The 240,262-nt window shown below is 38.5% G+C and overlaps 6 protein-coding genes across 7 annotated transcripts; 5 read left to right on the forward strand and 1 right to left on the reverse strand.

The window, feature by feature from the left end:
• Nucleotides 1-13,148: 13,148 nt before the first annotated feature.
• On the reverse strand, nt 13,149-76,625 carry LOC134003320 (corticotropin-releasing factor receptor 1-like). Its single transcript, XM_062442481.1, has 14 exons — nt 76,596-76,625; nt 71,240-71,327; nt 68,721-68,780; nt 68,224-68,349; nt 40,777-40,862; nt 33,461-33,567; nt 30,257-30,377; nt 26,044-26,197; nt 24,394-24,454; nt 21,777-21,849; nt 16,876-16,961; nt 16,511-16,646; nt 16,171-16,212; nt 13,149-13,289 (listed from the first exon to the last, which is right to left on the reverse strand). The coding sequence occupies exons 1-14, from the start codon at nt 76,623-76,625 to the stop codon at nt 13,149-13,151; spliced, it is 1,311 nt and encodes a 436-aa protein (XP_062298465.1).
• A 31,828-nt stretch (nt 76,626-108,453) lies between these two features.
• Nucleotides 108,454-119,555, forward strand: LOC134003297 (protein FAM171A2). The gene is made up of 8 exons (XM_062442445.1): nt 108,454-108,550; nt 113,516-113,743; nt 113,859-113,951; nt 114,502-114,660; nt 116,083-116,262; nt 116,465-116,578; nt 117,632-117,758; nt 117,987-119,555. Exons 1-8 carry the CDS (start codon nt 108,454-108,456, stop codon nt 119,479-119,481), a joined length of 2,493 nt encoding a protein of 830 aa, XP_062298429.1. The 3' UTR covers nt 119,482-119,555.
• Nucleotides 119,556-123,218: 3,663 nt separating this feature from the next.
• Nucleotides 123,219-140,579, forward strand: grnb (granulin b). 2 transcript variants are annotated; one of them, XM_062442444.1, is made up of 18 exons: nt 123,219-123,331; nt 123,635-123,703; nt 125,408-125,548; nt 127,320-127,442; nt 128,021-128,134; nt 128,599-128,740; nt 128,926-129,035; nt 130,743-130,878; nt 131,032-131,123; nt 131,458-131,608; nt 132,727-132,824; nt 133,252-133,485; nt 134,602-134,838; nt 135,213-135,479; nt 135,603-135,836; nt 137,298-137,555; nt 137,896-138,053; nt 139,908-140,579. In XM_062442444.1, the coding sequence occupies exons 2-17, from the start codon at nt 123,701-123,703 to the stop codon at nt 138,040-138,042; spliced, it is 2,487 nt and encodes an 828-aa protein (XP_062298428.1). In that variant the 5' UTR covers nt 123,219-123,331; nt 123,635-123,700; the 3' UTR covers nt 138,043-138,053; nt 139,908-140,579. The 2 variants fall into 2 exon arrangements, with proteins under 2 accessions (XP_062298428.1, XP_062298426.1); XM_062442442.1 differs by having other exon boundaries at nt 137,896-140,579.
• Nucleotides 140,580-146,200: 5,621 nt separating this feature from the next.
• LOC134003133 (uncharacterized) lies at nt 146,201-159,563 on the forward strand. Its single transcript, XM_062442265.1, has 14 exons — nt 146,201-146,447; nt 147,107-147,182; nt 148,402-149,266; nt 150,383-150,517; nt 150,676-150,805; nt 150,898-151,026; nt 151,972-152,076; nt 155,412-155,572; nt 155,661-155,811; nt 156,581-157,171; nt 157,549-157,655; nt 157,745-157,865; nt 157,955-158,055; nt 159,296-159,563. Exons 1-14 carry the CDS (start codon nt 146,201-146,203, stop codon nt 159,458-159,460), a joined length of 3,084 nt encoding a protein of 1,027 aa, XP_062298249.1. The 3' UTR covers nt 159,461-159,563.
• A 2,536-nt stretch (nt 159,564-162,099) lies between these two features.
• arf2b (ADP-ribosylation factor 2b) lies at nt 162,100-171,238 on the forward strand. Its single transcript, XM_062442491.1, has 5 exons — nt 162,100-162,252; nt 164,432-164,589; nt 165,207-165,317; nt 168,447-168,571; nt 169,163-171,238. The coding sequence occupies exons 2-5, from the start codon at nt 164,442-164,444 to the stop codon at nt 169,322-169,324; spliced, it is 546 nt and encodes a 181-aa protein (XP_062298475.1). The 5' UTR covers nt 162,100-162,252; nt 164,432-164,441; the 3' UTR covers nt 169,325-171,238.
• A 3,371-nt stretch (nt 171,239-174,609) lies between these two features.
• grb7 (growth factor receptor bound protein 7) lies at nt 174,610-194,549 on the forward strand. The gene is made up of 15 exons (XM_062442459.1): nt 174,610-174,747; nt 179,583-179,757; nt 181,471-181,597; nt 185,176-185,332; nt 185,422-185,543; nt 186,908-186,982; nt 188,277-188,414; nt 188,559-188,669; nt 189,922-190,020; nt 190,478-190,561; nt 190,660-190,776; nt 191,478-191,535; nt 191,624-191,711; nt 192,266-192,359; nt 192,458-194,549. Exons 2-15 carry the CDS (start codon nt 179,588-179,590, stop codon nt 192,602-192,604), a joined length of 1,587 nt encoding a protein of 528 aa, XP_062298443.1. The 5' UTR covers nt 174,610-174,747; nt 179,583-179,587; the 3' UTR covers nt 192,605-194,549.
• The last annotated feature ends 45,713 nt before the right edge of the window (nt 194,550-240,262 follow it).

The following is a 240,262-nucleotide window of genomic DNA, read 5'->3' on the forward strand; positions in this document are numbered from 1 at the left end:
AAAAGGGACTGATTTGCTCCTCTAAATAGCTACAATTACAACAGGTGCTTCTTTTTGCAATTAGGTCTTACATAATTTATTATTGTTGTTTTTAAGAGAAAGCAAAAAACTTATCTATTCTCTTTTAATTAGCTTTTCTATCAGTCACTGCTGCACTTCTTTTAATTTGTATTTGACTTGATTTTATATATTTTTAGTCTCTTTTTTAGCTACTTTTACCATTTACTATTGTTATTTTTATTCTTATATTACATTGTTTTTATTTCTTTCCTCTTTCTTTTCTGTTCTTTGTTTAAACAATTGCTCTATGCTCCTTTTATATTCTTTTTTAATGTGAAGCACTTGGTGTCTGTAAATTATTTTTGTTGTAAAGCACTTTGAGCTGCATTTATTGCATGAAAGGTGCTATACAAATAAAGTTATCATCATCATTATTATTATTATTACATTACAAATAATTGCATTAAAGTAAGGCACATTGATTTACTGGCACATTACATGAACATAATTATTTGTAATTTAACATTTGTGCATTACATGTTCTGTTTACAGTTTTTTATAATATGAACTTTTACACATTCTTGGTTAATATCTAGTAAAAATCATTTATTTAAACTTATATATTTTTACATTTTCATTTTTCATTTTTCTCAATATAGTTAGATCACCTATCTTTTGTTTTAGTGGCATTTTTCTCTTACTTTTTACAGATAATCATTTTTTCTCTTACCTTCTATTTTATTATTTTTTGCCACTATACATCACACCACCGGGAGCAAATTCCTCATCGTGCTAACCTACTTGGCATTAAACCTGTTTTTCTGACTCTGACTGCAGGCAACGGGATTAACCCTTTAAAAGACACCTGAGCTGAGTCTAGAGTGTCTGTTTCTTTTTTCCACGTCACTTTTCAAAAGGAGCTTTGGATCAACCCACCACTACAGCAGCCTTTGTTGAAGGTTCATCTAGTGGCCACTTGAAGGAGCTCTAATACTCAAAATTGTTAAATTCAGCCACAGAGCAAATATAAAACATCACCTGCTGTGTGCCAATAGGGGGGGGGGGGGGTACCAAACAGCAGCAGCTTATAGTTTATCGACCTACACTGATAACCATTTATTAAACTACAGAAACTACAGGGGGTGGACAGAAAAGCCAGGACGCCAATATTATGTAATCGGAATTCATCTGATCTAATACAAAAGCCTTGAGATTTTTTCATTTAGGAGGTTGGTAATTGGTAATTTGAGGCTGTAACTATTTAGTTGGTTAATTGAGTGGATTAAGATGAACCCAATATTTTATAATTTAGTACAACAACACCTTACATTGCAGTCTCATGATTATATAAAACAATTACGATTATAGTCTCAGCAAAATTGTACAAACAAGCTCTAAATAGGGCTGAGTATTGTCTGAAACAGACATTTTTGACACTAATAAAAGGCTTGAGGTTCAGGTACCAATATCAAACTCAATACTTGTTTTGAGAGATATTAAAATAAGGCCAAGTTCTCAAATGTTAAATTCTGTCTTGAAAAACTTGAAGGCCTAAAGAGATGTCCGAAATTGGCAGAATTGTGACTCCAATTTGGAAATGCCTGATCAAATATCAAGTTAACAAGGCAACAAATTTAACCTGACGTCTGAATGCTGGCCTTCAGTATTTGGCAGTTGTTGATACTTGGTTTTGTACCCAGGCCGGAACTTTAGAAATGTAATTACTTGTTGCAGGATATATTAGGTTTGACTGCATTATACTGTAGGTATTGCTTACTTGTACCCATCTCTGTACTATTGGTAATTACAAATAGGACTGTGCATCTAATCTATTTATTTATACAGCCTTGTATTTCCTTTTAACTATTTTGACTGACAAGATAAGCATCATGTAGCTCAAAAATTAAGATGAAGAGTTTCATAATTAATTTACGTATATGATGAAAGTGTGCCGTAGCATTACAGCGACTAGTATTACAATGTAACGCCCACATTACTAGAAATAATATCTAAAGGATTTGAACTTCCACAGTTCAACAATGTCTCATTTGTTCAGTCGCTCAGTGTTTTTTGGCACTTATTACAAAATAAATCCTCATGTTACAGTGTAATGGTGTAATGGTAAGGCCTCTAACAACATTATACTTACTAATATATATGTACTTCACATTTTTAAGTGCATTCAAGCACTTATGTGTACTGAACTGTGTTCAGTTCTACGACATATAATCTTGAATTTCATCTGAGAAAGTATAATTTATTACTCGCCTGTGTCTGTTTAGTGACTATCATTACTCATACTAATCCAGTTTATTTTATGTAAGACTGAAATAAACTGTTTATCGCTTCCTGTGCACTACAAGATTTTCCCAGGAAAGACATATAAATGTTAATATGACAATGTTGTGCGCCATTACTTTAAGCGCCCTAATCATGTGTTTACGTAAGTGTTGTGAATTTAGATGGGTTCGTTACCTCTGATCAGCCAATGCTCGAGACTTTCACTGACGTACACCCGTTACTGTTAAGTTATGCAAATGAATGCATACCACTTACTTCCGACAGGTCTGGCATGGCCTCTGTGCATTATCAGACTACCAGTGTATACATGCATAATTATGTGTGAGAAAGAGAGAGAGTCAGTCTCTCTGCCTGTGTTCGAAATTATATGGATTTATATCTGCATAAAAGCCTTCAAATGTCAGGATCAAACTGCTGATGGCTTTGATAGTTATCCAATGAGCTGCATTTATCCTCTTCTGCTAAACAGGGAATTTCCAAAAAAAAAACGATCTAATCATCCATCTTCTTGTCAGGGTCCAACTCATGGTGGCAACAGGCTGTGAAAAGTTGCCGAAACTTTAAGCTCCAGAGCTATATCCTCCAGCTCACTGTGAATTCCAGGGCGTTCCTGCACTTGCCGGAATACGTAATCCACCCGGCATGTTCCCGGTCTCCTCCCAATCGGACATGCCCAGTCTCCCCATTGGGATGAGTCCTGTAAGTATCCCAATGAGATGCTGCACCTTGTGGCTCCTCGAGATGAAGGGTGCAACCCAGGCACCCTAAAAAGTAAACCCAATTTCGGTCTGAGAGTATCCACAATCTCATTCTCAGAGCCCATAAGCACGGGTGAGTACTGGTTTAGAGTGCCACCCTCCGGCTCTGTCAGAAACACTCAAAAACTAAAAATAAATAATAATCATACTTATTTAGGAATACCTTTAACTCCATTGTTGAAACACTCCACCTAATAATCCAAGGGGCCATAATCCCAGGGTCCACATGTGGAGATAACATGACACCTACGAACAAGAAGAAAGAACAGACAAACATTAGTCGAATATTTCAGCACAGAGCCAGGCTCAGTAAATAAAGTTGTTAAAGGGTAGGTTCACATTTTTTTTAAAGTCTGTCTTAAAACGGCAGTCAGGTGTTTATATGAACAGTGAAAGACATTTTCCTGACTGTAATGATTCCTCCTGTTCATTCAGGTTATTAAAAGATTGGCTTAAAATGTGCTTTCAACATAAGTGATGGGGGAAAGAAGTCTATCTGAAGCAGTCTGAGTTAGTTATATTAAGTGGATATCTGTCACATTTACTGACTTTTCTTTACCAAATTCCCTCTTTGTGTTTTCCTGTTGAGCTGCAGTGGAAGTATAGTAACAAATATAGCCTGACCGATATATCATTCAGCCAATATCGACCTATCACAGATATATTGGTATCTGTGAATATGTTGTCCTATATGTACCTGCCGATATATATTTTAAGTTATAAAGGCAGCATTTTATGTATATTTGACCCATTTTCTTAATTCAAGTTAAATACATGCATGTTTTTGTTTTTATTCCGCTTTTTTTTTTTATTTCATACCTAATTTTAATTATTAATTTCCTAGAGAAGTTGGCTGTTTCATTTTAAACAATAAAGTAATACACTGAACTGTTGCTGGTTGTAGAAAAACTGAGGGATCATTACAAAAAAAAAAGTTTGTTTATCTACATATCATTATCGGCCAATATATCCAATTTAGAATTTTTTTACTCCCTAATATCGGTATCGGCCTCAAAAATCCAGTATCAGTCGGTTCCTAGTAACAAAAATAGCGACTCTGGCACTAAAAAGACTGTAATGTTGAAAGATATCTACTTGATTTGACTCATTTGGACGACTGAAGCTTCATATTAGCTTCAACTTTTAAATACATTTTTTTGCACAGGAGGACGACTGTGGATTTTGTCCTCCATCACTAATAGTCTGTATTAACAGGAGAAATGATTATGGAAAGAAACAGGTTTCAATGTTCAATGATGTAAGAATGAATCCCTAATTTATATTCTAATTTGCATCATGTAGCTCAAAATTAAAATTAAGAGTTTAATAATTTAGTTACATACCGGTATATGTTAAAAGTCTGCCTTAGCATTACAGTGACTACGCAGACATTAGAAATGGAAATATTATCTAAGGAACGAAAAAATAGGGGAAAAAAGAGGGACTTTGGCACTAAAAAGACTGTAATATCTACTAGTTTTGACTCATTTGAACGGCTGAAGCTTCATATTAGCTTCAGATAAACTTTTAAATACATTTTTGCACAGGAGTATTTTGTGCTCCATCACTACTGGTCAGTAACAGGAGGAATGATTATAGGAGGAATGAAAAAAGAGGGTTAGGGTTAGGGACTTTGGCACTAAAAAGACTTTAACATTGGAAGACATTTATTTGATTTGACTAATTTGGGCGACTGAATCTTTAGATAAACTTTTAAATACATTTTTGCACAGAAGGAGGACTGTGCATGTTGTCCTCCATCACTTACATTGTAAATGCATTATGAAGGGATTTTCTAATGGTCAGTATGAACAGGAAGAACAATTATGGAAAGAAAAACATGTTTCAGTGTTCATTTAGCCATCTGACAGTTTTTTTTAAGACAGACTTTGGGGGGGGGGGGGGGGGGGGTCAAAAATGATGAACTTATCTTTTAACTGTCTTGTTGACTGTCTGTGTTTGTTTGTTTTTTTTACCTTACCTACACTCGCATTGCAAAATTTATAATGAAAAAGTTTTTACCCGTTCAATGACGTCAATGCCTAGCAACGAAATTTAAACGCTGTAGTTAGGGAAAAGGAGCTTCTTTACTGACTGCAGTGTTAAAGGAGTGTACTGGTAGTTAATATTTTTGAGATATATTTTACTTTCTCTAAGCTAGTGTTTTGAGGAGGGGGGGTAGTAACACTGAGCGGCTCGGCCAATAACAGTGAGCCGAGCTAAGCGATGCTAAGCTAAATGCTCGTTAGCTTGTTTGCTTCCCATCCTGACTTCTTCAATGACTGCCCTTTATTTTGCACGTTATTGCAGAAAAAGTGCGCTTGTAAAAAAAATTTACACAACACGCTCAAATGAAACACAAAAAGGTTTAACCGAATGTGTGTTTTTTTAACCTGACAAGCGGTGCATTTGTTAATTTTTTTTAAAAAGGGAAAAATAACAAGAGAAAATCTTACTTACCTGCTTGTGCTGTTACTACCCGTTTACGACTTGATAACAACCCTCCCCTGCAGCGCTGCTATTGGTCAGTTTGTCAATTCGAGGCTTGCTATTGGCTGACGCGCCCTGTCAGTCTGTGCAAATGCCCGTACAGCGGAAATGTGGACGAAAGTTCATAGCACGAAACTTCATTATCCCAAAATATTGTTGTGGTTTCATAATGTCTTCTTGATTGTCTCACCATTAATAAATGACTGGTTTTACTGCGCAATAGCACAAGTGTTACTTACACCACTTGCATGCTAGCTACTCATAGTGCAGCCTGGTGTATTTTCACTCTAAGTAACAACAGTAATATTCTTTAATGCTTTGTCGGACTTTACTTGCATGCAAACCACTAATTTCTCAATGCACAAGGCAAATTATAAGCAGACACAGCTAATAACTGCAAATGAGGTTTGTTCATAATCTTTAATTTGATTTTAATTCGTGCATCCCAAAAGAAAGATGTTGCTGATTTGAATGATCAAGGTTTCCTTTAATCCATCCTGCCCAAAGTAGGAGAAAGGACAGAATAGGAATCATATGCTTTACAAGTGTGGATAGGAGATGACACTGGAGATAAGTGTTGTGACAAAGGGTGTATGGAAATATTAAGTAGAGAGGCAGCACTAGGCTAGGGGGACAATAATCCAAGCTGTGACAAAACAACACTGAGAGGTTTTTATGAAGTGATAGAGCATCTCTTCATGTAGTTTAATGCTTAAAGCTTATAAGGGTCACATCTGCTGTTAAATATTGAATAACTTGCATCCTGTGCTTATGGCAGCATAGCAACAAGGCCTGAATGAGAGTGATGGCTCTCTAGATTTAGAGACACAAACACATCATGGAAATGTGGTAGTAACACCTGAGCAATATTTACCATGCTTTTTTTACACAGATGTTTTCAATGTGTTGGTTTTTGGCTTCAGCTGATCCGTCACTTCATAAACTGTAAACACCTTCCTCGTCTTTAGGAAGTCCAGTCAAAAGTTGGACGAGACTGATGTCGTCATTAATGCCATCAGTGTTGTGGTGGACCCATTCAGATCCTTTACTGAGTTAAAAGAAGCAAACCCACAATGTAAAAATATAAGCGGATAAAAACAGCTCTGAATTCAAATTTAACTCAAGAAAAGCAAAGAAATATTATGGACACGATGTAGCTGATAACAGTAAAAGTGCTGATTATGCAGACCTCTGTCAGGGTTATATTCTTATAGATAATAATATTGGAGTAATATTACTGATTAATTAATGTATAAGTAGCATTTTAATGTTGTAGCTGGTCATGATTAAACTAATTTAAACTTTATATACTTTTGGATTGCTTAATCCTTGACGTTGCATCATATTTACTAAAATGATCATATGTAGTATGTAAAATCTACAGGTGTCACAGAAATGTAGTGTACTAAAAAGAAAAATACTTCCCCTTTGACCTGTAGTGGAGTAGTATGAAGAAACAAAAATTGATCTTAGGTGCAATACTTGAGTAAATGTACTTAGTTACATTCCACCATGGAGGCTAAGTAGTTTTGTTAATTTTTTTAATCGTCTCACTTTCCAGAATCAATGAAAGGTACTTCAACATCCACACATGTTTTCATAAGGATGTTTTTTTTTTAACATTTAAAACAGAATATAGATGATCATATATTCCTACTGTTGCTGGAGTTGGTGTCACTTTCACTTTTTTTAACATGTAAATCATTACATTTTATAGTGAGTGGCCATAGATCAGCATCTTTACCTGTGATAACTTGTAAATTCAGTTCAGATAAAGTGGATTAGTGCACTCAGCAACAAAACCAACATCTGTTCAATGTTTTAGTGAAATGTGACTTCTGCATTTTAAAAATATTCTCATTAAAGTTTACAGAATGTCAACTTGAGATATGGCCTGAGATCAGAAACTTAACTTGTCCTCATTGCATTATTGATGTACGCTGAGACACACAGAGAGATAGTTCAGTTAGAATTGTTCCACTCACCACTGCCAGATGCAAAGTGTATGTTGACTAAGCTTTGCTAACAATAGCTCAATCTGTCTTTTTTATTTTAACCATGTGCAATGCTTTCCCCCATTGATTTCTCTCCATCTGGCCTCTTTGTTGTTTCTCTTTTTTATCCCTTATCAACCCCTTCATATTTCTTTCAGGTCACCCCGAAATCCAGCTTCACGCATGAGCTTTCACCAGTCATATGGTTAGTTACAGTACAGTGTGTAATGGTACAAGAGTGGTGTCAAGGCCTTTATCCTTATAATGTGACCTTAGCATGAATAGATTTTCTTCTAGTTGAGCTTTAATTGTGATTGAAAGTTCCTCCTAACCTCTTTCTAAATGTTACCTTTTCCTCATTATGAAGATTTGAACACAGAGGAAACATCTAAATGTAGTTGCAGTGAAACAACACTAGATGGTGCTGAGACACCACGTTCAATAACATAAAATAATGCTCTTCTTTCACTATGGAGTAATTCAGTTATTGGCCATACCAATAACTGAACCACTTGAACCCTGATGTTTCCAATATTCCTCTTAAATTTCCTTGGAGGCAGTGTCAATGTTTGATAATCATTTTTCCAGACTGTTGAACAGCAACACTTTCTGTGATATATTGTGTGAAATATTCTAGTCAAGGACACATTCTTCAGTGTCTACAGTGCAGTGGCATTTTGAAATAATATTATTAAATACTGCTTTAATGGAAAAAAGTTGAACATTATTAATAGAAATAAAAAATGTTTTACCAAAAGATGTTTTATTCCCATTCATGATGTACAGTATGCCATTTTCAGCCTATTAGTCTTCTGCAATGAGCAAAATTGTGTTTTATTTTTCCTCCTCATATAAGATGATCCAATTACTGTAAGTGATCTCATCATAATAACGTCTGTTGTTCCATGAAAGCACACTCTGCTCTTTTGTACGTCATATTAGATTTTGTGATAATTCAGACCGATGCATTCGGTATATTTAGAGAATACTGTTGTGTTTGGTAGAACTATAATGCATTAGTTTGTGGTAATGGACCTACCGTAGAGTCCGTGAGGTCGAAGAGGTTATGTTGTTATCCAGATTGAGCTGTCAACTTCCCATTGTGCTTTATTAGTGGCCAACAGTAAATGAAGTAAGATGTTTATACTTAATCAGTAAGATATTCACTAGATTTATGAAACAGGAAAAACATGAACTTAATTGGGTTTTTCTAATAGAGTTATATTGTTCTCATGTGGAAACCTGAAACTGGTTAGTTGATAACCATGTTAGGAGCTAAACTCTCATGCATATAAATGCACCATTGAGACCGACAGTTTTAGCCAGTAGGCATAACAACTCCCTCGTGGGACAGACTTCCGGATCATCTGGATCTCCTGCTCACATGGCCGTTTGTTTTTCCTGTAGCTTTATCGGTCTTAAACTCATCTTATTTTACAGACTCAAATATTATTTATATTCTGTGTCTCCTTCTTCCAGCTCAAACACAAGTTTGTCATTTTTATGATGATTGAATCAAATGGAAATATTCGAGATGTCTTGTGCATCATTTTACACAAATTTTCCAGAGATATTTGGTATGTTTACAGCCATTGGAGACTGAACCAGAATAGAAAATAATAGGTTTGAACAACATTAAGCTGCGCAGCATGAGTTTGTTTAATGACTGACTCACCATCAGGTCAGGGAGGTTTAAGAGATTAAATTAGAAAGGGGTTGACATGTAGATTTATTGATTTTCCTTCAACTGCTTCGTAGAATTGCATCGTTGTGAAGGTGCACAGCTTGTCATTTGTGCTCTGAAAGAGACGCAACCTCCTCACTACAGAACACACAACACTAACACAACAGTAGTAGCACATATACTGGTCTAAACACTCATTATGCAATCACCAGAGAAACCCTGGCAGTGAATCTAATGAAAATACGAATGAAATCATCCTGACTTAAGTTTATTAGTAACTGTGAAGATGAGCAACTCTCCCAAAGCTAGAAATTCCTGATTTTAAAGATGTATCCTTAAGATGGCAGTGACAGTTAGCCTGAAGCTGCTCTGTAGGCGACCACTAACCTTCTTAGTATCTTTAAGTGTTTGCATGAAAGTTCACATCATTACGGTAGTGCCAAGAGCCTTAAATCACAACGGATATTGTGATTCTCTGAAAATCATCATGAATACTGTCACAGTCAATATTTTCAACTTGCACCCCCACTCCTCCATTTATTTATTTCATGATTAAAAGCAGGGGGGAAAAAACCTCCTGTCTCTGGTTCCCAGTCATGGGAGGAAATAGCGAATGTTCACTTGGGCAGAAGGATCTTATTTAAAAGCTGATGTTCATCTGCACTCCCCTTTGAGACACACACACAAAGCTTAAAAGGATCACACGATGCTCAAAATGTATTTCTTGTTTGCTTTTGTCTCAGGGGACTGTGGAGACAAATGGCAGTGTGATACAGAGTCAGGCTTTAAAGCGGGTACCCTATAATAGTAGCTGAATGTGTATATGTGCACTTTTTATAGAGAGCGCGTTGTATCGTCATCGCCATAAATAAATTTCACTTGACATCTTATCCATTAATTTTTCATTCGAGATTCAAATGCACACTCAGTTTATTATCTCTTGACATCTCTTCAAGTATGAAAATAACAATATTGAAAATAAATAACAATAAATAATATTGTGAATAACATTGCGATTTTGATTGATCACCACATGTACCACATAACTATAAGGACGTCAGTGTCAATAATTGTTTCTCTTTGTTTGACCAAATGCTTTTTACCGGGCTGCAATGACAACATCACCAGCGTCCTATTCTGCTTATTCCAGCTGACATGAAACTTAAAGTTGCTGCATTAAAAAAAAAAGACATAAACAATAACTTTACATATCGGGTAACTTTCTTTACATTGCAAAAGTGCATGATAAATAGACTTTTCTTTAATTTGAGCACATCTGGTGTTCTTGTACCTCAAAACCCTTCAGGAAACACAGGCTGCTTATGGTCACAACAGACAATTAACATTAGATTAATACACATCACAGTGGCATGTGAAATTCAGTTGGCTTCAACATTTGACATTTTGTCACAACCAGAGCTCACACATCACTTGAAAGAGATGAAAGCAAAGACAAAAAAAATTAGGGCGGCAAAAAGATGAGGTTCATATACAATTAGACATAAACAGCAGTTCATAGAAATGCACATGTGCTAGGCATACTGGTACATTAGGAATGTGGACTGTGAAATGCTAATCACATGGATAATGTGCCCACATGATTTACAGTGTGTGGTTTGTGTTTTTGGTTTATATTTGTGACGACTTCACTGGACCCCGCTCCCATTTTAGTATTTATATATTTACAATAAATCAGTTAACAAAGTTACTGCGCAGCCCACTTGAATGTCATGCTTCAAGTCAACCAAATACTACAGAAAGTCACTTTGTAGATAGGAGAATGAACAGCATCTTGATTGGATTTAGTGCATCCTTCTCAGCTGATGATGAGAGGCTTGCTGGTAGAGAGGCAACGAAAGTAAGTCTCTTTATTGAGTTGAAGAGTTTTGCTCCAAAACATTATAAATCCAAGAGTATGAAAGTTCATTCTCGGTCTTGTTAATAGAAGTGTGACACCATAATCCTGACTCAAGACCTACATACTAGCTTTTTTTTTGTTCTTTCAAGTTCAAGTTCGGCCATCATTTGATTATGTATTACACAACCAAGTGGAACTTGATTTAAAGCCACACTAATCAATATATTTTTATGAACAATGGGTCAAATTACAATGTGTACTGTGAAAGGGGTCAGGAGTGACCAACCAACAGATAATTGTCCCCTGATTATGTTGCTCCCCTGAGATTTATGGAGCATTTTAGCATCGTTCAACTCATTATTTTGGTTTTACTGACTACAACTATATTTTGGGTCTAATCGGCATCATTTAAGATGCAGCAACCATCTATTTTCAGTAAACAAAAGCTGAAAAATCCTCTGTCCTTTACCTGCCCCACACCAAACAGCAGCCAGGCAAAGTTAGCGATAGCTCGTAAACATAGTGGAGCATTTAGCTGCTTAAAAGCCAGATATCTCCCTCAGGAATACGTGGAAACCAAAACAGCGCTAAAAGGAGAGTAAATATCTGGCTTACATTCATCAGGTGGACACAAAAACAACTTGAAATTAATGTTAATGTTGCTTTGTGTCTATTGCATGTGTAAATAGGCAACTGTTTGCTAACACGTTCACCGTAACAACTTTATGAGATGATAATATATCATGTGTTTTTCCCCCCAAAGCACGGTTTAAAGGTGCAGTGTTCAGGATTTAGTGGCATCTAGTGGTGATGCTGCAGATTGCAACCAACTGAACTGCTTCCTATGTAGATATAAATAGCTTATTTTAACGTAATAAAAACATAATTCTTATTTTCAGGTGATTGTAAATGGGAAATATGCTAATTTGTTTTCTTTTTATGTTAGAGTGTACTAAGCAAAAGGCTGGAGTCAGATGAAAATGAGCCTTTACATGTGAGAAAACCTCTATCTTAGCCTACTCACTAATTAAAACGTATCTTATTTTTTTATTCTGGACATAAACTAGAAAATAAACAATCTACAGTACAGGTTTAAGGAGAGTTATATGCTGTAACTATTTTATACATGTATTTTTTAACATTGTAAATAACCAGATTGACTGTTTCCCCTGCTTCAAGTCTTCATGCTGAACTAGGCTAATTGTCCCCTGGCTATAATTAACAGACATGAGAGTGGTATTGATCCTTTAGTCTAATTCTTTAAATGAAAATGAATGACTTGAAACTTTACTACTAACCCATTACGTGCTCGACTTTATTGACAGCGTTTTCCATACATTTAGTCATGGTTGGGATGTTACTTGGAGCAAAACTCTTCAGGTAGAAAGTATGGAATGTGTTAAACCTTTCTGGAAAGTAGCACGACTTCACCAAGCTGATAGAAAATAGAGAAAGGTATCACAACACCAAAATAACAAACACAATGACCAGACAATAATCTTTGTGACAGCAAAATAAAATAATATAATAATAATAATAATAATAATAATAATAATAAAAAAATGAAAATAAAATCTGAAAACTTCATCTTTATCACTTAATCTCTGCCTCTGTAGCATTTGAGTCCAGTGTCCGCTGGGTTGGAATCTGGCTCAGTGCAGTCCAGCGGCACAAACTCCAAGTTCCCACTCTTGTTAGAAAGCAAAAGCAAAAGTGTGCAAGCAGGAATACAACAGAGAAAGAAAATGGAGTGCTGTACATTCACACCCAAATTCCAGATCCAAACTTAGCTTGGTCACATGCATCTTTTGATCCACTAACCTCTCGTCTCAAAGTCTGCAGTGTCCTCTATCCCTGTCCCCATCTATTTTCTCCTAAAGGTCTGTATAATGTCCCTCCTGAGGTTTAGGAGACTGATGCAGTCTCTTTCTCTCTGGCTCTCTAGCCTTGCCCCAGCTAAGAAAGTGTTTTAGTGTACTCCAGTGATGTGGCAGAAAATGATGACAACGACAGCTGGAGGTTTCTCCCAAAGCACATATCTAGGACAAAGCTGGTTTCCTCTCTCATAGTGATGTGGACTGCTTGATGCTGTGAAAGCTGACCCGTGAGGGTGAAGTGGGGATGGACATAGCCTGGGTCATCCTGGCTCGGATGGAGTGCTGCTCCTGCCATCGATGGAACCGCTTCCTTACAGCTGATCGCACCTACCAAACATGAAAAAGAAGAATTAACAAACTGGATATGCACTAAACTGATTTGTTAACATGGTAATGATTTAATTAGTTAACAAATACAATGAATAATATTATGTATATTCAAGTATTCCATTTACATGGATACATGGTCACTGTGGGGTATGTATGTGTGTGGTTTACAGCCTAAAATTGTTTCAGTATGACTTGGTTTAGAATTAATTTAATTTAAATCTAATTAACATTGGAATCTTGAAGCCTGTTTCTGCTGGAAAAACAAAAAAATTAGATGAAATGTTCGAATGACAAATTTAAAGTAATATAAATTAATCTATAGGTCAAATGAGTTAAAATACTGATTACATAAGTCAAAATGATTATATGTACTAAGAAAAGGTACGAGGCATTAAATCAAAATTATAAGATAGTAATAAGTTCACAACTTTGAGATTTATCTTGTAAGGCACATTTTTAAGATATGGAGTCAAAATTACGAGATACTAAGACATCAATCTAAGATGTGTCTATGTATCCCATAATTTTGGCTTAAAAAGTAAATCATTTGAGTTATGTCATCATTTTGACTTACGATCTTATAATTGTAACTATACCATTATTTGACTTGGCCTGCTCATCTTTATTTTTATCATTCCTTTTTTCTTATCCTGGCACAAATGTGCTCCCATATAAAGTCAGTCTCTGTGATGTAAAACTGCTTTTACAGGTCCAGTTTAAACACAGAATCCTTGGTAACAACACGCCATACATCATTTTAATGATGATTAAAAAGGTTTCCTCTACTCCACTCTCACCCCCATCCCAAAATCAATTGTCCCATGTGTCCCACTTCATCCCTTGCCCTCACTAATCACAATGTAGTCTGAAAGCAAAAAGCCGATCCTAAGAAAATAAAAAAACCTCATCTTAACACATTGAAACATTTTACAGGTCAAATCATTGGAGCACCAACCAGCATTGTGTCCGGCTGTTGTCCTTTGGCTCAATGTTGGATAATTTAATCCTCTACACATGTTTCAATGCTAAATGTTTTCTTTTTCTCCTGAATGTGACCGCAGGTATCCTCTGTTCATCTGCCTCATTTCTTCCCCTTGCCTTTCTGCTACTCTCAGCTAGTAACAAAACACTAAATCAATATCCTCTGTAAGCTACACATGCTGGTTAAGCCCCTTGTTGGAGCTACAACACTGCCCATGATGAGATATTCATTTATCATCCAGCCGGCTAGAGCAGTGAGGGATGATAACCAAAGGGCAGCAGTCAGCTGATATTACATCCACATACTACTCCAGGAATAACCTGTAAGGTAACAGTAATGATTTCTCTATGATATGATGTTGAGCCTTGTAGCTAGATGAAGCTGTATAGTGGACCAGAATCAGATTATGATTCAACTGATGAACCTGCAGCTTTCCTTAATTAAACCAAAAGATCTTACAAAATCCTCATTATCACAGCGAAAAGGTTAAGTCTTAATATAATTGTCTTTCTACATAGCTTCTGGCTCAGGAGGCACGTTTAGGATCTATTCAGTGACATCAGGCAGTATATCACAGGATGTAGCCGAAGCTAAAGTGGTATTTATTGAAACTTTGAAGAGTATGATGGGATAATTAACTTTTAAAAAATGCTTTTAAGTACTGAGCTGTCCTTTCCAAGATGAAACCTTTATAGACACTAAAAATCAATTTTTTTTCAACCTTTCAGCTTTTCCCACTTTTCTGCCAAAGTTTTTTTTCCCACATGAGTGACTTTTTATATTTTTGGTTCTCAATCGTTTGAAACGAGGCAAAGATCATTTGGAAAATCGATGATGTAACTTAGTTCTGTGCACCAGTCACAATTAGCAATATTTAAACGCAGTTATTTGGATCAAAATGTGACGACAGCTGTTTGAAAGCTTTCGGTGTCAAACTCTCAAGATTAAGATTAACTTTATTTTTTATCCCAGATGGTAATTGGTTTGCAGTGTGTGCACTACAATTTAACACACACAATAAAAAAATACACACTAATAAAGAAAGAGAAGATCTGCAGCAATCCAGCAACATCCTGTAGTTCTTATAATGTAATATAATGCATTAAGAAAAATGAACTAACTGTGACTATTGCACAGTTAATAATATTATTTAACATGAAGAGAAATGCTTTTTTTAACCACATTCCCATAAGCTTTACAAATATTTTCAAATATGAAGCCAGATAGGAAAAAAACAAAAAGTTGCAATGTTACATTTGTTTTATGCTCTTTGTGTAGTGACAAAAAAACTTGTTTGCGTTGGGCGGGGATAGAACCGGATAAAGGTGGACGAGAGGACAGGAGGGTTATGAGTTCTGGTTGGGATTAAAAGGGACATGGGAGGATTTACTTCTATAATTTGTGTTGTCAGGAAAGGAGCAACACTTCATGCATTAGTTATTGGATGTGGTCACAAATCAAGAACAAAACACAAAGCACAAACACTGCTGCTGCACACAATGATAACACTAGTACCAATAAAGATTATAAAAATACTACAACTGCTACGACAACTAATATTACCACACATAAAACACTACCATTTCTGCATGCAGGCATGTTATTATTTCTGTGCTATTTTGAGATGTTTCACCCTTGATTTCTCCATGGATTCAAATTAAGGCTGACACTGTCATAAAGCGTAAAAAGTGATGTCACTTATGTTGGTACATGACAAGTCTTAATTGTGCCCTAAATATAAGTGCTTGAAGCTATATCGCTCAATTCCCCACAAATAACACACAGCAAAAGCCACCAAAAGGGAGAGTGGGAGCGCCTAAAGCAGTGGAAATATAAGTGTCTGAAGCAGGGTGAGCATAAAATGTTAGATCAATAAGCGGATGTGAATCTGCTTACCTCACTGTTTAGGAAGCAGTAAAATACTGACACAAAGAAGCCCTGTGTGAGAGGTGGAGGAAGATAAAGACAGGAACAAAACATCATCAAAAAAGGAGGGCATTCAAAACATCAACGCCCTGATCCTGTTTTAATCGCACACACAGAAGCTTATCACACATTACATTCATTCAATCATCTCCTGAGAGGAACAATCATTTTGCTTTCCTTTCATTGCAATTACTGTCTTCTTCTACATATATAAATATATATATATAAAATACACCCACACCATATAAAATACAAAATGATGAAATAATACTCTAATCCTTTGTCCCTTTGTTTGAGAGGTAAATCATACCTGGAAGGATTCTAAAAATGAGTTGAAATATATGAAGACAATTTGAGAGATCTCATCTTCCCCCGGGTTTACAAAGAACAGCATATAGGTGATTCCTAGGAGAGGAAGAAGTACCAGCGTAGCCTTCACCGCTTTCCTGCAGACAAGGAGAACAGTGAGTATAAAACCATGACAAAAAAGGGACAACATGCTACTGTCTTTTAGATGGAGGTAAGTAACAGCTCTATGACTTTATGTTTCCCTTCACCACACTCCACTGATCAAGTAACATGAATAATTTAAGGAGTGTACATACAGGAGTATCTCAAAAGGTTTGTCTTTGCAAGTACAGCAGGATACAGCAGGGTTACATTACACTTAGGTACCTGTACTGGATTGTCTCCGATGTGGTAGAAGCTCGCAGTTTGGTCATGAGGATTCTCACAATGTTGAAGAGGAAAATGAAATTGATCTGTGGGGAAATCAAACAAAGCACAGTAAGACTTTTTATTAAAGTCAAACAGTGTCTTCATCACTGTCTTCTTCAGTGTGGTGCAGCCTGAACCATCTGCAGCTACTCGCAACAAGATGAAGGAGCTGGTTGTGGACTTCTGCAAGTATGAGCCTACTCTGACCTCTGTCTCCATCCATAGTGAAGATGTCGAGGTAGTCTACTCCGACAAATACCTTTGAGCGCACATAGATGAAAAGTTGGAATGGACTAATAAGACAGAGGCCCCTGTGGAGGCTACGATCCTTCAACATCTGCAACAAGGTGCTGCAGATGTTCTATCAGTCATTTGTATCTAGTGTCATTTTCTACCCGGTGGCATGCTGGGGGTGGGGGATGCTAACAGGCTGAGCAAGCTTGTTATTAAAGCCAGCACCATCATAGGAGATATAATTGATCTGGACATGCTGGGGGTGATGGCGGAAAGGAGGATGCTAACCAAGCAAGTGCAGATTCTTAACAACACCTCCCATCCCCTCCACCATGGGCTTGTCAAACTGAAGAGCACCTTCAGCTCCAGGCTGATCTCTCCCAGATGTTCCACCGAGCAACACAGGAGGTCATTTCTGCCGGCAGACATCAAACTTTACAACTCCTCCCCTCTCTGCTGCAACGTGGGATTAGGCTGACACTTTCAACCCTATGCTTTCCCCCTTTCTCACAGAAACTGATAACTGGATAAGCATATGTATATTCTGCTCAATCTATAATACATACAATGTTTCTATTGCACTTTGCACACTGTATGCTACTACTGCTGCTGCTACTACTACTACTAATACTACTACTACTACTACTACTACTACTACTACTACTACTACTATCTACTATTACTGCTACTACTACTATTACTGCTAATACTACTACTACTATTACTACTATTACTGCTAATACTACCATTACTATTATTACTATTACTATTACTACTGCTACTACTATTACTGCTAATACTACTACTGCTATTACTACCATTACTATTACTACTACTACTACTACTACAACTACTACTACTACTACTAATGCTACTACTACTAATGCTACTACTACTAATAATGAAAACAATAATGATAACTTATAATAATAATAATAATAATCATAATAATTCTATTCTTGGTTTTATTAATCATATTTCATGATATATATAAATGTAAATAATCATTGCACAATGGATAATAACAATGTTGTGTTCTCTCACTGCTCTCATTTGATTAATGTCTACATACTTACTGCCCAATGTATAATAACAACCTTTTCTATTTCATTATTATTTAATATTATTCAAATGTTGTGTGTTATGTGTGTAAATTTCTTTCGGGATTCATAAGTATTTCTTATTCTTATCAATGTCAGAGATACAGAAGTTCATCATTGTTCTCGGCCATTGATGGGTTTCAAACAAACAATGGAGGATGCGTGTGCTGAAGGTGGGTCGGAAAGTCATTGCCATGCTGTTGTCATATTAGATGTTTCCAGTATTTAGAAAAAGACAACTTGCCGGAAACATTAGTGCATAATGTCTGCCTGCAATTGTACTTCCCAAGGTTTAAAAAGAAACCTCCCCAGACACAACATACCACAAAAACTGAGGAGGGAACACATCAGAAGCATTAAGAGGAAGCGAAAAAAATCAGGAAAGCCGTCACACAGTAAATATATCAGTCAAACATATGGCTTTCCCATTTATAAAGAACGGATGCAGGCATAGCAAATAGCGGGAGGGGGGTTGAGTCGAACCCTCAATGTCACAATGTCATCAGGACTTATATAACATATTATAAGTGTTTATAAATAAATAAATATAAATAAAAAGTAAAATTACTGTTAAAGGCATAAGGTAAAATTTAGTGGCATTAAGCGGACTTGGCAGAAATGGACTATTGTATTTATATACTAATGTTTAATTAGTTTATAATCACCTGAAATTAAGAACCATGTTTTTCATTATAATCTTACAATGAGCAGGTGATCTTCCACAGTATTTCGGCCACTATAGGTTCTCCTACATGATGGGGTGGAGGTTGTACATGGCTCCTATTCTAAATTTCTATATTTCTAATTCTATTTTACCACATGTCGTTACAGTTACAACGTTGTTTATTTGTTCATCTGTCCAATACATTTGTCTGTTTCACTTGCACTTACTCGACCCAGCAGGTAAGCATTAGCCTTTAAAGAAGTAATCATGTCCTGTGTTTCAGTATTTTATTTAACTTTGTAGTGCTACGTTACTTGATATCTTTTATTATTACATCCCTGTAATGTATAATATACATATTTAAACTCAATCAAGCGTGATGATGCATAAAACAAATCCTACTTTGATGAATATATTTGGTGCTATCATTGCACAATACAAATTAAAGTTCTTGGAGTCTTCGTGGTTGTTGTTTTTAGCTCAGTTTCTATTCTCAGACTTCATTCCAGTTGATTGTGCATTTATTATTCATGGATTTTGTTATGGATTTGTTTCTCACCTGCCTCTTTGGATGTGATTTGACAGCTCTACCACTGCAATTTCCCAATGGGAATAATAAAGCACTCTATCTCTCATTACTTTCTGACATCCCTACCCTATCAGTGACTTGCAGCCACAAGTCTATTTGTTCCTACACAAAGACATTAATCTTTAAAAATGTCTCATTCCATTTTTGAAAAAGGCTCTTCCTGAAACAGCTGGGCATTGTAGTTTGCGGTAAATGTTACTCAAAGAGCAGTAAAAAGTGCATTTGTTAAGGACTATTTTTAGCTGTGGGCTTATACACATACACACCATGCTGCTGATGGTTACCAATTACATAAACATTTTAAAGTACTGTACTGTCAACTAGTTCAGTTTTCAGCTGTGGTTGTTTTAAAGAGCTATATAAATAAAGTTGAGTTGAGTTGAGTAGTTTAATTATTTAATGCTTCTTCATATTTCCACTACATTTCAGAAGAAAATATTGTACTTTTAACTCTTACCACATTTACTAGTACTATTACTTCATTTATCAGACAGCTGTAGTTACTTTGCACAGTAAGATCTTACGTAAAAATATATGATGAATTTATAAAATAGGATTCAATTGCTACACATTACACTACCCAATAAAAATGGATAAACAAAAAAGTCTCGACTTTTATTACAAAGATGCTCATATTTTAATGCATCTGTAATTTAATATGGCGGGCATTCAGCAAGAAAAAGTATAATTTTTAAGTGCAGGACATGTAATGGAGTATTTCTAAATGCTACTATTGCTTTTTTCCTTTTACAGACAACATTAAAAAAAATATCAATGGCCTTATTCTTTAGTAATGCAGAAACTGTCTTGATTATCTGAGGTGCTACTTAAGAAGAGCAGAGAAGCACAATGTGATGAATGACAAAATCAATAGCTCATGCAATATGTGTGAATGATGTAACATGGGAGTAAAAATAGCTGTTGGAATACTTTCCAGGACCAGATGACCTGACCTTGGCCTGAACAGATGTACTGTATGGCAATCATTCAAGAACTATCCATTCTACTAGTGTTCACCAACCTCATGCATTAGTGCTTATGTTCTATGTTTTAATAACATCTTGTATTTATTCTTCATAGCAGTACATCATTTAATTGCTGACATTAAAAGCCACCAATGGCAAGGCATGGAAAGTTCACAACCACAGCACCCTAAGATGCGATACCACAACTATTCTGGTGACCCAAAAGTGATCCTGCAGGATCAAGTGCGAAGCAAAGAAATAAAAAGCCTGAGGGGAACATGCTATTGTAAGAAGACTAGAATTTAACAGAATGTAGGAGAAAGGAGAAAGATACTGAAGGAGGCAGATATGTGCTTAAGGGGAAAGCGAGGCAGGAGAGACAGAAACATAAAGTGCCTCTTTTTCAACTAAGAAGAGAGGATAAGGGTATGTGCTGTTTCTGACGAGGATGGGAAGGTCATCCTACCACTGGAGACCCAGCAGGGAGGAAATAGTCGTAACTGAGCAGAGAAATGGCCAAATTGCCTCAGCGAAGGGACTTCTAGCAGAGGTAGTGGCTGGAGTGTGAGGGCACGCATGTGCATAAGAGCTAAGGACAATATTTTGGAAGCCCAGCCAGGAGGGAGTTACTATAGTTCAGACGAAAGATGACTAAACCTTGTACAAGGAGCCAGGCTAAGTCCCCAGCCAATCTGCAAATCTGCAGGATCATTCACACATGAGCCTTGCCCGAGGTCTGGTTGTCTAGCATCACATAGATTGTTAGCAGGAAGAGTCACAGTAACACAGCTATGTTCTGAATGCCGACGGAGAGGTTTTGTAAGCGGTAAATGTCCAGTTTAAGGTGATTTATTATCTTTTCTGTGATTTAAAGCTTAGCAGCTGAATTTAGAGCTGGATCCGGATGAAAGAGCTGTTCAGCTGTAGTGACAATACGGGATTCACAGTAGTTGGAATGAAGAAATGAAAGCATGAATACCTTGTCCTGGGGGTATGGAACTGACCCAGCGTTGGAGATAATTCCTAATAGGTACAAATAAGACTGAACAAGTCCTTGGATTACGTTCTTGTTTTTCAGTGCTGAGTCCAAAATGATTCCCATATTTCTTGCAACGTGTCAAGTTGCAGAGATTTAAAAGTTATACTTGGTAGGTAAAGTGTTAGAACTTTTTAGAACCACATTTATCTTCGCTAACATTAGGAATGTGTGGAGGTTTCACACATTTCATGCTTTCTAGGCATCCTAAAGACAGAATAAAGACTAATAGACTCAGTGGGTTATGTAATACAGGCTCTGAAGATCTTACCACTAACACAAGAATCATGGGACCTTGGTAGATGTAGTCGGTGTATACGCCAGCTCGCTTCCCAAACCAGCACCTGAAACGTCAATGAAAGCAATCAGTCACGCTTAGTTCTAACATGCAGCCGTATTTATGTTGTCAGTCATCGTTCTAAATAAAGAAATCCCCCCCAGGATGAGTGTGTGTAGGCGTAAATTTCCTAATTTGTGCTCAGTGGTTCAAACACATTTTTTCCAGTCAGTAATTTAGTCAAAATATGAATTAGAGAGAGTTTGGTGAGTAAGTATTTTAAAGCAATGCTTCAACTTGAACTCTTTTAGATAGTCCAAAAATATATCAGTAATATTATGAAGATGTTTCCATGTATAAAATCTGCCAGTATAAGGACACTATTTCAAATAGAGACAGGAGAGCAATGGAAATCCAGAAAAATAAAATTTGAATGCTTGTTGAAAAATTTAATAAAATAATATAGTTGACCAATTATTACTGTAATTGTAGATTTCTTCACACTAAATACATGTTTAAAGGATAATTGGTGTAGTCTCACATCACTTGACTGCCAAACCCTGGTTCTCAAACCCAAACCCATTGAGACCCTCTGGCTGCATCAATCTTCAGGTCTCAACAGGTCTCAAATACATATCTTAATTAAAAAAAGACTCAGTAATTGCTTTAAATAGCTGGGCACTTTATTTTTAGTAAAGAGACTTCAAGCAAAAGTAAATAATTAAATATTTTCAGCTGCATAACAATACTTTGCTCCACTGCCAACACTTTGCACTACCTGCGCCAAAACCCCCATTCATAGTCAAGTCAGATCAAGTCAAATGTATTTATAGAGCACAGTTAAGAACAACAGGAGCTGATAATCAGTTCTATCTTCCACTGGTAACCAGTGGACAGAGGCCAGTATAGGGATGATATGGTTTTTTTTTGGACTGATGGACTCCCACATAAAGGGAGTTCCAGTAGTCAAAATGTGAGGTGATAAAAGCATATAAAACTGTCTCCAGATTGCCAAATGTGGGAAAACATACAGTAACAATCTGGCCCTTCTATAGATTGATGTTCAACTCCTGTTATATGAATTTAATCAGAGCTGCAACTACTGTATAAGTCGATTAATTGATAAGTCGATCAAGAGAAAATGAATCATTTTAGTAATGTTTTAAGCATACCAAACATTATCTTTATTCAGCGCCTCAAATGTAATGATTTAATGCTTTGCTATCCATGATAACCATGTTGATTTTGGGCTTTGGCTATTTTAAAGTCTCCTTTGACTCTGGGAAATTATACTACGCATTTTTCACTTTTTTTTGTTTTGTTTGACATTTTATTGATAAAATAATGAACATAATTGTAATAATAATGTAATATCTATATGATTAAAAATGAACTCATCAATATTTTTATATTAACAATAGATCCCATCACTATGTGTAACATGACAAAAGTCGTTCATTGTAATTAAGCCACAGAAAATGATGACGCAACTCTTCAGTTTGGCAGCTCTACGCAGCATTTTAGCTTCTTTCAGCTCATTGTTTTGGTTTTATGGCAAATTAACTGTTTTGGTTCAGCAGCAGGCAGTTATTTTCAGCAACAAACAACAACAACAACAACAACAACAAAACTCTTATAAACACACTTTACACTACCTGCCCAGCACCAAATGCCTCAAAGTCAAAGTTAATGACTAGGAGCTGATGGAGACCAAACCAGAGATAAAAGGAGAGGGAATATTGTACTTAAACTCAAACACAACTCCAGATAAACTGTAATGTTGCTCTGTGTCTGCTTGGTTTGGGTTTTAATCTTTTTTCACCATAACAACCGTATGAGATAATAATAAGTCAATGTTATGTTTACAGCTTTTTTTTTGGTGTGCATACAATCTATTCATACTGCTCTAAGTGAGCACATATTGCTCTCTGCACTGTGTGTAAGTACATTGAAAACTACCGGAAACTGGAGTCAAAGTTCTTGTAAGCAGCAGCTGAAAGTGTGCGTGGTAAGATAAACTACAGCAGCTCAATTTATTATTCTTAGTAGTTTTTTAACAATTGAGCTTTACGGCACAGAGGAATAAGATTTATCAGGCTTTGGATACACAAACAGCACTTGTTAGTAGGTCTAGCACATTGTTGATCTTGGTATTATCGTGGGATTTTTTGACAATTAGAAAAATATTGAGATACTTATCCTTTCATTAATCAATACACAATAAATGTGCCAAAAGTTGAATGAACACTGAGAGCCCACCATTCATTTAAATTACAGACATTCCTTTAAAAGAAAAGGACAAAAGGATATTTTTATTCTTTGTTCACTATTTAAATTGTTGAACCAATTCTTAACAATCTACTTTACTTCACTAATAACAATCAGGCACTTAGCACTCTCCAATCAAAGAGAAAATGGTCATAGGGCTAAAGCGCAATTGAGAGTATTGCACAATGCAAATGTGATTACATCAGGTTATTAATGGACATTCATCTCCTTAATGCAACACAGTTAGTCTTTGCCCTTGTCCTGCTTTTGTTACCAGAGGAAGAAAAACACTTGATTCTCCTTGAATATGCAACAATCTCAAGAGTCACAAGAAAGGACTTACTTCTCATTGTCATAGTACAGCTTCCCAATGGCCCATGCCACAATTATAGGGAATGGTATACCTGTGAGGCAAAAAAAAAAAAGACAAAGTGACAGATTCTTCTTTCATCTCTTTATGCTATTTAAATCACAAAATACCAGTCCAGGGATTTCCCATTGGAATATGAAAACCGTGTCTTTTTTCAGCAGTAGCACCAGCGCCTGCCAAGCTCTGTCACAAGCAATTGTTGCTCGTGTGCTGTGATCTACAGATGCAAGCCAAGACTTGTCACCGTCAGAGTTTTTCTTTGTGAATGAATGAAAAGCTGGACTCTGGTTGATGATAATGCAGAGTGATCTGTGGTTTACTGACTTAGAAGGAGTATAATAACGCAGACAAACAGCTATTACTCACATTTAAAGGACACTAACAGGAGCATGAAGACTTTGCCAGCTGCCACGTCACACATGTAAGTCTCACGTCTCTGGAAACTTTCCACTTCATTAGCAATGTACTGTCATCAGTGTAATGTTACGCCTTGGGAAAATCGACTCTCTCTTAGCCCTGGATTACTTGAAAAATGTGATTTTTTTTTTGTCTTGTTGTTTTCCTCTCTCGTCCACACCTCGCTGTCTTAAGTCTTAGCATTTCTGCTCCCGAAGCCTGAGAGTCAAAGCTAAGCGAAGCAAATAAAATTTGATCGTATTTATTTATATTTTCACAGCAGCTCTGAAATATGCTGCCATTCTCCATTCACACAGAGGCTTCACACTGCCCTGGGGGAAGTGTAATCCAGCTGGCACAATACACCTAATCTCAACAGCACATAGTTCAGTCTGACAGTGTGAAACGGGGTGTTAGTGAACTCCACACCAATACATTTCCCAGCTGCCAAAAGAAATCCTGCTATCTCCATCAAGTCAACTGCTCCCATTGTTGGGTAAATGTGTGTCCGAGCTTCACTTTTTTCTTTTGTGAGAAATGTTTACATTGAATTTGCATCAAGTTGAGATGAAATCAAATGGGCCAGAGTTATTAAATGACTAATTTGACATTTTGGAAAATACAATTATTCACTTTCTTGCCAAGTAAGCGGGGGATTCAGACCGAAACAGCCCTCTGTAGGGGGCTGTGTAGGTGGAGGCATGATGTTTAAGGTACCGGTGAGCCAATAATATGCAGGAAGTCCAGTTTGAGTAACAGATTTATGCTTTTTAAAGGCTTTTTGGACCCTAAAACACTGCCCAACTATTTTGTAATACTCACAAACAGGATTTTACAATTCTGGAAAGCATCACAGCAGCAACTTTTTTATCTTCTACTTCAACTGGCATCCCTGCTGCATTTTTTCACACAGAGCCAATGTCAGTCTGGAAGCTATCTGAGATTAGCATAAACACTGGAAGCAGGGGGGACGGGAGACAACTAGCCTGGCTAAAGTTCAAAAATACCTCTAAAGCTAATGTGTTTTTGGCTGTTTAATCCGTACACAAACACCAAAAGTACAAACAAATGAAGGTTTTACAGGGAGGCCAACTGTTTCCTCTTTGCTTCCAGTGATCATATTTCCCAAAATGGCAAACTATTCCTTTTTAAAGGTTTCATACAACTCTGGAGGTGGTTAATCGTGCAGGTTAATTGAAAAGGAAACAGCAGGTTAAGTGTACGTACACCAGCCGATGCAGATGAACATCCACTTGCGCAGCTTGTCGGTGGAGTAGGTGAGGACGATGGCAGTGTGGAGGTAGCAGCCTTCGCCAAACATCCAAAAGAAGTTGGTGGAGTGGAAATAGTTGAAGGAGGCGGTGACGAGACGACACCAAACCTACAAAATGAATCAATCTGTTATTCCTATTTCTCAACGGCTGATCTGTTTAAAGGATCATACAAAATCTAACTTTACAGCCAAACATTTTTCAAAGACTAATCCTCATTTGAGCAAGAAGTTACTCCATTTGATATTCAAGTGTTGGCTGCCAAACAACAGCCTTTTTAATAACACATTAATTTTCATAACTTATGTATTCCACTCACTTGTTTTCCAAGTTTTATTTCCTAGAAACATAGACATGTGATAAATTGAAGGATAAGCATGAATTAATAAATGCAGAGGAAAAGGAAAGTAAGAAGAAGAAGAAGAAAAATGCATCTATATACAACGCCTTCAAAGTCACTGGATTTCAACACTACTGAGCATTTAAAGGAGACTACCATCATCAACACAACACATGAGGGAATATTTTTTAAGAAGAATGGTGTTCATCTTTTCAATAGAGCGCCACACACTTGAAAAATCTGTGACAAAAAGCATTGAAGCTGTGCTGGCGATGACCCAACACCTTACTTAAACACATTTTGGCCCTTTTTTGCTTTAATTCAACATCCATCTCAGGTGCATGAATGCAACAACAGACTCCCAAAACTGAAAAGGGAAGAATAATGAAGAACTTTCTAAAGAGTTAGAATAAAGTTAAAATATGCATGCTTCTTTCCAAACTTGGCAGTTTTGCCCCACAAGTTAAATCAGAAGTCACAAGCCTGAGCGTTATCGTAGACTCAGGCTGAAAGTTTAAATCCTGCACAAAGAGGGTGACCAAAGAAGCTTTCTGTGGCCGTTCCTAACCCGACAAGATGCTGAAAAACCTGATGATGCGTTTAATTTATGTAGATTACATTACTTTAATGCTCTTTTCACTGGTTTTCCAAAACAATCCACTGATAAATTTAATGCAGAGGTCTGCTGCCAGGCTTTAACTATCACCCCAACTTTAGCTAACCTGCACGGGCTTGCAGTGTCTTTTAGGATTGAAGTGCTTTACTTGTTTACAAGGCTCTTACATGACTAATTATTTGTCATTTTATAATCCTCCACAGACTCTTAGATCATCTGCTGCTGGGTTTCTTTTAAAAATACAAACTTCCACACAGATAAGGAAATTGGCAGCTCAGCCCTTTTTAACTAGATGCACCAAAACTATAGAAATCCCTGCTGAAGTATATAAGAGCCGTATATACGACAATTAAAAACCTATTAACATTGCTTTTACTCTCCCTTCGTTTGTTTTCTTCTTGTCATTCTTCTTCTTGTTATTTAAACAAATATTTAGGTTCTTATGCATTCCTTTGTTTTATTTCTATTCGGTTATTCTTGCTACTTGCTGCCTCTTTTATTTGTTATCCATATCATTACTTAGTTTTATTGTGTATTGCAGTATTTACACTTTCTTTCTAATTTGCTTATTTTCATGCATTCCCTTGTTTGCACTCTAGCAAGGTGCTAGATAAATACACTTGTATTATTATTTATTAATTACCACCTCCAAATAATAAAAAGGTTTTTGCTTCATTTTTTTTTTCTGCAATACACAGAAGAAAAAAAAAACATAAAATCAATTTTCAAATAGATTTGGTGCAAAGAGGAACAGTCGATTCAGTTTTGTGGAGGTTGTATGAGACTGATAATTTCTCCCATTAAGGGAGGATCATGTTTATCCCACTAACACAGGTTTGATTACATATCCAAGCGGCATAGTTGCAGAATGGAGAAAACTATTGAAAGGAGAAGGCTGCAAATCCAATGAAAAGATCAAAACCAACAATATGTCTGTCTTTCAATACTTAATGATTTTTGTACTCTGTGTGTTGCATTCAGCCTCAAGTTATTGGTTCCTACTGAAGAGATAAATCTTTGAATGGCTCACAAATACAATACCAGTCAAAAGTTTGGACACACTTTCCCATTCCCCTGAACGAGCGAGTGTGTCCAAACTTTTGACTGGTACTGAATGTAGTTTTTTTTATAAAAAGCACATGTTTCTTTTTATGCTCAAGGGGTTTAAACACATGTGAGTAATTTTACCCAAAATACGAGTTCAACTTTAGATACCACAATGTACAAAAATTACCATATTATCAAGTTTCCATCTATTGTCCTATAAACATTGTTTTCTTAAAACAAATGAAAACATCTGCCAGTGTAATGGGAATATTTCAAATAGTAACCTGAGAAAACTGGAAATCTAGAAAAATTAAACTTGGAATACATGTTGAAATGTGAAATAATTAATGTATATAACTAAAAACACTTTAAATTATGAGGTTTAGGTACTAGGTTTATTTTTTTATAGTGTCAACAAATTCCATGAAAACATACAAAGTTGTCTTTCAATTCTTTCTGACTTTTGTTCACTGATATTTATTTATTAAGGTTTAAAAATGGGTCCCAAATACATAACTTAATTTTTAAACAAGATGGCTGCACTATGTGAGGTCAATGTATGAAACTGTGGTCAATGCATTACAGGGATAGTCACTGTTAGTGTCAATAATGTGACTTCCTCTATATCAAATGTTCATCTGTAGTTTTCTGTAGTAGACCCAGTAATATTTGCAGGTAAGGTGTACTAAAGTATCACATGACATGGTAGAGCTACATTGAAGTCAAGAGTGCAGAAGTGCATAAATACAAATTGCAAGAACACTTGACTCATTTTAATTCTAATTATATCTAATGATAAGTTAACTCTCCTTGCTCTTTCATCTGTTTCCCTCTCTTGTTCTTCACTCTGTATTGAGTGTTTTATCAGACTGATGGTTATTTGGGGCTCACCCTCATGCCTCTATGCACCTTTGTTCTGCCTCTTTCCTGGTCGATGATCACTGAGGCCGTGGTGGAAATCACAAGTGAAGCTTAGCGAAAGTTCAGTCAGGAAGACTCTATTTCATAAAAGGCATACTGGGGTTATCTCTTCCAGCTTTCTCTCTCTCTCTCTCTCTCTCTCTCTCACACATGCATGCTCATCTATTTCTTGCATGTCAATGTCCCAAGGGGCTTAGTCTTAAATTGAGTTGTCGCCTGTCACTCATGGCAACCAATAGCAAAACGCCACACTTCATCGTAGCCTATCATCTAGTCACGGTCTTTTTAAATATGCGTGTCTCTCTCTCTGCTTCAGTATGACATACAGCTGTTATGTGCGCCCCACCACCTCCCCATCTCAGACTCCACAGGATCTGCTGTCCATCTTTCATTCAGCTAGCATCTCATCCGCCTCATCAGCATCTCCACCACCAGTGTCTGGACTGTTTTTCTCATTGTATTACGTAATAAAGATCTTTCTTTTTATTCACTTGTCTCTCCTGATTGAAATGAGAGTTTTTACTGCATTTTGGGTGCAAATTCAGGAGGCTTATCTTCGCCCAGTTACTGTACTTACAGTCAAATCAAGTGGATGTGCAGAGCAGCCGCCCCACAATGAACAGCTACATTAGTGTCATTGTCATTGTACTTGTGTTGTTGTTGATTGTTTGTGATGTGGAAAACATCAGAGAGAGAAAAAGCTTGCTTCCATCACGAAAGCGACTGTCCTGCAGTCTGCTGACAGCGCTGTCAGCCGGAGACTCGATCACACTGGACGGTAGAGGAGGAGACGGCGGAGACACTGGCACGCGTCTGTTTAAAGTTTAGCCGACTCTGCAATAATTTAACACCCAGGCTCAGAGTGTCAGAACTCAGAGCAGGAAACACAGTCTCTCTGTCCTCTGCTTCTATCATTGTGAAGGACCGACGGCCAATTGGGAAACTCTAACACTTAGTCGGCCAACCAGTGATGTAACTTCATCACTCACTCAGTCACTAACTCACAGACAACTGCGGTTACTGGGCCGCTCTGTGGTCGGTCCAGCAAAAAAAAGCCTCAGTAACTTCCTAAAACAAATGCCACTCAAATTAGAGTAAACAACAATGTCTTTAATACACATTAATACACATTTGCATCATTATAAGTGTATAATATCACCAGACTTATCCTTTAACCTAAAAGAAAAGTATGCTTGAGTGTTTCTCGTTGCTCATGTCAAAGATCAACAGATAAGCGACACCTACCACATTACTTTCGTGAACCTCGGGGCTCATGGTCATCTGGACGATGAACCAGGTGGCGTTCCTCAGGATGAAGGCGGTGATGAGGTTCCAGTGGATGATGTTTCTCAGGCATCGGATGCTCCTGCAAGAAAAACAGAGGAGGATGAACTCATGTGCTGAGATATTTATGCCATTTTTCCAACACTTCTCCTGTCGGGAAAATAATATGATTACATGCTGAGAAGATAAAAGATGGGGAGGAAATGGGGGGGGGGGGGGGGGGGGGGGGGAGTCTAATGTAAAAGCAAACATGTGACCAGACTGGTGGGAAATATGTGAATTAAATATCTCATCCTGCTGTGTTTGAGTGTTCTTGTGTATTTTAAAAAACAGACATTACACTCACAGTCTTTAGCTATTCCTCAACAATGAAATCAGCCATGAAGTAATCAAAAACAAAAGAAAAGAAAAAAGAAGGAGATGATGAATATGAATAATGAAGAGATTTAGCCTCAAAGTAGCATTTCCCATCACTTCCCAGTATCCTATCACTAATATAATATGAAGTAACGTTTTACTCCCACTGTTTGCTCTCTTGTTTGTGTCATGTCCTGAAAGTCTGATGCTTTTTTTTACGCTGTAAATAAATCGACCTCAGGATACAATTAAAATCTGCCCCACTGCCTCAGAGCTGAGGTCGAAAATAGAAGCTCACAACTGAATGGACAGAGCAACCCAACCTCGGTCACTACGGTGACAGCTTCGTTTGCTGTCACCAGCTGATGGCATTATCACCCAGCAAAGGCTGCTCCCTCCTCTGCCAACCATGAATGACATTATTTATTTTTTAGTATTCATTAATTCTTATTAGGTGTCACTTGGGCCGGCTTTGTGCTGACTGAGCAGACATGCATGAGTAAGAATTTTCCAAACACGTCGTATTATGGTTCGTTTTTTTTACATTTTTATTGACTGTGGAGCTCGTAAAGGAAAATAACCTTCTTATTAACAGCTGCATAGAGATGCTGCAAAAATATTTTATTTTCAAATAATTATAATGTTATGTAGGACTTTTTATAAATTAAAAAAAAGCAGCCTTAAGGATATAAAAACATTGTGTTGTCCTATAAACAAGCAGCTAATTTGTCCCCCACTATGTCACACTGTTACTGGAGCTGCCATTAGTATAACAAAGGCAGCGAGTACCACGCCAGAAGCACAGAGAGGGAGGTTTTCTCAGACAGTCGTATTCATTACGCCGTGTGACTTCACTTCCATTGGCATCGTGCCAGTGGGGCCAGCGCGGCCTGATGTGTATTAATTAAGAGGAGAGCTGAACACTCCTGCAGACAGGTCTTTGTTAAAGACACAGAGAGATGAACTAAATACTTTCTTCATGTTCTTAGCTCGGTTCTTGTTGTGCTCAGATAAAACACAACTGAATCTACTCCTGTGTCTCCGCATTAAGGCAACATAACAGATTTAATTAAAAGAAAACCGTAGTGAGAATTTAGTGTTTGTCTTATCATGTTTGTGTTTGACTCGAGGACTGTAACGTCTCTAATATGTTAAAGAAATGGTGAAAATGTCCATTAAAGCCTAAGATGCAACCTAAAATGTCTTATTTTGTCCGAAAATCAGTCCACAATCCAAAGATTTTCAGTCTAGTATCATAAAAGACATAAAATATTCACCTTTAAGAAGCTGAAAACAGAGGATTCTTGTATTTATTCTTATAAAATGACTCAAAATTATCAATTGATTACCAAAATAGTCGGTGATTAATTCATCTTATTGTTTAATTGACAAATCAGCTGTATTATCTAAAAGCTACAGATGCTCTGACTCTCATTTCACCGTCTTTGGGATGAATTTCGGGGGAAAAAAATGCTTCCCACTTTAGAGATTCATCAGATTTGACTCTCAGGCTGAAACTAAGGACTGTTTTTATTGTTGATTAATCTGTTGATGATTTTTCTCAATCAACTGATTAGTCGTTTTGCCAATAAAATATCAGAAAATGGTGAACGATGTCGATCATTGTTTCCCAAAGCTGCAATGGTTCAACCTAAAATGTCGTGTTTTGTCCATATTCCAAAGATATTCAGTTTATTGTCAAAGAAAATATTCACATTTAGGACACTGAAACCATAATATTAATGTGTTTTTTCATTAAACAATGACAATAAATGATTAATTGATAAACAAATTAGTTGCAGAATAATTTTCTTTCCCCCAAATATTCAGTTTATTGTCACAAAAGACTAAAGAAATCAGACGATATTCCCTTTAAGAATCTGGAGCTGGAGAACTTAAAACAATCAGTTATCTAAATAGTTGATCGCTGCAGCTGTATTTGACTCAGAAAACACGTCACAGGAGCTAAAGATGCTCCGACTGTAATTTCACTGTCTTTCGGATGACTTTCGACGCCCTTGAACGCCCTGCCTCTCCTCCTTCTCTGCTGTGATTCTCTCGTTCTTGTTCTCTCTCCTCTTTCACAACACTAAGCAGCAGCAGCGTCAACCTTTCTCTGCATCTCACTGGCAGCAGCACCTTTCTCTTAAATGGTTCCCAAACTCAATCTCATTACAAATGGAGAAGGTGAGTAATAAACGCCGAACTCCTTCACTCTAATGCAATTCTTAGCAGTCCGGCCGATGCTTGTCCTCTCTCTCTCCCTCTCTTCCTCCCTCCATCTCTCCCTGCTGTCCTCCCTGTCCAAGCCGCTGTGGCCCACAAAACACGGGTTGTGCATAAACGCCGTTCTGTAGAGCTTCTATTTATTATGCCTCTCTGTGGCCTTTCACGCTTTTCGCACTCCCCCGGGGGTGTCTCTGGGATCGATAACAGCCACGGCTGTCGAGGGTGCTAAGACCTTTCTCTCGTTAACGCACGGTTTATTTCGGTTTGTCAGAGAAACCCATTCCACCTCCACCAGTCGTCCCAGCAGGCCTCCGAAAAAACTGTTTTGGTTTTCGCAGCTTTCTGAGATGGGTCTATTATTCCCATTTGTGGGGAATGTGCCCTAGTTTTTGCGGGCGTCTAAACCCCTTTACATCTGCGGGATTGAGATAGGGAAGGTTTCATCCCATGACCAAATGGTTTTTGAATAAGAACGAGAGGCGCTTTCAACGAGGGATCTCGAGAATTTTGATGTTTCTGTCACATCAAGGATGCCTTTAGGATTATCAGTGGACGGGCGGTAATGGGAGAAACACTTACCTCAAACACAAGAAGAGGAAGAAGGCTATGAGCAGAGCCACCATTGAGATGCAGTGACCCAGGAAGTTTATGATCACCGCTATTTGGTAGTGCATCTTGCCTTTTTTCTGCAGGGGAAGAAAAAAACAATTACAGTGAGTCTTTTGGGGCATTTGTGACTTACAGAAATATTTTTTTCAGGATAACAATGAGACTTAAAAAGGCCTTTGTCTATTTTTCAAGTGTTCTGAGACGATTCCCGCTGTGACTTTCAAACGAATATGTGAATACACAAACACCCGCACCCACACACACATGAGGTCTTCTGGTTTCAGTGCTGCAGCTCAAGGTTTTACATAGTACAGAGTAACATCTTGTGCTAAATCTGTGCCTAAGACCACTGTCTGTGACTCAGATATCCATTGTGATCGGATTTCCCTCACACTACCAACAGTAATCTGTGCTGTAAGTGGATTTATGTAACCTACTGGTGTCTACGCCGAGATTAAAAGTGGGCATGTTTAATCCCTGCCGTACCCATCCTTAATATACGTCATCTGCCCCATTCACTATTTTGGTACAGCAGCGACTCTTTTAGTGGACAGATGCTTTCTTGATGTCAACGATGTGAACTCTCTCTCCTCAGATTCGTTAACGTAAATCAGTGTTTGCATGATACTTTTTTAATACATAAATATACAAAGACATTAGTGGGATTGTTATTTCTGCACATATCTCAACATTGACTGTCACTGACACTCCTGAACCTCCTACAGTACCAAACAGCTTTTGCAGCAGTAAAACAATGTCACGCTGCTTTATCTACTTCCCTTCTGAGTGGGTGTCCATCCGAATGAAGCTTAAATTTCCTGAATATTTGCAGAAGGGTGGGAAAAAACTACTAGTGTATGTTTTCATCCACTGCCATGATGTGAGTTGGAATGTCAAGAAAAACAGCTACTGTAGCGCCACTAATTTTCGAGTCTTAGGCCAATAAACCATTGCAGAAGAAGACGGAGCAACGACAAAATACTACGTGTGTAATAACAACAATGAAAATGAAATTATGGTATTTCATTTGCTGCTGTTTTTCATCCCTTCAGTGGACATTTAAGTCTTCAAGTACATCATGATTTATGCACTAAATTCACTTGTTTCCATTACACTTTTTGCAGCTTTTCCACCTTCCAAACTTTTGGTGCAATATTTAGAGATTTGTTTCAAATTTTCTGCATTTCCACTCTTTTTCATGTGTAAAATATGATGAAAAACAGGTGGATGAACACAATCCTAATAATTACTTTCATGACCAGTAGAGGTTGCTTGACAGGAAAACGAAAATATAAGTTGTTTTAGGTGTTGGAACGAACTGATGATGAATGGTTTTCGTGGTGAGGACAGTCTAATCCTGTAATTTGTCTCCCAGCATGTAGATCTGGATTTTTACAAGTCTATTGTTACATAATACTCACATATGTTCTATTCAAGTTAATGTTGAATATAGGTCACTATCCATTACTGGATTAGTTGTTTGGTCTATGAAATGTCGTAAAACGGTGAAAGATGTTGACTATCAGTGTCCTCATAAGTCTTGTTTCGTCTACAACTCAAAAATATTCAGTGTTCTGTCACAGAAGGCTAAAGAAACCACAAACTATTGACATTTGAGAAGCTGGAGCTGAAGAATCTGGACCTTTTTTTGCTTGATTAATTTTAAAGTTGGCAACTAATTGATTAATTGACTAACTATTGCAGCTCCAGATTCTAAAATACCCCAAACATTGGAAGCCAGAAAAGAGACGAAAAGATAAATTGTGCAGCAATGATTTAAATTCATAAAGAGAAACCACATTTTGCAGTTATAACTCAAGTTACAGAAGGTTTTAGGCAGAGGGATCAGCATACATGAAAGCTCTTTAACCTAATACTGTGTTGACATAAGAACCATTAAACACGAGTCCAGGGTATGAAGCTGTCCACACACCTTTGAGGATAGACTGCAACCTTTTCTCTCCACCTACGAACAACTTTGTTATTAGACCCGATCAGACGTCGTGTTATATGAATTAGTGTATTTCGAGCATGGTGAACCCATTTGAGATGGAGGCCAAAACCTACAGTTGACTTTGAGGCTTCAACAGATTGAGTAAGACAAACCACGTGGGTATTTTTGTCCCAGGAGTTTATTGCTGGTGCTTTGTCCCAATAGGAAAATAAAAACCCAAATGCAACTAGCAGGACATATCCTTATCCCTTTGGCACAGCTGAAAGCATTTTTTCACTGAACTTGAAGTGCAGATTTTGCCCTCAATCCTTTTCAGTGCAGTGAAGCTATAATAAGATCATTTCAAGGGTAGTATGGACAGGAAGAACGATTACAGTGACCATAAACTCTTTTTCACATATATATGAGTCCTACATTAAAGTGGACTTGAAAAAAATAAGAATTTCCTGTAAAAGACACTCTTGTGTGCAGGACTGGCTAACACATCAGGGTACAAATCATGCAAACAGCAGGTTTTAAAATGGATAGCAGAACTCTGAGAGGCGGGGGTGGGAGTGGGGGTGGGGGGGCGAGAGGATAATATAAGACCCACCCACCACTAGCCTCAGGCCTCACAAGTGTGTAGGCCACCAGAGTCAAAACCGAACCTGTCTCACTTTCCTTCTATAAGAAACAACAAAGAAATTTATAGTATAACCTCGGGTGCATCCCAAAAGGAAAAGAGGATTTTTTTTTTCTCTCCCTCAAACAAACTTTTCAATAAGCGTTTGATCCACTCAGTTTCTCTTCCCAGTGGGACCGCTGAATATCCGGTTCAATACTGACTGAACTTTAAAGAGAAGCTACTTCTACTCTCCCTCCTTTTCCCCTGATGTCAATCACGCTGCCGCTGCCACCCGATGATTTATTTCATGGCTACAAAAGGAAAAAATCAAACACACATTTTAAAAGGTCAGACACTCTATATCCATCTTCTCCTGGGATCGATTGGACATCAGACTCACAGAGTCTCGGAGAAAACACTAAATGAAGGCTCTCATTCCACAACAATGTTCACTCATGCTCACAGATCTATAAAGTACAAATGACTACAACTGTACTGCATCTGGTAACATAATCAGTAGGGAGGCATACCTTCATGATTTAGATCAAATCCAGGTGAAGATTAAAGTGATATTCTATACTCTTCTGTTTTTTGAAGGGAACATATTGAGCACACTTCCAGGTCTGTATTTTCATTCTGGGGCTGTTCTGGATTATCTTTGCATGATTTACAGTTTAAAAAAACACTCCTTATTTATCTTATACTGGCTCTTTACGCAGCTCCTCAGTTCAGCCTCTGTCTGAAACAGACTGTTTTAGCTCCTGTCTCTTTAAGGCCCCCTTCCTGATGAACCCACTCTGTTCTGATTGGTTAGCATACTGCGTCACAGTTGACTTTCGGCTGCTTCGGAGGCTACAAAACAAACAACTAAGAGGCAAAGTCCTTTATTTTGGAAAAAAAATATGCTTGGTAGTCAACATAGTAACAAATAATCCTGTTTCAATTGTGCACATAAAGTTCCCTGTTTTAAAAAATGAAGTGTAAAAATGGTAAAGAAACTGAAACTGACAGTGAACTCTCATTTTACACAATATATGTAACCAAAACCAACATCACAGGTCATCCCTTTTGATAATGATTTTAATTATGCAGCCCATACAGCAATGGAGAGAGTAGACAGGAGTCAAGGATGTCTTGCATTGAAAAGGTTTATTTACTTGGCCAAGGAGAAATAACCAAAGGATCAGTACACGTTATGTTCTGATGCTCCCTTCAATTCTGAAGTTTCTCTCCTCCGGGGATAGACTTTAAACCACACAGATAATGCCCAAGGTTGAGCCATGCCCAAATATGGGCAGACCAACACATCTACAATATACAGAATGTAGCCTACTGGTCTATAGCCAAAACATTGCTTAGACCTCACTCAGGACCTTTGTCCTACATCTAACACTATATCAAACCTCTGACTCCAGTTACCTTTACCCCATTCAGGGAAAACAGTCAAAGACATATCTGACCTCGGCTGCTATAGCAACACTATCAGAATGCCTCCTGTTTTCCCCAAAAGGAGCAGACTCACTGCTTACCACTATCTCAAGGGGAGACAGTGTCTAAACCCAATATTTGGTGTGGCCTTGCTATGACCGCAAGGCCGAGTTTGACCCAGTGCATATTAGTTATGGAAAATTCCCTAACACCTTTGTTCCCACAGCCCTACTTTTCCGCAGGCCTACATTCCCACAGCACAGGTATGTCTATTCCCTTATGCACATAATGTGTAGTCCCCCCCCCCCCTTAACCTGTTTTCTCATCTAGGAAAATGCTTGTGACCTGTGAAATTCTTTACTTTATTATTAAACCGAGGGAACATAGAGCCGTGGGAACATAGACACGCTCACGGCATCACCTTGGTGCTTTTCACCTCGTATCTTACGTGATGTGTTTTATCCATCCACTCATTGGTTAGCGAAAAGAAAGGCATCATGTTAACAATAGCTTCAGCGGCTAAGGGTAGCCTATAGAGAGAGGAAGTTATGACACCACTTTACGTGACTTTTAGGTGTGTAGCCTTTCTAATTACGTATTTTCAAGGTCTTTTATTCAAGAGTTTTACGACAAACTGCGACTTTCTTGACTTGCAAAATGTACAAACATCATATGAGTAATTTATTGCAAAATTCAAACAGGATCGTTGTTGACTACCATACACATTTTCCATTTGGCTCTACAAGGTTCGACAGTGGTCCAGTGGAGGGGGAAGAACTTCACCTCTCTATACTTCTCTATACTATGTGAAAAGTTCTCTCTAGAGCCAGTCTTTGGTTTGTCCATTCTGGGCTACTGTAGAAACATGTGGAAGAGGACCCGCTCCCTATGTAGATAAAAAAGGACTCTTATTTTCAGGTGATTATATGCTAATTAATACTTATAAAGTCTGTTCTGCTGGATGCCTTTAAATTCTACACACTGGACCTTTAAGGCTGAATGAATGCAGTGAAACAAAACTGTAAGTCACTTTAATTTTGACATAAACCGTCTTAATGAGGGAAAAAAGCACCAGCTAAAAAATTGTCCCCAGCTAATGCATTATTAACACTTATATGATTAATGTTTTCTAATAACTACAGTGTCCAGCAGCTTTAGGAAACTACTGAGCCTTTTTCAAAAATAAAACTATACATTTGTGACCCATTTTTATAGATTTCCATCTTCAATAAGAAGAAATGAAGCTTAGTGTAAGCTCAAGCGGGAAGACTATTTTATGTCATTCATTCATCTTACCCCGCCCCCGCCCTTCCTCTTCTCTCTCCATCTTCTCATGCTTTCTCGTATCAGCTGATTACGGACGTCTACTATTTTAGTTAAACCAATAAGATTTCGCCACGATCTCTATCAGCCAATTGTGTCTTTGCTGTCAAACTTTAAGTCTGTTCTCGTCTCCGTCGCTGTCAGCTGTCATGTCAGTGTGAATCATTGCGACCCCTTCAGCATCCTCTTCATCCATCATCACTACCACCAGTGTCTAAACCCCCATGAGGGCAGAGGGAGGGGTATCCTACTTTAATCACAGCTTCACTACTTTCACTTCACCCTTTAAAAAAATATGATGACATCACGATGGGGTGTAATCGCCACAGATTCACATTTCACAACATTATTGTGCAATTATTGTTTGCTCAACCGTTTGGTAGAGGTCACTTTGTGTCATGATATCTGGTCAAAAACAAAATCTATTGAACCCATTTAAGTTTTTGGGCAATCTTTACCACTTGTATGAGATATTTAATGCACTAAAAGACCATCAGATTGTGTTATGGTTGCTATAGATACAGGTTGTGCTAGTGTCTAAATGAAGAATAACATAATTCACTACTGACATCAGAGATCCTGCTTGAGACATTTTTGAAGTCGAGTTTCATTTTTTCATCTTGTACATGAACAGAATGAGTCTCTAACATGTTTTTAAAAAAAGTTTTGAACAAATGAAGTCTGAAAAACATCAAATTTAGGGTCATTGAGAAAAAAAATCCATGTTGTATGTTGTCATGGCCACAAAGAGGTAGCAAAAGCAAAATAAGGATCTTTAAATAGCACTTTCTTGGTGTGACCTACAAAGGGTTAATGACGTCATAAAATCTGTCCGTCTGAAATAGACCAACTCATATTGGTTTTTGGTCATTTCATGAATTACTGAGAATAATATAGAAGAACACAGATTTATCCTCTTAAACCAGGATGAGGTTTTGATTTTTCTTGTCTTAAAAAATTGAAAAGCAGAAGACATGCAGACAGCTCACTGAACCTGCACAGGGTCGCAATGTTTACGGAAACTCCTCTATTTAATATTCAGTTTCAGCAGATGGTGAATTCAAGCAAAACAAAAACAATGTCACATCTTTCCTCTACATTATATATATTATTGTTTAAACATATAATTATATATTTAGCATATACTACTACTACTAATACAACACTTTCAATACTGATTTGGGTCTGTGTGTCCGGCCTGAATACTTTGTCCACGCTTCGGTCGTAGGTTAAAATGATTGCTCGTCACATCACATCTGCACATCACAATACACCACCCAGGTGGAGGCTTAGAGCACGCACAGAGAAACGCAGCAACATGTGAATGGATAAAAATCTGGAGCACAGCAGGTCCTTAACAGCAGAGCGCTGTTGTTTTCAACCAAAGCCGGCCGACCTTGTTCTCTTCCCTTTCACAACTTGCTCACATCGCCAGAAAAATCAGTGTTTTTTTTTTTTGTTTTTTTTTTTGTGTATGTGTGTCACTTCTTCTTTTGAGGAAGTTAGAAAATGAAACACTTTTTTATGTGTTCAAAAGAGAGATAGCTTGCAGGTTGATTAACAGATTTCAAGCTCCCACCTACTCATAAGACAAGCTAAGCCTCCTCCACTGTGGGCAATATGACATGACAATGAACACTGCAGTGCCTGTGTAGTGCAAATTTATAACATTCATTGTGCTTTTGAACCCTTTTCCTTCAAGTCATGCTCTCGGGCAAATTTGTCGTATTTTTAGTGTTTATGACTGTAGCGTCCTTTTAAGGCTGCAGGCTCTGAAGAAACAAACCCTGAATCCATATTTACTATAAATAAGCCTCAAGTAAAAACTGCTGCATTCATCTTCCATTGTAACCTTGCCTTTGTTGTTGGTTTTTTTGATTAACGTATGGAGCTGTGCCATGCTTTGAGGGTCTACATGAAAAGCCTCATTAATCAAGACACATGCACAGAAAAAAACACGACACACCAGACTCTTACCTCCTCGTGAAGTATGGCCTTACACATGGAGTAGTTCCCCTTCAACGCCCATGTCCCATTTGCGAGACATTTTCTATAAACATTATCTGCACAGAGAGCGAGAAAGAAAAGGACAGAAGGCTCTGATTAAAAGTTGAGGCGACTCATTTGGATTTTTTCCTCATATTTCTTTCATTTTTCTAAGTGTGATGTCGGTAAAAATGTCTTTAACTTTTTACGTCTCGTGTCCCTGGAAATACAGGACGTGAATTCCTGCTCGATTCAAAGTGGCAATGTGACCTTTTCTGCTTTTGAGACTAATAGGGAGAGATATCATTAGAGGTAGTCTTACAAGCTGTGATTTTTCACACGTTTGCTGTCAGCACAGTCTACCACCCTCCGCCTGAGCATTATTATGATTATTCTTTACATTTAGACGGCCACTTTCGCCATTGAATGACCTGCGTTCAACCAGTGTTTCTCCAACAATTTGCACAAAAAACCCAAGTTACCCTCGTGTCAAGGTGTTCACAAAAACATTGGAAAAGGTGATTATTGTCACTTTTACTCCAAGCTATGACAATATAAACCCTTATATACTGTTCAGAGTCTAATTTGACCTGTTGTTTACATTGGAGAGAAGAAAAAAAACGTTAAAAACTTTTATTTTAGCCAGAAATTGGACAACTTATCTTCATGTGACCCACAATATACAAAACATTGAAATATTTTACAGCTTTCTAAAAATGTTTTAGTGCTGCTGATACACAAAATTACACACACAATTATGTATCGAGACTAATTATGAGGGAAAGCCTGAGTATGTAAGGGGTAAGGCATGTTTTTCTATCTATCTACTCCTTTATTGAAAACACACACATGAAGTGAACCAGTTTACCCAAGGTGTTTATTTTCCATTAAAAAAATAATAATTTCTGCACATTGCTGGTTAATGAAACCCAAGTAGTGCATGACGTCTCTGACAAATGATGAGTAAAATTACATCTTTTTCTCCATGCAGGACTGCTGTACCATAGCACACATTTCGTGCCACATTCACACGACAGTAATGAAATAATCTGAAGCAAATTTCACATTTGTCATTTCACATTAAACTGAAGGAAATGGCATTCATTAAATAGGCCACTGTGGAACTGGAAAACTGTAAATGATGCAATTTAAGGTTGAAGGGAGACGTGTCAGAACATTTTTAAAGATGATATTTTGTTCTGTCAGCAGCTGTCTGCAGGGGCACAGGTGAATTTTGAGGCTGCTGAATCTTCCCTGTGAGTAAATGTCCAAGACTAAAGCTCGTGGATCAGGTAATTTAATCATAAGCATGCTTTAAATTAAGTTAGGTCTGGTGCCTGCTGCATAATATTATTAACAGCTGGAAATGATTATGTGGCAGGCATCAGCTACAAAATAAAAACACATTTTAAAAAAAAGTTTTGGAAAATCATTTTGTCTTCGGCTCAAGCTTTCTGTCAGCACTGGAGGATTTTGACAATCCACAGCGAAAGCACGAACGTGTCATCCACTTAATCGCTCATCCCGCACCGACACATTTTTCACTGAGCGAGTATGGACAGGTCTGACCCTGATATCGAGGCGGGTAGTCTCCATGGGTCGTTAGACACCTTTTCTGGTGACAATCAAACCCATTTCGACAGCTCGGCGAGAGAAGAAAGTGAAGTTTGCTGAACAGTCACCGGCAGAGTTAAAGCTGCGTATGGATTTCCTTTGCACAAGGTTTTTTGAAGCTGTCAACATCTAGAAATAATGAAAGACGGCATGGAGTGCTTGTTTGTGTCTGCTTTAGGAGACAGTTTGTACTCTGCTCTTGGGTTACATTATTCAAACACATAGCCAAAAAAGCTGAAAACTACACTGTCAACACTGACTTGCTCCAAACCTCTGAATTGCTGCCCGCATCTCTAATTTTTCAGTGATATGAAATAGGTCTGGGTTGTGCTCAGCTGTCTCCTCCAGTTAAGATTAAGAACAGAGATGTCGTCCTCTTGTGCCAAAGAGAAAAAAATGGTTGCACAAATGGTGTTGAGGGTCGATAAGGTTGATGCAGTTGACTTACAGGATATAATAACTCTTGCATGAGGCATATTTCTCCAATTAGAGAGAAAAACGTTTAGTTTACAACTCACACTGCTGCAGCTTCTGCACCGAAGAGTCTCAACACAAATACAGCTGACGGGAACATGATGTCAGGCTGAATAATGAAATGAAAATGAAATAACGATTTAATCTGAACATCAGATTCATTTATGTTTACACAGCTTATTTGACTTTACTTTAAATAATCTAAATTTAATTGCAAAATTTAAATTTAAAGCTTTTTAAATTGTTTTTCTATTTGCCTGACTTCATTTGTCTCAACGAGTCTAATCTTCATTTCATGGTCAAATTAATTTAGCAACAGTTGTCTTTCGTTTATAGATGTATAAGCAAGCAGGGTGGCACCTAAAAATGAAATGAACACAACCCACAACCCAAACGTTAAACATTTCAACCCTCTGAGCTCTGATTGGCCGGACTCCTGCCAACTGGCCAATCAGAGCTCAATCGTTTTGATCTACACTAGTGTTTTTATATGATATTCTATTCACACAGTAATGCCAAAAACAACCAAGAAATATCTGAAATATCTGGAAGTCGGATAGCTTTAAACCATTTCTGTCAACATGTGATGTGGTCGAAGTATAAAAACTGTGTGTAGGCACTTGGCTTTAAATCCCACTATTTAGATCTATAAGCAGTAGAGCTGCAACGATTAGTAGATTATTTTGATAACTGATCTTTTTTAATCATTTTTTTAAAGAAACAAACTAAAATTCTCTGGTTCCAGCGTCTTGAAATGTAAATATACTCTGATTTCTTTAGTTTCTATGACAGTAAACTGAGTATCTTTGGGTTGTGGACTTTGCTCGGGACAGAAAAAGATATTTTAGGTTGCATCTTGTACTTTGGGAAAAAATCATTATTTGCAGTGTGTTTATTAATGTATTTGTTAACAGCTATAACTCCTCCTGTTGGTACCTGTGTGTGAAAGCAGCTGTATAAACACATAATCAATGACAATATTATGAAGTGTTTTCATTATAGGAGTTGCTGACAAATGCTCTAAATTAATAAACACATACCGGTAAATGTCCTTATATCTGCTTATAACTACATTACATCAAATGTCTATATACTGCTTTTAAAGGCTAATTAGGGTTCATTATAATCATTATTACCAAAATTGCCTTGAAAGACAAGTCATCACAACATTAGGTCCATTTCTAATTTTTCTGGTTTCACCATCAACATGGTAGGATGAAGCTAACATTTTCAAACTCATCCACCCTGAAGACAAACTTTGGAGTCTAAAACCCAAAAAATGGAAGAAAAACCAAAGCAGAGAAAAAGATAAATCTGTATGGATGCTGGTGTGTACATGGTCTGAGGCTGATAAACTAAATGCATGTTTAAATAATGATTAGATTTTTGGGGAGGGTGAGAGATGAAATGGGATTGGGTTGCCTGAGGGCAATAATGTGCAATGAGCTGGGTAAAAATAGCATGTTGACAGTGTAAGGGGACTGTCATCCCCAATCAAGATTACCTAGCTCCTAATATTCCCCAAACCCCAAATGCAATATCCTGGAGAGCTTTAAGGCTGGTCTGTGTTGAGAATTATCAAAGTCAAAAGTTAAGATTGACAAAGTTCTGCAACTGACCCTATAACGTATGCATGACTCATATTTGGTAATGGTTGTCATTTCTTATGGAGTTTTAATAATTTAGCTTTAATATCAATCCATATCTGACAGGTTCTCATGAGTATTTCGTCTCTATTTGTTGATTGTCTTCCTCTAAAGTCTTTTTGCACGATGACTTTGCACTTTTACATTTATTTTGCAAATATTGTTAACATTTGTGGGTATACAGTGTTTATAAGTATTTGTATGTTCTTTAACAGCATATTCCTTGTGTACACAATATAGTCTTTCCTTTTTAATGTCTTCTTTAGTGCTATTTTAATACACTTTGTTCTATTTAATTCTTATTCAAGATATGTTAATTTTTAAATGCATTGTCTATGTGCGTGCATTCCTGCATTGTATGACGACAATTAAAATGAACTTTGAACTCTAAACATATGTATTGCCCTGCAGAAAATGTGCTTCTATCATTGCATTGAACTATATGTGAGCACAGCGTCTGCTTAGGCAGATACACATTCTTCAGAGAGAGCTCCCTTAATTCTCTCCTTTTATTCACGTCAAATTTACATGACACTGCATGATTGGACACATTTCCTCCGGGTTCACAGAAGCAGATCATTTGCATGGATTATAGTCAAAAGAAGGGACTTTAACTTTATTTAGAAAACTGCATTTAAAAACCAAAAATGATGTGCTAAATTTTTTAAAAATGGTTTACAAACCAAATGTGTAAAACCAGTCAAACAGATGCAAACACACAGAGACATCCCAGTACCAGCGCTCACTCAGAGCCGCAGCTGAAGGGAATAAATTCTAATTAAACTGTGTGCCCTTGAAATAAATTCTTCCTGGCACCGGACCACACAATGATTTATTGCTGTTAAACCTCTTTATAAAAAATAGACAGTATATCCTCCAGTTTTATAACAAAGAGTGAATGTCTTTGAAGAGATTTCTTTATGTAAAAAAAGAAAATTAAGAGACCTGGTGACAAAAAAAATCCTCTTTGTGTTGTGTTGTTTTCATTTTTGCGTGTGAAGAGACGAATGGAGTTTTACAGCTGACGCAAATTAAGGTTAATATGTGACCGAGGCACCATTGAATTATTTGTTAGCTATAGTAGAAGTACTGTTGTTGTGATTGGATAAGTTTTGTTTCCATTTGCGCTGCAGTAAACAAACCCTGTTTCATTACAGCAGTGAACAAACACAGTGAGGTTGTCAGGTTTTGGTACCATCGTTAGCATGATCGTGCATCAGTACCTTTGTTCGCTGACCTATCTGGCAACACGCGCTATAGCTGGAGACACTGGAAGTAATTCGCAAATGGATAAACTGTTGTTAGCCAAAAATAGTCTCAGCAAGATAATCCGTCTAAAACCTTAAAGGGTTGTAGCTCGCTGGTTAAGATGCATGGATAGGATGATCAGATCCTAATAAAGCAAATGTGGGATGTTCTACCAAAGCTTAGAGGTAGTTTAAAATGTTGATATGTTTATTTAACTTTTAAAATTTAAATTTCTCTTCTGCCCCTCAGCTTGCACATGCACTGTCACTTCATGTTGTTTTCCCCTCTGTGTGAAGTTGAAACCTCGCCTTGCTTCACCCAGCTATGAGTAGTGTCATTTTTGGAGCTGCATTTCCTTTTCTCTCTTTTTTTTTGGTAGTTTCTATTATTTTTCTGCCTAAATCCGACTGCATAGCAATTTCCCCTGTTGGGCGTAGCGTCGGCAGGAAATAAGGTGACAGATTAACCTGCACTTGACCCACATGCGCACAGCGTGATTGACAACAAACACAAACACAGCGCCCGTGATGGTAGCCCTCTCTTGCTTTCTTCACATCTAATGGATGAGAGCCAAATCTTTGCAAAGAAGCGTCTATCCAGCAGCGGTTTGACTTTTAAAACTGGAGCCAAAATGTGGGACATTGACTCAGTATGTGGGTCTCGGGACAAAAGATGAAAAAAACTGAGTGCAGTGGTTTGAATCAGGTTGTGGACCCTTATTGCAAGTCAGCCCCCGTCACTCTCTGCCTTCAGTTCCTGTCATCTCCCTATAATAAAGATAGAAAATGTCACCACCCTTTAAAGAAACATAAAAGAGGAGGGATATAATATACTTCTTTGTGGTTTTCTGTCATTTATATACTGTTATAATGTCAAATGTTACACAGGGTCAAAGTACCAAAACCTGCTCTGAATGCTTCATTTGTAAAGCTGACATCAGATTGTTTATGCTTTATTTTAGTCTAGCTTTTTATTTTCTTTCTCTCTTTCTATTTTTCTGTACTTTGCTTTATTTTTGTTAAAATTGGGTTCTTTCTTCATTATATGTTTTAATGTTTCTAATTTTTACTATAATTGGGTTTTATTTGTATGTTTTTATGCTTCCAATTCTTCTGTTAAATGTTTTGTTTTTATGTAAAGCACATTGAGTTGCTCCTGGGTATGAAATGCGCTATACTGTATAAATAAAGCTGCTTTGTCTTCACATATCTCCACAAATGGATGTCACTTATGTAGCCTTTGTTGCTGAAGTGTTTCCATAGGTTCAGTTTGTCATTTGAACATGTAGTTTCTATTTCGAGTAAATAAAAAGTAAAAAAAGACGTTCAGTAGTAGAAATCCTTCTGTGACTGTTTGTGTACGTTGCCTCCAGAACATCAGATGTAGTGCTAGTATAAGATAAATAAGAAGTTTTTAAATGAAATTCATGCAAAATTAATCTAGTAGAGCCTGTCGGGGAATAAAAACAAAACAACCTTCAGCCTAGCCAGTAGAAACTTCAGGACTTCCATAACGTTTGTTATCAAATAATAAAGAAAAATAACTTCAAAAGTCAAAAAGCTGCTGAGTCAGGCAGAGTTCAATGCAATCAAAGATTTACTGTATACTAAACATTACATAAGTAAAACCAGGCTGGTCCATGAAACACTGAATCACATAATAAAATAAATACAGTCTTATATACCCAACCTGGCTGCACCTGTGATGGAGCTCACTTTCCTTTCATCTCTTTTTTTTGAGGAGGGATTTTCCACAATTATTTTCAGATCTCTCTCTCAGACATGACGTCATGATTGACCTTAAATGTACTGACTGTGCTCCAAATATTAGTCATTGGAGTTACCACTATTTCTGGCTCGGATTTATTGTAAAATAAATAAATAAATGGCACATGACATTTAATGAACTTTTAACATTTCTGATTCACACAGTCATACATTTAGACTTTAATCATACGATAACTGACCTTATACTTTACGCTGATTCTTGTTTAATTTGAGTCATTATGGTTATTGGCATTTCTGACTAATGCTGACTCATTGATTTATTGTCTTAAAGTAATTAGTAGTAGTATCGTAACGAAACTAAACTCATAGAAAATATCCAGCAAGCCTCAGAATGAAACCATAGAAAATGTGCATGATCTGTCCTCTTTAAAACGTCCTCTACCCATTTCTGTCGATGTACGCATTAAACGAACATGGTAGTGAATAACAGACAGATTTGAAATTAATTGCACGTTTATTTTTTCACTTCTATTCAAATTAAATTGGGGTGAAATGTACATTAAGTGCTGTCCTTACAATTCTGCAGTACTTTCACTTACAGCTATAATTACTTTTCAGATCAAAACTGTATGTGTAAAATGATATATTTGGAATTTTTATTGTCATCGATTAGACTACCCAATAGTAGCTCTACCTTTACAACATTAAAAGGATGCTTACACATATAACATGCAGTATATGATAAATATAACACTCTTAATGTCCATTTTTGCATAATTAGTCATTTTACTTTTGCTACTATAAGCACATTTTAGATGTGTAATGCAGAGTTTTTAATTGTAATGGAGTTTGTTTTTTTCATTGCAGAATTTCTACTTTTACTTAAACCTGCATTAACTGATTTTCTGATATGATGAACTTGTTTGCAAACAGTTGCTTATTTATACATCCAGCAGTTACGGAACAACATTATCATTCATTTGGAGTCGTTTTTTTCTTTCCACCTGCTGAATGTAAGTCCAATATTCACCGTCTTTAAGTTTGTTTTTGCTCTCTATCGACTCCTGAGGGAAATATCTGGCTTTATAGCTGCTAAATGCTCCACTTTAAATAAAAGATCTCAGTACTTCTATACTATCACCACTGCCTCTGAAAGAAAGAGTATTTCCCAAAATGTTTAAAAAAAACCCTTTATAAATAATAAACTAGGGTAATAAAAAAATGTGACTGAATTCTACAGAAAATGAAGACTGCGAAAAATGTGCCAGCATTCGTGTGGTTAAGTTGGGAAGCAGGCCAGTTCCTGATGCTACATGGAAAAATCTCTCACTCACTTCACTATCAAAATATACAGGGCGCACTTTCAGTAGCACATGTACTGTCTGGGACATTCATACATAACATGCACAGCTAATGTGAGATCTTTGTCATTACAGTACACCTTACTTAGACTGCAGTAGCACTCCTGTATTAACATTCTCCTGCAGTCTTCTAAGGTTGCAGGGAATGAGACACTGACAGCATCGTAAAATGCCATTTGCATGGGTCACGAGCTCAAGGTCCCTAAAATAACTGCTGATTTCATTTAGTGGCTACTGCCAAATGGGTGATTTGCCAGGAGTTAACAGCAGACAGGTTTGTCTCTGGAGCATCTTGGAAGGCTAACAGTGGATTTCACAGTTTGGATGTTTGGATCTGCAGTACTACATGGTACATATTGGTTTTAATCTTTGCTTAGTGACCAGCCATTGTTGTTTCTGAATGGATGTTAAAAATGGCGACTGGTCTCTGCCAGGTGCTAAATCCTCCCTGTGGAAACAGGAGCTCTAGGTACATGTGGATGGAACACAGGCACTCCTCCAAGCCTGGGGCTAAATGATCCTCTTTTCATTTTATTTCCAAACAGTACTGGGTGTGCAAGCACACTCACACTGCTTAGTAACAAATATCATTCTGAAGAAGGTCTTCTCTGTAGCTAAAACCACAGAATACAGCATAAATACCTCTCGCACTGAACTGTAATTGTATATCCTCTGTGAGAAAATATGCTGACCCAAATACAGTCACACTTGCTTAGTACTTCATCACACTGGCTCGATGGCTGCAGCTTAGAAGCATCTTCCTCCTCTGTGTATTTTGAACAGTGGGCTAATTAAAAGCAGTGTCAGCAGGGAAGAAAATACATAATTTTGCACTAAATTAGTGCAAAATAAAACTCTCATGTTTCTTGTATTGCAGCATAACAAAAAGTAAAATCTGAGCTGTAACACGATGCGTTCTCTTGTTTATGCAGGTCAGCTATGTTCATGGCAAGTGAAGTCACTGTAAGAGGGGCAGTTAATCCCCAAGTAACTCATTTTCCTCTGCAAAGAAATCTATTCACTAGCAACTCATGAAAACTGATGTAAGACTGAAATCAACCACATGTACCATATATTACTGTAACTTTGCCCGCACTACAACGCTGGAATAATCGCGAGTGCTCAGGTGAGCAGTTGTACCAGTGTTCTGAAAACATGCTGCTCATGTTTGCTATCACCTTATTTTCATTAAAAGAAAATAGCTAATTTATCCAAACTGGAAACTGGAGCAGTTCTTGAGAAAATGCAGGCAGTGCACACTAATGGGAATTGATGCCAGTTTTCACACTGGGTGTGTATTCTGGCTCACTTCTGTTGGTTCTGCACAAGAGACACCTCAAGGGTTTGCAGAGGGCTGGAAAAGGAGTTTTAAAGAGAAGAGATAACAATCTGCTTTCCACTATTTGCTTATTATAGGATCATGCGAAGAGAAAAGTGAGGCAGGCACATCTGTGCTCGGAACACAAACCTGCACATCACACCTCTTTTGAATCTTCCCCTCTGTCTCTCCTGTCTCTGATGTTACCCGTCTACACACCCACGTGCATTCATGAATTAATATTCAACGAATGCACCGCCGCGCTCCAGCTCATTCAACAAAAAGACGCATTGCATTCCTTGTGAGTGAGCAGGAGAGCGAGCCAGGGTGACGGTTTTGTCACCCCACTGACCGTGAGCACTACTCTAAATAAATCTACCCCCCCCCTTCCCCTTCATTGCCTATCTGCTTTGACCGGTCACAAGACCCAATGCATTCATGCTCTCACACTTTCAGGCACACATACACTTGCACATACAGACATACATATACAAATCCCCTAGTCACCCTCTGGGGACCATCAGGGGAAAGTCAAGCTTGGCAGCAACTGGTGATAGGGGTTTCCGGGTGGGGCAAGACGTGTAACAACAAAGATAGTAATGCCAGACTGAGTCACGAACCCGGAGGAGGGCGTGCAGTACCACGGGCACCTGTCACGAATCAGTAGCTGAGCGGTCTGGACAACACCCCCTGGACGTCTGTCAACCCCTCCGTGCAAACGCTTGACAACATGCTGTAATTGTCTGAGAGAGCTTCAAAGATATTGAGGAGCTTGCAATGATTAGCATGTTTAGCATCCGCTGATAGCTACAATTAGACTTCTTTCAAGGCTCCACATCAAGGCAGGAAGGTTAACTCATATGCATTTGCCCTTTTTCTGATCTTCACACCATGAATATTTCCCATGCATTACATTTTAATTCATGTGTTTTCTTCCTCTTCTTCCATAAAAGTAATAAGGCCAAAGTGTTATGCCATGTCGTGTCTTTATTATATTGTTTCGTGTCCACTTCAATGGACGCCAGGAATGAATATCGTGAAATGTTATGATAGTTTTTTTTTGCTACTTGTGTTATTGTAAGTCATTTTAGTACTTTAAAATAACACATTTGATGCAGAATTCCTTTTAAGGACAATTTAAAGCCACTGAGTGTTCTGATAATGAAGTGCAATCATGCCACTCATGTTATCAGTTCAAACATCTTATCTGAAACATAACATTATACTCATATGGCCTCCGAGGTTGACGGATTTCAGCTGTAGTTATTTCAGATTTAAATAATAATGGCTGTAAATGGCAATGTAATGCTAGTTCATCTCCTGCTTATTCTTCTTCATGTGTCTGCTTGCATGTCATCGTCTGTTAATGCAAACTCAGCTGGCACTAAAAACTCTTCTAGCATCAAAGGACCTTCATCTTTCCCTGAAGTGAGTTAAAAATACACAGTATACTGCATATGTATTATATCTGACCTTACTTATATTAAACATGGAGTAGTTTAGATTATAGTTGATTCCCTTTTGTTGAAGATATTAGGAGGCAGTGATTGTATGAACAAGGGAGTGATCTGTGAAGCTAGTTTGTTGCTAATAAATCAAATATATAAGTACCTGTTAAATAACCGTTGGACTAACAGTTGGTCTTTGTACTTGTATGCTTGTGAACTTTTACTCTTACTGGGTTTTGTTTCCTTTTAAGACTTAATGTTGCTCTTAACTGGTAACACTTATTCGTCCAGCTTCTTCCAGTCCTGAGAGAAACTGTTTGTCACTATTTTGACAGCTAGTGAATACTTTTCTGTTTTAGTTTGCTTGTTAGTGTACTAAGTCATTTTTACAATACCTTCTGTCTTTCTCTTGTTATCTGGTACCTCATTTTTTTTCAGCAGAGTTTCCACGCAATGGGTTTAGTTCCCAAAAAATGCATTTGTCTGAAAAAGGCAATGTTTGGATGATAATAATCCAGAGTTTACTGCAGACAAGCTTTCAATGAATCTTTTGTCCTGCACCTGGCTTAAATAGAGGAACGGGATGTGCACACAGCCACTTCTTTGTCTCATCTCATAAGTTTCTCAAAACACATCAGGAATTGTGAATTTGTTGCAAAACATTTGTCACACTTTAACAATTGCCTCCAATAAAAGCTTCTGAAAACAATTTAGACTTAAATTTTTATGCTGCCAGTATTCATTTGCTTTGTCTGCTGTGTTGTTCATCATGCAGCCGCCTATCAGTAACTATCTAGAACTAGTGAATAACAATTATTATTCGCTTATTTATTCATTTATTAATTGATTTACTTGCTGTTCAATATTATATTATAATATTGTATTATATTCTAAAAGGTGTACTGAAAAAGAAAATGTTAGTAAAAATGCTTTAAACTCAGGCAGGGCTGCAAATAATGATTATTTTCATTAATCTTGTCAATCAAGCTCTAAACTCAGGAGTAGCATTAGCATAAGCAGGTTAGTCAGCACTGATAGATACAGTAGCTACAGAGTCTCACATGAATACATAGTTATATGAATACAGTACTACACAGAAGACATACACAGAGGATAGAACCACATTTATTCACACATTCATCATGACACATACACACACCCGTTACAGTAACTGGGGTATTTCGTTTAGTTATGCTATGGCAGAGGGGACGCTACTCCTGCCATTACGTGTCTGTTTCCAGGCCAGGCATCTGTATCTGCGACCAGATGGAAGCAGTGTGAGGGGGGGGCGCCTGGGGTCATGTACAATGTTGCGTGCTCTGCATGTAATGGCTCTGCTGTTGAGGTCTAAGAGGTTGGGGGTGGGGAGGCCATAGTTTTGGAAGCATTTAGTGTGTGTGTGATGTGCATGAGTTTGTTCTTATTTGAGGTCGTTTACATGGTGAAGAAACAAGGGGAACAGCAGAGGGGAACGGGTTGAATTGTACTACTGCAGTAGCAGCAGCAGCAGAAGGTAGAGAGCCAAGAGAAAGTGCTTTGAGTTTGCAGATGGCTGAGAATCTTTGCTGGCAGCGATTGTGGATTGTCCAGGGTTGAGTCTGAGATATTTGAAGCACTCCACCATCCCGACAGTTTCATTATTGATGCAGGTGGAGTTTGTGGGTGGAGATGTGGGCTGTGCTGTGTATGCTGGAAATGTTAATGAAGGGTTCTTTTGTCTTTATTAAATTCAAGCTGCAGGTAACTATTCTTGCACCATTGTGTGAAGCAAGAAATGGAGCGTTGATAGCCTAAAACAGAGTTATATATATATATATATATATATATATATATATATATATATATATATATATAGTATAGCAGTGTCATCAGAGCACTGAAAGTATGTGGCGATTTTTTGAGGAGATGATACAATCATTGGTGTAGAGGCTATACAGGAAGGTGTTGGTGATGCCAGTTGAGGATGTTACAGTCTGTCACTTAGAGAGCTGTGTACCCAGTGGATAGGAAGTGGGATGGTGGAGTTTCCTGATCATCTGGTGGTGTTGGATGGTGTTAAAGGGAGAAATGAAGACGATAAAGAGGTGTCTGACAGAGGTGATCCAGGGCGTAGGGAGTGAAGGAGGTATGCACCAGCATCCACAGCCCCCCCCCCTTTGACCTTATAGGCAACAATTGGAAGGGTGGAGTTAAGCACCGGTGATAATTTAACGTCAAGTTAATAAAATTTACATTCTCGACATGTGGCTCCTGTTTTTACTGGCACTATATAACTGTTGACTCTTCATAAAAATCTGTTTAGGTTTATCGCCTGTTTTATAGGATCTCACAGCTGTAAATTTGTATTGACAAAACCAATAATAGGTTAGGAAGCTTACTAATAATAGCAAAAGACAACAAGCTAACACTAATGTTAATGATTTGTGGGTTACAGTGAAAACCACTCATGGTAAGGTCACTTAAAAAGGAATATGTGAAGCTCTAAGTCATTTGCAAAATCATTCAAGTCGAACTGTTTATGCTGAGATTGGTTTTTCATATTTCACACTGCAGTTTACAACGATTCCTAAATAGCCTAAACAAGGTGGAGGGGGGCTTTGTGTAGCAGGCAGAGTTAAATAGGAATACAAATAGATAGAAAAGTGACTTTTGCATCTAAATTATATTATTAAGAATGATAAGGAAGGGAGAATGCAATTGATTATTTGTCATCAGTGTTGAATGTGCAGGTTCTTTATTTCCCAGAGTCATATTGACTTGGGAAATAACTTCAGTGTGTACAACAAAGGCAAACACAGCTCCTTGTCACATCTGTATTTCTGGCAGTAAAACAAACAATCTTAATGAACTGGAAAATTCAGAAAAGGGCCTTTTATAGATTAGATAACTGGCTCATAGGATAAATGGACTTATTAGGAATGGCGCAAGCAGGAAACACCGTTAAATTAAAGTGGACAAAGTAAATAGCGGACACATGTGAAGACATATATTATCAGTAAGAAGAAAGAGCTGCAAGTGCAAAGCCTGAATTGATTCAGTAAAATAAAAAAAGGGGCATAATACACACAGGGCCTTCATTTAGCTCTGTTAATAATCTTTAAAGACTTATAGTAGCTTTGATGTCTGCTGTGTGGGCGATGATAGCTGTGATTGACAGTTGGCTCACCTGCTGCTCTCTTCAGCACCGAGCCTCACATATAGTCAGACTATTGTCTCAATATTTCAGCAAGCTTAATGTGACTTAATTATAATCATTTATTTAATATGAATACATATTTATAGCGGATGCTGGCTCTGAAGGAGTTAACACTTTGCATGACGATTCATTCATCATTCCTAATGTGCAGTTTGATATGCAGCTGGACCTGTTCTGATAAAAACAGTGGAAGCGTACAATCACAGTCCTATTGCTCCAACGACGTAAGTCGAGGATTTGTCACAATCTAATTTTGGAAATCCAGCCTGGTACCTCTGTCCTGATTCATGGAACTGCTCTTTCATAGTACTGCTACTGTATATAGAGCAGGAACATCAAACGTCAGCACTCACAGTAGCTGTCAGATTTGTTCTTTTTTTTTTTCTTGAACAAAATGTTCATTTATATTTGATCCATACATAGTTGCTTTATCAGGAAATGTAAAGACACTAGAAAGGGAGAACGATTCAAACATACATAACAATTATAAATCATGGCATCATGTGCATTCACATAGAGAGGACTCCAAGAATTAAAATAAATAAGTATAACAAAAATAACTAAAATGAAATAGATGTTAGTTTTGGCCAAATTCACAGTTTAGTCAGTGCAGCACCTTATCACACTGGTCATCTAAAATAAGCTTTTAAGGTTTAAAAACATGTCTGTCTTTACATGCAGTTTTTTTCTACTGAGTACACAACTTCAGGTTTTTTCAACCCTGACCCTATGTTGCCATCTTTTGGTGTCTAAGTGACTAATGGGGACATTGGTCCAGTACAGAGCGAGAGTGCTGCAGTCAGCAGCTGCATAATGGGCTGTGATGTAATCTAATGGGGCAACCATACAGAGAAAGCAAATGTTTTTCTTTATCTTTCGCTTACCTTTACCTTCACTTGATCCCACCTGTTTGTGTCTAACCAAGTCTCATTCAAGCAGAACTCTCATTCTGAAATCTCAAAAGAGACACAAAAAGGATTGGGGAAAAAAGGGACCAGGTAGAAAAATACTGACATGTCCCTTTGACCTGTCTTGATGTTGGGCAGGTGGCAGTTAGCCAAGATATGTTATTATTATTTTTTGCCACCAATAAAAGGATTTGCAGAAAGTAAGCCTTTATCTTTTCCATAGCTCCATCAGGGATTTCTCCTATAATATATAATACAACGAGTCTTTGTGGCACAATTTTTGTACCACTCTTTTCTTACATAATCCTTATTAAAAAGGTTCTATGGGAGTGGGTGGTTGCTTGAGGGTCTTCCATTCCCAGTGTGACATTAAATAATTTCTCAGTTATACATATCTATAAAAGTCTTTGGAGCATAACGCAAATTTATCTTGTAATCATTTAAACGTTTTTTAAAATTTCCTCCTCAAACATTTGGTCTATTGTAATAAATCCTTTCTCCGCCTGCTGCATAAATCCAGCATCTAATTTACCTGCCAGAAAATCGACATTCTTTGCAATCTTCAGTGCTTACCAGTAACCAGTCCTTCTGGGTGCAGTTCATCTATTCATTTTGTAATATCTTCTCCAATTTTTTTGCTCCAAAAATGGCAACGTCTCAAGAGGCACTAGTGGACATGATTCTTTTTCTAATCACAGCCAATTCATCTTCTCATCTTACATTAACCACTCAGCCAGTCCATGAAGTTGTGCTACCCTGTAATATAATTTCAAATTGACCTCCTTGGTTTTTTTTGGGTAAGATAACAGCTTCATTTTAATCTAACGTTTCCTTGTCTGCCATATAAATGCAAAAATTCATTAATCTAAAATTTTAAAGACCAGTTTGGTAATGGCTAAAAAAAGATATAATAACCTGGGAAGTATATTCATCTTAACTGTTTCAATTCAACCAAATAATGTGAGTGGGAGAATCTCTTGTTGAGCCAAATCTGACCAATTAAATTGAACCTTCTTATCAAATTGATTACCCGCCATCGCCTCCAATTTGGATTCATTAAATTTATAACCTGACACTATCCCAAAATCCTCTGAACATTTCGAAAACTCTGGGATAGAGGTTAAAAGGTAACTAATATACAGAGTGACATCATCTGCGTACATTGACATTTTATAAGATCCTCCTCTATCTGATATTTCACTTAGTGTATCTATGATTGTCCCTTGTCTTGCTCCCCATTTTCAATTGATATTATTCAGATATATACCAATTGACCCTTCAAAGTGTTCAGTACTTTAACCCAATTAATAGAAATTTCAATAAAACCCCACTTTCTTAAGTGTAACTTCCAAATATAGAAAAATCTATTCTATCAAATGCTTCTAAACTGCATCTAAACTGAGAAGCACTGAAGATTGTTTAATTCCTTGTGCCACTGATGTTATATTCACGGTTAATCTAATATTATTTGTTCCCTGTCTTCTGGGTATGAAACCTGTCTGACCTGGTTTAAATATTTTATTAATACAGATTATTTTAGCCATTATCGTACTCAGTATCTTTAAATCACTGCAGAGAAAACTTAGAGGTCTTTGTGACTCATTTGTTTTCTTTCTTGGGAATCATGGAGATTATTGCCTCTGATTATGATTAAAGAGGGTCTTTCTCATTATTCTAATAGTTAAACACTCTTTGCAGAAGAAGTGTGACCTCCTCCTTGATTCCTCGTGGTACCTGTCATTCCCTTGTGATTTATTATTATTCAACGTCTTTATAACTTCTACAATTTCCTCCTTTGTGGCTCTATCATTGCCTTTTTACTCTTTATCTTTTAATATAGATAGATTAATTCTTCCAAATAAAGTTCTGTTTGTTTCTGCTTTATCATTTATCACTGGAGATTCATAAATAATAAACAGCGACGGCTTCTGCAATGATCATTAAAAGTTACTGAAGTTAAGAAGTTGAAGTTAATAGTGAACTTCCAGTTGTATGGTAGATTGCCTCAAAAATAAACAAAACCCAACCATTTCCTTACAAATACAATTTCCAAAAGCATTCCACCCCCGATGTAAATTGGGCAGGGAGCTGTGACTCTGTGGGAGAAACACACAAAGTGCAATTGCAACGGTCCACCAAGTTGCCCGAGGCTGGAAACCACGTCGCCTTGTCTGCAACACTCTCACCAGAGCATGCAGCATTCATATAAATCTCCATCTCAACTAAGACCCAAAAATATCAACTAACATGCTGTCAACACTTTGCAATCCTTTTGTTTTAGAGTTATAACTTTGCTCACGTCCCTTAAATTATTCTGCTCCATTGTCTCCGTGAATGACGGCTATAACATCCGCTGGATTCATCTTCCTCCGACTCTCCTGGGTTGTCCACTTGTCTTGCATCAATGCTCTTTCCATTCAGGAGGACCAGGAATTCACGGCTCCAAGGTCTCATTCCCGTAACCAGGAAAAGTTTAAGATGGGCAGGGTATGATGAGTAAACTATGATATTCTTCCTATTCAGTTTTTTATCACTTCTCATACACGTTTCCTTGTTTTTTTCAAGTCGGGCCAGTATTCCTGGTTGAAGTACACCCTCTGGAATCGGATGTCTCATTGTTTCCATGCCTGCTGCAGAAATCGTATAATTATGGATCTCGGTGGTGCTATCGGCTCATTCAGTTTTAACACAAAAGCCCTGTGTTCTCTCTCCAATTTGATATCCAATTGTCCTTGCAGGTGTTGTACATTAAAGTGTGGAAGATGTCACTTATGATTTATAACATGTCATTCTTCTCTGCAACCTCTTGTATCTCAAACAGTCTAATTAGCCGTTAGACTAGCCTCGCTCTTTCTGAACATATACTTCTGTCTTCTTTCTATCTCTGCTATGGTTATTCTTTCATTTCTTTATTTCAACAGTGGAAATTTCCATTTTGCTGAGAAACAATTTAGTGTCCTTGAAAGAGACATTGTTCCCGTCAGAGTTTCCTCACCTCAGATAGTATGTCGTTAGTCATAGCATGGCATCATTGCTGCTAGTGTTTTCTGATTCAAACTCATTGTTGTAAAAACTTTTCCATGTAATCCAGTGTTCATTTGTTGACTATGTGTCTCTGTTTTAGGCTATTTTCGGGTCTGGTGGAGCCTGGTATTCAAAGCGTTTGCCACGGTCACGGCAAAGCCAGAAGTCTACTTGTCAGATATTTTTAAGAAAGAAATCTATTTAGCATTTTTTTTACCAGCAGCATTTGTTTTTATTTCATTTTATCAGGCCTGTAGCTTTTAATGGGTTGCCCCTACAGTAACCTGCCCGCTGTGGGTAATCTGATGTGGACAGTGTTTGGTCTTTCCACTTTTAATGTCTCACGCGAGTGGGTCAACGTGAGGACAAGTTTGTTTCTTTTTAATTTGATATTTGTTTCACTTAATGTTTGTATCTTTCTTGCTAGTTACTTTTTAACATGTAATATTGTTGGTTTTTAAGGCTGGGCTCTTGGCCTGGAGTGGAGACAAGAATTTGCATCGCTCTTCCTCTGTGCACTGGCTCACAGTGAGTTTTAGAATCCAGTTTCTTTCATTGTTCACAAATTGTCTCATGGATTTGTCTTTGGCTCTGGCGTTTGCTGATCTGCTGCTGAAATATGGCCTAGATCTTGTGCTTTTTTTTCTGAACCAATAAGTCATAGAAACAGTGAAGCATGGTCCTGAACTCTGGAATGATCTCCCTCTGGATCTGAGGACAGCAACTACATCCACTGAGGCTTTTAAGTGCCTACTCAAGACTCACCGTTTTGCCCTTGCCTTCACCTAAAGCCTCTCAATACTGGTCTAATACCACTTTACAAAACCACTGCTTCTCCCTTTGTCCTGTTATACTTGGCTGTGATTAGCACTAAAACCTTGTTTGAGTATTTAACTTTGTTATCTTTACTAATTCTTAAAAATATATCACTTTTCTTTGCTTCGTGTATTGAAAGTGTTTTTCTTTTTTATTATTATATAAAACAAATCAGTCATTTCACATGTGAAATGTCCAAAAGCCACATCCACGTACTGACTGTAATTTTTTTTTACACAACACCATATCACATGTTATAAACATATAAAAAACTCACATGTTCAAGTGTTATTATAATCATTATAGTAGCAGTTGTAATATTGCTAGTGATGATATCAATATACTGCCCTTCACTCCCATATTTTATGTAATTTTGGATTTTTTCTTATTTAGATTCCCATTCATTATTTTGAAAACAATTAAAATAGGCACTAAAATAACACAAAATATAGTATCAGTAGTTTTTATTATTAGCATTATTTTATTCTGACTATAGTTTCTTAATGTTTTATGATATTCTTATAGAAAGTTTTACATATTGTTTTTGTTTATGTTCATTTTTGCTTTTTGGCCTAACATTATTTTTAATCCTTTTCTAAAACACCTTTGCATGAAAAGTACTATACAAAAATACAAAATGACTATAGTAATATACAGGAATCAGCAGTACATATTAAAATCAATTGACTTACAGTCCAGCCTAAATAAACTTCCACACTTCCTTAACCCTAAACCTAAGCCTAACCCTAACCCTTATTTTTGGAATAATAAACTATAGAAAAGCTCTGATCAGACAGGATAGTCTGAATTATAACTCATTAGAAATCCCTTCAACTGCTTTTAATCCCTGAATATGACTAAAATGATGACTGTTCTTGAACTTCATGCTTCGGGTCTTTTCTGAAAGTGCACGTCACACTGAACCACAATGCCTTTTTTTATTTATTATTTATCATTTCATTCATCATCTATTTATATTGCTGTTCTGTTTTATATGCACTCCTGCTACAAAATAACTGCTATCACAGTGATATCACATACATTAAATAATTAAAAGATTGTTTCATGGTGATTCCGGGGTAATTCAGAGGTTTGTATGATAAAGACGGAAAAATTAAAAATACATACAATAAAAATACATATATGAATGTTTTATTTAAGACATTTGTTCTGGTTATATTATCCACTCTTGCTCGTCACAGCTTCTCAAGAGTAAACTTTAACTTTAACTGTTAATCCAAGCTGATATTTTGTGTTTTTCATGCCGTTCAATGCCTGTATTTGTGCATACTGTATGCATACTGTACAGCATAGTTTTCTTTAATTCTTACTTTCCCGTTCTTTTGTCTTTGTGCAACACGAATCCCCACAATTCCCTCCCTTCACTTTCACAGACGGACGAGCATGCATTCTCTTGAATCGGAAGCTTATGCAGATATTTTTGGCTGCCTTGGACCGTATCGGGGGGGGGGGGTTGGTTTGTACAACCAACCATTGTACAAAATGCTTTAATGGGCTTGGAGAAAGAAAGATTCATTTTAGTTATAATTACGTCTTTTTGACTAATCCAAGTTTCTCATCATACTGAGATGTTTTAACAAAGCAGAGTTAGAAGCTTAAATGGATAAAGACAGTGGATCCACTCTTTAGACTGTGTTGGACAGCTGCACTTAGAAGCATAAGAATTGATATAACCTTGTCTCTTGGTGGCAGCAAATCAGTTAGTAATGAAATAAAGTGGAAACTAATTAGTTACAGCCTGTTCAACTTGTATCTCAGCATTCTTTCGTGACTATTCTGGCTTTTGTTGTCAAGCACTCTTAAATTTAATGGCAGTACTTTTCAACACCTCCACAAAACATCCAGTCCCTCTGCAAAGTATAAAAGTGGTTCCTGCAAAAAGAATTCCAAATCCAATTCATAATACTAAACACAAAGTGCAATAACTTTAAATGGGTCGCTTCATTTTGTCACAGGAATGTGTTAAAATTAGGGAAGAAGCTGACATTAGACTCTGCATGGCTCCCGTGGGGGAAATAATAGAAATGAAGAATGTAGAACACCTGAAATATCACACGGTATTAATCATAAAGGAGCTGAGCACACAAAGGGGACCTTAAAGAGGACGTATCACGCAACATTTCACGCTCTATATTTATACTAGTGGAATATCTTTGCATGATTTACAGTTTTTTTTAAAACCCTCCTTTTTAATTTCTTACACTGGCTCTTTATTCAGCCTCTTAATTCAGCTTTAAGGCCCAAATCTGTTGACTGAAACTTCCTCTGTCTCTGGAAGCTATGTTAACAAACTATTGTAGCAGGATTTCACTTACCAAAATACAACTTCTCAAATACATCTGCACATATTTAAGATGAAATTTGATCAGAAATACGTGAGTGGACAACATGAAAACCACTTAAGCAACAACTTTAGCGACAACGGCTACCAGTGGACGACCCTTTGTGGCAATCTGATGTCATCATGGGGAGGAAGTAGATGTAACTTTGCAATTGGAGCGTTAAGATTAGGTTGAAGAAGCTGGATTTTGACTTGAAGACGACATTTTTAAATCTATTCTACAAGTTTTGAAACTTTGACTATGCTTATTAAATGACATCTGACATCAAAAAGTATGTTGGGTTCCCTTTAAGATGCCACCAGACTTTAAGATTATTATTCCCACCTCACACATAACAGCTACAGTTCGCTTTGATACATTACACTTCAATTTGTGCAAAAAAAGAGATAACTTTTATTTTAATACGTACTGTATCTGTTTTTATATTCTTTGTAGTTTATTGCTGCTATTCCATCTCTATTAAACTGTCCTTGTGATCCTTTTTTATTATTATCTTCATATTTTATCTAATTCATTACATGTTTAATAACTTCTGTGTTTAACATGCTGCTGCTCTCTTTGTGGGGACACTCCCTGTTCATTTGGATGAGACAGTGGACGGAGGAGACAAGGCCAAAAAAAAAAGATTGTAAATTGTGCAGAGAGTGCTGGAGGAGAGCGTGGCTGAAATCTGAGATGTGGCTCTGACCTCAAACCTCATCTACTGGATTATAAAATAATTATCACTGCACCATTTTAACTTTTTGGCCGTTTTAAATCGCTGTTTCAGCTACTATGTGACATAAATATCAAATACACTCAAAAAATTATCTCAAAAGGGAACTGTACAAGATTTGACACATCAGCGTGTGTTTAAAGCCTTTTTTTGTCTCCTTTTGTGTGTGAAATCTGATTAATTGACTCAAGTGAGTCAACCACTGTTGGGACTGAAAACAAATCAGAACGATGAGCAACAGAATCAAAAGGCAAATTATATGACTTGCACACTCATCAAGGATTTTATCTCTCAATTATTAACCGCACATGACCCAAACTGAAACGTCAAATGAATCATGAAACCTACATCAAACTTCTAATCTGCCTCTTCACTGTGTTTGACTTTCAGAAAATCATTTGAGTTTCCTTTTGTGCCATCAAGTGTTTACTTAATGATGCACTTGTGAAAGAAAAAGCATAAACTCTGAAAACCTTGAGAGCGGTTTGCGTCCTTAATGTGACAACAACCTGCAACCTTCAAGCTCAAAGTGAATAAAAGTGCTTTGATGAAAATGGGAGTATTAGCACTTCTTAAATCAATGATTAAAAAAGAGTCTGTTAGGTCAAATAGTTTGTCTGAAATAAAGAATATAAAAAACACTTCAGCTAATGAAAGGACAAACATCTTCATCTGTCTCCTTTAACCTCATCAGTGACAAACATCAAATATTTAATAATAATTCATAATAGATGAATGTTGAAAAATTAATCTTAAAGTTTGAGTAGACATGCTCAATTTCTTATCCATAGCTCCTCGGAGGAATTTAGCATTCAGTAAGTCTAAATATCAAGTGAATCAGACCCAACATCTTCCTGCATACTCAACCTTTTCAACATCAGTTTTTTTTGCCTGTTGACCTTTTGCTGGCACTGTCATCTGACGGACAGAGTTTTCTAGTATTTTAGGCTATGCTTGAATAGAGATTATGTTAATCCTGAAGGTGAAAGGAACCTCGCAGTGTTAAATTACTGGCTAGCTCAGACTGAATTATAGCCTCTCTCTCTCTCCTCCCTTCTCTCTCTCTCTCTCTCTCTTTCTCTCTCTCACTCTCTCTCTCAAGTGGCTGCTGACTGTCCTGTGGGGGTTTTAGACTTTCAATTACCAAGAAACACACTTGCTTTTATCACCTAAATTTGCTTTAATTGTGTTTACTGTATGTCCCTTGGTAGTGTTTGCGTTACCTTCAGAGTGCTGCAGTGTCCTCAATAGATACACATCATCATCGACTGCAGACCCACGTTTGATAAAAATCACCGATACAAAGATCGTCGTTGGTGATCTTGTGATGAATTTATTTGCAGCAGTGAAAGTGAAATAAACCTCGATAACTCTTTTACATTATCTGAATGAAAACGTGAATTAAACATGCATCTGATTAATTATACAAGACAAATCTTTCATCGTCGTGCTGAGGATCATCTGAAACCACCTGACAGGGACAATACTCTAAAGGACCCTTATGTTACATTTGAGGCGCTGCACTTAGAGCAGGTGTCACACTCATTTTAGTTCAAGGGCCACATGCAGCCTGATGTTAACTCATGGGCCGGATCAGTAAAACCATTACCTAATAAGCTATAAATAATATATAATATGTATAACGTATATTATAACTTTACTATAATGAACCATCTATTCACAACACAGATGGGCAGCCTGAGATGTCTTAAGAAAATGACGCAATTTCAACAAAATGATTTATTATGTTTTACTGATCATCATAGAAAAAGCTTCTTCATAAAGATAAGTCGTCTCAAAGATGCACAAACCTTTTTCTTTTGGTTTTAGAGATGTTTAAGTCAATCATTCATTTCATTTTTCAAGTAAAAATATAAAATAATTTGATTCTAGCTTTAAAAAAATGTCATATTGCTGCTTGTACTTAGACATTTATGTAATAGTAAAGTGAACATTTTTATGTTTGAGACTTTTTATCGAATTAAACAAGCAATTTATACAATCACAGTCTGCATTTTTCACTATTTTGTGGCAGTTTACAGACTAAACAATGAATCAGTTTATTCTCAATGAGGATTTCTTGGTTAAAAGTTTAGAGTTGAGTAGAGTTTTTTTTTTATTAATTATTTTTTTCACTCTCTTTGTTGGCCCACAGCTACATGTTCCACACACACACACACACACACACACACACACACACACACACACACACACACACACACACACACACACACACACACACGTACACAAGATAACGTTACTACCCGTCAACCTGCACTCACCACTATCGCACCGTGACACCATATCTTCACTTCTCACACACTCAAGCTCGACTCTTTGTGTCCATCAGTGTTTGTCTGCAGTGTCTCTGCTATTTTTTAAAAATTATTTCAATCTTTATAGTAATGTTTATGTTTACTGTATTCACCTGTTGCATTTATATTTTATTACCAAAAGAAACAAACAAGGTTCTTGGAAGAAAAGCATTTTTATGATCAATTAATCTCCAGATCATTTTCTCAATTTAATATTTAGATTATAAAATGTGGAAAAATTGTGAAAAAATGGTATTCCTGACTTTTTAGAGCTCACAGTGATGTCTTTTCTTTGTCAGAACAACAGGTTATGGATTGTTAGTCGGAAGAAAAGCCGCAAATCCTCACATTTTAGAAGAATATTGGGCTTTTGTTCTTGCTTGAAAACTAACAGGAATGATTTGTTTTTATCATAATAGTTGCCAATTAATTTTCTGTCAATCAACTGATCAATTATCCAGCTTATTGTCTGCTTGGCTCTGAGAGGACAGATGTTTGAATGATAGCTGAGTCACCAGAGACAATGTAAACACATATTTAGCTCTAAAAGCAAAGGACAGACAGCATTTTGTGAGCAGTGATATTAAATAAATATGCACCACACTAACATTTAGCATCTCAACTGGCTGATGTTCAGGTTTTCAGCTGTTTCAAAATGCCACAGCTTCCATTTCGCTATCTTAACCTGCAAAACCTGTTCAGTTGCTCGATTGTCAATCTGAGATACCTACAAACACACCACATGTCCATGTTTGTAGATAAGAAGATATGAGCCAGACAGCTTACGTGTCTCTATCTGTGTTGTGTCTGATATGAAACAGACTTATGGAAATGCAGCCCTAACCTGATTTTCTTAAATTAGTTTTCCAAAAAAATAAATAAACAAATGAGGCCTGACCTGAAAGGGACCTGAGAACAGTCTAGGGCAGTCAGAGATACAGCTGAGGATAATTAGACTGGATCCAAAATGTGGTCAACCCCAAACAGACCCAAACAAAGAGAGAACACCAACATTGGCAGCAGAACTGATGATCCTCCAATTAACAAGCTGCTACAGCCGACCGGAGCAGCAATAAATACCTGAGACAACCTTTAGGGAACAGAAAAACAACACTATTCTCATGGAGCTTCTCATAAATATAAAATATAAAATTCTTTCTTTTTAGGAACAGTTTTTTAAAAGAGTTGGACCCTAAAAAGAAACTGAGGTAGAAGATTATTTTAAGTGAACCCAATTTAGCATTTATAAGCAGTATATAAACAGAGGAACATGCTATCGACTGAAATAAAAATAACTTAAGATATCGGTTTTTAATATAAGTTTTAAAGGCTGGATGAAGCAAAAACAGAAGTGTATGCATTTTTAAAAAGGCATTAAATGTTTTTAAATGTATGTTTTAAATTGTATGTAAGCTGCATACTTTTTCTTTTTTTCCTGTTACTAAAATCCTACCTAGTCACTGGAGTTGGAAACTAATTATATAAAGTATATAAGTATAATCTCTGTATGCAGAATATCAGGAGTTACATTTGTTTGTAGTGAGTAGAAGTGGCACTATGTTAACTTGCATCGTCCCTATTAAATTAATTGAATAAAATATTTTTTAATGAATTAGTCAATGTTTTATAACACTATAATATATTTACAAGTGGATATTTTACATGTGTTTTAATGTGCAGTGTTTGTCTACAATTACAACTTCTCCAATAATTTATATTAATGGCTTAATTAAAGGTTTAATTAATTAAACCATACTGCCATTCATTATATGTTTATTCAGCAGCCTCCAGTTATAGAGACAGAGTGCAACATGTCTGTAAACCACGCCCACAATAGATGCCATAATATGCAACCAAGGGGTGAAATGCTAACAAAATTACCATAGCTAATTAAAAACATTACATTTCAGCATGTCAAAGGATCATTTTAGCACCATCTGTCTACCAGAGAGGAAAAAAGTATGTTGACAAACTCGATATTGTCGTCTAGCTCCGCGTCTGCTTGCTTGCAAACATAATACAGCAGAGATTTCTAGTTTATCTCTTTCCACTGTAACACAAGTTGCATACTGTCAAAATGCTTTAGCTTAACTCACAGACATATAGTTTGCCTAAAACATGTTTTACCTCATCCTTCCTGCTGATATTTCATATCTTACTGCCTGTATCGACTTTCATCTTCTTAAAGGCTCTGTTTTCGTTGGTCCAGCAGCTTATAAAAACTGAGTTCAGGGATTTTTTTTTACCCTGTTGGTAGTGTAGTGTATCCCACCCCACAGCAGCTTTTAGGCTTTTTTTCCGAGATAAGGAGGCACCTTCACGCAATGCAAAGTCAATGTAGAGCGATGAATTGTTTTTCCCCCTCTGGGGTGGGCAGGACTTAATTGCACTCTGTCTCTGAGGAGTTCTAGTTGCTGACACACATGTTAATAAACACTTATATCTATATTAAAGCATTAGTCAGGTGCCCAAGTGAGCACTGAATACAACATTCAGCCCCACTAGATGTAACATAATAGCACCAGCATCTCAGACCAAAACTAATGTGTGTGTGTATGTGTGTGTGTGTGTGTGTGTGTGTGTGTGTGTGTGTGTGTGTGTGTGTGTGTGTGTGTGTGCGTGTGTGTGGTTTACTCAATAAAGTTGGAGAATAAATGATAGTGATTATAAACACAACAGATACAATATAAAATGTTGTGTTATGTTAAAAGTTGGAATGTTTCCATCATTTTAAAGACTTGAGGTCTCTTTAGTCTGTTTAAGACGAGAGTTGACAGAAAATCTTTGGTCGTCGATCCACAACGGTGCTCCTAGATCACCGATTTGAGGAGTACATGATTGTTGTTGTTGCACAGTGTAAAGGAGACTTTCAGGCAGTCCAGACAGCAGCGTTTAAAGGTTATATTTGTGGTAGTTCCCCTGTTTTCTTCTACCTTTTACATCCTGACACAAACACCATTTTTCACTGCTGGTGCACTACTTGTGCTGTTTTCAGAGCATCACGCTTTGAGCTCCTTTATTCTGGCACTTCATGGTGATTTATCTGCAGCAGTCCTACTTCGTGTACACTTTTTTTTTTTTTTTTTACACTTTTGTGTGTGTCTCATTAATTTGTATGCTCATGCTAATTTTTGTATACACAATTATGTAAACAGGATGTGCCCGGGGGGAAGATGAGTGGGGGGGGGGATCAAATTAATTCTTAAAAAAAACAACTATTGTTTCTGGTTTTGCTGGGAGGCGCTCGGTGTCTGTGCAGACTTACTGGTGGTGTTGTATCTGACACCGTAGAACATCTCAGGACAGGGTCGTGACACCATCTGTCCAGCGCCGCTCCTGGGCCAGCAGGTGCCAATGCCATCGATGGAGGTGTCACAGTAAAGTCCCGAGCCTGCAGTGCGGGGGACAGAAATGTCAGACACAGACACACATTCCAGGCATGGCTCGGGACTACATATAGCCACGCGGACATTCTGACAATGCTCCATTGGTCTTTGCAATAAACTGTGGAGCTGAATAAGCTGTTTGTGTACACGGATTTTAATGATTACTCCTGTGCTGTGCTGCGATTTGTCTCCAGTGGTACAGCGCCAAGTCTATTTCCAGCATTGTTCTCGTCTTTGATGTTAGTCCTTATAATCTGAGTTCAAATCAAACTTGTTTCCTTGTGGGGTATTTCACAACAACGCTGCTTTGTAGTAGCTGCGCATGGAATCAGTTTCACACATCCGAGAACTGAGAAGGGTAACGTGTCCAACTCACCGCTCCATTGACCTGTGCCGTTGCTCAGGGTTTGGTTCCAGGAGGAGGCCAGGGACTGTACTGAAATCCAGAGGGAGAGTCTCATCAATAACTGCACCTTAATCTTTGTTTGCACAGTTTAAAAGAGGCTGTGAAAATCTCATTAGATTCAGCTTAACAGCTACAAAGGGTGAGCATTAAAGGGCAACGGTAAACACTGGTGACAGACCTTTCCCCGAGCAATAACAGGACGATAGCAGCAAATATGAATCTAGACATGCCCCGAGGGTCACGCTATTATTTCTGTAATAACTCAAGACGATTTAGATAAGAAGATGCGGAAATAGAGGGCAAAGTTGGCGCTTAATTCTAATGCGTTCAGATGTTTTTCAAAGCAATGCTTTCACACCGATTTGTGGTGATAGAATATGAAATGTTTCAAATATTTACATACTGTCGTCTTCAGGGAATGATATGTTTGGTTGTTTGTCGGATTCTTGTCTGTCAGGAGTTGAATGATGTTGGTATAATGCCACAAACCCACAGTAGCGGTGGATGGGTCAACAATGTATGACTTTGACTTGTCAAAGAACTGTTTGTATCCTGTCTGCTGATGAAAGCCTGTCAACACTGGTTTCTTTTAACACAAACAATAATCTTTCTGTAACATTAACCGAACAGCTTTTCCTTTAAACCAACAATAACTGATTTGTTTGTGTGTTTTTTTTGGCTTCTTTACAGCTGAAACAAGTGACAAGCTGATATGTTGAATCTGTTCGCAAACAGTTGCTTATTTCCACAGAACATCATTATCATTCATTTGGAGTCCTGATTCTGTCCACCTAGTGAATCTAAGTCCAATAATCACTCTCTTTTAGCTCTGTACCAACTCCTGAGGGAAATATCTGGTTCTTTAGCTGCTAAATGCCCCACTATGTTCGATAACTGTGTCTGTTTGGGGGTGAGCAAGTAGTGTACAGTGGCTTTTTAGAGCTTTTTTTCCCGAAAACAGCTGCCTGCTGTGGTCGAAAACAACATTATGGGAGTGCTGAGAGTGAACCAAGAGCTAAACAATGAAACTTGTTATAAAGCTCCGTAACCCTGAGGATAAAGCATTTTGGTAGCTTGGACCCAATCTGAAGCCTAAAAGTAAAACTCTTGTCTCTGCTGCTTTAATTCTTTTAAAAATCTTCTTCTTGCAAGTTTTCTGTTTAACCAACTACCCATTGTGCAGTTTTATACATACTATGATGCTTTTGAAGGCAACAATGAGCAAGTATTTCATCATTTCCATAACTCAGTCATCACTAAGACTGGATTTTATTTCAACATTTTTCTATACCTGAGTTTTGGTACCCGTATAAAAACAGCACTCTTTGATATTGGTTTGAGTCTTGAAGAAAAAATATCCAAATTCTCAATTTCCAGCCTTTCAACATGAATGTTCTAGTTTCTTTTTTGGTTAGGACAAAACAAGACATTTAGAGACGTCACCTTAATTTTTGGGAAACAAAGCAAAGTTTTTCACAATTTAAAAAAAACAAAATGTTAAATTGATTAACTGAGAGAATAGCTGACAGACTAATTGATAATGAAAATAATCATTAGTTGCAGCTCTACTCAGTTTAACAGTGTTTAATAGAAAACTTTGCCCAAATAAACAATAGTCTAAAGTTACAGAAGTCTTTTCTTATTTATTTACTCTTCATATTTTCAGGAAATATCTGATCAAAGAATAAGTCAACAAGTCTGACCAATCTGACCAAGCGTTAAATGACAATTTTCAATACTTATGATAAAATGATTAATCAGTCAATTATCATTCAATAATTCAAGATGTCAAATCAAACTAACAGATTTACTGCTTCTCTTTTTTATTGAATCAGAATAAACTGAATATATTTGAGTTTTAGACAAAAGAAGGCATTTTAAGACGTCAATCTGGGCTCTGAAAAACTATGATGGACCTTTTTCACAAACAACTACTTGAGGATCAAAAACTTATCTATTGATAATGTCAATATTTTAAACTTTAAACTCAATCCTACAGATACATATTCATGTTCAACATCCAGCTCTGGCTATGAGTGAGCAGTGTGACAGCATAATAACATAGTAACACCGCCCTGAGAGCATTGTTATTGCTCTGCCTGGGACTACTTTTGGACACAACCAGCGGCAAATCACATGAGGATCATTCCTGTGCCTGTGTGCACAGTTGTGTGTGATCCCTGAGGGTGCGCCGCAGTTTAAAGGGTTTGATAGCCAACTATTTCCCCTACTTGCGAGGTCTACACTGAAATTGAATAATAAGAAAAGGCATTTTGCCAATATCCACAAGGGGAAAGTTGTGATTCAGGGTGAGTGTTTGGCATTTAGCGGTTACGGTCATGAGATGGAAAAGACTGAAAATCAATTCAATCTCACACATACAGTAATGCTAGAACTCTACTTGAATTGTGCAGGAGAATACTGTTTTTTAAATGCTTGTTACTACTAAGAGGTAGTAAATATGCGGCTGATGTTTGTCTTCAACTTACGTGTGACATTCCCCGACAGCATTAGCAGAGCTTCACATGTCAAATCTGCTAAAGAGCCAGACGGCAGAAGGCTTATGATGGCACACACCTGCAAACGGAGAGGAGACACACATGTCAGGACCAATCAATGAGTTAAGTTCTGTAATGCATGATGTTAAAGTGTTGTGTGTGTGTATCCAAAGCCTTGACTGAAGAGTGTAGATCTCTGTTGATGTTGAAAAACATGTCAATCAGCCAGTGATTATGGTAACCAAAGTCTATATGGACATAGCGAGGTGTGACATCACCCATTAGTTTCATTGGAGTCAGCTTGAACGCCAGAGTTTTGGCTGGCAATATATTTTCCATTTGGAGCCAGGACCTTTTAAATAAAGAGTGCCATTTGTTTCTTTTCACACTTTGGAAACACACCCTACTTTCTCAGAAACACTGAGTGGTGCACATTTGGCTAATATTAGCTACTTTACAAGCTAACAGAGCAGGTGTCGTAAACAAGTGACATTAAAAGTACTGAATCCGAGTCAGTATGAGCCCCAGAGCCAAGGAGCGAACTGTCAATCAAAGCTGTCAATCAACACCCACACGGCAGACATCAAAGCTACTATAAGTCTTCAAATCTTATTAACAGAAAAAAATGACCAGCAGCACACTAATTAAAGGGCCTGAATGACTCATTAAAACACTTAAATTAGTATTTCTAGAGAAGAGTTGAGCCTTTTTGAATGGGTGTCTTTTGGAGCATCTAGTGGCTGTCGGTGGCACTTTAAGATCCTTCAGCATTGGCTTTAGTCTTAAATCATGGTTGTGAAAACATCTCCAAAGATTAATAACAGCGATCACGTTTTCAGTCTTCAGAGAGTAGTTCTGTGTAAGCAGGAAGGCTGTCCTGTTTACAGCTTCGCTAGCTTGTTGTGCTACATATCACAACCTTTTGACTTTGTACTACACATATACATTTCTCAAAGAATTGCAGTCTTTACTAACACAGAACTACTCTCTGGAGACTGAAAATATTCTTGTTGATGTTAATCTTCGGGCCCTTTTCTAAACAAACATGGCCATTATCTTCCTAAATGCGGGAACATTTCACCCAGTGCTGCTGTGTGACTCACTGATGTGTTTTTAATAGTTTTTAGAGAACAACGGATGTCTACGGCACAGAGGAATAAGATATATCAAGCTTTGTATACACACACACATAATTCTTGTCTGTAGATCAGTGCATTGTTGGTTTGGCTCTGCACATGAGATTTGTTGACAATAAGAAAAATATAGAAAATCACATCAGGCTTGATCCTCTAAGTAACACTATCTCACCGTCCTGCTGTTTCTTACATTATGCCCATTTAATCCCCTTATGTACAGTAGAGGAAGTTCTGCTGAATCAAACTGAAAGACTCTTGATGCCCTTGAGCAGATGATGCATGTATTAACAAGTCCTCTCGCCTGGTGCAGCACTCCTAATTTGGAGCACTTTGTAGTTTGTAATCATTTCACCCCCCTTCAACACACTTTGATGTTTACAGATACAAGGGTCCAATAAAATATAAAAGCTAAGAAATTACTGACTGCCTTCTTAGAGAGGGCTGTAATGTAAATTCAAAAATATTTCCACTTGTGCAATGGGTGTTGTCGATAGCCTACTTTGCATTTGTGTGGAGGGGAAAGAAACATTGAATAATGCACATAATTATAAAAATACAGTAGGCAGTTCAGAAGGGGTTTTGCGCCTTTATCTGCTCGGTTTTCATCTGACAGACGTACCAGTTTTTGTTTTTTTTGCTTATTTCTGCCACAATAACAATACAGGAGAGCATCTGCTCTAGTTATACACTATGATGAAAAAGGTGAAAGCCTGTTATTACAGTATATTGGGTTTTTGAATATAACAGTGGAGCGGAATTCATTGTGCAAATTATTATTTCATGCACACACTTTGATCTCAACTGGATTTCATTTGGACCTGGACGAGTGACTGCTGGACACTCTCCAAACCAGGAAGGCTGGCAACACTAAAAAAGGACCCAGTGAATTTGTGTATTGTGCTGCATGTTGTACCGCTGACATCTGGAACCGACCGATCCACTGCTGGCACACATGCAGCAACTGTCAGTACCATTTTATGAGGCAGAGAAGACCACAAATTGTTAAATGTCATCAGTTTAGTTTTTGTTTGGGCTAGACCGGCCTTTCTAATTGACCCTAAACTGGGTTACATCTCTGTGCAGCTGTCCTTGACCAGACCGTTCCCTTTGGACATGAGATGCCGACTACTATTACCTATACAGCCAATGTTTCATTTCCTCTTTAAATAATATATTCCTATTAATATTACATCTGAAATGGTAAACATTTCACATTTCTCAAACAGAAAACATTCAATTCACATTCTTTAAATATCTCACTCAGGGTTTTTGAAAAGCTGTAATTAGATGTGTCATTCTTGTGCGAAAGGCGCATTCGTAGCTGATGATTACAGTGGCGTGAAACACCAGCAGTCGATGTAGTCACATCATATAAAATGCTAGAGTGCCCCAGATTTTAAAGAAGGGTTCTTGATGCTTTGCCGCATCTGTTTCATGCTCAGTGAAGCTTGGGCAGGTATAAACGCACAACGTAACCTTCTGACTGTCCACTTCTTTCCACTTAATTAAATCTCAACAACTGACAGCCACAATGTGAAACATGGGTGGGCGAATAGCAGACAAATCCAGCCCTCCCTCAAGTATAAATGGGTCTCCTGATGAAAGCTGAAATTCTGGCTTCCATGTTTAATATCAAAGCTAAGCTCTCAAGACATAGAAAGGCATTAAAATCTGTTTTTTGATCACTGCATGCTGCTGAAATTAAGTCTAGTTAACCAATCGGAAATGATAGTTTAATATGTGAATCCTGACTCTGTTTTAATTCTGCAGCTTTATCCTGTTGGCCCGACACAGATTTGTGTTTACTTATCTTCGTTCAGCCTTGTTGTCCCTGTTTTGGCCGTATGTTCATGCGTGTCTCCTGCACACTGAGCGCCACAGGAAATCGGAGACAAATTCCTTGTATGCGTGAACATACTTGGCCAACAAATGTGATTCTGATTCAAATAGGTGGCAGTCGAAAAGAAACGACGTGTTGATGCCAGTTTGTATCTAATACAACAACAACAGAACATTCAATCAACCATAAATGAAGCCGGCTGCTGTTAATCATGTGTGGATAACCAATACAGTATGTCTCTAGTCTCCAAGTGAGTCTTTTGTTTTTTTGGCCAAACAAGTATTAATTGAAGGTGATTGCCCTCATTTACTAATCTGATGAAAGATGAAGTTCTGATTGTCACAGTTTACATCCAAACTTTCACAGAATATTTCACAAATTGACCGTAAATAACAAAAATAGATGAGTATATCCCTATCTACATCTAATGCTGCTCCCACTGCATGAGAGGCATTAAACTTTAAGAGTGCACGCTGCTGAAAATAAGTCTAAAAACCAAAAGAAATAACATTTGAACATGTGAATTCCTCAACTTTAGCCTGTTGGGACCAGAGCAGATTTGTTCTTCACAAACACAAATAGGTGGCAGTCTAACATAAACGATGCGTTGATGCTATTTAGTTTCAACCACAGAGCTTTCAATCAACCATAAATGAAGCAGGGCTGCTGTTTATTTTGTGTGCGCTAACTAGATAAAGTATGTCTCTAGTCTCTGATGTATTTTAGCCAAATATGTATTAAAATGAGTGAAAGCCTCACTTACTAATCTGATTAAAGATGAGGTTTTGACTTCCATACTTTACATCTGAACTTTTGCAGAATTTTCCCCAAATCTACTGCAAACAACAAGACAAATCCCACTGAATGTAACATTTTCACATCTAATACTGTCTTAAAATAAAGAGCAGCATTAAAACTGGGATATTTGAACATTGCATGCTGCAGAAATAACGTCTAGACCAGATTTTTGACAACTTTGTTCAGCTTTGTTGTCCTCTTTGAAAGAAGTATGATAAAGGCTGCTGATTATAATGTGTGAATAGTCTCCAAATGAGTCATTTTTTAGCCTGATTACTATCAAAATAAGCCGTTAGCCCTCATTTACAAATGTGGATCATGCCATCCGACCTCAGATAGCCTGCTGTCCTAAACACTGTTATATTGACATTTTCTTCTTTAATGAGGCTTGTGTTTTCATGGCGCTGCCCCATGAAAAATCCTGTCAAACTGGTCCGAGCTTGAACCTAACAGCTGAACCCTGATGCAAAGATCGGATAAAACAAGCTTGCACTGCTGTTAATGTGATTTGAAGCCGCAATACTTCGATAAGTATTTCATCAGGGGGACCTCATTTTTTTGACCTTAGCAAGCATGTGATATGTGAGTTGCTGAGTGGGAGGGGGGGAGAGGGAGGGATGGGGAGGAGGGAGGGAGGGGGTTGCATGGTCTTAAATCACAATAATGGGGACACGAATAGAAGGCAAGGGGATTTTAAAAAAGGGTTCAGAGGATTCTTGACTATTCTTAGTGCAGCAGCTTTCCTCACACAATGGGTAGGAGGCAGATGAAGTAATTCACCTCAGGCATCTGTAACAACATCAGCAGGTCTCTGTTGAGTGCACATGTCTTTATATTGTTGCATCTGCAGACTCAGAATGAGCCACAGCAGAGATAATAGATAGCTCTCTGACTGATCTCAGAAGAGCATTTTGACAGTAGAGAAAAAATGTGATTTTTTCTTTTTTTTTCTTTTCACTTTTCTGATTTGATCCAAAGAGAATAAGTGAGAGGAGGAGTGCACTTGCTGCATTAACACCCTTTTTTAATCTCCAGTGTCCCAAATCCTGGTGTTTTAGCATTAGCCCCAGTCTAATAGTAGAGGAGGAATCGTGTTACGGGGGATTGTTTTTTGTCATGCCACCTTCACAAAAAGTCCTAGTTCACGTTTTAATGTTTACGACTAAACACGCCGATTGCAGCTTCAGCGTTTATTTGAACTAATATGCTGCAGATTGTTTTTAATACTCACAGCTCCGGAGGTGGAAGGTGGAAATAATCTAATCCTGCAAGTCTCTGTCAGATTACTGTCCGGTTAAGACCCTTTAGTTTAGAGTAAGAAGGTTTTCTTTCTAGCTTTTAATTCTTATGATTTTTTTTTAATAGCTGTGAGATGGAGGCAATGGTCAAAACTGACATCTGGATGAGATGATAGTGTTAAATCCCTCAGCATCAAGATTATGCTCCGCAGAAATCCCTGAAAATAAGACAGATGTACTTGCTTTTATGAAGCTATTTTAATTCATCGCCAAAAACCCCAATGTGAGGTTTTAGAAGATGTGTTTAAGTCCATGCGCAAAGACGCGTAACTTACCTCAAGCAGATAGATGCATTTGCGACGCATTTCCAGCCCTTAATTTTTCACATAATTGTCATGTGTTCCATTAATTGTCTTCTTATGACTTGATAAAATGTTTTTGCACGCCTCCTTGCACTCCACTGAGACTATCCTCGGAGTTTAATTGTGCAAGCAAAAGTCGCAACAACAGATTTTTGTTTAGATGGTTCCAAAGAAATATTGTTGGAATTGTCACTTCAATCAACAGAGAAGGCGCGTAGCCAAAAAGAAACCAATCAGGTCTCCAAATTGAGCTTGCTTCCAGATGATACCCTATGAGAGGTTATGCTCCATTTAAAAAATAAAATAAAGATATAATCGAGCTGGTCTTCAGGTGATGAACTGTCCTTTCCGCTGGTAAATACTCAAATGAAGTCGCTCCGTCCGTTTCTGTTACAGGACTGGAAACCGAATCCACCTTGGAGAGACGCGCACCATCACACGGACACCACTGTACCCTTCAACGCTGGCCGTGGACCAGAGCACCTTTTACACGCATGGTTTACTCCCGATGTTACCCGGAGCTACACCGTCATCCCCCCCCTGCTTCACTTCCAGCTTCTGACTCTTGCGTGCAGCCGCTCTGTGGTGGTACAGATCGTCTCCTTAACGCGCCGCCCACGTTGTGCCACTTTATCGGGAGTATCCGACGAGACCGAGGAATAACTCAATTCCTCGTGGTGGAGTTAATTATGCAACGGCTCTCCGCTGCTCCGGATACTAATCTTTAATCCTTTCTGCAATCTAGACGTTACAGCTATGAGAAAGTTACAGGACGGGCCCGGGGAAACTGATTTTGGAGGGGAGGATCCGCGCGCATCAGTGAGGTGGAGAGAGACTCTTTATTAGGGAGATAGCAAAGGAAACCCTTCTAAAGTGTGCCCCCATTTCCAGCTGAATTGGTGCCAAAAGCACTCAGAGTTAACAGATTTGGCTTTGAGCGAAGATGGACAGATGGCTCCACTGTGTCAATACACTGAAGCATCCCAGGGGACCTTTTTAAATAAAATCCAATGAAAATCATTTCCAAAAAATGCTGCTCTGTGTTTAATAAACTCGCAATTCACATTCCCATGTGTTCAGATCAGTGCTGGGGGAAAAAAACAAATCAATTAGTAGATTGACAAAAAGAAATAAACAAATCCAAATGATTTTGATAAGGGATTAATATCTTGTTTACAACCTGTGAATCTCTGCCCTGTATGGGGTGTAAAGCTAAATCAGAGGGGTAACAACATAATTAAAGGAGCATGTCCTTACAAGAAAAACGACCCAGTAGGTCGTAAATTCACTCGCCAAAAATAAGGTTTGACTGACAGACGCCATCTATCGGCTGTAGTAATTATGACCTGGAGCAGTTTGTGCAAGGCGAGTTCCTTATTAAGAGGTGGGGGGTTGGGTGGATGGCTAGATTTAATTTTTTTTAAATTTTTAAATTTTTAAATTTTTTTTAGCATTTTAAAGCAAACAATTTCCGTAAACCTAACCAAATGGTTCTCGTGCCTAAACCTAACCAGACTTTAACCGCAGCGTTGTCACACCTGTGTTTTTTTTTAAACAGTGATTTGTAAAGGTTTTGGGAGGCAGTGTGTCATCCTCCAATGAGTCATTCTGGACTGCAGATACAAATGACTATGTGGTGATTTAATGAGTGATTAATAATGAGGAAGAAAAATTACATATTTCTGTTACGCACACTTAGGTTCATCTTTTTGTGTTTACTTTCTCTAATGTTTGCTTATTTTGGACACATTTAACCTGCAAACTGTTTTTTTTTTTACAACCCGAGGACAGTAGGACCACACTGTGAACACACCACTGACACATCACCACATTTTAAGCTGATTTGTTGAATTTCTTAGCAAACTGTTGCTTATTTACACATCCAGCGGATACCAAGAAACATCAACATGTCCACCTGAGGGAAATATCTGACTCTTTAGCTGCTAAATGCTTCACTGTGTTCACCAGCTAGTCTACAGCTAACTGTGTCTGTTTGGTGCTGAGCAGGTAGTGTACAGAAGTTTTTTTTTTAGAGCTTTTTCTCTGAAAACAGCTGCCTGCTGCGGGCTGTAAAACTAAAACAATGAGCTAAAAGATGATAAAATGCTACATGGAAATGAGGGCAGCTGCAGAGTCAGGGTATTAAATTTATGCGGGTTGGCTAGCACTCTACACATACACACTGTCATGTGATACTGTGTTGATATACAAATATTTACTATAGCAGCTGCGTCCACGTTAATACTGTAAACAAGTAAACATGCTTAATTTTTTACATTATTATTAGTCTAAACATTAGTTAGTCAGACATACTGTAGGCTAAACCGTTCATTGATTTATTGCTTTAAAAAAAAGTAACCACATTAAGCGATAATGAGTGTAATTAGCTGCAGTGCTAGTTCACATTTTGCAGCATCAGAGTCTTTCTCCTTCCCCCAGGTCCCGCTGTCTCTGCTCATTTTCATTCAGATTAATATTTTACACAGCACATCATATTATCAGACATGATATTACTCACATGCAGGAGCAGGGGTGGCTGGCTTCTGTCCATACCACTGAGGCTTTGAGTGCACAAAATGCTTTATGCACACTAAAGCTTTCTTTAGACACAGTGACGTGCAAAGAGGCATTATTCAAAAGATGCTTTAATCCAAGGTGACAGTGCCCTCCCTTGAGTATGCCATCTCGTGAAGTGTCAGTAGTGGCAACAAGGAAGTAGAGGACCATAGCGAACTGGGTTGCGTGGTTAGGATACTGTTTCCACTTATTAACATGAGCCTGCTCCATGTAGGACACAGTGTACCCGCCTGCATGCACACACCTCTGCGAGACTAGCGTTCAGGTGATGAAAAATATAATTTTAATCAATCTGACAGGTGTCATGCATGCTTCAGTAGAGCCATTTGTTTTGGTGTTGGTGTGGATTTCCTGACGGGTCTATTCAAGACAGTTGTGTAAGACAGTCTTTCTAATCCCTTTTCCTGCAGCTGGAGGAGTTCATCATCAAGCAGACTGCAGGCCACCCCCTCCTCCTCCTCCTCCTCCTCCTCTTCCTCTAATCTGAAACACAATTTATCTTCAATCTAGGCATGAGACATCCCCGGCACTGGAAACACAACATACTCTTCATGGCATCAAATCCTTACCATTTGTGCGTGTGCGTGTGCGTGTGTGTGTGTGTGTGTGTGTGTGTGTGTGTGTGTGTAGCGACGTGCTATGGGTCATTCCAGATGCACTGGTGATGACAAAGCAGGCATTCATTGCATGTCGGGGTGTAGTACATTTATGTAACAAACATGCTCTCGACCCCCGTAAACGTCTGGATAAACGCCCGGCTCTCTTCACATGAGTGCACTCTGTGATGAAGCAGCGTAATCTGCAGACCTACAGCCGGACGAGGTTAAATTGAAGATAGCTGTGTGGAAAGGAATGAAATAAGAGAATTCCAAAGTGCCTTTTCTTATTCTGCTTGCAGTGAGGGAAACATTTTTTGAGCCAAAACGACTACGCGATTAGGCGAACGGATCCTTCGACCGTAAATTAGAGACTTTCCTCTCAAGATAAGTGAAACAATAATTACATTTGAGGAACAGATGTAAGCTAGCAGCCATAATAATTATAACCTGGGGCAGTGGTGCAGTTCAAAATGTATATATATATTTTTTCACTTCGTGGAGGAGGGGTGGATGGAGATATCAACCCAACAGTGGACTTGGCCACAGGAGACCGATGTTCGTTTCCTGTTTCCAACCGCGAGTTGGGACTGTTTTTGAATAACAATAACTACGATTGTCTCCTAACCTTAAGCCCCCCAGTGGTTACGATTGGAGCCATGATGACGAAGATAGCTTAACTTTAAGGAAGTAGTAACTTTAACCCACACCACATGTTTCTCTAACCTTAACAAAGTGATCATATTAACCCAAATCGTGATCTTTCCCTCGACCTAACCGAATGTTTTTTGTCCCTAAACCTAACCAGACCTTGACCACAGTGTTGTCATATTTTAAGACATCATTATTTTCCGACAGTGATTTGTGACAGTTTTGGAAAACACAGACAAATGATACTGCCGACAGGATCTCCAGGAGTGCACATGGTCGAACGACGTTGGAAAATTAAGCAGACATTTTTTTGGACGATGGATTTATCGTTGGAGCCATTTATCAACCAAAAATGCTGAACTCTCTCTGTTTCCAGTTTCTCAGATGTGATGATTTACTTCTTTTCTTCGTCCTGTAAGATAATAAATGTAATATTTTTGCGTTTTTGACTGTCATTTGAACCAACCAAATAATTTGTCAGCAACACCGTGGACATATTCTCTGACATCAGACAAAGTGATTAATTGAGAAACAAATCTGCATCTTTATCAACAATCAGTCGTTAACAGCAGGATGTGTGTGTTCTTATGACTTGAATTATCTTTTTTATAGTGGATGCATCTCTGTTATAAAGCAAATCTTATCGCCAGACAAGAACATTGGTATTATTAGTGTATAAAGTTTACTTTTAAAACATTTTCTGCAATATCTGTGCATGGCAATTAAACTATGATTAAGTTAAATAAAAGATTGTGATAATAGCAAATAAACTATTATTAAAGGCTACTGCATGCTTTCTGCTTCCGCTTGCCCATGAGGTTCCATGTTAGGCAATAATCCGTCTGGCATAAATTTTGTAATCCGCCCATGTCAGTCATGTCAACACGGATCCTTCTGCGGACGTCCAGGTGCAGCCTGTACGCATAACAAGCGCGCCAACTGTGCATGTGCTGGAAAATCAGATGTACAGCATGTACGTACTGTATTCCTCCTGTCGTTAAGCTGTCGTTTTCCTTGTTTGACTTTTTCTTGTTCAGCAACATACAGGAACTCCTCAGCTGCATTCATACTGAAAACTGCCTTGAGTAAAACAATACATGGAGCTGTGTTGGCGTGGGTGTGTTTAAAGTGCCACCGAGACAATGATATACGATCCTGTAAATCCAGTTGGAGTAACAGATTACTGCGTTTAAAAGGCTTTAAATATGACAAACCACTGCCCAGTAGTTTGTCATATTCACAGATTGGATTTTACAACTCTGTAACATTATCATGCTGTAACCTTCTTTACTAATGCGCACATGTGGAAAGCTTCTGTGTCCGTGAACCCCCCGAAAGTATGTATGTAACAGCATGCAGACCACAGCTGTCCGCACAATGTGGAAAGCATAAATTAGCCTGGTTGGGTTGAAGCAAATACGTCTAGTTAAAGAGTAACTTAATACCTCCTGAAAGTCTTGTCTTTGCTGACCTCCAGTGGTTTAACTCCTGCTGCACTGATGCACAGGTGTACTCCATGACATCAGTGTTAGGTGTGGTTACAGGTGCAGCAAAGCACACATCCGACAACAGTGACGCTGGTTGTACTCAGAGGGCAATAAAACACTCCTTTTCAGCCTGGTGTTAATTTAGGGTTAAACAATGACTTTAAAACATGAGAAGGACTTCATTTCTACACTGGTTTTAATTTTCATATTTGTCGTAAAACTGTCTTGTTATGTGTCATTGCGGTTGAGCTCACTCCATTGAGATTAAGTTTTTCTTTATTGTGGCAGGAAATGCTGAGACAACAGAATTTAATTTTTTAAGATGCTAGAGACATGTGGTTGGAGAACAATATGAAATATGAATATAAATGATCACTTCAATGAATCAATAGAAAAGACTTGTATAGCCAGAAAGAAACTGAACAGGATCAATGATGCGGCCTCACTTTGCAAATTTAGATTCAGGCAATACGGTTGAGCAGACCTTGAGTTGGGATCGTTGTACCGTCTGCTGCTTCAAAGGACAAAAACTTTTAATCTAACACAGTTGAAAATCCCTACAGAACCGAGGAGACATTTCTGCGAAAAACAGAAGCAAACTCAGTCAACTGATTAAGATCTTCGATATGGTTGAAAGCTCGAGAATAAGTAGCATTTTTGTCATGGACCTCTGAAGGTGAAGGTCAAGAATAAACTGTCAAACTCAATTTTAAGAAAGAAGTCCAAGAGGTGTTCGAGGTTAAAGAAAGTCTAATATTACTATGACAACTGGGCAAGCTCAATTTGCAGATCAAGATTGTACGATAGGGTTGAACGCTCCAGAACAAGCGAATAAGTTGAATTTGAAATTGTTTTGTCATTGGTTGCCTCCAAGTTCAATATGAACAAAAATGTCTACAGATGCTCAGAGCAATAGAGAGTTTTAAACATTCCCATGACAACAAAGCAAAGTCAGTCTGCTGATGATGACTTTCAAACTACATGTTGCTGAGAATCTGTTTGATATGCTGTACTTAATGTGCCCTCCTTAACCCGTAGCTCTTCATTCACTCTACAGGCCTCCACTTCCTCTGTTGTTAAGGAGGCACTTCAAGTTATCAATTGCAGGAAAGCAACTGGGAAGGGCAACCGAGACCCTTATTATTATTTTTTACTTTACCTCTGCACCCCTATTTATTGCTGAACAAATTACATATCTCTATAATCTCTCGGTCTCTACTGGAGCCTCAGGTCTGGAAATCTGCACATGTAGTCCCACTGCGTAAGGGTGGTGATAAAAATGTTCTTAACAACTGTCGGCCAGTTTCCAATCTGTCCTGTCTTGCTAAAATCCTTCTTAAATCATTCCTCTGAAGAAATTCTGTGTTAAATCCACACCAGTCTGGTTTCAGAGCTAAACATAGTCCTGTCACTGCTAGTACTTTGGTTATAAATGATATTACATGTGCTGTTGACAGAGGGGAATATTGAGCTGCCCTCTTTGTTGACCTAACAAAGGTATTTGACACTGTTAATCATGCTGTGCTGTTTCAGGACTATTTGTCTCATACCGCAGACAGAAATGTGTGATTCTGGGGAATAATCGTTTTGTTTTATTACCACTTTCAAAGGGAGTTCCACAAGGTTCAATATTGGGTCCGGTGTTGTTCATAATTTCCACTAAAATTTAACAAATTGCAACGCCCAATTCTCCTCATGTAGATGCACCTCTAACAAGCATTTGGCAGATTATAAGATGCACTTTTTAATTTGAAATAAGTCCTGAATGCAAACAAGCCTCACTCTACAACCAGAGATATTGTGGACAATAGTTTGCATATTACCACTGTGAATGGGCACAGTGTTGAGAAGGTCTTAGAGTATAATTATCTTCTTATCTGGGTGGACCAGAAAGTTACATTTAAATTTCACATTAACTCCCTGGTCAGGAGGCTATGACAAAAACATTGGATATTTGTACAGAAACAGAGCTAATTTCCCTACTTTCAGTAGGAAGTGGATAATTGAGGTCATCTTCTTGTCTGTTTTGGATTATGGTGATGTTATCAATAGACCCGCCTCTGCCTCCGCTCTTAAACCCCTACATTCAGTGTATCACTCTGCCCTAAGATTTATTACCAGTGACAGTTATTCTACTCATCATTGCATCCTATATGAAAACATTTGGGTGTGTTTAATATTAAGATGCGACAAGCATTAGTTTCTATTTATTTATAAACCCCTTAGTGGAACTTGCCATCACTTCCTTATTAAATTGGTCTTATAGTCATTATTTGACTCTTTCAATGCTCAAAGTCCAGTGTGTAAACACAAAATTTGTGAAAATTTCTTTTAGTTTTAGTGTTGCACACACAAGGAACATTTTATAAAACACATTAAAGCTTAACACAATCGTAGGTCAATTTAAAACCATGATTACAAACTTCTCTGCTCATGAATTTAGTTGTTTTTGACTGTGCTTGTTTGTTTTCTCGTAAATAATTTTTTGTCTGTCTTTATTATTTATTACATTCTATATGATATCACTGAAAATGTGTCCATGACTTGAACGATTCATCAAGATTTAAATAACGGTTGAATGAAATGAATGCTTGGTATGACTGAAAGCTCCAAAACAAGCACATGAGTGGACTTTGAGTTGACCTTTTCTCAGCTGCTCTATCTACGATCAAGAATGAAATGTCAAGCTCATCTCAGACTAATGGAAAGTTTTAACATCTGCATTTTTATGACAACTGAGCAAACTCCATTTGCAGATGACAACTATGTGATAGAGTTGAAATCTCCAGAACAAGTAAGCAAACAGACCTGGAGTTGAGTTTGTTTTGGAGTTTTAAATACATCTATTGTCTGTGCCGGAAACATCTCATTAGCATAAATTCATTCATCCTGTCACTGAAGAAAACTTCAAAAAGCTTTCAGAGATATGGAAAACTTGTCAGGTCATTCAGTGAGATGCTGACCTAGAAAAAGGCATCAGCTTCATATTAAATCTCTGTGTGTGTGTGTGTGTGTGTGTGTGTGTGTGTGTGTGTGTGTGTGTGTGTGTGTGTGTGTGTGTGTGTGTGTGTGTGTGTGTGTTTGGTGTATGTGTGCCTATGTGTAAGCGGTGTATGCTCGTGCTGATTCTTGTTTTGAGTTTTTGCCACATCTGTGCACAGTCTTACTGGCACATTCAGAGCAGCACTTCAAGAGCTCTCCCAACAATAACAAACACAGAGCAGTCTAAAACACACTCGCAGAACAATCTGCCGGCGCAGTCAGGACGGGTGTGTGAGGAAGAAACAAAGACGGCATGCTTCAGAGAACAAGCAACACCAGTTCTGCTCATGTACTGAAGGAGGACCACATACTGTATATTTATGATGTGCATGTTTCCAAACCACAAGCATCTCTTCTCCTCTCACACACCCAATCTACAAAGATATTTCATGTGGTAAACAATTTCAAGAGTCAGTCCTTGAACCAGGTTTGTGACAAAGCCAATATGAGTTATTGGTGAAGCCTTCGGAAGATGGTGTATCGATTTTATGACAGGGCTGGATGTAGTAGCACCTTCCAAACATGACACAACTCTGTGCATGCTAATAAGGCTGCCGGACAAAGACGGGCTTTGTGCGTACATTCACCACTAACCTTTGTCAGATACAAATAGGTTAATCTAGAAAGCTTTTTTTCCCTGATAAGTAGCCTTGTTAGCATTTCTCATCCACATGCAAAACAGCCATGACATTTACACCTCCCACTGTAAGGACAGTGTGAAGAGGTGCTGTAAGAGAGAACAGGATTATTATTATCTGATTACATACACAAAAAAACAAGGGGTGGTCATCAGCAGGGGATGAAATAAACATTTAATTTCCAATAGTCTTTACAGGATTACTTCCTGACAATCATATTTGAAAAAAAAGACAATAAATTTGGTTTGTGCAGTTTTAGTGACATCATCCTTCTACATTCCTGACATTTACGGGGACGGAGATTGCGTTTTTTTTTAAGACGATAACAACACAGATGAAATTGCAATCCGAGCGCGGGAATAGATGTCATTGTGTTTGTACGTGTCTGGTATTGTTCATGTAACGGTAAAATGATGTTAGATTGGAGGCAGTGTAATACAGGAGAGCTGCAGTGTGCTCTCACTCAATTACATTTTGACATTAAAGGGATATTTTTCTGCTGATTGCAATACAAATGCCACTTTAAATTTACTGTGATTCAATGTTTTGAAAAACAATAATGTGGGAGGGGGTGAATAATTTAAATAAGACACTGTGCAATCAATGGTGATTTTAAGATAGATGGGTCACACAATCAATTAATCAATGATGACAGCTGATCAGCTGATATTGGGCCAATTTTCCATTTACTTTTCTATAGTCATGGTTGGACTGAGGCCACGGGAGCTGATATCTAGTCAGCGGACTTTAGACAATGAGTCAGAAAAAATGTAGATCCTGGAATCAAAAGTACACTCTGGCCATTAGAACTCCGGTCACAGTGACCGCAAGCTGAGCTAATGCCACCATGATATGAATAGCAATGCTTTTTCTTTTTAACAGTTTTAAATGTTTTGCACACGTAAGAAAAGTTTAATGTAACTCCTGTAAGTGTTGTGGGTTAGGGTTACAATTTGAGTTTGAATTTACAAGTATTGCCGGGATGTGTGTATGTGCTGGAAGCATTAGCGTTTCATGATACCGATAAGCTTTAATAATTTGTTTATGTAATTCACAGTCTAATGTGTATTCATAGATAGCATTAACGGTCATTTTGATACAACAAAGCCAGTGGAATGTTTACTTTATCTACACTCACCACATAAGTGAGTTCAGTTTGGCTTAATAGCATTTTACTATGTTATGTATGTAATGTCATTTGTGTTCAGAGTGTATAAGAGTGAGATTATTGCTAGGATACAGGCCAATTTATACCTGTGAGCCTGTAGGGATGTAGGCAGGAGAGGGAGGTTTATTGTATTTCCCAGCCATTGTTAGATTGTCAAAGTCATTCAGTAAACACAGTTAAAAATATAACTTAATCTAATGTTTTCATTGGTTAAACTGAGTACGAGCAGTCTGTGAAACATAAGAGACATGTACTCATGCTGATGTGTGCTTAATATTTTTTCTGTAGTGTGTAAGAAATGTTAAGGTCTAATTTACACATGTAGGTATTTGTAGTGTTGTGTACAGGATGTCAAAAGTAAGATAGAACTTTAAAGCACGATGGTAAACTAAAGTTATTACTGTGAAGTTAAGAGTTAGTAGAGCTGATGCAAGCTGAGCTTACACCACAATATGAATAACATTAAATATGTTTTGCACATTAGCCTCTGTGAATAAATGTGTTGCACCAGTTTGGACACAAACCTTCATTCTGAACCTGTAACATATAACATATTTACTTCACTGCAGGAAAACAATTATTAGAAAATGTGTAACCTATCCTGAACAGAATTACTGATAGAAAATAGACACTGTGACAGGTGGAAAGGGAAAATGTAATGTACATGGAATAGAAAACTGAATTGAAAGTCAGCTGCATGTTAGAGCTGTTCTAGGTTGTAATATTAAATGTATTTGTTGTGGGTGGTCAATATGCCGCCTTTAGTTTAATGCTTCATTATAAAAAACATGAGTTTATCTGTGCATAAGTTGAAGAAATGTGATGCTCTTAACATCCTTAGTTACACATTTTCATCACCTGTCATTCATTAAGGTTTGCTATGCAATGGCACAAAACCCACACTAGCTCTGTGTCCCATCTTGGCCACCCCAGTCAAAAAATATCTCGGATACGCCGCTGTGCACTACTACTAATGCAAAACAAACTAATAAATAAATAAATGAAAATGCACACTCACTGAAAGACAAATGTTTCCGGCCCACAGGGAATTGAAGTGACTGTGGCCTTAATTTATCTGGACACCAAAAGTGTGTTTTTGTCCTACATTCATCCATTACTGTAATGAAGCCACCAACAAAATGGACAACAAGATGCAGCAGGTCAGTCTCCTTGAACCTTTTCTAACAGATCAGCTTCAGTTTTTTCAACCATTTATCATCTGTCAATTCCTCTTTTCTGTCTGCGTGGATCAATATTTCCATCCATCCATCCATCGTCCGTCATTTTATGTCTTTACCTGCCTGTTTTCATGTTAGGGAAAAACAGACGTGCAGCACGGGGTAACACATACGCAACGTAGGAAGAAGCAGCCAGCAGGAATGGGGATGAGTGCCTTTCTTTAGCAGCTTCACAGACACTGTGCAGGCCCAGGCCCAGTTCGTGGAGAATTGATTATGGCTTGTCAGCGGTTCTGGTGGCAGGCTTTTATTTATCAAGTGGTCGTGTTCCCATGGACCTGGCAGAGCTGCAGCAGGTGTGAAGGTCAACAGGAGAGTCATATTTTAATCAAAGACCAAGGAGCTAAAAATAAAACTCCCCCAGCGGGCACCGCACTGAGAGACTCAAGGAGATGTGAAAAGCCTCACTAGTGTACATGTTGCAATTATCACGCATACACACTGGGGTTGTTGTTATGCATAAATGTCAGCCGGACAGGTTTTCTGCTAAGGAAGCCATTAGTGGTGAAGAATGTGCCGCAATGCACCGGGAGTCTGAGCTCGGGCCAAGACTGACAGCGTGACTCACATGCCACGAATCAGGTGACATTCGAGAAAAGAAAACATTGACAGCGATTACTGACGGTGTGTGTGCCAGGGCTGTAAAGTTATCTAATCAGCATTTGTGAGTATGTGTCTATCTGCATTTACATTCTATATAAAGTCATGATTGTTGTTTGAATAATTGCCTAATTATAAATTTACATATATTTCTCCAGGGCAATGAGACAACATTAAACAGAAGCTCCGGTGTTAAATTATATCCTGTCTGTAAATTAGATGACCTGGCAAAATAACACTCAGCTGGAAGGATATAGAGTAAGAAAGAAACATGATCTTCTTTTGTTTAAGCTGACTTTCCGGAAAGTAACAACAGGGTCTTTTCATCCACCTGTTTTTATTCACATATTCAATTCATGAATTTAAAAAAAAAACCTCAACAGAAAACATTAAAAAATCTGGAAATGTTGCAAAAAGTTTCAATGTTCAGCTGAGGAAGAAACATATGGGCGTCCACAAGAGTGCAATGGAAACAGATTTAACCATTAAAGGTGCAGTATGTAGAATTTAATGGCATCTAGTGGAAATAGATGATAGATGATAGAAGATGTTATTCATGAGTATGTTTTGATGAGTACATAATAACCTGAAAATAAGAATTGTTGCATTTTTATTACCTTAGAATTATTCTTTTATATCTACATATGGAGCGGGTCCTCTTCTGTGGGAGCTGTCATGTTTCTACGGTAGCCCAGAACAGACAAACCAAACACTGGCTCTAGAGAGGACCTTTGGTGTTTTTCACGGCCATTGCCAAGTTTTCCAACACAATTGAAAAGGAAGGGTGAGGGGACGGATATTCAGTCAGTTGCAGTCTGCAATCTCAGCACTAGATGGCACTTATTCCAAACACTGGTCCCATAAATTGTGACGTACATGAATCACGTGACCTCGTGTCAGATGAAAACATCAGATAGCTCATCAAATTAATACATAAAACAAGCAGATGAAGCATGTTTCCTTCATGTTTTCTACTTTAGGTTTAACTGCTGATATCATCTCATTGTTAAAAGCGCAGCAGTTATCTTGCTGAAACAACTCCAAACATTTGCTACTGTCTGGCCGCAGATACAGATTACCTCGGTGCAGGATAAATACATTTAAGAACTCTTAAACTTACTGCTGCCATCAAGGTCCTCAATGAGTGACCTGTGTGTTTTGTCTATTATTTTTGGAAGTCTTCATTGTTTATTATATTATATGTGAATGCTGCTGGCTCTAACACAATGTGCCCCTCGGGGATAATAAAGTTGACCATAACCTTGAAGTTGAACATTTACAAAACAGCAATGAATGAAAAAGCACATTAATTCAGTTTTTCTTTTTTCCAGGATCCTGTAAATTTGGTCAAAATTTGCACAAAACATTTGGGTGCTCCTGGCCAAGGGTGCCCCATTGCAAGTCGTACCCCCTTCTCTTTCACACTCTTTCCTGTCTGTCAAATAAAGATGAAAAAAAAAAACTATGTAAAAGAAAAACCTGCACAAAGTTTTGATTAAACCCAGCTAGACACTGCAGCCATGCTAGCTGCTCTGTGTGGTTGTACTTCTAGGTTGTGAACTAAACACTAACATGCTGATGTTCGTAGGTAAAAGTTTACAACCTATCCTCAAAAGACAAAGAACAGACGGCAAAAACAGCCTCTAATTACGTTTAAGTGACAGATACCATCTAGTCGCCACAGTTCAGATGACGTCAATATAAGGTGAAGAATTTCCATAATCAGATGAGACAGGTTGGGTCGATGTCTAGATAGGAGACTGCTGTTAGCTTTACAACCTCAAGCTGGAATAGTTCTTTCTAAGATTGTAACTACAATTGTCATGGTGGACCTTAACCACGGCTTTGTTACACCATGAAACAATTATTTTTCAACCAATAATGGTTTTGGAAAGCAGTGATAAAGGAGGTGTAGTAGAAAACACTCCTATGGGTCATTCTGGAGTGCATGATACAATCAACTTGTGTGGTTGTTTAATTATGAGGATGTGTTGGAAGATTTCCATGTTCACCATCTTAGTTTATATCCTTATAGAGAACTTCATTAGGTATTGACAAGGGGTTAAACAGACTTCATAAAGCAGAACAAGTAATACAGAGAATATTGACAAACACATTCATCACTCAGGTGTTGGAGACCTGCATCCTTAAGATCCAATTTTCTCTCAGATTGGACCAACGACAGGAGCACTGGAGGTGTATGATACCCCCATATAGGGGTCCAAACATATAGAAAGCGCAATAAAAGAAAAAAGATGAAAGTCCCCCTCCACTCCAAGAAGCTTTTTGCTTTTTCGTCCTTCAGTTGTTCTCAGCTCTGTGCAGAATGATGTATGTGGAAAAGTTTGTTTTCAGACTCATCTGCTGAAAGTGGAAAGTTTCTCTGTGCTCAACTTAAATCTAAGTTTAAGGCCAATCGTGGTCCAGTATGCAACTTACATAACTGTGATGTGGAAACTTGAAGTCTCCAGTACGCATACACTGAGAATGGAGTTTTCAGTGAAGTAGAAGACATCTTGTGTCCAGCAGTTAAACTTTTTTACTGTAGAAATGAAAAACCAAAGAAAAAATATTTACATAACAGAATAGAACAGCAGGTCTTTATTGTTATTGCATATTTCAAGTCAAACAAAAGTGCTTTTGCAACTCTGGGAAAGACTAAAAACGAATATAAATATAAAAATAATATTATTATATATTGTATATTTACACACACAGACTCATAGATACTGGATTTTTCAATGAGGGAGAATGAGGAGATGTATGATTTGAATGAGGTAATTGTACTTTTCTTGTGGAAAAACCATATCAGACAGAAATTATTGTTCCATGCAGGGTATTTTTTGAACCACTGCCCCAGCCACAAGGCATATAAATACCAACAATGAATAAGAATCAAATAGATAATGGATATGAAACGAAAATGTGTGAAGAGCATAAATCAATCAAGTCTATCAATCAGCTCTAGTTAGCACATGTACAACAGTATGCCACTGTGCATGCATGGACTCTGCAGATGTATTTTTCACATGTGCAGCACATAGTGTTCATTTTACAGTCCCTCTTTAGGGGGTTGGATTGGCATCACCTTCTGTTGCCTGCCCCAGCTGCAGCCTCAGGAGGACCAGGACTAGATTCACCCTCCACAGCAGCTCTCACAAGCGCTGCAGAGGCTGCTGTGTGGGGGAGGTGTTCGTTTCTTTGAAGGTGTGGGGTTACAAGTGCCCTTCCCAGCAGCCCCAGGAACATTCTCCTCTTATTGCGCTTATCAAGCATCCAGGTAGGGTCAATCTTGTTCCATATCACAAAGTCATTGTATTAGGACACATCAATGATGTTACCGAAGATGCCGAGATGCCAGCTGGCAGTCATCCTCTTGTGGCTCTAAGATCCAATCATCTTGTCCAGGTTGTCCACGCTTCCCTTGTTGTAGTCCTGGATGCTGACTGGCTTCCTGTCCTCACCATCACTGATCTCAGCTAGAGTGGTACTAAACTAAAGTGGTTGTGGGTGTGAAGGCAAACTTCCCCTAGTTGCAAGATGTACAATGGGGAGTTCAGGGTTGTTCTTCTAACCTTGCCAACAATAGTGATCTTCCTCTTTAGGAGCTGCTGGCTGAGTTTGTATGAGGTGAAGAAACTGTCACATGTGACATTGTGCCCCCTCAGTCCATATGTCACATTAAGCACAATCCGCCTCCACTGGTCAGCATCCCAGAGTAGACTTGCATCTTCCAGGCATATCTGGATTTTGTGTCACAGGTCACCCATATCTTGATGCCATACTGTACTTTGCTGGCTTGCTGAGTACATACTTCTGAAAAGGACAGTAACCTTTAGACACAAGAGATTACTATCGTTAATTATAAGGGTCACAGAAAACAATCACATAACCAAAGATATTACAGCAATACATAATCAAATTAACAGCGAAAATTACTTACATTACAGATATAAAAATAAATAAAAATGTACTTCTGAATGGAATCAGCTGCTCATCCACTCAGACACAGGGTTGTAGAGGTCTGGCAGGCGCTCGACCCACTTCTCTCACACCCCTCATATGTCTGCCAGTCTGTCTCTCACACGTCTTGCAGATCTTGACTCATGCTTTAAGGGTCATCCTTATGACATTTTGTGCTGCCATCCTGCCACGGTTGTCATATGGTGAAAAGGACCTGAAGATGATACATTATGCCGTGGGTTGTATTCTACCCCATCTTGTTCTTCTGTTACCTCCTCCTCCTCTATATCATTGTTGACTTGTTCCTCCTAGACATTTAAAAAATCAGATCTACGACCTGTTGGGCACAGAAATGTGCACTCATGGCTTCAGCAAGGAGAGAACTGAGGGTACTGTCATCTGCAGCACCTTTATAGCCTCTGACTGCATTTATAGCCTCTGACTGCATTTATAGCCTCTGTCTGCATTCTCCTTTAGTCTTTTAGTATACAGCGCTTACAAGAAATGTTTTATTTTGTCTGATATTGTTTTACTCTCTCTTTAAACTTGAGTAATATGAGGGATCATGGAGGGGAGATGCTGCATATGCAAGAAAGTTTTAAAGTTTTTAATCCAACCCAATTTGTGTGTGTGTGTGTGTGTGTGTGATATTGTGTGTGTGTGTGATATTGTGTGGCATACAGTAGGTTGCTTTTGGGGACAGATTTGAGACTTAGGACCAGTTATTTGAGGACAGCATGTGGGACCGAAGCCATGTCCCCAATTGGAAAAGATCCTGATTTTCAGGGGTTATGGTTAGGGTCTTGTAATGTCCCCAACTGTATAAGTCTATGTAATGTCCTCAAAACTGATTGTGTGTGTGTGTGTGTTTGGTTTTTGTGGTGCGTAAATTATTTCGTAACTGCCGGGTCAAAAATTACCCTGAAACCATCTTTGCACCCTGGTTGAGTACAGATTTCTTGGAGATATGAACAAAGGTGATATTTCCCTTTTTCTAATGTTTAGTTCACTCTAGGAAAAGTCATTAAATTTCAAGTTGAAATACAATAGTTCAGCGTTTTTTCCCCTGCTGTTAAAAAAAGTGACAGGTAATTTTTTACCCTTGAAACAATGAAAATAAACAAACAAAAGAAATAACACAGCAAGGCAGAGGAAGGTTAAACCCCTGTGTGTGATGGGCTGTTCCTGTCTGAGCACATGTAATAATTTCAAGTGATCACTTGAGAGCTGCTATTAAAGGTTTTTCCTATACTTCAGTGGAAGCAGGAGTGCGAGCTGCTTTTACAAATGTATTTTTTATTCACATAAATTGGCTCTTGTCTGCATCTCAAGTGAAATTCTCTGAACTCTGATATATACAGGCCGTGAACTTAGTTTGTGGTGGCAAACTGTGTTCTCAAGTGATTTGCTAGATCTGTATTTTATTCAGTAACCGTCTTACAAGCTAACATATCATATCCACAACAATAATTTTCCACACAGCAGGAAAAACCTCAGTGCAAAACGGCAGCATGTGTATCCCACACACACAGTGGGTGTCTGAAATTGCAGCGTCCCTGCAAAGCTCTCAGCAAACACTGCGGTCACAGTGTGATCACTACGGCTCATATGAAGATTAAAGATGTTGATAGTGGAGCGGGTGTCTCATTTCAGACGATGACTCGTTGTACTACTCTTTCAAGGCATTTAAAGATGGCATAATTCAAAAAGTGTACCATCGCCATGACAAGTGCACTATGACAAAGGTCACTGTCAGCAGGAAATGACTTGTCAAGCTCTCCTCTGCCCCCTGCTGTTGCATTACTCTCCATGCAAAGAGGTTGATGAGTGCAGCCTCAATACTCCGGCACCTGGAGGCTTTAATAACGTCTCCACCTCTGCAGACCTTCACTCACTGTGTGAAATGCAAAAAAAAAAAAAGAAAAAGAAAGGGAAAACACAAGGCAGGTACAGCTCTCTGCTGCCCCCAGTCTGCCCCCGCCATCTGCTAATCAGGTAGAACTTCATTATTCAGCAGAGTTTTCAGCCTCAGGAATTAATCTCTGTTAACGGGCTCATTAATTTCTCTGTCGACAATGAAGGAAGCACCAAAGAACAGATTTTTAAAGTCCTAAATCTGAGAACAATACAGGTGTAAGATTATTTATTTATGATTAATTTTATAATGGTTATTATGTAGGTGAATTATATTTAAAATGTCTTTATTTTTGTGTAGATTGGGAACAGCATAACAATGTGCGCCTTGCTTTTAGCATTAGTAACTTAGATTGGCGGAGTGATATCCGCCTACTGTTGCAGTTCGACTGAAGAAGTTGTCTCCAAGTTTTAACTTTCCCACACAAAGTACTTTTAATGCAGTTACTATCAAGTTCATAGTTAACGCCAGGAGTAACCAGAGATACACTAGCATGCCTGTGTGTCCACTAAAACAGTTTCTTTGTGGCTTCGATCACTCTTTCTGTTCATACTGGCTGCAGACGGATCACTTCCCATAACTATTTCAATGTAAGTCATTAGGGACAAAATCCGCAGTCCTGCTTCTGCATAAAAATGACTTACAAAGTTGAGCTGGAGCTAATACGAGTCTTCAGCAGTCTGAGTAAGCTGAATCAAGTGGGTATCATCCAAAGTTATATGGTCTTTTTAGTTTGACATTCCCTCGCTGTGTTTTATCTGGCTGCAGTGCAGGGATAGTAACACAAAGAGAGAATTGGTAAGACTGTAACTCTGGAAGATACCCACATGAAATCTAGTCAAGTCCATTTTTATTTTTACAGCCTGATGTCATAAATCACATATTTACAATCTGTATAGCAATAGTTTCTATCCTTAGACCCTTGACTTGCGTAAGAACAAACTCCCTAAATGACTAACACACACTGCTGATGACTTGTATTAGTTTCAGCTGAACTTAAGCGGACTGTCAGTCATCTCACTAATCACTAAAATTGCTTTAAGAAGGATTCTCCTTGTAGCTTTTATGGATGTAAGAACAAGTACAGCGACTTATTCCTATTTCAATGAACAACAAAATTGTGAATGTGTATTCAAGTAGACTTGAAAAAATGTGAATCAAACACTGATTTAAAAAACAACAACTTTCAAATCTATTTTCAGTCTGCAGGATACGACCTGGTCAAATGATTGTAAAATGACCCAAAGAAGAAAGTTATGGATGGAAAGCAACATCTGCAGACGGACTGCTACAAGTTTTACCAAAGCAATAAAAGGAAAATAATTTAAAGGAAGCCAAATATATAAAGATAATATACAGCATAGCAGTCTCCAACCATGCCAGCAGCTAGCGGACTGTACTGTAGGCTTTGGCGTTTTTAGGGTTAGGGTTAGGGTTAGGGTTAGGGTTAGGGTTGGGGTTGGGTTAGGGTTAGGGTTAGGCATACTGACATGCTGATGATTAACTAAGATGGTGAAAATGTTGAACGTTACACCTGTTAAGCGTGTTAGCATGTTCCAGTAAACACGAGACATAGCTCAGACTGATGGGAATAACATTCGTTTTTCAGGTACACGAGGGTCCAAGAGTCTGAGACCTCTTTCCAGTTCAAGTAAATGGGAAATTGGTCTCAGACTTTTGGACCCCACTATTTTGTTCCCTGAAGTATAGTATTGCACATGGCTCTAGAAGAAAAGATTATCCTGAGAGGCGCATTGATGTCTGTACAAAAATTTCATGGTGATATATTTAATAGTTGTTGAAATATTTCAGTCTGGACCAAAGTGTTGATTAATGACCGACTCACGTTGGCTAAAGAGAAGAAAACAAAATGAACAAACTGCAAGGTCCCAAAGTTAAAAAAAGAAAAGCCAAAGAAAACAAATACGTTTTAAGATGCTATTTCAAACTGATTTAGCTTCTCTAACCTTTTCAAACACATCAGCAGGTCTGACTCATTAGCACACAGAGATAACATGACGATGTGTTACAACAGAGAGTCTGTTCTCCAGTTGAGAAAAGAAGCTCTGAGCTCGTTAGCATGAGCGAGATAAAAGGGTTTGTCCGACAATTAGCAGATGTTCCCTGACACGCGCTGAAGTTGTGAACAGAGTGCTTTCACAGACTCATCCTTAACGAGACATTCTGGTTTATTACAACATGCATCTTATAGTTGTGGCTTCGTTTCTTTCAGTTATGAGAACATTGCACTTACTGAAGTAACTGCTGAGATTTGGGAACACAGTGACATACCCGAATCCTAAGGAAGAATGAGTGATGACCAGACAGGCTGTAACAAAAAGCCAAACTGTTATCCAACTTATCTAAAAAACTGTAGTTGGACTTAAAGTGAGCTCAAAGGAAACATCAGTAGGAATCCCTCAGTGAACAGGAAAAATGTGTGAACCCAGCTACACGGTCTGTAAACAGTGTTGGATGTTCACAACGGACAGTTTGGGTCATAATATTACAGTAATTTGGTTTGTTAAAAAATAAAATTCTCTGCCAGCTTGTGTGCAACTTCTTCCCCCCCATGAGATTTTGTTGATCTCAGTTATTCATGAGCGTGATATAATCTTAACCAATAAGAACAAAAAACATAAGAAAATAAGGTTAGAATTATCCTTGAATGATGCTTTAATCTCATCAAATGCCTGGTGAAGGCCTCCTGGTTACCAGACCAGCATGCACACGGACTCTGATATGGAAAACAGACACAAAAACATATGATGCCTCTATTCCATCTGGAGATTTTATTAGGCGGACAAAACGCATAAATGGTTGCACAGCTCGAAATGCACAGATTCAAATCAGTACACTTAGCGAGACGGCATCTAAAATGTAAAAATAATGAATTTGAGAAAATGTTGGAGCCCACAAAATGTGCCATATATCAATGAGTGCAGTTAATATTGTATATAAATGGTTACCAGACATGGCAACATTACAACATATTAAAAATGAATAATGATGTATGCAGAATACACACAATATAAATGTGAATATTCTTAAAATCAGACAAAAAAATCGACCAATAATAACATATAATGAAAATGAGATAAACGCTTACAGAACAGAATTTTTTTACATCTGGTTTTATTTCTTTCTCGTTGTTCTTTCTTTACTCTTTAAAACAAATTATGCATACTTTCAAACATTCAAGAAAGATCCTGCACTTCCCACATCCAACTTCACAGCTACTTTTTGTTACTTTCAAATCCCAAGCTCCCCATTTTGTAACACAGGCTTTCTGTGATATATTGGTAGTCCCCAAACTATACTATCACATGAGTAATTTTTCTCAGCTTTTTGAAAACAGCTGCTTGCTGAAGCCGAAACCGACACTACGAGATCACTGAGAGGAAACCAAAACAGTAAAGCTGCAGCCGGACAGCGAAACAATGAGCTGAAACTCGCTGTGAAGCCTCGTAAAACCAAAACGAGCTGCAGAGTTGCTCAAAACTTGTATTGATTATAGCTACTTTAAGTTCATAATTATGTGAAAGTCCTCTCATGAGTTCTCAAAATGTACTCTGAATCAACAAGTAATCAGTCATATTCACAAACATTCAGTCAAATTTGTTTATTATTTACATTTTAAAGATTCACTTCTTCATTTTTCACAAACTACTTACAGCTGCAGCTGCTGCTGCTGCTGCTGCTGAAGCTGCTGCTGAAGCTGCTGCTGCTGAAGCTGCTGCTGAAGCCGGAATCAGCACAAATACAACATGCAGGGCTGCTGTCAGTGAGACTGTAAAACCTTCTGCATTGTTTCTCAAAATTATGAGGAAGAAGCATCGCTAACGAAGATACACACTGTGTCTGTTCTGTTTCAACCACAAAAAAGAGGAGCCTCGGGAGAATTTAAACTATCAAACAATTTGTTCTTGAAAGTCAGCTGACTTTGATTTTTTTTTAGAAACTTAATTATACGACTCCCAGCAGTACATTTATTTCAAGTACAAAGACTTCCAATCAGAGGATCTCATGTCTAAAAGTTCTGAAATAGACTGAAAATGAAAACCAGGAATTGAATTATAATTGATCAAATTTCTATATTAACATTATCAAGTTAATGACGAGGGATTGGGGGTTATTTTGGGACTGTTTTTTATTGATACAAATAATAATAAAGCACACAAATAAAATGCTGAAGAGTTCATTTTAGCCCCATATCAAGGACTCAAAACATCATAACACTACATATTATCTACGTGATTGTTACTTATAAACCATCAAAATTAAGATTAAAGAAAGCAGTCCAAAAAACCCCTCAAAAACCTTCTGCATATCAATGCAAACATGGTCAAATGATGTCAAAATATATTATAAAATGACCCCAAGATTCTTTCTATTTATGTTGATATTTTAAGCTGAATGCAGTTTCTCAGTGTGGATAGTCAAAACAAGTTCATGCACAAACACAGTGAATTTAGTGTCTTCCAGTGTTTGACAGTAGTTTTTTTTTAGCCAGTATTATTTCTATCAACGGAGCTATTTGTATGTGTGAAGGTGACGAAAGATGAGTTGATTCAGCTGAATTCCTGAATGATTTACTGTACAGTGTCTGCACTCTCTTAATGCTGTAATCCAGACATTTTTACACTTCCATTCATACATATTTCTACTTATAATTTCCGAGTGAAATTTTGTGTATTTGCTCTCTGGAGTCCACTTTTTCCCCGTCAGTATCTGGCCCATTTCCTCACATGGATCATTTCAGTTTGTTCCCATCGTTGACCCCGTGCACTCTTCCTCATGACAAAAATATGATGTATGTGTGCAGAAGATAGTCAAACATTTGGCCTCAGCTGGCCTTCATTCAACCTGAAAGGAGACAGTTGTGTTCCCTGATCTTGCCAGGGCACATGACCCTGTGGGAACTATAATAAAAAAGACAAAAGGAGAGTTGTTATGATGCAACGTAATCATGTTTCACCCAGAATCAAATCACTGTGAAACAAAATCTAAAGCAAACTGATAAATTCTCCAATTTAGCCATTGAGGTTTTACCAGACAAACTAAATATTTACATTTACTTTTTATTAATGAACATTTTTAGCAATTATACAGTGGTTGCTTTCTTCAGTGAATGTTTGGATAATATCCCTTAACATAAACAGACAATCATCACTGTGTAATCATTTCTCAGGCTGGATAAACATCTTTCGGAGCCATTGCCACCAGCACAGCAGCCATCCTCTTCTGATGGCTTGTACATAATCCGTATATGAAAGCAGTTACCGTGTCAGAGTGGAAGAAAAATGTTTTTCTACAAGAAATTTAACTATAAAACGTTTTTTCCCCCCTTGAGATATCCTTTAATACACTCCATGTTTCTGATGTTTGTTGCTCAACATGAGTAGTTTACTGGAACTTCAGATGAGCACAAAATGAAGCAATAACAAGCGAGGGCCTCCAGGAGAACAACTGCTGATTGTCCGAGGAGGGAGTTTCCAAAAATCCCCCCCCCCCCCCCCCCCCTCCTTCTACCCCCACCTACCCCTCCTGCAGATTCAAGGTTGCTTCCTGATCTTGCATGTTGAGGAATGTCATGCACAGACATCAGAAGTTACTTTCATGGGTTTAAGTTTCAAACGAGCGCACACATTTAACCTTTATGTCGCGGTAAATCTGTCAGCGGCTCTTTTAATCTGATTTAATATGTTCCAAAGCAGCAGCTGGCTAATTTCCAAAACCCATTGTCTTTATGAAGCCATTAAAAAGACATCAAACAGATAAGAATCCTATAGAGAACAAATTAGTTATACACAGGAGCAGCTTCAGGTAAAGAAAGGCTGTGTCTGACCTTTTTTGATCTAATATTTAAAAGCTTTTTAGACTTTTTTTGATTCAGTTTTTTGTTCACAGTTCATGACCAAATTAATATTGACAGAAAATATAATTTATGCAGCATTATTTTTTTTTTATATTTGCCTTTGCAGTTCAGTAATACATAAACATAATATCTAGAATCATTAGATAACTCTTCTTAGGGTTTGATTTTTCTATTTAGAAATGTGTTAACATACAGCATGCACGACTTTTTACTCACATAATGTTCCCTCATTGTCACATCCAAGTGGGTTAATTTAAACCAATTACACTCCTTCTGTAAATACAGCAACTTATAATAAATACAGTGTCTACTCCAGCATAATTTGCACTGCCACGCACTCTTGCACTTTATATACCCCAGTCTGCTCAGCTTTTACCTTTATATAACAGCTATAAAATATGTTTAAGTTTGCTTGCATCTGTTTAGATGATATCTTTGTTAAGCTGCAGTGAACTCTCTTTAAAGGATCAGTCTGGCAAATTTCTACTTTTCCCCTAAACCAACAATGAACTGATCTACAGTCCTTACAAGTATTGTGTGTGTGTATTCAAAGCCTGATAAATCTTTTTCATCTGTGCCGTAGACCTCCTTTATTGTCCCAAAAAACTATTAAAAACATGCCATTGAGAAACACTGCTCTACTGGGTGAAATATTTCTTTTACTGCAAATATTATGGGCATGGAAGTTTGTTTGGAAAACGGCTCTAAAGACTAATAACAATGATCCCGTTTGCAGTCTCAGGAGAGCAGTTTCGTATAAGGCGGACGTCAGTGAGCATGTGCAGGAACGCTGTTCTGTCTTCTTTATAAGGAACTACTCTCCTGAGACTGCAAACGTGATCACTGTTATTAGTCCTCGGAGCCGTTTCTCAACAAGCTTACATGCCCATAAATTTTGGGGTGAATGAACATCCCAAAAATACTTTTAAGATCAGTTTGTTGTTGATTTGGATCTGCACATGAGATCTATTGACAGTATGAAAAATACAGAAAATCACCAGCCTCATCCATGTATGTGTACGTACAATAAAGTTAATTCTGATTCTGATTTCTTACTGTATTTGTTTATTTATTTTTGCATTTATTTTAAAGTTGAAACCACAAAGCAAGGCAGAAAACAGGGGTGGAGACCAACATGCAACAAAGATTCGTGGCCATAATCAAACCACAGACATTGCAGTTATGCATCTTAACCGTCAGTCAACAGGACGCCTCCTTTTTTAAATTCAGTTTTACCCTCATTTTCTGTTTGGGGCCTCTCGAAACACATGGTCTATATTCTCCAGAGCAAAGTCAGGAACAAAGTCGGCACTTCAAAAAGTTCACAGGGAATTACCTCATGTGTTATCAGTACATTTGAGATCAATTGTAATTACAACCAATAAGCTGACAAGTCGGCATCAAGCCTTCCTCAGTGTGACAGCAGTGAGTGACACATCATGAGATCACTAATTACACCTGAACCCCTAAGAGGAGATCCTCAGCTTCCTCCCTCAACCCCTAATGATATCCAAAACAGTTCAGTTAGTCAAAAGCTGACAGTTTTAAAAATACAATTTATCACTTTTGAAAAACATACCAGAAGGCTTAAAGGTGAATGAATCAGTTAGACCATGTGGACACTGCATTTAGTTGCTTTTTGAGACAGAAGTCTGGGACGTCTCCACCGTGAGTCAGTGACACCTGTTTGAGTCCAACAAACTGTGCAGCCGGAAGGTGAACTATGATTCATTCCCATACAGTGTTTGGCCATATGGCTGAATCTGTTTTTTTTAGTTCTGATTACACATTTGTCTTCAGAGAAAAACATACCTAACATACTTTTGTCGCCTTGATATTTCACGTCCTTCCCTTAAATTTGATGAGAATTACTTATAGACACAATTTGTTTTCAGAGGTCAGAAAGTTTTTGATTTCTGTCATCTCAGAGCGTCCAACTTTAAAACACAGTTAATTAAGTGGATTTTCTACTGTACTATGTATTTTTACTTTTTACACAATAAATAGAAATCCCAAATATGTATATTTGTATTTCTGTTATTGGAGTTTTATGACAGGTTTAATCATAAGCGGTCTAACAAGGCAGGTGTATTTGTGTATAGCACATTTTAAATGCAAAAGCAATTCAAGGTACTTTACATAGTGCATTAAAACATAAACACTGTATAAATCATTACAATGCAATTTTAAAACAATAGAAAACTTCATTGCAAAAGTTAGGAGCAGAGAACAGATGTACTTAAAGTTCAGTGGAAGGAAGCACAGCATAAAAGTTTTTACACCCGAATTTAAAGATGTCAGATTGAGCCCTAATGTCCTCTGGAAGTGTGTTGCAGCTTCTAAATAAATGCAGCTTCTGTATGTTCAGTCTGCACTCTGGGAACATTAAGCAGCCCTCTACCTGATGACCTGAGACGAGGCGGAGAGGGTTCAGTGGGTAGAAGACAGTAACAGATTTATTTTGGTCCTACGCCACTGAGAGATTCATAGATTTATAGACCAGCAGCAGCACTTTAAACCCAGTGAGAAGAGCTGTGATGTGTTCAGGTGTCTTAATTTTGATCCTTTTTTTTGTGTGTGTGCAAGATGAGTGATTGACAAAAAAAAGACAAAAAAACAACAGGACAGTACCAACGGGAGAAGCAACAGGATCCAGACAATAACGCAGACAAAACAACAATATGAACAATAAATAAATAAATACTAGATTAATACTTGATGCTTGTGTGTTGATGTATGTGTGTGTGTGTGTGTGTGTGTGTGTGTGTGTGTGTGTGTGTGTGTGTGTGTGTGTGTGTGTGTGTGTGTGTGTGTGTGTGTGTGTGTGTGTGTGTGTGTGTGTGAGAGAGAGAGAGAGAGAGAGAGAGAGAGAGAGAGAGAGAGAGAGAGAGAGAGAGAGAGAGAGAGAGAGAGAGAGAGACAGAGAGAGAGAGAGAGTGGGCAAGAGTGCAGAAGGGAGAGATGAGATGATGAAGAAGATAAGCTAAACAAAATCAGACAAAATAAACATAGAAGAAAGCTCCAGTGTTTTTGGGGTACATCTCTGGCTTTGTCCCAAGGACCAAGAGGTGAAGCCAGGACGGGTCACGACAGCTGGGCCGTGGTAGAATTGAATTTATTTATTTATTTCTCATTTTTTATTTATGTCTAAGTAATAATCCCCACCGTTTCTCTCCTCCTCTGATCCTCGCTGTGTCTTTAAGATGGCAGAATGCAGCGTTTGAAATTGATTTGATGTGGCTGTCGAAGTTTAACTTTGGGTCCAGGATTTCTGACTCCGACTGGGTTTGGGGTTTTCAGAGGCAGAGAGCGAACTCTTCCTCCTTCTGGGCCAAAAACATTTATCTAACAGGGTGTCAGGCATCTTATCCTCACCATGCAGGATCTCACACTGTTCGTTCCTTTGACTGTGAATGACTTGGACAAGTGAAGAGAGTTTGCTCATCCATAAAACATTAAATAATTGTTGAAATAGCAACCTTTAAGGCCATTAATTTTGTCACCATCATCAATTGTGCAAGCAGAGTTTGAAGCAAAGGGAACTGTAGCTATGCCTCAATATTTTTCTAGGTATTGGGTTTTAATGGAAGCAAAAATAACGGGATGATTTAGCATTTATTGTTATTATTTTTACACATCGAGCAGAACGATGAGGAAATAAAGCAAATATCTTTGTTATCACTCCCTTCTTAATGTGGCTGTAAATCACAAGCTAAACATAATATTTGCATGCATAGACTTAGAAGCAGGTTATTTTACCCTCTAGTTTCTTCACATTTGAGTTTTGCAAGATGTTTTTATAGTTTAAATTTAACTTTAGTCGTCTATAAAAACGACTCAGTGCAGATGCTCAGAAGACTCCATCCGAAAAGCTTTTACTACCACACAGACGGCAGATTGGATTTCTGTGATTAATATGAGCTAAGTGTACAACATTCTTTTTTTTGTATACTATAAATCTACACACACGTCACCACGGTGCCAGGAATAAAATCCTTGTGCAATATGAATTTTTAATTAAATAATAAAAATGATAAATATGCCTACCAGCTGCTGTTGTGGAGCAGTGAAATTAGGCAGAAAGAAACCTGGATCGATGAGATCTCGCACTCATCCCCCCTCTCTAAATTTCTGCTCTGATGTGAATAACAGACACACAACACAGTGGGAGGTTTGATCCACAACAAACTTTGACTGAGCGGCTTCACTCCTTCAGCCTAAGGAAACAAACAAATTGAAAGGTGAAATTAATCTTAGTTTAGATGCATTAGATTCATTTGGAGATTTATTAAGATCCTATTCAAAATACACGAGTAGGCAAAAATAGCAAGTCTATCATTTAAAATACTGCAAAACTAGTGGCACAAAATACAGAATTATCATTAGCAAAGTGTAATAATGACGATTATATTAATGTATTAAAACTTCTAGAGTTCTTACAATATTCATGTATTGTTGTTTGAAGGAGAAAACAAAAAATGAACTCTGTTAAACAAAATTGTAGTGGAGAAAATGAAGAAAGTAATAAAGAAGAACAAAAAAATATTGATTAATCATCTATACTTATTGTAATCTATTTAAATTAGATTACAGGCTGAATTCTTATATTTATATAAAGCAGTATAAAGATAAACTCCTCAATTTAGTTTTTTTTGTGGTCCTTATATTTGCACAAATCAGTGTACTCCACAATCTCAAATATTCCATTTTAATTTAAAGTACTGTGCAAAAGTTTTAGTCACTAAAAGCAACATTAGTGCTAGAACCAGTTTTTATTTACATTGATCCAAAGTGGAATAAACAGCAGACACCTAAATTAAATCAGTTTTTGATGTGAACAGCAGCAGTTCTCCTCAGTACACCTGCACACAGTTTGTCAGGTACTTATCAGAGTCGGTTGTTGGAGAAGTTGACGTAGTTCTTCTTCTTCTGTGGATCTTTGTGTCTCAGCTGCTTCTGTCTCTTAATGTAATCCCAGACTTGGGCAGCTGTGCTTTAAGAGTTACAGCGGCTCGTCCAGTAATCAGACTGGTAGCTTGCCGCCATCGGTGTGTGTTTGTGTGTGTGTGTGAATAAGTGTGTGTGAATGGGTGAATGAGCAGCACAAACATTGTAAAGCACTTTGGGATAAAAGCGCTTTATATAAATGCAGCCGTTTGCAATTTTTCTTCCCATTTACCAGACTGACTCCATGATGTTGAGATCAGGGCTCTGTGTACCATCTGCTGCAGGACTCCTTGTTCTTCTTGTGGCTGAAGATAGTTTCTTTATGACTCTGGCTGCATGTTTGGGGTTGTTGCTGCAGAATCAATCTGGAACCGATCAGATGCCTTTATGATAGTTTTGCATCTAAAGCGCCTCAAACTTTTGAACTGTTACCTTCTGTACTTACCATTTTATGCCACTTATTTCCACTTCAACACATTTCAGAGGTAAATATTGTACTTTTTTACAATATTTGTAGTTACAGAATGCAGATTAAGATTTAACATCTAAAACATATGATCAGATTCTTAAATATTATACATTGTTATATATAAAAACTATATAAATTAGCTTTGGATCAGCTGCAACAGCTGTATGAATGCATGTGTGAATGTGACATGTTGTCTAAAAGCACTTTGAGTCTAGCCTATAAAGGCGTTATATAAATTCAATCCATTTTACTATTTAAAATATCACAAATTCTTGCTCGTAAGCCCGCAGCCTTAAAATCAGATTTTCAACGAGCTCAGAGAAACTTTCCACTGTCAGCAGATGAATATCAAAACAGTTTTTTTCTAGTGTCAAACTCAAACATCACGAACATCATTCAGCACAGTGAAGCTCAAACATCCAACCGAATACACAAAAAGAAAAACACATTTTTGAGTAAAGGAGTTTTTTCACATTCTTCTACAACTTTCTAATTCTTCCACTACAGATTATAATATCAATTTGGATTATAATTCAGGATATGTGAATGTATTATCAGCGCTGGTTTGTGGTCAAGGACAATCCTCTAACAAAAATGTAAAATATGTGTCTGTTATGTAACTGTAGCTGTCAATAAGCAGCATGCAGCAGACTAGATAATGCTGCATGAAAGGAAAAAAACCTTCAAAAACTGGATTTTAGAAATATTGATGTCAGGATTCGACTATATTTTATGTAATTTCCACACATGACAGTCTAAATGTTGTTTCGATTAAAGGCTTCTCTGCATTGCCAGGAAAAAAAAAATCAGTTTAGGAAATTTTGAACCAGTTACTTATTTATTCATTTCCTGGCCTACCCAATGGTCAAATTGAAATATAGAGTGTTAAAATACACCGTCTAGCCTATAAAGTGCCCGCCATGTGTTTTATCGTGTTTATTGATGCTTAAATCCAGATTCTGAGAAAAAATAACTACAACATGACGTCGCTGTCCGTAGCTAGAGCTGCTGAAGTAAAGTAAAAAACCTCCAGATTGACTAAAATAGGAGCTTTATACGCACAAATCTGTATAATCCAGTATGTAAATAAAACATTCTTTATGACATTTTCCTCCTTTCATCAACATTTTGTGAAGTTTGGCTCATTTTATTATAGTATGGACTCTAAAGCAGGGGTCAAAAGTTACTGAGTAAAGTTACACAAGTGTTGAAGTTAAGTGCAGTTTTTAAACGAAAGAAACTAAAAAGAAGAAATAAAATGACAGTATCAGTTTAAACTGGTCATGGGAAAAAATCTTATGCTACTTTAAGTCATTACATTTCACTTATTGTACTTTTTTACTCCACTAACTTTATCTGACAGCGAGTTATAAACTGCAGACAAAGATTTTACACATAAAACACATGATAAACTTATATGTTATTGTTATATAGATACCTGTCAATATATAAAGTAATTAAAATTACCTCCAAACTGAACAGCTGCTTACACATTAATGCATAGGTTATAATAAGGTTTTTACACTATGTTGATCCATTGCATGTTTAGGTTGATAATAGTTTTTTACTTTTACTTTAAATAAATAATGAAGACAGTACACTGCAATACAGATGTAATACACAAACCTACTTACTATATGCAAGTGACAGTAAAGTGGAAGAAGTACTCAGATCCTTTACTGCCGTAAAAGTACCAATTCATCAATGTAAAAATGCTCCATTACAAGTAAAAGTCCTGCATGAATGAAATCCTACAACAGTAAAAGTATTATACAGTAAAATCCCCTCTGATATGGACAAAATCTGACAAAGTCCTGATACACAAATCTGTTTTCAGTTTTCAGACTTTTTCTCTAATCTTTGATTTTTGCTGAAATATTGAATCATTTGAACATTCACTAAAATGAAACCATGTGAGACGTTTAGAGGGAAAAATCATTATTTGGTGGAGCTGTTAACAACTCATGACTACACTGCTTTTTGTCAAAAGCCAAAAAAGGTTGGAATCTTTTTCATCTTTAACAATGTGTTGTATTTTAAAAGCTTGTTATATTATCCATTGTGTCAAATCTTCATATAAAGAGTAATAAAGCTGTCAAATAAATGTAGTGAAGTGGAAGTATAAAGTAGCATCAAATGGAAATACTCAAGTACAAGTACCACAAGGGTCATACTTAATTAAATGTACTTAGTTACTTAACCCCTCAAGGACCCCCGAGAGTCCCCAGACCCCACTTTGAGCACCACTGCTGAAGCCTATATGTGATACTTTGCTTCTGTCATCTGTGGATAAATGTATTTATTTTTCAGTAGATTTTTTCACAAATGGAAACACATGTGTGAAATCTCTGAGTAAACCTATAGAGCATTATAATCCATTTCACATGAATCCTCGCAGCTTTGTTCTCCACACTGTCTTGTGGAATAAGAAGCATCTCAGTAGCTGTTCCACCACAGATCAGCAGAGGGAAACGTAGGACACTTTTCTCTCCACCTCAGACAATAAAAACAAGGCGAAGCCCACACAGACGGCAGCATCACAGCACCATTCAAAGACTGGCACCCGAGCAATGTCTGAAGAGTGAATAAGCTCACACACACACAGCTGGGAGAAATATGCATACATGACCGCCGATCTGGGACTAGAGATGTAGTTGCAAGGATGCCAGCCAGCTACATCTCTCGTTTGCTCCTCTTCGTCTGGATCTGCGCGGTTTGGGAGGCGCTGGCCAAATCTCTTCCAGATCAGGGAGCATTTGGTAAGCTCGCCATACGGGGGATGCAGCACAATGAGAAGATGGGAGTGGTTGCAATTTTTTTATGGCTTTTGTCGACAAATCGTCGATCCTTGCAGCGATGCGCTCAAATATCATATCGTGCTGAAAGGAAATAGATTTTAGAGGATGGTTTTTTTTTAGGCGTATCTGCGGGATAAGGCTGGTTTTTGATGGTGTGTAGATGCATTAATATCCATGAGGTGATAGCACAGAGAGGGCCACACCATTGCTGGAGAGGTGATTGTGCTCCAATACTGTGCAGATGTGTTGCCTGAGAGTGTGATCTGTGCTTGTACTAGGCCTTAAATACAGTATAATATCAGGCCTGTGTTGCTATAACCCGGGCCTGCATGTGCTGTTTGCTTACATGAATGACACTGAGACCGGGGTGGCATCAGGTCCATAATATGTGTCAGTGACTGTAAACCAAACATGCAGGGGCTTAAAAAAATGCATTTGCATGATTCAAAAAACCCCTCAATGTTTTCATGTTGAACAATGATGTAGCTGCAGCCTTAAAAATAACCAGTGTGCATATTGTTGTGTGCATTTTGAAGGACATTATATAATTGCATTGTATTATGCATGCCTGAAGCTATTTGAGCTGCCACACTGGTTACAGGCAGTCGTGGAATGTAATCAAGTACATTTATGCAAGCTCTGTACTCAAGTATACTTTAAAGGCATTTTTCTGTCTCATTTTGTGTCACTTTACACTCACACGCAACGACATCTCAAACTGAAATATTGTAATATTTGATCAGACAGCGATATTTTCAAGTTACTTTGCAGATTAAACACAAAACATAAGATCAGCCTTTAAAATATGAAGCTTTATTCAAGATTAAACTATAAAGTTCCTCACATAAGCTCCACTTAGACTAATCACAACAGTAAAATGTTGCCTTTTAAGGCTGAGCAATGTGGACAAAATATCCTTATCGTGACAATGTTGTAGGGATGACTATTCGTATTTTCACAAAATATTTACACAATGAGATTTTCTGTAAATAGTCATCAGTAATGTGGATATAATGAATAATATAACAGCTAGAACAGTCTGTTGAGCTCAGAAAAATACATCACTTTACTGTAAAGCAGCTTTTAAAACCAGCAAAAGACGACTTTTATGCCATATCAAAATATTACGATATTTCAAATTTAAGACAATATCTAGTCTCATATCATGATATCAATATATCGCCCAGCGTTACTTCCTTCACCTTAATACATCCAAAATGAAAATATAATAACAACACTCCCCGGGGACATTTTTCTGCATAATGAATAATTACTCTTGATACTTTAAGTACATTATGCTCATATTTTAAAGCAATACTTCTTACACCACTGGTTTAGAGGTTGTTTTTGAACCCTGAAAAACTGTGATCTATCATTTTGGTCTGTTATTGTTATAAATAATAGACTAATTTACTTTCACAGTGTTTTTATTTTTGTGGCTGTTGCTTTATTTATTTATTGTTTATTTAACAGGAACAAAGCAGAAGCTCATTTCCATCTGTAATGTTCCATCTGGGTGGAGACAAGCAGAGACGTGCAAGTTGCTGAAGTAAATGCTAACAATCAGTTGTGGTTAATTAGTATTAAAATTAGGAAAGGCACATTTTTAAAAAGAATAACATATACAGAATAACATTAGTCATTCCCCAACTAGGGAGGATACCACCAGTAATCTGCTGGACAACACAATCAGTACTGACTAATTAAATAATCAATTAATTGATACTTCGTGTTGTGAAACAGCTGATGATGAAGCAATTAACATCTAAAGAAATCTGCAGGGTGCAGAGTATGTTGTGTTTTTCGGAAAGCGTGGACACCAATCGTGTGTTGTGGGAAAATCTGCTAAATTCGTTAATTATAAGGGATTATGCACATTTTACAGCTTTATATTTTTAATCTGGGGCTCTACTGGAATATCTTTGTGTGATTCACAGTTAAAGCGTCCTTATTTATCTTGTAATGGCTTGCAACAAGGTAGGATAGGAAAGATAGAAACATAATCGCCAACAAAGCCTCCAGAGCAGCTTGATGCCCTGGATTTTGCCTTGCAGGGAGCATTTTCACATATGTTAACCTCATGTTTTAGAACTTAACCTGTGTTTAGTACAGACATGTGACATCATAACAGCATATAAATAACAGGAAACCAAAAAAAAAAAAAGCATAATACAGCAACATTACATTTTGAGGAAATGGCAAAATATCAGTTTGAAACCACAGATTTTGAGTTTTAACAATTTATCTTGGCTCTAGAGAGTGGTTACATAAAGTTTAGGAAGGTTTATGCTCTATTAAGTCTCGGTTGAGCTCATATTAAAGGACTCTGAGTGGTAAAAATTCCCAGACTCTTGATGTGACACAGTGACTCTCAGTGTTTGAGTCAATGGAGCCGTTTCAACCGACAGTGCTTTAAGTGCAGAGCCCAGATTGAGGAAATCCTCTCTCTCCCCACACACACACACACACACACACACACACAAGGGAGCCTTTATAGAACCATTTATGGTAATGGCTGACAGCATTTACACAAGCACAATGGATATGGCCACACATACAGACACAAACACGTCACCTATTATCCAAATGCGGCCTTAGCTAGGCTGAAAACTTTCACACCGAGGGGGTTTTGAGTTTGTCGCTAGAGACCTGCAGGGTTAGAGGACAGCTGACAGCTCCTAGTGCTGCACGGACTAAGCCGAGCGAGGAAGCACAACAAGCCAGCTTTTGGAGAGTCAGCGTGTATCCATGGAAACATCCTCAGCATGACCCACATCCACGCTGTCCAAGAAGCAAGATGAGAAACAAAATGTTCTGGGGCTGCACAAGGCCGGGGATGAAGGGGCTAAAATAGCAAAGCAATGGATTTTGTGATGGATGTGCATGTGATGGCTGCAGACATCATCATAATAATCTATTGGAGATGATTCGGGGCGCTGCTGTTTGTGATGATGTCAGCTGCTGGATGCTTGATGTTAACATGTTCCCTCATTACTGTGTTGCATCATAATGGATTCATTGTACAGCAGCCAAAGGGGGGACTTGATATATTGAGCCATACTGCAGTGTAATTACTGGTTAAATGCTATAATCGGATGACAGAAGACCAGTCAATCATAAATCTGTAGTTTTGATTGAGTGGAGAAAGAAACCTGTAACAGAATGTCAAACACTTAACGCTGAGTGTAAAATATCTCCCTGAGGAAAATATTGATTCTGTTTCTGTGTCGTTTAGTGCTTCAACTACTCGTCAGTTAATGAATTAGTCAGTAGACAGAAAGTTAGGACATTTTGATCATTGTTACAATCATTTATTAACCAAATCCCCCCGAAACATTCACTGATTCCAGCATCTCAAACGTTGCATTAAAGCTTTGATGTCATTTTCTTGGCAGTTTCCTGGAAAAGCAATTTGGTACTAATTAAAGGGAAAATAAGAGAGTGATCTTTGGGTTTAATTAGTTGTGTTGAGTTGAGTGAAGCAGTTGTTGATCCCATTTAAACACAATTAAATATTGTCAAATATGTTAAACTCTATATTAACATATAGACAAATTCTCAGTATTCACAATCTTCTGTGACTAAAAGACTCTCCAGGTCACACTAGCAATTCATCATAATTAATTGACTAGAGCTGCAACTCGTGATTATTTCCATTATTGATTAATCTGACAAAAAAATGTCTTGATTATTCAGTTAGTTGTTTGGTCTATAAAATGTCAGAAAATTGTGAAAAATGTTGACCATGAATCCAGAAGTGCAGGTTTAAGCCCACAGATACGATGTTTACCATCATAGAAGAGTAAAGCAACCACATTTAACCACATTTAAGAAGCTGAAACTGGAAATGTTTAATATTTTTTCTTGAAAAATTGCTCAGAGTGATTATTAAAATAATTTGGGATTAATTCTCTGTTTAATGACTAATAATTGCAGCTCTACCTTTAACACTGTCTCCACTTTCCCCCATAAAAAGAACCAAATTAGAGTTATTTTCAGAAAACTTTCCTATTTTAGACTATTTATGATAAAACACTGACAGACTTCGTGTCTGATCTGCTGGATGTGACTTTATTAAGTGGGTCTGCTAGATGTGACTGATTTAAATTAACTGCAGGTTTTTTTTCTCATGTTGATATAAAATGTGGGTTTTTCCCACTATCAGTTACATTTAATCAGTCACAGCAAAGTTAGTAAATTTAGAGCCACAACCATTTATGGGCTTGTGTTACCTCACAGAAAAAAATGATCCTCATTGAGTTCCATGTAGTGTGAGACACATGTTTTAGATTTTGGGGGAAAAGAGAGAGAGAGCGCTGCTGTCGGATCAGTACTCAGAATCGACAGATACCCTGAGTTGAGGTTTTGTATCTGGAGAGCAGCATGGGATCAATATGTCTCTAAAAACAAGCAATTTGAAGAAGTCGCCTCAAGTTCTGAGAAATGATGATGGGCACTATTACTCGAGCTTTCATAGACTTGAGAAATAATGATGATGAATAAGAAAAATAATAATTAGTTACAACCTTAATAACCTTCTAATCTGTTTAATTATTTCCCATAACACAAGGAAACTAAAGTCAGGCTGCAGCTAACAAACATTTTCTTCATCAGTTAATCTTTTGATTATTTTTTGATGAGTCATATTGTTTACTATCTATAAAATGTATTAAAAGTAACAGAAAATGCTCATCATAAATTTCCCACAACCTTAAATGACATTTTCAAATTCTTTGTTTTGTCCAACCAACAGTCCCAAACCTTAAGATGTTCAGTTTACAATGATATGAAACTGAGAATAGCAGCAAATCCTCAAATTTAAGACACTGAAACTAGAGAACGGTTTATATTTTTTTATCTTATTTGCCAAAACACACAAGTCAAGACAATTAGAATTGAACTCACTTCCTCTTTTGGCTCTTACAGAGGTTCAAATAAAAATCCAGGTGTTCGACAACAGCGACCTCTCACCGTTGGCGGACGCTCAGGTGGAAGTCCATGGCAATCAAACCGTCTTGGCGTCTAGTAAGGCGGGCAGCGATGGTGTCCTGAGGGTGAGCTTCCTGTACCGGGCAGGAACATGGGTCATCATCACAGCTTCCAAACAAGACTACGTCACCAACTCAGTACCCTGGCACTCCAGCCGCATCCCCCGTGAGTCTCCGAGGAAGAAAAATCAGCTTTTTTTCATTCGTCTCATTCTCTGCTGCACTGTTGTTACACCTGAAGATCTCCTGTGTTCATCTTAAGTGTTTCTTCCCTCTTTTAGTGTATGCATCTGTCAGCCTGTACCTTCTCGTGCAGAGGCCAGGAACTCTCATTCTGTACGATGACGTCCTGCAGGTGCTGTCTGGATCACCAGGTAACAAAAAAAAACTACTTTTCAATTTCAAAACGATCAGAATACATCACGTATGCTCATTTATCTGTCATACCTTAAATTTATGAAGGATTATTAGCCTCTTCCAAGGAACTAAGTCACAATTTATTACTGCAACTTCAGAAAAACTGTGAATCACAGCCTGACATTTACAAACTTTCTGATCTATTTTGGTTACTTGTGGAATTCAGTTTGACCCCCGAACAGTTATTCTGTCATCACGTCTTAAATTAGTCTGTCTCCAGCAGAGAGTGAGGATAGATTCACACCCTTCTCCTCTCATGCGTCCATGGTTTTCACTGCTTAACTTTTAGATGACCCTGTGTTATTTGCTGCTGCTATCACCATAGCAACAACTGCAGCAGTTTTGACAGTTTATACAAATCCAGCTCAGTCAGAGCCATCTCTTCGTATCTGTTTTAAACCCAGATTCTAGTATGGCAACAGTTTCTAAACCGCCTTTGCCAGTAAGACAAAAAGCTTAAGGTTGTGGAAGGATTTACACATCAGGAGTTTGACTGTTTCTTTGCAGGAGCTCGTAACCAACCGCTGGTGCAGCTCCAGAGGAAGTCCCTTCAGCTGCCATCCAACTCCAACTACACGGCGCTGTCTGCTGCGCTGACAACAGCCAGGAGTCAGTATGAAATCGGTGGTTTCCCTTTTCTCCTGGGCCAAGAGACCAACAGCTCAGGTTGGTATCTTCCTTGAAAAGCAGTGCGGAGGGATGATATACGATATACTAATGAAAGTAATAAAGAATAATGACGTAGACACATACTTTTGTTGTTTTTACACTGGGCTGTTCCTCATGGTTTGTTTACTTAACTCTTCTCTGTTCAGGGTCAAATTTCACCCATTATTATGTTATACAGGCTGTAAAAACACCCTATACACATTTATCTTAGTCGAATTTTAGTTAATCTGCCACAGTATACAAAAATGGAAATAAATTATTATTTACATTTTTTGTACAAAATTGCCCTCTGTTTATTTAAAAACAAAAAAAAATCAAAAATCACCATTAAAACATATCGTATTCTTCAAATTCTATAAAATGATCATAAAATAGCAAATGTGAATGTCTATTTTTTCCATAAATAAATAGAACACACTCTGTTTGCTCTCTGACAGCTTCATTAAAGATTAATCAAACATTATTAATGACTGATGGGGAACTAATGAGTCAGAATATGAACAGTATGTAAAGGTCAAGGGAAATCTAATCTTACAGCCTACATAGACAAATGTGTGCTTTTTAATTTTATGGCAACAGGTTGCGTTTGACCCTTTCCTGTTTCAACATGACAATGCCCCCGTGCACAAAGCCTGGTCGATAAAGAAATTGTTTTTCATTTAAGTGTGGATGAACCTGGCTTGCACAGAGCCCCGAAGGTTTAAACATGTTTTCCACGGTTACACACAGATACACAATCATCCAGTAATCTAATCACAACCTCCCAAATTACCCACACAGTGGGAATCCAGCGTCTGTCAGTGTCACTTGGTCACTGGAGGAGATAAAGCCAGATTTACTGTGGGTATTGGATCGTGTTGTTAAGTCTGCATTGTAGCAGACTGGTGGGGAATCAAATAAGTGTTGTCTTTTTTATAATAATGTTTTGCACCCAAACCTTGATCAATAGAAGTCAAATAATCTTATCATACAAGAGGGATTTGTTGCCATTAATAAATGGATGAAAAAAGATCCCAACCAATACATAGAGCTGGTATTGGATTACCTCAGGTACTGTTTGTTAGTTTTCGGTCACAACTCTTAAATGCCAAAAATGATGAATAGATACATGTAAAAATAATGAAAAAAGATCAAATATGAGTAAATGTATTGTAGTTTTCTTCTTTTCCTTTAAAGCCAATATTGTCTCTGTCTAAAATCACTCCCTATATGCTACCTTATACATTATTTTGACTTTCCATTTTATTTGAGTGTCTGGAATTGAAGTTTCTCAGTGCACTGAAAATAGTCCATGGCATGCAGCGTACAAATCCTGTATGATTCACTTCTAAGAGTCCAACATTGTGATGGAACTGGTAACAGGGTTTGGTTATTTCATAAAATTGTGTAGCTGATAGCAGTGGGTTTTTTTCTGTTCAGGTGCAGAAACTGGGTGGACAGATTTGACAGCGCTGGCAGTGGTCAGTATTGAGCTCTTCGACAAAGATGGCACTGCAATCCAGGTCTCGGATCCAATCCACCTCTCTGTGCCGCTTCCATCTGACACCCGCAACAGGATGGCTACAAGTGTGCCTGCTTGGCTGTATCAGCCTAAGACAGGTAAGGGCAAACATAATCATAAATGTTATGCAACAGCTGGGCACTAGTAAAGACAGAATGTTTACTAATGTAAAATATATTTTCAGATGTAAATTTCTTATGATTTAGGTATTGATTTTGTTTTGTGAATGTATTCTATGCTTCTGTTTAAAGTGTATGTATCTATATAATTTGAGTGATAATTATTTTTAATTCTTTCCAGGACTGTGGGTTAGAAACGGGACTGGCTACATCAAAAAGGAAGGCACACAGTTTGTGTGGAACGTCGTGGTTCCTCAGATGGGCTACTGGTTAGCTGCCTTTCCTACATCTTCAGGTACTGTAGCTCATCTCACCCTCAACTCTGCTGTTTGTGCTGTTCTGCTTTGTCAGTGTTGTTGCTGTTCCAGCTGCAGATGTTCTTTGATGTCCCCTTGGGGAAAAAAGAAGCAAACAATCTACAACAAACAACATCTGCTATTATTAGACCCTTGATTTGGAAAAGGCAAAACTTCCAAAAAACAATCTTTTAACAGAGGAAAAATGAAACTAACAACAGATGAAGCATCCCTCTTCCAGGATGGAAAAACATAGAAAAGATGATGTTTGTTTATGTGTTTGCATGTTAATATTTGTTAATTAGCACCAAAGACAAAGTACAGCGGAGGCAGATGGAAATATAATTACTTTCGTAGATATTTGGTATAAACCAAAGTATCAAAATTTTGGCCTTGTGACGATGCAAAGTCAATATGCCAAAGTTACTGTGAGTCATCCTGAGGGGGGGCATGAACATCTGTACAAAATGTCATGGCAATCCATCCAATAGTTGTGGTTTCTTACTAACTTCTTACGAAAAAACTAAAATATTGCCCTGCTGGTGGCACTAGAGAAAAAGTCAGAGGATTAATCAGTCCCTACGAGTCATCCTCTGAGGATCTTATGATTACCTGTACCAAGATTTGTGCCAATCCATCATGTAGATCAACAGATATTTCAACTGGAAAAGTGAACATTTTCATGAAATATCATCAAAGTCATTAGGATTCATCCTTTGGACACCATGAATGTCATAACGATCCATGTCTAATAAACACATGTTTCATGTTAAATCGCTTGTTTCCTGGTATTTGAACAACAACACTGATATTGTGATACTGGATGAAGTCAGTGTAACATCATGTCCTCGCCAAATTCTCAGGGTGTTGTTTCCTTTCCTGCTTCAACCGACCATCACGGACCTGATCAAAACAAAATCATACTTACTTATTCGCAATGTCAGAGGCTTAAATAATCCTGGCAGATCTACTGAAGTATATTAATCAGCATGTTGGTGAGGTGACATTTAGGAATGTTTCTGAGAGACCTTTCTGCATGAATTATCTTCCAGGATTGGGTCTGGCTCACCCGGGTTTGAGAGACATCACCACCTACCACACCCTGTTCCTGCTCTCCATCCTGGGCTCCCTGGCCCTGCTGGTGCTCATCCTGCTCTGTGTGCTGCTCTACTACTGCAGGTGTGGGGAGCGTAGGCGCAGGTCTCCATTTTAGGCTTCTATCAAAAGCATCAATGACAGTGATTTTGATGATGATACAGTAATTGCAAATAACGTAAATGTAAATGTGGGTTTAATTTTATTCCCTCATTAGTTTGGACTGTTAAATCTGGCATGTTTCTTTTAATCCCCAAGCAGATAAAAGGTATTTCTTTCATGTCTGACCTTTAGTCTCTGTTTACCTTTTAGGCGGAAGTGTTTGAAACCTCGTCGACAGCAAGGAAAACCCCACACTTCCAATCTAAATGGTGCCAAGAGAGACCAAGGCACGTCCACTTCACGTCTGAATCTGATCTGTGGAGGCCATGTTGAGTCCGGCCCCTCTAACGAAAAATCTGACATGTCCCCGTCTCGAGACTACCAGAGTTCAAGGGAGGACTTAACCAAGCATGTTCCAGCTCACATGCTACGACACGCAAAGGGAAAAAATGCTTCGGGTCCCCAACGAGGCGAAAGCTTCCCCATGAAGGTTACACGTGCCACAGAGACCAACAATCTGGACAACCCCTTGCTGCATGAAGACTACAACCGGAGCTACAGCCCAATGGAAGGCAAGGAGGCCGAATATCACCGACACCATAACGCCAACGACAATCGCGGATACTCCTCCGATCCCCCGTCCCCGCCTCGTTTCCAAGGCTACGTACCAAGCCAGTCTGACAAACCTCCAGAATATTCGGCTGCGGCGGCGGACAGTCTCGCCAGACCCACCTCCCTCAACACACAGCCAGGTCAGATCATCTTCTGCAGCTCCATTGATCAGATGAAGGAGAACATGTACCACAGCATGGTACCAACTTTAGTCATTCCAGCCCACTATATGCGCCTGCCCTCTGAGTTTTCTGGTAAAGATGGCAAAGACCAGAAGGACCAAGACAAAGATGGTGCTCAGATGGGAGGCCAGCAGCACCATCACCACCACTCCCAGAAACAAGGCCAGCAGCAGCAACAAGGTGGATCCCAAGGTGACGACTCTGAGGAACCGAGCTGGGCGTCTGACTCCTCTGGCGGACCGGTGACCATCCCGGTGCTTTTCAACGACTCCACCATGGCCCAGATGAATGGAGAACTGCAGGCTCTGACTGAGAAAAAGCTACTGGAACTGGGGGTGAAACAGAACCCGAGGGCGTGGTTCATCTCCCTGGATGGACGCGCCAACGCTCATGTGCGCCACTCCTACATAGATGTTGGCAACGACCTGAGTGGTGGCAGTGGGGGCGGTGTATTCGGAGGTGGTCCAAGCGGCGGCCCCAGAGATATCAATCTTGAACCACCTCTGGAGGCTCAAGAGCGCAAGTTAGGAGTCAACCGAAAGGGAAAAGATGATCGCTGGGGGACGGGAGGACGGAAGGGACACGGTGTTGGAAGCAGCGGTGGGAAGAGTTACTCCAAGCTGGCCTACCCCGACCACAGCGAGCCAAGCAGCAGCAGCGAGGGGCGCCCAGTCTCACCCGAGGAGAATTCACTCACCCCTCTTCTGGATGAAGGGCCATCCTCCCGAGGATCCACCATCCCCAGGAGAGGACGCAGTCGTGTGAACAGCAGCCGCAGCAGCAACAGCGAGAACCGCCGCGACTCCATGACCAGCCCTGAGGATGATCCCGACGACAAAGATGAGAACAAGAAGAGCCCCTGGCAGAAGATTGAAGACAGGCCTCTCATGGTCTTCCACCCCAGGAAGTAAGCTTTGTGAACTTAACAAAACACTGGACCTTTAACAATCTTTCCAAAAGGGTAATCGTTCCACGTCAAGCATGGAAGAAGAGTGGTGAATTCACAAAGAAAGAATCACAATAAGCACAACCATGCTTCACTGGTCCATTTTCAGGTTGTTGTTTGACCTTTTGTGTTTCTGGTGAGGTGCTTTTGCACTTTCTGATTGCTCTTGTAGTCTCACTGTCAGTTTATCCCACTGGCTTCCACTAAGATGATCTGTGGTAGATTGAAACCAATCCAGTTTATTGTGTATCGTGTCACCTATTACACCACTGAACCATCGTCTGAGCCATTGCATATACTGTATTGACTGTGGAAATAGCCATTTTATAGAGCAAAATATAAGAATTAAGCACTTGAAAATTTGATAATTGATTGATACAAGTATTTGGAAGTGACATTTTTTATGGTATGAAGGGTATTTAGGTGAATTAGATTTGCTTCCCTGAACTTGTATTTGACACAAAGGCCCGCATTGACGTTTGAAAATGTGCACCTTTCTTTCCTTGACTACTCTCCCGTCCTAAACTGTAACTAGGTTAAGTTTCCTTTAAAGGAAACAGCTTCCTAAAGCCTAAATATGTAGGGAACTTATCAATTAATCAACAGATTTTTTTCTTGAGCCCCTGTGAACAGATAATGCAAAGTCCTACGTGCAACTTGCATTTTGCTCCTTCAGGGATGTACTTGATTTCCTCCTCCTCCTGTACTGTGTTCATGTGTTGTAATTACTTACTCAGATATTAATGATTTGAAATGTTGAGCATCATCTTCAAGTATTTTGTCATAGTTTTTGTCATCGAATTATAGCAGTGATCTACGAGTTCTGCCAAATTAACGCATTTCTGCCTTTCTCCTGTTGTTGAGACTTCTTTGCGACTTCTGTTGTGTAAATAGATTCCCAGACATTTGAAAGATCATTTGGTAGAGAAAAGGTTGCATGCATATGAATGTATGAAATAAACAGAAGGCACCAAAAGCCCCCCACAGTTCTTCAGGCTCCTACGTAGACAACCCCTAATTGCCAAGAAACTCGGGAAAGTCTAAGACAGATGCGGCACAGCAAAAACCATCATTTAAAGACTTACCTATTTAATATTCTACTGAGATCTACAGGGGTTGTTTATAGACAGGGCCTGTACCACTTCTCTCCTGTAAGTGCCTTCTTTCACATAGGATCGAGTGATAGGCATGGAGGTCCCTTTTTAAAATGCAGTTAGACGTCACCTGAGCTACACTGTCAACATCGGCAGGCACTAATAAGCACACTGCATCGTGGTAACAACAACATACGTCACTCTGGGGAGCATGCCTGCCAAAACTGACAACTTTTCTTGCGGCTGATATGTCCTTGGATATTCTTGATTTCTTGTATCTATCCTCTTTTTCACCAAACTTGTAAATGGTATGATGAACTATATGAGATTTTAATGTGTATACGATGTGCATGTATCTTGTAGAATAGGGTGTTTTTAATGAAACCTTTTTTTGAAATGATCCAGGATGTTTGGCACAAAAATGTGATGCACTGACGCATTGAAATGTGTTGCCAAATGGACTTGGTTATATAAAGATACACTGACTTTTTTTCCCCTTAATCCAGTTCTAACAAAATTCACTTCCGGTCGTAAATGTTTACAACGATAACATACTGACCAACACGTTCCCGCTGTTTCTATTATCACCGCTGCCTATGACGCATCAACAACTGTGAACTATGTCATCAAGATTCGTAAAAATTCAAAAGTTAACAAAACTTGAAGAGGTTTTTTTTGTTTGTTTGTTTGTTTTTTGCAGAGTAAAAAAAAAAAAGGTTGATTATGAAGAAAAAAAACCTTTGGAAATCTTGAAGGCTGTATAAAAGCTGACTTGTTGGTCCTTTTCGCCATCCGCTTGCTGTTCATAAGCCTGTGTCAGTAGCCAACAGATCAAACTGAAAATGTGATGTAATTCAAAGTCTGAAGAATAACACAGCCATGAAATGAGTCCTACTGAACTGTCGTGTCCACTGCTGTAAATGTACCTTTTTGGACCAGATATAGAATTATTATGAGTTGTGCAATCGTGGCTTTCCTAGCTTGTTTTCGTTTTAACAATGAATCTGTTTTCTCAGTAGGTTTTGTGAACTTGTGTTTGGACAGTTTCAGAGAGTATTCAGTCACAAGTGATGTGAGGAAGAACTGCAGCTCTGAGAAGACACATCAAACACGCTTTGTTGTTGATAGTACAATCCATATGAGGGAGGATGCAGCTGTAGGCCTTCATCCTGTGCAGTAAATCATTCGCTTCATAAACCTGGTCAGTTGTTTGTAAACTGTAAATTGATTCTTTCTGTACATGAGACGAAATAGAAATAAATTTGTTCCCACGGTCAGTCGGTGTTTGTGATTTTATTTTAAAATACGAGAGATGGTGGTCCTAGTGTTGAAAAATGAAGCCCTGAAGACATTTTTTCCTTACATTTGTATCTTACTATGAGTGATGGGGTCCCACATGAACATAAACATAATTATTATTTTCGGACAAATTAGAAACCAAAACTACATATTTGGCAAACAGGTGAAGGACAAAAGCAGCATACAAATGAAAAAGAGAAGTAATCTGCACACTTTGCGAGCTTCAAGTGTCATTTATTTGACAGCTTTACTTTTCAGATGAAGATTTGACACAATGGATAATATAACAAGCATTTAACATACCTCACATTGTTAAAGATGAAACCAGTGTTTCACAACTATTTTGACTTGTGGTCTCTTACAAAAAGCAGTGTGTAGTCAGGCTCACATTTCAGATGCTTAATATCTGATTTTCCCTCTAAACTTCTCACTGGTTACACAATGTTCAAATGATCCAATATTTCACCATAAATCAAACATTAGATAAAGTAAGTCCAAAAACTGAAAACAGATTTGTGTATCAGAACGTTGTTTTTTCTTCTTTCCTCTCCCATCAATCATCTCACCACCCCTCACATTTATCTGGTGAACCTTTGGAGGGCCCCGACCCCTAGGTTGGGAACCACAGGACTAAACTAGCTAACTGTATATAAAGTAGTGTAAACTAGCTCCACCTCCAGCAGCTACAACAGTAACATGCTGCTCTAACACTGATGCTTCACTATTAATAATCTAATGATGTCATATATAATAATATATCAGTCAGAGGGACCAAACCACTACTTTTACTGTAATACTGCATACTACATCACTCATATTACTGCAGTACTTTTACTGTGATACTGCATACTACATCACTCATAATACTGCAGTACTTTTACTGTGATACTGCATACTACATCACTCATACATCACTCATAATACTGCAGTACTTTTACTGTAATACTGCATACTACATCAAGCTTATAATACTGCAGTACTTTTACTGTAATACTGCATACTACATCACTCATAATACTGCAGTACTTTTACTGTAATACTGCATACTACATCACTCATAATACTGCAGTACTTTTACTGTAATACTGCAGACTACATCAAGCTAATAATACTTATGTACTTTTACTGCAGGATTTTTTTACTTGTAATTGAGTATTTTTATATTGCTATATAGTTTTTTACTTACTCAAAGGATCTGAATATAACATTTAGTCCATGTGGTGGATGTTACTATATTTGTGGTGTGATGTCCCTTTAAGAAACTGCACAGTCACATGAGAGTGTGTCATGTGATTATTGAACAGAGAGTCAAGAAATAGCCTTCAGACAGTCCATCCTTGTACTCTCTGTGAATGCCTTTGACAGCAGGAAACAATACGACATATATGTGAGCATTTGGACTTGTTGCACCAGACCTGCTAGGTAAGAAAAACCTGTCACTGTTTCTCATATAAATAAAAAAGTCATTCAAAACCTGCTAGCTTTTGTGTTAGCCACCTAGCCTGCTAAGCTACACTGACTGTGTTGTTTTCCTTTGGATTAGCTGCAGCTCTAACATTAGCTCGCTAATTGCACTGACCTGTAAAGTTGCTTTTACCTCTTGACACATGACTCATACAATTTGTGCAACAGGTGATAGAGTTATTTGAGTATTTCTCAGTCTTTATCCTTCAATAAAATGCTGATTAATGTTGTTTTTTGCTCTCCATCTTTTTTTTTTTTTAGGTTGGAAGAGGAGCATGCATCACAGTCCTCTTTGTTAATATCAACTCAACAAGTCAGCTTTTAACAATGGTAAAGTAAAATAAAAACCTATTGCTTCATGTTTTAGCTCTGTTTTAATGCATTTGCTGCTTTGCAAAGGTTTAATTTGCATTGGAAATGTGCTTTCTACCCCATTATTTAAAAGGATAGGGGCACAGCTTTTGTCTTCACACATCAGTCAGGTGTCTCTATGAACACATGTCCTCCATCACTACATTCTTAGTGCATTATGAAGGGATCTTTTTATAGTCTGTATGAATAGCAGGAATAATTATAGCAAGAAAAACAGGTCTCACTGCTCATTTGGGCTCCTGACTGTTGCTTTAAGATAGACCTAAACAACTGTTAACCCATCCTTGTTAGGATCAGATAAGAGCGTCTACATTGAAACATGTTTTGAAGAAGGCTTTCATATCTGATCCTTAAAGACAGTTAATAGCTGGACTTCTAAAATACTTTATAGCAGATTTATGTGTCAAAAAATGGCCTTTTAAGACACAAGGGTAACTTGCTGCCCCTTTATTTCTGTTATGAGGTAAAAAAAAAAAAAAAACCCATCTCACTTACTTCTGCTATATTTATTTACTTATATACACTTATTTTCTTATTATAATGACCTTTGTTAATACATGAGCACATCAACACAGTAGTTACAGTTATACATAGATGCAAGGTTATTAATCTCATTAGAGGGCCATAAATATTTGGTAAATTTGTGGATGAAAAATCCTCAGAAAAGGCAAAGTGTGTGTTTATTAGGGGGGTTTTGCAACAGTTGATTCTTGAGCTGCAGTAGTTACTCGATGAATCCATTAGTTTCTAACTATTAAATTAAACTGCAGCTATTTTATAATTCATTCATTCTTTTGAGTAATTTTTTAAGAAGGATTTTTTCCAAATTTTCTGATTCCAGCTTCTAAAATGTGACATTTTCTGGTTTCTTTACTTTTCTGTGACAGTAATCTGAATATTTTTGGGTTGTGGATTGTTTGTTGGGATAAAATTAGACATTTGAAAGTGTCATCGTACACTTAAGGAAATAGCAACTTATTGATTAATTGAGAAAATAATCTATTGTAAAACTGCAGCCCTGAATTTAACATCCTAAGTAAATAAACTAGCAGCAAGTGAAACAGAGTGCAAGAAGCTTTGCACCGATTTAATCTTTTCTTTCTTCAGTCTTTTATCAGCTGCCACATTTTTGCAGCTTTATTGACTTTCTGATGTTGCCTCATGACTTTGTATTTGTACAGCTTTTGCTCATGATAGATTTTTTTTTAAATGCAGCTGAAATAATAAGCATATCTGTCCTTCCTCTAATGCAAAGTAACACACCTTGCATTGTGCAGCTACTCAATAGATAATGAGTGCCAGAGGAACTGAAGCCCTCATGAGAAACAGTATATTTGTTAAATCTAGTGGCTTTTGGTTCTGTACTTACTGCTGCTGCTTAGGACATGAAATGCCAGAGATATGTGTGCTATAGATACATTAAACGGACACGAACATTACAGCAAAGATCTGCGTTTGTTCAGTGTGGAAATCCGGTTTATCAAATGGAATGCTTGCCGAGCTGCTGCACATACTTACACAATATCTTACTAGTTTCTCACAACCCGAAAGAAACACAGAAACCAAGAAGATAAGATAGAATTTGTCGACAATAGTTCAGGATTTTTTGTATAAAGTCTGTATTACTTTTGCTGACAGGCTCTGTGTTCTCCCTGTGTTCAGACCCTGCAGATGGGGATCCTGTGTCTGGCTCTGCTGGGCCTGAGCACAGCGCTAGTCTGTCCCGATGGAGGCATGTGTGAAGAAAGAAATACCTGCTGCAAGAACACTGTGGGAGGATACGGATGCTGTCCACTACCAAACGTGAGTTATTTATTTATTTTAGTGTCTCAATAAGGAGCGAATCGTTCAATCATTAAACCACTGGTAGGGCTCGTTACTGTACTTGTCGCTGATACAGTCGAGTTCTAGTGACTTATTTGCCATTTGCAGAGTACAGTGGAATTCCTGCACGGTCATTTAATCAGTAGTGGAGGAAGTATTGCCATTGAATATCAAGTAAAAGTAGCAATACCACTGTGTAATTACAATATTAAAAGAAACTATTATTAAAAGTAAAAGTTCAAAACTATTGGCAGCAAATGTACTTCATGTGAAAGACAGTGTTAAATTATATTGTGATTTATTTCTGATGCATTGTAGTATAAGCAGAATTTTAATGTTGTAGCTGCTGCAGTTGGAGCTACCTTTTCTGTTCTTTATGCTGTTGTGTAGTTTTATCTATGACATCAAATTTTATCACCTGATTAAATATTTTATGTATAAAATCTGCATCTGCAAAGTAAATTGTAGATTTTGCTGTCAAGTAAATGAAGAGGAATATAAAGTAGAATATCCCCCTCTAAAATGTAGATAAGTATAATTGAAATATAGAAACATACAACAGCATAAAATCCAGATATTATACAGTAAATAAAACAGATGTGACAGACAGGAGATCAAGATAACAGCTGAATCTAATAAATGTAACACGAATTAGCTGACATTAGTCCGTATAAAAGCAAGAAAATATAAGAGAAAAAGACTTCAGGAATAAAAAAAAAATTAAAAAAAGACCCAATAAAAAAGAAAACAAAGGAAATATCTACAAAGAAGGTGGATCATGAAGGAAGCAGAAATATTATTAATAACCAAGGAGAAGAAAAGAAAAATCCAAAAACAGTTTTATACAATAAATGCAGGATGTTTGGTGTGTGCAGGTTTAACTCGAGTCAGCACATGAATTATCTCAGATAGAAGAATGTAGGTCAGATAACGCATCAGCACCAGGTCGCATACACAGTCCAGGTTACATCAACTGTGGCACCATAAATCCACAAGGGTGGATTTAATTAATTAAGGACCGTTAGATAAACATGATATATTACATCCAGTATAAATTTACAAAAAAAACAATAAGACAATGATAATAAAAAAAAAGCAGATTTATGATGTTCTTCTTGGGTGTGGAACGGTACGGCTCTTCAGTTTGGGGATCCACATAGTTTAGAGTGACTGAAAAGATCTGAAGAATTAATATGTTTATTAATAAATTGTATAAATAAATAAATATGTTTAGAAGATTTTAATACTTCACGGCTACGTAGTCATAGTTAAAAATATGCCTACATGTTTCAGCCATCAAGGTCTTCATCAGGGCGAGTTCAAAATGTTCGCCTTTTGGCTGCTTCTTATATATGTTGGTAAGGAGTCACATGATCAGTACGGACAGGTAGTAGTCATGTGATTAATGTAGACAGGTAAAGTCACATGACAGTGTACAATGATGGGGTATTTATTGTATTAATATGGACAAGACAGATTACTAAAATGATATGCATAGTATATAAATCCTGTCAATGTATTACATCCTCCTGCAGCCAACATGTAATGAATTCATGTAAGGTAAATACAATACTGTGTATATTGTACTTGTTACTGTGGTAAAATGTGAGAATGTGAAAATAAGATTAAAGATGGATTTGAATATAGAGAGAATTTACATTGACCTAATTTTCATCAGTTTTTTACTTGCAGTTTGGTTCAATAAACCTTTTTCCATCTCCAACTATCTCTTGTTTAAATCTCTCTTCAGGCGGAGTGCTGTTCAGATCACCTCCACTGCTGCTTCGAGGGGACACTTTGTGATCTGGACCACGAGAGATGTGTTAATAAGACAGTTTCTCTGCCCTGGATGACACGACTTCCTACCAAACAGGTCCTGCTCATGAGTTGACTGTCTCCTGATTGGTTTTTATGACCTTTGCTCTAAAATCAATGATGCATTAAGTTCTAGCAGCCAGTGATCGTTTCTGCAACTTCAACCTTTAGACATGCAAATGAGATTGTTAAGAGCATGTAGGTCAGATAACACATTTGGCACCATTAGATTTGCTCCATTTGCAGATTGTTTATTCTCATCTTTCTTTACTTAGACAAAAAGCATTACAGAATGAGTTCTGTTTTATTGAAGTGAACTTTTAGACCTGAGCATGTAAAGATAAGCATAAATAAGATTATTAGTTCAACAATGTGGTCCAGAGCAGGATATCTTGACCACTGAGAGGATTTGTGTGGCATGATGAGGAGACTGTAACGCTCCTCAAATAAATATACATGAAACAAACATAAATGTCGTATTTCCATCATATTTTTTACACTACTTTTCACTATTTGGCTGCTTTAAATTACTTTTCGTGCCTCAAGCATGGCAGTGAAATGGCTGGCATTGACTTGTTTTCTTCTCTTTTTTTTTAACCTCCGGTCATTGGTATGCATCGGATGTGATGCCTGCAGCTCAGCCAGGAAGTAAAGGCAGTCATTTGTCCGGACCAGGAGTCTGAGTGTCCGGATGACACCACTTGCTGCCAAATTCCTGACGGCTCCTGGGGCTGCTGTCCATTACCCAAGGTAACGTACATGAGCTCACCCTCACACACATTCTCACACTCACTAAACCACTGTCACCTAAAAGCACCGGCTCAACAAAAAAAAAAAAACCCAAGCACTTAACACCAAGAAACATTTTACATGGTCTGCTGCTTGTGTGTTTAGTCATTGTTATTTTGGAAAGTATTAACATCTTAAGTTGTCGTTATTTTGGTCATTTATACAATTTTTGAGCAAATTTAGAAATCCTAACTTACCCTTCACACTAGACGATAAGCACAAAGAGCTTATTTTGAATAGAAACATTTAATTTGTCAGTGCATCTCCAAATTCTCTTTATACTGGCGAAATACAGCCCTTTGTACTTTGTTTGTAATACACTTGTAATCCTATGTCTGACTCTCAGCATTCAAGCTGTGCATCTACAAGCTGTCATTGACTAAAGAGAGTCCTAACGGTCAGGAGTTATTTTCCTCTCTCTGCAGGCGGTGTGTTGTGAGGATAAGCTCCACTGTTGCCCCGAGGGAACACAGTGTGATCTTACCCACTCGAAGTGTGTGTCTGCCTCACAGGAGTCTTTCCCCTTGCTGGTGAAGCTGCCTGCCAGAAGGAGGGGTAATAATCCAGGTGGGGAATTCCTCATTTAGCATTTTAATTGCCTCTGCTTGCTTGTGGGTTAACAAATCATCCAGTCTGGTGATCATTTACTGACCAGAGACCCACTTGAAAAATGTCTCCACAGCTGTATGCTGATGATACTGCACTAATAATTAATGAGTATATTTCTCTCTGTGGCGTTCATGTTTCTGCAGCTTCTGCCGTGGGTTCAGTTCATTGTCCTGATGGGAAAAGCAGCTGCCCAGACAGCTTCACCTGCTGCCAGCTACCCAGTGGAGAGTATGGCTGCTGCCCCTACCCTGATGTAAATATGACTTTGTTCTAATTATTATTGTGATTAAATAATAAGTAGATGAACACAGTTTATCTACAAATTATTTGAGGATTTGCTGCTTTTATCTGTTTTATATCATTGTAAATCACATACATTTGTTCAGTTGGTTGGATAAAACAAACATGAAGACATCAACTTGGGCTCTGGGAAATTGCTATGCACACTTTTGTAGACTTCACAATTAATCAATTTAATTTAATCATAAAGTAATCATAATAGAAATTGATCATGTAAATAATTGTTGCAGGTATACAGTGTTGCACAGACAATATTTGTTATAAGACCCCAGGTTTGCTTTAAAAAGTAAAGATTTTTGAAATATATTTCATCCACACAGTCCTTTAGTGACTATATTCTGCGTTAGTTTAAGTGCAATTTTGGCTGAAAAAGAAGCTACTGATGCCAGATCATCTATTCCACTCAACCACACTGTTTAAATGTGTTATTTTCTGTCACCAGGTTGTCTGTAGTTTGTGTAAATCTTCCTCAGTGTTACAGGTCCTTTCATATGTACTTTTGCACATTTCTTTTAACTACAACACTGAATAATAATCAGAAGGCATTCAGTGTTTCATAACTGTAGTTAAAACAAAACAAAACAAAAAAATAAAACTGTGGAAACTTAAAAATGCCTTTTTTTCCCCCTTAACTTGTGTCTTTAGTCAACAATCAAAGATTAGAATCTGTTTTTATGATGCCCACAAAATAAATAAAGAACTGAAACACAAGCTTATTGATATGAAAAACCCAAAACACACAAAAAAGGATATGTAACTGCTTCATGACCAATTCAGGATGCATTACTAACGTTTTTACTATGTGAAAATAGCCCTTTGTAGCACTTTGGCATAGCACCAAAAAGCGATGTTCATTTTTATTTTTGCTATGTTGGGTCATCCATATTTGCTCTATTTGTAATTCTTCTAATGTACGAGGCATGAGGTTTCTTTGAGACATATAACACCCATTACAGAATTAAAGAGGCGCAGGAATGCTGCACAAGTAATAACCCGCCTGTTAGATCAGTAACATTTAATATCACGCATTAAATCAGTGTCACAGTATGGGTCTCACATCCCTGCCGACATGCAGAGGCAGCAGCAGAGTTACAGTCCTACGCTGTGGTTTTAATGAGGCCACATCTTTGTAATACAATATAATATAATATCTACCAGGCAAAGAAACAAATTACCAAGTTGTGTAACTATATCAGACAAGGGAGAACTAAAAACTTCTCGTTGGTGGATGTGAAATGTTGGCTCAGATCATATACAGACTGGTACAACAGCACAAAGTCAACTGCTCTTTTATCAGGAAGCTTTTTGTTGCTGCTTGAAATTTGTAATTCTACACAATTCAGTGCAAGATGATGAGGATTTAATGCCGTAATAGCGCTTGTGGGAACATTTCAACATGGGTGTGGTGGTGAGGATGCAGCAATACTAACTTATGTTGCTTCAGGGATTTTTTTTTTTATTGGATTGAGATAAAGATTCATGGTGTGAGACAGAAGCTTTTAGAGGTAATGGCCCACAAATGAGCAACAGTGTACAGCATGTGCCTGAAAGAAATAAGCTTTTTTTTAGGTTGGAGCAGAAAATCATGCAACTGTGTGCAAAAAACAGCCAACGTATATTGTTTGACTCACTCTGTGTTTGATATTTTATCCATGCTCAGGCCATGTGCTGCAGCGATCACGTCCATTGTTGCCCTAGCAATACGACATGTGACGTGGAGCATGAAGTCTGCAAGTCTGGTGAGATGCAAGTGCCGCTGTTGAAGAAGATCCAGGCTCAGAAGATCTCCAATGACGGTAAGGAGTTATCACAGTAGATAAAATGTCATGTCTATTTAAGATATATGTCTTACTGAATGTATTTACATTACAGGAATAAAAAGATAAAAGTCCTGGAAACAAGTGCTGATCATTAAATTATCTGTCTGTTCTGTATTTTCTTCCTGTTAGTTGTGTGTCCAGACAAGCAATCAGCGTGTCCTGATCAGACCACATGTTGCCAGATGTCCAACGGCACATATGGCTGCTGTCCAATGCCCGATGTAAGTGACTCAAGTAATACAGAGGACATTATGGATAGTAATATCTACCTAACCAGCTCCTGTGAGCACTGTTGCCAATTTAGCAACTGTCTGTCTTTCTTTTAAACTTTAAAAAGTCTGTATCGACTTTATTTAAAGCACCGAGACAATTTGGACACTTTTTCGGCAAGGTCCACCACATTTTTCAGTGAGCGCTCTCTCATGTCAATGCAGCGTGAAACACATGGGTCGAAATACTCGGACACGAACCAAAAACACTGTTCAACTTGGAGCTTTAAAAGCATCAGTTCAGCCTCATATTGACACTGATCGTTACTTTCCTCTTCTCTTCCAGGCCGTCTGTTGTTCAGATCACATCCACTGCTGTCCTGCAGGCACAGAGTGCGACCTGGTTCACAGCGCCTGTACGTCGGCCCAGGGAGAGACATCCATGGCCATTAAGATCCCTGCAGCTGTGATAGAGCTGGTGGCAGTACAGAGCAGAGGTGAGAGTGTGACAGTCACCATCAGCAGGGGGAAATCCAGCCTGTCTAGAGGAGTTAGTGACTGTGTTTACTATCATGGCACCAGGTTTCTGATCATTCTTATCAATTCAGGTTATATAGTAATTAGTCACTATGATAAAAATATGATGCTAAAAGATCTAATGATGAAGTCTGGCTTTGGTAATGCAGAACACACACAGCGTTGTTGCTCTTGCAGCTGGAAACCAAAAGCTGTGTTTATCCTCGGTAAAAAAAAGAAGCTGAGATGTTGAGGAACGGAGACAATTTACAAACCTGGATACAGTTATGATCATGTACACAGAGATATGAATAACCAGGTTTCTCACGGCCCACGTTAAGGTCATAACCCGAGTATGATCACAAGCAAGGATAAGACTCAGAACTGGGATACTAATACAAAAGCAAACACACTAAGACACACACACTGCATACGTCTGGAGGCAAGATTTTCCAAGATCCTGCTGAGCTAAGTCTGTAAATATTTAACCACCTTCTGAATTGGTGTCTCTAGCAACGAGATGAAAGGTTGTGTATGCTCTGTTGATTATCCGTTGCTCTCAGAATTAATTGTCAGCTCTGTGGAGCAGATTTAGGCCTTTTGTTTAGTTTCAAGGGGAAGTTACTGTTTAAATTTATATCCGGATGTTATTTTTAAATCATAATCGATCCAGATATTACATATGATGGCTTTTCGTATAAAAGTCATACAGTAGCTGTCTGGTTTCTGGCTGTGACGCCGTTGATGTTTCTTGATAATAGGAATAACAAATAAGGGCTGCAACAATTTAATATTTTTCAGTACATCATTAATTGACTCATCCTTTTTGTCTATAAAATGTAAGAAAAAAAAAGTTGAATAATGCATTTGCAGAGCCTGAGGTGACGTTTTCAAATGTCATCTTTTGTCTGACACAACAGTCCAAACTCAAAATGATATAATAAATATATTTAAAATAGCTAGTTTAGTTGTTAGGTTGTTGGTTTTGTGTAATTTAACTGATAGTTTCAGCACGATAACTCATTATATAACACTACACTGTTTAGAATAGTTTTTATATATGTGCATATTGACAATAATAATCCTGCTAATCTTTCAGTCGGTGCTGTTCCCTGCAACGACTCTGTGGCCTGCGCTGATGGAAACACCTGCTGTAAATCACTAGGGGGAGAATGGGCCTGCTGCCCCTTACCGAAGGTACCAACATACTGCTGCGTATAAATCAGACTGTGTTTGGCTCTCTGTCCAGCTGCACAGAAGTGATTACTAAGCTCATGAGTTATTTCCCGTTTCCAGTGTTTTGACTTTGAGCTGTCAGGGATTTCCACACACAGCTTCTCCCCTGATGGACTGTCTCATACTTGTTTAGTTGCACTGAGAGAAATTTGTTCTGTCGCAGCACTCTGCCTCATGTGTGTAGAGTTAAAGGTCAACATGATCATTTATTCAGTCTTGGCATATATTCAATTTCATTGTCTATTAATGGAGGTCATCATCAGTTTTACAAAGACAGTTATTATTAAAACTGAACAGAAAAAGCAGCCCATGAATCACACGTTCAGACTTTCTAATTAATGTTGATCATTTGCGTCATATATTAATGATTAGTTTCTCCTCCCTACAGGCCGTATGTTGTAAAGACCACATGCACTGTTGTCCACACGACACCGTTTGTAACCTGGCAGCTTCCACGTGTGATGATCACTCAGGCAACGCCGTGGTGCCCTGGCTCCAACACCAACCCACCTTCCTCTTATTAACCGATAACAGCAAGTGTGACAAATCCACATCGTGTCCAGGAAAATCCACCTGCTGCAAGACCGCCACTGGAGACTGGGCCTGCTGTCCACTGCCTCAGGTAAAAGAGTAAACCAGTCAGGACACTGTGAAGGATACTGGTCAGCGTTTCTAGGGCGGTTTTGATACGATAGACGTGTCAAGTTACAACTATCCTGTGTTTTTTACACTCCAGGTCTGTATTTTGTACTCTTGAGCGTTGAGTGAAGTCTAATCTCCACAGGCAGCCATTCAAACATCACAAATCTCCTTAGTTTGACACACATGAGTAGTATATTGATCTAATTGTACACTCTGTATCAAAATTTAGAGTCCCCTTTCACTCAAAAATGTATTTTTATTTCTTCATGTTCCATAAGTTGGATGTTGTTCTCTTCGCTGTGCAGAATGATGTACGCACCAAGTTTGTTTTTACATTCATCTGAAAATGGAAAGTTTCTGTGTTCGCTGTAAATCTGAGTTTAAGGCGTGTACGCTAAGAGTGATTTATGACATCGTAAGTAGTTTGGAGCCAATTGTGGTCCAGTATGCAGCTTACACAAGTGTGATGTGGAAACTTGAAGCGTCCAGCACACATAAACACTGAGAACGGACTTTACATTGAAGGAGGAGGCAGCTTGTGTCCAGCAGTTATGAATTTTGAACTTTTGAAATGAAATATATTTGCATATTAGTAGATTCTGTATTTTTAAGGACGGAGAAAGTGAAGAATTAGTGGAAAAAACATACAAATGAAAAAAGACACAAATTAAAACATGTCTGGAGGGGATCTTTAAATTATAACCAGCACTAAATGTTCCTGTGTTTGAGCTTTCAGTTATTTATTTTATACATTAAACTTAAACTGTGTTAGTGCTGTACTTTTAGTGAGTAGCTAATCAATCAATCGATGATCAAAACTTTTCTTTTGATCAATGAATCGACCAATGACTGCACCTCTAATTTACTTATTAACAGGCTTTCTGTTATGATACATTCTTTAAGGACAGTTCCTGGTCTGTATTTATATTCAGGGGCTCTACTGGAATATCTTTGCATGATTTCCAGTTAAAAACTCCTTATTAAGTATTGAATGTTCGACCATGTTTAACATAGACATCAGACAGACATTATAACAATATATATGACAAAACCACTATAACACAATCTCCCTGTCTGCTCTCTGTTTACCTGCCAGGCTGTTTGCTGTGACGACCACGTGCACTGCTGCCCTCACGGCACCGTCTGCAACCTGGAGGAAGAAACTTGTGACGACACGTTAGGTTTCTTACCGTCCCTTCACTGGGCGTCAAAAATCCCCGCTCTGACCTCGGAGCTGCAGGAAGAGAAGTGTGACAAGCAGACCATGTGTCCTGGAGGCACCACCTGCTGTAAGAAAAACTCTGGGCAGTGGGCCTGCTGCCCCTTACCTCAGGTCAGTCTCTTCTCCGCAGTTCAAGGGCTTGTCAAGAAAAGGCCACGACAGTAAAAACAAGCTTTTCTTTTGTTATAACAGTGTTGATGGTTTCTGTTAGATGGGAGATCAGGGTGTTAAATCTTATCCTGCGTTCAGTCATAAAACACTACGCTTTCACATAATCTAAACAGATGTTGGTTTTTTTTGGACAAAAGAAGAGCAAGAATATGTTTGTACTGCAGGCATTCTTTAGGTTATGTGTCATTTTTTTGGATGTTGTATTGCATAAAATTTCACAGACTCCTTGCTAGATTTTTACATCTGTTGAACTGAAAATCGAACAATAAGAGGGACTCCTGCTGGCATTTACGAGCTGTTCAATCTTTTTCCAGGCTGTGTGTTGTAGCGATCACGAGCACTGCTGCCCTAAAGGCTACAAGTGTAATGTGGCTGAGCAAAGTTGTGACAAAGTCGGTGACCGCAGCCTCCCCTGGCTCCAAAAGATACCAGCCCTGCAGAAAGTTCTCATCCAGGCAGCAGTTGGCAGTCCAGCTCGGTCGGCCAAGAACATGTGTGACGCCCAGACCAGCTGCCCAAAGGACACGACCTGCTGCTTCATGAAAAATACTCAAAAATGGGGCTGCTGTCCCCTGCTAGAAGTGAGTGTTTGACTATTTCAAGTACCTCACAAAAGGGTCCATATTGATTTTTTTTTTTTTTTTTTTTTTTTTTTTAATGTATGACTCCATGAAGCAACTTTAGTAACTTTCTCTTCTCCTCAGGCAGTCTGTTGCGAAGATGGAAACCACTGCTGCCCCAGCGGTCACACCTGTGAACCCCACCGCTCCTCCTGCTCTAAAGGCCCCCACGTTATACCCTGGTTGACCAAACTGACCGCCCTGACCGAGACGGGCTCCGTGACAGATGTTAAATGTGACGACAAGAGCAGCTGTGCTTCAGGAACGACCTGCTGTAAACTGGAGTCGGGAGAGTGGGGATGCTGCCCTCTGGTTAAGGTGTGCACATCGCTGACTCTCTGTTTGTAATAGGAAGTTCATTTGATGTAAGAGAATGTGTTTAAGTAACTGTGAGAAAGCTCTGTGGGGTTTAAAATGCATAAACATCTTATTAGATAGGAGTCTTTTTAAAAAGCGCTGATGTTTATTGGTCGTTTTCTCAGGAATCAAGGTATAATTGGCTGCATGGCTTACGACACACAATTAGCCTACTGTTTCACAACATGAATAAATGTACAGTAGGTCTTTATTACGGCATTTTTGTAAGCTTAGTCCCTTAGTTCACGCTGGAAAATCCTACTTTGGTTGTTTTTTTTAGGGATTACAAACAAAAATTACAAAAGTAGAGCTGCCACAAACAGTTATTTTCATTTATTTCAAAGTAATCTTAATTATTTTCAGAAAATGATGAAAAATAAATGTTGCAGCTAATGAAAGTACTTAAGAAAGAAAAGATTTGATCGCTGCAAAGATGAATGTGTGACAGGGTTGTTGGAGTGCAGCAAAGCTTGAATAAAAGCTTGCACACTGTTTCACTTACTGCTAGTATATTTATTTATGATGATAAATTTAGGGCTGCAACTAACTATTATTTTCATTATGGACCTTTTCCTTGATTAATCAGTCCGTTGTTTGGTCCATAAAAGGTCTGAAAATTATGAAAAATGATAATCACTGTTTCCCAAAGTCCAAGATGGAACCTGAGAAGTTTTCTTTTGTCCTGACCAACGGTTCACAACCCAAAGATATTTATTTTACTGTCATAGAGGACAAAAGAACTCAGAAAATAAACACATTAGAGAAGCTGGAAAACAGAGAATTTTGACATATTTTCTTAAAAAATTACTCAAATTGATTCATCGAAATACTAAAAGAGTTGGAGATGAATTTTCGGTCAACTGACTTGACATTGCAGCTCTAAACAAAATACTTTGTATGTTCAGTTGACAACTTAAAATCCGTCACTGAAAGATCCAGAATCCATAAATATGTAAATGTTTTTCATTACCAACGTGTAACCGCTGGACAGCAGATGTTTCCTCCTTCCATTGTCAGTGTTTATGTACACTGGAGGCTTTAAGTTTCCACATCACACTTGTGTAAGCTGCATAATGGACAACGATCCATCCAAACCAGTTAAGATGTCACAAATCATGATTGTTGTACATTTATTTAACTGAGATTTAAGATGAGCATTGAGAAACTTTCCTCCTTCAGCAGATGAAAGTGAAAACAAACTGTGCACATAAATCAATCTGCACAGAGAAGAGAACGACATCCAACTAAAGAAGCAAGATTAAAAACACATTTATGAGTCAAGCAGGGCTTTAACGTTGCGGTTAAATTCACAACCCCTACCATGGGACAGCATTACTTGCCACACCATTAACTGTTAAAACAGTTGCGTAAATGCGGTTGTAAAACGATGATGTCTGATGTGTCATTCTGTCTGCTCTCCAGGCCGTGTGCTGCGCCGACCACGAGCACTGCTGTCCTCAGGGCTACACCTGCAACATGCAGACGGGCACGTGCGAGAAGAAGGAGCATGACGTGCTCATCCACACCCTCCCTCAGAGCAAAGTGGTACGGTCCGAGCAGATAGACGCCGAGGTAGAAGCGGACGTACCATGTGACAGCACGGGGGTGTTTCACTGCCCCAAGCAAGAAACGTGCTGTAAGACATCAGCGACAGAGTGGGCCTGCTGCCCCGCACCCATGGTACGTTCTTACATCACACATCACTCTCTACTCTCACATTATCTTGTGGGGTAATTGATTTTGTAAGCATTATAGTGACGTCATTTGAAATGGTACCTCTTCTGGCCCGATCCTCTGGAATGTGCATAATGTGACCAGCGAGCATTGTGTCACATGATCCACTCATGTTAAAGCTTCCCTGTTTTCTGCCTGGTTAAACAGGCTGTGGTCCAATTTAGTTTTTCTTTTATTGTCCCATATTCTTCCATACATCATTATTCTTAGAGAGCAGCCTGTTCTTCACTTGCCTGGAAAGTAACTTGCAGCATTTTAACAACATATCATTGTTTTGTTTTGACAGGCTGTCTGCTGCTCTGACTCAAAGCACTGCTGTCCTGCTGGATACTCATGTGACCTGCAGGCCGGAGGTTGCACCCAACAAACTCAGCTGACCTGGGACATTTTCTTCGGGGACAGAAAGAGAGACTTTGTCCCCCGTGGACTTTAACCCACTAAGAGGTGCTCTGATCTTTGTCACACTACAATCTGTTACATCCATCTACCGCTCATGTTGTCTGTGGACAGTGAGGGCTTTTTTTCCAACAGTTCCTGTTTACTTCATCATTCATGGAAGTATATTCACCAAGTTTTTACACTCCCAAGTAATTTTGGTGGTAGTTGTGGAAAAGATTTGGCTTTGGTGCTATACATGAAAAAAATACCCTGAATGCCATCAAGTGACAATACACTAAAATGTTTTTATTTCAGCATGAGTCATCTTGAAGTGAAAAACAGTGAGCAGGAGTATTTTCATGTTTTGCACCTGGCAAAAAGAGAAAAAAATGCATCATCACCCTCACTTAATGGAAATCATACTTTATAATAAATGTACATGGCATTTAACAAATATGGGAAGTATAGCAAGGCTGCGACTGCATTGCATAGTGTCATTTAAACAATAAAGCTGGCATTTTTGTATTTTTCTTATCATCAGCAAATCTCATAAAAAGACCAAAACAAACAACATGTTGGTGTCCTCAGCTGTCTGTGGCTCTGAGCTCGCTGCTCCTACTGAAGACGTCAGTCTTTAAAAACAGGTCACAAAAAAGGCTCAATAATACGAAACACTGCTGAGAACTGAAACATTACTGGAATAGAAGTATTCAGTGTGTTTTTCTAGGACTATTTTCAGCCGTGGATTCTTGGTAATCATAGTAAAATAAACGCTTAAAAGAAAAAAAAACAACTAAATTGAATAATTACATTGTTGCAAAATTTTAACTGACTATAATTTCAACAGGCTCAGTAAATATTCCCCAAAGTTAACTTTGATGCATCCAAGTTCAATAACCGCTCCCATTTCATGATCATCTGTGAACCAGAATATTTTAGGGTTTTGTCGACGCCTTTCCTAAAATTTGGACCGGACTCAGACCTGGAGTCGGGTCTTTGTTACTTAGAACCACAAGGACTCGAGAAGACCTCCACTTCAGAGTATTTCCAGCAGCAGGACAGCCTATGTGGGATTTAGTGAAAATAACTACAAATATATGTATGTTCATGGTAATAAAAGGGTCAATTGAAAAACAGAGCTCTATTACACAGAGGAACATGATGTATTGATCTTCAGATAAAAAGAAAACACTAGTAGAATCAATTCATGGTTTGTTTTTGGTGTTTTTGTGGGATTTGTTGACCAGTCGTATCTGTTAATTTACATCAGGAAGTTAAAGGTGTCTGCGTCCTTTTGAATATCAGACAGCTTCATGGTTTTTGCTATTTTTTGATTATTATTATTATTTGAAGTGAGTAACTGCCCAGACCTGTTCCATTTTCTCTATTAAAAATAGAGTAACGTGAATGTACTCTCTGCCTTATTGTGAGCAAAATTAAATTGGGGATTAATTTAAGATTAATGCATCATATTTGATATAAGTATTCATTTGCATTCTCACACCCCCTCTTGATGAGGAAGCAGCATTTCCTTTTTTTCCCCTTTTTTTGTATTTGCTTGAAGGGCACAAGTTGATGACTGTTAATCTGCTAGTATTAAAGGGAGCAGTAATTAAGTCACAACTGATTTTTCTGTATATTATATTTCATCTTTATCTTTTCTGTGAATTAACAAGAAGTTATGACATTTTTTAAAAAGTGAAGATACATTTAATGGAAAGCAGTGATGGAAATAGTGTCTTACTTTAATGGTTAAAGCAAACAAACAATGACGGACCATTCAAAGAGCTCGTGCCTTCTAACATTTCACTCTTTAAGAGGTGCTGGTTGGTCAGTGTCAAACATCCAATTTCTGCCTGAGGAAAAGTCTGTCAATCACTGGAGAGGAAAAAATATGCTTTCATTTTGTGTCTTGGACAGCTGTGTCTGGATTTCTCTGAACGCAGCCAAGAAATAGGAGCCAAGTACATCGTAATGTCATGAGGAAACAAATTCTGGGCTCGCTCCATCACCAGAGAACAAAAACCTCTTGAGACGATACCATGTGTGTGTGCTGAGATTTTTAACTGAGATGAACTTCAAGATGAAATGTTTATGTTTGACGAGCAAATCACAGTCAGTTTCCAGTCATTGATCCATATCGTCATCGAGTCTTTTCATTCTAGTTTTGGGAGCTTCCAAAAACACCGAAGCGAGCTCTTGAATGTCATAGGAATACTGCTCTTGAAACGTGTATTTCATGAGTTTTGCTTTGTTTTGTTGAAGGCCTCAAAAGTGTTTAAATTGTAATTTTATCAGAATGACTTTTTGCAATTTAAGATTGGACACATGCTGAAATAAAATGTGAAACGTGTTGATGATTTGCATTGATTCCAGACTCTTCTGTCAGCTGAGTCAACGTAGTTTAATTTCCATTTGTCATAGCCACTTTCAGATGCTTGTCTTTTTTTGGGTGTTTGTTTGTTTGTTTGGTTTTGTCCCCCCCGCTGTGATTTGGACAAGTACATTTTTTTGCAGCCTTTTTAAAGGAAGATATAAATTTGAGAAGGAGGCGAAATATTAAAGACTGAAATAAAGTTCTTCAAAATATCAGTTTGGTGGGTGTGATAATTAAACTCAGTGAGGTCATCCCTGAAGTTTATCAGTTGACAGGATGTGCAGACACTCACAAAGCAAGCCCACTCACTTCCTCCCTCCCATATCCTCTTACCCCCACCCCCGCCTCCCTCTCCCTTGTCATCAGAAAGTTGTTGTGGCGACCCGGGTAAATACACGAGGAGGCCCCGCTGTCCCACTTAACAGTCAGCTTGGCAGCTCAGCACTGCCAGGCTGATACAGGAGCTCAACTTCATCATCTGCCACCTGGTGGCCGCAAAGAGCCCTCCGCTTGAGATGAAAACAAAAGGGCAACACATGCTGTCTCAGCTCTAAATGGGGTCAGATACTCCTCTCCTGTGTGGCTCCATTGTTAAAGATCTCCAGGACAGTTATTTATGTGACAGCTCTTCAACATAGACTGCTGTCTTTGTTCGTAGGCAGAGCTTTGCTGGAGCGTTGTCTCTTCTCACATTGAATTAATTTAGGAATTGCTTTGAGCTCGTAATTTAAAGGCATACTCCAGTGATTTAGTAGTGCATCCCAATAAAGCGACTCCTCTAAATCAAGAGGATTCGCATGTGACAGATCTAAAAAAGAAAGGGCAATTTTTTTTTTTAAAAGAAGCCAGGTGACTATTGGTAAAGAAAAATGGTTACTACAGTTCCCATAATGCAACTCAATAGCAGCTGTTACTAGACCGTCCCTGCAAACGCCATCGATTTTCACACCAAAACAAAAAAAGTTGTAATGTAGGTTTTCTCTTTAAATCTGTAGTCTCTAAGCCTTAATTAAGTTAAAGGATCAGTTCACAATTTAAAGAGGTTTTTCTTGCTGTAATCATTCCTCCTGTTCATACTGAGCGTTAGAAGAGCCCTTCATATTGTGCTTTCGGTTTAAGTAATAGACAAAATCAATCCTCATTTTGTGCAAAAACTTGAGTCAAATCAAGAGAATATCTTCCAAAGTTCCAGTTGAATTTCCTTGGACCATATTTCTGTTCTTTTAAATGAATTTTTCCATAAAACAAGTACTGTGGATTTTGGCTCCCATCACTTACATTGTAAGTGCATTATGAAGGAATCTCCTAATAGATCAGTATGAACAGGAGGAATGATTACAGCAAGCTTTTTCAGTGTCTCAAACTTTTGAAAGCTCCTTAAAAGCCAAAGAGAAGGGGGCTTTACAACTGAGTAGCACTCAACCTGTGATTAATAAACTGATTCCCATGTGTAAAATCAGAACAGTGCCGCCTTAAAAGTTTGATATTTTGAGATATTTGGTTTTTTTTTGTTGTTATTGTTGCTAGGAGTTCGATGAGAAGATAGATACCACACTCTTCTATATCTGTCTGTTAAAAAAATGAAGCTAAAGTCAGCTGCTGTTTAGCTTAGCTTAGCATAAAGAGTGGAAAAAAGGGAGAAACCGCAGACCTGGCTTTGTCCAAGGATAACAAAAGCTGCTTATCATCATCATGTTTGAACTATTCCTTTGGCCGGGTGCAGTGACAGTCTAGCGTTCCCCCCCCCCTGTTTTCATTCTTTATGCTAAGCTAAACTAATCGTTTGCTGGCTCAAGCGTCACATTTAACAGATTAACTAGAGTTGGTCTTTCCATCTAACTCAGCAAGTAAATTATGTTTATTTTCCTCAAAATGTTTAACTTTTCGTTTAAACAGACTGGATAATAATCAGAGGAAACGTATTTGGTTTTATTGCAGATATACGCCACTTTAAAGCCTTCAAAGTTCCTCATCAACATTCATATATGAATCAAACTTGCTAATTAATCACTCTGTAAAGTGAAAGAGACCTGAAGAGGCTCAAACTAGCCCGGCGAGGCTTTTCAGTTCTATGTATAGCTGACTTGACCTACCAACAGCACAGAGGACTGAAGTGACAAAAACCCATTGACGCATGAGCAAACTTTCTCCTCAGCCTCACTATTGGTCAGTGACTGATCCCATTCAGATGTTGCCAGGGAGAGGGACCCTTCACCCAAAATCACACCCATACACCCACCCACATAGGCGCTCTCACACTCCCTCTTCTGGTATTTTGCTAATTCCCACAGGAATGTATAGATTCCAGTCATCTCTATTTGGGACAGCAAATGTTTTGGTGGAGATTGCATTGATGAGTCGGTGCCAATCACCCGAGTGTAAAAACAACAGCGATGTTAGCAGATGTTATTGGGGGGCTTCTTCTATACTCGAAGTTGACTACACTTTGAATCAATCCGTTATTATAATATAGAAACATGACACTTGATGAGAAAGTGGCATAATACTCACCTTTGAGATGTTTTAGGGATAAAACATGCAAATTTGTTACTGCAAACTCCATCACAACCAAATCTGATTGATTATGGCAAATCAAATGTACACACTGATATCTTTATATCTAATTTTGCTCCTTAAAGTAAAAAATAAATAAATAAAGATTTAGCTTGGATCTTTTGAAGTTTTCTACATCTAAATCAGACGATTCATTGTTGAAAAGTATATTTAATTGTACTTTATTTTAGCATACTTAGTATACTTGCATGTGCACCATTTTTTCTACATTTTTAACTACTATTTTGAGGTACCATTACATTTCAATTATTACAATTAAGTGTATTTAAGCGCACTTCAATGAAGTAATAGTACACCTATATTTAGATGAGTGTATTTAAATGTACAGAAATAAAACACTAAAAAGTGTGTGAAATGAATGGTTTTGCATGCTAAATACAATTTACATGTGAAATGTCCAAATTCCAGCTGTGCCTTTGTGATATTACATGTAAAGTTGTTGTTTTCATTTGTTCTCCGTTACATTTCACACATATCTGTAAATGTGTCTGTGTGTGTGCATTACGTGGCATGTTTACATCTCAACGGTTGTTTCACTTGTGTTAAATTCACAGCATACTTTAGAAATGCGAATAAATATGTTGATTATACATCTGAACATGTAAAATGCACTCAAATTACATTTCAAGTATTTCTAAAGTGAGTTGAACAAAGTGTATTTAAATACTCTTAATTATAACTTTAATTTAGCCCAGTCAGTTGATTTATTCCTTAATATCATCTAAAGAAACATGACACTTATTCTCCTGTTGATTCTCTTGACACAGACTTATAATACTCACTCTTGGAGACGTCTAAACATGCAAACTGGCGACTGCAAATTCAGTCATAAACAAATCTATCTGATTATAGCAAAGAACATTTTAATACACTTGTTGATTTGCATCTAAATTTGGTGCTTAAAGTAAAAACTAAACTATGTGAAACACTCAAGAAGGGGAAAGACAGACAGACAGACAAGTGTCACTGAGGGCACGTACAGTATCTGTGGAGGTTGGGGTGAGTGGGTGGGCCGGGGTGACTGAGGTGTTAGAGCTCATAGCTCACACACATGGTCGACCAATCGGCAGAGCTTGCGGGGGCAGCAAGCCGGTAGGTTGCAGTTGGACACGGATACACACATGACACAAGACAGACAGACAGAGAGAGAGACAGACAGACAGTGAGGAAGGAAGGAAGGAAGGAAGGAGCAGAAACGTGTCTCCTCTTTTCTAAAGGATCACTGGAGTGAATTCACCAGAACCTGAGACAGGAAAGGAAAGGAGCAACTTCCCTCTGAGGTAGTGTGTGCTCTGTTTGTGCATTATTTCACAAAGTTAGGACTTTAAACCACACTGGTAGTAGTCTGACTTTGCTTTACTGGAGGTTTTCTCACTCTCAGCTCACAAGGTGGCTTTTGGGAAGGGAGCAGTGTAGCTGACAGGAAGTGAACCGCCGGTGCACCATGGGAAGAGTACATCTGTCATTATTTGGGATGTAGGACCGGTGTTTAAAGATGTAGATTTTGCATGTCCTGGAAGATTGATTGAGCCTTAAATAGGGTGTCATCTGAGAACCAGAAAGTTTAAATTATCATATCAAATTAATTAGTTTATTTTGGGGATGCTTAGTACTCATTTGTATCTCTTTAACCCATTTTCAGCACTTTCTTTAACAGCAGCTTTATGAAGGTGAATCATGTTACATAATTATGTAATTACAGAGTAGTGGGTAAAACCAGACACCTGTTGATTTCTACATGCCTTCACACACAAACTCCTTACGATACTTGACAAAAGTACTTTAGATATGCTATCTCCTCCACTCGCAGGCTCTGTATGAGGATTTCAGGACAAGTGCTGTCTTTCTGTGTGGGAAGTGTCTGTGTTTTGATGCCTCAGTATTCGCTGTCAACATGGCGAGCGCTGAGGAAGAGAGACTTTGACAGCTGGCCGGCCCAGTGGAAGGCATGCGGCTAGTTCCCAGCGTGCCAAATCTCTGCATGCTATTTATACTCACCTTGCCAGGCTCACTACTGGTGTCTGTTCATTCACGCCCGGCCATGGCAAATGCCACCGCATTAAGATGCTTGCCAATTACCCATTTACTGTTTTACTATGGTTGAACTGACATGGGTGATTTCTATTACGGGGTCATTCTGGTGCCTGAATGCTAAAATAAAATTTGAAGGGTTCATTTCTATAATGATCACAGCTAAAATTTACTGAAACAAATATATATATTCTGGGTTTTGGATCTGTTGCAGCTTCTTAAAGGACCATTTCACAGATTTTCAGCCTCATTTGTAGCTGTTCAAATAAGGGCTACAGTGTAAAAAATGCCTCTGTGCCTCTGTGGCTCCAAAGGCTCTTCGTTTTTAATAGTTTTTGGACAATAATGGAGATCTACAGCACAGAGGAAATACTTGTCAGTAGATCAATTCATTTTTGGTTTGGCTCTGCACACGTTAACAATAAGAAAAATCAAAAAAATTGCCAGACATATCCTTGAAGGCAGGACTTGTTTTTACAGACAGATACCGCTACTATTGTAGCTCCCAATTCTTCACTGCACATGTTAAAGAGTTCAACCAAAGAGTAATGTTCCCTTCTCAGAGCCTGAAAAGGTAAATCTATCCAAGTAATTCACAAAAAGACAGCAATTATCAATATAATTTTATGTAGTGGAACTATGTTCATTTTTAACTTCGTAATCATCTTTCAACCCTTCAGATTTATCCTGCAAGCCCATCAGGGGTCCAAACCCAGAGATTTAATTGACTCAAACCAAACTTGATCGCACACCATGTAAAATAATGACCAAAAAAACAACAGTATATCACCATAATTATATAATATTTCAAGCGATATAACATCCCTCACATATAAAAAGTAGAGATGCAAAAGTAGTAACGTGAAAAACAAAGCATAAAAAACATTTAATAAATAAAAATAATAGCAGTGATTGTTTAACGCTTAATTTCAAAGATTTTGGTGTCACAGATTGAAGCACCAAAATTAATTCCATTTAGTAACCATAAAGTAATTCATTGAAACAATTCATGCCTATACACATTACTTTTTGTCCTGTAATATCTTTGTTTGAGCAAGTTAGGCCATGATTTCCACTTTCAGAACTTGAAATACGATGTGACTGACCCAAAAAAATCACCAGAATTGAGGTGTTAGTATATATGATGTGAATTCTTTTGAATATGTGTGTTTTTTCCATCTTCTCTCCTGCAGCTCTCATAAAGTCGATGCACAGCTACAGTGACAGAGAAATGGCCATTCCCCGGATGTTCAACTCCAACGCCCCGTTTATCATTGTGACCGGAGGATCTGAACTCTCGTTTGTTGGAAAGGAAGATGACAGCCAAGCGTGTGAGGAGGAAAAAGAGTCGCTGGTCCAAGCCATCACCCCGCATCTGAGCCGAGTGATGCAGCACGGCACTGCCAAGCACGTGGTCACAGCAGGGCAGGACGTGCCTGAGGAGAATGCTTGTGTCTCCATAGTCGCACAGGCTGAGAGTAAGATTGTGGGTCTTTGCTGGGGCTCTTCTGCTCTAATAGTGGGCATATATGGTTCAATTCCCACTGGGATAATTTGTACTATATATTGCATGATGGATGTTTGACACTTTAAGATGATTTGAGTAAAAAAAATCCTGTATCTCAAGTTGGATTTTCACCACATGCTTCTCTCCACTTCCCTCAGACTGTTGAAATCTTTCCAAAACCAGTTAAATTGAGTCAAAGGTTCATGGTAGTCAAACGCTTCAAGCAAGATTATTTTCTGAGTTCATAAAAGGAAGAAAAATACAGTTTTAACCAAACAGCAGCGATATACTTTGCCAGCACAATAATGCACAACTTGTCAGTCATTTAAATACACTGTCTGAACATTTTAGAAAACACTCAGTCATAAAAAAAAAGCTACTCACAGTCCCTAATATGATACTAATAAAATAACTGCATCATTCTGTTTCCCCTCCTGTAGAGAAATCAAACAGCACTAAAATTCACAATTGAACATTTCTACTTAAGAAATAATTTGCCATATTTGCCAAGGAAATTCAAGCACCAAATACACCTCCTGTCAGTATCATTAAGCTGCTGAAGCATGCACTGAGTTATAATTTTCAGTTATATCTCTAACTGTTAATTCTATGTCACTGTCTCTGCCCCAGGAGAAGACTTTCAGGAGTTCAGCCCTACCAACACACATAGCCTCTACTCAAGATCTCAGCTGCTCAAAAAGCACAGGTACTTCACAATATACACCCCTAATACTGCAGTACATAGGACATGGCTGAGAGTATATGAAAGTATATTACTAAATTGAGTTCCTAATTATGTTGTGGTGACGATCCTACATGGATTATTAACAAAGCTCAGGATTTGACACCAGACACCATGATTCAAGTCCCATGTGGGCTTAGCTCAGGCTCAGGCAACAAAAGGACTCTGGTTTCGGTTATAAAAAGATTGTGGTTTTGGTTAATAAACACTCTTTTGTGTGTCATGTGCTTCAAGTCACTGCAGATCTTTTCTGTATTGACGAACATAATCTTTCCAAGCCAGTGCCTAAAAATAACAATAAAAAAGTGTGATAATGCTGTTGTTACTGCCAGCGGATATTGAACTACAAGTTTGCATATTTAGATGGAAAACAAATGCCTCATCTGTGAACATTTTAATTTCTGTATGGACATGTTTATGTCTTTCCAGATTAACAACATTTCCTCATTATGTGACTATAAAACATAATCTAGCCCATATGAGGTTCTATCAAAACTAATTTGCTGACTTCCCAGCAGATGTTGGAACCTGGCTGCAGGGATTTGCTCCCATTCAGCCTCTAGAGCATTACCGAAGTCCAACACTGATGTAGGGAGATTAGGTCTGGCTTGTAGTCGATGTTTCAGTTTGTGTCAAAGATGTTGATTATGGTTGAGGTCAGACCTCTGTGCAGACCAGTCAAGTTCTGGGTAAAACCATTTATTTATGGAGCTGGCTTTGTGCACGAATGCAATGTCATGTTGAAACAGAAAAGAGACAAAAACAAACTGTTGGTATCACACTATTGTTTAAAATGTCACTGTATGATGTAGATTCATTAGCATTAAGTGGTCATATCCAAACCAGCCTCAGACGAAAGTTGTGTATGATGCTGACTCTAGTGACTCCTTGTGGTAGTATTAAGAAGACACTGTCACTCACACACCCACCTTACAATGGATGTCACAGAGAGAGACTGAGATGAATGTGCTTAAAGCAAGACATCGAATGCACTAGGTTTCACAAAGAATAACAAACCCAAACATATCCCATCAGAATAATTGTAAAACAACTTAATAATATAAAAATCTACACACAGAGACTTTAAATTGGGTAAAATGATTCATCTTTGCTGGTAAAGATCCTTAAACCTGTGGAGTTTCTGTTAGTAAACTGGGAGTAACTCATATTATCTCATTTGCAGGCCTCTCAGCAAAGAAACTGCGCTCATGAGTGACACAGAAGATGAGGACTTTGACGGCGCCACTAAACTCCCGCACTACCACCTCCAGAGGAAACAGCGCAGGAAAACCAGGACAAGACAGAACCAGGAGCAAGGAGAAGAACCTCCAATCATCCGTGGTCTGTGGGTGCAGGAGATTGATTGGCTGAAATCAGCTGACAGCGAGATGACATCGTCTGCTGAAATCATACCACCTCCTCCTCAGTTTACTGACTCATTCTCACGCCCTCGCAGCCATGGAGACCAACACTCCTGTGTGTATGAAGGTCACAGCAGTGAAGATGTGTGTGAATGTGTCAGAAGAGTGGAGGATGTGTCACTATCAGAGGACCAGTACAGATCAATAGATACAGAGGACACATCCAGCACTGATGACAGAGGAAGCTCAGACTCTGATTGCGCCGAATCTATTTGCACTCATGAAAGTGATTCAGACTCATCTTACTGCGGAGAGGACGACATACAAGTACACAACAGCTGTAGATGGAATGACCTGATGGGAGTGTCTGGTGTTAACTCCTCTTCCTCCCACGCTCAGCGGGACTCAGACTCCTCCAATGGTTTCACAAGGATTTCAGGGTGTGCCAAAAGCCTCTTGGGAAATCCAGACTCCACCTACACCCCCCTGCACACTGTGAATTCCTCTCCGTGTGTGTTTAGTGCTGCTGATGTGATCGATATTGACACAGTTTTGGACTGCCTCAGAGGCAGAGTGACACAGATGCCAAAACTCTTTGTTTCACCCTTCTTTGAGGATTTGAAAAAACAGACTCTGAATCACTGGAAACAAAGTGTTCCTGTCAATGAAGGACTCATATTTCATGATGTAAGACATTTACATTTAATTTATTTACACATACAACTTTGCTGATATTAAAATGCCAACATATACCATAAAACTATAATAAGTTAAGAACACCAAAACCTGCTCTAAAAAAGTTTCAAGCATGCACTTTGAGCAACATCCCAATCAATCATATCTCAGCAGAAAAGAAAGAAATCACATGGGTTTTTTTTTACTTAAAGGCTGCTCCAGCAATTTTGTGTTGCACTTCCTCAAAGATGGGGGATTCACAAGAGACATACTGAAGTAAGAATGGTCTAAATTGAAGCAGTGGAGGCCAAGATATCTTGATTTTTGATCTGAAAAGCGTATAACAATGTACACTATTTCCCTCTAAAATGTGCTGGAGTAGAAGTAAAAAGTAGCATAAAATAAAATAGTTTTAGTCACTTGCAGGCAGCAGAACAAGCTGTAAACCCAACCAATTATCTTATCAGTTGTTATGATGAACATGTTAACTAACACTTACCTATTTGTTGGGCTAACATTAGCTATTTTAGCTTAATTGTGCTAACAAAGCAGATATCATAACATTATACTGAGTGAAATATTGCGACATAGTATGACTCAATGTGAGTCTTGGAGCCAGGGAGATCAACAGATGAGCCAGCTGTCAATAACAGCGGCCAATCAAAACCCACATGGCAGACATCAAATCTACTATAAATCTTCAAATCTTACTAACAGAGCAATCATTTTCAAAATGACCACTAACACACTTATTAGAGGGCCTGAATTTAAAGAGTGAGACCATAATGACTCATTGAAAAAAAATGATTCACTTAGTATTGGTTCAGAGATGTTGATGCTTTTTGAATGGGAGTCTACTGGAGCATCTAGTGGCCATCTGTGGAATTGCACTTTAAGACACTTCATCTTCTGCCTCAGCCTTAAGCCACTCAAAACAAGTTGCTGCATGTTTACAGTAGATATTTTACCTTTGACAACTGACAGGAAATCCTTGCCATGATCTCACTGATTGGTTGTTTGGCCGTGATGCAACAGACTTTATGATTTTATGCTTTAACACTGCTCCTTCATTTCCCTCAGCCTGTTTCTCATTTTATGCTTTCAATGTGTTTCTTTTGTATTCTTAAGCAACTCCAGCCCAATAGTTCCCAGTACAGGGAGGGAGAGGACTATTACATCCAAAACCACATCCAGAATGGATCATACGGTGATGTATTCTGTGTTCAGGACAGAAGGACTGGATTCAAATGTGCAGCCAAGAAGGTAAGCCAAGAAAGAGTGAGTCATTTAAAATCCAGATACACATCACCCAAAACGTTTTAAACATTATTCCCCTTCTAGATTGATATCAGAAATGATGATTAAGTTAAAAGTTTCTGAAATAATAATTTCAAAAAATTCATAATGTCCTTTTATCTCAGATTCCACTGAATCATTTCAGCAGAGAGGAGGTGAGCACGTGGAGCACTCTGAACTCCCCTCGTGTTGTGGAGCTCTTCGGGGCTGTGAGGGAGGGGCTGAACGTTGTACTCTTCATGGACTTGAAACCAGGTAAAGTCAGTATCAATAACACACATACTCTATCATAATGAGGTAGTTTGAGTAGTCTTATAAAATAACCAGACTTGTCCGAACCTCTTCAGCTTGTTTGGCACAGCTCCTAAAAGAGATGAACACCCTACCTGAGGATTTGTCCCTGCACTATCTTCATCAGACCCTAGGGGCGCTGGAACACCTGCACCACAGAAAGATCCTGCACCTGGATGTCAAAGGTGGGATCAAGTTTCAGACAAGATGATAAGTATGGGTGTTTAGTTTCTATGACTAGAGCACATCTAATGCAAAACAGCATCTCTGGTGAGGCAATTTAAGGCGGTGATGGATGTTAACTTAGTACATATACTCAAGTCCTGTAGTCAAAGCTGCACTAATCAATATTTTTATATCAACAGTGGATAAAATGATCTCTATGAGTAATAGAGAATAATCAGCCAAATCTTCTTAGCTCTATGGAGCATTTTAGTGTCTTTTGGCTCATTGTTTTGGTTTACAACTTTAATGTTTGAGCAGTCTTGTATTTTTAGTATTTATTCATTGATTTATTGATTTATTGATTCATATTGCCTGTGATATATATACACACACACACAGGGTATGGATTCCAACGTTACCTTGTTTGGTTAGTTGTGAGACCCCACAGTATCCATCACTCGTTGCCGTGATAGTGGATTTGATATTATCAGCAATACTTACACGGAGGGAGGGAGCCCAGTAAAGCCTCTAGCTACTGGTTGTCAGCTGGAATCCACAGTGATGGTTCCTAATCCTAAACTGACACCTCACCCCTAAACCCTCAGTAATCCCCGCTGAGAGGATTGAGTAGCAAGGGGCTTGCTCAAATTAGGCCCCTCTATTGTCCTCTGAGCTCACTGCAAGTCTCATTCAGCCAACAACCATCAAATTTAACAGTCTCATCATATTAGATCTTCACAAAGAGGTGGAAAAAAAGTGTGTGCTTGCTTTATTTTTGGAGATATTATCTTGTGCAGCCTCAGGATGGCTGTTCAGGAGTTTGGCCAGTGAAGTTTTGGTCTCCAGTGTACCCATCACTCTGACAGCCTCTGACAGCCTCCTCATTTCTCAGTCAACTGTTTAATAATGAGCACCAAATGAAAACAAGCTGTCTCTCTAAATCCTGTGTGTTGATTTTATTCCAGTTGACAATGTGCTGCTGTCTGCAGACTGCAGAGACACATTCCTCTGTGACTTTGGTCTCTCAGAGACATTAGATGACAATGGATGGAGCACCAAGGCCTTCAGGGGTAAGTAAACTCTACAAATGTCAAACAGTTCATGTCAAAAACTGAATAATTGTACAACTGTGGTAAAAACACAATCATTCACCTGATAGTTATTGGTCACATTGTTGGATCTGCCAACAAAGAAGAGAAAGGATATGTAACCACATCAATTGTATTTCTGCCATTGAGGGAAATAAGCAGCTTTCATACAAAAGGTGTTTTTTTATTGCCGCCTGAATCTTTATATTATCTTGTTCTTTAGTAAATCTATGATAAAAACAAAGAGATAAAGGTAAACACAGGAAATGACTTCACTGTATACCTCTGTTGGCCTCTGAGTGTGGTTGGTACATTCTGCATTTATGTGTTCAACTGATGATCTCATCAAAACAAACTTACAGTGACTCCAAAACAACTAAAAGTGACATGTAATTGATTAAGTATTTCGCTTTCATAAAGTTTAAGACTCCTGAGAGCTTCATTATAAAACAAAAAAAGGGAAAAATTGATGCACCAGAGGTCAAGATAGCCTGACTTTTAAACTAGATGTAAACTTGACGCAAGGGGTTAATGGGAGTTCCACTGTAGATACCTACTGTGTAAACTAAACTAAATGGGTAAATATCATACTGCACCTGATCAGATCATATTGTGCTTTAGTTATATTCCCCATGTAACAGTAAGTTGACCTTCTTTCATTCACTTTATGATACAAGTCAAGTCAAATTTATTTATAGAGTACATTTGAACATAACAGATATTGACCGAAGTGCACTACAAAGAAATATGAAATATAATTGCCTAAATAAATATATAGAAGTAGCTGTAAAAGACTAAATTAAAACAATTTTATCATTATATTGATAATTAAGGGGACTCAAACCTTATATTGGGAAGGATTAATATATATGGGTCGCTGTTTTTACGGCTTTCATTCTCTGTGATACAGAGAAGGGGTTGTGGTGAGCAGAGGGTTGGCAATATAAATGATGTCGTCATATTTAATTTGTACTGAACCTTTACTTCATAGTGAAACCCAAAGTGTTAGAGTATTAATAACAAAGAACACACAACATCAGGTAAATAGTAATAAAAGTAAAGGTGAAAAACTCTTCCTGAATAGAAAGGTTTTAGGTTTTTAAAAAAAAAAGAGACTAGGGTCTGTGCTGCCCTCAGATGGTTAGGAAGGCGGTTCCACAAGCGTAGTGCAACAGATCAGAAGGCTCAACCCCCCATGGTGCAGAGCTTAGTACTGGAGACCAAGAAGAGCAAGCTGCTGGCAGATCTGAGGGTGCGTGTTGAGGTCTTTGGTGTGGTCAGTTCCTGTAGGCAGGGAGGCGCATGTCCGTTGATGGATTTGTATGTGAGTAGCAGCACTTTGTAGTCAATCCAGGGAGCCAGTGCGATGAAAACAGAATTGGTGTTATATATTTGTGTTTTCACAATCTCATTATGAATGTACTAGAGCTTCTGAATACTCAAGCCAGGCATCGCAATAATCCAGTCTTGAGGAGACAAAGACATGGACAAGTTTCTCTGCAACTGACAGGGTTAGAGAGGAGTGGAATTTACAGATGTTTTTGGGATGGTCTTATGTGGTCATCAAAAGTCAGCTGAGGGTCAAACCACGATTAACCACGATTAATGATTTAGGAGTAAATGGGGATGTTTTGGCCATAAAAGCTGAGATGAGGTATGAAGGATGACTGAATCTGGTGTGGAGTGAGGATAAGGAGAGCTTTAGTTTTGCTGCTGTGTAACTGGGTTAGGGTTAGGACCTTTACCTCCGTGAGACAGGTGCTGAGGCTGCAGTAGCAGTAGTAGTAGTAATATAGCTGGGTATCATCAGCATAGCAATGAAAAGACATCCTATGTCTGCTGATGAAACATCTACAGGGGAGTATGCAGAGGATAAAAAGGTGGAAAAGGATGCTTAGGGTTGCCATGATTATTTTTCATTAGTTGTAGGACTGACCGAGCATCTTTTAAGGGACTCTGTAAGTCCTTTGATGTTCACCAAAGTTTCTGGACAGCGAGACCAAGGCACCTGAAGCATCGTTCTAGCTGTTTATTTTCCACAGATCATGAATGTAATAGGGAGCAGAGCGTGAACATTGACCTCGTGTCTTGACAGGGCTGTGAGGATCAAAGATGCTGCTTAGAGATGTATTAACGGGTTCCACTGGTTCACTGGATGGAGTCAGTGATGACCAGGTCAAGGGTGTGCCCCCTGGTGTGAGTAGGGAAATCAACATGCTGCTTCAGACCAAGACTCTATCAGACTCAGGAACTCACAATCACAGGGTTGTTAACATGTATATTCACAGCACTAACAATGATGATGTTGGTTGACATGAAGCAGAGTGAGGTGAGGATGTCATGTAGAGGAAAGATGAGTTTGGTTTGGGGAGGGTAGTGGATAAGAGGCACTATCATGGAGTATGGAGGTTTACATTTTAGAGCACGGCTTTCAGTAGTTCAACAGAAGAAAGATCAGGCATTGGCGAAGGAGACAGTCTCAGTTCAATCCAGTGTGGTAAACCACCACCACGGCCAGAGCTGCAGGCTTTTTCCATGTAACTATAGCCAGGACGGCAGGCCTCATTAAGCACAGAGTAGTCTCTTGGTTTTGCAAGGTTTCAGTTAGGCCCATGAAATCAAGCTTCATGTTGTCCTTTCTCCGGACAGTCTTTACATGCATCAGAAACTTTTAGGAGAAAACACAAGTAGCCAAGCTAAATCAGTTCTTGTGGTTTTGTGGTATCGTTGTCGACAAAAGGAAGATGTCACCCTTGAGGTATGACATAAACCCTTATTGCAAAAGCGTAAATCCAGATTTAGTCACTTTTACGGGTCAAGATCCAAAAATGCCAGATCCTACAATTCCCACCATGCAATTCAATAGCATCTTTTTTATTATACCCTCATTGCCTTATAAACACCCACATCTTTCAAGCTTTGGTGTGTATCTTATTATTTTTAATGAAGCCAAAACGGAGAATACCATGATGACATCACAATGACATCATCAGTTATTTTCCCAGACTTGACAAATCCCCTCCAGAGCCACAGAGGATATTATGCAGCTGTTTTCACAGGCTGAGTAGCACTTCTCATAAAAAGTAAAGTGATCATCATGTATAAAATTGGTAGAATCCCTCTTTATACCTCAATTTTACACATTATGGACAATACAATAGTGAAGATTTAAAGCCATATTACAACAACAACAAAACAAATGTAATGTATAAACGTGATCACAAGCAAACAGAGAAGAATAACATGGGAAAATAAAAGGTGATAAAGAGATACAAGAGAGAGTTTACAATTAATTTACTGGTTTATTCATGTAGGAGCCGCCTTCCCTGGCACAGAGACCCACATGGCTCCTGAGGTGGTGAGAGGGGACCAACTCTGTGCCAAGGCGGATGTGTGGAGCAGCTGTTGTATGCTACTGCACATGCTCAACGGATGCCACCCATGGATACGTTACTATTCCCATCCACTATGTCTCCAGGTCAGAGTCTCTTCTTCATCGTTACTGGAAAATCAATTTCACCCTGAATAAGAAAAGACTGATTCACACTTCTTGTTGTCTGTATCAGATTGTCAACGAGCCTCCGCCTCTGTGGGAGGTGCCGTCCAAATGTAACAATTTCACAGCCAAAGTGTTCAGGGCCGGACTCCAGAAGAATCCTGACAGGCGAGCATCGGCAAAAGAGCTGAGGAAGAAAATCACCAAGGCCCTCAGAGCAGGTTAATGCACTTGATATTAAAGAGTCATCCTAGAATAAAATTATTTATCAACTATAAACCTTTTTATTTGCTATAGAATACATCTGCTTTGTAAATCACTTGTCTTGTGTTCTCCTGTAAAAATCCAAAAGGGTGAAATGTATCGTTGCCCCCTAGTTATGCATTAATTTGACAGAATATATTTCATTTTTCCATCTATGTAGCTGGAGTCGTTGTTTCAATTCAGCCAATAAAATCTTGCATAAAGTGATAACGGGTATCATAGTCAAAGCAGACAGTCACACTGAATCTGATAGCACCCTGAGACAGAAAAAGAGCCACAAACTCTACTTCTTATCTAACTTACAATCTTGAACACGCCACTTGTCCTGCACCTTAGCTTGTAGAACGTGCCACCAAACAAACATTCACCTGGTAGAAGTGCACTGTACTTTGGTCCAGTTGGATGCTTGTTAGGCCTTTACTCCACAATATAATTGTAACAATGCATGTAGCATTGTGACATAGCATGTAGCTACAGAAGAAGTTAGTTTACTTCTTCTCTCATCCCCTACGGTGTAACACTGACACTCAAAACACTTGGCTGAGTCAAAAAGGAGCATTTCTGATGTTTGACCAAAGACCTTTTCTCTTCCTTTTAATAATATAAAACTATTAACAACACATTTATAACCACATTGACATTTTGACTGCAAAAACGTTTAACTATGTGATTTCAGTTGGATTTTAATCCCAAGTGACACTGAAAATGATTTTTTTTGCTCCACAGTTGGAGGTCTGAGTCCATGGTCCGTCAAAACAGCCTGTGAAAGGCTGTGTCACGGCAAGACTGAAGACATCCCCTGCTCTTTGTCATCTGGAATCCCTTCCACCCCAAATGAACCATCACCTCCTGTTTCAGCTCCCTTGATGTACTGGGTGAGCCCCTGGAGAACTACGGCGGTGGACGAGGACAGCAATGAACTGGAGGACGGTGACTCAGACCAAGTCTCTGAAGTGGAGACACATTTGCTGAGCAGGGAATGGGAATCCCAGCCAAAATCACTGCGAGATGATTACATTGCAAGTGAAAAAGACTGGGACACTTGGTCGGATTCAGAAGTCGACATCTATATGGGAGAGGAGGAATATATTCGGGAGAAGTGGCTGAAAACTGACAGGGACTATGAAGGGGATTGGGAAGAGGAGGGAGATGAAGATGAGAAAGAGGAGGAGGAGGAGGAAGAGAAGGAGTGGGATTCTTCTGTATCAACAGAGTATCTCCGTACTCTCCGAGGCCTTTTCCCTTTACTGCAAAAAGCCCAACAGACAAACAACAGTTCCGGGAGATCAGAACCAGAGCTGGAATACATCAGAGACGGTGAGTCAGTAAACGTCTGCGTCATGGGGACAGTTCAGCGTGGGTAATACACTCCTGTTTACCAGTTCCTTGTCCAGAATCATTTCATTTCATCTGCTGAAACTAAACGTTATCAGAATACCTACAGGAACAGAATAAAGCCGAGTGAGCTCTGATTTCATTACGAGATTTCATTACCAAGAAAATCATATTTCCTGTAATTTTTTCAGCATGCCTTTGTTATGTGAATGTGATTGTGATAAATGTGACCAAAGTATACCTGACATGTAGTTAATGCACCAAAATAAGAAAGAAAAACACTTATATATAGGAAGTAAAATGTAACAAAAAATTGCCATGCTTTTCATACTAACAGAAATTGTTAATATTGTCTTTAGGTGTAGCTCTTGGCACCACAATCCAGCCCCCCTCCCCTGAGCCACGAGATGACCCTCCGTCCTGTTTCAGCTGCTCGGATACATCGCCAATAGATGACTCAGACAAGGTGTGTATCTAAAGATGAATGCGTGTGGAACTACTCTTTTGTAAAGTAAAAACTGCAAAAAAAACCTCAAGTTTCCTTCCATTTTTAAGGAATCTGCTCATTCATCCGATGACCTCAGCTCTGGAGTCTTTTCGTCTTGCAACAGTCAGGCAGACAGACACCTGGAGTGGTTGGTGTCAGCAAACCAGCCCTCCTCATACTGCTTTGAAGGTAAAACAGCAGCAACCTATCTACCGCTGAGTTATAAGGTGGTTGACTTGCTGTTGGGATCATTTCTTTTACTGCTCTGACACTCGCAGGTGTTGACATCTGGATAGAGAACGTCCAAGGCGAGTGTCTGAGGATTCGGGAACGCCGGCAGGTCAAAGTGGGACATGTTGCGATAGGAATTAGTGATCAGGTAAGAGACAATTAACTGATGTCAAAATTGCTTGTTTGAATGTGTTTTGGGGTATTCTAAGCACGGTTTACTCCAGGATATTGTTTAGTAGAGATGATAAGTTACCCTGACCCAGCTGTATTTTGCCTCATGATTAATTTAGTATAGATGATGAGTAATATGATAATTTTTTGTTTTTGGACCAGATAATACAAGCAATAGAAATAAAAAAAATTATCACCATATGAATTGGTAGTGACAGTAGCCATTAGCTGCAGCCCTACTTTTGTGTTACAAATGTCAGTGTGATTTTGATTGAGGTTTGAAAGTCTGTCTTGATTTTTGGCTGTCTGTACAATGAGTTGATTTTGTAGCTTTGTAAAGGGGTGTTAATATTGCACCAGTCCAGCATTCAGCAGTATGTGTCTGACTGACAAGTTGAGTTGGGTATACGACACCTCAGTTTTGATACTTATGGGTCAATGACGTATAAGGATTTTCAACAACTCAATTTTAGAATAAAAAAACAAGCATATCTAATGCAGTAGTTCAAACATTCAGAATGTTGTGTACCTGAAAATTCATATTACAATTTGAAAGTGATTTTAGTGGGGGTTTTTCAAGATTAATTGGCACTGGCCTGAAAAAAAAAGTCATTTGGTGTGACCATGATTCATCTTGAAATATCTTTTCTAAATAAAAGATCATCATTTACAAAAATTTAAAAAAAAAAAATCAAATACTTTGTTTCCAAACACTTTATATTACTGAAAACTTGTAAAAAAAAGATGTGAAGCGTGTTAAGTAAATTGATTTATTTCAAGATGAATCATGGTCGCACCACATGACTCTTTTTAAGGCCAGTGCCAATTAATCCTGAAAACCCCCCACTAAAATCACTTAATTTCAAATGTATAATATGGATCTTCAGGTACACAACATTCTGAATGTTTGAACTACTGCATTAGATATGCTTGTTTTTTATTATTCTACAATTGAGTTGTTCTAAATCCTTATACGTCATTGACCCTTATATAGATATGCTTCTCTACAAAACCAAAAAAACAAACTTCGTAAATGTCAAGTATGTAGTCCTTTGTACATGTAGTCATTGGCCTAAATAAAATACTCTAAAATTGGCAAAATTTAAACAAGACTCCAAATGACTAGATGTCCCATGCCAACATTTGATACATTTTGATTTGTACCAACAGTATTTATGTTTGATACTCAGCTATAAATCATCTCATCTATCATTCAGATCTCAGGGAAAGCCTTCACTTTGGAGACCCTCGACAGAAAGATGGTGCCCTTGGAACAAGAGATCAAAGACTCCTACCTGTGGCTCCGCTGTGTTCCTGCTCCTGACCGATGTCAGCGCTGGAGGTGGAGGGTCAGTGACGGCAAGCTGGAGCTACGAGAATGAGACATTTTTGTTATGTTTTGTTGAATGCACAAAATTAGTTATTGTTTGTTCTTAATCTATGTGGTAAAAAAAAAGCATTAATATATATACAGATATTTTATTGTTGATTTATTTTCCTGCGTATTAGTTGGATAGTTAGAGTTTATGGTATGAATTTGAGATGAGTGAATTTTCTCATTAAATATTACTGGATGTGATTTTAATGATGTTTTCTATTTGTAAAGATGATTTTTCTGTATCAGTTCTTTGATTTATATTAAACCGGAGAACTGATTATATTACAGTACGTCTTTGTTGCCTCCATGGTCTGTAAACTGGAGATAGTCATGTCACTTGGTGCCTTTCAAGGTTTAGAAGCTGCTTGAAACAATGAACAATTGTCACACAATACAGTATGAGCCCTCCAGACTTAAATACTTGAATGTTTCTGACATTTTATATCTTAATAAACGATGACATATTGAACAAAGAAGCTGCTCTGTTCTCCCAGCTCTGCTTGTTTTCTAATTATTGCCTCTTTTGTTTATTGTCTCCTTTAGTTTAGTTCCACACAGGAGAAAAGAGGCAGTCTGCAGGAGCATTAAAGATAGATTCAGGACCAACCAGTTCATCATTACACACAGGCTAATGAAATCACCTCCTATGCTACAATAGATTAGGACAGGACCTATAGCGTGACGTAACTTTTACAGCACTAATAAAACCTTGCCGTGCCCTGACAAAAAAAGTAGATTTGACTGCATCACATGTTAAACAGAGTATTACATGTGATCAAATCACATGACTCAGGCACATGTGGTTTTTCAGGCATTTCATATAAATTCTCATTGTATTAGGAACATGTGGGCTTCACAGATGAAATGCTCCCGTTGATGTGTTTCTGTAGGGTGATGTTTGAGGAAGGCGGAGGGATAATAGGGTCAGTCAAATGACGCCTTTGGCAAATATTTAAACACAGCCTGCCACTTTTTAGAAGGCTTGAGAACTTTCTTTTTATAAACCATGGCACCAGAACTGGCATTTCTCTAACACTGTAACATGATTCTTTATGTGAAGATTAAAATGACTGAAACAAGGAAAATACAGTGCACAAGTCCCCAGTGGCTTGAAACCTATTATACACTAAATACACTTACAATGTAGTCTAAGTGATAGGGGACAAAACCCACAGTCCTCCTTCTGTGCCAAAATGTATTTAAAAGTTTATCTGAAGCTAATATGAAGCTTCAGCCGTCTAAATGAGTCAAATCAACTAGATATCTTTTAAGAGTTTCAGTCTTTTTAGTGCCAAAGTCCCTCTTTTTGTTACTATACTTCCACCACAGCTAAACAAGGAAACACTGTCCGAGGAAACACAAAGAGGGAATTTGATGCTAAAAAGACTGCAAATGTGTCAGATATCTACTTGATATGACTAACTCAGACAGCTGAAGCTTCATATAAATTTCACATCAACTTTTAAATGACTGTGTGGACACGCTGTGGATTTTGGCTCTCATCACTTACACTGAAAGTGCTTTTGAAGGGGATCTTTTAACAGCCAGTATGAACAGGAGGAATGATTACAGCCAGCAAGGGAAACCTCTTCCACTGTTTATTTGAACACCTGGCTGCTGTTTTAAGACAGACTTGAAAAACTGTGAATCTATCCTTTAAGGCTTTGTTTCCGTTTAGCCACAAGACGTGAAGTCGGCCTACTATAGATGTTAGGTGATAAGGCCCAGCTTGCAGTTCCAGTTCATCCCCAAAGTGCAAGATGAGGTCAGAGCTCTGTGTAAGCAAGCCAGTCAAGTTCCTCCTCACCAAACTGGGAAAACCACTTCTTAATGGGGTTGGCTTTCCGCATGGAGGCCTTGTGACGATAACAGGAAAGGGCCTCACCAAACAGTTGGTGCAAAGTTGGAATGGCACTATTGTCTGAGATATGACTATAGTCTGTTGTATCCCTTTCCCATTATTGACATTACTGTATCCCTTTCCCATTATTGACATTACTGGATCTGGATGAACAGATCCAGGACACATATTTTAGGCCACATCTTTTACTATGAAAATAATCCAGTGTCAATAACATAGCCTATATTTTTTTCAAATGACAGCAGCAGAATTTTGTGAAACTGGAGCCATGATTATGAAAAATGTTGATCACTAATGAGGATGACGTGATCTTGTTTTGTCTACAACCAAAATATATTTAGTTTACTGTCACAGAAGATTACAGAAACCATAAAACATTCACATTTCAGAAGCTGGAATAAGAGAATTAGGACATTTTCTTTGTCAGTAAATGAGTCCAAACATCAGAAAATGGTGAAAAACTTTGATCACTGTTAAAGATGAAGCCTTGAAATGTCTTGTTTAGCCATATGCATTTCACTGTGAAACAAAATCCAGTATTAATATCATGATTTCCAATGACAGCAGCAACATTTTGCTGGAGCTACAAAAACACGCCACCATAGCACAAAAATACAGTCAAAGTCCAGTCAGTCATTCGTGTTGTCCACTTTTTCAATAGACTCTGTAACTGAAACTTGAATAAACTTGTGTGCGGTTCACTTCCTCGACATTTTGTGCACTGTGCAGCAGACACAGATCAGCTGATGCAGCGATAGGACGGCCGGCCAGCATGGGCGGGTCCTCTGTGACTCCGCTCCCACTGTGATTGGATCCTCGGCTCGGGTTTGATAGTGGGAAGTACCCGTACGCCGGTGTCTCCCTGGTTGCGCAAGACGCCATTTTGGAGTGACAGTGAAAGATAACGGAAAGATCGAAAAGCAGTCTTTCTAAAGGTAATTTCTCGCTCAAATCGCACTGTTTTTACTCCTAAAATGTCACGTTGTGTGTGGTTGTTGTTGCTCTGTGCGCTCCGCTCGTTTTTAACCCGCGTTTGACATGACGTCACTGTGTTCTCTCTTAACTGTGACGCGGCAGTTAGCTTCAGCTAACCGAGGCTAAGCTAATCGAGCAGTTCCTGAAACGGACGAACCCGAAAAAAGAGAAGAAAAAAAACCTACAACTGTGGGTTTTTAAAAAAAATAAACAAACGACTACGTTTTCAGTTCGCTTACAGTTTTATTATAACATGTCGACGTTTAATATCGCTTAAAATCGCTTGTCTTGTGTGTTGTAAACGGCTCTGCTCGTTACTAACGGAAGGTTTCGCCCGTTAGCAATGGAAGCTAACTAGCTAACTTGAAGCATCCGCCCTTAGTGAAGCTAATCTGCTTCAAATGGTGGTGCTAACCCGATAAAGACATTTTAGCTGATGTTAAAAAAGGAGCCACAATCTCCTAAACACTGAGCGCGTTTTATTTATTAAATGTACCATCGCGGGTATTAATTAATTAAATAAAACACCGGCTGTAAATTTTTTTTTTTGGCCTTCTGCTAAGGTCGGGCTGTTGTTAGCGTCATAAGCATACATTAGCTAACATTATCCTACCAGCTGGAACAGGCCTCTCTTATCTGACCATCAGTTGGGTATTCCAGCCTGTTAAAAGGGGGTTTAGCTTAAATCTTAAATAAATTAGATTTCAAGTTAAGTTATATGAAATACACGAAGCTAAACTAAACGAGCGACGTCGTAAAAAATGAAATATGTAAGTGTTAGATAATGTTTGACGACGTTGACAGTTTGGCCCATAAGCAACGTAACGTTTAACCGTTGAGTAAACATCTCGCTGCTGGTGTTCCAACCGTGTCGCCCTGACTACTGTTGGTACGGCGACAGTCAGGAGTAGTAACGGCTGAAATTCGCGATAACTTCCACGATTAAACGATTCATTGCTTGGTTCAGCAGAACATCGTGGAAAAGAGGCGATTAAATAGGAGATGACGTCCTCAAATGTCATGTTTTTGTCCACGACCCAAATATATATCGAGTTTACTGTCATAAAAGACTAAAAGAAATGAGAAAATATTCATGATTGAGATGCTAGACTGATATTTGTTTACAGAAATTAGGTTAAACAACACAATGAATAGTTGTTCGGCCTGTAATGTGTCAGAGCAACGTGAAAAATGTGGATTACTATTGAGGATTGCATGAGTTCATTGTCATAGAAGTCTAAAAAGACAAGTATATATTCATATTTGAGAAGCTAGACTGAGTATTTGGACTACATTTGTTTACAAAAATGAGTCTTAACAAAATAAGTAGTTGTTCGGCCTATAAATGGTCAGAAAATGGTGAAAATGTCGATTACTACGCGGATGACACCATCAAATGTCTTGTTTTGTTCAGTTTACTGTCATAGAAGACTAAAGAGACAAGTAAATACTTACATTTGAGAAGCAGAATTAGAGAATGTGGGTAATTTTATTTATTTTGGACATTTCTTTAAAAAATGAGCCCAAACAACTTGACGAATTGTCAAAATCCTAAAAAAATGCTCATAACTATTGAGGATGACACCTTCAAATCACTTGTTTTGACTGTCATAGAAGACTAAAAAAACAGAAAATATTCACATTTGAGAAGCTTGCATAACAAAATGTAGACAATTAGTTAGTGATAAATAGTTAGTTATTTGCTCCTTTAAACGTGTCAATCGCTGTTTCCCACAGCTCAAAATACCATCTTCAAATGACTTGTTTTGTCTGTTTAATTTATTTTTAATCACGCCAAATGATTAATTAATTATCCAAATAGATGGCAATTAATTAAATAGGTGACAGCTAATTGACTACGCTCTAATTAGTTGTGTCCTCGATTTAAATGTGCTGCGGTATCAATCTGACATGTTTATTTAAATTGTGTCATTATGAACTGTCTTACTTATTGAGTATTATATTTAGGCTACTGTGGGCATACTACGTGTGTTGTGACACGTGTCTAATTTTTTTTGTGTGGTATTAATCATACTCTTCTCTTGCCCATCCTTTCGTCTTGGCGTGTCTTAGCCGGAAACTGAAACACCTCAAAACGTTACTCCCCTAACCTCGTTTCCTTTTCTCTTCTTTTGACAGCTTCGTCACCATGGGGAATGTATTTGCAAGCTTATTCAAGGGCCTGTTTGGCAAAAAAGAAATGAGGATTCTTATGGTTGGTCTCGATGCTGCTGGGAAAACAACCATCCTATATAAACTCAAACTTGGAGAGATAGTCACCACCATTCCCACCATTGGTATGGATATCTATATTAATTTTCACCTTATTTTACTGTTGTGTTTTTTTAATTAAACCTGTGTATTATTTGATTCTAGTGCTGTTTACAATACAAACATTTTGGTACAGGAACCTTTTTTTTAATGATGATATCTTCCTCGATTTGAAATATGTAGTTTTTCCTATAAAACCAGTTTTTCTTGAAACAAACACCCAAGATTCTCTGAAGTTATGTTAATGTCTGAGCAGACACAGTTTTGCAAGAGCTAAACCTGAATTAAATGCACCATAAAAGTTGCAAAATGTGGATGTAAATAAAGAACTATCAAAATAGAGTAGAAGAGATTATGAATCGGCTTTCGGTATTCAAAGTAAATATTAAATAAAGTGAAAAATAAATAGTATTCAGGTTTGATAATCCAGCTTTACTTCTCAAACATTCACACCTACGTAGAGCTTTGAATTAAATTGAATGAAATTGAAGCTGGCTGCACAGACATGTTGATGCGTGAAGGTTTGATCTGGAGCTTTTTTTAAAGTCTCGCAGGTTACGTTTCATCACTCAAATCTTGTGCAAGTTAAGTGATTAATCTGTGTTTCTTCTTATTTTTTCTCTCCCTCTCTTTCTCTGTTCAGGTTTTAATGTTGAAACTGTAGAATACAAGAACATCAGCTTCACAGTTTGGGATGTGGGCGGTCAGGACAAAATCAGGCCGCTGTGGCGCCACTACTTCCAGAACACTCAAGGTGAGGGGGGACTTCATCTTCCACTGGTAGTGTCAGTGAGCATTACTGCCCATAGGTGGCCTCGTTGGTGCATAAAAGATGATCTTGAAGCGTGAACCAGTGACTCATGCACCATTGTTCCACTCTCAATGGGCTTATTGTGTCATACCTCCACTATTTCCTGAAATTTAATTCATCTAAATATGGCACTTAAAGGCTAATGCAGCTCAGTATTTCCCAATAATGATGCAACCTGCAGGTAAAGTCTCCACTGAACTGGTATTTAGTTTTTAGTTTTACAACATGAGAAACCTGTCATGATTTCAGTTGAATGAGTGGTTTCACTCTCATCTTCAGTTAACCACACGGTAGCAGACAGACACACCGTAATCCAGTTATATACATCATCATTTATCAAAAAAGCATATTGTTTTTGTTCCTCAGTGCGTAAATATGTTGTCTGGTAAGGTTGCTGCACCCACATTTGTATGCGTATCATTAACTTCCTGTATGGAACATTTCACCATTAACTTCAGAGTTTCTCAACTGAAAGGGTTCACAAGATAATTAAAACAAGTAAAAATAAGTCCAGATTTTTCTCTATTTCCTCTCATGAAATACTGGATATTTTGCAACAGTAAGTCAAATAATTGATAAATTGATCAACAGGAAATTAATCAGCAGCTATTTTGATGAATGTCAGCATAACCTCACCACAATTTTCTGACATTTGTATACAAATAGATTCATTGAGAAAATTATCAGCAGTCTAATCAGTAATAAAATGATCATTAGTCACCTCCTTGGTTATCTAAAAACCTTTCAAAGAAACAGTCTGAGGATGAAAAGTGACTCTTATTTATGTCCATACTAAGGTCATAATAACCTGTAATGGCTGTTCAGAAATAGCTTCTGCTTTGTTTTTAAGTGGTTATGAGCCAATAAAATGGTATACTGTGAAGAAAAATAGTGCAAAAATCAATGAAAGCATGCAAAACTACCAGCATATTTTAGGAATGTGATTATTGTGGCTCTCATTTTAAGTTTTGACCTTCCAAACTGCACAACTCTACACATCTGAAGCAATAATCCTTCAGACTTTGAAGATAAAATGTACAGACAGCCAAAAATATGACCCCTGCTGAAGTGCTTTTCTATTTAGTACCAGAATAGACGAGTTAAAACCCTTTTAAAAAATGAGAGATGTCGAGATGAGTATTGATTCCTTTTTTTGTTTAAGTGTTATTTTGCACCAAGCAGACGCTCTATAAGTCAGTCGGAGCTGTTTACAGATGCTGCTGCAGCAACCTAAACCAGCGTCAGCTCCTTCACAGGCAGGGCCGTCCATGTCCGCTTCGTCCACTGTTACAATAAACCAAAAATAACTTGTTTGTACTTCGGTGAAGCTGCAGGGGTGATAAAGTATTTGCCTGACTTGCTGGCACACATTACAGGAAGCTTGGCTTGCCTTTTTGATTACTCATCTCTTCTGCTTTACATTTTGTGGCTTGTCTCGTTTGGTTTTTTTTGGTAAATAATGACACCAAATGAGATGAGATAGAAAACTGCTGCTGCAGTGTTTCTCTCCGTCGCTCTGCTCTGCTCTCCACATGCCGCTCACGGGTGTGGAAATAGGTGATCTCTTTTAATTGTCAATGATGACAGTGTTAGGTGTGGCTGCAACAGCATGCAAGTTTTTAAAAAAGGGGAAGTTACCCTTGTAATCGGTGTGACTCTGTGTGTTTCACAGTTCGTCTGCGTTCATGCAATTTTAGGTTTAAGATGATATAATTAATGCAATTTGTTTACTTTTTTAACACTACAGCATGAGGAAAAAGTGCATTCATACACTCATACAATCAAGAATCATACACTTAACACTATTATCATAAGTCATATTCCCCCAGAATGCACAGTCACTCTTACTGAGTTTTAATTAGGCAGCGTCATTTTTAGAAAGCCGTCGGCTCTGACTCAAAGCTTGTTCGTTTAATAAAGTGCCCTTGTAGTAAAGTGAAATGAACTACTATTAAAATGAAGTTAAATAAAGTAGTCATAATAAAGTTAAATTACCATTACAATAAAATAGTGTTTTAATAAAGTGAAATAAAGTAGACTTAGAGAAACGTTAAAGCACTGTTACATTAGTGTTAGAATAAAGTTGATAAAGTACCCTTAAAATTAAGTAGTATTATGGCAAAGTCAAATAAAGAAGTATTTTAATAAAGTGAAACAGTATTGCTGGACTTAAGTTTAATAAAGTGTTAAAGAAGAGTTGATGTAGTTTCCTTGAACTAGAAACTTCTGGTTAACAGAAGTTCGGACAACAACAGTTAGCTGTTAGCAGTTAGCAGAAAGTTAAAGCGTCACTGGTCAGCGGCCGGTGTCTTAAATGTGAGGATTTATTCACCCTGAGCAGGAAACCAGTGACTTCCGGCCTTCGTTTATCTATTCAGGAATCAGAGTGACTATTTAAAAAGATGTTACTGAAAAAATAAAAGGTATTGCAATATTTAATTGATTTATTTCCCCTCAGACCTCTGAAATTTATCGGAGGAAGTGTGGAAGTGACGGATAACCTTTTTAATCTAGTGTTTGACAGGATTTTCACACTTTACAAACCTGCGTTTACCAAGTGACACATTTTTGAGTTTATTTAGTAATTAGATTTTCTCTTCGCTGGAATGCTCGGCTGTTTACAACTCTCAGCAGTTCATTTTGACATACCCAGTTTATCAGTAAAAAATCTTTAATATTTTTTGGATATTAATCAAGATAACATTTCTGGGTGGCGATCATCCGTTACAGAGTGTGAATTTGAAGCTTTGGCTCTTGTCAGATCAAACAGATTTATTAAGAAACAGGAACATTTTGTACAGGATTCATAATTTACCATGCCTTTTATATGAGAAGGAGAAGAAATTGTGTTAGACCCAGTGCATGCATGATCGCAAAATATTTCATTATGTAACTTATAAAACAGCCATGAGTGTAACATGAGTGTGAGGCACTGTAAAGGTTACTTGAAACATACCATAACTCTCACTCTCCCTACAAAAGTAAATTGGAAACTGATGTGAAACAGAGAAATGGTCGTCTTGTAGCATCGTTCAGCAGTTTAATGTCACGTTAACGTTTTTTGGTTTGCAGGACTTATCTTCGTGGTGGACAGCAACGACAGGGAGAGAGTGAACGAGGCGAGGGAGGAGTTGTCCAGAATGCTCGCTGAGGATGAGCTCAGAGACGCCGTGCTTCTTGTTTTTGCAAATAAACAGGTGAGGTTTCTGTTTTTTTGTTTTGTACAAAATGTTCACAAGCTCATGAAAATGTGGGTCAATGATATGATGCAACACAGTGTCAACTGGTGTAACCAGTATTTTTCCATTAAGATCGGATAATATACAGGAAAATAAATGTGAACTAAAATGTGGAATAAATATAATCCACTTTAGTAACACAACACTATAGTTTTTTAACAAATTTCACATCATTTGTCAGTTATTTAGAAAAAATGGTTCTGCTCAATATTGACAAAATGCCTTGAAAATTAAACAGAAATACTCCAAATGTTTCTTTTCATTTGCTGTTTGTAAATGAAGTAATCAGTTGTATAAGTACACTTAAATACACTGTAGGTGGATAAAATATTTTATATATAGCTTGTGTGGTTACATCATTTGACATTTTCAGGATTTTTGAGCCATTGCTATGACAATTCGTTTGGATGTGCACTGTATGGTGTAGGATCTGAATGATAATTGCTAATTTTGCCAACCTGTATTTATCACTGACCCATGTATAGAAGCATCTACCTTTTGCATCAAACCTGCCTCATGACAGATCTTTTTCTCTCCTCCTCCTCTCAGGATCTTCCCAACGCTATGAATGCTGCAGAGATCACAGACAAGTTGGGTTTGCACGCCCTCCGCCACCGCAGCTGGTACATCCAGGCCACCTGCGCCACCAGTGGGGACGGCTTGTACGAGGGCCTGGACTGGCTCTCCAACCAGCTGAAGAACCAGAAATGATCCATTCCACCAGTTTTGATTTTTGTTTGTTGTTTATTTTTTCTGTTTCAACACAGTGGCAGCACCGGATCCAGGCCCCTTCGCTCCCATCTAACCCAATTTTCAACCCCTCCCCCCTCAGCTCTTTCTTTCAAGAACTTCCTTCATTCCCTTCCTTCTGCTTTTTCTCCCTCGGTCCCTCGTCAGTACTCTTGGGGCTCTAGCCTGTGCTGCTTGTGTGTGCGTGGGCGTGCGTGTGTGTGCGTGTACCTTGTGTGTTCAGCGAGTGTGTGCGTGGGTGTGAAGGCGTCTCTGTGTATGTTGGCTGGGATTGGGAGTAACCCTGGCGTGCCTTTTACACACCTCCTGTGGAATCAGCAGTCTGGTTTTCAAGCCCCTTCTCCATCCACCAAACTCAGCCTCTGCCCCACTCAGCCTGCCCCCCCACTCTCAGTCTTGCACGGCCCCCCTTCTCCCCCACCCCTCGCCCCCGCCCCCACCCTTACTCTCCAGAGGAAGCATGGTTTTCATACGGCAAAGAAAGAGCAAGGGTGCAAGCTCTCCTTCCCCTCCTCCCTGTAGTATATATCTATGTTATAACTAGAAAATGTTCACCCAATGTAGACTGAATGCTTAGATGTTCATTTTAACCTCCTTTTTTTTTTTGATTTTGAAACCGCAAACCCACCAATAAATTGCATCTTAACCTGTATCAGGTTGAAGCAAATCAAAAAATAGAAAAAGGAAAAAAAAGGAAAAAAAAAAAGAAACGCCCATCCTCGATCATTCTGGTGTCATTTGAAAATCATGCTGTTTGTTTTATTATTATTATATTGGAATATAACAGATTATTCTTAGCAATGGTTCTCCAATGAACACTACCTTTCTCTCTCTTGTCTCTCTCCTCCCCCACCCCTCCCCCCCACACCCCCACCCCCACTAACGAAGACCGTGAAGCACAAGGCAAGCCAACAATCTTTAAAAAAAAAACAACCTAAATCTTTAAAATTAGAATCTGCAAGTATATGCAATTCTTGTCTTATACATACAAATTATCTTTTCTTTTTTTTTTTCTTGGTTAGCTGGTGTTTAATCCCCCCCCACCCCCACCCCCTTACCCGCGGATTGAATTGGATTTTGTGATGACCTTCAGTATAATCATTCTGACAGTGTTCATACTCTCTTAGGTTGCGAATACAAGGTGTTGGGCATTTCTCAAACATGACTTCAGCCGGTTAACAGTGACAGGTGTCCTGATACATTCACAAGCTTCACATGTTATTCCTTTTAAGAGACGTTACATGTGTTTTTTTTTTTTTTTTTTTTCTGTAACTAGTTTTAGCATTTCTATTTGTACTATGACTGCTGAACCAAATGCATTTGAGCAGTATGACAAATCCTGTATATGAGAGTAGTGTATCCTCGAGGGCCTCAACTGCATATGATATTGATTGAAGAGGTTTTTTTTTTCTCACCAACGGTTGGCAGTTTTACGTTTTTTGAAATCCGAAAGCATCCAGCTGTCTAATTTTTCCTGGTTGGGATGAAGGATTGGCACCAAATATGAAGGCTCTTTATCTGTGAACAGTCCAGACATGAAAAAAAAAAAGATAAAAAATGGAAACCTAGTTCGAATGTCTGGGTGTTCTTACAGGCTACTACACATTATAGCACTGCATACTTCATGAAAAAGACCAACACGTCAAGTACTCTGTCAGTGGCTCGACGGTGAGCTGGAAGGACTTGGTGGTAGGCCTGTTGAGGGGAATGGGTGTGCAGTTAACTGGTTCGTGAGATTCAGCAGGTGTCCTCAGTGTTGAACCATGGGGGTTAAGCTGGCACTTCTGTCAAGAATGATTGTAAATCTGTAAGCTCCCCTGTAAACTGTTTCTGTGGGGATTTCCTGAACACATTAATAAACATGATTTGATCCAACAGTCTGTGTAAAAAAGACTTTTTTCTTTTCTTCTTGAATATTAAATATGTGTTTTTAGTGCTGCTCATGTTGTGGTCAGTGGTGAAAGGTCAGATATTTGGATTTGAATTTAATGTTAAAATATGTCATTACAAGTAAAAGTCCTGCAGGAAAGAATTGAGTAAAACTCCACAAGTATTAGTGAAATGTAAAGTATTGCAATTAAATTACTTAAATAACATTAGCTTAATGTAGTATGCAGTATTACAGTAAACGTACTGCAGTATTATGAGTGTAGTATGCAGTATTACAGTAAAAGTACTGCAGTATTATGAGTGATGAGTGATGTAGAATGCAGTATTACAGTAAAAGTACTGCAGTATTATGAGCGATGTAGTATGCAGTATTACAGTAAAAGTACTGCAGTATTATGAGTGATGTAGAATGCAGTATTACAGTAAAAGTACTGCAGTATTATGAGCGATGTAGTATGCAGTATTAAAGTAAAAGTACTGCAGTATTATGAGCGATGTAGTATGCAGTATTACAGTAAAAGTACTGCAGTATTATGAGTGATGTAGTATGCAGTATTACAGTAAAAGTACTGCAGTATTATGAGTGATGTAGTATGCAGTATTACAGTAAAAGTACTGCAGTATTATGAGCGATGTAGTATGCAGTATTACAGTAAAAGTACTGCAGTATTATGAGTGATGTAGTATGCAGTATTAAAGTAAAAGTACTGCAGTATTATGAGCGATGTAGTATGCAGTATTACAGTAAAAGTACTGCAGTATTATGAGCGATGTAGTATGCAGTATTACAGTGAAAGTACTGCAGTATTATGAGTGATGTAGTATGCAGTGTTACAGTAAAAGTACTGCAGTATTATGAGTGATGTAGTATGCAGTATTAAAGTAAAAGTACTGCAGTATTATGAGCGATGTAGTATGCAGTATTACAGTAAAAGTACTGCAGTATTATGAGTGATGTAGTATGCAGTATTACAGTAAAAGTACTGCAGTATTATGAGTGATGTAGTATGCAGTATTACAGTAAAAGTACTGCAGTATTATGAGTGATGTAGTATGCAGTATTAAAGTAAAAGTACTGCAGTAGTATGAGCGATGTAGTATGCAGTATTACAGTAAAAGTACTGCAGTATTATGAGTGATGTAGTATGCAGTATTACAGTAAAAGTACTGCAGTATTATGAGTGATGTAGTATGCAGTATTACAGTAAAGTAGTTGTTTGGTCCTCTGACTGATATATTATTATATATGACATCATTAGATTATTAATAGTGAAGCATCAGTGTTAGAGCAGCATGTTACTGTTGTAGCTGCTGGAGGTGGAGCTAGTTTACACTACTTTATATACAGTTAGCTAGTTTAGTCCAGTGGTTCCCAACCTAGGGGTGGGGCCCTCCAAAGGGTCACCAGATAAATGTGAGGGGTCATGAGATGATTAATGGGAGAGGAAAGAAGAAAAAACAAAGATTTGTTGACAGTAAAGTCTGAGGACCATCTTAATAACTACTTGATCACTTGATCAGCACACATTTCATCCTGTCTTTTAATAAATCGCTCATACAGTGATGCAAAAATGCTCAACAGTGGGATAATATTTATTTTTTTCTTATGCCAAAGAATGTAATTTTGTTTGGGAACAAAAGTAAAAACAATATTTTAATAATAATAAACTTCTATTCATACAGTATGTTTTTAAATGTTACAAAATGCTTCACAAAGCCAACAAAAACAAGAATGTAAACACATCTAAACGTGTCTTTTCTTGCTATCAGAGTTTCACATGTCTGTAAATGTGTAACTCAGATTGAACTGCTGGTTAAACTTTACTCAGCTCAGAGGAAAATGAACATGTTAAGTACAAAAAACAACAATTTCTGTCACCAGATGAAATTCAACCACTAGATGGAGACAAACAGTCAGCAATCACAATATGAGCCAATATGTAAATGCATATGAAAATGTCCGTGAACTGTAAACAGGATGCAAAGAGAGCAAAAGAGTGAAGGAGAACATGTTGAATGATAATTTAAAAAAAGAGAAACATCAGGCTGCTTTATATTCATACATTATATACAGCCTGTTCAAAATATACAGTAATGAATTAAATGTACAATAAGTGTGTAAAAGTGTGTTTTTGCAGCTATTTTCTGGACTGACTTTACTTTTCTGGTTTTGGTTCAAAACCAGTAAATAAAACCATAAATCAATGAATCAATCAAATTAAATGAAGGGTGACTTTAAAAAGGAAAAAAATAACCACATATCAAATCTTTTCTGATCAAAGTGATATGTGGTAATAGAAAAGTCTCTTTTATCTCTCATCAGCAAAGCAATTACTGCTTTTTGTTTGTTTCACTTCTGCTTTAAAAAAGAAGAAAAATGAAAGCAAAAGACGCAAATGGATATGAATCCAATTGTGATGGAAGAAATACTCAGATCCTTTATTTCCAGACAAGTATCAATACCACAATGTAAAAATACTTCATGACAAGTGAAACATCCTGTGTTTAATAGACCTGTATCAGATATCTTTACTTAAATAAAGGATGTGAGTATTTCTTCCAATACAGCAGGTCACAGATTCTGATACTCAGGGTTGGGAAGGTTACTTTGGAAATATAATACATTACAGATTACTAGTTACCCTATTTAAAATGTAGTAAGTAATGTAACTATTTCAATTACTTAATCAAAGTAATGTAACTTATTACATTTGATTAATTTTCTAACCAATGTTTTCAGCTGTTAGGGTAAATGTTCCCATTAAGCACCAACATCTAAGTTCAGGTGTTTTTCATGGATACTGACATGATTTATAAGGGAGATCATTTCTTATAAAGCAACATTTATCTCTCATTTGAAAATGTATTCATTAGTTCATGTAGATTTTGGAATAAAGTCAAAAGTCTGGCATGAGCTTAATTGGTACTGTGACACCATTTAAGCCCATGTGTGCTCCAAATAAGCTCACATCATGATTTATTTACTAAATATAAAAACATAATGATTTCAACGAATTAAAAACAGCAATATATGTATTCAGTAGCATGTTAAATATTTAAAAAATGAGCAAAATCTTAAAGGTTTTACTTCAGATGTAACCTCCTTTGTAATCATCAACATTTTCATCAGTAACTGTAACGGATTACAGTTACATTTATTTTTAAAATTAAATTACATAACGCTGCTACATGTAACTAGTTAATCCCCAACACTGCTGATCGGTCTCCTAATATGGTGTAACACCTGTACCTGTAATCTCCTCGTGCAGCTGGAGGTAGGAAGGAGGGATAGTGGGCGGTCCTCGGTGCACACCTGATGGCCAAGGACTCCTCCCTCTCTTCCCTTTACCGCTCAGATCATGTTGTTGGCACTTTGTAGTGGCACGGCATCCTGTTCTGTTTGCCACATATAACTAAAAAAACAGAGCATCAGTTTGAGGATCAGGAGTATGTGTGACAGCTGAGACCCAGCAGACACCAAACGCAGCACACAGGTAGGAGTTTTTACACCTGTTTCTCAGCTATTAACCAGCTCAGTGTGAAGCTTTTCAAACAGGTGCATGGCTGCTTTTAACCTCGATTAAAACGTTGATACAAATAAATAGGGATAGCCGAAGTTAGCCGAATTAATCATTGTGTTCATGTGGGTTTAATTAAAGTGTGTTGGTGTGGATGAGGCTGTGTGAGGACAGGTGAGTCGTTTTTCTTCAGTTTCTGTATGAGAGTTTGGCGCAGTGCCCAGCTACACCTGTGTCAGCTTAGATTTGAGGCTTTTTTTTTTTGGGACCACAAAGAGTTAGTTTGTACAGCTGCTCCTCACAAATCTTTGTTTACAGATACAAAACTTAAAAAAAAGAAGAAATCTCAGTAATCCAACATTTCTTAACTCAGACTTTAAAGGTTTATCATGGACTTGTGAAATAGTATTCCTCCACAGCAGCACTCTGTTATTTCAACACACAGGCTCTGTGTTAAGCACTTAGTGAGGTGTTAGTAGTCTGATAACAAGTGTTTTCCTTCCCAGTATGTATAATATTAAGTGTCAGGTGCTCAGTGGGAACCTTATCATTTTGGCCTACTTAGTATACTACTGTAGTATTTGTTATAGCGTATAGCTCTTTGCTTTAGTAGTCACCACACAGGAAAAACAATGAGTTGATTATTTGTTTTTCTAATTTATTGGCAGTAATTTGGATAATTTATTCATCATTTTAGTCATTTAATGTGACATTTTCTCACACTTTTCTCTCTCCTAACCGTGAGGATTTGCGGCTTATTTTAGTTTTCTGTCACGACAAAATTTAATTTGAGTTTTTTGATTGTTGTTTAATTGGAAGAAACAATACATTTAAAGCCATCACTTTGGCTCTCAGGACATTTTTTTTTTTTTTACCACAAAATTAATCAAGTAATTGAGAATTTATTCACCAAATGAATTGAGAGTGAAAATAATTAATTGCAGTGCTATTTAGATTGCCACACACACACACACACACACACACACACACACACACACACACACACACACACACACCTGCTAACACACAGGTCTTTTAAAGTTGATCCTCACCTGCTGGGAAGAGATTTAAAACTCAAACTAGTGCATACTGGTGTTTGCTGCTGTCCAAAAACAGTGATGTTATCCACCCGCTGTTGCTTTGTGCTGCTGTGTGTGTGTGTGTGTGCTGCTGTGTGCTGCTGTGTGTGTGTGTGTGTGTGTGTCTGTGTGCTGCTGTGTGGGGAATAAAGGAAATATTCAGATTCTCTCTGTCAGAAAACCTTTGCTGCTCCCTCACCTGATTAAAACACCAAGACTGCTTCTAAACCTGCAGGCTACATGATCTGCATCATGCACACAGCAGTAATAAAACAACAAAGCCTGTCTCCTGGACATTGTTGGATAGTATCTGAAGTAGGGCCGGTTGATGTGGTTGAAATAAATATCACATTAATATGAGCAGTGTTTCTATTCTCACAAAAAATGGCAAATGTAGGCAAAATCACATGTAAAACAGATGTTAAATACAACGAATGGTGTTTCATATTATGCATTCAACTCTTCAAATGTATAAAAAACAAAACCTTCAGTAAGGATTATTAATTTGTGTTGCAGAATTTTGTAAAACAACATATAGGGATGATCAGATTATCACCCAGCCTTAATCCTAAAACTTCACTATGAGCTATGTTTGTTATTGTATAACCATTACTCAAAAACGACATTCATAGACAAATAAATAATGATGAAATAATAATTTTTTGCAGTGTTAATATAAAATGACATTTAGCAGCCGTAGATATTAAATGTGTTTCTAATAAAAGGAAAAAATGTAGGTAATATTTAGGTTTGGATTATTAATCTGATAAAATAAACCTCTGAAGGCAACAAGATTAAGAATCTTCAGCCATGCTAGTGACTCCGAGTGGTGCTCTGAGCTAAATGCTAACATGCTAACGTTTAGCAGGTGTAATGTTTACGATGTTCACCTTCTTCGTCTAGTGTTACTTTTGGTTTTATATTTGGTCGTAAACCGAAGTGTTGGTCTTATGATGAAACTGAATCATAAAGTTATTACACTTTAACTTTAGTGACGACATGGATGTACCAAATGTCATGGCAGTCCAATAGCAGATGTGAACCTAACGATGGCAATAGAGGAAAAGAGGATCTCTAAAGTTATTAAGATTCATCCTCTGGGGACAATGAATGTTTGGACAGAATCTGAACCCATAATAGTTGTTTAGCTTACCTTACAGTACTGAGTTGAGCTGCAATGATTAGTTGATTAATCAGGTAGACAACTAATAAATCAATTGCCAACTATTGTGATAATCGATTTATCATCTTGAGTCTTTAAGAAGAAAATGTAAAAATTCCAAATTAGTTTCTTTAGTTTTCTTTGATAAAACAAGACATTTGAGGAAGTCACCTGGAGCATTTTCTGTTATTTTATAGAACAAACAACTAATCGATTCAATCAGAAAATCAACAACAGATTAATCAATAATGCTAATAATTGTAAGTCAGACCCCTTGTTGTTGAGATTTCTCAGTTAGGACCAAAATGGCCAAACTGTTGACGTAGTCGATGATGAAACCGTTTCACCTTCAGTAAAAGTCAAATGAAACTTCTCTGGGAAACAAGACCTGTTTACATTTGTCTTTATGCACGAGAGACAAAGAAGTCAGTTTGTATTTTAATCTGATCTGTTGAGCATCACTGTTGATATCAAACTTTCGTAATGTTGTTAGTAGTGACATCTGTAGATCTGCATCTGATTATCTGAAGCCAGTGTTTGTGCTGCTGCTGTTAGTCAGCACACAGAGAACATGTCGTTCTTCATAACTGGAATAAGACCAATAATGAAACTACCACAGCAAATTAAACACATTAGCATACAATAAAGTACAACAACACCGTTGAGTAAGACTTTCGTTACCTAAAATAGACTGACGTGGCGCGACGCCAGAGAAGAACATGAACCAGAATTTCCACACACACACACACACACACACACACACAAACACACACACACACACACACACACACACACACACACACACACACACACACACACACACACACACACACACACACGACATGACAACAACACCTGCTGCTGTGTGCGTGCCACCTGCATATAAAGCAGTTCAAAACATTCGTCTGCCACAATTATTCTCCAAGAACACTGAATGATGAAAGCCCAGTAGACTAGTCTGTGTATTATTATGTATTGTCTCTATGTGATGTTTTCTGTGGAACATGTGACAATGAACTATACCACAATACTTTTAATGTTTCAATTTTAAAGTTGTCTTTGTTCGGCAGCCTTTATGTTTTTGTCTATGAAGCCACAAGAGTAGACAAGTAGAATAACTATCCAACGAGCACATGAACTTTAGATTTTAATGCAGTTAATCCATTGATCTGAACTCAACACACAGCAGACGTCTGACTGTCTGATTTGATTCATATGAGTGTACACACAAGTCATATCTGCATTAAACTGCAGAAATGGAAAAAACACAGCAATTGCTATGTGGGAGGAGGGTTGAAATTCATTGACTAAATAATAAAGTGTAGAAGAAAATGGTCTCATTTTATTTCTAATTGATTCATTTTTCATTACCTGGCAAAATAACTGATGATAATTCAATAACAACATCTATAGATTCAGAATTTTATCATTATGATCTTCTGTTGTCCAAATTGATCATTTAAATTATATGTATTGAAATATATAAGAAATATCTCGACAGCTAGTGGATGGATTATGATTTGGTCTGTTGTTCCTCATCAGATAAATTGTAATAACTTGTTGATCTCTAACTTTTTATCTCATGCTATCATCAGGTCAAAAATTGCGAATAAGCAAATGTTAGCATGCTGAACTAAGACTAAACATAGGAAACATTATAGCTACTAAACATCAGCATGTTTAGTCTCACAGGACCGTTAGTGTGGCTGTAGAATTTTGCCACTTTATAAATGATTAAGTCATTACATTTTTATTAAAATTGTGATAGTTCTCTCAGATCATCTTTTAAAGCACTGTATTTTCTTTTAGTCTAGATCCAGGTTTAATACTTGATTTATAGTCAATGTCCAGTAGTTAATTGTTTGAAACTGGACTTGTTTGTAGCTGTTTTTGTACAACATTTAATGTCAAATCTGTTTCCTTACATGTTGCAGTTTCAAGCAGAAATTCATAGCATTAAAAACACTCTTATGGAAATGAGATTTCCATAAGAGGCACAGATGTAATATTCTTCTTGAACTTCACACCCGGATCTTTTTCCTTGTTATCATTTATTTAAACCCTCCGTTGCACTGTTGTGTTTTATCATGAATGAAGTCTTCTAAAAAAAAAAAAGAAGGCACTTCTGCCAAAGACGGCTCACTCTTAGTAAGCTCCCACGTGTACTGTATGAATAAGTCAATCAATGAATCAGTATTTTTCTGAGAAAATATGGATTGAATAATCTATTATTTCCTTGATTACGATGGTTGTTGATCTATAAAATGTCTGAAAATGATACAAAAAAGCCCAATATGCAACCTGAAACTGCAACCTACAACCGTAACATCAGTTCAGTTTATAGAAACCTGATTTGATCAGCTGGAACAAGAGATTTTGGACATTTCTTAAAGAATAACTCCTCAATTAGCAAAATAGTTGGTGATGAATTTATTAGTTGGCACCTAATTGATTAATCAGCTAATTGTCGCAGCTCTAGAGACACCCATACTTTGTAGTTCAGTTCGGAGTTGTATGGACAGCTGAGTCTGATTGTTAGAGGCTAAAAAATCTCTCCTCCGTCCCCTCAGGTATCATGATGGAGGTAGCAGGTCCCTGGACAGAAGTATTTGAGGGTTCGGAGAGGAATGAGAAGTCCGGAGGAACAGAGACATTACTGGGAAGCTCCACTCTGACCCTGGCTCCTCTGATAGCTGATTCTCCCTCCATACGCCGCTCCCAGCCCATCCTCATCACCTCAAACAGGTATGACCAGGAACATGCACACTTAACGCAGACGACATTACTCATAGGCTGCAGATGCTGATGAAGTTACTCAATATACAGTACACACACACACAAACACACACACACACACACAGGCACACAATGAACATGAGTCAGTAGGCTATTTCAGTAGGCGGTGGATATTGACTCAAGTTAGTGACTCAGCTTCAGGTCATAAGTCACATGATGTGTAGAGAGTATCGTGTAGTTTCTGGTAAGACAAACATTGTTCCAGATACTCCCAGCCTTTAAAAAACATGCGTAATAAAACTGTTGAGTGTATTTTACTGGTTGGGACACTGGGGTTTTCTTTTACTTCCTTGTTTCTTGACTTATCTTTTGTTTACTTTGAATTCCTGAGGATAGTTAAAGGATCGGCTCACAATTGTTCAAGGTGTGTTAAAACAGCAGTCGGGTGACCATTTAAACACTGAAAGAGGTTTTCCCTCACTGTAATGGGAGACCCTTCAAATGTGCTTTTAATGTCAGGGATGGAGGCCAAAATCCACAATGTGTCCATACAGTTGTTTAAAAGTAGATGTGAAAATTGAACATTTGCATCAAAATAGGGAGATGAAAGCACACTTTGTGATATAAAATAGTGTTTAATCTACTATAATTGATGTAAATGGGGTAGACAAAATATTATAAACACCTTTCACCACCTCCAAAATGTTCCATATGAAGCTTCAGCAGTCTGAGTTAGTCATATCAAGTGGATATCTGCCACATTTACTGTCTTTTTAGCATCAAATTCCCTCATTGTGTTTCCCTGTTGAGCTGTGGTGGAAGTATAGTAACAAAAAGACTGTAACATTGAAAGATATCTACTTGATTTGTCTCATTTGGACGGCTGAAGCTTCATATTAGCTTCAGATAAACTTTCTAATACATTTTAGCACAGAAAGAGGACTGTAGGTTTTGTCCTCCATCACTTATATTGTAAGTAGATTATGAAAGGATCCTCTAATGCTCAGTATGATTACAGCAAGAAAAGAAAAACCTGTTCCGGTGTTCATTTGGTGAACTTGTCCTATTTCAGAGAAAGTTTTTTTTTTTGATAGGCCTGTAATCATTGCTTAATTATTTTAATGGTAATGTTGTGACGTTACTGGCCAGGGATTGTTACCCAATCAATGACGTGCAGTGTTCAGCTGAGGTCAGCAGAGATAAGGGAAGCAACAGAATCAACTGTCAACAACGTTTTAAAGACTTTGTAACTTTCTCTTTGATATATAACTAAAAACAGGCCTTGGACTGACATGGATTTCAACAAATAAGACTTAAATTATTGAATTTTTCTCTTATTGAAAACATCACATTATTCCTTGTTTCAATACTTTCTGTGGCTCATTGGCTCCTGCTGAAGTTATAAAACTTTACAGCTGCACTAATCAATATTTTCATGTGAACAATAGGTCCCATGACGGAATTATCACCTGACTTTACAGTTCCTCTTATCTCTAGTAGCCTTTTATTGTCTGTCTGTTCATTGTTTTTGTTTTTTGGCCTGTAGTTTAACTGACTGTAGTAATAAATATTGCCTCATTCATAATAACGGCAATAACCAGAATATTTTGTACAGAACATTTTGTTCTTAATAGTACTTGATATCGGCTGAATCAGCTTGTTATGTTCTTTCATTTGTGTCTATAACTTTTTCTTTTTCTTTTTTTCTTCTTCTGTTTTTAGGGTAAAAGGTGTGGAGTCATTCTCTTCTTCTGTCCCGTCCATACCAAACCCCTTTCCAGAGCTGTGCAGCCCCTCAAACTCACCGGTGCTCATTAATTCACTTCCACCGCCGTCAAGTGACAGAAATGTGAGTTCAAAGCTTCATTAGTATGCAGCTTCACAAGTCTTACTGCATCTGAAAAGGTTTGATAAATACACACACTATAAATGAGACAGTCTCAGAGTCCAGGTGTTGTTTTTCATAGCTGCAAGATTTGTCATTTTGGTTTGAGTATTTTGTTTGTTCTGCAAACCAAGCTGACCTTATTTTATGTCACTGTCGAGTTTGTAGTCACAACACCATTTTAATTCCCTCCCATTTCACCATTTTAGCTTCATTTTTATATTAAAGACCATTAAACAAATTAATCAGTGTATTGGAGGAACTGAACAGTTGCCAGTGTGATGTGACCCACTTGATTGTCCTGCTCCATTACTGCCAAAGGTTGAAATGTAATGGTCAGGGCTCAGAATTAAAGCCTCATTTTAGACAGAAATTTGGATCCACATGTAAAGGATGATCCCAGTGATAGTTTTCACATTTCACAAGTCAACAGATCCCATGAAAACACAAAAACCAGCAATGAATTCATCCTATTAACAAATATGGTCTGTGTAGCCAAATGTGTATTAATCCACCACTGAAAATAGTCCCCATCAAATACACTTTTTCCCGAGTTTGAGTAACGTTTGCTAAAAACGACAGTGCCCAGCTGTTTACGTAAGTTACCGAGCCTTTTATGAAAATGAAATTATATATTTGTGAGCTGTTTTTAAAAATGAGGAACGGGAAGCCAGAAAGTCTTACGAGACAGACTTAAAACATTGTTGGTTTTAGTCTTTTCTTTGGGTGTGTGACAGTAATAAAAATACAGAATAACTTCTTATCCCTTAAGAAGTATCGGCTTTGGACAAATCATCACATCTTCTGTGTCAATCCCGACACACCTGCCCAGATATTTAGGGTCTGACAGGTGGCATCAACAAGTGGATCCTTTCAAATGTGTCTTGACTTGTTGGCTAAGAGTGTAGCTACAGGTTGGTTATGATTATGACTGACAGGCAAACTCTGTTGCCATGCCTACGCTGCCTTATTTTGACTTGCAAACACTGCCAGAGTAAACATGTCTGCAATTACAACAAAGTGTCACCGAGCCACGTTCGCCCAGGAGTGTTTCATGTGTGGTAATGGAGGTGAACGGGCGCACACGCTTTGGTCATTTGACACACACACACACACACACACACACACACACACACACACACACACACACACACACACACACACACACACACAAAAAGTTATTAATTAATTTTTGGATTGTTTATTTTAACTTGTTCTGCATTTGTGTTGCCGGGGGGGAGCTGTTTTATAATAGTGGTTTTCACTATTTCACAATCCTCAGCGGGAGCACAAAGGATCTGCAGAGTCACTTTTCCACCGACTGATTAAGTTTGTTTTAAGGAATGAAAACATAAGATACATAACATGGCCCTGATACACAAAGCTAGCTCCGTAGAGAAATGTTTTTACCAGTTTGGTGTGTAAGAACTTGACTGGTCTGCACAGAGCTATGACCTCAACCTCATCCAACACCTTTAAGATGCACTTGATCACCATCTGTGAACCAGACCTTGTCACCCAACATCAGTGTTGCACCTCACTAATGCTTCTGAATGGGATCAAACCCCTGCAGCCAACTGGTGGAAAGCCTCAAACTAGAAGAGTGGAGGCTGTTGCTTCCTGAGGTTTCTCACATTTTCTGCCCCCATTAAAGTTTTGAGGATTTTGAGGCAAATTTGTGATATTAAGCTATAAAGATAAAAAACATGACTTATCTTGTTGTAGCAGTAGATAGATTTTGAATGACATATTCATACTTTTATGCAGCTTACTTCTTCGTTTAGATTGTATTAATTATTTTGTGTAATATCCTGGTATCGAGGCAGTCGTTCCGTCTTTCTGCTCTTTATTTACTTTTAAATTTGTGTGTGTGTGTGCATGTGTGTGTGTGTGTGTGGGTGTGTTGCATAAAACACAGGCATCGTGCTCTGTGAAATCAATTTATTAATTTGCAAAATAGAAAACAGCTCACTCCATGAAAGCAGCACTCCTCTATATTAGATTACATGCAGAAAGTGAAATGTAATCCAGTGTGTTTGAGTATTGCATGTTTTTGACTGTCTGATCTAATCTCCACTGTTGTCACGCATTGTTGACTTTGTGTCTGAAGCACAGAAACTGGATTTACTCCGAGTAAAGAGAAACATATTTTCCCTGTGCCTCCCCTGCTCTTTAATAAAAAAACACTCAAGTCAAAGTGGACTGACCGGATATTGAACCACTATGTTTCCACTCAAAGAATGTTTCCTCCCCCTGAAAGCCTCCCCTGGTTGATACACCACCATTATTTGTCCTGACTGACGCAGGCACTCGCCCAACCAGTCGAGACTTGTTGATTGACCGCTGGAGGTTTCTGGTCGGGCAGGTTTGTTTTCTTTTTCATTTCGAGCGTGCTGCTTGGATCCAGACGTGGTGTCAGACAGCGTGCTCTGAGAAACATCATGACCTCTGTATAACCTGCACCCAGTTCACCTCCGCAGCAGCTTTATCGGCCATCACACGGGCTCTCCTCACGCATGGCTGCTTCGCCAATGACATCTTTTGTAGATAGCAATTGTTTTTTGCACATCTTCTTTCTATAGCAGACAGCTCATCACATGCAGAATTCGTTTTTAAAACCTCTGTCGTGCATGCTCTAATTTTAATGAACAAAAGTTAAGATTCAGACAACTTCCATGAGCACGTTTCACCAAATTTGCAAACACGCAAGCTGCGACCTGCAACATGAGATCATTTCCTTTTTTGACAGAAACAGCCGTGCACGGGCATGCGAGGGGACTGACTGTCACAAATGTATCTGCAACTAGCAGGTGACAGTCATATGTGAAACGGGGCAACACTGGCACTATCTGCACTCTGCGTGTAAGCAAGTGCTCCTAAATCTCTTTTTGGTGAAACAGCCCCCAAGAAACCAACATGACTTACTCCTGTGTTGGTGCAAAATTAGAAAGAAAAACTGATGGCCTCATCAAATGTCAAAGCGTATTAGTCACGGGATGGTTGTGTCTGCCGTTGCAGCACAGATGACAGATTCTTGGCTTGACGTTTTGGCTTCTTTTCTTGAGTGCACTAATATTGACACGATGCCAAAAACCAGCTGTGAAATGAATGTTGTGTAATCTCAGTCACTCGGTTGTGGATTAAACGTATTAAACTCATCCAACTTTTTCTGGATAACTCATTTATAAACTTGTATATTTTTGTTACACCTGGGAATCATGACAGAATCACATGTGAAAATCCTGTTATTACTCAATTTGCATTTACCAAAGTAGTGTAAGTACAATTTTGAGCTACATATACTTAATTTTAACATGTATTTCTAATTGTATGCTGTTTCATACTTTGAATCCAAAGTATATCATTTTAATTAACATCAAAAGTGAAACAAACAAACCACATAGTGCAAAAAGCATCACTATATATCTTTAAATGTCTGTGATTAAAAGTAATATAAACTTACTGCAGTATTTTTACATTGTGATATGGCCACTTAGGTAAAGCATCTAAATTCCTCTTCTGCCTCTTTTGTTTCCTGTAAGTTGATAAAGGTGTACGGGGAGGATAGCCACAGCAGGAAGGTGTATGTCTCTCGAGGAGCCACAGCCAGAGATGTTTGTCACATGTTGGTCCAGAAGGCTCACTGCAGCGACCAGGAAAACTGGGCTCTCCTCGAACTCCACCCCACCCTGGGCCTCGGTAAGAACTGAGCACCAAATACAAAAGCCACAACTGTAAAATTGCATCGAAAATGTTTAAATTTCGCTCGCTTCCTCCTGTCTCCTCAGAGAGATGTCTGGAGGACCACGAGGTTGTGCTGGATGTGCAGGCAAACTGGTCCCTCAAGGGTGACACACGGTTCGTTTTCTGCAAAAACTACGCCAAATATGAGTTCTTCAGGAAACCAATGGTACGCAGCCTGCAGTGTGTTAAAGGAGCCGACTCGTGATAACCTATATTTTTCTTATTGTCAACAAATCTCAAATCTTTGGAGCCAAACCAACTATTAATGACTCTACTAACAAGTATTGTGTGTACATCCACAGCCTGATATATCTTATTCCTCTGTGCAGTAGACCTCTGATATCGTCCAAAAACGATTAAAACGCTCCAATGAGCCCACAGACGCTACACTGGGTGACATGTTCCTTTAATTATGAAGAGTTTTGGTTGCGTTAATGTGTTGAGAAATGGCTCCAAAGACTAATAGACCCCTATTTCTGTGTAAGGAAGATGCCACTGAGCATGTGCAGGAGCGTGCTTCTGTTAATATAGTATATAGATGTTGTTTTTGGACAATAACAGATTAATAAGACATACCGGGCTTTGGATACACACTCAATAGATCAATTCACTGTTGGTTTGGCTCCCCACATGAGATTTGTTGATGATAAGAAAAATAAATAAAGTTGCCTCATGTGTCCTTTTAACCTCTACGTGTAACATTCCAAAACTCTCTGCAAAGATGCGGTTTAAACTAAATACCCATCCCTTCTCTTCACACACCAGAGCAGCTCAAGCAGGAACAAGGAGAATATTTCACACTATTAAACTTGTTTTGTTTCAGTAGACGTTGACAAGCAGTGACGTCATTGTGCTTCGTGATCCGGGTTGATTGGCAGGTTGCGTGCTGGTGCAGACACGTTGACTCAATGCCTCAGATATTTCATTACATTAGATCTGGTGTGCTGCTTGTCCTGTTAAACTAAGGTGACAGTTCACATTGAAAATTGGGTTTAATGAACCTCCTGCTGGTGTTTCTGTACAGCGTGCTCACACTGCCTCCAGAAGGTACACAAGGGACATTTGTTATCTCGAATTAAGCACATTAACACTCAACCATTCCTCTGTGTGTATTGTTGCCTCATGCAAGTGATATACACTTACACACATTTTCATATGCATTTGCAAGTTGTAAACAGACACTAGCAGGATCTCTGTCTCCCTCTGAGTAAATTAGGGAAATGGACACTTGTGGGTTTTGTGCACACATGGTTTACTTTGCATGATAATTTACCTATATGGCTTTGTCTGAACTCGCAAGTTATTATGTCACCTCCATTACATTTTAAACAAAAGAGCATAATTCCCCCAAGGTGTGTTTTTTTTATCTTCACATTTCAGTATAGTCATGGTCCAAAGCCGAATCCTGATCAGCCCGATGACGAAGCGTTAGCAGAGCAGGCTTGATTCAGGAGCAGATTCTTCTTCTTGTAAATGAGCCTTTTCCTCCTTCAATGGATTTTAAAGACAACCTTCTCCGTCCTTTCTCAGCTCTTCTTCCCTGAGTCCATGATATCCGACAGCGCTGATGTCAGCAAGGGAATGACATCGTCAGACCTCATTCAGGTAAAAAAAACAAACGTCTGAAATCAGGGGCTCATTCACACGGAGTCACACATGAGCAACACTGGAAAATCATCAGTGAAGTGATGCGTTGAAGGCCAAACTTGATGATATTTATTTAAAGCGACAAACAAAAAGGCTGAAAATGCAAAGGAGCTTTTTTGGGGACTAAACTCCATTCATATTTTCACTTTAAAATGTTTGATGAACTTAAGAAGTGATGTAACGTTAACAGTAGCAGGTGCGATGTTAAAGCAGTAAAATCTGGACTGTAGTCAGTTGTATCTGATTTTCAGTGAAACATACCTACAATAGAGCATTTTCTGATTAATCATTAAAACGTTCCCAGAGCCAAAGGTAATGTGTGTTAATGTCTTGTTTTGTTTGACTAAGAGACCAAAACCCAAAAATATTCAGTTTACAAAGATGTCAATGGGACAGTTATTGTTAGAAATGAAATAAAAAATGAATGGATACGGGAATGTTTCTCCTCTTTGGAGACAAAAACTAAAAATGATTGGAGAATCAGCTGTCAAGGATTATTCTCCGTCGTTGGACGAGTCAGACAAATTCAGATTTTGCTGAATGTTTCAAACTGATAACAGATATTGTCTCTTTTATGTCTCTACTCACAACGACACACAATTACTAAGGGGAGCTTTGTTAAGTTTGCTCTACTTTTTTCATGTATATAAAGAAAGAAACCTACCAGGATATTTGTCCTCTATTTTCATTTTTATCTCCACAGTTTATTGATTTTTTTTGCTTCGATTTACTCAGGCCTATTTTGTTTCATTCATCATTGATTTTCTGTCTTGTGTTTCATTATGTTTTGTATATAATGAAATAGTTCATAGAGAAATGTAATTACAATTTACAAAGATATGAAACAGTGAAAAGCGTTGTCCTCACATTTTAGAAGCTAGAAACAGTTTGGTGTTTCTATTGAACTCTTTTGATAGTGAAATCATTTATCAGCAAATAATGAGTCACTGATTACAGTTAGAACTGTTTCTCACGCCAAGTTTAGATCCTTTAAAAAGACATTTGCTTTAAAAATAAGGTTGATGTGAAGCTTACTGCTGAAACTTCTCTTAAAGATCATCTGCTCATAGAAAGTGAAGAGCAAAATAAGGGGGGAATGCAAATTAGCTGCTGATCATACATCACAGTCCATATAACGGAGTGAAGAAAAAAGGTGTTTAAACTGCAGAAGGGCTGTGTTTTTAACATTAAAATTTTACATGTATCTTCAGCTGTAAATAAATACTTATAATGAGCTCTGTGTATTCCTCAGAACCTGCTCCGGTCCGGCACGTGTCCGGAGATTCAAGGTTTCCTGCAGGTAAAAGAATCGAGCCGTAAAGCCTGGAAGAAAGTCTACTTCTTCCTCCGACGCTCCGGCCTCTACTGCTCCACCAAAGGCTCCTCTAAGGTCAGCAAGTCAAGCCTGCTCTTTACTTCAGCTTTTAATCACATTCACAGACTCAAAGGACTTCACAGCAAGAAAAAAACCAGCAAACACTTTTTCACACGGTGTTCCTTTAACACTTATCTATGTGTGTTTCTGGGTTACTAGGAGCCTCGTCACCTGCAGTACGTGGCTGATCTGGAAGATTTGAACGTGTACACTGTGGTGAACAGCCGTAAATTGTACGGAGCACCTGCAGACTTCACGTTCTGTATTAAGGTAAATACTTCTTATGAGTTCTAACAAGACAGAAAAATGTCCTTATACCAGACAGAACACTGTGTAGCGAATACTTAAGAGAACATTTCGACCTGAGGCTTTGTATAAGTACAGTATGTACGTGTGTCTAGGATTTATGTGCAAGTTAGAGCAACACTCCCCCACCAACACCCGTTTAGCATTCATGTCATTCTTGTGATTTTGGATTATTGAGAGAATATTTTTCACACTTGAACAGCAGAATCTGGAGCGGTAATCCTCCCGAGTTTGTCAAGAAATAACTCTGCACGGCTGACAGTGATTGAAGAACTTTGGGGGGGGGGGGGGGGGGGACATTCAGTAATATCAAACGCACCAGTAGTTTGTTACACAGTAGATTTAAGTCGTAATAGCTCTAACAGCAGAAAATCAAAATGGATATTTTTGTGCTGCTGGGAAAACATCCAGTTCCAATTTATGTGACATTATAGCTCTTCTGCTCGGTGCTACTGATAAAAGCATTTTACAGCCACCACAGAGGCAGCTATGGTGAAAAATGCATGACAATAGTTCATAAATGTAGTAAGGATGAAGGTCTGCAACACTTATATAAAAACTGGAGTTTTTACAAAACATCACTTTCACTGTCAATAATGTACCTTTCGATAGAGTTGTTTTGGCTAATGTGTTCAGGCCTCTTTACACTGTGTGATTTTGAGCTGTCTGAAGCCTCTTTCACACATGATTCCTAGTAAATTACTAGGATAACCTTTCAAGCATTGCTAGTGATATTCCCTATTCACACATGCAGCTACATTCAGGAACATTTCCGTCTTGCACCTTAGATGGTGTTAATGCAGCACTTACAGATGCCAACTGTTGTAAAATTCAACAGAAGAAGAAATCCAAACTCACAAAACTCAGATCAAACTTTCAAACTCTGCAGTCCTGATTAAATATGAATCATGATTATGTTCCCACATTGCCGATTTCTCGCCTCATATGTTCCCAGAAACATATTTCACTGTTATGTTTAGCTGTAATGATTCACCGTTTGTGACCGAGATTTTATTAGAGCCGTCTCGCACCATCTGACTTGCACAATAAACTTACACAATTGTTTTTGTCTCACAGTCTAAAGGCGCCTTTAGCAACCAGTTTCTCATTTACACATCCAGCTGTTGACCACTTTGTGTTGTGTGTGTGTGTTTGTGTGTGTTTGTGTGTGTGTGTGTGTGTGTGTGTGTGTGTGTGTGTGTTTGTGCTTGTGCAGCCTTCGAGAAACCCCATCCGTACTCAGGACCTGAAGATCCTCTGTGCTGACAGCGAGCAGATACGGACTTGTTGGACATCCGCGTTCAGATTGTTCAAGGTTTTACAATAAAATCCAACAATTAAATAATCCTCATTTTTCTTTCGAATACACTATGAAACAATTTGTTAACTACTTGTCCATTACAGCCCTAAAGTCTGTTGATTACTTTCTCGATCAGTCGATTAATCGTTTAGACTATGAAATGTTGAAAAGCTGTTTTAATATGGCATTCATAGTGTCTCAGGGGCCACAGTGATGTCTTCAAATTGCTTCTTTATGTCTAAAATGTTAAGATATTCAATAAACTGTCATATATGTAAATGAAAAACAGCAAATCTTGACATTTGAGAAGCTGGAAACATCAAATATTCTGCACTTCTGCTTGAAAAATGACCAAAGCAAAGTTTCTGTTGATCGACGAATCGATTCATCGACTAATTCTTGCAGCTTCAAAGTTGACTTTACAACCTGTGAATAATATATTGTGTGTGTGTGTTTTATTATGTGCGGTCAGTATGGGAAACAGCTTCAGTGCAACTATCAGCTATCCAAGTCGGCCCCACGAAGCCTGGAAGGATCCAACCTCACAGATAACAAAGTGAGCCCATCAAACATGACATGAATTATATCTGTAGCATCTGCAGCATCTGACATGTATGCACTTATACATGATGTGTGTGTGTGTGTGTGTTGCAGTCAAAGTCGGAGGACAGCTTGGTTGCCATGGACTTCTCGGGGAAGGCTGGAGGACGGGTCATCCAGAACCCAACGGAGGCTCAGAGCGCAGAGAGGGAGGAGGGCCAAGCCTGGAGGGTGAGGATGAGGGAGGGGAGGGCACGGCTGGCAGAGGATCTGCCAGGAAGAGAAGAAGGAGAGAGCAATAAAAAGAGAGATAAAGAGCGACAGAGGCAGTAACGATAATCAAGCGTAGCCAGAGTTTTGTCTAGCCAAGCTCACAGAGGTCTGTTACACAAGCAGAGAGAGGAGGAGGAGGAGTGTGGAGGACAGGATGGATATGATACGTTTTAACTCCGAGAAGAATTGCTGTTTTTTTATTTTTCTAGTTTTGGTCATAAAAGCTGAAATTTGGGAATACAGCAACATTATTAAAAAAGTCAGAGGCCAACAAAAAAAGTGGATTTTTACCATCTGTCTTAAATTTTCTTTCTCAGACAAGTTCACACCTTGAAGTTTGTTTACAACCTGTCTAGTCGTCTGACTGCTTGTTTTTCCAAGAAATCAGCATTTAACCTGATATGTTACTAGCTAATTTTATCTTATCACAAATACTATTAATCGTAACAGCTTACTTTGTCTGATAAGTACCAAACATTTGCAGCACTGTTTCTTTTCTATTTTTATTTAGGTTACAAGTTTCTCTATCACAATTCTTTCATAAGGAAATCAAAAATTGTATTATAGCAAAAATAGCTGTAATATAATGTAGTGATGTTAAAGAAAAACCCCAAAAATGTTCCTTATCTTTATGTTTTTGTTCCTCTTCACTGATGCAGAGGAGAGAAGCCCTGAGGTGCAGTCTGCCCAACCTGAACTCTGCCGCGAGACCTTCCTGTAAGTCCACATGAGAGCAGATCAGCTCCTGATGTTTGATGCTTTCTCAACTCGCTCACGCTCCTGTCGTTGTGTGTTTTGTTTCTAGCGATCCACAAGATCCAACCGTGGTTTCACGGCGGCGTGTCTAGAAAAGAAGCACAGAGACTGATAGAGAAGCAGGGGCTGGTAGACGGGTGAGTGGAGGAACAGTTTTTAAACTGTCCCAGCCGGCCAGAATCCACAATAAATTATGACCATATTAAACAATGCCGCACCTCATTATTTATGTTCAGAGCCAATGCAAGAAGTCGTGTGTCTTTTGTAAAGTGAGGCGGAAAGTAAAGGTGTGGAAGTCAGGGTGATAAATGGGCGTGTGGAACATTTCGTTTTTCTCATTACTCATTCAGGAGAGTAAAGTTTGCCTCTTGTCACAGACAGCAAATGAGTCTAAGTTTAAATGTTTTAGGTAGTTAACACTGACTAAACCTTCACCATAGTTAATTTTCCATAACGTCAATCTTTTCCTAACCTTACCCATACATTCCCAAACTTTTAATATTCCTTGATAATTTGTTGCTGGAGCTAAGTTGAGTTCATTATACAACGATAATAACTCTGATCATTACAGTATGTTTCCATGACATGTTAGGCAAATGATATCTGTGTGTTTCTCTGCTGACGTGACATTTACTTTAGTCTTATATATATATATGTGTGTGTGTGTGTGTGTGTGTGTGTGTGTTTGTAGGATGTTCCTCATTCGTGAGAGCCAGCAGCACGCACAGTGCTTTGTCCTCTCGCTGTGTTATAAGCTGAAGACCAAACACTACCTGGTTATCCCTGTGAGTTCCCCTCATTGTATCAATCAGTTTTCATACTTAAATCATTTCATACAGCCACACTTCTTCTAACCTAACTACGACTGTTCTTCCCTTTGCAGTGCGAGGATGGCGGCAGGAAGTACTACACCATGGACGATGGCTTGACTCTCTTCATAGACCTCCTGCAGCTGGTGGAGTTCCACCAAATCAATAAGGGCATCCTTCCCGTCTGCCTCAAACACCCCTGCGTCTGTGTGGCACTATGAATCCGTTGTTCCTTCACACATAGCCTGTCTGACCTCTGCCCTCGTTGGCCCACGATCCCTTAACGTAAGCTCTCCTCCTGGCCCAGGATCAGTCATTAAGAGTTCATTCAAGTTTAAAGTGTGAGCCCCAATCTAAGTCATCAGATTGCGTCGATATCTGTTAAGCACAGTTGATAACAACCGTGCTACGTGCCAGTGCAGTGCAAAGGTATGTAGTCCGTGTGATAATGTTTTCAGGCTTGTTACACGTGGACTCGTGGGAAGCGTTAGCCAGACATAAAGCACTGTCTGATCACCTCAGCCTCTCCTCCTCTCTTTAGCATTTTTAATTAGACTCCGCTACATGTGTGGCTCCAGACAGTGGTTGGTTTTTTATTTTTAATTAATGAGCTGCTGTCTCCGTGGAGGCGGCTTAATTAGCCGTGTTGGACAGACTTTTTAGCGCTTCGGGGATCTTTGGAGAAAGAGCAACTGTTAATGTGTAGATTCAGACACATGCAGCTGTGATGGCTGGCAGGTTCAGGATGAGCACAGGGAAACGTTTGACTGTGGCTGCACCAGATGTCAGTGAAGAGATGAACGATTGTGGCCACCAGAGGGCACTCTGCAGCCATCAACCCTCAAGAGAGGAATTTAGGTGTTTTATAGCAGTGTCATGTAAGAAATGAACACATGTAGTTTTGATATTAATACTGAAGAGATGTAATCATGGAAATGCCCCAGATTGCAATAATGTAGCATGTAAATTCTTACTCTTCTGTCCGTGTTGTATTTTGTACATGAACTTCCTATTTGTGCCTTAATCTCACGTTATATTTTAATGACAACCTTTATTAGTATAACCGTAAGCACTCTTTCAATGCTATATTTGCACAGTGATGGTGAAGGGAAACTGCATTGTCTTGTGTGTTAACAGCTTACAACAGAAAGGGCTGCAACTAACGATTATCATTACTATATTTTATTGTTTGGTTTGTCAGAAAATTGTGATAAATGCACCGCACAACTTCTTAAAGCTAAAGAAGATGCCTTTAAATTGTTTTGTTTTTTTCAACCTACAATAAAAAAGATCCAAAGATATTTGATTTATTATCACCTACGACAGAGAAAAGCTGCAAATCCTCACAGTTGAAATACTGGAACCATGTGATGTTCAGCATTTATGCTAAAGAATGGACTTACCAGTATATGATTAATCCATTAAATGTATTTGTTGATCAGCTAATCTACAAAGTGACGAATCGTTGAGTGTTCATTCTCGACATGGGAAACAGTTCATAAAGAAAACTCAAGGTCCACTAAATGAGAGAACTCACTCTCTTAAGATGCAGTTAAAGCAAATGGAAAAAGCCAGTAAGTGAACCTTGAGTTGTGATTTTATTTGAACATGTTTTCTTTTACCTTAAATATTTTGCACTTGCTGTTTGTGTTTTATTTTGAGGATCCACTGATACACTGTCAGCCTACTGAATATCCAAATACTGTCATTAATCATTCAGTCCAACAGGCCAGTTTTCTAATCTCCTATGGAAACAAAACCGGGTTAAAAGTACTGTAGCTGTGTATCACCATTACTGAATGTGTCCAAAAAAAAATTGTACAAATACATTCAAATGTGTGAATGTGTAAAAACCTTTTCATCAAATGAATTTGAAATATTTGAATGTGTAAAAAACATCTGAACAAAGCTGATTTGAACTATTTAACATCATATTTTACTAGCTGATGACCATGTTTGTATAATATGTAAAATAACACACAGCTGTCACACAGTGATGGACAGTTGAGCACATGTACTCTAGGACTATACCTCAGTACAATATTAAGATACTTGAGTATTTGCATTGTATATTACTTCCTTTTCTTAGATGAACTGTACTTTTTTCTACACTACATTGATTTGCCAGTTTTACTTAATGGCTACTTTCAGATTTTCCATTAAAAATGTGATAAGCTTATAAATGATTACACTTTATTGAAGGTTTCCAATATTTCTCAAAAAGTCCAAAAACAGAGTGCACATGTATGCAACAAGACTTTTTTTTCTTTTTTTCTCTCCCATTAAAAATCTCATGATCCCTCATATTTCTCTTAGGACCCTTTGAGGGGGCTGACCCCTATGTTGGGAACCATTTAACCACCAAACTGTGTGTAAAGTAATTTAAACGCTCCAGCAGCTATCAATCCAATAACTGTGTAGTAAAACACAACAGGGTCTATTTGAGTTTTACTTTTGATTCTTTAAGTGCAATCTGGTGATAATACATCTGTACTTTCACTTAAGTAGTATATTTTTTACTTGTTATGATGTTTTTTAGGTTGTATTGGCACTTTTACTTGTATACGGAATCTGAATACTGCTGTATGATAAATGCAGTGAAGTAAAAAAGTAACATAATTTCCTCTCTGATATAATTTAGAGAAGAAGTTTACAGCAGAATAAAATGCAAATGCTCAAAACTGTACTTGTACATTTGTGAGTAACTTGAGTAAAAGTACTTAAACTTAAGTGGAAATATCCACTCAAAAAGAAGATTACAGAAAAGTGAAGCTTTGCCTCATTGAAACTGAATGTGCAATGAAATTATTTAAAAACCTTTATCAGCCCCAAACTAGACGAGCTGGGGGAAAAAAAAGAAAAAGAAAAGAAATCTGGATTGAGTCCTGATGAAACCATTGGTGGAGCAACATAAAAGGCTGCCGCAAGGTTATTGTGGAGTTCCTGGCAGCCGGCACAGATCACAGATCCTCTGCTGGATGGCTCCGAGCTCTGCAATGTGCCTTCAGAAGCTAAAGAGCTGATTCTGCCCTGACCCACTCTGTCTCATAGTGTGTGTGTCTGTGTCTGTGTCTGTGTGGTTAAATACCAGTGTGCTGTGCTAACCCTTCCTCTCCACTGCAGCCCTTCGGAGGGGTTGCTATGGTAACAAATTTTTCCTCTGTTGGCCTAGATGGGCAGGTAAATTAGGGGTAAAAAAAGACAGAGCAGAGACGGGTCAGGAAGGCTTCAAAGAGATCTCGTAAATGTGCAGCACAATTAGGGATGTGTGATCACCGATTTCATTTTTTGGGGTGCGGGAGCGGAAAGAATGACCTATACAAATTTCAGACCCTCCTCTGTTAAAATGTGATAAAGATTCAACCCGTCCTCAAAGAGAGACGGCAGAGTGGGTTTTATTAATCTCTGAGGGTTTTTTTCATGAGGTAAGCTCCAGTTTTTAACAAAGTAGCCCTATTTAATATAAAAGTAGAATACCATTCTGTAGATCATGTGTCATGTCCCCTGTGAATATTTCAATTATCACTCAATTTATTGATTTATTTTAACATATAGTGTCCCCACACCTATTACATCCAACTCTGGAATAAAAAGACACTATAATAAATACCAACACATGACAAAATGCAAAGTAAAGAAAGTATTTTTGTGAATTTGGCGAGATTTAATGATATAAATAGATATTTTATAGATATATTCTTTAGACTAAATGACTGTTATTGAGCAAAACGCAAAATAAAATGAAAGTGATTTTGTGTTTTCAACATAATTGCATACAGCTTTGAAACATTTTACATCATTAGAAAATATAATTGAGCTTTAAATTGGGATTTTTATGGTGTGGTTTGTGGCTGTAAATAAGTCAATATCTTATTCCACTGCTCTCTAAACAATCCCAGACTTCACTTCTTTGTATATTTTACATTATTCTTCAATTAAATTCTACTTTTGCAAGATGAGATGCTTCAAACAAGGCCTAGGATCATGTGGCTTACCTCTAAACAGTTCAGAAAACAACAAAACTATGAATGAATGCATGAGATATTCATTTGAATAGTCATTTAGAATAATTTTGTATTGTTAATATACATTTGATTTAAAACAGAAACAACTAGTACTATTTTTGTAAGTTTCCTACCATTTGAAAAAAAAGTACATTCATTCTTTTTAATGTTCACGTATTATTATAATAGTATAGCATAATAGGGTTTCTACAGGATGCAATTCTTATTATAACCTATTTGTTTGCACTATAATTGTTACATATTTTAAATGGTTAATTCCTCTGAACTTTATTCATTTGTCAATTTAAACACCACCCGGCTAGACGGTCAAGTGATGCAAATCCAACACCCCCAATACCACCATAATTACAGAGGAAAACGTGTTTGTAGCTTCAATGTTGCTCAGTTTAGTAGCCAATAAAGAGGCGTTTAACGCAGAGAGAGAAATGCAAGTATTTGGTGCAAAAAGTTCCCAAAGTTGTTTGTTTTGCGGTTTTTGCGTCATGGTCTGGAAAGAGCTGGAAGATGAGAGAGCTAACAACAGGATCCAACAGCTAATGGTAACTTCTTTTCTTATGGGATTGTTGTTGCTCACTAATTAATTGTTTGATAGTGGACATTTCGTGCTGCTTTCTCCTTAAATTTAGAGATGCTACTCAGGAATATGGCTGTAGTATTTTTACTGCTATTAAAGCCCTAGACCCTCATCTGATAAGATTTTAATGTTAGATGTTTTATTACAGAAAGTGTAACATGACCAAAATAGCAAGTGGGTAGCTGGCTTAACTCTGCATTCTCTCTAATGGCCAGCAGGGGGCTCCACAAAGAAATCAGATTGTATAGAAGTCAATGAGGGAATGATCCTACTTCTCAACTGAATTATTACCTCAGTAAACATTTTCCTAAGGAGTATATCGTCTCACTCATTTTGTAAACAATGGTCCCATTTAGAGTAAAATAGATAGCTTTAGGGCTGGGCTACATTGTTAGTTCATGAGGTAGGCTTACTGTAGTTGGACTATCTTGTCCAAATATGATTTCTTCTCACCACTTCTGGCTCCAAAAAACAAAGACGCCGACAGTGAAAATGCCAAACATTCTTAAAAACAGGAGTCCACTAACCAATGGGAGATGTCACAATGGCTACGTCCATTGTTTGTCAGTGCAAAATAGTCATATTACATTATTTCGCAGTTATTTATAGGTGGAATTATATTATTCCCCTTTTTCCTGGTGACCCCCAGACCCCACTTTGAGAAGCACTGCTCTCTAGGAGTTTCTGTACACATGTTTGGACTTTTGACTTTTGGAGCCATGAATGACTGAAATACTTTCTTACTGTACTGTATTGAGCATTTTTCACTTCTTTTTCATCAGCTGACATTTTATAGACCAATCAATTAGTCATGGAAAACAATCCTCTGATTAATCAATATGAAAATAATCATTAGTTGTAGCCCTGTTTATACTTGGACTGAAACTAATGGTAATTCTCTTTATTGGTTAATTTTAATTTGTTGTTGAGTAGAGCTGCAACTATTAGTCAATTAATTGATAAGTTGCTAAATATTTAGTTAATCAGTAACTAATTTGCTAGTTTAGTGTTTTTTTTACTAAGAATTTTCAAATTCTCTGATTGAAACTTCTTAAATGTGAATATTTTCTGTTTTCTTTAATCCTCTATGATAATAACCTGAATATCTTTGGGTTGTGAACTGTTGGTTAACAAATAATGAAAATAATCATTAGTTGCAGTGCTGTTGTTGATTGATCAGAATTCATAAACTCCAAATATTTAATAAATATAATAATAATAAAAAATAAATATAAAGACATACAACATAATTGATTACTCAGTTATCATTTGTTGCTGATTGGCTTTTTTTGTCAGTAAACTCATTGATTAACTGACTAACAGCTTCAGTTTTAATTTTAAAGGTTTTGTATGTTGATGCATAATCTGCCAACAAGTTCTGCTCATCTCCTGTTGTAAAAAAAAAAAGAGTCTCAATATTTCATTTCCTGCATCTTTGTTCGAATATGAGAGAGAAGAGTCACAGTTTGTGTGATAGCTCAGCTCCTGCAGCTATTTGCTTCATTTATGCAGCAGCTGCAGTCTGAAAGGCGGTGAGAGGTAAATCCAAACTAGCTCCTCATGTGATGAAAAGACTTCTTCTACAGCAGGGTTTCTCAATCTTATGTAACTGAGGGCCCACTTCTGATTATTAAAAAAAAATTCCCAAGGACCACATTCCCAAATAAATGAGAAAGAAAACATGACAGTAAAAGGAGAGAAATAATAAACTGGGTTGTAAATGTGTGTTGTGCCGTTGTCAGCCGTAATGACCAGAATAAACACTCTGCTAACCCTCTCACTGGGACTCGCTTCTGGGGGGAAAAATGAGATCAAGTCGGTTGAGAGGCTGACACGCACAGCAGCATTCAAAGCCGCTTTCAGTTTGTTCCTCGCCTTTTTGACTCTGTGACAGTCACAATGGGGGGGAAAAGCCTGACTCTCATAAATAGGTGGCGGTGAAAGGCAACAGAAATTGATCGCCCATTTTTGACAGAGAGGGATATTGACCGGCAGCCAAGCATCCAGTATGAAGCAAGGTCAACTTGTGTGAGCCGGAGCTTGGGGCTGCTGCCTGCTGAGAGGTCCATCAGCTCATTTTCCAACACAGCGGATAGAGCCATGTCATCTGAAGCAGCATCCACAGAGAAAGAGCCCAAAGTCCAAAGGTTTCCATGTTGTGGGTCCTCTGGGAAGGTCTAAAAACCTTCATGATAACTGAGTTAAATGCTGGGTTATACCACTGGATATGAGTGAAGAGTGAAAACATGTCAAATTGAAACATGTAGCTCAGGTTAACCCTCCAACTTTGACCTGGGAAGAACAGGTGCTGACTCCAAAATGAGGCATACTTTCATTGAATTGACACCTATTGACCATAATATCACAAGATATGTGTAAAACCAGGTAATAAGTAGGAATGAAGTTGGTTAAAAGGGTCCAACACAGAATTGGGTGATAATATATACCTTACGCTTTATAACGTCAAACCAAAGCATGTTACTTTTGACCCGGGATGACAAAAGTTGAGACTCACGATTGTCCTTAAATGCAGATACATTCATCTTAACCCTGTATCAGTGTCTCCTTGTCTTTGAGCGCCCCCCTGTGACCTTTTTAATAAGCAGGTATAGAGAATAGATAACACATTTTAAATTAATTTATAGATGTTTTAATGGTATTAAACTGCTTCAAGTAGATAATGAAGGGAGAAAAGTTTCCTAATATCTATACTTGCAGTTTTGAGTTCAAGTGTGCATTCATGTGTCACCAACAAGCGAGCTTCGGACACATAATTAGAGTAAGTTTGTCCCACAGAGCTGCAAATGATTAACAATTAATACATTATTAAATAACTGCCAACTATTAAACTAATTGCAGACTATCTTTATAGCCATAATTCTCTGATTTTCTGGTTTCTTTAGACCTCTGTGATAATAAAGTGAGTATATTTGCGTTGTGGACAAAACAAGATCAAAACAATGATCGTCATTTTTTTACCTACCAAAAAACGAATCGATTAGTTGAGAAAATATTTGACACATTAATTAATAATAAAAATAAGAGTAAAATAAAGTTCGCACAGCGTAAGTATATTTGGGTTGTAGACAAAAGGAGACCAGGGCTTTGGGAAACCTATTTGGGAAACCTTTTTACAGACCAAATAACTGATTGATTGTGTCAAATATTTTCTTGACTATTCATTTATAATAAAAATAATAGTGAAATAAAGTTAGCCTGGTTCATACAGTGAGGCACAGCAAAAAAACATCTCTAAAATATTTGGTTCTTGGCGAGCTAACGGCTAACACGGTAGCCATCCACTAACATGCTAACGCTAATCAGTCAAGACAGCTCCCAGAATTTCTCTCTCGTTTCTTTGAACTGTGCCGTTCTCAGGATTGTGTATAATTTAATTTAATAAAACTTAATTGAAGAGGGTGAAACAAGCTCTTTAATGCCAACAGGTCAATAGGTTCACACAGCCATCGACTTGTGTCTCCTAACTGTCTGAAAACCATGCGGAGCCGTTTACACTCCTGACAGAGGAGGTTAAATAGAAAAGGGATTGTGACACAGAGATAATGAATGATGATGGCTTCTCTCATCTTGGACCCTCTGGCGCTCTGTTTCTTTAAAGGTCAGCTCTGTCACAACCGCCTGCATGTAATAGTTCAACAAATTTGACCTCAAAAATTTGCAGATGTGTCCCTGTGAGCACCTTGTATGCTGCCTCGCCCACTTTAGATCAAAGAAGAAGAAAAATTAGCTTTTAAATGATAAATAAAAATCTCAGAATTTCTCTTATGTGGGTCACAGGATTATTAAGATGTCATGAAAGGTAAAAACATGAATAGGAATAATAAACATGTAGACAGGAAGCAGTGAATAAACATAAACAGGTTATTTTTTCATTGGCAGCCTCATGATGGTGAGAAATTCTGTCTCTCTGCAATCAGGATCATCTTCAGCACACGAGAAGTCTCTAACTCGGGGACTTTTTGTAATTACTGGAAATAATAGCTGCAAGTAATGAATATTTTCATTATCACTTAATCTGCCGATTATTTTCTTGATTCTGTCCATTAAATGTCAGAAAATGGGGAAAAAAATATGGTTCACCGTTTCCCAGAGCTCAAGATGACGACCTGAAATGCCTTTTTTTTTTGTCCACAACTAAAATATATTCAGTTTACTGTCAAATAAATCTGAAGAAACCAAAACATATTCACTTTTAACAACTGGAATGAGATAATATTATTTTCAAACAAATTGACTCCGCTGATTGACTCATTGTTACAGCTCTACATGCAATTAATCTGCAAGAGGACATATGTTACCTTTTTAATATTCCTTAAAAGGTCGACTACTTCTTCTTCTTCTTCTTCTTCTTCCTGGAGTTCTTTTCTTTTTTCTTCTTCTTCTGTCTGGAGTTCTTCTTCTTCTTCTTCGAGTTCTTCTTCTTCTCTCTGAAGTTCTTCATTATTGTTATTCAGTGATAATATTCAGATCAGTGCATTACATGTTTCTGCATTTAAAAATGACTAGTGATAAATTGATTATCCAACTAGGTGGCAATCATTCAATAGTTGTCAGCTAATGAATAATCCACTAATCGTTGCAGCTCATGGAAACATCCCACTTAATACTAAGTGTAGGTAATGGGACAGATGCTAATGAGTGTGTAATGTGTGTTTTTTTTAGCAGTGATACAGAAGTGCACAAACATTACGTTACTGGGCTCTGTAGGATATAAATGCATCTTTGCTGGTTGTTTCTGGTTTGTGGACGACTGTTATTCAAGCCAAATGGGAACAAACTGTGGTGATATTATTATATCATTATAATATTGCCTTTTGACAACTTAATTTGGCTGCTTATCTTCCTTTGGACCATAAATGTGATATTGACAATGGCACATTGTCAGGTGATTACTGTTGGCTTGGCTTGCCGGGCTCACACAGGAAAACTGCCATTAAGGGGAAGATAGCTGAGCAGAACACGAGGCACAAACAACAATCAGTTACCAGCAGATTACTAAATCATGTGTATGGCTTCATATTGTTGTTTTTTTTTTTTTTACCCGTGGGGGCATTTCACCAACCCATCATAAACGGTAACAGGAAAAACTTTTAACGATCCTATCAGACACGTTTGTAACGACGGCATGAAGAAATGGAAACCATTAAACATGATAAAATCACAGGAAACTCACATTTCAGCACCACACACACGCTTTCTGTGCCCACACGGGAATATCAAGCTCATTTTTCATCCTCGGGTTTATAGTCCAGGGAAGAATGCAAGAAAATGAGCAGGCTGGATTTTTGGTAGAGAAGCAATATTTCAGTTTCACCAGCGAAGCAAAACTGTGTAGATAATAATATTACTGCTGTGAGTCCTGTGGAAGGAAAAAGTCAGAATATTGCAATGAACATATGAAACCATCAGAAACTGGCGTAATCCACAAACCACTGACATTTATTTCTGTGGAAAAACGATAGTTCAGTAAAATTAACATTGATTAAATATTTTTTTTAAAGTGCTGCAATGATATAGTTGATTAGTCCATGGGCGTGAATGTATCATCATCATCTTTATAAATGACAATCATTACCCAAATGTGATGATAGAAGACAGATATATGAAGAGGTCACCTTTCACTCTTGGTAATTATAACTACTTTTGGACATTTTACAGACAAAATGATGAATCAGATATTGAGATAATGTTCAACATATTAATAGATGATATTAACATAAATTGCATCTCTAGCTGGAATAGTATCCCTGGTTGAAAGTGTTTTTTTTTAAAGTAATGTCAGTAAGTTAGCAGAGGGCATAAATACAAAGAAGCAACAACACAGCAGCTTTCAGCTCTGCCACTCATTATCACTGAAGAAGCTCCTTCATTCTATTCTCCAGTCCTGATTGATCGTACAGTCGATATACGAGCTCTGCTGCAGCTCTGCACTTTCCAGCATTACTGTGACTACAAAGTGCCGGCCGTCTCTTCTTGTCCGTCTCGCTAAATCGTCTTTTAAACGATGTCCAGCAGAGTTTCTCAGAAAGCCGTCCACTCAGCTCAGAACTGAGGACTGTTTACCTGACCCACTTTATTTGGCATTATAATTCACATTCACACAAAGATCAAAGTGTCTGTCTACCTAAATATAGTTCTGCTTTAATTAAAACCAAACCAATGACAAACAATAGGTGCATTGACTACCACTCAACAGAAGAATCCAGGCTAACGTCGGCTAATTTAAAGACAGTCTGAACACAGGTCAGTGCTTTCATCTTGTATGAAAAAGTCGATGCCCAAAAACAATATGATGATGATTAACAGACTGATATGATAATTTGAGTTTAATGTTTTAATGACAAGGTGTGTCTCCTTGAGTGTGGCTGCGTATTGTATTTTTTCCAGCAGGAGATGAAGGCGTCTGACGCTGCGCTGTCATAGTAATTAAAGCCGTCAAGCTGTGAATTCAATTACTATGAAATATGCTGTAATTTATTTTACTTTGATGTGCTCTGCCTCAATCTACAGTGTCCAACTGTCTGTGTGTGTGCACAGATGCTTTATCTTCATTAGACACTTATCCTGTTCAGGGTCATTTTTTCGTCCTTTTATTCCTCCTCTTTTTTCCCCCCATTAAACCCCTGCATGTCCTCCTGCCAGACTAATTGGGAGATGGAAACACTCAAGTGTATCCTCGCTCTACTTTAGGGTCTCTTGAGTCCAGCACAAGTCCAATTTTGCAAACTTGTTGTACCCGACCTGCACCATCTGACAGCTCAAACCACCTCCACAGTCTAACCAGATGTTTAAAAATGTGTAAATGTAACCATCCACACCCCCAAGATGTGAAATCTTTACTCCTCTTAACTGTAACGATGGTTGTAATCGCTCAGTGGAAATGGCTCATAAAGGGTCTGTTCTCTGTGATAGTGCCAGCTGAAATTACACTGAAATGGAACTTGAAACTTTCCAAACTATGATTCATCCACATGTCGATGCTCGTGTGTAGATGGCTGTTTGCTGCTTGTCTTACTAAACGGTTATTTTTGTGGCTAAATGGCTAAAGTGCACAATTTATTCCTAATTAGTTTAGTTTATTTTGGTCATTTTTAAATGTATGTATCTCAAATACACATGTAAATAATCACATGTCCTTGTTTACTTCATCTCCCTTAGAAACAGTGACAAACAGAAAAGGCGTAGGCTGAAGCATTAGCTTAACACCTACTCTATTGTGCTCCTTTTTGCAATTACCAAAGCTGCAATAAGTATCTCCAGCCTCTGGACTGCAGCTGACTTGACCATTATTTAGCTGAGTGTAATTAGACTTGTGATCCGACCGGTTGAGAAGACTACATGTGGCTAAATGTAAGTGTCTTAAATCTTATCTGGATGTGTCTCCTTAATGGAAGACCTGTGACCTTATCTCTACCTGCAATCAAACAGGCTCAGAGCTGCCTGCTGGCATAGACAGCACAGGGTCACACAATGGCCCGGGGAAATGAATACATGGGAGAAAAATCAATGTAGCGCTCAATGCAAATTGTGGAAGCAAAAGTGCCCTCCATTGTTCCCTTGAGTTTCCCCGTGCTCAGACCAGCTAGTTGGCACACCTCTCCAAAAATTAATCAGAAAAAGGGGTCGGGTCAAGTAGCACCGAAATTGAATTTTTTATTCTAATATCAGCTGCTACTTTTAGAGCTGTGTCTGCATAACGATGAACTCTGAAAACCAGACTGAAAAATAGTATTGCTTGACTTGGAGAAATATTTAAATGTAATATGAACATGTATAGACCAGTTTCTCTAAAACTTTCTATAATATTTTTCTTAAAAATGGATAATTAGAGATCAGCAGAGGTCACTAGTTACTGGCTGTTAATGGATCTTATTGTTTTAAGACTTTAAGCCTAAAAACATGAGGCTTAAAGTCTTAAAACAATAGTCAGGAGCCCAAATGAACATTGAAACAGATTATGCTTTCAGTAATTATTGCTCCTGTTCATGCTGACTCTCAAACTCAAACCATTCATTTGAGTTTTTATTCATTCATTCATTCATTTTCTTATCTATCTTATCCTCTAGAGGGTTGCAGGGGTCGCTGGAGCCGATCTCAACTGACACATATTGTAGACAAACATTCATACTCACGTTCACACCTACAGGCAATTTAGAGTGACCAATTAACAGACTGCAACAAGTTAATTACTGAATATATTATTTGCAACTCAACCTGTATAATGTAATGTGTCTCCAATAAAATGTTCTTTGACTATCAAGAGTATATACGTATATATATAACCATCAGCAGAGAGAACGTCTTACCGTTCAGTATAATCTAACATATTACTTATTGTTGAACTTAAAGGTGTTAGAAATCGGTGCGTGTGTCTGTGTGTGTGTGTGTGTGTGTGGCTACCTACACTGTCTGGGGCTGATTAGCTGAAAACCAGCCGTGATTGATCGGTGCCTCTTTTGACCCTGCAAGATCCTCAGTCTTTATAGTCTGACTAAAAACTCAGTGCCTTATGACACATTGTGCTTTCAGATTTGATTCTTTCTCCAAGTCCTCAGTGTATAGTAGGCATAAGTCTTCAGATTTGTCATATTTGTAGAGCAAAAGTTGTCAAACAGCCGTAATTTTGTCTTTAATTTCATCATCTACGATGTTGCCCTTAAAATACTTCAAACTGCTTCTCAGATACTTACTGACAGGTCAAAGAGCATTAAGTCAAGCTGATGGTGAATATTAAGAACACCCGCTGCTCGATCACAAGTCAAACTACTTCAAACGCTCTGTGGTGCTTTTAGACTGTACATTTTGAATTTGAACAGGTCATTACGGGTTCTGATATTTAATTTTTTTCCCCAACAGTCAAACGAAAGCTTGAATAAAAAGTGACAGCCTGACATTACTTACATTGAAAGTGCATTAGGAAGGAAGTATTAGAGTAGAGGAATAAGTGCAGCCAGTAAAACATCTTTCAGTGTTCCTTTGGGCATTAATCTTGTAACATTTTTAACCCCTCCTTTAATCTTTTAATCAGGTTGTGTCTATGCTGTAATGGGACTCCACTTTTGCCCTAATGTGACACTTAAATGGGAACCTGGAAATTGAACCATCATGTTGGGGTTCCCCTTTTGTTATTGTCGCCCCCTGACCCTCAAGAGTCTGTACACGTCTCTGCTGTCATCCAACATGAACTTGTGCTTCTTTCTGACATCTGTCACTTTTCAGGAACACTGCATCAGTCTGTTTTAAAGTCTTCTACACTTGTCTGTTCCTCTCTGTCTGTAGGTAATCGCCGTCGCTCCCTGTGATGTATGTGGTGTTACCGCATGTGTCTTGCAACACCGGCGGCACCGCGATTCATTATTCAGCTCCCCTGGCCAGACGTAGCGAGAAAGCAGCTGCTCCTGCTGTCACCGGTCAACCAGGAATCCATGAATCTGTAATTATCCTGTCATCTCCGTCCGTCTCGCTGCCTCCTCCCTCCTCATTTTCTCCTCCTCGTACTCTGTATTTATTCCCTCTAACTCCATCTGTCTTTCTACTCTCTGTTTCTCTGCTTTAGTCTGTCATTCACTCAGCCTGTCCACCTGTCACCTCTCAGTCTCCTGCCCTCCTACTCCTCATACTTCCACATAGTTTTATTCATCACCATCATCCTCTCCTTCATAGCCCCACTGTTTCCCATGTTAGTGCTCCACAACTGAAAGGATTATGAATATTTAAATTGTGTGTTTTGAGGTTAAATCATATGAAAAACTGATGTAAATTCAGGTAATTATTCAGTACATTTTTCAGTTTCCCCCCTTTTTCTCATTCCCTTCACCTATCCCACATCCCCGTAATTACATTACCTCCCTTCTGTCTCTTCAGGGCGCAATTTGTCTCTTGCTGAACTGTGACTTAGTGTATTAATTACCCCTGCACCTACAGAAGGGGGCCGAAGATGTCGCTGCGCAAACGATTCTCGATGAGATTCAAGGAGAGGGGAAACCAAGGCTGAGCATACATCATACTGATATATTTTTCTATTACCCACCTGTAGCACTTCACATTTGTGTGTGTGTGCGTGTGCAGAGAAGTCATGGCGAGTAGCTCAAGGGCAAAGAGAAAACACTCTCAGAGCATTATGACGAGCACGGGAGCTTCTGCGCTCTCAAGGTCCAGCAAGCGCTATCTTTAATTTATCGCTATGTTTTATTTACCAGCAAGTCAATTCAGGCCACCAAGCATTTAACAAGGCATCGTATTGACTGCTGTGCACCGGCCCGTCCACTTTTCTCTTGTCTGAGTATGCAGTGATGTACTTTGTCCATTTGTTTTTTCATTTATTTATACGAGGTAGTTTGATGAGATGAGGGTCCCTTTTTTTAAATTTTTTTGTTTTTACTTCTTCTTACTTGCTTCGTCTCTTCGATGCTGTTTTGTGGTGGACTAACCTTTCCTTACCGCCCTCACCTAAGGTCCTATTATCAGGTGTCATAGTGTGCATGACATACAGTCCCTCCGACCCTGAACACACACACACTCACTCCGTCTCATTAATTCATGGCCTTCAACTCAGGATTGAATTACAGCCGGTGCTAGCGTGGAATTTACTTTGACAATATCCTTTGTTGCACACACACACACACACACACACACACACACACACACACACACACACACACACACACACACACACACACACACACACACACACACACACACACATATATACACCTGCAGTGTTTCCTCACAAACACAAGCATACACAGCACCACTCATGATATGCTATCAGTGTTTGCTATGCCACACTATGCTTGCTGGTATTCATTATTCATCGCCACCATTAGTTTGTCTGCAGAAAGTGTCAAAACATCTGCAGTCACTTTTTTTTTTTTTTTTTTTTCCTCCTCTGGATTTCTTTCCCTTGATCAATTCCTTCCTTCCTCTTCCTCAGCTGCACAGTGGAGAAGTGTGAAGCCGTCACAGTGATGCTGAATTACTCACACACACACAAACACTGTATTCTCACAGACACATGTGAGCACATGAGTCAAATCCAGTGCGTCTAAGATCAAAGGCAGGGGGGGAAATGGTGTGCTGGCCCTTTAAGAGAGACAGAACGGGGAGGGCTCTGCATCCATAAAACATGAATTTATTCAGTGGCCATGCTAAGACATGGTTAGGAGCGCCTCTGCACTCCAGCGTGCTCTCATACCCATCATACACACACACACACACACTCACACACTGACGGAGCAACCAGAACGCCTCGCACACATGCTGACACAGCTCTGCCAGAAGCCGAGACATGGACGCGCAGAGAAGAAAGGGATAAAACTGGAACAAGAGAAAAAACAACAACAGTAGAAGACGTACAGAGTGAATGGGGAAGAAAGAAGAGGTTAAAAAGGATAAAGAAGACAAGAGAGAAAGTAACAGCGCGGTATAGAGGACTCTGAACAGGTGCATCGAGGCGGAGAATGGGCAATTCCTCCTTCCCAGGCATGTCCCCTCTCTCTCCGTCCATTCTGTAGTTGCAGGTATTTTCTAACTTGAGTGCCTTTCTCTGACGTGCTGGGGGTGCTGGGAAACTACCGCTGTTTACCTCCGCTTTCCCTCGCTTCTTCAGTGTCATGCTGTTTTTATCTTTTGCCGCACATCTGTCTCTACCTGCATTGTTTTTTTGTTTTTTTTAACATAAGGTTGGTTTTACTTTAAGGAGTTATAGTACATCTTTTCTTACTCAGTTCCTCATCTTCAGTAGTGCTGCAGTGTATGAATATAATATTAAATCTGGGAAACTGAAGCGTTCAATGTTGAAGTTATTTTTTAAGTAAAGCTTCTTGATTTAATCATCTGTATCTTGTTCTAATAATCAGTTTAAGTGCATTGGAAATACATTAGAAGTGCCTTTTCAAATGCATTTTGGAGCAGATATTGACAGGACTGAGTGTCTAGGAGGATGGGGAGGGAGTGTGAGCGTCTGCTGGTGTCGGTTGCGTCTGGCAGCAGGACTTGTTTACCGCCTGTGAGGGAGGGAGACTGTTGATGTTCCGGCTCTCTGTGGTGGGCATCTGGAGCTGCCTGAAAGAGGGCTATTGATGGATTTTCTACCGGCCGCTGTCGGTCAGAGATGGAAAGATGGAAAGAGTGATACAGACAATGCTGCTTGTTTGTGGGCAAATTAGTGAATGTTAATGCGGCGGTTTAAAAATATACAAGCAGTGATCTTCTCTTGGAAAGCTTTGCAAGACACACAGCCAGCTGGAAAAGACAAAAAAGTCATTTGCATCCAAAACATGTTTGCCTTGAAATGGGCATCAGCTTTATTCTTCCAGTATGAAAGCGGGTGAAACCCTCACATCTGCTGCTGACTTAGCTCCAGTTTGTCCCTCTCATGTGTTATCATTACATTCAAGTCACTGCCCAAAGCATCGCTTTTTTATCTGACAGAGATATCTCAGACTGAGGCTTGGCCAAAATATCAAATGTTGTTCCTCTCATAGATGTGATGAGATTCACAAAAAAAGAAGCAGAGCCAGCAAAGCATCAGGAGACACAACAGTCCTGTGAACTGTGGTTGGTGCAGATGTGGTTTAACTGTTCATTAGAGTTCATTGGAAAGACTCAAAATAACTACTAATAGGCATGTTGGAACATTTTCATCAGGGATGCACCAATCTGACTGTCCTGAAACAGATTACTGCTCTATTCCTCAACCCAATTCTCGACCTAATGAGCGAGCTCTGTTTTTCCCTCCAAATTTAAAATCAGGATCCCTCACTGCAGGGGGGGGGGGGCTCGTTGGTGTGATTATTATGTAAGTTAATATGGGGCCAGGGACTGCTGTGGCTCTAAGAACTGAGTCACTGAAACACTAATGACACTGAGAAAGAAACCATATTTAATTTCAGATGAGAAAAAACTGGAGCACATTGATTTGCTGCCTTTTAATAGTGCAGACAGATCGACATTTCGACACCACTGTGTCCTCGTCAGAGTCAAAGGAGGACAAAACGCATATATAGTCAACCTAGAACTGCTGTACTTTTGTCATTAGGAACCATATTTAATGTGGTGCAATCACATTAAGACCAATACGTGTTTCTCATCATAACATTGTGGTGGGTAAGCTGTTTAGTAGAGCTACATCTAATTCTTTTATCAGTTTATCTGTTGTAAACTGTCTTGATTAATCGATTAGTCCTTTTTAGTCAATACAACGTTAGTAGAAGCTGAATCATGTGGATCACTGTTTCCCACAATGCAAGGTGACGTCCTCAAATGTCTATTCTCGTCCTGACCATCAGTCTACAACCAAAATATATTCAGTTTATTAAAGGACTTTCACAAAAGACTAAAGAAACTAGAAGATATTCACATTTGGAACCAGAGAAATTCAACATTTAGTTAAAGACTGAATGATTAATCAGCTGGTGACTAATTATCTGGTGAGTAACGGTTGCTGCTCTCTGGTTTGATTTCTCTGCCTTGTGACGTTATCAGTCCATCTGTCTTCCTGCTTCCTGACTCTATGTACTATCCTATCAAATCAAAGATATCATGAAATGAATAGGACATGTTATTTCTGATACCTGCCTTTGAAAGAACTCCAGTGTCATTTACCAAGACTTACTAGACACCAAATATTTAATTAATATTCTACTAAATATAGAAATATTTTGTCCGTTGCATGTTAAAAAGCAGATTTTCTTTTTTTTGTTGCATTTTTATGCACAGTAAAGTGTTTATTTCTCCTGTCGTACAACATTAGAGAGAAGAGATGTATTTACCAGCTTTATTTAAATTAAAAATCTTTGTTTTTTTAATTTAGCATATTTAGTCTTTGAGGATTCACATTCATATTTTCAAAGCGGTACATGTGGCTGGATGACCTTGTAGGTATTTCAGATCATCAGGTATTTATGTTTTATTACCCCCCCCCCCCCCCCCCCCCCCACACACACACACACATACACACACACACACTTATCTCTGTGATCTGAATCTAATGATAACACAGGAGAGGCACAATCTGCAGACTTAAACTGACTGTAGGCTGGCAGAGTGCAAAATGGAGGTCTTCACTATCTTTAAATCAGTATTGATCTACATGATACACGACTCTCTTTGCCCCCCTTCTCTTGCTGCACAAATCTGTCAGAGCAAGAAAAGACGGGAGCCTCTTGAACGTGTTGGGAGATAGCTGGTATTTTTCCAATCCTATCTTCAAATTTTAACGTAGTTTTGATAAGAGGCCTGTCATATTCCGCATGCTGTTTTAATCTGAACAGAGAATTTCGAAACACCGACTATATATATTCACCCGTGAACGTCTCAAAATGATGTCTTTGTGCCAGATGACTATGTAAGTCATGTCACCTCAATGACATGCCAGAGCCCTCCTCAACTCCCCAGGAGGTTTTGAGAGGCGGGGCGGGGTGGGGGTGGGGGTGGATGGCGGCGGTGGGTTAGCAGATCAAGCGTGCTGGAATCACAAGTGACTAGGGAGCAGAAAGAAAGGGAGACGGCATAGAGGATCTGTCAGAGAACTGAGGAGCAGCAGCCAAACAGCAGTTTTCCCATGTCAGCCTGATCAAACTTGTTGACATCTGGAAAGAGATGGAAAAGAGACGAGGAGAGAGAGAGGGGAAGATGAAGGGCAGAGCAGAGGGTGCACACATCACAAGGCTGATTGATGCGGTTGCCACGGAGCCACCAGGTGAGGGTGAGCTCACTGTAATATTGACTCAGGGATGTCTCATCTCCCAAGAGCTGATTTTGCACTCTGACATTTAGAGACTCTGCTGCTCTTTTTCCTTCTTCATGTCGCGTCCTTTGACTTCTTTTATAACACAAAACAACACTTTGGAGAAATTTGGTTCGGAGCATTGAGGCTGCCGATATCCAAATGCGGCTTTTTGACAGCACAGACTTTTGTCATTTTAGTGAGAAAATGGCGACGCTGCAACTGACAAATACAACGTACATGTCGCTGCACTGCTAGATCCTCATACTGATACATGATGTATTTGAAGTTGAATGTAGAAATGTTTCCTGTGAGATGACGTCAGCTTGTAATCTTTAGTGTTTAGGTTATTTGCATTGTCGACTCATATTTGAGATGTTTTTCAGCTCCAATATGTAAGTAAGTTTTTGAGAAGTCATTTGGAGTCAAGAACAACAAGAATAAGTTCATTTCTATGTCTGTCATTTGCTCACGTAGCCTCCAGAGCGCTGGGCCTTAGAGACAGGAGCCAGAACGGCTTGTTTTCAGACAGAGGCTGAACTGAGCCAGCGTAAGATAAAAAGGGAGGTTTTTAAAAAAAACTCTAAATCATGCAAAGATATTCCAGTCGAGACCCAGAATATAAATGTAGAGCTGGAAGTGTGCAGAATACATTCCCAGAAACATGCTGACAGTTAAGATATCATCCACATCCTTGGATGTAATTCTTCCTCACACAGCAGGCATGGATTAGTTTCATCATCGGGTATCTATTTACTTAAATTGACTAAAGATGCCCACACCATAGATTAACATTGTAAATTAAAAAAAAGGAGTTATTTAAATGATTATGACATCTTCAATAGTATTGGCTAGTGCTCATTGCTGCATAATTGTCTTATTTCAACCCATAATGATGCAATACGAGTGTTAGACGTCAATCAAACTGCACCTAAGAATAGCAATGTAACTTAACTTGAACTCCGTCTCTAATTAAGCTATGAAGAGTCTCTTCATCTATCTAGAGCACACATGGAAAACATTTTAATTAAGCATACTAGTTAAAATATATTGTCTCTTTTCCCCTGTGAACATGCTATAGATTTCAGATACCGCTGCTCAGGATGACTGTCTCATGAGTGTCTTTTCTCACAGTCTCGTATGTATAGTGTTGATTGAAGAGGATGCAACGTCTCCTGCCACGGCTGCTTTGTGAGTGGAGTGCAGGCTGAGAGCAGCACCTGTGGAGCTGGCAGACATTCAGTTTGGCGATCAAGGACGTTTTTCCCTTCAGTTGAAAGGCTCGCTGTTCATTCACGCAGCCTCTTATGCAGAGACTGCTCATATTTCACCACACAGATACTTGTTTCATTGATATAAATGAGTTCTACTGCAGAAGTAGGCTTTTTATTCTTTTACTGTTGGACAATATTGTCATTGAGGATTTTAAGGGGCTCATTGTTGCTGCAGCTTCAGGTGAGAGCTGCAAGCTTTTTTTTAACCTACAAAAGTGTATAATTGAACATCTCTGGCCTTCCCCCTTTCAGTGGAGGCAATAAAACATTGAGCACACATCACAGCAGAGAGTCATTAACAATAAATCTCGATTAAATTTGATCTGCCGGCTCTGTAAAGCTGACCCAGGATAAATTTGGCAGTCTGTCTGCACATGTCCTCTAATTTATTCAGCAGAGCTTGTGAAACTGAACTAGCTAATCAAAAGCTCCACTGCAAGGTGTGAGATGTTCAAGTATTGCATTAATGATTTAAAAAAAATTTTAAAAAAATGCACCTCTGGTTTTGCAAGTTGTGTTGCGTAAGAGGCACGAAGAGTCTCCACACTTATTTTCTAGGACACACTCAAAACATCTTTCCATCCACTTTACAATTCAATTACTCACTCCACCTGCTGTAGCCTGCAGCACATGTGACTTTTATCTCTTTTCCTGTAAATTGCCGCCACCTTTTACCTTAAGCTTGAAATTCCTTTGGCAGATTCAAGCATTAGGGAAACACGCTGACACAGAGGGACATGTGAGGACTTTGGAAAGATAATTTGTACTATAGAATATGTCTTATTATTGTTGCATGACACATGCTGATAACAGTCATATAGAGCAAGGCTCGCCCGGGGAGATATTTTAAAAATAAGAAAAGGTTTCTTTACTGTTAAAATCCCCCTTTGTGAATACAAATGGATAGAAAGAAGAAAAAGATGAAAAGGCCTTTTGCTAAAAAACTAAAAACTGGTCATGAAAAGTAGGAAAGTCAAGTAGAAAGTAAAAGCAGCCTTTTATGTTTTTTTCGGGGTCTGTGTCATCAGTATTTTTTTTTTTTGCATCCCAGCCTCCAGAAGCTGTGTACAAGAAGTGGAAGAAAAATGGAGGAATAAGCAGAGGGAGAAACCCTCGCTGGCAGGGACGGTGGTTGCTTTTCGGTGATAAATCAGCTTAATTGCAAACTACTGCTTCACATTTTTTCTGAGAAGCAGCCGTTTCCATTTTCTTCTCCGTTTGACAGTCACTGGACACAAAGAGCAGATAATGACCTATGTTCTCATTTAAAGTGATCTGCACCACATAACATATCTATCACAATTATACATTATTCTGTAAGATTCAACCTTTTTAAAATGATAAACGCACACACATGGAGTCCTTATCGTTGAACAATAGGATGCATAATAGATTCCTGCTGTGGTGTTTGACCCAGAGCTGTGATTTCACTTGTAGAGCAGATGTGGTGCAGCAGCAGCTTTCTGATGGTTCTCCACATGTGAGTTTATATGTGTGAGTGATGTGTTAATATATTCACATTTTTTGACACATTAGAGGAGGCCCGTTTGTCTGAAATGTGATTTTATTGCATTCCGCTTTATTTGGTTAAGGGAAAGAGAGGGAGGGGAGAGGGGGGGGGATACCTTCTGACATCTCACGTACATTAAAAGATCAAGTGATACCAGACAGAAGAAGTAATGGAGGTACGGTAGCCAGGATGTGCCAATCTGAAGGGTGAATGTTATAAAATGTCTGCTTTTCTTGCTGGGAAATAGGACAAATAGGTCATCTCTTGATGATTTGCCACACGTTAACCCCGTTACGCAGCCTGGTCTCCTAGAATTCAGGTTTGTATGAAGGCTGCAACATTTCAGAAAATAGTGAAAATGACCATTATAATTTCCCAGAGTCAACAGTTATGTCTTTAAATGTCTTATTTTGTCAGAACAGCTTAAAACCAAAATATATTCAGTTAACTGTCATATATCATACATTAAATCTCCAAATCGCCGACATTTTTACAACTTCCCAGATGTTATGTTAATTAACATTTTCTCAATATGCTGACAGGATGTAAGTTGGGCACATTGCTTTACCTTTAAAACTTGTTTGCTGCTACAAATCAGTTGTATATCAGTATATGAATAATAATGCATGTTTTTAAGTGTGATTTATTTTCATGGTATTGCTGTTTTATTGGATAGAGAAGATGGGTAAGAGAGAGGCTTAGAGGGGTGAGACATGACAAACAGGCTCAACTCTCCCCGAGGACATCATAAGTCCATGTTGTGCTCCGCAGGCTCGCTGCTACCAGGAGACATGAAGGATAAGTAAAGGTGCAGTGTGGAGACTTTAGTGGCGTCTCGTGGTGAAATAGCAGAAATGGAATATACTATTAATAAGTATGCTTTAATTAGGGTGTAATCTCATGAAGATATCATGTTTGTCTTACCTTTTTAAAAAGAGCCTTTATATCTACATGGGGAGTGGCTTCTCTTCCATAGAACCCGCCATGTTTTACCACCATGTTTCTACAGTAGCCCAGGAAGGATAAACCAAACAGGGGCTCTGCAGAGGGGCTTTCCTTCCACTTTAAGTTCATCTACATGCGTGGAAGAGCAGCATGAGGTGGGGAGGCTATTGAGCTGGTTTTAATGTTCAACCTTAGCGCTAGAGGCTGCCAAATCTTACACACTGGTCCTTTAATGACCTCTCAAAAGATTACTCCATGATTTAGTCTCTACTCTGAGATATTCAGTCGCTAAATCCAAAAACATCTGCTACACTTTCCATGATCAAACCTCAGACACAAAGACTCTCTGGTGTATGTGGTGGAGGTGTGCAGACTGTCAAACAGCACACCTCCTTGTTTGTGACCCAGCATAGATAACCCTGTCGACATCACTACACTAGTTATGCGCTCTGACTTGACAAAGCTCCTCCGGAGACACAGAGGATATTTTTAAACTATTTTCACAGTCTGAGCAGCACTCATCGTCACTGCTAAATTGACTTTGACGTGTAAAATTGGCGAAGTGCCCCTTAAGTCCCACCAGGGACTTGTCACAGTTGTAAAACCCAAAGACCTTTCCCACTACAGAGAGTTTAAATATTTCAAACACAGGTGTAACTAATACCATTAATAAAGGCTGCTTTCCTTTTCACTTTCAGAGCTGTGCTGCTGTGCACGCTGGCTTACGGGCGAAGCTTCCTCAATGGAACAGAGCCATCATTAATGAAATTAATTACACCTGTTATTTTCCTGTTTTTATAAGGTCAAACTGTCTGCTGTGAAAAAAAGACCCATTAAAGTTTAACAGAGTTATAGAATCAGAGTGAGAAATCAGTGAAGCAGAATGATGATATCAGTGAATATTTAAAGATAAAGTTTTCTATACTTCTTGTGCACAATGAAACAGTTTGCCTTCATTTTCTGCTAATTGATTAATTGACTAATCGTTGCCTCTCTACATTGTACCGCGCACGTTTCCATCAGATTGTTTGGTGTCGTAAGAACAGTGTGAATGATTTTTATTGCCGTGCAACATAAAAGCGCTAATTGATTTTTATCACAAAAGAAATATCTAAAATGATACCAGAGGAAAGAATCGTCATGGGGATGTGGATTTTTTTATGTGTACTTGAGTGTGTGTGTGTGTGTGTGTGTGTGTGTGTGTATGAGGAGGTTACTTAACGCACTTCCTGCTGCTGCCATCACATATTCTGGCATTTCTAGCGCAGTGGGAAATACATTCAGTCTTTAGTTTGACAACTTTCCCTTGAAAAGACTGAATCATAGAAGGGGAAAAATGAAATCTGCAGATGAAAATCTAACAGCTGTAACATTTTGTCCTTGATAAAGGTTTGCTATTTCAGTGACATCTCCTGTAGAGGACAGACTATCAGATAGCATTACTGTCACACATCAGGGCACAAAAAGCAAGAGAGGAATCAACTGCCAGAGTGTACGCTGTCACAGGTAAAAAGCCTATTCTTTTGACATAGGAAGAAAATGTAGGATGGAAAAAAGTGCATGTGTGTCTCTTCTGTTTGTGAGTTTTAGTTGTTTTTGTTTTGGTCAGACGGATTTCATAATGTCTGCAGGTTTAAAGGTGTGTGATTGGTTTGGGCTGCAGGTGAAGCACCGCACATTGTTTCATATATTTTTTACTGTGAATTGTTCATTCTGGACGTGAAGCCAGAGCTGCTCAGTCACCACCAGGGATATCAAGTCTTATTTGTTTGTGTTACAGGATTATATTGCACAGATAGAGACTGCAGTGTGTAACTTTGAATCACATACAAATTGACTTTAGACATGACATTGAGTCTAGATTTGTGACCAATACGTTTCGATAAAGCAACAGTACTTGAGCTGAATGAAATGATTAGTTTTTGTTTTGCAGACTTGGTGCCAGTTCAGCGTGTACACAGCTGTGGCAGATGTTATAGACAGAAATAGTTGGCGCAAACAGAACAAAAGGTTAACAAAAGGTCCAGATTAAATGTCAAAATACTGCATGTTGTTGATCCATTCACTCCAGAATGAGAGTTTTCTGATCTGTAAGCAGTCTACTGTACATTTGTCTGCTTTCCAAAACAGTTGAAAATAACTGATGGAAAATAAATCATTTTTTATGAAGTTATGGCTAGAGCTTCTCTGATTAGTTGACTAATTGATTTATGTTCACAAAGGGGTTTTAGCAGTAAAGAAACTACTAAATTAATCATCAACCATTTTTATAATTGATTAATTTAATTTTTTGTTTTCAGCTCCTCAAATATGAATATCTTCTGCTTTCCTTCTCCTTCTTTGACAGTAAACTGAATATCTTTGGGTTGTGGACTGTTGGTCAGGACATAAGCAGATATTTGAGGATGTCACTTCATGCTGTGGGAAACAATGATCGACATGTTTCACCATCTTATAGACCCATAATAACTAATGATGAATAATCATTAGTTGCACTCCTGCAATGGTTAAAGATTAATTGGGTTTGGGCACACCAGTTGGTTAGATTTAGGGAACGATCATGGTTACATGGTTAGATGAGCAATAGTAGGTTAGGGAAACATTGCGGTTTGGCTTAAATGACTAATTAGGGGACCTTTTATTGTTGTGGTTACAATAATAATCATGTAGTTAAACTTAGGGGACACTGGCTAAAAAAAGCAACAACAAAATGTTGACTCAAGGTTGGAAACAGGAACTAAACAGCAGTCTCATGTGTTAAAAGATCAATGTTTTGTTTTTCCATCCATCCACCCATCCACCCATCCACCCATCCACCCATCCACCCATCCATTCATCCTGACCTCCCTACAATGACTTTGTCACTTTATAATGACGTCACCTGATTGCCTTTTTTTCTCCCATCATAATTACTACAGCTGCTACAGGGCTTCTGTCACTTGAATGTAAATATATGTAGTTTTGGGGCATCGTGATGAAACTGCTGTATTTTCCTGGGAGGACAGTCTCAGGTGTGTCATACCTGTAACCAAATCCAACAGTGAGGCCACACTGCATCAACCACCTGGAGTAAACTCATACATTACTGCAGCACAGAGAGAAGTTAAACCACTCACATTTCCCAGAATTCAGTATTTGCAGGCAGCTCAGTACTAAAGCACAGCTGCTCACCTGCTGTTATCACCCCTGGTGCTCCTCCCTGACCAGCCAGAGTAGAAACAGCAACAACTGCAGTTTCTGCTATTACAGAAATTTGACAGGAATTCAAGAGCAAGAACGCACATTTTCTTTAAAAGTAGGGTCTCAAATAACGTTTATTTTGAGGACTTGATGGTTTAATCTTTGAAATGTCAGAAGAGATTGAAAAGTGATTTGAATATATTCTCACAACACAGTGGGATGTATTCAAATGTCCTGTTTTATTCAACCAGCAGTCCAAAACCCAAAGATATTCACTTTCCTACCAAATACAAGAGAGGAAAAACATCCAAACCACATATTCGAGATGCAAGACTGTGAATATTTGGCAGTTTTCCTTAAACTAATTGATTGAAGTGTCACATAGTCGTCTATCGTTAGAGAACGAGCTCATTACACTTGAGTCCAATGAAAATCATTCAACTTATTGTAAAATGTGGACGTTTGGCTCTAAATATAAAACTACAGCTTCTCAATCTTGTGAGAGCTTTACAGTTTGAGCTCCTGCCTGCTTGCGTCACGTGGGTTCGCTGGTTGTTTTTTCTACATATTTTTCTACTGTGTGACAGCTCTGATCTCTCTCTCCCCCCCCCCCCCCCCCCCCTCTTCGTTATCTCTGAAGCCGGCGTGACAGCTTTGACACGTTGTCGTCTGAAAGCAAACACAACAAACGCTGCTTGACCCGCGTTGATGAGTAAATTGCAGCCGGGCAACATTTCACAAGCTACTCATTTGCTGATTATACTGAATGGCCCTTCTGAAACCCTGATCACACACTCAAATGAAAAGCTTCTGTCCAGAGGAATAATGGGAAGTCTGAAATGAGCAGAGAGGGGGCCGAGGCAGAGACGAGGAGGAGGAGGAAATAACTGCATTACTGTTGTTGTAGGACTGCAAAACTTTTATCAATAGTTTTTCTTCAGTCATCAGTCAATATCAATATATTATAAGTCCATTTAATATTTCAGATTTCCTAGTAGTGGATCCAGAATGTGAAAAACTGGCTGCAAACAGAAGATGCATTTAAATAAATAAACAATAAATATGTAATTCCTTAAAAATCCCACAATTTCTACAACCAATGAGCTTATATTCCTGCAGTGACATTCATTAGTTTATTTTCCTCATTATCTATCGTGCATATCAACACAGCATGTCTTGTGGACTATAAAAAGCCACAGCACATGTGTTTCCTTACTGTTGTTTTTTTTCATGGGTTGTAAACTGGAAGAATTAGATTGTAACTTCAGTTTATTGCTGCCGTGCCTCTCTCCTCACTGCAGGATGTGAGACTGTAAGCGTCTGGACTCGCTGTGCTTTATTAGACGGTAAACTTAAAGTTTGTGGTGTTTCCCATCGTTGTTGGTTCACTATTAACAGTTAACAGTTACTGAGCTGTGGCCTGCCGGACGTTGAGGTAAAGTCCAACCAAACCACTGAATTCTTGTTACTTTAATTATCCACAACAACTTGTCTAGGGCTGCAGATAACAATTATCAGCATTATCAAACCAAATTATCGTCTCTTCTAGTCTTCTGATTCATTTGATGTCAGAAAATAGTGAACAAATGTTGATCAGTGATATTCACTTTACTATCATAGAGGACTAAAGAAAGCAGAACATATGCTGATTTAAAAAGCTGAAATCAGAGACTTGGAAAGATCAATGAAACTCATTGTTGCAGTTCTACTCCTCTTCCATCTTTCGATCTAACTTTTGATCCCAAAACAACAGCAGACGATGTGTTTAGTTACATTTATTGGAAAGGGAATTGTCGCTTCCCAAAGGAATTAAGTGATTCATTAAAAATACGATTATATGATGTTGATTACCTGTTTGCAAGTTGTCGAGATGTACTCATATTGAAAGCATATTGAAGTATTCTGTCTATTTTTCTGCCTGTGCTGTGAAGCGTTTCGGCCTATGTGCTGTGGTTAGAATTGCAGGTCATATGACAGCCACTGGCCCAAAAACCTCCCCCCATACACCATTATTATAAAAGAAAAAAATTGATATATAAAGTCTGTGATGTACAGCGGCATGAGGAATCAGCCAATGACTGTGAAGCTTGTGACTTTAATGCTCTGCCTGAACAACGCTATGCTATTTTTCTATTCTTTTCTCTATTTTTAAGCACTTTGAGTTGAACTTTGTGGATGAGCTGCCATGTTAAGTTAATTAAGCTTATCATTACCAACTACGTACACTGTTTTTCTTATATTTTTGGAATTTTAAAGCTCACAACTAAAGACTCCGAAGCTTTATGGCCCTAAAATATGGAAGGGCTAGGGTTAGGGTTAGGACGTCTTTAATTGAAATGAACACACTGTTAATACATCCATGTAATGGACACTTTTTAATTAGGATTAGTATATACTGTGTGTCGCTGCTGTGGCCCCGCTCTTTATTTTAGAAATTACTTTTCACAATTGGCTCCTAGCATAAAGAAACTATTCACTTAATGTCGCTTTGCCTTTTTAGACTCGATGAAAGCTACTTTGGATAAGAGCGTCAGAACATAATTTTGACCACGTAAGAACAGATTTCACTGGAATGAAATGATAACTGGAGTAAATGTTGACATGATACAATGACTGAATGAATCCCGTGACTCTATTTGTGCTGTTGAGAGAAGAGAAAGCAGGAAGATGAACAGTGTGTGTACGTGACAGAAAACACACAGCGGCCCAATCAGAAAACAGATTATTTTTTGGGTCGTACTTTTCTGTCTCTTTCAGTTGTTTCGCTTTATTTTTTAGCAGACATACACATTCCCTGCCCTATACAACACACACACACACACACACACACACTGATCTCATCTCTGTGCAGCTCTCGCTTTCCTCAGCAGCCTTGGAGAATGATTTCATTGGGATGACAAGTGTGCCTCTCCCTCCATATTTCTGCCACCCGGGCCCTTAGCCTGGATCCAAAGGCAGTCTGAAATAATAGAGGCCCTATTTTTTGCCTCTCTCCTCCTTCTATCTCCCTCCACCCAATCTGATTTTAGCTGGGCTGAAAGTAGCATTTTCTTCCTATCACAACATCGCTAATGCTTCCTTTCTTTCCCTTCTCTTCCTTCCCCATCTCTCTTCATTCCTCTCTGTCCACCAAGCAGAAAATGGGTCCGAGCGCTGTTGTGGCCTATTATCTGTTTGAGCTATCTATCTTGATAATTGACTAGTGAGAGTAAATGTGTCTGTGATCGGTGTGACGCTAATACATTCTGCCAATTTGACACGCTCATAATCCGTCGGGCTCGCGTTTCCACCCCGCAGCCATCACGGGGAGGCGAGAGGTTTGACGTGTTGGAATACTGTAGCATCATGGATACACACAGTAGGCCGAGCGTGTGTAGGTGGGGGAGCAACACTCGCTCTAAATTAGGAATCGGAGCATTTTGAGTGGGCATGTAGGCAGAGGAAATTGGTCCAAACATGCATAGACACACATTATAAAAAGAGACATTCAGGTATAGATGAATATAGATGTCACAATCTGGAGATGTAAAGCACGCTGCAGGAAATAAAAGCATCTTACCATCACAACCAATTTGTTCTGTATGCTGCTGATTGCTCTCGCAGTGAAAAGCAGTGAAACTGAATGATATGAATAGAAGGCATACTGTATATCCAGAGCACGAGGAGTGATGAGATCTCAAACTTATTCCACCTGGCATGACATCCTATTTTGGCAACTGGAACAAATAACATCCTGGTATATTTATAGGAATACCCGAGGACATCACAAGGTTGAGTTTGAGACGTTTTCTTTTGAAACTTGTGCTGCTTACCAAATACAAAGGAGGTCAATGGAAATTTGGGACTGATTAAGCGAAAACAAAATCACTTGTTCCAGCTTCTCAAAGATGAATATTTTATGGTTTTCGTTGTTTTCGATGATGGTAAACTGAATATCTATTGGGTTTTTGGGCTGTTATCAAACAAGCAATTGGAAAAGCTTCACAATAAATGTTCACATTTTATACATAAAGCATTTAACAATCATTTTCATTATTGATTAATCTGCGGATTATTTTCTCAATCGAGTACTCATGTTGTCTATAAAATGTAATATCAACAGTCTTGAAAACACACTCAGTTAATAATCATGTCCGACACAGAAAAGCTTCAAATCATGCTGAGAACCCATCTCCTAAAATTTACATTTATATTAGGTCTAAAACTACCGATTATTTTCTGGATTGAAGGATAAAACGGTGAATCATTTTCTCTCTCAGATGCCAAATTTCCAAGAGTTTTCCCAACCACAGTCCAAAATAAAAGATAATCAGTTTACCATCGTGTATGACAAATAAAAGCTTTAAATCTTCACAACAAATATTTGGCATTTTTGCAAAAGAAAAACTTTTTCTGTCAATCAACTAATCAATAAATCGACTAATTGGTGCTGATCTAAATGATAATAATCCTCAGTTGCAGCCTTTGTGATATTTTTCAGAAAATATGCTACTATGCATCTACCGACCTCACTGTGGTCTCTTTCTTTGGTAGAAAACTGAAAACCGCCTCCACTCTCCTGGTTTTCAGGCTTTGGATCCTGGCTGCAGGGATTTTCTCCCATTCAGCCACATGAGCATTAGTGTGATCCAACATCCGCCATATATTTCAAAACCTCAGCAGAGAAAAACCAGAACTATCTGCACTAAAAGGGTTAGGTGGAAAAATATACCCTTTTGGTAATAAATAACTGTTAGGGAGAGCTACTGCATATGTGGGGAAAAAAGTAGTTAAAACCTATAAAACCTAGTAGCCTATTGTGTCACCAGAGGGAGCTGCTGTGTGAAATCTGATAAACTTGTTGTGTTCCATTTGTACTCGGAAGTTGGAAATTCTGAGTTCCCAATCGGAAATTTCAACCAGAATGACCCCTGAAGTCGGATATCCAACTCGGATGGTCATAAGAACCCCACCAGCCCTGACCTCAAAATCCAAGATAGCTACCCAGTGCATCAACTGTGTGAAAGTTGTAGTGATATCCTGTTTATTAGCAGTTTTGTCTTATTTGTGTCTCATTAAATCAGTCGGACACACACCACTGTCCAACTTCTATCAGTGGACGTGTTGCTACGCTATTTGTAGCGAAATGCATATCAACTGCGATTGCTAACAATGGCTAACATAGCTAGAACTGGTTTTCTGACTTCTTGAACTGGCATGCTTCCGACTTGGGTGTGACGTCATTCCCAACTCCGACCTTCAACCTCCGAGGTAAATGGAGCTCTGCAACTGCCTCGAGTGATGTCACTTAAGTCAGCGTCGGTTGACAAGTTAGAAAATATTAAAACTTGTGTGGGTGGAGTTAGAAAGAAGTGAGGTTAGCAGACCTTTGTAGCGCACTCTTCATATCTGCTAGAGGCTAGCAGCTGCAGGCTACCTTAGCCGCCACTAGCATAACTTATCCCTAACTGTTAATGGTTGAGTTGTATTATGGGTAATGTATAATGTGGAGTATAAAAAAATACTTTATCTCTGGTTCTACTGCACCGATTTTTATCCTAACTATTCATCGTGAGTCCGGCTATGTTAAAGGAGCGCAATGCTAAATTATTGGAGAACTCCTTAAATATTAGAAAACTGAACACCTCAGATTAGAAATACAGTTAAATATGAAATATGCAGAACTGTAGGCAGCTGAGACTTCACCTTAAAGTGAATCGTTGTCTCTTCAAACACGCAGCATACAGCCTGTTTTGATGTATTTCCAGACATTTCCAGATGGGATAAAGAATAGTCTGAGTCACTAACAACATTTGCATAGTGCATCTTGAAGTGTTACCAGAAACGAGCACACAACTTCAAATGTGGCTGAAGCAGCCGCGCAAACGAGCCCGACTCAAAAACGGTGTCGGTATCCAAGTGACACTGAGATACTGTCACGTCCCAAGTGCTTGTTCAAACAATAAACATGCGTGTCTAAGTAGCACAGCTGGGGCGACACAGAGGAGTCACTGCGACACAAACGAGCGCGGACGCAGCAGCGTTTTAAAGAGTGTGGGGGGAAAGAGAGAGGGGGGGAAGAAAAAAAAGGGGTGATAGAGTTGTAGCAGTCATTAAGGGCAAGACTGCTCTCTGCAATTCTGGCTTATCTACTGCAAGGTGGAAGCACGGGGAGGGTAATTCTGCTCGGGGCTCATGTGCAAAGCTGAGATACAGAACAAGAGGGAAGTGGAGGGAGAGAGGGAGAGATAGAGCTGGTTCATTTGCAGCTCGTCCCCGTAGACTGTGGAAAGGATTATACTCACACAGAGAGAGGGGGAGAGAGAGAGAGGGAGAGAGAGAGAGAGAGAGACAGAGAGAGAGAGAGAGAGAGGGAGGGAGATGCACAGGCTCTGTCTTAGCATACACTGAGTACCCAGCCTCCAATCTTCTACACTGCACTGTGCACTCTCCCCGTCTCCTCTATAGGACTCTCTCTTTTTCTCCTTCACATACACACACACGTGCACACACAAACACACCAGTGCCATGTAGAGTCTCGGCCAGAGGGGGACACCAACCTGCTCAGGACCACAAGCCAGGTATGCTTCATTCATTCCTTCATTTCTCTGCTCAAGCTGCAACATTATGCAGGAGATTTCTTTTTTTTTTGGAGGGTTTGTCGCTGTAGTGATCCAGCCACTCATTCACTCTCTGCAGAAGACTCTTGCAGACTGCATGCACCAAGATTATCCGGCTTCTTTGCATAGCCCCAAGAGAACCAAAAAAAAAAAGATAGGAGAGAGGGAGAGGAGCCAGAGAAGAGAGAGGACAGAGCAGAGAAAAGCCAAACTGAGCAGTGTTTTCTCATATAGGGCAGAAGGAAAGTATGCGGTGGGCAGCCGGCTAACCCAGGTTGACCTTCACATAGAAAGGAGTGCTCCAACTTGAGAGCCCCTATCCAACAGTATATGGGACAGTGTCCACAAAGTCTTATCAAAACCTGTTCTTAAAAGGCACATTTAGTCCTCCCAACTCCTTCCACTGTATCCTCTCTCTCCTGAGGGCCGTATTAATAATCATATGTGCTGAGCATGCTCAGGGGACTTGCTGCAGTTGGTTGAAATTTAAATGCAAATGGACATGCACGCTGATTATTCATTCTAGTGAAATTAATTTGTATTTGTCACAGAACCAGCGTGCAGAGGGGAAATCACAGTGAGGCTGCAGCTGACTGTCTGTTCTCTGATGGTAACGCTTTCAGTGCTCTTCTGGGCTTCTGACAGAATAGTGCTTTTTTATTTCCTTTTTTTTTTTTTTTTTAAAGGTGTGTCAAGTTTGTACTTCAACCTCCCATGAGAGCAACACCACTGACTAGCAATCAATTTCAAGCTTTTTGAAGTGGATGTACCACTCTGGGTTTTTTTGCTTTTTTTCTGGAGGATCTAGTGACTCAGAATCTGGGGCTTCAGAAATCACTTTGATGCCGGTTTGATATCAGTTTGTACATCTCAAGACCGCAGGGGCCTTTCTCTTTCTGGAATATGTTGGAATGAAGTTGTGATGGCCTGGAGAGAAAAAGCAAACCGAATGAAGTTTTAATCTGAGTCATTGCTGACGTTTCCCTCCTATTCCTTTGATCTAGGTAGCACTTTGCCAAAAAGGCAGGGCTGCCTTAATAGCTTCAAGATCAGAAAAAAAATCCCAGTGTTCTTATGGAGCCTTAAGAACAACGGGAATATTATATTACCTTTTCAATTATAATGACATCACAGCTCTACTTACTATAAGATGCCAAATATTCACTGTGCAATTGTTTGTAACTGTCAAATCGCTAATTGATAATGACATGTTTGTATATTTAGATTGACAGCACACCAAAAACTCATTGTAATTTAGATTGAAGTTCGCCATGTACTTCATTAGGAACTGCAGTGTAATGCCACCCATGCAGCATCATTACTTTTATATGAAACAAAATGCTAACCCTGTAGTTATTGGGCTGTGTTATATGGTGATAAATATCGTGTGACAATAGAAAAACAATAGTCATTAGTTTCATATTATGCTCTATTGTTAATTTGTTGTTGCAAATCAAAATCTTTACAGCAATATTTTTCGTCCCTCTGATTAGGGTTGTGCTGACGTCGCCGATGGCCGATAGTCTTCAACCACTGACCCTCTTTTATTGTAACATTTTGATTTAAAAGCTCCCCTCGAAGCTTTTATTGCACTTACAGTAACGTCGTAAAGTAAGTAAAGTTGTCACAACTGGAGTATTTCAACTGGTTCAATGTCTCTCCTCTGCTCTGCCGTGTTTGCAAACAGGAGAGAAATAGCACGGCCATAAATGACAGCAAAACACAGTAGAGACTGTGTTTGTTATTGACCTAATTTATTTGAACTCATTTCATTTCAGCTCAGTGTGGGAGTCTCTGCTGCATTTTGCTGTCATTTATGGTCGCCATTCCTTTCCACCGAGGGCTCTGCTCCGCTGCGTTCAGCACACACAGCGGAGCAGACACAGTGAACCAGGTGAAGCACTCCAGATGAAGACAACCACACTCTTTACGATACTGTGCAATAAAAGTGCTGATAAGAGTATTTTAATAAAGAAATGTGTGCAAAAGATGTACAGAAGAATCAGAAAAACAACCCACATCTGGACATGAGATTTTGGTCATATCACACAGGCCTAAGTTAAGGTAGTTGTGCATGGTCTGTATGCCTTTTACAGAGACTCTTAATATGAGTCTTTGGTCTTTCTAGAATCACAGTCATTCAATTGAAATAAACCATCAGTTCAGACAACCTTCTAGATTCATAACACGTAACAAACCAGACACAACAACAGCAAGACCTCACACACAGTCAGAGGTGAATGCTGAATTTATTTTCTCCCCGCCTGCAATAAGAATCGTACACAAACCACACAACTGCCGTCACATAACTGTATAATTTTGGGTTAATCAGTTTCAGTGAAAACATCCACCAGATAAACAAAACACCACAAACTAAGTAAAGTCAATACCAGAGAAAATAATCAAAACACAACAAATGGACCCAAGCCAGACTACATACACACATGCACAGACTCTTGGTGATAAATTGAATGCTATTTAAACAAACAAAGTATGCAATCAACCATGAAGCACACTTGATCACGATGCTAATAAACAGCTACAATTATGGGCTCAGTCAGCACAGTGTTGAGTGGCAACGCTGATGTATATTGACGGACTCGCTGGAAGTGAGAAAATCGGGTGCTTGTTAAACAAGGATTTCCTTAAGCCAATTAGTTCAAAAGACCACTTTGCACAGTGATGCAAGGTCATTTTGTATCACAGTTTGAAACAACCGAGTGCTCACAACCTGTAGGGGAATGTCAGACGACACCAAGAAAGGTGAAGGATAAATTTGGTGATATTCTATATTTTCCACGAAATGACTAAATCAAATTGATCCTACAAACAAGAACCGTGTGTATCCAACGTCTATTATTATTCCTTAATCCCACACACACACACTGTCCCACTGCCAGAAATACTCTAGAGCAGCAAATGTGTATTAATCCACCACTGAAAGTAGTCCCCATCCTCCTGTTTAAGCCACATCTGTTAAAAACTACAGTGCCCAGCTGTTTTAGGAAATTACTGAGCCTTTAAAAAAAAAAACTATGCATTTGAGCTGTAATTAAAGTTTTACATCTTCAATAAATGAGCTTGGGGCGGAGTGCTCCAGGCAGGGTGGTGGAAGTTATAAAGTATTGAGAGATGGACTAAACACATTGTCAGTTTTTTTCTCCAAAGGATTTATTGACAGTGTTGACACCATCATTAAAATATGGGAATGGACACTGTGTTGACACTCTGGCTATTACTAATACAGCAATATTTATCTATATTTAATGAGTTTACTATTTTAGTGATACCCTTACAATATAGCATGATTTTCCCATCTCTGTTGGTGCGTTATAGTGCAGCAATCACAGTGAAAAACCTCATACCCAGCACAGATCACACATGTAATATAGCTGCTCTGTGTGCTTTTAAGCAGCATTGCACACTCTGCAGTAGATGAATTTAGTAAGCAGTAGTGCATCTGTTGAGTTTGTTTTATTAGCTGCACACAATGGCAGAGAAGCCATGTGAAGGAGAAAAAGAAAGAAGACATATGACACCCACAGTGCTGCATGAACATGACCCACTGAGCCATCAGGGCACGGCCTCCTGTTAACCGTGTTGTGATTGTGTGTTTTGCCCCCCACCCTCACAACCCCCCAGAGGGAGGCTGACCTACAACAGACAGTAGTATCAGCTCTGGCTTGGAGCCCACTGAGCTGTCAGGCTCACATGCCAAGGGCTAAGAGGAGACGGGGGACACGAACAGTACGGAGGAGATCAGGGATAACAAGCAGAGACGGAGGTAGCCTGCAGTCTGTCTGAGTCCGGCTCTATTAGTGATGCCAGAGGGAGCTGAAAGGGCACCGAACTGAATCTTTTAGTGGGTTCGAGATAGTAAAGTGAGGAGTTGAGCATTTAGGGTTTGCAATTTACACATGAAACGGTTAAAAGATTTCCCCTCGTGTCAATGTTAGACATAAAGGCTGTAGCATGGGTCGATTTCAGGAAGGAGGTTGTTGTTTTATGTTGGGTGTACATTGACATTACTCATATGTTGGGTTGCAGTGCTTGGATTTAAAACATGGATCTATAAAGAGAACTATATAATGTCGGAGAAGGAGCCCCGTTCAACACAAAAAAGTTCTTCCCCTTCAGCATAGCTTCCGCATTGTTTGGCCCATAGGCACCAGCGACTTCAGCTAGCTAAGCCAGATAATCTGGTTTAGCCCTCCAGCTAACTTGACTTAGGATAAAATGATTTAATCGTGCAGCTAAATGTGATCGGACAGAACGGATCAAATTCTGACTGTGAAACCATTTTGTGGAGGTTGTGCCAATCAGAAAAAGGTTGCGGGCGTGTTCAGTTTGTCGCAATCTGCAAACTTACCGACAGATGCCACACACTGCACCTTTAAATGGACTCCTCCGCAGTATGTGTGGGTTGACAGATGAAAGACATTTTAAAATGTCAGGTATAAAAAACATTCCCAGTAAGTGTCAGAATGAGTTTTAGGATATCAGGGCTCATGGTTATTTTTGGAGTTATGTATTATTTGTACAAGCAGTTATGGAGGTGGGATTTTGTTATCAGCAAGGTAACTTTGTGCTTTGAAATTCTGAAATATGCATATACAGACAGACAGGCAGAGGCAGACACACACTCCTTTGAAACTGCCTCCTCAGCTGAGTGGATTTCCCTCCTGCTTTACTTTTCCTCCGAGCACGTCAGTCTCGTTAATTGCCTGGCCCACTCCAATTTAACCACACCAATTGATTAATGACCATTGATGTAACATTGCTGCCAGTTAGGAACTTGCTAATTTGAAAATCATGCTAAAGCACCATCTCCAGGCATTTAGATTACATGCTGGGGAACAACCAGTTAAAATGATTTGGTTAAGAACGTCAAAATGTTTATGCAGTCAGAAGTTCACACTTTAATGATATACCTAAATTACATTTTTTATATCCGGTGTATTTCAGGTTGTGAGATGACAGAATTTAATATTTAGGCAATTAATCACTGGTTTACTGTTATGACAGTGGTGTAAATGTGCCAGAGTTTAGGGCTGCAACTACTGCAAGTACAGAATCACACAGTACACAACACAAAAATGCACATATACAAAAATATACAAGATTTTACTAATATTTAACATATTAAAATCATGTTCCCTGTAATTATTTCCCCTTAAGTAGCTTTAAAATCACTCTCCTTTCACCCAGTCTGACAGTATTAGATTAACCTACACACTGTTGTTTTCTTCATTGGTCGGGTTTTTTCAGTTTATTATCCAGTATGGTAATGTAAACCATTGAATCATTATTTTAAAAAAAAGACTAAAACCATTGTTCTTTATCAAATAGTTGGATATTTTCTATTGATCTATTAAGTGACTATCCATTACATCTCTATTATACAATATATCATCTATATACATCATCTTGTTCCAGCTTTTCATTGAAGTCAAGCCAAACTTTAATTGTATAGCACATTTAAAACAATCACAGCTGACCAAAGTGCTGAACAGGCTTAAAATACCAAAATAAATAAATATAAATGTAAACACCAAAGAATAAGAGAAAACAATAAGCATCAGTATAATAATAATACATTAATTGCGGCACAATAGAAGATGAAGTCAGTGTCGAGCTCAACTCCAATTGAAGCTATTTTTAACACCGGGTGAAATATTCAAACATGAGACTCAGACTTTAAGTTTTTTTTTATTGCATTGTTCTAGTTGTTGTGTGGGTTTTAATTACACATTCATCAAGATTCAGCCTGACACATTTGGCATCTCTGAAAACTTTGGATTCTTCATTAGCATTGAAAATAAAGATCTATGATGTTAACAAACAGTTTGGCTGCACAGCGTGAGCTCATAATGACAGAGCCAGAGGTTAAAAACATGCAACACAGAGTAAGCAACGCATGCATAAATAATAAGAAAATCATAAATCTAGATGTGTGTATATGAGTATGCATACTGCAGCCTTCCAGCTGAGTTTCATTAGTAAAAAAAAGTAAACTTCAAATCTTCTCAGATCCATGATTATTGTCTCTGAGTCAACCAGTCACGTCGACATGTCACCTCTCTGCAGGATGACATCTTTTAAGTCAGCATGTCGTGTTGTGTCTGAAAAGAGACCCTGAAGGATTTTTTTTTTCTTCCCCCTCTCTACCTGAAGATTGAACACAACATTCATACAGTAGTTCATTTAATCTTTTCTCGCAGCACTGATTTGGCTCCTTCATTGATATTTATACACAGATGCTGATGTTCTGTTCCAGTATTTATTTCATAAATGAATCATGCTCGTCAGATTTCAAAGACTCAGACTTGCCCCAGTTGCGGCTCAAATGATTTATGTTGCATAATTAATACTGAGGAGTTTTCTTTTTAAAATGTGATTCCATAATCCTGAGAAGAGTAACTTATTATTGCAACTTTTTAAAACATTGTCACATCTGACTATTTTGAGTGCCTGCGGTAAAACTTTGCGCAAACACACACACACACACACACACACACACACACTCACACACACACTTACAGTACAGAAGAGTCAGTGCTGCTGCAGGGATCACCGTTTTCCCATCTGTGACACAGCACAAAGCAGAGCTAACAGTCACCCAGCTGGCTGACTCCCAGCGCCCACTGTGAGACACTGATTAGTGGCCACTAATAGATCTCGATCCCTGACTCATCTTGTCCTACTGTTCACTCAATGATACCAATTACTCACCTTCAGGACAAGTCCCGGCCTCAGACGAGCCAAAATATCACTTTTTAATTACCAGGACTTCCTTGGAATTGATGTTCAGCCTCAGATCAGGTTTTGTCCTGACATTGGCTGAGAAGTGGGGGAGTGGGAGAGGCTGAGTGAGGCTTGAGTGTTGCCGCAGGTGCATGTTTTAAGTTGTGTAGCTATTAAAGGAGGCATGTGTATTAGCTGATCTAGTCTCCAGGGGATGAATTCAATCATACGTCTGTGATCATACCTGCACTCCTCTACCCCCCTCTGCCATCTGACATCCTAATCAGGCAGCCTCTCATCCTAGTTTAACGGTACCGGGGACAGACCACATCCTGAGTGTTGGTAGATTGATGTAGTGAGTGGCGTATCAGAGTGAGCCCATCTGAAGTTCTTTGGGGGGGGAAAAAGAGCAGATTCACAGTATGGATCCAGTTCAAGACAGTTAGAGGATCAGAGAAGCGGGTAAAGTGAGAGTCCCCACTCTTCATCGCAAAGGCATGTCATTTTTTTTTTCTCCCAGACTGTCCTAAATTATTATTCTCTTTGAAGATGGATCTCGAGATTTAAGATCTTCTCTCTCAGTGATGGCAGTAAAAATCTGCACAGTGGCTTGTTCTCAGTGTAACAAATGGCCAAGTTGGCACAGATTCTCAGCGATGGCGCCCAAAAGAAAGCACCGTGACGTGCGGTAGGCAAATGTTGACACAGTGATAAATGTCAATGTTTACTGACCGTGTAACAGCATCAACGGTGGATAAATGTCACATGGATGTATCATGAGGGATTATTTGTGCTATAAATGTACCTGGTTTTATTAAAGCTGTCTCTTTGCATCTCCTCAGTCTTCAATGGAAAAACTAGCTTTTTAAATTTCTTATGAGAAGTTAATTACCTGTTTGTGGAGGAAGCACATCATTTAATTCTGCTAGGATCTTCCTTACCACTTTTATATTAAGAAGAAAAGAAACATGCAACAGAGGAGTGTGAAGCCTGTAGTGTCTCTGTGGTGGATGATGACATGACTGTACCCGCTCAGTGACAGTGACGTACATGTCTGCACTGCTGGTAGTCACAGGCTGGCCGGCCATGAGCAGCCGCTGATGGGCTTTATGAGTCACCGCTGGAAAGGCGCACAGGCTGGCGGGGCTTTGGCAGCAAATGAAAGCGTGTTTATGACCCAATGCCAAGTCAAAGGAGCAACAAAAGATGGTAAAGGGACTGGTGAAGGTTTAGCCTGGACAATTTTTAACTGTTATTTTTAACTCGGGTCTCGTGGTCATAATTGTGTCCGTTCTTGGGTCATGCTCTCTTTACACTCACCAATAACAATTACCAATGTACTGTTTTCAGTTGAAAGTCAGCCAGAGACGAGCTCTAATGTGAATGCTCTGTAGGCCCAAATACACCATGTGTGCTCGTTTTGTGTGTGTGGAAAGTGGCAGTCTGTAGTCGTACCCTTGTTAAGAAACAGCCCTAAATGTCTACAGAAGTTTGAGATATAACAACTCAATTAGCCCATGTGTTGACTCATTGTTGTTGTGAGTGTTTTAACTTTTCATCTTCCCGCCTGGTGCAGTTATTTAAATTGTAGATCTGAGAATAAGCTTTAGAGGATTGTCCTAACAGCTAGCAGAATAGTTGGCAAACCCTAAAAGTCACTGATTTAACTTTCTTTTATAGAAAGCATGAGGAAGAAAGTGAGTATCCTGGCAGAGAGCTCACATCCAGTTTGAGCTCTTGAGCTCCAGGAGGCACTATGGAGTGCCTCTGGCAACTAAAAATGTATTTAAAAATAAAGTATTCTTAATTCTGCCAAGTGACTGATGAGATTTAAGCCATTAACCATCCTTAATGCGTAATGTGCTTGTCTCTGTTTGTCATGCAGACTGCCTCATTGTAAGAATCAGGTGAAATGTGTCTTCATTTTTAGGAGAGCTGAAGAAAGTTTTCCAATCTGGTGCATAATTAAGATCTGATCTATTCTACTCTATTCTGCTGCTCTAAACATCTGTAAAGGCTTATTTTAAGTTTATTGTCATTCAATCCATATATAATTAAATATAGAGGAATGAAATTGCGTTACACGGGATCCTTGTGCTAAAGTTATATAAAAATAAAACCACAACATACACATTCACACTTAACTTAAAAAATCCTAAACTAAGACAGACATAAAAGCAGCAGTGATTAATTGATATTTATAATTCTTATGGACGTGGGAAGAAACTATTGCACATTCTGGCTGTCCTTGCTTTAATCGAGCCAGAAGGCAGAAGGTCAAATAGTGTATGAGCTGCATGGTGACAGTCATCTGTGCATCTGTCCTCATAGATGTCATGTTACCAGATACAAGCCATGTTAAATGAAGTTATCTTAAAGAGGTTCCCTACCACCGCTATTGCAGAGTTGCACAGTTCTGGGAAGTTCAGACAGCATCAGTCACTGAAGAAGCCACCGGTGTTTTCCATAAATCATTTACCATTTTAAGTGTAAGCTGGAGGCTCTCCTGCTTAAAATCTGATCCCACTCACTGTGAAAATTAAAAAGGGAGCAGATTATGATCATGCAAAATCATTGGCTTCATCAATTTTCCTGTAATTCTGAGCACATAACTTTCACCACCAAAGATGCAGATTCATACATGATGATATGAATATTTCTCTACCATCAAATATTACACGTGCTCATCTGTGTGCGTCTCTTTTTCTTCTTCTTTTCTCTCCCTTTTGTTGCTTTCAAAGATCAGAAACCTTACAAGCTGGGAAACTGTATCAACCCTCCAGTGTTGTGATCTAGGTTATTTTTTATGCTCAAGTTCATGTGCGAGTGGTCAGTGGGTGAATCATGTTATTCCCATATGAACAGAAATGTATCGCTGGGAAAACACTGGAGCGTGCTTTCACACCATTGTGTCATCTCATTCACTCTCTCGTGATTCACGCTAACGCTGTATGTAAGTCGGCTCCAGGCTCTGGATTTTAACCACGGGGAGTTGAATATTTATTCCATAATTAGCGCTTTATTGAAATTCATATGGAGTGTTATGTAAGACGTAGTGGCAGTTATACACATTGTGCTGTGCGAGGTAGGAAAGAGAGGGGCTGGGGGTGGGGGGGGGGGGGGGGTAGAGGCGTGGGAGGAGAGAAGAAGAAGAAGAGAGACGCTGATGTAGACAAGAGGACGGAGGGATGAGCTGGGCGTGCTTTCCCGGCACAGCAGAGGACATTAAGTTTGCACTGATGTTTATCCACTTTGTCTGGGATGCAAACACACTGGACCGGTGGGGGGGGGGGTTAGCATTTTAAACAATCTGAATCCATTTATTGAATCTAAATCCTCGTCAAAATCCATGTAGTGTCAGCTTTTTTTTAAACATCTTTCAGTCACGAAACTTTAAAAATAACCAAAACCTGAAGATCAAGTTGATGCCTGTAATGCATGCAAAGCAGAAAAACTACTGTTCTTTTTGGCAGTTTGGATGATTAGTGGTGCAACAATTAGTCAATGAAGCCATTACTTAATTGGAAACAAATATCACCAATAATCTTGATGATAAATTCATCATTTTGAGTCTTTTTTTTTTTAAAGAAAAAAATGTCCAAATTCTTCAGTCTTCTTTGATAATAAACTCAAATCTTTATTTTAAAACAAGACATTTGAGGTCATCCGGGGCTTTTGGAAAACAGTGATTGACAATTTTCACCTTTTTCTGACATTTTATAGACCAGATGACTAATTGATTAATCGAGTAAATGATTGATAGATTAATCTATAATGATTAAATAATCGTTAGTTGCAGCTCTATAAATAACAACCTGAAAATGAGATGAGCAGCATAAGATATGAAATAAATATATTAAATAACCACTGCGGCTTGTTTATTTTTGCATAACTTATTCTTCGGGAGCTGTTTGCTCCAAATCATTTAAGTTTTAATGCAGAACACTTTATTTAGAAAGTTTAAATCCTTGTATTAAAGTCTTAGATGTTATGATTCTGTCTCAGTCTGACTCTGTGTCTCTCCACCGGTCCATCAGATGCCCTCAGACTTTTAACCAGCTTGTTGAACTGGACTGAGTGGGGGAAGGACAGATCAGATATGTGGCAGATGATTTTAAAGGACCACTTGAGATGCTGTTACTCACTGCATTGAAGCTTTGTCCAGATGATTTACTGCCTAGTTCGTGTACGTGTGCTCGATTGGAGGAATAAAGATGAGGTACATCGCTATGGTAACTCATGCTGGAAAGCGTCAGATGGTTTGATCACAACCTGTCAACACTCTCACAGTGACCTTTCAGATCACTCGAAATAAAGAGTCCATTCCTACAGGATCCCGACATGGACGAAAGTCCAGAGTTTACAATGAAGTCACAAGTAAAAAAAAAAGACTATACATATATTTCTGTAGGTCAGTAGAAACATTTTATTATTCCAGACTTTCTATTTCCACTCTGGATTTCAAACAGAGCTTCTAACAAACAGAGATTGTTAACAACGCTCAACACATAATGATGATTTTTAATAGTGTAAAGTTGATTTTATCCCCGGAGTGACAGCTGACAGTGTGGATGATTTTATGCTCAGTCAGAATAAAATGAGACGACTGTTTCATGATAACTTGGATAAAATCTTAAGTTTGTTTTTTATTATAAAAAATAATCCACACTCTTTTAATTGGTTTCTGTTATTAAAAACGCAACATTTGAGTCAGACAGACCTCATCAGTCATTAATTACTTTCCCCACTCTTTGCTTCCGTTGCAGACATCCAGGCGGTTTCTTCATCATCCAACTAAAAAAGAAAAAGTCCTCCCTCTATACTAAGTTATATACAATAACTCCTACATGTACTTTAAGCCTTAGTTTGCTTTTAATATGTGGAAACTATTTCTAGTGTATCCACATCTTCTTCTTCTGTTGTAATTACAGACTATCATTTACATTTGACTTCATTAAATATGTCTTCTCTCTGTCCCTGGCTAAATGTCACCATCTCAGACTATTGCAACTTCTTCACGTACATGTAGACACAAATAGGATGAATTATTTCGACTGTTGCTTAATATTCAGTCTCGCTCTGACTCTCTCCGAGCCTCTTACCCTCTGCTCGGTCTGTGCTTATCACCAGATCAGTCATAGCCGACGTTGCCCCGAGGCTTTTGAGCAGGCACGTCGAGAGCTGAGTGTCCTTCAGGCCTGTTTACTCTGCAGCTGCAGGCTGAAGATTGACGATGCTCTTGAGTTGGACAAAGTAGGACTGGATGATGTTGTGTGATCTGAAGGATCTGCTTTGGACTGACTCATGGGGCATAACTTTTGTATTCTTTTTAAACAATCTTCTGACTATGAATGAATTATGAAGGTCTCAAAGCCTTGAAAATTAAACTGGGGGTCAAATAAAGTGGAGGGTTTTACATCCTCAACTTAAATCAGTGTCACTACCCAACATTGGATACTAATGCTGTTACTTCTAATAATTACAACTGTGTGAATAGTGAAGCTGTTAAATGTAGGAGTGACCAATCCTGTCATCTAAAGTGAAGGCAAAAGCTGTTTCTTACATGGCTGATTGTAGGGTTGATGTGTGAGGCTTTTTAAGTGTAACAACTGCATGCTGCTTCTCTGTGATACTCACCCAGCGCCTCCCTGCCGGCAACAGTTTGGAGAAATTTTGTATTCAGCAAAGACAGACCTTGTTCCAAATATAGCCCGCTCGGCGTTGGTGTTCTGATCTTGTTTGGGTTTTATTTTAATTTTCGAGTGCCCTGGAGAGCTGGAAATTATAATGTGTGGATGGAGGAGCACCGTTTTTTTTTGTTTTTTTTTAAACCTCCTTTCACTCACTCCTACCACAGTGCCTTCCTTCGTAATTAACTGCCTCTTGTGAATAGAGAATTTGTGATGGAGAAGGAGAGAGAGAGAAAAAGAGAAGGCAGTGATAGAAATGGAGTCAGTTCCAGCTGGTGGGAGGATGCTGCTGACTGGAACTAGGAATATGATTGAGATCATGAAAAAATGAAAGCATGAATAAATGGATGATTCAGTGGCAAGAGGGGGGGCAGAGGAGGCAGAGGGACACGGAGGCATAAAAGAGGACAGAAGAGAGGAAATGTGAAGATTTCCTCTCTTGACAGAAATTTCAATAATAGTAGGGCTGCAACTACTGATTACTTTAATTGTTTATCTCGTGATTATTTGCTTGATGAACCGTTTAAAATATCAGAAAATTATGGCAATAAATGTTTCCCAGATGTCCTCAAGTTTCTAGTTTGTTGCTTGTTTAGTCTGCTTGAATTGAACTCAGCTGTGTTTCCCCCCTCGATGAGGTTTGTGTGTGTTGGTGTGAAAAGAGTTTGAGACCTCTGGTTTAAGCCAAACTGCTGAACTTATAAAGGTGGTCTCGGTCAGCCTGCAAGTAAATCCTGATATGGTTCATTTCTGAATGTGAACCTCTACTGCACCAAGCACAGGAAGCTTACGCGTGGTGGCGGTAATGCACCATGCTGTGTATATATTACATTTTTTATGTTTGTAACCGAGAGTATAGGGCCGTGTATGCATTTATTCACGTTCATATTCCTTCATTTATTGTTACTACATGTCGTTATTTAGCCTATAGTGGTCATATGTAGGCTAATATTCATTATTGATGAAAGGGTAGCAACTATTTATGACTATTTCAGATACGTAGCCTACAGTATATAGGGCGAAGGATGCATTTATTCAATTATTCAAGGAGCTACATGGATGCTGTAAACATAAACTGCTTTTATGAAAGTCATTTTGCATGGGTCAATTTAGTGATTTGTCATGTTTGCTATTGTGAACTTACTTCATTGATCTCCTTTCTATGGTAAATACAAACAAGTCATGCTAGGATCTCATTAGAGCCAGCTGTCTTCTGTGATAAGATCTTCTGTGATCTGACAACACTCTCCATGAAACACGTCTGATTTCACGCAAAGAGCAATTACAAATTCAGATGATATTTAATTGAATATATTGTACAAATTTCCTCCTGGACTACTTGCAAGGCTTAGAAATCTTTTCTTTTTTAATCTCTGATACATTAAACCAACCTGAATTTATCTTGGCCACCCTGCAGCACACATGTTGCGACTACCTGAGATTCACAGTGTAATATAACATCTGACCACAGCTTCTGCCTCATGGTTAATGCATGGACCACTATAGAAAAGACAATATGCACTGCAGTACTACACATGCAGCATATATACAGACATCAGCAGGGTGCACTCTGCTCCTGCAGGCAGCCTCCCACCAACCAGCGTCGCTTCCAAATCAAACGCTCAAGAAGAAAATAATTTGAAGTGAATTTGAGTGAGGCACGGACGAGTACAAATGATTAGACCTCAGCCCGATGAAACCATAAAACTAACAAATGGCCTCTGTCAGACCCTGGCCAACAGTGGCTGGGGTTGTAGTACCATCACACACACTCTCAGCCTTGTAATGAGAAATGTTTGGATGTGGTCTTGAGCAGCTTCTTGGAAACTGTCCCAGACAGCTGAAATATGGTATCAGCGGCACAATGACAATCACTCACTTGGTTTTTAGTCTCCTCTCAACTATAATGAACACGGAATAATAAATCATGTGGACAGGACAGCACGGTGCATTTTACAAGTGTGTGTGTGTGTGTGTGTGTGTGTGTGTGTGTGTGTGTGTGTGTGTGTGTGTGTGTGTGTGTGTGTGTGTGTGTGTGTGTGTGTGTGTGTGTGTGTGTGTGTGTGTGTGTGTGTGTGTGTGTGTGTGTGTGTGACTGAGAGAAGGACAAGCACACACATTTCATTTTGTGTGTTTGAGTTATTAGCACCTAGAAGCAGTGATTGAAACTTGAAGAGTTTTCTCCATTAAGTTCAGGTTTGATACAAGTTTGCAGTTATTCAGGCTTGTTCACACTCACATGCCTTTATTCATGTTCATAAATGCCTGTGTGCACATGAGTGAAGCTGAAATAGGACATCATCCCGATGGTGACAACAGCACAGTTAAAGATTCAACAGTGCGAGTTAAATATGAAAATTAAAAGGTAATTAATCAGCTGGAGTAATAGCACTTTTAGGAGTGACGGGGCTACAATAACAGAAGGGGAGCCAGGAGCAAGCTGGGAGGAGGTGGCAGCCCATTAACTACCACCAGGAGCAGTAATGACATGGTAGAGTTAAGAGAAAAAACACATGAAACATGTATTATTTACTGATCTGGGTTTATTTGCGTAGTGAGTAAATGCCTCCAGAAGATGAGATTAGACAT

The sequence above is a fragment of the Scomber scombrus genome, chromosome 21 (genome assembly GCF_963691925.1).
Source record: "Scomber scombrus chromosome 21, fScoSco1.1, whole genome shotgun sequence".
NCBI lineage: Eukaryota > Metazoa > Chordata > Actinopteri > Scombriformes > Scombridae > Scomber > Scomber scombrus.

Excerpts from the sequence above, each read along its gene's own strand:
- LOC134003133 (XM_062442265.1), top strand. The coding sequence starts at position 146,201 with ATGGCCATTCCCCGGATGTTCAACTCCAACGCCCCGTTTATCATTGTG. Across the intron at positions 146,448-147,106 it reads CATAGTCGCACAGGCTGAGA|GAGAAGACTTTCAGGAGTTC; the intron begins GTAAGATTGTGG and ends TCTCTGCCCCAG. Across the intron at positions 155,812-156,580 it reads CACCAAGGCCCTCAGAGCAG|TTGGAGGTCTGAGTCCATGG; the intron begins GTTAATGCACTT and ends TTTGCTCCACAG.
- grnb (XM_062442442.1), top strand. Across the intron at positions 135,837-137,297 it reads GATGCTGCCCTCTGGTTAAG|GCCGTGTGCTGCGCCGACCA; the intron begins GTGTGCACATCG and ends TCTGCTCTCCAG. Across the intron at positions 137,556-137,895 it reads CCTGCTGCCCCGCACCCATG|GCTGTCTGCTGCTCTGACTC; the intron begins GTACGTTCTTAC and ends TTGTTTTGACAG.
- LOC134003320 (XM_062442481.1), bottom strand. The coding sequence starts at position 76,625 with ATGCGTCGCAAATGCATCTATCTGCTTGAG. Across the intron at positions 68,781-71,239 it reads GCTGTCGGGGAATGTCACAC|TACAGTCCCTGGCCTCCTCC; the intron begins GTAAGTTGAAGA and ends TCTGGATTTCAG. Across the intron at positions 24,455-26,043 it reads GTTCATCTGCATCGGCTGGT|GTATACCATTCCCTATAATT; the intron begins GTACGTACACTT and ends TTTGCCTCACAG.
- grb7 (XM_062442459.1), top strand. The coding sequence starts at position 179,588 with ATGATGGAGGTAGCAGGTCCCTGGACAGAAGTATTTGAGGGTTCGGAG. Across the intron at positions 190,021-190,477 it reads CCGCGTTCAGATTGTTCAAG|TATGGGAAACAGCTTCAGTG; the intron begins GTTTTACAATAA and ends ATGTGCGGTCAG. Across the intron at positions 190,562-190,659 it reads CCAACCTCACAGATAACAAA|TCAAAGTCGGAGGACAGCTT; the intron begins GTGAGCCCATCA and ends TGTGTGTTGCAG.
- arf2b (XM_062442491.1), top strand. The coding sequence starts at position 164,442 with ATGGGGAATGTATTTGCAAGCTTATTCAAGGGCCTGTTTGGCAAAAAA. Across the intron at positions 164,590-165,206 it reads CACCACCATTCCCACCATTG|GTTTTAATGTTGAAACTGTA; the intron begins GTATGGATATCT and ends TTCTCTGTTCAG. Across the intron at positions 165,318-168,446 it reads CTACTTCCAGAACACTCAAG|GACTTATCTTCGTGGTGGAC; the intron begins GTGAGGGGGGAC and ends TTTGGTTTGCAG.
- LOC134003297 (XM_062442445.1), top strand. The coding sequence starts at position 108,454 with ATGCCAGCCAGCTACATCTCTCGTTTGCTCCTCTTCGTCTGGATCTGC. Across the intron at positions 108,551-113,515 it reads TCCAGATCAGGGAGCATTTG|AGGTTCAAATAAAAATCCAG; the intron begins GTAAGCTCGCCA and ends TGGCTCTTACAG. Across the intron at positions 116,263-116,464 it reads GCTGTATCAGCCTAAGACAG|GACTGTGGGTTAGAAACGGG; the intron begins GTAAGGGCAAAC and ends AATTCTTTCCAG.